Below are 235,858 nucleotides of genomic sequence, written 5' to 3' on the forward strand. Positions count from 1 at the left end.
GTTTTCCCGATTTTGGCCTGAACCCCTGTTCCAAATGGAGGCGGCATCTTGAAGCGGCCCAGGAGGGGGCACCTGAGCTCCCTGCCGCTGACCTGCCTGTGCCCGACCTGTGCCCCACCTGTGCTGGGCCATCCTGCTGCTGATGTGGCAGGCTAGCAGTACTTTGTGGGTGACTGGCCAGGAAGCCTCATGCAGATGCTCGCGGCACATGGCCCCGCACACCCTCTCTCCACACTGTGGCCGCAGACGGGGACGTGCAGACCTCCTTCTCTTACCTGGTCCAACAAGGTGGAGTAGATTGCACGTCCTGCCAGAAACCTCAGCAGCACAGCTTCTCCTCACACACACGACGTCAGGGTGTGTGACACCAGGAGATGGGAGTCACTCCCAACGGCAAAATGCAGATACACAAGGACACCCCAATGAAATAGGAAAACCTTTACCAAAAATAGTTTATTGCACAAAATTTAAGGAATCCCCAAGCACGCTTATATTATAAAAAATCAACATGCTTTTTAAAGTTACAATCTGTTACACACAGTGACACCTTTTGCGCAAACAGCCCCAACCTAATGACTCCTTTTGTGAGCATTTTTTTATAGAAATGAGAAACTCTAAATAAGAAATGAGTGAACAATAGGAGTGAGTAAACAACCAAATTTCCTAAACCCTCTGCAACACTGACCCTCAGGAATCCAGTCAGAACCTGAGACCTGGAACATGAAGTCAGTAAGCTTGTTACACGGGGCTCCGCGATCTCACACCACAGGTATCTGCGTGGCTGGGGTCCTCGGGAGGAAGCCTCCAGGACATTTCCCTTTCAGATATGCTGGTCCCTTACACTCCCAGAACCTTTACACGTGACAATTTTTGTTTAAAAAAAAAAAAAAAAAGTAAATAGGGGTCTGTGCCCTGGTAGTCAGTAGGCCGTGGCTTTTGCAGTGCCCCGTACCAAGAAAACAAGCCTTCCCCTAGGGCGAGCCAGGAGCTGATCAGCCAGGCCTGATCCCAACACCAGGGCTGCCCCACAGGCTGCACTCTCCCTGACCCAGGCCCAAGTAGTCGGCTGCACGTTCTATCAAAACATCTTCCAAAGCGTAGAACAAGCCACGTCAATCTGTAAGATGTGTGGGGCATCAGTCTGATGGGTACCACAGGGAAAATCAGTGGAAACCCCTGTATACAGGCAATGGCGTGGTGAACTACCCAGCTGCATACAGCTCCCTGCAACGGCAGGACCCTAGGTGAACACTGCACACAGAGCCACCCGGCAGAACCCTGCTCAGGCCTGGATCCCATCACTCGCACTTCACCCAGAGAAACAGTCGTTCCAACTCTGTCCACTCAAGAACTTGGTTCCGGGAGGGGGAGGTGCGGTGGGTCCCCAGGAGACAGAAAAGCGTCCTTGACCTTCAAAAGCAGCAGCAGCAGCAGCAGCAGCAACAGCAACAGCAGCAGCAGCGTGAGACCTTGAGGAGCCTAAAGGCAGTGCAGCTCCAGCAGCACCTCAGGCCCAGAGCTGCACTGGCCACTAAGGACAAGGCTGAGCCAAGACAGGCCAGGTTCTTGGCCGGCCAGGGCCCTGCAGGGGGCAGCGAGGGCCAAGGGGAGGTGAGGCCCAGGACTGCCAAGCAAGGAGGAACGGGAGAAGGACAGACACGGTGCCCAGCATGGCACATGAGCGCACCCTCTCCTAGAAGACTCCGCTGAGATGGAGGCAGAAGACGGCTCCGCCACAGAGCAAGTCCAGGGACATGTCCTGTCTCAGACCAGACAAAAGGTAACCGCCAAAATAAATAAGAACATAAATTTTCATTTTTCTTTTCTAATGGTGCAAGAACAATTTAGTCAGAAACAATTTCCAACTTAAAATAAAAAATAGGACATACTTAAAATGAAATTTTCAAGTATTTCAAGATCAACCCTGTACAGACGATATACACACTTTACAAGTTCCAATACTTGCTAGGGAATATTTTTTAAACACCACACATATCCGTAGTGATGCTACTCTAGCTATATCAATTAACCTCTAACAACATGCCATGGGAGAACACACACTCCTTGAAAACTCTGTGCTGTTCTCTCCACGAGACGCCAGGACCTGCTGACACAGCCAATCCGGGCCGGTCCGTGTGCAGAACTTCATGTGTAGACCGGCAGATCTGAACAAGGGCCACCTGGACTTCCCCTCTTTCTCCTTCACACCTTGTAACAATAAATACTATTTTAGATTTTCCTAGCAACCTAGGGAGAATCAAAGACCTGGACCTCCCAGGCAGTCAGCGTAGGCAGCGTTGCCTCCTAGGTGGAACACGTGCCCCAGCAAAGGAGGCAGCTGTGGTCTTTGAACCTCCTGTTCCTCAGGAGACCACATCTCCCTTCCCCTGGCACCACATCTCTTCCAGACGTGGTCTCTGACCAGGTGACACTGGCAAGGCCAGTGAGCATGATGAGCATGGCATGGGGAGAGGGCACAGCGAGGGGCCTGTGACCCACACTCCAGTTAGGCCCTCTTCCCCTGGGGACTGTGGGGACCACTGGGCCTGATTGAGGGTCCCACCTGAGGGTCCCACCTGCTCCTGCCTGGTGGTCAGCCAAAGTGGGTGGGCCCACACAGGGCCAGTACCTGACAGGCCTGTGTCACAAACCTAGGAAGACACTGGACAGGAAGCAAAGACTCTCAGAAAAAAGTAAAATTAAAACAAGGAGACTCATCTGGGCAAGAATGTTTGGTTTAGAAGGTCGAGTAAATAAAAAAACTATACTTCTTAAAATATAATTTTCTGATATCCCTAAATCCTAAGTGTACATTATTTTCCAAAAGCAATTTTTCCAAAAGGCAATCAACAAAAAGACAATTAGGTTCTTCTTAAATAACATAGGCATATGCTTTTAAAAGATTAGCATTTTCAATATTTCTATGTACATCCTATTATGGGATGGCTATTGAAAAAAATGAAATAAAAATCCAAAGGTGCAAATAAAAAATTCACTCTGCAAGAAAGGAGAGCTCTTACTGAGTGGACAGGACAGTGAGAACCTGCACTTGGCCTGCCCCGGTGTGCTGCCTGAGGACCCCACTGAGCAGTCTCTGCAGGAGCTGGCCACTGGCATGGCCCTCCACAAGCAGCGTCCCTGTCCCTCAAAGATGCCTCCTTCTGCAAATAACCCATCGGACTCACACTCACGGTTCCTCACTGGGCCCAAAGCTAGGCTTGAGGTTTGCTTATTTTGTGGGGAAAGCCAGTTGTGATTTTAAAGGACTATTTCTCTAATCCTTGACTCATTCTGTTGTTTCAGTCCTCATCAAAGGCAAAAGCAAAACTTAAATTTCACTCTCAGAAAATACAGAGCACATGATCAAACAAGAGCGTCCCCTGGAACAGCCGCGTCCACACTGTGTGCAGGCTGCGTGGTCACTGGTTCAGCCCTCCTGGGGGAGCCCGGCCTCCACCTGGTTGCCGCGTGTCTGCCTTGGGGTTCACCTGCTCCCCTGGGGGACCTTCCACCTGTGTCCAGGAGGACAGAGACTCGTGCACAGTGAAGGTGTGCTCCTCCATCTGGCGCTGCAGACTGTCCATCTCCTGCCTGGGGTGATGGGAAGAAGCATGAGAAACCAGTCACAGGAGAGCCAAGCAGGAGCCAACACCACAGCCCCTACCAAGGCAGCAGGCTCCCTTGTGTCTGTGTGACAGTGGATCTCTACCACGGTCCCACAAAGCCAGCCATGGTCACAGGTCGAGACTCAGCCCAGTTCTCCATTCTGTAAGGAAGCCAGCGCACTGTCTGGCTTAGAGTCTGCTCCAGGGAGGAGCCTACCTCCACCAGGACTTTGAAAAACACTGACCTAAGGGTCCAAGGTCAGCCAAGCCGCTGTGTGGAAGCTGTCACCAGGACCAGTGCTGCTTGACTTGCACACCCAGTATCACTTACGGGTTCCCACCCAGCTGCACTCTTTGACACTGGCCTCTGCTGTCCTGAGCCAGGAGGTTCAACCCACATCAAACAGGCACAACACGGCTGGCCTCCCACTTCTGAAGGCACATTAGGGCAGTCTGCTCTGAGCAGCGTTTGCTGGCCTGGGCTCGAGGTCCTGACTGTGGGAAAGCCCACCCCGCGGTGGCATGCCACACAGCAGGAGGGGCTCCTCCAGACACACAAGTCGTTTGTTTTAAAAGCTCAGCAAACGGCACAGAATATGAAGCATACTTGAGCTGCTGCAGACAGCTGTTGAGGTTCTTGAGGGGCTCCTTGCTCACAGCGGGTGGAGGTCTCAGCAGCTCCTCCAGCAGCGAGGCTGGGACGGGGCAGTCAGGGATCCTGATGGGTGTTGCAGGGCCCGGGGAGCTGGCCTCACCTTTTGGCTCCTTTCTCTGTTAACAAAAATATGTCATTAGCTTCCCCATGTCCCTCCGTCAATCAGCGTATTGCAACAGGAGTCAGAAGGCCCCCATGTGACAGGGACTCCAGAAAGGAGACTGTCCTAGCCTTTTGTCAGCACAGCCTATCCCAGGAGTTAAAAAAGGTTGGCTGATAAACAGCTTCGCTCCTAATGCACACGCTACACACAGGCAACCTGAGCCGAGACCCTCAGGAGGACCCAGCCAGGCCCTAGTGCCGCACTTGGGAGCTTCCCCAAACCCACAGCCTCCACACTGAGCTTCCCCAGAAAATCAAGTATGTTTCCCAGCTGCTCAGGTTCTCGAGGACACGGAACTTCCAAGACAGCACATGATGCCTGAGTCTCTGCAACTGCCCCACGACAACAGCAAGTTTCCCAAAAGGCCATCGACAAAACAGGCAGCTCTGCCAGCGGTGCCGACATCGGAGCCCGGCAGGAGAGCACAGGGCTCAGACCCGGGCGTCCACAGCCCCTGGGCACAGCCTGCGCGTCCGACTGACGGAGCATGCGACTGCACGGTGGAATTTGGATCTGTGAAGAAGCAGGCGTTCTCCTGGAAAGGGCACCACCCTGGAATGATGTGGCCTGCTGTCCAGGCAGGACCCTCCACCTTGCTGACCACCTCAGCAGATGCCCTGTACGCCCCAATGCATCTGCTACGTGTGTGTGGCTAGAAAGTCCGCTGACCTCTTGCCTAAGCAAATCTAGGGCATGCGTCAGTCAACCTGAAGGACAGCGGGCCTGAACAGCACCTTGGCCATACGGTGGCGGAGGTCCAACTGCAGCTGCTGGTTTTGCTGAAGCAGAGTCTTCATATTGCTCTTCAGTTCCGACACTTTGGCTTGAAGCATAAATTTATCCTTCTGGGTCATGGACAAGTCTTCCTGCACCATCTCCAACTCAGACTTGATATTCTAGAAAAGTAAATTCAGACTCAGAAAAGCTAATGATTATAAACACTGCAAAGATCTCAGTTTCTACATTGGTTCTGAAAGACTCGTTCTCTTTTTGTTTGGTTTTGTTTTCTGGTAATATGGATGTAACCCAGGGGTGCACTACCACTGAGTCACACCCCCAGACCTTGTTTTATTTTGAGACGGGGCCTTGCTAAACTTGTAATCCTTCTGCCTCAGCCTCCCAAGTTGCTGGGATTATAAGCGTGCACCAATGGGTCTGGCGAGGGCCTAATTGATATGGAGTGAATTATAGGATGTTTCATCTCGGCAGTCTCCTCTCCACTGTCCAGGCTGTGAAGGATCTGGTGATGATCACACCCTGCACACTCTCACCCAAACTCCAGAGCCTGCAGTCCACCTGCACAATAGCCACCTGTAGCAACTGTCCCCTGGAGTCCAGGGATGGCCACCTGTAATGACTGCTGTGTCCCTTCCAGCTCCTTCCTGCCCTGCTGCTCTGTCAAGTCCAGCTGCTGCTTCAAGGACTGGATTTCTCGCTCTTTCTGATCCAACTCCCATTTGAGATTTTCCATCTAAAGGGGAGAAAAGTCACATGATCAAGAGAAGTTAGAGTGGAAGTGGCATTCTTCTGTTTGTGGTGGTGCTGAGGACTGAACCCAAGGGCACTTCTACCACTGAGTTACATTCCCAGCCCTTTTTATTTTATTTTGAAACAGGGTCTCACTAAGTTGCCTAGGTTGGCCTTGAACTTGTGATTCTCCTGCCTCAGCCTCCCAAGTCACTGGAATTACAGGTGTGCATCACTGTGTCCAGCACTGTGTCTGCACATCTTTTTATTTAGAAAAAAATAAAAACTCTTCTCCAAGTAGATGGGGCCCAACTGTCACCTCTTGACTCTCTGTGGGCTGCTGGCTCAGCTGCATGTCCAGCTGCTTCTGCAGGAGCTGAAGCTGAGTCCGGGTCTCTGCCAGCTCTGCCTGGAACTGCGCTATTTCCTGGGACTGTTTCCCCTCCCGAATCCTGGCATAAAAAAAGGTAAGAATGAAATGACAGCGTCTTCCCAATTTGCCACCCCACTCTGAAATGAAGCCTGCGGATCATGGCTATCCTGGAGAGACACAGAGTGTTCCTCAAAGGCTATGGACTGCTGGGTACTTGTCCAACCCTGCAAAGTCCTTCAAGAGACATGTTTTATCCACATAATCCAGATTATGGTGCTGAGTGACTGCTCCCTCTAGAGCTGCCAGTGTGTATGTGTGCAGCCCTGGGCACGGCACAGCAAGCCTCTCCACGTCTGACCACACTGCACTAGTGAGGAGCTCAGTGATCTTCCCAGTGTCCAGGGCACAGTCCCAGGGGTGTGTCCTGACCCTGAACAGCTTCTGTCTTGGGAAGGTCAAGCAAGGTAGTAAGGATCTAGGCAGCCAGAGTCAAGTTTGGGCTTCCTCAGACAGGGGTCGGGTCACTGGGATTGGCCCCTCAATACTTAGGAGTTTGGTAAAAGACAAGTGTCCATCTCCATATGAGTGTGAAGTAGAGACTTGGGTGGGGCCCCACAGCTCTGCCTGCACAGGATGCACTGCAGGCCAGGGTCACCCAGGCCCCCAAGGCCAGTGGAGCTGGCCCTGCACAGGCCCGGCACTCACTGAAGCTCGTCAGCCTCAGCCTGCAGTGTCTGCACCAGGTGCTCCTTGGCCTGCAGTTCCTTCTTCACTTCACTCAGCTCCAGGGCAGCCGCCCTGAAGTGGCGGCGGTTGTGTCCAGCTTCAGCCCTGGCAGCAGCCACCTGGAAGAAGACAGGAAGTTGATGTCACCCACGAGGTACACCACAGGACAAGCAGAGCTCAGCGGTGCCCCACCAATCCCACACCTGTCCCACACCTGTCGAAAGGCTCAGCACCTGGCGAGTGGATCAGAAGAGGTTACTAGTGTCTGTCGAGTTTACAAATCTATTCACAGTTCCCTTGGTAAAACGATTTGCATATTCTTCCAGCATATCCGCATGTTTTTAGTTAAGTTTATCCAAGGCTAATGCATTCTGAGATCAATCTACTTTTGCATTATACCACCTAACAATAATGCAGCTATGAATTCTATTTATGAGGTAACTAGTCTCCTTTCTGAAATCTCTCTGCTTTTAGAATAGAGTCTCTCAATGTTTCCAAAAAGACGAGCAAATTCTCAAGTATCACAAAAATTCACATTTTCTTTTCCAATATTTTAATTTTCTTGTCGAAATGCACTACCAAGTACTTTATTTTAAAATAAAGTTTAATAAAAGCAATTATAATAGTTGGGCATGGTGGCAAACACCTCTAATTCCAGTGACTTGGGAAGCTGAGACAGAAGGATCCTAAGTTCAAGGACAGCCTCAGCAATTTAGCAAGACCCTGTCTGAAAATAAAAAATAAAAAGGGCTGGGGATGTGGTAAAGTGCCCCTGGGGTCAATCCCTGGTACCAAAGAAAGAACAAATCAAAGCCAGGCATACATCATCTCCCCCAGCATATTTAGCTATGCATTTCTTATTTACTTATGGATTGATTGATTGATTGTGGTACTGGGATTGTTCAAACCCAAGAGCTGGGCGAAAGCCCCAGTCCTTCTCACTTTTTATTTTGAAACAGGGTCTAAGTTGCCCAGGCTGGCCTGGAACTTGAGATTCTCCTGCCTCAGCCTCCTGAACAGCTGGGATGACAGACACCTGCCACCACACACGGCTACAATTCAAAGTTCAAAGGAAAAGTGATGTGTCCCTTCCCACACATTTCTCCAGAGATTATCACAGTTCTTCCCAAGAACTTCCTCTTTATGTAAACACTGAGATGTACTCATGCAGGGCTGGGGGTGTAGCTCAGTGGTACAGTGCTTGCCTAGCATATGCCAGACCCTGGGTTCTATCCTCAGAACCTCAGGGGGGAAAAAAAAGAGAGAGAAGAGCAGATACGAACATACATGGCCAGAGGTCCTGACACACGGGGGCATTGTCAGGAAGCGCGTGTTCTAACAGCAGAGGAAGGTGTGTGACCACAGGCCTGTAGTGGAGCAAGCAGTGGTCAGCACACACCGCTGCTGAGATGTGATTTACCTGACGCAACAGCAAACATACAGAGCAGGAAAAGGAAACAGCCACAAGAAGCTGGCTCCCTACAGAAAAAAGGTCATATACAACCATGTTTCCATCTGTTCCTTTTTTTTGGTACCACGATTGAACTCAGGGGTGCTTAACCACTGAACCACATCTCCAGCCCTTTTTTGAATCTGATTTAGAGAAAGGGTCTCACTGAGTTGCTTAGGGTTTGAACTCGACCTTCTCCTGCCTCAGCCTCCTGAGCTGCTGGGATTACAGGCGTGCGCTACTGTGCCCAGCTCCGTATGCTCCTTAACACCCACAGGAAGTGTGCTTTTGAGACTCATCATTCTATAAGAAAAACTCTTTCTACAAAGATCAACACACATATCTACACATGGCGCAGGGCTGCATGGCTGCATGGCCATTCAACCTGACACACCTCCTACTGAGCAATGCCAGGTCCTCTGCAGTCTGCCACAACACTGTGACGACAGTGCCTCTCCCTATAGCAAAGTCCTGGAAGAGAAGCTCAGATCTGAAGAGCACCCAGGTGACTGGCATGGGAAGACCTGAGGGCCATACAAGTCTGAAAGTAGTTGGGCATGGCCACATACCTGCTGCCTGAGGCTGTTCACCTCTACCTTCTCTTTCTCTAGTGAGATCTGTAAAGCCTGGACGAGCTGCTTCATCTGGCGATCCTCCTCTTCTTTGCGCTGCAGAACTGCCTGCACCTAGGTTGCATTGCACATGGACAAACAGTGAGAGACACTCAGGAATCCCACCACCTACAGAACCTGTGATGAAATGCAGGGCCCTTATGCCAGCACACACACTGTGGCCACAGTGCCTGGCCAGAGGGGGCAGTAGTGTGAGGAAGAGAGAGAAGTCCGCCTCTGGAGAACACTGCTACAAAAGCAGGAATCTGAAATCACAGAGTACGGTCACCTGGACACATTCAAGACCGGTGGGTACCACAAAGGCCACAGAAATCAGGCTATAAACACAAATGCAAGAAAGCACAGTAAGACTGGAGGGGTGAGGCCACGGCAGAAGGTTCGTCACCAAACTCCCAAAACACTACATGCTCGACGGCTGGGCACAGTGGCTCTCCGCAGTCATTGTGAAAACTTCCCTGAGACATTCAGACACCACTCCAATCCAAAGCAAGTATGCAACGGGAGCCAAGAACAGGGTCTGTCGCAAGATGTAGGCAGGGCTCCAGGTATCCAGCTCTGAATCACACGAAGACTCTGGGTGGTGTCCACTACACGTTACTATTCATGACTGGGAAACAATCCGGCCTGCCCACAGGAGCGCCTCACAGGACTGCTGAAGCTGCACACCCACCAGGTGCCCAGTGGAGGGTCCAGCTTCACAGCCCAGTGTGCCCGCAGGCCATGCAATGACCACTCTGTGAGTGCCATGCCTCTCCTGGAGGTGCTGCAATGCTTGGATGCAGCAAGACCCTGGGTGTGCACAGCCACAGCAGCCCTCGGCATCCTGGCAGAAAAGTGTGCATACCTGGAGATTCAGCTGGACCAGGTCGGCCTCTCTCTTGGCCAGCGCTGTCTCTAAGATGCTGTTGTGCTCCCGCAGAGCAGCACTGGACTGTCCAAGGCCTGTGAGCTTCCCTCTTTCGTGCTCTAACTCAAGAGCCAGTTTCTTATTTGATTCTTCAAGGCGCTTTATCTTCCGTCTGAAACCTCTGGACTCTTGAAGCTGAAACACATCAGTCACTGTGAAATGACAAGCTTGGCTGGATGGAACCACTGCACATACCACACACAGGAAAGTACTTTTAACAAGAAAGGGCCAATAAGGAAACAGGATGGCCTTCCCTCGACTTGTGACCCACAAGGCTCAGGGGCCAGGAGAGCTGCTCTCCTGGGACCACAGGCTTCAAGAAGTTGGTTTGGCTACTGCCTCAGCCCAGGCCAAGCCACTTAGCATGGCACAGAATCAAGCGAGCTGTAGCCACACCCATTTCAGGATGGGACAGGACGCCTGAACGAAGTGCCCAACCCCAGAAGCTGACAGCCCCCTTGGACCCTGACAGAGGGGCCAGGGAGGCAGCTGTGATAGTGCCAGGGGCAGCCAGGACTGTCTCTCAGTTCTGAGTTATCTGAGAGGTTAGGCGGGGTTGCCAATGTGCAAACAATGCATTCTCGTCAGGAGTTGTGGCCATACTTAAAATCCCAGTGACTCAGGACGAGGCAGGAGGAACGCAAGTTCAAGGTAAGCCTGAGCAACTTAGTCAGACCCCGTCTCAAAATAAAAAATAAAAAGGGTTGGGGGTGTGGCTCAGTGGTGGAGCATCCCTGGGTTCAGTCCCCGGTACCAGCATTCTAACTGGGAGGGGATTATCCCAGGGACCACTCTATTGGCACATGAGTGGCCGTGACTGTCATCACCGTCGCCAGAGTGCTGGAACAGTCTGCTCCACCCATGATCGGAAAGCAACCAAGCGCCAACCAGGCCTTGGCACCCGGATGTGCAGCAGTTACCTCATCCTCCAGCTCCAGCACCTTCTCCCGGGACTCCTCTAGCTCCTGGCTAGTTGTGGCAATCACCTCCTGCAGCTCCTTCTCCAGCAGCATCTTGCTGTGACCAACGCTCTGCAGCTCCACCTCCAGGGCCTGGATCCTCTCCTAACAGCCAGATGGGAAAGCGCATTGGTCCCTGGCCCAGGGCAGGCCTGCACCCTCTCTCTTGCTGCAGCGTCTCCAGGCATGAAGCTGTGTGGCCACAGGCCCAATCACATCCCCACAATACTTCCCTCTCAGAAGGTGTGAGACCGTTATCCACAGCACATGTATTAATGACCCCCAGGGTGCCGCTAGGATAAAGGAAAAAACCTTCTTGAGTTAAATGTTTTGAAAACAAGAAACACCGACCTGCAGTAGGGGCTGTAAATTATCCCATATAGCAGTAAGTAGCACTTGGCACAGCAGGATAAACAATGCACACAGGCTTGCTCCTGCACACACCTCTGCGGACACTGCTCACACATATGCATGCACAGCGCCACAGCCACCACAGTGACGGACTGTTTCAAGCACTTTCCAGGTGTCACTTGGTCACCTCAGGAGGAGACTCTACTCTTGACTTTTTTTTTTTTTGCTGCTGTGCTGGACTGAACTCAGGGCTTTAGGCATGCTGGGCAAGCACTCCACCACTGAGGTTCACCTCAGTCCCTTTTATGTTTTGAGACAACGTCTCACTAAGTTGCCCAGGTGCCTTGAACTCGAGTCCTCCTGCCTCAGTCTCTTGAGTGGCTGGGACTGCAGGTGTGGCTGCTGTGCCAGTTCTGGCTTCATTATACTGAGAATCAGAAGGCACACAACCTGCCCCAGGCAGCACCTCAAGGGTGGTGGAACCACAGACTGAAGCAGATCCTGAGCTGCGAGCTGTGCCTGCCCTCAGCCACAGGCTCCAGAGACCCCGAGCCCTGCTGCCCTCACCAGGTGACCCCACGGGCAGAAGAGGCAGACACATTTTACAGAAGAAAGGAGCATACGATTGAACAGACGCCCCTTGATATTTTATAGAATAACTAGGAGGAGTGTTTACTTCATTCAACTGGATAAGCACCAGGTTACGTGAAGTCACTTCCGACTCATCAACCCCCAGGTGGACAGAAGAATGGGAGATGGGGAAAAACTGCAGGAGGAAGAGACATCAAGATGAAGACAAGACACCAAATGTAATGCAAGTAGGGATTCACTCAGCCAGAACAGAAGACCTGCCAGAAAAAGCGAAAGACAGTAAGAGTCAGTGTCCAGGAGGAGAGGAACTCAGGAGCAGGTCTGGCCCAATGGCTCCCCCTGCCAAGCCCAAGTGCAGCCCTGGCACGAGTGAGAAGGAACAGAACTGAGGACGGTGATGGAGTCAGGGCTCTGTCCTATGGAGACAGCACCAGAGCCTCACACCAGAACTTCCCCTGCCCTGAGGCTGAAATGAAGACGCAGGGGTGAGCAAGGCAGGCTCACCCAGAGGAGGGGACTGAGTGGCAGCTGGACCACGGCCACAGCCGAGACGAAGGTCAGAACACGGGAGGCAGGCTGGGCTCCACCACCTGAGCCTTCTCTTCCCCAGCTACTGGTCTCCTCTGCCAGTAGGAAAGCACTAAGCAAGGAGGTCTGCAGGACCACTCTGGGTGGACGGAGGGCAGATGATGCAGAGACCCAGGTCTAGCCCACCAAGCCATTTGCAGCAACATGCACAGGCAAACACAACACTGAGGGGGCTGAGCGACAGGTGGGAGATGGTCACCTTCTTTAAAACCTGAGTACAGAGCTGGGCATTGTAGCACCCACCTATAATCCCAGGAACTCTGAAGGCTGAGGAAGGAGGATCACAAGATGAAGGCAACTAGCAAGACCCTGCCTCAAAATAAAAAGCGCAAGCAGGTGTGGTGGTGCATGCCTGTGATCTCAGACTTAGGAGGCTGAGGCAGGAGGGTCACCAGCTCAAGCCAGGCTCAGTTACTTACTGAGATCCTCCCCAACTTAGCTACACCTTATCTCAACATAGAAAATAAAAAGAACTGGGGATGTAGCTCTGTGGTGACACACCCCTGGGTTCAATCCCAGGTACCAAGAAAAAAGAAGGAAAATGGGCTGGGAGTACGTGCAGAGGAGGAGCACCCCTAGAGTGGGTTTCAGAGGAGGAAGATGTTTACGGAATGTCCTTTCCCTATACTTGGTCTTCAGCACTCTGAACAACAGGGAGGGATATGCTGTTTACCTACATGTAGCGCAGGGTCACTGCCACCACCACTGCTCTGGGCTCTGAGCTGGCTCAGCTCTGCATCTGCGGACTCCTTGGCAGCCAGGGCCTCCTGCAGGCGGCGGCTAAGGATGCTCACGGCGTTCTCGTAGGCCTTATGCTTGGTCTTCATCTCCTTCTGGGCACTGGTCAGGTCCAAGCCCAGCCTTTTCATCTTCTGCTTCTGCTCTGTGATGGCTCTGGACATCACCAAAGAGAGGCAGAGAAGGAAACTGCATTAACCTCTGCCAACTTCCTGGCTCAGCAGGTGTGAGCAAAGTGCATTCCCGTCAACCCTCACATGCGGGCAAGGAAGCAGACCTGGGGACTTGGAGAGGCTACCTCAGCTCAACCCACCACTTGGCTCCTGTGGGAAGGCGCAGGCAAGCATGTGCCTGTCCTGGTGCAGCTACAGTGAGGGAAGGGATGCCTGCACCAGGAAGGCCCTACGGAGCCAGAGAGGTAGCAAGAGCCCCCTGGGTGGGATCCACACCCACCACTGTCAGACCTGCCCCCACCTGAGTAGTTTTAAAATGATCTTGTGAGGGCAAAGAAACAGCCCACTCCTACCAAACAGAAATGTGCCCAAAGTCCTTCCCAAAGATCACGAAGAAACTCAAGGTTTCATGAGGACACTACCAGCCGATAAGACACATGGCATAGGACATGCACGGAGCAGGAGGCCGCACAGGCTGCCTGGAGGTCTGAGTGCTTAGGTGACATGAGCACCAAGGTGCAAGGGACGACCATCCCCGGGGAGGGCACAGGATGGAAGATGCTGTCACAGGAGCGCACACAAGAAAGTGGAACACAAACAAAAGCAAAAGGAGAAACTTTGGGCTGGGTGTGGCTCAGTGGTAGTGTGAGGGCCGGATGGGCATGAACAAGGCGTGGGGCACCATCCCAGCAGCACAGAAATGCTCATGAATTACAAAGGGGAGCTTTTGTTATAGATGCTTGAGCAAATCAACATTCACGTTCTGGGACTGCTCTGCAGAAAAGGCAAGTGCCAGATCACAGCAGAACTTCAGATTTGGAACTGAACAGTCCAGGCAGCCTTTACGGGACCCAGGTGACTTCTGGGCCAGGGCGTGGGGGCACCCAGCCACACGTGGACTGCCTGTGCTCACGTGCGCTGCTGCCACTCGCAGACTTACTTCTTGGCCTCTTGCTGGAGCTCTTCTACTTGTTTCTTCAGCTCCTCATTGGCCTCTGACAGAGCAGCCATCTGCTCTTTGTCGAACTGCAAGGACTTCAAGAACAGAAAGCACGTGAGGAGGGCACAGTAGCTCTGCAGGTCTGCCTTTGATAAGTGAGGCTCAACAGGTCCAAGGTGCCTGGCTGCCAAGTCCAGTGCACCAGGGCAGGATGGGGAAGGCCCCAGGAACCATCCCCAGGCCCAACCAGGAACTGCTCTTTGTATGGCCTCCTAGCCTCTCCTTGGTTGGCCCTTTTAGTCTGTTCTGCAAGGGCGCGTCTTCCAGGACTGGCTCAGCCACGGCAACACAGGGAACAAGCTCTACCCAGACCTGGGTTTGATCCTGACCTCGACCCACCTCGCCCTCCACCAGACCCTAGCTGGCCGAAGCTGCTGCTGTGCCCTGGGTCAGACCCCACTCCACCTGTGCTTCCCGATGCACAAGGCATGACTGACTCAACAGTACTCCTTGCAGGGACACATCAGGCACCTGGTCTCAGGCCTTTAACATCCCGCCTGCCACGCCCCCAAACTGACTTCTCATCTCAGGAAGCATCGTCCAGTTCACACCTGGACATTGTGCAGTGAGGTCCTCAGCCCACGCCCTGCTGACCCCTGCCTCCAGGCTCGCCTGTCCCACCACCCAGTCACCCTCTCTCACCAACACCCATCGCTCAGGAGACAGCCATGAAGAAGGGGCCACTCCAGGACACCTTCAATCCTTGCCCTGCCAGAACTCAGGATCTCCGCAAGGGCTCCCTCCCATCTTTCCACCCAGCCCTGACTTTGTGCAGCTCTTGGCTCAGACAATGGCAACCCACATCCTGTCTGTCACCTCATCCTGCACCTAAGGGACTCATGCAGTGTACCTTGCCTGTCCCCTTGATGTGACAGCACAGCTTGGCCTTACCTGGACTCACCTGTCTGCCCTGCCAGGATGATGGCAAGAACTCTAGGAGGTGGAACTTGCTCCAGACTATTTATCTAAAAGACCCTCTGGGCCAGCACCCCAACCCCCATGCACACGCACATTCAGCTGCACCTCCACCACTCAACAGAAGCCACCTGGCCAATTCTGCACACCTGCAAGTGCATCTCCATCTCGTCGCGCTCCTTCTGCACTGCCTGGAGGTGCTCCTGGAGACCTGCCATCTGCTGGTGGGCCTGGGCGGCCTCCTTCTGCAAACGGGAGTGCTCCACCTCCACAGCCTTCTTCTCCCCGTGCACCCTGATGAGTTCCTGCCTCAGTTCCTTCATCTCTGCATCCAGCCGCTTCCTTGTGGCCTTTAGTTCACTGATGAGCTGGTCTTTGGAGGTGGCGTCCCGCCGGTAAGCCTCCACCATTACCTGCCAGATGAGACTCAAGCTGTACGCCAGCGATCAGGTGGGGTCTTCTCCAGGGGTCAAACTGGCTTCAATAAAAACGCTTGCCATTTACGTAGGGAATAACTCCTCTGAGCTGCAGACAATGCTGTGCCCAGGGAGACACTGCTAACTGAGGCGCGCCACTGCTTTAAGCACCAGGCGATGCCCAAGCCCTGACAAACGTGGACAATGTGAGGCGTCCTGTGGGCTTCCTGGGCAGCTCGTGTATCTCCGGGACACTGGGAAGTTCTTCTCCCTTTGATTGTGTGCCTGGCTTCTGACAGGCATCTCTTGTGACACCGCTTACAACACTGCTCTGAGGGGTCTTCCCTCCTCAGACCCCTTGGGGTGTCTGGTGCTCCACAGGGAAGCATGGAGTCAGAGCCGCCCCTCCAGCAGGGGTGCGGGCTCTGACAGAGTTTGTGTCCCGTGCCTTTCGGGTACACTTGACTTGTTTTTTTTTTGGGTGCTGGGGATCGAACTTGGGGCCGTGTGCTTGCAAGGCAAGCACTCTACCGGCTGAGCTATCTCCCCAGCCCCTCGACTTGTTTTAATGCTGGACATGGTGTGAATTTTTCAGAGCTATCCAAGACAGCAAATGCAACCTAGTGGTATCGCAGAGCACACACCATTCTCTGAATGGCGTAACAGGGCACCCTGGCCGCACGGCGATGACAGGCACCACAGATGACCTGCGGGGATCAGACCCACCTCACCACAGAAGGCCAGGCTGACTCATAAGGGACTCTAGTAGTGGAGAGAAGTGCACTCAGAAGTAGCCAGGCACTGCAGAAGGGCGAGGGGGACCTGGAGCCTCCCTCCCACCCTGAAGCACACAGGCCTCAAGGACTGTGGGTGATGCTTGTCTCCCCTGAGGAGACCCGAGTCTCACCTTCTGCTGAAGAAACTGCTCCTTCACCTTCTGCATCTGCTTCCTCAGGGAGGCCATCTCCTGCTGCAGGGTCTCTACCTGTGGGACAGGTTTGCAGAGTGGCCTGTGGCTCCAGGACCTGCGTCCAGCTGCATCTCCTAAGAGCCAGCTCCCCGCAGAGAAGGCTTTGCAACCAAGGGCTGATGGCCCAAGGGTCGCTCAGAAGGTTTGGCACCTAAGTAGGAGGTGAGGGAAGGGGCACGAGGGGATGCTCTAGCCCAGGTGTCTGTGGGCCCTTTCTGGAGGGGCCAGAGAGGAAACATCTTCAGCTTTGTGGCCACGAGACTGCCATAGCCTCTCAGCTCTGGTCTGGCAACACAAAAAAAGCCACAGACAGTGCATAAAGGAATGAGCAAGGCTTATTCCAGTGAGCCTCAACTTACAAAATGAGTGGCAGGTGGGTTTCTACGGCGGGTTCTAAGGCCCCCAGGCCCCAGGACTAGCCTACCCTCACCACCGGGGAGCTTCTGAGGACCGCCCTCTCAGATGTGCACATGGAGATCCCCAGGATTCAGAAACCAGCACAGTGCTGGAATGCAGCCCAGGGCCTTGGGAAGGCCAGGTGAGCACGCCACCACCAGGTCACAAACCACCACAACAAATGCTCCTGTGGCTGCCATGTGACAGGAAGGCTCCTGTGGCTGCCCCGTGACTGAGACGGACGTCGGAGGACCAGTGTGGGGTCGCGGGCTCAGGGATGCGCCCCATTCCCTGCCAGCCCAGCGGCCACCAGGGCCACTCTTCCCTGGCATGGGAGGTCGTGAGTTTATCCCCAGGTACCCCCAGCTGCTCAGAAATGTCACTTCTCTACTGTGGTCACATGCCTATGGCCCTGCAGCAGTAAAGGACTGGAAGTAGGCACGGGGAGTCAGAGTCACAAGCCTCAAAGCCCCATGTGGACAAAGTTGTACCAGAGGCCAAAGGGATGGCCAGCTCCTGGGCAGGCAGTCGCTGGGAGGAAGCTCTGTTTCCCAGTTGGGCTGCCTGGGGTCCCCTAAGTCAGAAAGGAGACTTGAGAGCAGCTTCCCACTGTGCCAGCAGCACCAGCCTCTGGGAATTCATCACCAGCCAAGGGCAGCCACGGGCAGCTCTCAGTAGCAATGTAGGTAGAGTCCCAGCATGGGGAAATCTGGCCTCATGCTAGCTCAAGTCACGTTACCAGCTGACAATGAAGAATTCTGTCACCCCTGAGGGAAAGGTACCAGGGATGCCCTCTCATCCACAAACCTTCTGCACTAATCCAAAGAGAGTTATCCCGAGCTGACCTGACCTCCTAGCCATCCCCTCTGTGCCTAGTCCCAGCACTAGATGCCCCAGGTATGTCCTGCCCGCCAGACTGCTCTCACCCAGCAGTACAGCATGGTAAAGACCCAGGCCTAAGTCAGTCATACCACTGCCTGTCCCACCCCACACACTACCTCATGCAAAGAGACCATGTTTCCTGCAGCTTCTCCTTGAGCCCAAGCCCACGACTCAGCAGAAATGGAGGTTCTTGGTGCACTACCTTCATCAGCCCCCAACAAAACTCAGGTGCCCAGATCCAGCTTCTCCATGCTCAGCAGCAAGCCCAAGAGCAGGCAGAGAACAAGCCACTGGCATTCTCTCACATGCCACCCACATTTATGAAAGAACACATCCAAAGAAAGGACCATGATGGCAGTGGACGGGGTTACCTGACTGGACTTCACGGCCAGCTCCTGTCTCAACTGCTCTAGGTGTCCCGAGGTCTCTTCAGTACCTTCCTCTAAGCGTCTTGCTTCCTGGTCCAGACCCTCCTTGCCACTCCTGGCCGCCTGCAGAGCCACCTCCAAGACAATCTTCTCTTTCTGCAGGAAGTGGATCTCGTCCTCCCTGGAGGCAGCCTCCCCCTGCAGCTCCTCCAGTCGCACCTGCAGCTCGTCATAGCGCGTGTGCAGGTCATCAAGGGACTGCCCCCGGGCCTGCAGAGCCTCCTGTGTGGAGGTGAGCTGCCCCATCAGTTCCAAGTGCTCTTGCTGCAGGGCTGCCAGCTGCTGGTCCCGCTGGTGCAGAGTCAATTTCACCTGCAAAACAGGAGGCAGATGTGATTGCTCTCTTCGCCCTGCTCCAAGAACTTACACTTCTTCCCTGACAGGACTTAATAATTCTGGTGGTCTCCTTGAAGGGTGCTTTTTATGGAAAACTCTGGTGAAAACATGAGCAGAAGCAGACCCACGGCCACGCAGGCAGCAGCAATGGTCTGGTGATGGCCCTTCCCACACACTCAACAGACAACTCAAACCTGTTGCCAGTGCCACCCCACAGCCACTGTGTGCAGCCTTGGACATGCACACGAGGTCTCTCTAGGCCTGGGGCCCAGGGTGGCGGCCACTACTTGCCTGCTCCAGCTGCTGCTCCAGAGATGCTGCTGCATCTGCCACCTTCTGCAGCTGCTCCCGCTCTCCTTCAAACTCCTCAAGTCTCCTCTGCAGGTCTTCCTCCACCATCGTCTTTGCCTCCTGAATTTGCACAAAGGCTGCTTCTTGATCCAACATGTCGGCCTGGACCCAGGAAACAGTTGCATTTTAGAGAGCAGGAAAACCTGATCATCAGCAGCAGATCAGAAGCCCCACACTTTACAGGAAAACCCACTGCCCCATGAAAGGCCTCTCATTTACATCTCTGTCCTGTCTACACGCTACAAACTGAGAGGTTAACGCACTGGCCCTCCCCATGAGGCAGAAGGCTCCTATCCCAGCTGGCCCAGACTGACTTGAGAGAAACAGGCAAACAACCCAGTTTTAAGAACTGGGATCAGAGCTGGGTGTGGTGGCACATGCCTATAATTCCAGTGACTCAGGAGGCTGAGGCAGGACACAAGTTCAAAGCCAGCCTTAGCAGCTTAGTGAGGCCCTAAGCAACTTGGCGAGACTCTGTCTCAAAATAAAATATGAAAAAAAGGGCTGGGAATGCAGCTCAGTGGTTACGTGCCCCTGGGTTCAATCCCTGGTACCAAAAAAGAAAAAAAAAAAGACATGGGATCAGCTGGTTGTGGTGGCAGCACATAAGTCCCAGATACTCAGGAGACTAAGGTAGGAGGATAGCTTAAGCCTAGGAATTCAAGATCAGCCTGAGCAAAACAGCAAGACCACTCCCCTCACCATCTCAAAAAAAGAAAAAGAACTGGGATCAAGTACTGGGTGAGCCTCCCAGTTGCTTCTCTCAGGGGGACAGGTGGGTGGCACACCCCTCCTCTGGAGTGCCTTGCAGGATGTTCTCTTTGGCAAGACGGCTGCTTGACACAACTCAGCAACAGAGGGAGAGAGCAGGAACCATGCCCCAAGCATGACATTCACCCTGGACTGACAAGACCTGATATCCTAGCACAATTTTTAGGTAAAAAAAAAAAAAAAAAGACATCAATTCATGACTCAAAAATGCTTTTGGTTCTTTTACCTAAGTCCTTAAATATTATGGCTAACTTGATAGGGTTCTCCTCCATCATCCAAGGTGAATGGCCATGTGGTCTACAGGGAAAAGGGTGGATGCAGAGTAAGGAGAAGAGGAGAAGCTGGATGAGCCACAGCAGCTGCTTCCAGCATGACCACAAAGGGTCAGAACCGAGGCAACCTGGTGATATTTTCGGCACAAAATGACCAGATGGCACACGCTGTTCTCCTGCTTTAGGTTTTCTAATAAGGAACTCGAGCAGGTGTTACTACCTGTTTTATACAAAGGAAACTAGGCTCACAGAAGTCAGAACACACCCCAGATTCTCGCAAGTAAGGAATCTGGTCAAGGCCACAGCCAGTGCATTTCCCACGCCTAGGGAGGCACGGCCATGGGGGTGCAGCAGGTGGGAATGCCTATCATCATCCTGCTTTGAAACATTCTCCACACAGTGACACTTTGTGCCCAGCTCTGTTCCCAAGTGACAAGGACCCATGGCTAGGGACTGGAGCAAAAGGGCTCCAAGGTACCGCTGACCTGTAGGCCAGGAGGGATGGGATCACCAAACATGCACAGCTGCCACTGCAGGCTGCTCAAAACAATGTTTCAAAACATTCTTAAATACTATCCACATCCAAGTGCTGCAAGTGTCTCCACACACATGCACCCTCTCAAGCCCATACCACGGGTATAAACACATGCGAGTTGCTTCTGACGCTTCCAAACGTGACCTAAAGCCAGAGGAAAACTGGCAACCAGGGACGCCCTCACCTCGATGCTCTGCAGCTGGACAGCTATGCGCTCCTTCTCCTTGATGGACCTGTGCTGTGTTTCTGTCAGCTGGTGGGACAGGGACACATTCTCCAGCTTCAGGTGTTCCAGCAGACCAGCCTGGGTCATCTGCCCAACCTGCAGAGAGAGGCCCAAGGTAGCAGGTGTTCATTTTCAGGCCACAAGTGCAGATTAGACCATCCCAAGCCACCAGTGGCCCCTGGCTGCCCCTCTCAACATGCCCAGCAGCAAAGATAGCTCCTGCGTGCCTTTCTTCTGCCCTGGGACTCACCTACACAGCTCCCAATGTCCACCACAGGTCATCCCACCTCAAACTTTGTGCCAAACTATGGATCCTGTGTGCCTATGTGGGGAAGCAGGACACCCAGAAGGCAGGTCATCAAACTGAGACTATAGTGTGGGGGACCTACACAGGCATTCCCATCAAATGGCACCTGAGTCCCAGTGAGCAGCTCATCTGAACTGACCAAGCCCAGCCAGACGCATACAGGCTTCATGGATAGTCATGGCCTACCTCAGCTGACCATCTACTTGACAGGAGCCTGGTGCCAGGACCCCCAGGGGAGAGGAGCAAAGGGAAGCAAGAGCTGAAGACAGGTAAGGGCAGAGCCTGCAGCTGGACCTCCCCACCTCACAGTTAGCCCTGGTGGGCCTTCCTGGACTGACGAGATGTAAGGTGTGACAGTGGTGGGCTGCAGGGTCAAGAGGAGCTGTGCATCAAGGGAGGGCAGTGTCTCACGACAGCGGAAGCAGACAGCCTGCCCTGCATCCTCCACCAGAACCCAGGGGAGCTGGTGACAGGAGCAGCATGGAAACCTAACTCAGAGCCTGGGCTGCACCAGAGGCGCCAGGGAAGCAGGAGGACTGCCACTCACTTTCACTCCTCTGCTTTCACCTTCCAAAATGCATCTTGTTTATTTATACCTTAACATGTTAAATAGTTAAGGCCTCATACATGCACAGTAGCCTGGAGAGTGCATTAAATTTTATAACTAGTCAGACTCAGGAGGCTGAGGATCATAAGTTCAAGTCCAGCCTCAGCATCTTAGTAAGGCCCTGTGTCAAAATAAAAAATAAAAGGGCTGAGGAAGTGGCTCAGAGGTAGAGCTCCTTTGGGTTCAATCCACAGCACCAAAACCAAACACAAAGAAAGGCTGCCATGGGCCAAGAGCCAGGCCTCATGCTGAAGCTCTGCACCAGTGCTGCCTGCACCCCACAAACACACTGACCAACGCACACACCCACATACACAGCATCAACAGCTGACAATCTACAACCACTAACAAAGTGGACAGGAAAGAGAGAGTGTCCCCTATAGGACATGGAGAGCAGTGTCCACACGGGAAAGGTCTGGTGACTGCATATCCCTGAGTTCAAGCAGCCAGAGAAAGGTGAGGCTCCAGCAGGGAAGGAGCACATGTCACATTCAGTGCCTGACAGAGAATGTGAGGGGAGGGGATTCAGAGCCAGGGAGGGACAGCCTAAGACCCAGCAGACATGAACATGAGGACCAAGGAGGCGGGAAGAGGCTGGCTAGACCAGGAGTGTTGGACGTCCCAGAGCAGGCTCTTTAGAATGAAAATCCAAAGGGGCAGCTGGAATGTGCCTGCACAGGAGAGAGTGTGGGCTAGACTAGTGGTTAGCAGACTTTAAGTGCATCCATGGAATCTTTCTAATTCAGTGCAAGCATTCTTCCTCAGGAGGTGGGAAGTGTGTCTGCAGGTCACATGCCTTCTCTCTGAAGGGAGCCCCAGGGCCATACCTGAATGTGGGCCACCTCACCCTGCAGCCTGACCCGGGCCTCCTGAGCCAGGGCAAGCTGCTGCTGGTACCACTGCCGGGCATGCTGCAGAGATGCAATTTCCGCCTGGGAGGCCTGCAGCTTGCTGGTCAGTGTCGTGCGCTCCAGTTGCACCTGCTGTAGCTGGCTCTGCAGGGCCACCATCTGCTGTCGAAGGTCGTGCACTGAAAGTGAATAAGCACAGTCGGTTGGGCCACCTAGTAGCCCAGGAGCCCTGGCCCTGCATGGACACTTGACACAGAGCCGAGCTCTGCAGATGAAGTTGCCACCCTCAGCGGTTGCATTCTGTGAAGTCCCACGAACACCGCACTGGCCCTGTTCCTGGGCACAGGGCTACATTCTGAGACTCAATCACATTTGCATCACCCACCAACATAAAGACTCATTTACGTGTGATTCTATTTAAAGACACTTCTTTGTTTTTTGGGTTTTTTTTTTTTTTTTTTTTTGGCAGTGCTGGGGATTGAACCCAGGGCCTTGTGCTTGCAAGGCAAGCACTCTACCAACTGAGCTATCTCCCCAGCCCTAAAGACACTTCTGTAATATCTGTTTACTCATGAACACAGTTCAAAGTCAGCTTGCTCTATCTACCAGCCAGCAGGCTTCAGAAAATATCTGTAGCCAATGTGTCTCCACGAAGCAGTTCAGCCTCCTCGCATTTGGCCCCTGTGGGGCCATTTTAAACAGCAAAACCACCCTGCAAAAAGCACAAAATGCACAGGGGACACTACACAGACCACAGAATGAATACTTGTTCATGGTCTGAGCTGAGGGCAAGACTCAGGGCAAGCAAGAGGATGCGAGTTGCTCCTAATGTCTCGGTTGGGAGTATATGCATTTTGAACCTCAAATGTCCTGCCACTCTGAGGAGGCAGGAGGGTTGCAAGTTCAAAGCCAGTCTCAGCAACTTAGCAAGACCCTATCTCAAGATAAAAAATAAAAGCACTCCTGGGTTCAATTTCTAGTACCAAAAAAATTTCTTTTTCACTCTCATATTTAGAGTGATAACCACAGAAGTGCCCTGAACCCTGATTTGGGGATTACAAATGAATTTCAGCAAGTATGCAAGTTGAGTGCTGCTGAGAATCAACTGTGTTCATGAAACTGGTGTGGACACCATGCCTGTCATCTCTGAACCACCTGGAGTCCATCAGCCATATACACTGGGCAAGGGCAACACGTGGCTGGTTCCACACCAGCACCTGCTGGTTTGCGCATATAGCCAACTCAACACTAGCCAGGGAGGGTGGCAGAAGGGCAAGGAGGGGCGATGAAGCCACATCAACCAAAATCCCAGTACAAATACAATAAGTCAGGCCGCCCACAGTAGTGCGTGCCTGTGATCCCAATGACTCAGAGGCTGAGGCAGGAGGACTGTAAGTTCAAGGCAAGTCTCAGCAACTTAGTGAGGTCCTGTCTCGAAATAAAAAATAAAAAATGGTTAAGTGTCCCTGGGTTCAATCCCCAGTATTAAAAAAAATAAAAAAGCCTCACATTTTAAAATTAAATTACACTCCAAATTTAAGAAAGCATTAGTTTTTAATGAAGATATTTTCCAAAACTTTTGAAGAAAGATGAACAGGATTATTCAGGAGGGCCCATGACCCCATGTGCAGTGTTTCAGAGTTCTAAGTGGAGACACCTTAGAAAGGCCACAGAAGTACCTGCCTCACTCTACCCACCACACACACAGCAGGGAGGCCTGCAGCTCAGGCAGGACCTTCTGCTGGGCTGCTGACCACGACTGAGTCACTGGCCCCAGGAGCACTGTCCAGTGAGGCCTTGCAACCCCAAGAGGTACAAAACTAGCTTGGTGTTCAGGAATTTTTGGATTTTACTTTTCTCAAGGGGCTGAGTATCAAAAATGCTCAAGAGCTGAAAAATTAACAGCAATCAAGAGCACTTTGTGGCTCCACAGGCCCCGACTGTCTCTGGTGGCTCTTCTCAGGATCAGGAGATGGCAGCCAGGCTCACAGCCCACACTGAAACCCTCACAACTCTGGCCAAGGGCTGCAGAGGAGCAGCCTGCATCCTTCTGTGTCCCTCAGGCTCTGCCTGCAGGCTCCCACTCCACCTCACTCTCCTGCCCATCCCGTTCACACCATGCGCTGCGATCACAGACCAGTCTTCTCAGCGCCCACAGGAACATGGATTGAGGGCAGAGGCTTTCCATGTGACCCGCAAACCAAAACACTGAACTTAACACTGGAAGGAGGGTCACTAACCACCAGTCTAGGTCTGAAATACGAGGACTAAGCATGAGATACGCAGGCAGCCCTCCTCCCCCAGTGACACTGGCTTAGGAGGCTCAAGAGGCAATGAGTGCAATGATAACTTCTGACCATCAAGTGACCAAACTCGATTTCTGAGACCTAACCCACCCTCCTGGATGCTCACACAAAAATGCAGAGAATCCTGAATTCATCCACAAATTGACACCCCAGATGTCAACTCTAAGATAACCTGTCCCATGGCCACAGCCATGCCACAGTGGCCAGGACACGGGAGCAGGGTGCCGTGTGGCTCACCCGTGTTGTCCTTGCTAAGCATGTTCCTCTGCATGTCCTCCACCTTGGCCATCAGCCTCTGGTATTGCTCCTCTGCCACCTGCAGGTCATTGTTTGAGGATGCCAGGCTGGCATTTTTGGCTTCCAACATGTTCTGTAGGTCAGTCATGGCTCGTTCCAAGTCCCAGCAAGACTGCTTCAAAGTGTCCACTTCAGAGCTAAGGGAGTCCTGCTTCTGCTGGCTGCTGTGGGTCTGCTCCACCTGTGCTTGCAGTCTTGTGCTCAGGGCAGCCAGCTGGGCCTGCAGCTCAGCCTTCTCCTGAAGTGCCTGAAAATACCCGCAACCACAACAGCTTCAGAAAAATGACTGGCTTCCACCCAGAGTATTAACAAGACTGCTAGAACAAGCTGAGGCAGAGAAAGGTGAGCTTCACAGGGACTCCTAGATCCCCAGGCTACCCAGTCACTCCACCATGACCATTATCCCAAAAGAAGACAATTCTCCAAAGAGGCCCAGAAAGCAGGAGGCAGGTGAGCAGTCTACTCCAACTTGGGAGCAGCCACACCTAAGAGGGCAGCACTCAGGTGGAGCTGTGGGAGCCCACTCCCCATCGAGGATGCTGGAAAGCACACTTGTTCCCACACTATACACACCCTGACACAGTGAGGACACCACACACAGGGACCCCCGAGGCAAAGGCACTCTGGGGCTCAGATCCAGGGCGAATGGCACACACATCTGCAGGAAAAGGCTGCTGCTGGTGCTGTGAGGGAGGCCCCCAGGGCTCTAGCCTGGACAAAGGAGCAGTCAGTTGAAGCTGGACAGAGGAGGGAGAGAGGACTGGCCCCAGCAGCTGCTGAGAATAGCCCCAAGGAGAAGACAAGTGGGCTGAGGGTGGCGCCTAGGACGTGGAGGGCCATGGATCCTAACACCAGCACACTCTTCCCCACGAGAACGAGAGAGTGAGGGACACATGCCCCACCCACCCACCAGCACATCCTGCTCGTCCCCAGATCTATCTAAAGGTATCTGTGGGAATTCAAAACTCACACGAGGGAAAACTACACTGCCAAGACAACAGTCAACAAACACCCAAAGAAATCAAGCTGAGTGAACTCAATGGTCTTCAGAACAAGTACACCTGGTATCTGCAGAGATGCCAGAGTGTCACCACACACAACTGACACAATCTGGCTTTGACATACCAAAGCACACATGCGCCATCCCAGGAGGTAAGAAAGCATGATATAGTTCCTAGATTGTGCAGGGATCACACACACAGAAGAAGTGGACATGCACTGGGCTAGATGGCTGCATTCTGAAGCAGTACATGAAGCGAGACCACCTCTCCAGTGGACAGCGCACGTGCTGCCATGAGGCTGCTCTGTTGTATCATGAAGCCCTCATCGGCTTGACACCCGTGGCCAGCTAGGCAAGCTGACCTCTCCACGTGCACCTAGCATGGCACTGTGTGGCTTCACCCCACAGCACAGACCCACTGGAAACAGGGGCTCTTGACCCCAAGGTGTTTCCCCTTTCTGATGCTGAAAGCACCACAGAGGAAAGCTACAAGTCAAGGAATGGAGAAGCGTCTTCAGGCAAACCCTAATCAGACACAGCAGAATCAACATCAGACAAAATAGCCCACTGCAAAAAGAACGAAGGGGCAAAGATAAAACCCCACCATTCCAGAAAAAGGCACGACCACCACAAGAAGCCAACCGTTAAGGACTGTGAGGGATCCAACACCTGGGAGATACTCTGGGCAGATCCTGAAGGAGATGCAGGGAGGCAGAGGGAGGGAACTCACACAAGTAGCAAGAGGGCTGACAAACCAAGCGGACAAATGCTGGGAACGCAGCCTACTCTTGAAGACACACCAGTCAGACAGTGCCTACCTGAGTTGCCTCTAGTGATAAAGCCTCCAGCTGTCCTTCAAGTCTCATTTTCTCTTTCAGAACCTGCAACATTTCATCCTGTGTCTCTGCAAGAGAGCTGTCCATGGATACACTGGAGAACAAAGGCAGAGGGTCAACTAGAGAACAGGTCAATGGTTATTTCTCCTTCATGCTTCCCCACATTCTCCACACCCCCTGCTCCTTTCCCCTGTATTTCTTGAAACCTGTAAGTCATGAGCAATGCTCAGACTGTGTGGCCTCCCCTACAGACCTCAGCCGTCAGCTGCTACAGAGCCCCATGGAACACCTGTGCAGTCTTGGCCACAGGTCTTCCCAGCCAGAGGGTCACTGGTTAGACCCGATTCTACTGCTCACCAGCAACACACTGTGTGTGAGTGCAATGCCAGGCGAAGACTGGAGGGGGCACAGGAGGAAACACCAAGGGGCCTGCCCAGAGCACAGTGCCCAGGGCTGAGCTGCTGCCCACCTGCTGCAGACGCTGTCTCTGCGGCTCCGCACGTCCCCACTGACTTCCTGCCCCTGGTCTTGGCGCTCAGCTGCCGCGGCCTGGAGCACATCCTTGATGGAGGGGAACTGGCCCAGGGCCTCCACAGCAATCTCCTGGCCACCAACCACATAGGCAGCTCCCGGGGTGCCCGCCACATTCCCCAGAACACCACCAGTCCCACGGGCGGAGAGGCTGCTGTGTGAGGAGCTGTCGCTGTCATTTCCGTCAGCCTCTGACACACTGTCCCCAGTCAGGGAGGCATTCTCTAGGTGGCCATCAGCCTCAGGAGACAGACTGACCTCAGACACAATGGAGGTACTACTTCTGCTCTGCTTTAGGGAGCTCCTGCTAGAGTCAGCAGTGGGACCCAGGCCACCAGCATCACCTGAACCTTCAGTCCTATAATCAGCCAGAGACCGGATTTTGCTTAATTTGGAACTTTTTTTCTCCTTTGGATGTGCCAGCATACCTAAGCTGCCCACCTTGGGTCCCCGAGGGACACTAGTGCGCAGGAAGGAGTACTCTGTTGTCAGAGCCACAGGACTGGCCCTTGGCAAGTGTTCTGGGTTTAACATGAGCTCAGGATCCAGTGTGCTAAAAGGTCTCATTTTTGTTGCAGGTTGACTAGACTGAAAGGAAACAAAAGTACACAAATGTTTAAAATCAGCAAGTAACATTCTAGAACATCACCATGTAGCTGCACTCACTGGTGTCCCCTTGACTGATGACCAGGGCCTGCCAGGCACCTGTTGTGCAGGTGTGGCCAGCCTGCTAGTCCTCAGGTGTGCACTGCTTCAGGGTGGGGCTCCGTGACCAATCTGAGCAGTCTGAGGCCAAAGGTACAGGCTTTACTGGAATGTTAGAGTACTTTAAACAGGCATGAGAGTAGGTCCCTCCTCATCATGCCTCCTTTATAAAACTTTTCTGTTGATTCTGTGTTTAATTTTTCCTAATACATGTAACATTTTTAAGGTTAAAAAAAAATTTAGTCCTCTGGGTGCGGTGGCACACAGTTGTAATCCAGCAACTCTGGAGGCTGAGGCAGGAGGATTACAGCCTGGGCAATTTAGAAATGCCTACGTATGTGGCCAAGTGACAGAGCGCCCTGGGTTCAACCCCCAATACCCGCCCCACACACACACCAAGAGTCCTGTTGAATTAGAGCTGACCCCTGGATTCATATCTGCTGGCATATCCCTCAACAAAGAGGTGATGTGGGATTCTCATCTAGATACTAAACCCTCTGATTCTTGTTCAACGTTTGTGTTATAAATGGTGTTTTTCTTTAACTCTCATTTATCATTTGTTGTTATTTTTCTTTAATTCTTTTTTATTTCTGCTATAAATGTTATTTTTCCTACTGCTATAACTGATTGTGGCAAAGTAACTGCTGATTTTTTATATCTGTATTAACACAATTTCCTAACCCACATTAGATCAAACTGTTTCTGGTTGACTCTCAAGTTTTCTAAGGAGTTATCACAGTCGCTGACACCTGCATACACCAGCAGTACTTCTCTTGGGTCACTGTTTCCTTCACTTCTTTTTCTTGTAATTATTGTGTGGCCAGAACTTTCACATTGGCCCCGAGTGAGACGAGGGTGAAAGAAAAGCCCTTCCTTCCACATTGACCTGACTTCCTCTTACAGAGACACGTCTGATCCTGTTACTCTGCAGATAAGAACCCTGGGGCAGGGGCATGGGGGAGGACGAGAAACATCAAGGGGCACTGGCATGCAGCTGGACAAGAACAAGAAGGGCAGGGGTGGGCCACGGAGGGCCTGAACCCTACAGATGTGGACCAGGGCCACCGGGCCACAAACTCGAACAGCGGCAGACAGGCAATGATGAGATGGTGAGGGACCAACACCAGCCTGACAGGTACGATGTGTGCAGCGCAGTGGTGGGATCCTGTGACCCAGGAAGATGGACAGGAGTGACCAGGCTGGCAACTGACCAGCTATGCCCAAGGATCCCCATTCCCTCCTCTTTCCCTGTGCCAGAACATCCCAGAAGGGTTAGATTTAAACACTGTGAAACATAATCTGGGCTGAGGTGTACCTCAGTGACAGAGGTGCCTAGTGTGTGTGCAGCCCTGGGTTTGACCCCACTACAGTAAGAAATAAAATTTTAGAAGTATAAGAAGAAAATATTGGAATATAAAATTTATTTATAGTCTCCCAACAAGGAGAGCTTCTTGAAATATGATACAGACCCCAAAAGAAGTAAGAGCAGAAGATTTTGATAATGAATACTTAAAACTGCTTTTCAGTCAGATAAAAAAAATTGCCAGAAGTCAAATGACATGGAAGGCTGGGAAAAAACACTTTCAACCATCACTATGAAGAAATCATTTCCTGGCATATACAGCAGGTACACAGCAGAGACAATCTTGAAAGAGAGGACAGACCTGAAAGCCCACATGGAAAGTCAGCGTTAGGAACCATCAGAAGGGCAGAACTCAACTTTTGTTTCCAAAGTTGACAAGGGTAAGAAAACTGACAGTCTTACACACTAACCAGAGTGTAAACTAGTTTAGCCTACATGAAGGGCAATAAATATCAAAATAACACATACACACAACCTCTTACCCTGATTTTATAATCAAAGATTTACCAACCAAGATACAACAAGATACAAAACACTCACTGCAGTCCTGTTTCTAAGTCCAAAAATTAGAAACCAACCGAAGTGTCACTGTGCGCTGGCTAATTAAATGCTGGCAGACAGAGTTTATGAGGAAGGGTAGATGTCAGCTGCCTGCACAGTGGAGAGCCTGCAGGACAGGGTCCTGGCAGACCTGGCAGACCGGCAGTGTGCCCTGGCCACCCCACACCTGGGTAGGGCTCCTGCGGCACAGCTCAGGCTGCAGTCCTCTCTCCTGTCGAGGTCTTTTCTGCTCACTCATGCTGTGCTCTCAACTCCACCTGACATGACTGTAGGACTCTTCGTGGGGACCCATTATGTGACTTCCCACACTGAACTAACCTCAGTCTCAAAGGGAACCTCCTGTGAACTCTGTTTGCTCTCTGAACCAGCAGGAAGCACAGCACCGCGCTCACATGGCCTCCATCCTGTGGGGACAGGGGCACTGCTGACCCAGAGCACTACTTCACCCTGAGCTCTGGCTCCCACACCAGATTGCGGGGAGGTAAATGAGAGGGAATGATCTTTGAGGCAGGAAGGATGGTCTCTTCCAGTCCTTCCCGAGCTCTGGGGTGGCCGAGAGTGAACTGAGCTATCAGTCAGACCTGACATGGTGAGCCAGTCACAGACACTGTCCAGGATTAAGGAAGTGCCTCTCTTTTACACTGTTAGGTGCAATTTTTTTTAGTTGTTATTGTAAGAGATCTATTTTTTTAAGATGAGGAACAGTCCTAAATTTTCACATTTGGAGTGTTATACTACTACTAACACATTCATCAACTAATGCCAGAAGATTTGGGCAGATCTAGAACTTCCGAACAGGCTCTGGGAGGCCATGTGGGCACACCTCACAGGAAGTTCCTGCATCACGGCTGAGTGACCTCCAGCAAGTTCCCTAACAGTCTGCTTTTCCTCCTGAGTTTCACCTCTTTCACCGGTCCATGGGAAGTCCACAGGGAACTAACACAACGTCAGCATCCTGCACTGTAACTGCTGCTGGCAGGGCAGCTTTTAGAGGGGCCTGGCTATGCAGAGCCCCATCCCCTACAGAGCAGAAGCACCCTGAAAACAGCACTCCCGGTAGAGACTGTCTCTATTAATCTCTCACTGAACACATTTTTAAGTGAGTTTACTTTAAACTTTAAATAACTTCATTGGAAAATTTTTTGACCCCACAGAAAAGTTGGAAGAGGAACTGGGGTTGTCACTCAGTGGCAGAGCGCTTACCTAGAGCATGTGAGGCACTGGGTTCGAGTGTCAGCACCACATATAAATAAAATAAAAGTCCATCAACAACTAAAAAAATATTAAAAAAAAAAAAAAAAGTTGGAAGAACTAAGAAAGAAGCACTCATGTATCCTTGCCTAGAGCCAGGCAATGGACTTCAAGAGACCACCCTAAGTGATCCTAGCAGAAGCTCCAGGCCTGGCCCGCAGAGGGGGAAACCGCATACAGCAGTGAGGTTCACTGTGACTGTCACTCGTGAAGCAATGGGAACCTAAGCCTGGTGGCTCAGGTCAGAGAGCAAAGGGACATACAAGTTCAACTGTTTTTCAGATGCAAGATAAAATGCACTCCTTCCAAAGGACCAGACCTCAATGACCCTGATGGAGTCTCCCAAGGGGATGTGTGCACAGTGGCAGCTATGAGGGCCAGAGACAGCACTTACTGCTCATCTTGCATAGCACAGGGCAGCTTGCTCTCCTTTTTTTTTTTTTTTGGTACTGGGGACTGAACCCAGGAGTGCTGTACCACTGAGCCACATCCCAAGATCTTTTTAGTTGTTTGAGATAGTCTCACCAAGTTGCCTAGGCTGGCCTGGAACTTGCGATCCTCCTGCCTCATTTCCTGAGTTGCTGGGATTGTAGGCATGCACCACCACACTGGGCACATACAGAGCTTTTTTTTTGGGTGGGGGGGTATCAGGGATTTAACCCAGGGGCACTTAGCCACTGAGCCACATCCCCAACTCCTTTTTTGAGACAGGGTCTGGCTAAGTTGCTTATAGTCTTGCTAAATTGCTGAGGCTGGCCTCAAAATTATGATTCTCCTGCCTCGGCCTCCCAAGTTGCTGGGATTACAGGTATGAACTACCACACCCAGTTATATGCACAGAGCTTTTCTGAGCTAGCTCAGGAGACTCACCCTCTCTTGCTGGCGCTTCACTCGGTATTGTCTGAGTTGCTCTTCCAGCTGCTTCTGGGCCTGAAGTCGAACCTGCTCCTCTTCCTCCAGTGGCAATGAAGATGTCGAGGAGCCTTTAGGGGGAAATGTTCATTGAGAGGCTCATAAGGGAACAGGGTACAGGAAACAAATTGGTAACCACAGCCTGATTGTTTTGTGTTTAGTTACCAATGTTTTAGTTCCTAAACAATGTACAACCATCTAGTTTCAGGACAATTTTTAGATTGAGAGAAAACTGTAAGCCTTGGTCCACTGACCACAGACAGAGTCCATCCTACAGGAGACACACCACCAAGAGTTGGTCATTCCTTGCTGCTTAAGACAGGTGACTGGCTAGCAAAATAGGAGACAGGAGACAAGTGCCTTCTAGTACCACAAAGAGGTGAATTTAAAGCCAGTTCCAGAGCCGGGTGCTCACAGGTACAAGACCCTCCACTGGTATGGGCCATGACTGCTCTGGCACTACTGAAGGCACTCACCACCTTGGGGGTGTTGTGGATGGAGCACACGACCCAAATGCAGTCACAATGGAGTCACGCTCAATGACAGCCAACACACGGAGTCACCACGGGGTCAGTGACGACATGAGACACATTCCCCCCACGCAGTCACACCTGGGGATATGACTGGTCCACAGCTTGTTTCATTTCTTGCAGTAACAAGCCACCTTATAAGGCTTTGCAAAATCACAACAGTACTTAAACAAGCCAGAGTGCTCGTGCACTACTCCAAGGACAGGAATGACTGATGCCTGGCTCCGGGGCACTGCCAATGAAGGCCCGAGAATGTCTACCAGCAGAGGTGGGCTGGCCAACTCACTTCCTAACAGACTCCGATCCAGAGGCTGTGCTCAGGAACAGAATGGGATATAACTTTGTAGCCAAAAACAAAATTCAAAATATTAAAAACCAAACTTCCTACTTTGGGGACTTAAAAGGTTGAATGTAAAGTGCAAAGGTATCACAGCTTCACACCTGGGGGCTGCTCTCCCCAGTACTGGGTCTGAGCTTCATTCTTCTTTAGTATCAGCAGCCCTGCAGGTGGATTTCCACCAGATGGCCCAGCTATTGACCAAAGTAGATCAATGCAGTATTTTAACAACTTTTTATGCCCTTTTCAGACACGATTGGATTCTAAGAGAACAACATTGTTTTAAAAAATCCCTAGAACTGAGGCAGTGCCCACTGCACCAGAACTGACTGCTGTCGTTAGTGATCTATGTACTTTATCACTGAGCAGACCTCTAGTAACTTTCACAAGGCTGTGTGGCCCAGATGACCAGTTCATCTGAGTGGCACACTTAAGGCTCCCGGTCACCAGGAAGATGCTATCAATCAGTAAAACGGGACAGCTGTAAATTAAACAAAACCAGAGCTCAATGACAAGCTATCCCAGATAGAGCTTTAGGTCAGGGTGATGGCGGGAGGGAAGGTGTGTACTCCCCGCAACAGGGCAGCACAGATGGGCAGGTGCTGCCATGTGGGCACCTGAGGCCAGAGCGCAAATCTGTAGGATGAAGAACCCAGGCTTTCTGTGACATTGCTTGACTTAAGTGTTGGCAACCTGTTTTCAAAAATCTTAATAAACAGGCCGCCTGTGAGAAGAAAGGCCAAAGGTGAGAAGAGAGGATTTGCACACAAGAGTGCCCCAGGGCAACCCTCAGAGCAAGGAGCCCAGACCTCTGGCAAGTAAAGCACATTACTCACCACAGCACCCCTGCACATTAAGAGGAAAGAGGCCCCGGCTTGGTGGACAGAGCAAACCTGCAGTCCCAGGTACCTGGAAGACTGACATGGAGGGATGACTTGAGTCCAGGACTTTGAGGCCTGACTGGGCACTGTAGAGACTTTGTCTCAAAAACAAACAAAACCCAGAGAGACAGTGTCCACCTGCTGAAGGCATGTGGGAGCAGTTGTCCACATAAGTCCCTGAAGGCCTGGCATCTGACCATGCGGAACAGCACCCAACACAGGCATGGCCCACAGAGAGGGAGTCAAAGGCCCAAGGACACTGGTGCCAGGAGGCTGACGACAGCAAGGTCAACCACAGCCACGGAGAGGAACACAGCAGGCAGCAGAGGCCAGGGCTGACCCGGCTGTGCTGGGACCAACAGATTCCTGGTGGTAGGGGCCAGGCCATGTGACAGAGCCTGGTGGGAACAACTGCAACACATGAGCAGCACTCACTCTCAGCATCAACACAACAGCCAAGCCCTCAGCAAAGAACCTTGTGAAAATACGGCTTGCCTGGGGTGCAAGAAGATGATGAGGGAGCCGAGGGACACAATCTCATTGTGTAAAATTTTATGTATGTGCACATACGAAAAGCAAGGCTCAGGAAAAGGTCTTGAGGTTTCCAGGGCTCTAAGGTTGCCAGTGTGGAACTTGTTCCACTTTGAACCCCCGCAGACCAGCAGAAAGTAAACACTGATGGAAATAATGCAAAAAAGTTAGGTGCAGTGGCCATAACCATGTTCCAAGCTGCTCAGGGGGCTGAGGCAGGAGGATGGCAAGTTCCATCCTTGCTACTGTGGCAACTTAGCAAGACCCAGTCTCAAAATAAAAAATAAAAAGGGCTGGGCCTGTAGCTCAGTGGTACAGCGCTTGCTTAGCATGCACAAGACCCTGCATTCCATACCCAGTGGCCCCGCCAAAAAAGATATAAAAGAACACCTTCGTTTGAGTGTAACTAGGACCATCTCAAGACTCATCCCTGTCTGCTTTTTGGACACATGGGTGATAAAGGACATTAGAGTGGGCCTGATTGACAGGGACTCTAGAACCATCACCAATACCAGATGGCAGAGAAGTTCCCATACCCACTGGTATTTTCACTCTTTAAAATGAAGCTATTCAGGGTTGAGATTGTGGCTCAGTGGTGGAGTGCTTGCCTAGCATGCAAGAGACACTGGATTCCATCCTCAGCACAACATACAAAACTAAATGAAATAAAGTTATTTAAAAAAATGAAGCTATTTATGAGACAACCCCCCAACCCCAGTAACAAGATGGCACAGGGCAAGGCGCACTGCCCACAAGGGAGAGTCAGGCACCTGCTCTAGAGGGTGGGGAAGGGCCCGGTGGGAGCGGATGCTTACACAGTTGCGTTTCTTGCATGGGAAGACTGAGTCTGAGAGACTGCAAAGCTTCTTTTCTAACACTGCCCTCAGCACTAGCTCCCTGAGACTTCCTTAGGTTGTCATGGAAACCAGCCACACCTGGAGAGGCATCAGGACCCACTGATGAGGTGGTGGGGGCGAGAGGCAGCAGAGGGTCTGGGAACTGTGGTACAGGCCCATTCTGACAGAGGGTCCCCTGGCCGGGCCCATCAAGGCTTCTTCCTTCCTCAGAAGCTTTGCCAGCCTTGATGCTGGTACCTGAAAAGAGAGAACATGTTGGACCACCATGGTTTTCGCAAGATCACCTCATTTCAGATAGGGAGCTGCGTAGGAGCCAGAGATCTCCACATGCTACAACTGAGACAGCCCATAACTCCTTCCTGGGGCAAGCCACACACTGGGCCTCCATGGCCTCCCCTGTAAGTTACCTCACCTTTCATACCATAGCTACAGAATTTAAGGCACTTTCTTTCCATTTAAACAAGAAGAATGAGAATTTCATAAGAATCTGTTTTTTTAAAAACAGGAAAAGGAAACAAAAGCTTGAAATAAAGCTGAGAATTATTCTAACTGGCAGTGTCCCTGCTCACTTTTGCAAGGGCTGGTTCCAAAGTCAATTCAAAGCACGTTATCCTAAAAAATGAGAAACATGCCAGGAGCAGGGGCGCATGCCAGTAAACCCAGTAGCTTGAGAGACTGAGGCAGGAGGATCTTGAGTTCAAAGTCAGCCTCAGCAATGGAAGGGCTAAGCAACTCAGTGAGACCCTGTATCTAAATAAAAAAAAAAAAGGGGGGGGGTGCTGGAGATGTGGCTCAGTGGTTGAGTGTCCCTGAGTTCAAACCCCGTACCATCGCCCCCTACGGTAAAGAGGTAGATAAGCTGAACGAATAATTCTGCAAAGAACTGCTCTGTGCTTGATGACCACCTGTTTGCTGAAAGTCCAACTGCAAACAGGTTAGAAGAGAGGAGGAGGAAGGAGGCCCAGAGACCCCAACCTCTCCCTGGAATCCTTACTGGGCCCTATGAGCTGCCCAGGATGCACCCAGGAAACGTCTTGCCCAAGTCAACCAGTCGTGAGCTTATCACTTGCAGATGTGAGTCTCTGCTAACACAGTACTCACAGCTATACCTCCCTGGAAGAAAAGTCAGAGAACACACAGGGATGCCAGAACAGGAGCAGAGCAGTGTCCTGCCAACACCCACAAAACTGTCTGTTGTTATACACCCCACACCAGCTCCACTGGGGTCTGCATTTCATACTCACATTACTTGGGTTAACACCACTTTCCGATGAGTTTCTAAACTTTCTGTTTATATAACAAAGTAAGTTTTAAGCATCACATAGTACTTGTTAAAAAGTCTAAAAGTAAAAGGTCCAAGAAATACTAAGACTTTATTAAAGGTCTATTAAACACTAAGATTTTATTAAAAAAGAAAAAATATTGACTTAATTGTTTCCTAACATAAGACCATTTATGGATAAACATTAAGGATGAAGACTAGATGACAAAAATAACCACAGCCACTTACTGGTTGCTCGCCAAGTATGGGGATGGATCCCAGAGCCTCCCACAGGCTACACAAGTGCCCGACTGCTGAGCCACACCCTAGCCCCACCTTGGCAGGTTGTGCATCCTTTAATGCTCACAATCCTCTATGTAATAGGTTCCATGAATCTGCAAGAGCAGCAGACCTAAGAAGTGATTCTACATCTGTCCAACTCAGAAGCCACTGTCTCAGTATGAATGCAATTATCTGCCTCACCTGGCATTTAGGTAACAATAACCAACTAAACCATATTAGAAGGAAATGTTTGCTAGTAAGTTACATATACGTACATAGTAAGTATGTATATAATCTATAATTAAAGGTTGTGCATTAAAGGATGCACAACCTGCCAAGGTGGGGCTAGGGTGTGGCTCAGCAGTCGGGCACTTGTGTAGCCTGTGGGAGGCTCTGGGATCCATCCCCATACTTGGCGAGCAACCAGTAAGTGGCTGTGGTTATTTTTGTCATCTAGTCTTCATCCTTAATGTTTATCCATAAATGGTCTTATGTTAGGAAACAATTAAGTCAATATTTTTTCTTTTTTAATAAAATCTTAGTGTTTAATAGACCTTTAATAAAGTCTTAGTACAAACTGCATCAACAGTCTCTGACCAAAGGGGCATGGGAACAAAGTACATAATTCACCTTTCCTTTCTGATGCAGCAGCTAACTAAAAATGTGATGCAACAATCCTGAGATCTCTGCTCAACCACTTGTGGATTCCGGCTCCTAAAATTTTACCAACTGGTCATGCATAATGGTGCACACCTACAATCCCAGCAGCTCAAGACACTGGCAGGAGGATTGCAAGTTCAAGGCCAGCCTCAGCAACTGAGCAAGGCCCTAAGAAACTCAGCAATACCCTGACTCAAAATAAAAAGTAAAAAGGGCTGGAGATGTGGCTCAGAAGTAGAGGGCCCCTGGGTCCAATCCTGAGGGACAGAAAGAGAGAGAGGGAGGAAGGGGAAAGAAAAAGAGAAAGAGAGGCCTTCAGCGACCAATCAACCAAAATGGCAGAATTCCAGGCGTGGAACACAAACACATCAGTGAAGACCCACAGAAGCTACCAGGGACTAAAGGTGCAAAACCAGGTGGTTGACTACAGATGGTGTTTCATTTAAAGTTAGCACCAACTGAAAACAACACTTGTTGGATTACTTATACACACTCTGAATGAATAAATGTCTGTATCCTTCTCCAAACACAAGCTGACCACACTCTGCTCAGAGGCACAGCACTAGGCACGGGGGTAAGCCGCTGACTTACATTGAGTTCTGTCCCGCTGGTCAGGTGGCTCTAGCAAGCCCAGGGGCTGCAGGAGGGCCTTGGGGCAAGCTGAGGTGCCACTGTTGGCATTGTCCTCCAGAAGCCTGTCTTGCTTGGCCGACGCACTGTCCATGGTCAGGACAGGCCAAGCTGAGCTGACACCGAGGGCTACAAGTGACCCTGCGGTGCATTCGGTTTCTGCCATCAGCAACAGTCCAGAGTTCTTGGGAAGGACCTCACTCTGTTTACCATTTTGGGGTGATTTAAAGTCTTATAAATGGCTTGAAGGCAAACCAAACAGTATCATGATACCTGATAGGGAGAGAAAACAAAATGTATTATGAAAACTCATTTGATAGATTTCAAGTAAAAATTACAAAATTAGCATTTGGTTCCCACTTTGCCTTTGTATTGCCAACAAGTACAGATTTACTCATTCAACAAGTAATTTCTTGAGCACCTACAACCTCCTGGGTATCAACAAGCAATGCATGAGCCCTGACAACATTCTGGGTATCGAGGACAAAATGCTAAACCAGCCACACATGGACTCTTTCCTGAAGGCACCTCATGTCTCTGCAGTGCTACCTGAAGAGAGTTCTGTTTGAGCAACTTCCATAATCACAAGCTTAGGATTCTGACCCATCCTCCTAAGCTAAATTTAAGTGCAAAACCTCACCCTATGCTTGTTTATCAACTCTGAAGTGTACTGATAAAATGATTAATTCTTTCCTTATCAACACATAAGGTACACATATGAGCTAACAGGTATTTTGCAGAAATTCTGGCATTTATTTCCTTTAAAGTAAGTTTCCTGCTAGGTGTGGTGGTACATGCCAATGATCCCAGCTACCTGGAAAGTTGAGGCAGGAGGATGGCAAGTTCCAAGTCAGCCTCAGCAACTCAGCAAGATCCTGTCTCGAAATAAAAAATAAAAAAGGCTGGGGGCATACCTCAGTGGTAGAGTGTCCTTGGGTTCAATCCCCAGTATCACCAAGGGAAAAAAAAAAAAAAAATCACATTATTCTACATTTTGTTCTGTGTTTAATGTGTTTCTGTATAAATAGGTTACATAACCTTCATTCCTACCTTATAAATCCCATACAGAAACCACAAGTAAGGAGCCCAAGTAGGTGGTTCTCAAAAAAAGAGCTGACATACAGTAAGCCTATACTGCAGGCGCACCTGACTCCACCGGACCTCCATCACTATTCACCTGTGAAAGAAGGCACCCCTGGTGGTGGGCAGAACCCACCTACTCACAAAATCCACAGCTAGTACTGAGGTGCCACCTGTGCAGACCTATTGCTCATAACTAATGACAATTATTCCTCTCTGCACCTATGGGCCACAGACAATGAGTTAATAACAGTGCTGTTCAGAACATGAAAAGGGGACTGGGGCTGCAGCTCAGTGGTAGAGCACTTGCCTAGTATGTGTGAGGCACTGGGTTCGATTCTCAGCACCACATATGAATAAATAAAATAAAGGTCCATTACCAATTAAAAAAAAAAGAAAACCTTTAAAAAAAATAAAGGTCCATTGACAACTTAAAAAAAGCAAACATGCGCTGGGGACATAGCTCAGTTGGTAGAGTGCCTGCCTTGCATGCACAAGGCCCTGGGTTCAATCCCAGCACACACACACACACACAAAGCAAACATGAAAAGACCTCTTAAGTGAAACCAGCTTACGAGCTTGTGTCTAGAAGGACTGCTGATAAGACTGAGTGAAAGCAACAGGAACTAGAAAGCCAGGGCAGCTAATCAAGAGTACGTAAACAACATCTCCGGGGAGTTTGCCTCACTCGCGGTGCCTAGCTCGTCACATCTACACGTCAACTAAAAGCATGTCTGAGTCACAGAAATGAAGGCAGTCACTGAGGTCCCATGTGCAGAGTTCTCACCTCCCTCTGGTCTCTGTCATCAGTGACACCGATCACCACTGGAGACTTCTGAGCTGGGTCGGGGGTGAACAGGTCCTTGAAGCCTGGTCAGGATCTGAGCTACACACCTGTCCACCTCCATCCCACAGATCTCTCTGAACATTGCCAATTCACAGGTTCCCATCCATGGAAAACGACTGAGCACCCACTAAGCCTGCACCACAGCTATAATCCCAGATGCAGGTCGTGTGAGTTGGCTTAGCCAGGACACCACACAGTGAAGATACCCCAAAGCAAGTAAGGCACATCACGAAAATGATGCCCCAGGTGACCCCCTCATCACAGCTTGCCATTTAAAGGACAGATGAATGACACACAGACATATAAGAAAAAATACTGTGGACTGCAGAATCCACTGTATCACTGAATACAAGTACAATGCAGGTATGGTCATTTTGCAAAATTTCTTAGCAAAAGAAAACTTTTGCATTTATATTTGAAATGTCTTTATCTCTGCCCTGAGTGGGGGGTGATGATGTCCAAATCACCCCATGTTCCCACAATGCCCACGTGCACCGCATCTGTTAGATGGAAAGTATGGCTGCAGAAGCCAGCCCCTCTACTGTGAACACAGACAAAATGCCACATCCACTCTTCCTGCTATCACATCCCTCCCCCAGGCCCCCACTACAGCACTCACACTGCAACACATTCCAACTGCTTCTCTCCACACTGAGGTCCCTGGGAGCAGATGCCAACGCTCCAAGTCAGCCTCCCCACTACCGCATACACTCCCCACTCAGAGAAGTGCTCAACACACCTCTCTGACCTAACCTGTGGCTGTCAAGTTCCACCTTGCAGCTATGCTAATGGTTCCAAATCAAAGTGACAAAGCATCTGAATGCTTGAGTAACAACACTGTCTTTTCAGTACAAAAAAAACTCTTACCTATCCAAACTGAAAATACCTGGGAACTCCAATTCCAAAGAGGGCCAGAGAAAGGCTACTAAGTTAGAAACTGAAGAGCAGCACACAAGGGGGACAGTCCAGAGAAGCCCTGTACCTTAGTGAGGAGCAGGACTCCAGGGGACCACACTTCTCTACAAAGATGAGTATGTAAAAGAGGGCAGCCAGGAGACCCAGAAAGAATGTGCTTCAGAGCAAGTAATCACAGTGCCCACATCTAACACTGTTCAGGAAGAACACCAGCCAAGGATGCTCACGTTCCATCAGTGATGACAAACATGGTGACAACTGTGCGGGCCCACAGCCATCACAAACTCCACCTGCAACTCCCCTTCTTTGATTTCTTACTGAGAAAGACACCTTTATATTCCTAAGCCAGGATGCTACGGACCTCCAGAACACAGAACCCAAGACCGAGAGAGACTCTGGAAACTTGTGAAACAGCCCCTGCTCACACTCAGCTCGTTCAGCAATCAGAGACAGAATTCCCTGACTGTGCCCAGTACAGAATCTGGGGCAGTGTCCTTCTCCCTGAAGGGCAATAAACTGCATTCTTTGTCCAGCCTTGGTCTTCCTTGAATTTTAGTTAGCTTGACTCAGTCAGTCAGGGTCCCAGTACCTCAGATTGCTGACGAAGGCAAATCTCTGGGCAACACAGAGGATCAGACAGTCAGGGGTGTGTCACATGGAAGCTGTAATTAGTAATGTGCACTCCATTTCGTTTGTGTGTGTCTGTGTTTGTTTGTTTTAAATTAAAATGAGGCCAGACTCACCGTATTCTCATTTGACCACTTCCTGTGTTTCCTAGATAGTAGACTGGGCGAAGCTGCACCAAGAACTCTAGAAGGTACACAGAGCTCCAGGTTCACTCCCACCTGACGGCAAAGGACTTCATACTGGGAAACAATCATCTCAGGTACCTAGAGAACTTCCAGTTCCCCTGTTCAGCAGAATCCATGAACTCAGTATACACTCAACAACAGCTCCAACCTCCATACTGAGATTGTTCCTATCAGGATTTAGAAACAGAATATTGCCAAAGACAAAACGTGGCTGATGCCACACTAGTAGCCAAATATAAACAGGATATATGCAAATAAAAACCAAAGACCAGCCTCAAATCACTCTACATGGGGGATATAAGGACAGGCTTACAAACTGGACAAATCTGCTCAACTCCCAACTCTTCCAACACAGCTGTGAGATCATGGATGGATTTCTGAACCACTCTTGGTCTGTTTCCTCATCAATAAAAGAGAAAATGAATATAAAACTTTGCCAAATAAAATCAAGTACTGTCTCATGCCCTCAATAAATTGGTGCAATGATTAGTATTATTCTCCCTTCAACTACTGCTTGTCAAAATTGATAGTAAAGGCCAACTAAAGATATTCTCACTTGACAAAATACACAACTTCTTAAAGCAACTGCAAAAAAAATAGTCATTTTTGGTTGTCTGTTTTTCTGTGGTCCTGGGGATCAACCTCAAGGCCTTGACCATGCTAGGCAAGTGCTCTACCACTGAGTTACTTTAGAATCTGAATAACGTAAGATGATTTTCATTTCATTTTCTGTTCTTGCCAGTCAAGGTTTCCTGTAACTGAAAGCTAAAGGATCATAAAGGTAAAGGCCATGAGGAACCTGTAAATGGTTTACAATGTCCTACCGACAATAAAATATGAACCTCTCACCATGAACTGTAAAGACACATTCCATGTGGCTCCTGCCTACATCCACACCCTTACTGCTACTGCTTTCCTCCTTTTTCATTACACTTCAGTCACTTTCCATACCCAGACACACCGAACTTGCTTTCCAGAGGGTCTCCACATTTCCTATTCATTCTGCCTGAAACATTTCTCTGACATTTTTGCACAGTAGTTTCTTGACATGGAGGCCTGGACTTGATCATCTCTCCCACAGGCTTACGCCACCCAACCACCATCCAATCCTCTTGGTAATGGCCCTATTAGACAACCCCGTCCCTCCACTAGAAGGTGAGCAGGGTGAGGGTAGAGACCTCACTACTATATCCCAGCATCTGCAATGAAGGTTCGTCACTCCACTGGCACTTAGTAAGCACTTGGGCAAAGAGGTGAGCTGTTGGCTTGGCTAAAGCTGGGGACAGTGACTTGTCCGGACCGTAGCACTAAATGGTGCAGCACACCTAAGCATCAGAATTAAGACAGTAAGTCCGCCAAGGACTGACGCAAACGAGGAAGTACCCGCTACCATGTCACGTTTGTCATCAGCTGTAAAAGGACCAGACTTCGAATACGCTGGCCCAGTGGCAGTGGCAACGGCAGCGGCGGCGGCGGCGGCGGCGGCAGCAGCAGCAGCAGCAGCAGCAGCAGACGTCTTCTGGGCAAATCGAGGCATCCACGAGGTGGAGAAGGAGCCTCCATTTTTATAGTGCCGAGACCACTGGAGGTGTCCAGGCCGGGACGCAGAGGAGGGTTGACTGAAGCGGACCACCGATGACCAGCGCCTCCCCCGCCCCTCCCCTCGGCCACCCCGGCCCTGGCCCCCAAGCGCCCGGACGCAGCCCCAAGCTTCCCCGACGCGGCCCCGGACCCTCATCCCTAGGCTTCCGCGACGTGGAACCAGACACTCGACCCCCATGCTGCCCGGACACGGCCCGCGACCCTCACCCTAGTGCTCCCGCGACGCGGCCCCAGACCCTCACCCCCGTGCGCCCTACGCGGCCCGGGACATTCGCCCCTCACGCTCCCGGGCCCCTGCCGCGAACCTCACCCGGCACAGCCGACCCTGCGGCTTTGGCTAGACGTGGCCGCGCGAGGGGCGGGGCGGGGCGCGGCGGTGCGACGCCTCGAGCCCCCGGAAACAGCCTGCGCGCGCGGCCTCCGTTCCGGAATAAAGAATGTCTTTCTCTGTTCGCCTACAGCCGCCGTAGGACCGAGGCGGTGTTGGACTGACCCGCACAGGGCCGAGACAGACTTCAGAAAGGAACTTCGAGGTTCTGTGGCTCTTTTCCTCGCAGAAAAAACTTCCAGACTAGCAGGAGTAACTCTGACAGCAAGCCGGACAACTGCGCTTCCGGCGGAAGTGGCGTGGCCAGGGCTTCCCCGAGTTCCCGCCCCTCCCCAGGGGCGGCTGACGGGCGTGGCCTGCACCGAGCCCACCTCTGGTGGGTGTGGCACTCCCGCGTCACCGCCTGCCAGACCCGAGGCCCGCTGGGCACCTGGGCCACGCCCGAAGGCGGAAAATAGGAGGCAGGGTCGTTTCCAGCACGCTGACGTCTAGCTGGCGGGAAGCATAGGTCGCGCCGCCGCTCTGGAATATGATTCGGCGATTTCTTAAAAAAATTAAACACACGACTGGGCGCTGTGGCACACGGCTATGACCCCAGGGACTCGAGAGGCTGAGGCAGGAGGATGGCAAATTCGAGGTCAGCCTGGGCACCCTGGAGAGATCCTGTATCAAAATAAAAAATGAAGGGCTCGGGGCGGGTAGAGTAGTCCGAGGTTCCGAGCTCAATACCCCGCCTCCCAATTGCACTTGATCGTATGGCCCAGCATCCACGTTCCTGGACACGTATCTCAAAGAAGCTGGTTCCCGCGCAGAAACCTGCCCATAACCGCTCCTGGCAGCATCGCTGGTGACAGCCCCGAGTCCGTGCGTGGGCGGCGACCCGCCCGCCGGTCCGCGGTGAGAAGCGCCGACCACCGGGAATCGCAAGGGCGTTCGGGGGAGCGCCACGCACACGCTTCCCGTGGGCGTGACGAGTTGGATGGAAAACAAATCACTGGGTGCCAGGAGTTAGTAAGGATGGGGCCGGGAAAGCAGCAGCAAGAGGGAGGTCTTCAGATGGAAATGTGTCTCCTGTGATGGTGTCACTGGATCTGCATGTGACAGAAGGACACGGAACTATACACTCGTTTAAGGCCAGCGTCAGCTTCCTGCTTGGTGCGATGTACCTCGAGAAGTAAGATGTGTGGGGAACTGGGGCAATTGGGGGGGAGTAACGGGGATTGAACTCAGGGGCACGCGACCACTGAGTCACACCCCCAGCCCTATTTTGTTTTATTTAGAGACAGGGTCTCGCTGAGTTGCTTAGCCCTCACTTGCTGAGGCTGGCTTTGAACTTGACATCCTCCTGCCTTAGCCTTGGGGCAATTCTTAATCAGCAAATGAAATGTGACAGTCACTAAATTTAAATGCAAACGAATGAACCGAATCATGCTAAATTGCGTGTCCACATGGAAAAAAAAATAACTTTTTGTGCCTGCATATAGTCCATGATCCATCCCATCAGGAAGATCCCAGAGCTGTGCACCTCTTCATGTAACCCCTTTGTTCACATGCAGTCATTCCAGCCCAACTAGGAAGTGGTGGGGCCAAGTTCTTAGGACCCTTTTTTTCTTTTTTAGTCATAGATGTACACAATACCTTTTTTATTTTTATGTGATGCTGAGGATTGAACCCAGTGCCTCACATGTACTAGGTGAGCACTCTACCACTGAGCCACAACCCCAGCCCCAAGACCTTTCTTTAATACAGCTGATTTAATTCTAAGTTCATATGATTTCTGAAATACTGTGTTCAACAGCACTGGTTCCTGGGAGGTGGTTCTGCCAGATCACCTGGATTCACCTATGCTGCTACCCACAGGACTGGGCCTTGCCCTCCATGTGGGACTCTGTTCTCAGAGAAGCAAGACTAGCTTCTCTCTGCAGCCAGGACAGCCTCTGAGAGAGAAAAAAACAATTATTGTTCAGGACAAAATCAGAGCCAAAGTAGAGAGGGCAGAGGGAGAATGAACAGGGACATGTTCAGGTTCCTCCATCAAGCCACACTTGAGGTCAGATCTACCCTGGGCACTCTGAATTCAGCAAAATTTTCCTTTTGCTTTCTTTCTCCTGAGTCTAGTTTCCTACTGCCAAGCTTCTGGTGACCCAGTTTCTGGGTCTCTTTGAGCCCAGCTACAGGCTGTATCTACCCTTTCCTGGGTTGCCAGACCAAAACAAGAGGTAGACTGTCATCAGAGTCCCCCCAGATGGCAGAAACCCATTTCAGGCCCACAGCTGACTCTATGGTGTGGCCACAATCTTGAGTCAAAAACTAGCTCAAGGCTGGGAGCACCCTGCTGGACTACCATCACTCAGACCAACCTGCCAATCTCTGGTAATCAAGATTAAAAACTTTTATCAACTAGTCATTTTAGTTGACCTTGGTAGAGGGTTGGCCCAATTCCCTAGTCTTTTATGCTGATTTTCTTCTTCCTTATTTTTTTCTTTTTTGCAGTACTGGGTATTGAAACCAGGGACCCTTTACCACTGAGCCGCATTCCCAGGCCTTTTCAAATTTTTTTGAGAATCTTGCTGAGCTACCCACACTGGCCTGGAACTTTTGACGTTTCTGTTTCAGCTTTCTGTGTTGCTGGGATTACAGTAACACAGTAGAACTGGCTAAGCCATTTTTCTCGTTACCATCTGGAGCCCTGACAAGCTGGCTCAATGAGGCCTCACTGGGGTGTGCCTGGCCTCCCAGAGCCCCTGAGGCCCTCTTCCCCTGACTTGGAGCTCAGACCCTTCAGGCCAGAGGGCTCTTGAGGTAGCATACTGGAGGGTGTATATCTGGCTAGGCGGTGCCCACCTAGTATAGGTGGGGTCACTGAGAGTATTAGGGCACCCAGGAGCATAGGAGTATAGCAGGCAGCTGAAGCCTAGCTCTGCGTCTGCTCCAAGACTGGGTGCAAGAGCCATATAGAAGTACTGGGCATCACAGCTGCTGTATGGCCACCCCCTGCAAGGCAAGCCTGTGTGGAAAGCTGCACATCCACCCATGGATCAGCAAGGATCCATGACAACTGAAGACTGCACAGCTCTTGGTGTGGTGGATAGACCTTTAAAGAGAAGTACAGAAAAACAAAAACACTGCATGAGTACTGCCCACCTGCCTCTGTCAACAGATCAGGTCATGTCCCAGAAATGACCGTGCTGACCTGGGGCCCCTCAAGTTAGAACAGGATGCAAGCTTGTTCTGACTGTCACATGCTCACCACAAGTCTACTGGAGTCCCCTCAGCGTGAGGTGTCCAGTTCTTTGAAGGACTGAGTAAGCTTAGTGCTCCCAATGCTCTGGGGCCACCCCTCCCTCCTAGGTCTACTGAGACCACAGCAAAGGCACTGGTCCTACCTAACCCTGGGCATGAAGAGCTGCTGTCGGGTTGGGAGGCAACTTGGTGGTAGAGCACATGACCTCTGTACAACAGCCCTGGGTCTGAGTCACAGCAGCACTAAAAAAACAAAAAACGAAAACTGTTTTGTATCCTCTATAAGGTCAGCATTTCCATTTTAATCCTTGGGAGTAGGGGAGGGAGAGAAGTGAAAGCTCTGTCCATCTCTCTATAGCACAGACCATGGCAACACTCTCTGCCCAGCTGAAGAGAAAGCACCTACCCTGGACAGAAGGCAGCTCCTGGTGCTGGAGAGGTGAAGAGACCCCGCACTGCTTCCCCATGCTTAGCCCTCAGGCCAACCCCAGGTCCTGTGTGACTCCAGATGAGCCACTCCCTTTACGCCATCTGCAATTCCCCTCAGTGCTTGACAAGGATTCCACTGAGTAATAAAGGTGTTTGCAAAGTCTCATCGTGTTGGGAATTGGGTGGCAGACTTTCCTTCCTTGCTTGCTTAATATGTGTAGGTTTACTATTAATATTTTATGTGTTTTCCCTGAAAACAGGGGTCTTAACAGAACCAGGGTTAAAACATAAAAAACAGACTTCTAACGGAACAGTGATTTCAGATTTAGTCATTTGCTATGAAACTTTGAGTAACCAAGAATGTTATGCGAAAATACAAAAATAGATTCTAGCTGCCGATCCCCTGTTGACTACTCTCAGATGACCTGAAGTATGTAGGCAAATAACTCCAACCCCATCAGGAATGACTGACAGGAACAGAATAAATAAAGAAAATAGAGTTCCTACAGTTAAAACACCTTATGACAATGCATATTTAATTAGTGGAAAGCCATGACATCCTTACAGAGGGATGCCTCTTAAGCCCCTGGATTTAGACCCTCCTTTATCTCCCACGGGATATTTAGATGTAAAATCAGGACGTTATAATCTGGTTTGAAAGTATACGTACAAGAGTGCAAGATATTCCATTTCTTAAAGATTAGGATTTACTAAATGCTGTAAATATTATTGGCCACCTATCCCCCAGAGAAAGAGTTCCTCAATGTTAAGTTCACACAGTATAAGATGGTATCATATTATTGTTAGCTTAAACTGTCTAGCACTTATTAACCACAGCAGTAGCCACACAACTGACATTTACTCAACCCTGCTGAACTTGCTTTAACCTTTATGATTAGTTAAGCAATATTAATATGTCATATTGTTTAGTTATAGGTTATCACGAGTAAGCAATTACTAAAAATAATTAGAATACTTCATTGCCTGGTCTAGTAATGATTATACAAGATATTTTTGTTATTTTTCCTTGTGATCTTTTTCTGACAAACATGTGTAACTGTCAACCTTTTAATGTATAAAAAGCTGGCTGGGAAAAATAAAATTTAGAACTTAGCATCCATTCCTTGAGTTTGTGTTGCTTAGTTCTCCACCTTGCCGACGCCTACTCCATCACCTGTGACCACTACAACCCCTGCTAGGGCTGGACCCCGGCACACACCAAGTGGTTCATCAGTATGCTGGTGGAGACACCAGATGACCAGAGGACAAGTAGTGAAGAACTAGTAAACCTGCATGAAGCCTATCTCCATGAAGATGGGGAGCATGTGGCAGCCCCACACAGAACCCCACACAGAGAGGAGAAACAAACACAGCTTGTTTATTAGAATCAAAAAAGAGAACTTTCTCCCACAAATACAGAGTGCTGCCTCTCAATTTGTTTCAAGAGCAAGACAACAGTTGAAAATTGTATTCCTGAGAAGAAGCAAAAAGTTACCAGTTTGCGAACAAACTTAACAGGTGATTTCGACAAAAGATAAAAAACTTTTTCCTTTTTTAAACAAAAACCAAAATTTCAAGTATTATTCCAGATGACATGGCAAACCTAACAGAGGAGTAAAGAGATTAGGAAGCAGTGGCCCCACGCCCCACCCAGCTGCAGAGGGAACGCAGTAGGGCTGGCGACCTTACCCTCACTCCACAAAAGGACCTGCCAGCCCTGCTCTGGGGACAACGGCTGCAACTCACACACTTTAGTAAGGAGCTGCTAACCTGACATTTTGTCCAGGGTTAGCTGTTGTGGACATCTGATGATTGTTTCAACAAACAGAAACATATGCTCATTCTTTGAGATATCATACTACCCCCGATTTTAGTAAATTTGCAAATTATATTATTTGTGCTACAGTTTGTGATATTTTAATCTTATTAGAAGATAAGCACCAAACCCATTAAAAATATATAAAAGGTGTGGTTTTCTCAACAGTGTCATATTCTGTACATCCTGTAGGCTGTAAATTTACTCTCCCTTTCCTTAAACAGAATGCTTCTGATTAAACTTCTCTTTTTCCCATGAAACTTTTCCTGAAAAGAGATTTCCATTTAACTGCAGTTGTGGAAAAGGTACAAAAGAGCAAAACTGGACTACTCCACCTCTAGGGAGGGGCCGCTGTGCTCTGGCAGGAGGCCTCAGCCAGCTGCTCCCACCACTCACCAGGAGGACGGCGGTGGCCAGAGGCTGCTTGGGGGTAAAATTCCATAAAAGAAAAAGCCACACAACAGAATCTGACCAGACCCAGCACTGCTTAGGGGAAACTGTAAAAATGCCCTTAAAATGTTGGGTATTCAGAATTCTTAACCGCAGTGTCCCTGCCTCCAGTACTCCAAACTGCCCGTGTGTCCCCTTGATGTTCAGTTCTTGAACCTTGTCTGTTCACAGATGTGATTGAATTTCCTGCAGAGAGAAAATGGTCACATCACACAAGATAACATCAGAGAAGTGTTCAAATAAACAGATTCTGAAACCACAAACTGGAGGAACTACATGAGGATTGTGTGTGCATGTGTTTGTGGACGCACAGCAGTATATTTTTAATAACATCAAAGAAATGAAACCCTTGGGCTGGGGAGATAGCTCAGCTGGTAGAGTGCTTGCCTTGCAAGCACTAGGTCCTGAGTTCCATCCCCAGTACCGCAAAAAAAAAAAAAAAAAAAAAAAAAAGAAATGAAACCCCAAAGTAGCCTGCTTTTTCCTTTTTCAAACTTAAAAATAGAGGTGAAAACTTCTTGGGGTAATTTTCTTAGAGAAAAGCATAAGAGCTGTGCCTCTTCAGAGAGAGCCTGCAGCCCTGCATATCACCTGACAGGATGGAGACAGGGGCCCAGGCAGGTGACAGTGGCACCCCACCTCTCCACAAACCATGGGCAAGAGCAGAGACATCCATGGAGGAAGAGAGGATGTGCATGTGACACCGAATCCCTACTTTCAGGAAAGGCTGGTTACTAGGGAAATCTCCTTTCTTATGAAAAAATGGTCTCTTCCATATGCTGTTTAAGTTCAAATAAAACACAAGGATTTTATCCCACAAAATTCCTCCTTTATGGAAGATGTCTTTGAGTCCACATCTCTCATACAGAGAACACTGGCTCAATTACTTCAATTTGAAAAACAAATGCCTGTTTGGGGATTACATACTGGCCAATGGGTTGACTGAGAGTGATCATCTCACTCCATTGTTTAAGGGGGTGGCAGAGAGATTAGTCCTAAATTCTGAGCATGACCTTTAAAGACCACACTGAAGACATCACGGGAGGCGGGGGGGGGGGAGGGGTGACCAAGTGATAGTGATCACAAACACCCATGTACAGTATGGAAGACACCCAAGTGTCACAGCATTATGCAAGTGGGCCTGTGGCTTCCGACAGATGGTCTCCATGACCACAGCCCCTGACTCAGACAGTGCTAAACCTCCCATGTCTGCTGTGCTCTGGAAGCTGTCAGAGGTGACTCCAGCCAAGAAGACAGAGGAAATGAACATCTGCATAGAGAAATTTCAAGATATGAGGGCTGGGGATATACTCAGTGGTGCGTCACAGGCACAAGGTCCTAGGTTCAATCCCCAGCACCACCTCCCATCAGAAAAAAATCAGGAAATTAGGTATCAAAATAGAGGTAGAATCTCTCCATAAAGATGCTATTTTACAAGGCTGTGTGACTTTATGGAAGCATGACGACTCTTATTACACACATATGTACACACACATTTTTTTGGTGGTGATGAGGATGGAACCCATAGCCTTACACATATTAAGCATGCACTCTGGGGATTTTTTCAAGGTCACACAGGCAATAATAGAATCTTTATTTATATCCCTGAAGGTCACTGAGCTACAATCCAGCCCCATAAATTAGTGTGTATGTGTATGCATATTTACATATGTACACATCCACACACCCACAACTGTTGTTTATATAAGGAGATCAAATCCAGGGGTGCCTTATTACTAAAAAACACAAACAACACTTTCTATTTTTCATTTTGAGATGGTCTCACTAAGCTGCTCAGGCTAGACTTGAACTTGCCATCCCCCTGCCTCAGTCTCCCACTTAGATGGGATTACAGAAAGTTGACACTGTACCCCACCAAAATTCGTATATTTTTTAGCAGACAGGGAACAACTGCAGCCCACCTCCCCAAGCCTGGTACCACCATCTCACTCACATCGCATGGTGGGCTTTCACCTGAGTGCGGCAGTTACGGCCCCAGTAACAATCAGGACGGGATGCTACAGCCACTAGAAAAGAAGACAGTGCACAACCATTAAGGCAACATCCCCACTCAGCTGCTGCATGTAAGTCGGGACCCAAGGAAGCCACCACTGAGCACAAAGGGCCCTGTCGCTCTTCATCATCAGTATATGGCTGTGCCAGGATTTCAGGAAAGGAAAACAAACTTGGAAGGAAAGACACATCTTTCTAACAGTCTACCCAGGTCTTCACATACCTGTCCTTCAGGAAAGACACATCAGGAAATGAAGTCCTCTAACAGTCTACCCAGGTCTTCACACACCTGTCCTTCAGCAACACACACTGCCTAGACTGGGGAGGTAAACGGCCTCCCACAACCTGGGTGACTCTCTTCCCCCTGGCTGCTGTGGACTTCTGACAAGAACACAGCACTGAGGCCCAAACCAAGCATCTGTCAAGAAGGACAGAGAAGCCAATCCTGAATTGGATTGGACAGAATTGGAGTTTGTGGAGTTCTTTACCTGGCAACTCAGAAGCAGGAATGTTCTGCCGATACTGATAGGTCAGCTCCCGGAAGCTGCGCAGGCCACAGCAGTAACATAGTACAGTGTTCCCAGTGATTCTGTAATCTGCAGAGGACAGTCGGTTATCAGGCAAAGGCATTTTCCAGACAACAGAACAGATGCAGCACTTCAAACTACTGGGAGGCTAACAACATCAATTCAAACAATGAGACAGAGAAACTGAAAAGGAACATCAGAACTAATCTAGCTTACAATTTAGTTTTCTCTCTCTTTTTTTCAAAGTTGGGGATCAAACCTAGAGTCTCATGCATGCTAGGCAAGTGCTCTACCACTGAGCTTCCTCTCCAGCCCCCAATTTATTTTTTTCTAGAAAAATAATCCCACATATATTAAAATATCCAGCCTGGTTTGGTGCACACCTGTAATCCCAGCTGCTTGGGAGGCTGAAGCAAGAAGATCCCAAGTTGAAGGCCAACCTGGGCAACTTAGAGAGATCCTGTCTCAAAATTAAAATTCAAAAATGGCTGGGGGTGTAGTTTAGTGATAGAGTGTTTGCCTAGCACGCAAGAATCTCTGGGTTCAAGTACCATGCAATAAAAAAATCCAGAAAAGTACTAAGAAGAAAACTGGAATTTTTTTTTTTTTTTTGAGCTGTTCTTTTTTCTTTTCTTTTTTGTAATACTGGGAATTGAACCTAGGGGTGCTCAACCTGTATGTTATAAAAACCAACAGGTATATAAGAAGAGAATTTGTAAATCTACATCAAAACTGAAACATATATGACAAATGTGAAATACTAATAATATAGTGGCAACATATTTAAAACACAAATGGCAATGTTATGTACTTACTTAGCAAAGATATCATACAAATCCATATCAAAACAAACCCCTAAATAACCTGGTATAAATATAGACCAAGATCACAGACAAGTAAATGCCATATATATGCAAAAAGATTGGTAGTTATTGTCGATAATAACCAAATATGGGCAAATAAAACAACACCATGTTGCTGTGACCTCACTGGTGTTCATGAGACTTACAGATGCGTGCAGAGTCCACAGGCAGGGAGACCCTCCCTTCATGCTCTGAGGCACTGGTGGGGACCTATGCAGCCTTGGGAAGGACAGTGTACTTATGTGACAGAGTCTCAACCCTGTGCATCACTGCCCTGAGAGTCCTGCTTATTTACTCTAAGGTGACAACTTCCCAGATCTACAATGCGTGCTCAACAAACGTAGAGTTGTTTAAAGTAATGAAAAACTGGAAATAATTTGAATATCCTTTACTAATGAATCAACTAAACAGACTATGGTGTTAAGAGTACTACATGATAATAAAACTCAAGGTAGGGATGGGCCTTCAGCTCAGCAGTGGAGCGCCTGCTTGGCAGGCACGAGGCCCAGGCTAGACCCTCAGTACCACACGCACACAAGCAAACCAGGGTACAGACCTTGCTTGGCAGAAAGCAGTGCCTGACACATTGCTAAGAGAAACTAGACACAAACAGCACGCACGGGAGGTGTCATCTGGAGTGCTATCCACAAACAGGTATTTAGAAGGGCCTAGGAAAGTGGTCACACAAATACCATCTCTGCGTATTTTTATTTATTTTTTTTGGTGCTGGGGATCAAAGCCAGGGCCTGGTGCATGCAAGGCAAGTGCTCTACCACTGAGCCACATCCCCAGCCCTTCGATGGGATTTTAAGCAAACTTCACAAGTCTTTCTCTCATAATAATTTGTCTCAGGAAAAAAAAACTGCTTGTTATATATTTCTGCAGCCTCCCTGGGTGACAAAAGTCATACCCTACAAGGCACATGTGCTCCCCTAGGAGGGGGACTAGCCCCCACTGAGGGACCCACACACCAAGGGACAGACAAACAAGGGTCTGGGAACAAACATCCTAGAACTTGGTGTCAGTGAGTGGTAGTCTCCCAAGCTATGCTCCTCTCCTCCCATACAGGGAGAGATGGTTCTGGAATATGCCCTGCAGGTGTAAGCACAGTGTTTATCAAATCCAGAAGTATCAAGACCTTTCGCTCTCTCTGTGCTAGGGTGGTGGGGGTCAAAGTCACACATGTAGGAAAGCAGACAAGTAGTACTACCCAGGGTGACCTGCCAGATGCTCTCTGTTGTGCAGGAGGCTGAGGCAACCTAGAAATCATCTCCATTGTACAGAGGGCAACGTGGAACAAGGCAAGTGACACAAAACTCACCAGACAGTAAAAACACTCCTCGCTGGAGAGCCACAAGACTCTCTGTCAACATGTTTTTCCATGTCAGACCCCTGGTTGCCAGATAATTCTGCAATGGGAAAAAAAGGCAATAAGAAGAAATACTAACCTAGAGGCAGAAATACTAAATGACAAGAAAGGAAACACTTCCTGAAGAGCCCCTGAGGTGGCTGAACCCATGACACAGTCCTGGGCCATGGCTGCTCCCACTCCCACAGGGCTCACAGGCTGCTGGTGAGAGCCTCTCTGGGCTTCAAAGAAGGCTAGCCTTTGAACCCCAGGTGGGAGAGGCACCAGAGTCTCTCAAAACCCTGCAAAGGCATTCATAGCACAGGTATAGCTGAAAAACACTGTCATCGTCCTGTGACAAGAGAATCTGAGGACCTGGCATCTGCTCTCTGCCAACATGCAGCTGCAGGCCCTGTACATGGAAGCCTACAGAAAAGCACCCTCGTAGACCCAAATCAGGTGCAGCTGAGAGGGGCAGGCCTGTCAGTATCCATGGCAAACAAGGAGCCCTGCTCTGGTTGTGCTGTCCACAGTGCTGGACACAGCAGGAGGGAGGCCAGGTCCCAGCAGGAGGGCACAGGTGCATATTAAGCATGTGAAATGGAAGGAACACATTCAGATAGGAGAGCCAGCACTTCCCAGAAATCCTCTCTGAACTGCAGGAACCGATTCCTATGGATTCGTGACAGGATGGAATAAAGGAAACGCCTATGTTTAAAATACGCAGAGAAACGTATATACCAAAGGGATACAGAGAGCTAAGCAGATCACTAGTCATAACATTTATAAGAATTCCTGAAAGCAACTACAAAAGCACAGGGGAGTCCTCTGGCTAGCCCTGAACCAGGCAGGCATGACGGCACCTTCAGGATGTCCGACTCGTAGATGTTGCTGTTCAGCACTCCATCCAGACACTTGTCCCCCAGGTTGAGCTCTGCCAGGGGAAGGGAAGCAGAGTTATCTGTTTTATAAAGACAACATTGCATCAAAGAATCGTTTACCTGACAGAATAACCAAATTTCTTTTCATTATAGATTATGGAAAGACTAAAAATCCCATAATAAAATGCAATTTTAAATAAAGAACAAGAAAAATGATTTCGATTGCCCTCCCTCCTTAAAATGATAAGATCTGAATCTGTGAACACCTGGCCTGGCATCATAAAATCTGGACCACTGAGGAAGACTCTCAGGAGAGGTGATTCTATGTGCATACACACACCCTCCTGCATTGGAAATTGTATCTCCCTAACTGTCCGCATGGCTTGACTGTGAGTCAACATGAATTCCACACTTCCCACATGGCCAACCTCTGCAGTTCAGCAGGAGAAGGCAGGTGAGTACTTGGAAAGTGACAGGGCCTACCCCTGCCCCTGCACACAGCAGACCACAAACAACACCATCACCTGCTCTAAGGTCACCAAGCAAACACACACAGGGCTGAAGAGGCCATCCTACCACAGAAAGGGGCAAGGCAGCCAAAGCAACCGGTGCGGGTACAGCCCCAGTACAGGTGGCAGAAGGGCTGCAGGCAGACTGAACCTGTGGACAGAGGACAGTCAGTCAGTCAGGCTCCAAATGCTGCAACCGGTCTCAGGCACAAGAACACTTAGCACCAAACTCAGGGGCTCAATGCTTTGAAAACCACATAGAAAGGGTTTCCAAGGAAGTGGGCACAGGGGTGACATTCTAGTCAAAGTCCAGCATCAAAGCTGACTAAATTGCAATGACTAAGCCCTGAGAAAAAAGCCAGACCCATGACCACATGGCCCCACCAACCAAAGAGCCTGCAGGTACTCCCTCCCCAAGCTCTGAGCATGCTCTGTCCTTGTGAAAACAGCACTAACATCTGATAGACAGCCCTCTTCTACCTGACAGGAGTATCGTGTCTCTGTGGCCTTTGTCAACATTTTTTTAATGTTTAATATTCTATAGAACAATTCTCTAGCCAGACATTGTGGCCACACCTGTAATCCCAGTGACTCAGGAGGCTGAGGTAAGAAGATCACAAACCCAAGGGCAGCCTCAATAATGTAGCCAGACCTTGTTTCAAACTTTAAGGAACCCATCAGTTTAATTCTCAATGCCCAAAACAAACAAACAAAAAAAAAAATCACAATTCCCTGGAATGTGGTATTAGGTTAACCCTACCTAAAATTACCATAGGGTTGAATACTGACATCTTTTTAAGTTTGTAATCAGTTCATAAATGTCTCTATGAATAAAGGCATTATATATGAAATAAGAGAAAAAGTAAAGATTACTGTGGAAAAGCTGGTTTTTTTTTTTTTTTGGGGGGGGGGGGTTACTGGGAATTGAATCCAGGGGCACTTAACCACTGAGCCACATCCCCAGCATTTTTTTGTTTTTTATTTAGAGACAGGTCTCACTGAGTTGCTTAGGGCCTTACCAAGTTGCTGAGGCTAGCTTTCAACTCTCAATCCTCTTGCCTCAGCCTCCCAAGTCACTGGGATCGCAGGCGTGGTCATGCCTGGCAGAGCTGGCATTTTGATAGTTTATAGAGCTGTTCCCTGGGCTGCAGCTTGCTGGCCACCTTGTGTGTCTCAGGCACAAAGTGAGCATTCTCCATGGCTTCTCACACACCATGCAGTGGGCAGTGACTGTTCAGAGGATACCCTGGTGCCCTGCTGTCGTACCTGGAACCCACAGCCCACCGCCCTGCCAGGCGCCTCCAGCCTGACAAACTCAGTGGCAAGAGCAGCACCTTTCAAGGGCCACTTCGGATGCCATCCTGGCACTGGGCCCATGGCATCCAGGATAGTGGCTTGCACCCAGCAGGGACTCACTGATGCTCACTTGGGTCCATGCTTCTCTTCATTCAACAGCAACAGCTTAACACATGCAGAGCTTGCATGACTGGGAAGTATTTTAAAAGAAGGCTATACACATGGACAGACATTTCAATCAGGAGTACATTCAAATGACCATCAAATAAAAGACATGCTTTGATTTAATGGCAAGAACTGTAAACTAAAAACATCCTATTTCATCTGTTAGATCTGTAAGTGACACCTCAAACGGTGACTGGTGCTGATGGGGGATGGCTGCAGATCTAGAACCCAAGAGGATGATCCTCATGTGGAAACCTGGTCTCCACAGGGCAGCGTTAGAACAGTTCAACACGGTCACATGGGGTCAGCTGAACATGATGAGCATGTGATCCCAGCAGCTTGAGAGGCTGTGACAGGAGGGTCCCAAGCTTAAGGTCAGCCTCAGCAGTTTAGTGAGACTGTGCCTTCAAATAAAACATAAAAGGGGCTGGGGATGCAGCTCAGTGGTAGACCGTTTGCCTAGCATGATCAAGCTCCTGGGTTCAATCTCCAGTATTAGAAAAAATAAAAAAAGATCCCAGCAGTTCCAGAGGCTGAGGCAGGAGGATCACAATTCAAAGTCAGCCTAAGCATAAGCAAGGCACTAAGTAACTCAGTGAGACTCTATCTCTAAATAAAATACAAAATAGGACTAGGGATGTGGCTTAGTGATCAAGTGTCTGAGTTCAATTCCTAATACCCACTCTCCAAAAAAAGGGGAGGACATTACATCTTGCTTCACATCCACACAAGGTCAGCACATTTGAAACATGAGCTCGGGGCACCTCAGGCAGCCTGGCCTACTCACACTGCTGAGGGGCCACTCTTGGGTCCTGCTCCCGCTCTGCTCTCCGGTCAGGCATGGGCTGGAAGCAGCAGGTGCAGATGGCGTGGCTTCCTTGTAGAGGGCACACATAATCCTGGGTTGCTGAAGCACAAGCATGTTGGGTGTTGGGACACAGGCATAAAGACAGCAGATTAGAGGTTTGCATCTGGAAAGGCAGCTAGCACACAGGAGAGACACAGGCTTGAGAGAGGACACAGAGAATGCAGATTGGTCCCTCAGGAGTCAGATGATATCCGGTCTCGTAAACTAAGGGATTTTAAGTAGATTGAAAAATAACCAAAAATGGGGTCTGGCTTAGTGGTAGAGCACCTGCCTAGCATGCATGAGGTCCTGCTTCTAACCCTAGCACCAAAAGAAAAAAGAAAAATAAATAAATAAATAAATATAAATTAAAAAAACCCAAAAACTGTCTTTTGGTTCAGGGGTTGAAGCAGGATTTCAAAGATTAGTCAGAGATTTTCTACTATTTCCTACAAAGGAAGAGCAGGCATATTATAAAACAACAAAACAGGCTACATATTTAATTTCTGCTGAGGCAAGAGAACAGCTATATACTTCTAATAACAAAAGGCAGGCATGGTGGGCAAGACCAACTGATCTGGCATTAGGAGCTCTATGGCCATATGGTATGTTCCCTGGACACTTACCACCCACGTGGGGGAGAACATGGGGAGGTCACCATGCCAACCATCACGACTCAATTCATTCTAAGGGTCACTGGGCACCTACAGCACTCAGGCTCTCTCCATGCATGACACATATTCTACTTGTGTGATCCTAATTAGTAATTTGACAGCCCAAGGGTAGATGCTGGTGGGTCCTGTTATGAAAGAAGGAATGTGCAGAGTGGGAAAGTTACTGGGTGCTGAGTAACCTTGCCAATGGCAGAGAACAGTCTTACATGTCCCGTCCACGGGTCCTAGAAGTCACCTGGAGAAGTGTGGCCATGTTGCAGGAGGGTGGTCAATGACATGACTCTGAGGCACCAGTTGGGGCTGGTGGCCTCATGACATGTTCAAGCTGAGCCCTGGCTGAGAGGGTAGGGCCTTCAGGCCATCTTTACATCAGACAGGGACCATGGAATGGGTGGAGGCAAGAGTGCTCCCTTTTTTTTTTCTTTTTTTTCTCGTGCTGGGATTTGATCCCAGGGCCTTACACAAGCTAAGTATGTGCTCTATGACTGAGCTAGACCCCCAGCCCCTCCCTTGCTTTTTTGGATAGCATCTGGGGACCCACCTATTGGAAATGGGCAACTGATAGAAGAGAGCTTGAGGTGGCTCTGGAGATGTGTGCCTGTTTCTGAGGATTCAGCACCCACTGCTAGGGAGAAGTCTCTCATTCGAGGGACAGATGTGGGATCTCCTTTTGGTTTTTGAAAACCCACTGAAACACCTGCCCTGAAGCAGAGGGCTGGGGACAGATTAAGTGTTAACATCAGGATTGGTACTTCCCAGGCAAGTCCTGGAGGGAAGACCCACACGTGAACAGTTATTTATATGATTCTCATTGAGATAGATTATGAAAACTAAGAGGATCTGAGAGGCAGTGGCCATGGAGGCCAAGGATTGGAGGACAGAAGCCCCCCCAAGAGGAAACAGTGTAGGAGGCCAGAACAACAGGGGTCACAAGAAGACACGAGGCTAGATGCCGCTGTCTCACCTGCTGTGAAGCTGGCGGATGCTGTTGGTGCATCCCCACTAAGGGCCTGCCGGGCCCCCGGCTCACTGTCGGGTGCTGGGCAGGGAAGGGGCTGCACCGCTTGCCTTCTGTACTCGGGGCACTGTCTGCACACGATGTATGGCTGACTGCAGGAAGAGCACGTGGCAGAGCTGGAGCCACAGAGGAGCAGGCCCCCAGGCACTGGGGCAGCTCTGCATCTGAGACAAGGACAGACCTCGGGGCAGCACCTTACCATGCTGATCGGCAGCTGGCTCCCTTTGCGGGCCTCGGTCCTTCACACCTCAGCTCCCGCCCTGCTCAGCTTCAACCCCACCTCAGTGTGAAGGACAGGCTTGGCCCCTCTTTCCTGCCCAACCCCAGGTGCTGCAGAGGGCACTGTCTAAAACCACCCCAACAGGATTTGGGGGTGAACACCCACCCACCACCTGCGCCACTCCTCACCCCCAGGCTGCAGCACACCAGCCCCTGGGGCCGTTCTCAGCTGAGGTGGGCCCTGGGCTCAGGAACCGCTGCCTTGCCCAGAGCCCTCAGGTCTCCCACGTTAAAGCCAGACTCGGTGCCACATGGAAAGACACCCTCCTCCAGTGGTTTTCCAACTGGACAATGGGGGCCCCACGCCACTCATCACAGCCTGTGCTGCCGTGCATGCTTGTCTTTACGACACCTCAGAAACTACTAGTCAAAAACGTAGACTGTAAAAAGAATTCACAGAAAAAGTATGAGACTCATCTCAGAGAATGCCTTTCTGAGCCTGAAACCAGGGACAGGAACCAACAAGGGTGAGGAATGGATAAGATAAACAGATAAAAATACCACAGTGAAAAGATGCTCATTCATAAGGAAAATGCAAATGAAAAGCATATTACCATTTTCTCATACTAGGCTGGTAAAGAATATCCTTCATGTGTACCTCACAGAGTGGCATTAAAGTGACCTTTCTGATGGGCACATACATATCAAAAGTCCAGAAAGGTAAAATTCCTGGCCATATGCATCTCAGGTCATCTTAGTGAAGCTGCTGGCCCTGCAGCACTGCTTCCCAAGGCAGACTGTCTGGAAATTTCAGAATCCTGAGTGCAATTCGATCCCATCTTCACAAAATACTTATTAGTATGCTGTGTTCTATTTTGTAGAGATGTACATGTGTGAATACACAAATATCACATGGATATAATAAAAGCTGACACTCAGACTGAGGTGTAGGTTGGTGGTGGTCAGCTTGCCTAGCATGTACAAGGTCCTGGGCTCAATACCCAGTATCACAGGAAGAAAAAAAGAAAGAAAGGGAAATAAAATGTTAACACTAAAGTGATTCTTGGTTTTCTTCCTTTTGTGTAATCATCACCACTAAATTTTGCAAAAAGAAATAAAGATAATAAAAGTTCTGGGTTTTGTTTATTGTCTTTTTAAATATCATGGCCTTGGCCCAAAATGAAGACTCTGGACTTCAGAGTTGGCAAGGCCTCCTAGGGCTATGTCCTCTTAGCAGGGGACAGTACCTTTTCTGTGACACTACCTGATGATCAATACTACCATTTATGGTGGAAGACAACACAGTCACTAGATAAAACTGCTTACATGGAGAAAAAGTAACAATCACAACACTGTTACGACCAGTGAGTCAAGACCCATGTGAGGCATCTGGGGAGTGACTAGTTCCACTGGAAGAGAATACAGAGCTGTCTCTACTACCTGAGGTACACACCTATTCTCTGCCAGTTCCCCCAGTCCTGGCCACATTCCAGTGTCAGACCACAAGGCACCCGACTGCCCACCCCACTGCAAACTCTTTACTGGAGAACTGACTGCACCTCTGGCTCCAAGACCCTGATCCCAGGTGGAAACAGGGCTTACCTGACGTCTGAGGACTCGCTGTCAACATCTGACAGCTCCAACAGGTCCTCTGAACTTCCTTCTTCATCAGAAAAAGACCTCTTGACTTTGGGCTGCAGCATGTCCTGGGTGATTTTGTTCCTGGCGTCCATACTTCGCACGTCTTCTTCACTGCGACTCTTGTCTAGATTCAAATAACACAGCAGCGCTCGCTGGCAGCGAGCCAGGCCCAGGGAGACAGAGACTGCTCTCCTCAGAGCTGAACTCCCACCTGAGGAAAGGAGAGCCTGGGTGGTGGCCCACTTGCCTGGGTGCTGGATGAGGTACGCTTCCACAAGGTTGTTGAGGATGTGGTTCTTACAGATCCGCTCCACTGGACAGCGGCAGGTAGGGCACAGGGAAGAACGCTCCATCCAGCCGGAGTAGCAAGCTGCGCAGAACGTGTGCATGCAGGGCTGCAAGCTGGAAGAACAGGAGGAAGGAACCCCTCTCCAGACAGACCTCCAAAGACCGGTCACTGGGACCCCTGGAGCAAGATCTGCAGTCGGCCTTCCCAGGCAGAAGAGCAAGCTGATCAGAGCCACAGGCCGACTGTGGGGCCCAGCCATCTCCCAGGCGGAGAACACTTTAATCAGTCTTGGTTGATAAAAAGAAACTAGAGGTCACACGGCTTCTGTGTCATCAAAAGGGACAGAGGAGAGCAGATTACGACTGCAGAAACGACCAACAGGAACTCAGTGTTTCAGGACTGGAAGTTCATTAGGCTATACCTCCTAAGTTCTGACACTATGGTAAGGAGAAGGCTTGTCTGGGGCTGCTCCTGGGACATTTATTCTATGACAATGTTACATTTCTTTAACCAGGAAACATTTAAGACTTGGTATAGTGATCTGTCTGCAAGCTAGAAATTGGGTTCACTGGGTTACCCATGACGCACGTCAGTCAAAACCAATGCTACCAAAACCTTGTGGATTCTACAGCCCCAGTCTCCTGGGTGGCTCTTCAAGTGCAATGAGAATGGCACTTCAGCAGACTCCACAACAAGGAGGACCAAAGAGCTTGTTCCCCTGGCAGCCTCTCCTCCCAGGGCCAAGGGTCCACCCGTGAGCCAGCGAGGGTATCAGGCAGCATACCTCACACAGTCATGCAACAGCTCCTGGCAGATGATGCACGTGAGCGTCTCCTCCATCTTGTCTGGCTTCACAGCAGCAACTCTGACATCCTCACGGGAGGTTTGGGTGTTTCTACCCTGGTCTGCAACCAAATGCTGCAGGTTCAGGTCAAGCACCTCACCTGGGAGAGAAAGGGACATGTTCTGACGGGCACACCAGGGTGGAACTTGGTGCCCAGTCTGGTGTTACAGAGCCCAGCTTGGAGACAAGGGACCCTCAGGCTGCTGCAGTTGGCCAGAAGCAGAAGATGTAGTGCTGGCCTTATATTTGTTATCTACAAAGACCATTTGAAGGTGGTTCCAGATAAGGTCCATGTTCCAGTATGTTTACATTCTGTTGTAGAATAGTTCCTGTCACAAAATGACACACAGGATGTATAGCTAAGAGAAAAAGGATAAGCTGGGTGCCAAGGTGCATGCCTGTATTCCTGGCTCCTTGGGAGGCTGAATCAGGAAGATCACGTGAACTCAGGAAATTGAAGCCAGCCAGGGCAGCACAGTAAGATCCTCCCCTCAAAAAGAGAGAGAGAGAGAGAGAGAGAGAGAGAGAGAGAGAGAGAGAGAGAGAGAGAGAAAGAGAGAAAGAGAGGGAGAGAGAGACACACTAAGAGGCTGGGGGCAGGGGCACACACCTGTAATTCCAGCAACTTGGGGGGCAGAAGGATTGCAAATTCAAAGTCAGCCTCAACAACTTAGCGAGGCTCTAAGCAGTTTATCGAGACCCTGTCTCAAAATAAAAATAAAAAAGACTGGGGATGTGGTTCAGTGGTTAAGTGCCCCAGATTCAATTTCCAGTACCAAAAAGAGAGGAAGACAGAGAGAGATGGGCCAGTTGTTAAATAGTATTTGTGTAAATGTAATTTTTTTAAACAAATGAGAAAGTATGACCCCTCGAGTACCCAGGAACATGCTAGAAAGCAGAGACTAAGATGGCACCATGAGCTTTCCTGGTATGTTTCTATTGCTCAGTGTAAACTCAGGTGTTCATCATCACAGATCAGTATATTTATTTTGGTACTGAGGTTTAACCCCAGGGGTCGTCTACCACTGAGCTACACTCCCAGACCTTTTTAAATTTTAATTTTGCAACAGGGTCTCACTAAATTGCCCAGGTTGGCCTTGAACTTGTGACCCTCCTGCCTCAATCTCCAGAGTTGCTGGGATTATAGGGTCTGTGTGCCACCATGCCTGGTAATATTTATTTTTAAAGAAATATTAAACAAGCAATTTAAGTCATATAGAAGAAAACAAATACAGGCACCTCTGCCCAGTGTGCCTTCACTCCAATTTTACTCCTGTGAGGAAGCCACTTCCATGTCATTTTGCTGTTCCTTTTGGTATTTATTTCCATGTATTTGAATTATAATACTACATTTTATTTATTAGTTTTATTTTATTTAGTGCTAGGAATTAAACTCTGAGCTGCACACATCAGGCAAATGCTCTACCACTGAGCTAAATTCCCAGTGTTGATTTACCAATTTTACAAACCATCACCTGACGTCTACCAACACAGAAAAGTATTTTGGCCCCTGAAACTTCCTTCCCAATATTATCTAACACAACTGTGGGTTAATTACAGCAAATGGTTTTCACTGTGTTTACGTAAGCATTCTCTGCTGAGCCAAGTAATATACCAAAATTACCTTTTGTGATTTACACATTTTTTCATCTTTTCTGGAATTAAAATTGCCTCGTTCTTATATGTGTGTATCTTTGCTATGTAACTGCTGCTGATGCTTCCTGTGCCCTCCTCAAGTCCGTTAACCAAGTCCCCCAATATTCAGAGAGCCCTGTTTCTCCCAAGGACCAGCTTCTTGGGTCCCGCACTGCCCTGGGCCTGTTGCACACCAGCCAGCATTACCCACCACATCTCCACATGTTTTAAACATAATCTCTTGAACTTTGGCTTTTGAAGTACAGACATTTTTTCTCTAAACCATCTTCAATGTGAAGGCTCACTATCACTTAAGACAACATCTAAGCAGGGCACTGTGGTGCACACCTATGATCCATGGGAGGCTGAGGCAGGAGGACTGCAAGTTCAAGGCCAGTCTGGGCAATTTAGTGAGACTCTGTCTCAAAATAAAAATAAAAAGAGTTGCGGCTGTAGCTCAGTGGCAGAGCACTGCCCAGCATGCACGAGGCCCTGGTTCTATCCCAGTTCCGGGCACCCCCCAAAAAAATCAAGACAGAGGACTCTGGCATGGAAGATCCAATCAGGAATGTGCTATCTCTAGACCAAGATGTTAGCCCATCCGGATCACACAAATGGGAAAGAAAAGAACTCAATTTCATTCAGAAAATGTGAGGTGCTCCAAGTATAAGCTGAGGGGGATCCCCATGGGTCAGCACAAAGGAGGTCCCATGCAAGGCCATGGCCACCACGCACACAGTATCCCCAGCAGCTCCTGAGAGGGCAGAGGATACCTGTAGCTATAAGACCAACCTGCTTTTATTTTCTTTTTCACGGGTTCCAAATTCTCCTGGTTCTGGGGTTCCAGCAAAGAAAACTGTGCTCCCTCTCTGTCTGGGGGAGCTGAAGCAGGGCTGCAGAGTTCACCATTTCCCACAGATGGACCATATCCTTTTACGGAGAAGCCTGTACCCCCGGCCCCTGTGAGAGGAGACAAACAAGACAGGTTCTGATTTCTCGACTTCAGGAGAGAACATGCTGACCAAGTATCACTGTTTAAACCAAGGGCAATCTGCAGTCCAAGATGTCATAGCTTGAGGACACACCACTTACAGTAAGCTACTACCATGCAAATCCCACGTCCTACATGCACTTGGGCCTGTTGCTGCAGGAGTGAGGCTGGGGGCAAAAGTACATTCTCAAGGGAAGAAATGCAGATATGCCTGTAATGGGATCAGCCCGAGCACTGGTTGACCAGGTATGAACCCACATGCCAACCATTGCACAGTGCACACGATGGTGAAGGTTCCAAACAGCCCCACCTGAGGCAGAGACCTTCAGTAGGAATGGAGCAGGGTGTGGCCTCAGGAAGGGCAGGGGTGACATTGGCAGGCCGAGTTCTGCTTGACATGAGCAAAACGAGAAGGAGCCTGCCAGTTCACTACACCCTGTCTTAACCCAGTTCTAGTCTGGCAGTTCACTACACCCTGTCTTCATCCAGATCTACTCTGGCAGTTAACTACACCCTGTCTTCACCCAGATCTACTCTGGCAGTTCACTACACCCTGTCTTCATCCAGATCTACTCTGGCAGTTAACTACACCCTGTCTTCACCCAGATCTACTCTGGCAGTTAACTACACCCTGTCTTCACCCAGATCTAGCCTGGCAGTTCACTACACCCTGTCTTCTTCCAGATCTACTCTGGCAGTTCACTACACCCTGTCTTCACCCAGATCTACTCTGGCAGTTCACTACACCCTGTCTTCACCCAGATCTAGCCTGGCAGTTCACTACACCCTGTCTTCTTCCAGATCTACTCTGGCAGTTCACTACACCCTGTCTTCACCCAGATCTACTCTGGCAGTTCACTACACCCTGTCTTCACCCAGATCTAGCCTGGCAGTTCACTACACCCTGTCTTCACCCAGATCTACTCTGGCAGTTCACTACACCCTGTCTTCACCCAGATCTACTCTGGCAGTTAACTACACCCTGTCTTCATCCAGATCTAGTCTGCAACGTTACAGCACAATACGTATGTTGTTTCTAATATTCAAACCATGTCATCACATGATAAAAGGAACTAGCCTGGAGTAGCTGAGGAGAAAAAGAATGACTGTGGGAACAAATTAGCTCCCACACTGAGGGAAGAAAAGGGTAGCAGCTCCCAGGGCTGGCTCCTGCCCACACCACTCACTCACCTACAACTGAGAGAGGCTTCTGTGCTCAGCTGTGTGTCTTATCTCCTGCAGGAAGGTAATGGTAACAGCACCTCCCTGACTGGCCCCAACAAAGAGAACTTAACCAAAACAGAGCACTTATTACACTACCTCAGTCTAGCAGGTGCTCAACAGGTATTCACCATGATTATCTTGTTAGTTTAAGTGTTGTGCTGGGGTTAATGTTTGTAAGTATAACTGTTTTGTTAGTGTTTAGTGTTAGTGTTTGTAAGCATATTAATGCTTACGCATATGACAGAAAAATTTTATTATTTAAAATTCCCAAATATATGAATGCATTACTTGTTTAAAGAAATCAGAACATTAATCACAGCTTAGCAGACAACACACAATGCACACAGATGGATGGAATAGAAGATTATCTAACTTAAGATTCTCTTTCAACTGTCCCGTGCCACAGTTCTGAGGAAGTTGTTATAATATCCATAAAATGCACAGCTTGAGATGATAGACATGGCATGCCTGACCTCAGCACATGGCTAGAGATCTGCACTCAACTTAGTGCCTGCCCTTGGGTGTGCTGAGCAATGCCCAATGGACCGAGTATCCCTCAGTGCCTCCCCTTGGGTGTGCTGAGCCATGCCGAATGGACCACATATCACTTTCTATTTCTTTGGGGCTGTCATCACATGGGATCAGTCACCAGGTGTTGGAACCAGCTGTGGACAGCCAGCAGTACACAACCCATCTGTGCCTGTCTGTGCTTGAGGAACCCTTGGAAGGGTGCACAGGCCTAGAGAGTTTTAAGACTTTGACCACATAGTTACTCAGGTCTGGCATGTTTGCATCTTGAAGCGTGATTGCAATTTCTTTCATTCATAAATTTGAGGTAATGATGTTAAAATGGAGGTAAATCAAGAGACTTTTGAGAAGCTGGGGCTTTAGTTTAGAAGTTTACATGGGCTGGGCATGTTGGCAATGCCTGTGATCCCAACCACTCAGGTGGCTGAGCAGGAGCACCACAAGTTCAAGGCCAGGCTGGCCAACCCTGTCTCAGAACAAAACTTTTCAAAAAGCTGGAAATGTAGCTCAATGGTACAGTGCCCCTGGCTGGATTCAACCCTAGTATTAGGGGGGAAAAAACCCACTTCACTGAAAAATCAAACAGCATCAGGCGCCATGGCACTCACGTATAATCCCAGAAGCCTGGGAGGCTGAGATAGGAGGATCAAAAGTTCAAAATCAGCCTCAGCAACTCAGCAAGGTCCTAAGCAACTTGACAAGACCCCAAAATAAAAAATAAAAAGGGCTGGGGAGGTGGCTCAGTGGTTAAGTGCCCCTGGGTTCAATCCTCAGTACCAAAATAAATAAATAAATAAAAATCAAAGACTTTAATAACCAATGAGAAATACCATTTTCCTGGGTATTGTAAAAATATCAATTCTCCCCAAATCAATATCTCAAAAAGATTTCTTTTAACTTGAAAAGCTAATTCTAAAGCTAATCTAGATGAAAAACACAGGGGAATAACTGAAAAAGTAAACTAAAAAAGTAGAAACACAGAATATGGTCTAATTAGGGAACACATGTGTATACCACCTGCAAGGAGATGTTCATATCACACTGCAGCTGGATGTTCTGATTTTATCCCAATGACTATAGGAAAAGCCAGAAAGAACTAAGCAATCAGGAACAGGGATGGAAAATTGGTTTTAAACTATACACTTCTTTGCTGAGCTTAGTGGTGCATGCCTGTAATCCCAGTGACTCAGGAGGCTAAGGCAAGAGGATTGCAAACTTGAAGAGAGCCTCAGCAACTTAATGAAACCCTGTCTCAAAATAAAATAAAAAGGAGGGGTGCAGTTCAGTGGTAGAGCACTTGTATAGCATGCACAATGCCCTGGGTTCCATCCCCAGTACCACAATTTTTTTTTTTTTTTTTAACATATACTACCCCGGGTAAACCCTGAAATAATACACTAAGTGAAAGATGCTGATCACAAAAGACCACATATCGTATGATTCCATAGACATGAAATGTCAAAAAAGGCAAATCTGTAGCAATGTAAGTACTTCCTTTCAGGTGATGCAATGTTCCAGCATCAGTGGTGACAGGCACAAATTTTGTGAATACACTAAAACCAACTGATGTGTACACTAACTGGGTGACACTTACGTTATATGAAGCATACTTCAATGAGACATGAGAGAATATAGAAATACCATGGCACCATATTCCTTGACCTTCAGCATTTCCTTGGGGACAGGATAGGCCAATACTTTCCACTACAGAACTCCTGCTAATGAGAGCCTGTCAGGGCTCTTCTGTCTGACAACGTGGGTGAAGATTAGGGAGCAAAGCACGGGACTGCCACCGAGACCTCCCGCTCACCAGAGCTGAAGGCATGCTCTCGCCCTGCAGCAGCCGTCTCTGTGGAAGAGGTGGAGGCCCTGGGGAAGAGGTCTGACGTCGATGTGGATGGCTGTGGTTCCTCCAAGCATGCCTGAGTGGTGGGCGACGCTGGTGGGACCTGGGGGTCGTCACCCCGCCCTGGACCTGAGGAATCTTTGGTCACATGGAACACATTTTCTTTATTGGCTTCTGCAAGCACAAAAGGAGCATGAGGAACACACACTAAGAGCCCAGGAAGACACTGCAGGGGTGAAGCAAAAGGACACTGTCCTAGAATTAACAGCCCTCCACGCATACATGTCTTCACCACAAGATCACTCACCCAAGGATTCTTGTGTCATGCCTTGATTTTCACGTAGAGATTCGTAGAGGTACGCCACATCTAAGAGGAAAGTAATCCTATCAGAGCAGTGGCCATGTAGGAAGGGAGACCTCATCTCTCTCCTCTTCCCTCTAGCCCATCTACCTGTTGATTGTCTTCGCTAACCAGCCAGTAACCACGTTAACCGTGGAAGAGATTCTAACACAATTAGCCTACAACATCTGTGCCAACTGTAGAATAAGCAAGCCTCAGGGAGTGACCTCAGGAGGCAGACTAAGGTGAATAATACACATTGCACATAAGCAAAGGCAAGAAAGGAATGAACTCAAGATTCTTCCATGTGGCAAGGAAGCCCACCATGCCCTGAGGAACCTCTGCCCCCCACTTCCTCTTCCTTACCAAGGAAGATCTTCCTGTCTGCGAGTCTCTAGAATGCCTCTGAGTCACAGAGCTCCCCGAGCACTCCTGATCCAACATGGTTCTCGCACAGTCCTGGAGCTAACCTTCACGCCCCTTGTGAACTCTCCAGGAGCAGAGTCAACAATGGCTCCAGGTCTCTTCCTAGGTTCTGCTCCCACAGCCCAAGTTCCTCTTCTGCACAGCCTAACCCAGCCCCACTCGCTCCTCCACAGCTGCTGTGTTGAGGCTCTGCTCACAACCACAGAGGTGTTCTTGAAGAAAGGCTCTGACTGCGGTCGACACTACCCTTCTCCAACTGTTCACACCAGGAGTTCACACACACAGCAAGGGAATGTGGCCAACTGGAACATTCTCCAGGAGACACGTGTGCCACAGACTTTCTAAAGAGGAGCTCCAGCCTCAGCTGGTCATTCCCTTAGCACAGCGCTGGGCTTGAGTATAGCCCCAGTAAGTTTTCCTCTTACTGTGTTCAGGCTCATTCTTCCTGTACACCAAGTAAATGACATCCCCAGTCTGTAGAGGACAAGTCTGCTTCTTAACAACCTTCAGCTTATTGATCACTGTTCCATTGGTGCTGTAAAGAAAACAAAAGTGCAATTTATCTTTCTCAAAGTAACTTGGGTTTAAATTATTTTTCTAGGAAACTAGTTCAATATTATCATTTTTGAGAAAATACTCATAATAACTATTTTACAAGGCACGTATGCAAGTACCATCCTAAAATTCTCTTGAGAAAAGTTTGCCTGTTACTCCCTTACTGACAACCTACCTAGCAACCTAACCATCTCATCAAGCGTTTTAATGATTCTGCTTCTCCAATGCCAGACTCCCTTCATGTGCCTTCGTGGGTCCCAAGGTCCCTCAGCAGCACTGTGCTTCCATTTCCAGCCTCTCCTGAGCCGTGGGCAACATTGTCCACAGGCCCGCCCCAGCAGTGCATCCCCCAGATAAGCACTGCTCCCTTCTTAGAGATGGGTGCTGGCTCTCGGAAAGTGACTTGGCCACTGTACTCAGAACACACACTTGGAACAGCAGTGGTCACACTGCTGGATGGGAGAGAGCAAGGCCCAGGGTGTAAGGGGAAGACCAGATCAGATGGAACAGGAAGAGCTCCCCAGGGAGAGACTGCTGGGTGAAGATCTAATGGAGCATCAGGAGTCACACAACGAGAATAGCACACAGAACACGCAATTCAGCACCTGAACCACCACATGCCTTAGCTTTGCAGGCTCACTAGGAGGAGGGGTTTACGTCTGAGCAGTTCACTGAGGTCAGGGAGCAGGAACCATTTCTATACAGGGCTAGACAATAAGAGTTCAAGTTCTGTTGTCACAAAGTCTCTGTCCAACTACTCAGGTCTGCCACTATGGTGTGAAAGCAGCCGAGGAGACACACCCAGTAAAACACACAATAAAAACCGGATGTGAGCTGGCACAGGGGCACACGCCTGTAATCCCAGAGGCTCAGGAGGCTGAGGCAGGAGGATCACCAGTTCAAAGTCAATCTCAACAACATAGCGAGGTCCCACACAACTTAGTGAAACCTTGTCTCAAAATAAAAAATAAAATGGGTTAGGGATGTGACTCAGTGGTTAAGTACCTCTGGATTCAATTCCTGGTACCGGAAAAAAAAAAAAAAAAGCTGGATGTGGTGGTGCACACTTGTAATCCCACCTACTCTGGAGGCCAAGGCAGGAGGGTCAAAAGTTGAAGTCCAGCCTCAGCAACTTGGCAAGACCCGAACTCAAAAGAAAATTTGTAGATGTAACTCACTGGTAAAGCACTCTTTGGTTCAATCACCAGTACTGGGGAGAAAAGAAGAAAGAAAAAAAAATCCCTACAAGACAGGCAGTGTACCAGTATGCTGACCTCAACCATGCAGTGCGGCAGGCCCTCAGCTTCCAGGTCCCTCTCATAGCTCATCTCCATGCTCTCCTGCACAAAAGTCTGATATTCCTCCTCTCCAACCCCTGCAACGACTTCCCACTGCGATTAGGCTGGAGCCCACACTCCCTGGAGTGGCTGTCCATGCACCACTTGCTCTGACCACATGTTCCTGTACCTCTGGGCCTTGGCCATGCAGTGCCTCCTGTCTGGGCTGCCCCTTCCTCTGCAGCCTGCCTCTGCCCAGGCACATGGCAACTCTGTACACTAGAAAAAGGAGGTAGTGGATTCTCCCTGCAGCCTCCAGAAGGAACCACTGGCTCAGACCTTGATTTTATTTTATTTTTTTCTTGCACTTTATTGGTGCATTATAATACACATAATGGTGGGATTCGTTGTTATGTATTCCATGTACGTGTACATGGTATAACATGATATAATTATAATTTGGTCAATATTGTTCCAGATCTCGAAGTTAGCCTAATTAGACTCATGTTGGACTTCAGAACTACAAAACTATGAGATCCACCAGGCGTGATTGGGCACCCCTGTATTCGAACCAAAAATGCATCCATTGCTTTTAAGTTTTATTTCTGAGCCATATTTGACTTAATATGAATGCCAGGGCCACAGACACCATGCATCACCCAGGATTCCATGATGGAAGCCTGAGAATACATCTGCTACACTGAGCTAGGGGAAGGGAGCCACGGGGTGCCCTGAAACAATGCCCTCAGCCTCCTGAGACGCAGAAGCAGACAGGAGAGCGCGCGGGATTGCTTACCTGGTATCTTCCAGTGTTGCCTGGCCAGACTTCTCATCCACAAGTATTTTACAGTGATCTCCAGAGACCAGTTTATTGCTGGGGAATGAGAGGTCACAACCTAAAACACAGAGGGTATCAGAACATTGAACAAGACTCTTGGGTTCAGCAAACACTACTGCCTTTGCTTCACCAAAGCATGTGCCAACAGCACACACTCATGGAATCAGCACTCATGCTTAAGTGTGAACCCAAAGGGATAGATTCTGGTCCCCCACCCCCATCACCACCTCAACAGCTTCTTCCAGACAATTTTACAGTATGCCCACATGCACATCTAGTCCAATAAAAATTGTCAGAAGTTTTAAAAAACTTAATTTTCTCTTCAGTATCTTTATCTACTCCTTGACTTCTTCTCTATGTAATCTTAGGTTTTATAAATCATCATAAAACTGAAGCAATGACAGTTACAGAATATATGAAACCAAATTATCACAGACATGTGTACAAGAAAATATAAAACAGAAGGGGAGTGTGTCCATAGCTGAATATAGTTATGTCTTCAATAAATACAAGAGGGTACATCTTCAACTACTTAATCGCTCTCACTTTAAATCAAAAGAATCATTTCAGAAACTTTGAAATGTCTAATCACTAACTACCAGTGCTTGTAAGAGTAGTCTATGATGATACATAATGATACTAAAGAATTAAGGGCAATTAAAAATGAACTGATATCAGGCATGGTGGCACACACCTGTAATTCCTATGATTCGGGAGGCTCAAGCAGGAGGATTACAAGTTTAAGGTCAGCCTCAGCAACTTAGTGAGACCCTGCTGCTGGGTTCACACCTTGCCCAGGTAGGAGACCAAACAGTCTTTGAGATTCTGCATGGTGAATTTCACTACCCACCAGGAGCCCAGTACACCCAGACAAGGGTCCACATAGCCCTCACCACCACAGCCCCAGACAAAGCAGGGGAAGACACAAACATGCCACAGCCCATCTAAGACCCCATGAATGCTGGTTTGAGGAAGGTGCCCCCAAGCCCAAAGCACTCTGAGCCACCACACAGGCCTCCGAGGATGAAGTGGCCAAGAACAGAGATAGCTTTAAGAGGTCATGGCAAGGTAGAGGATGTGGGCAACACTGGCCTGAGGAGATATGGAGGACAGGAGTCTGAAGTTCTCTCCTGGATTATTTCATATATTTGAGGCAATTCCAACCAAGATCCCATAAGGTTTGTAGAAACTTCAAGTTGATTTTAAAGTTCATAGGAAACAATTTAGAATATCCAAAGAAATTTTAAAAAAGAACAAAGTGGGAAGATTCAGATATCTTAACTGACTTAGCATGAAAGACAGTGTTATAATGGTGTAAGGATGGCCAGTCATAGAGAAATGCAAAACTTGAAACTATTAAGTTTGTGGTGGAAAATACAGAGAAAAAATTTTATTGATGCTGGCTCTGATGAGAATTGCTTAGGACACATGAAGTACAAACCAGAAAGAAAAACACTGATAAAATGAAGTTTATAGAAAGTATGTATCTAGCTAGACGTGGTGGTGGTACCTGTCTATAGGAGGTTAGGACAGGAGGATCACAAGTAAGACCCTGTCTCAAAAAAGGGGTCGGGGGAGGCACTACTGGGGTTGTAGCTCAATGATGGAGCACTTGTGTATCATCTGCAAAGCCCCAGGTTTGATCCCCTGCACCATAAAAAACAAACAAAATTAAACATCTGTTCTTCAAAAGACACTGCCTATGAAGATGAACAAGTCACAGACTAGTGAAAATATTTGTAGGATATTCATCTGATAAGGCCTTGTATCCAGAATTTACAGCAGACACTGGCAACTCAATAACAAGAAAGTCAATAATGCAATTTAAAAAAATTCAAATACTTTATCAAAGAGATGTGGATGGCAAATAAGCACAAGAAAAATGTCCAACACCATTAGTCAGAGAAATAGAAGTGAAAGCCTTCTAATACCACCACACCAAATGAGAACTGGCTCAAATTAAGACTGACCACATCCAGTGCTAACAAGGAGCAAGTAGAAAAACTGGACCACTCGTGCACTGCTAATGGGAATGCAAAACAGCAAACCATTCTGGAAAAAGTTTAGGAGCTTCTGATAAAGGTAAGCATACACTTAATAAATGACAAAATAATCCCACTCCTAAGTATTTAGCTAAGAGAAATAAACAAACGGTATGTCCAAAAAAGACCAGCAAACTAATGTGTACAATAGCTTTACTTCTGATAAAACAAGAAAACAAACTAATGTCCACCCACTGGTGGTTAACAAACAAAATTCAGCACATCCAAACAGAATACTATCCAGCACAAAAGGAACAATCATGGATATAAGGAAGAAGAAGAACCACTACCAGAGCACCCCTCCAAGGAGAGAGGCAAAATGAGCACAGGTCTGTGGGGGTGCTGTGGCTCCACCTGGATGGCACCCCAGAACGCCAGAGCCACAGGGATAGAAAGCAGACACATGGGTGGTTCCGGGAGCCAGACCGAGGGAAGGGGGTGTGCTATTCATGGTCCCCGGGGGACTTTCTGAGTGCTGGAAATATTCTGCCTCTTGATTAGAACCAAACTCATGGAACTGAATACCAAAAGAAATGAATTTTACCATACATAAATATCTCTATAAAAGTGGATCCGAAAATATTATTTTTGGGGGCACAGTGGTACATACCTGTGATCCCAGTAAATGGTGGCTGAGGCAGGAGAGTTGCAAATTTGAGGCCAGCCTCAACAACTTAGTAAGACTCTGTCTCAAAATAAAAAATAAAAAGGGCTGGGGATATAGCTCAGTGGTAAAGCACTACTTACTGGGTTCAATTTCCAGTACCAAAAAAAAAAAAATCTTACTTGCATGAACTTCATATATTTTTGGAAGTACTTTGTTACATTTATCCAAGGTGAATATCACCTGTGGTCAAGATACTCCCATTCCACCAAGCATAACCATCAGGACAATCCTCTCACAGCCAAACTGCAGGCACCAACTGCATCACCAGTATGGGTTTCAAGAGAGGATTCCCCATGCCAGCACTTGCACATTCTAGCTTGGAACCACGATGATCTGCCCTGCTTGCCACTGTGGGTGAGGTTCTTGCACTCCTTCCTAGATGCAACTCAGTGATCCTCCCCAGTGCCTTACCTGCAGCAGTCAAGCATTCTTCTTAGGCAAATATCCAGTCACACAACTCTCAGGACCCACAGCTGTGTCCTCTACCACTCAAACACAGAGGCCCCAAAGTGGCTATCTGGAGGTGGGGCCTGTGAGGAGGCAGCAAAGCCCAAGTGGATTATAAGGCATGGCTCTGATCTAATACAGGTGGTGCTCTCTTTTTCTTTTCTTTTCTTTTTTTTTTTTTGGTGGGAGGTACCAGGAATTGAATTCAGGGGTGCTTAACCACTGAGCAACATCCTCAGCCCTTTTTATTTGAGACACTGTCTTGCCAAGTTGCTTTGAGTCTCCTTAAGCTAAGCTGGCTTTGAACTTGCCATTCTCCTGTCTCAGCCTCCTGAGTTGCTGGGATCACAGGCATGTGATTAGTGCTCTTTTTTTAGTTGTAGGTGGACACAATACCCTTATTTTATTTTTATGTGGTGCTGAGGATCCAACCCAGTGCTTCATACATGCTAGGCATGTGTTCTACCACTGAGCCACAATCCCAGCCCTGGTTAGTGCTCTTTTAAGAAGAGAGAAAGAGACCAGCGTGTCTTCTCTCAACCATATGAGGACACAGCTAGAAGGGAGCCCCCACAGGCCAGGAATACCATCCTCACCAGGAACTAAAGTGGCCAGCATGGACATGATGTGGACTTTCCAGAAGTTTCTGAGAAATAGCTTTCTGTTGCTTAAGCCACTCAGACTGTAGTATTTCATTATGGCAGTATGAACAGACTAATACAGCACCTTTATGTTTTTGGTAGCACCATTATTAATGCAGTCACTGAGTACTTCTCTTGAGCGGATTTTTCCTCCCTGTTTCAACATGAAATTTAATGTTTTGACATGTAATAGTACTCATAATGTGCTATAACAGTAATTGATGTAAGTGCTTACTATAAGCCAGGGTCGTTCCAGTAGTTCACAGATGATTTCATTTAATACTCACAGCAACTCTACGAAGGAGACACAAAGACTTGGAAAGGTGGGTTGTTAGCCCAAAACAAGTTATATGGTAGTGACAAGTTGGACATCGCAAAGCCTGTCTCCAAGGCCTCTACTCTTCACCAAACCTTAGTATATCAGTTAATGACAACACATTTTTCAAGTGCCTAATGATGTATACTTTCAAAATCGTAAACAAAACAAAACTTAACGATATTGGTATTCAACAATACTAAAACCACAATAAAACGAAACAAAACAAAAAAGATAGGTGCAGGCACATTGTAAGAGGTGAAACTAACCAAAAACATTTGCTTCTGAATAGCAATCTTTCTCATTCTCTTTCTCTCTATTTTTTTTTTTTCTTACAGTATTGGGTGTTGAACTCAGGTACTCTGCCACTGAACTGAGCTACATCTCCAGTCCTTTCTATTTTAAGACAGTGTTTCACTAAATTTCCCAGGCTGGCCTTGAACTTGTAATCCTCCTGCTTTAGACTTTCAATTAGCTGGAATTATAGGCATGTTCCAAGGCACCAGGCTCATTCTTCCTTTTTAAAGCATGAAGTCAGCTGGGCATGGGGCACATGCCTGTGATCCCAGTGACAGGAGGCTAAGGCTGGAGGGCCTCGGCAACTTAGTGAGGCCCTAAGCAACTTAATAAGAACTTGTCTGAAAATTTAAAAATTTTTATAAAGGGCTGGGGATGTGGCTCAGTGGATAAGTGCTCCTGGGTTCAAGCCCCAGTACCAACCAACCAACAACAACAAAAAACCAAACATAAGCTATGAACTCAGAGTGCTGATTTATTTATTTTTGTACAAACTAAATGTGTTGTGGACCTAACTAGCACACTTCCCTCCACGTAGGAAAGCTACAAGGGTGGTCAAATCACCAGATGATTACTTAGGAGACTAAAGGAAAGAAGTGTAGAAGGTGGAGGTACTTTCTCTCCCTCGTTGTGCGACTTTGTTCAAGTCCTTAGCTTCCTATGTTCAGTAAACCAATACTTATTCTAGGGGCTGGGACCTAGATCTTGTTAAATGTAGGCACTCCAATATAAACTGCCCTCCAGCAATGCTTTACCTGCATTACATAAATATCAGTATATTTTTTGTTTTCCTTTGTTTCAAGGTATCTTTTAATGTCCCCTGTGGCTTCTTCTTTGACCCCCCATCATTTAAGAGTTGTGTTTAATTCCCATATAACTGTGAATTTGCCAATTTCATTCCATCATGATCAGAGAAAAAAGTTTGCATGGTAACGAGCCTGAGAAATTGTATTCTGGAGGATATATTAGTGGAACTACTCTATAAAGTCATAACGAGGAATAACTGAACTCCATGAAGCATTCAAAATTGCAACTGGGCAAACAGATGGGTAAACGGCAGGTCTTACACCAGCGCATTTCCTGGAAGTGGAAGCACCCTGCACCCCCGCCGCCAGCGGCCGGCCGGGCTCGGTACGCCCAGCCCGGTCCCGTCTCCCGTCCCTGCTCCCCGCCCACCCCAGTCCCAGTCCTCGTCCTTCCGGGTCCCCGCCTCCGGTCCCGTCGCTCGCCACCGTCCTCCCCTGGGTCCCAATCCCGGGTCGATCCCCGATCCCCAGGCTCCGCTCCGCGCCCCGGGTCGCGCACCTCTCCTCCGCCCGATGGTCCACTCGCGCTTCCACAGGAGGACGTGCGGCTCGCTCTCCTCGGCGCCCAGGCGGAGAAGCCTCCCCCAGGGCTGCTGCGGCGGCTGCTCGCCTCCCCCGGGCGGCTCCATCGGACTCACGCCTACCGAGACCCGGAAACGCCAGCTGAAGGAGGCCGCGCCCGCCCGCGGGCGCGCGAGGCTCGGGCCCCGCCACCGCCCGCCGCCCGCCGGCCCCGGCCCGCAGCCGCCATCGCCACTCACCCCGCGCCGCGCGCCGGCCCCGGAACCGGCCGCGCCGCCGCTGTCAACAGACATCGCGGCCCTCAGCTGATCCGCGGGCGGGGCAGGCCGGCGCGCCCTGCGATTGGTCGGCAGCGACACACATCGAGAGCGGCGGCTAGAGCGGCCTGTGGAGCGGCCGCCGAAAGCCGGCGTGCGGGGCCAGCGGGGCGTGCGCAGACGCGAGGCTGCGGCCCAGACCGCCATCTTTGATGCTGGCGGGACGATTTCATCGTCTGAGTTCCACGGAAGTAGCTGCGGTGGGCGCCATGTTATGTTGGGGCAAAGAGCACGAAGTGACTTCTGGATTGGACGTCAGACGGTTCTTAAAGCCTTACTAGAAATGGGCACGCCCTTCGGCGATGGAAGCGGCGGTGCGCTTAACCTGTAGTGAGATGAACGGAAATGGAAACGACTTTCGTACGCGTCGTCACACATGGGTTACCGGGCTGGGGAGCTTGGCGGCCCGGGCTAGCTCTCGCCCGTGAGGGGCGGGTCGGCGGGAGCCACGGCTGGGAGCCCAGCTCCGAGGCGGGTTTGCGGTGTCCTTCCACGCGAAGCGCCTTTGCCTCGACGCGGCACTCCCGTGCGTGGTCCAGAGAACCACGTGCACTGCCCTGGTCGAAGCGAAAGAGTGGGAGGACCCTCCGTCCAGGACCCAGACCCGAATAGACGGTGAGGCACGTCCGTGCAGATGCCTGCTGGGCAGCTCAGGAGCCAAGCAGCTGTCTGCACTGATAAAGACCTCCCAATTTAGTGTTAAAAGTGTGAGGTAGGCATCAATTTTTGTAAAAAAAAAAAAAAAAATTACATATACATATATAAAATTTGTAAATATAGGTGGGCAAATGCATCTCTACCTATATTTGCAAATAGAAGAACATCTGAATCACAGTGCTAAGGCCAGGGACTCGGAAGGCTGAGGCAGGAGGATGACAAGTTGAAGGCCAGCCTGGCAACTTAGCAGAGACCCTGTCTCAAAACAAAAGGGTCTGGGATGCAACTAAGTAGTAGAGCTGTTGCATAGTATGTGCAAGGGCCCGGGATAGATTCCAAATGTACCCTTCTCCCCTGCACAACACCCTCCCTTTCCCTAAAGTTCCCCAAAAGGATGCACAAGGGAAGAGCAGTCACTGTCTCTGGGACATGGACTTGTGGAGAGAGTAATGAAACATCTGTCACCACGTACAGCCCTGCCTCTCTTCAAGATGGGGATGTGGTCTGAGAAAGGCCTCACTAGCCAGTGTTGTACACCTGTCAGGGTACACCTGCAAAGCCTGGGTGTGGAGCATGATGGGCATGGGGTGTACACTGTTAGACCATTGCTCTTAGGCCACAAACCTTTGGAGCATGTTACTATATTGAATACTGTGGGCGACTGTGACAGTGGTAGCCCTTGCTCTCATTCCCACATCTATTAGGCCTCAAAGCCACTGCCAGCCCCTGGAAGACAGGGCTGATGACAGAGGTTCTAGCTTCCCAGGATAGTGTCACTGATCACTGCTTATCACGATTACTTTTTCCATCTACTATTCAGGGCTAGTAGCCAGACCTGATTTTTTAGAGCCCCCAGAGTCAGATCTTTGGCTAGGATTCTGGTAACATTTTGTCCCTGTGACGGTTAACTTTGGGTATCAACCTGACTAGATAGAAGGATGCTTAGCGAGAACTGGATCATTACTTCTGAACGTGTCTGTGAGGATGTTTCCAAAGACAATGGGCATGTCAGTGAACAAACAGTGTAGCAGACCCCTCTTCAATGTAGGCAGCCACCATCCAGCCCACACGGGGCTCAGATAGAACAGGAAAACAAAACAAGACTGTTTCTTCCTCCCTGAAGGGCACATTTCCTCTTGCTGCTCCCTTGGCTACATGGAGTCCAGGACTCTAGGACTTGTACCAGCAGGCCTCCAGTGGATCATAGGCCTTTTGGCTTTAGACTGGGGCTGCACCATTGGCCTTCCTGTTTTGGAGGCTTCTCTCCTCTCCAGCTTGCAGGCAGCCGTAGGGTAACTTTTTCGAACGGGGAGCCAATTGTACACACACACATGGATATGCATACACATATCTTCTATTGGTTCTGTATCTTTGGAAAACCCCAACTTAAACTAAAACAGCCCTTAATAGGCCCCAGGAGCAAGCCGAAAGCTGGTTCTCAAAAGGAAACGACTTACCTGCATAAAACACAGGCCTTGCTCTGAAGTCCTACGGGCCTGCATTGTGGTTCACCTATGGGGCCTGTTTGAGGGTCCAGCAGCCCCCTGTGCACCAACACCTTGAGCATCACTTAATCTGCTGGGCTGTGTGCTCGAGTGGCAGCGCAGCTGTGCATCCCTGTACCTTGACAGCCTGCTAGTGCAGTCAGTCAGTGGGCTCGACTGCACTGCAGCTCAGAGGCAGAGTGCACTTGGCATATGTTGGGGGCTGGTCTCCATCCACAGCTCCACAGTGAACAAATCGAAAACAGGCTGAAGCAGCACACCAAATAAGGAACATCACCTCCAGAGTGTTTACTTGTCTGGGAAGTGTCAAAGGCAAACAACAAATCATCACATTCAAGTTCTGGCTCTTTAGTCTATTAATGTGATTTACATTGATTAAAAAAATTTTTTTGAAGCAGAGGCTGTGCATGGTGGCACACACCTGAATTCCAACTACTCTGGAGGCAGAGGCAGAAGGATTGTCAGTTCAAGGCCAGCCTCAGTAACATTTGAGTCAGTGAGATAAAATAAAAAGGGCTGGGATGTAGCCTAGTGATAGAGCACCCTAGGCTCAATCCTCAGTGCTAAAAACAAAAACAACCAGGCATGGTGGTGTACACCTGTAATCCCAGTGACTCAGGAGGCTGAGGCAGGAGGACTGCAAGTTGGAGGTCAGCCTTGGCAACTTAGTGAGACAGTCTCAAAATAAAAAATAAAAAGGGCCGGGGATCTGGATCAGTGGTTAAGTGCCCCTGGGTTCAACAACAACAACAACAAAATTAGTAATAATAAATGCTGGAGAGGATGTGGAGCAAAGGGAACACTTTTACACTGTTAATGGGTCTGTAAATTAGTACAACCACCGTGGAAATCAGTATGGAGCTTCCTCAGAAGACTAGGCATGGAACCACCACATGACCCAGCCATGCCACCCCTCAGTATTTATCCTAAAGGATTAAAGTCATCTTACTACAGAGATACATGCATACTCATATTTATAGCAGCAGAATTCACAATAGCCAAACTATGGAACCATCCTGGTGTCCCTCAATGGATGAATAAATAAAGAAAACATGGTATATATACACAAAGGAGTTTTATTCAGTCATAAAGAAGAATGAAGTTATGTCATTTGCAGGAAAGTAGATGGAACTAGAGACTATTATGTTAAGCAAAATAAGCCAAGTTCAGAAGCATGTTTTCTCTCCCACGTGGCAGCTAGGGAGGAAAGGGGAAAGAAAGGCCTCATGGGAATCGAGGGGGGTCAAGCAGGGGCGGAGCAGGGATGGTGCACGTCATGCTGCACGTCATGCTGCGCCTCATGCACAGGTGCCAGCTGTGACAGCATCAGTAAATGTGGGGAGAGAAAAAGCATCGGCGAGCCACCTTGACCTGGAGTCTCCTTCTGGGAGATGACTGTGGATTCCATTTCTTCAGTGAACACAGGGGCTATTTTAGTGGCCACTATTGTCTTTCTCTTTACTAGAATTCGTGATACTGACTATTCTGCCACACCAGTAATGCTGTCTTCTTTACCCTGTCCATTCTGTCAGGCATTGATCCTTTTATGAACCTTTCATCTCTGATTTTCTCTATTTTTTCTTTCAGTATTGGGGATTGAACCCAGAGACACTCTTAACTGAGTTACACTCCCAGCCCTTTCTATTTTGAGAGGGTCTTGCTGGCCTTGAACCTGCAACACCCCTGTCTCAGCCTCCTAAGTCCTTGGGATTACAGGCATCTGCCACTCTGCCTGTCCTGATTTTCAATCTTTAATTAATTACTACTTTATTATTTACTATCTTTATCTTGCTTTGGGTTTAATTTTTAAAAAAAATTTTTTAAAAGGAGAACTTGGCTGGGTTTTGTTTTATTTTGGTACTATGTATTATACCCAGGGGTGTTTTTACCACTGAGATGCATCCCCAGCCCTTTTAATTTTTTATTTTGAGACAGGGTCTTACTGAATTGCTGAGACTGGCCTCAAACTTGGGATCCTCGTGCCTCAGCCTCCCCAGTAGCTGGGATTTCAGGCATGCGCCACTATGCCTGGCTACCTTCATTATTTTATTTACTTTTTTTGAGGTTGTAGGTGGACAGCATGCCTTTATTTTATTTATTTTTATGTGGTGCTGAGGATCAAACTCAGTGCCTCAAATATGCTAGGCAAGCTCTCTGCTCTGCTCCTGAGCTACAGCCCCAGCCCTCTTCCTTTATTTTAATGTAACTACTGAACGCTGTGGGATTCCCTAAGTACTGCTTCAGGTATATTCCATACATTTTAATATGTAGTTTGGTTTTGATCTGCTGTGCTGGGCAAGCTCTCTACCCCGCAGCTTCACCCCTAACCCTGAGACTGCTTGTCTGTTCAACATTTTAAAAATTGAGCAAAGGGGAAAACTGGAGTATTTCTCTCAATTTCCAATAGAAATTGAATTTTAGAATTACCAAATAATACCAACTGAGGGAAAACTCTTCTTCATAGAAGAATGTCAACTACTAAATGTAGAAGAAATTTTAAAATTAGAAAAAGAACAATTTTTCTGCTCCTTATGAGACTATTGATTTATACACATACACAAATGTATGCTAAAATCGTTTTTAAAAAAAGATCATGAGGACCTGGATATTAAGTGAGTGCTAAATCACTGCTCCACAGATTACTTGCTGTAATAAAGATAAAAACCAACTTTATATTGGGGGAGATCAGTATTCTATAATCTGACCACTCTGATCAGTTCTAACCCACCCAGAATCTGCTCAAATGGAAATTAAATAATGCGATCTGATGTGCAGCCCACTGCTTCCTGTAGGGAGTATTCCACAAAGAAAGGGTCTACGTGCCCTGCAAACCCACAGGCAACATCAGACACCCCGAAGGAGGGACACCCTGCCCAAAGGCAGGACGCTCAGAGTTGGTGTCTTCTCTCCAGTACTGAGGTTTGTCTTTGGCTACATGTTCTAAAATACAACCCTTTGCAAACATTTTGGAAATATGTGAAAATAAAATGCTAGTATTAACTATGAATGAGGACATGAATGAGATACCTAACTTGGAGAAAATGGAAGTAGATGCCACCTTCAGTTAATAACTGGCTGAGATTTGACGACCATGTTCCCTAGAAGAACCTGGAACAGGGTCAATGCTGTTTAATGGCAAAGCTTCTGCCTTAGAAGCTGAGATCCAGGAAGAGACAACAGAAACATATACTCTTAAGTTCAGTATCTCCACACTGAAAGAAAGCCCTGTGTGTGGCACCTAGGAGCCATTCCGAATCTCAGCTTCCACCTAGGAGTGCCATTCCAAGTCTTGGCTCCCACCCAACCCATGACACCATGTTGCCTTGAAGAAGACGTGGCCAGACAGGATGGTGTACGCCCATGATCCCAGCGACTTGAGGCTGAGGCAGGAAGATGGCAAGTTCAAGGCCAGCTTCAGCAACCTAGTGAGGCCCTAAGCAACTTAGAGAGCCCTGTTTCAAAATAAAAAGGTGTAGCTCAGGTAGAGAATCCCTGGGTTCAGCCCCCAGTACCAAAATAATAAAAAATAAATGTATCAAATCTGTTGTTTGATAATCCCTATTAATGTTTGCTTTTCTATAATATTATTTATCCTCTGTTCTTTCCACTTAGCTAATGCATGTCCTGTTCTGAAATATTTCAAATCACTGTGGGCAGAAATTTTCAGGGTCATTGCTGGCAGCTCCCTCCTCCTATGCCACCAACCTCCATCACTCCTTTCTCAGGAGCAGAGTCCACACCCACTACACCTGATGCTGCAACCTTGAGACTCCCAGCTCAGTTCAACTCACTCTCTGTCCCATCTGCTCCTCTTGGAGTACATTTGTTAAAGAACAGGAAAATGCAGCCCCAAAGCTTGAGAGACTTCCAAAAACCTGCGCGTTAGTAAAGTGTCTAACAATGCAAAAGAGTATGCTATTTGTCTTCAGATCTTTGCATGCCCTCAATCTTTCTGGCCTCAGTCTATGGAAAATGTAAGGATGAAAGCTACCTGTGAACATTAGCTGCTTTACACAGGAGCTTCATTCCTAGAGAGATGGCCTTGGGCTCAAACCCAATCGCTGCCACCTGGTGGCTGTAACCTAGGTGTGGAAGTAGCTCTGGCTAAGTGCTGAGCTAAGCGTGTGAAGAGTAAAACATGTAGTGTCAAGTACAGAGCTTTCCTGCCATAACCCCCACGCCTGCCAAAAAGGTGCTGCTGCCTTGCCAGAGATGCAGCTCATCTACACCACACCTAAACCTCTCACAAAGCACCAGCAGCAGCTTCGCACGGAACTCCAGCACTGATCAAGGCGGAGACCTGACTGCAGGTGGTGTGTGGGAAGGAGTGACAGGCAGGAAGCCAGGCACAGCACCAGGCGGAGACCTGGAGCCGGCTCTGGCATCACCCAGGCTTGGTGTGGTCTTTGCTACACTCAGTCCATCTGTTTAATGGGGTTTGGGTCAGGTGATCTTGGATGAAGTTTCCAACTTCATGTCTCTAATCCTTTGTGGATCCTCCTCCGCAGAAGGCACAGGGTAGAGGTAGATGCTCCTTCTAATGTTCTATGCCTCCTGCCTTTCTATGCCTCATTCTATGCCTGAGGCACGAGTGCTTTTCTCTTTTTATCTTAGGTGTGCCTGGATCATAACATGCTGGAAACAGGTGAGAATTCAGATTTAGTTTGGGATAATAGTTGAAATGAAAGCCAGTGTATCTGCAAATTGTTTCCAGTGATCACACTCACACATTAATTCATTATCTGGTTCTCAGGAAACACAAGGGTACCGAGGCCTTCTTTTCAAATATGGCCCTGAAGGAGGGTGTGCAGTAGGTTTGCCCTAGCACAGTGGAAAGGAGGGCTCACAGTTAACTGCCACACTTGCATGAGAAGCACAGTCAGTCCCAGATCTCAGACATCGTCTGTGGGCACATCCTGCTTCCTACAACACGCTGTACGCTAGAAGACACAATGCCATCACTTGCTCATGCCCCAGAGAGCTGTCTCATGTCGCATATCGTAGCGTGGGGATGGACCCACGCTACCATATGGATGGCTGAAGTGGCAACAGTCCATTGTTTGTTTAATTTTTAATTTTTGCAATGCTGGAGTTGGATCTCCATCCCAAGGCCTCATGCATGCAAGGCAAGTGCTCTACCACTAAGCCACATCCCCACCCTGTTTATTTTAGATATGATCTCAACGTGGTACCTAGGCGGGTCACTAATTCTGGGCTCCAGTGGTCTTCTTGCCTCAGACTCATCAGTGTTGGGACTACAGGTGCTACACCACTGCTCCCAGGTACTGCAGTGATTAAATGCTCCTGCACTGGATGACCCTCCAATGGACACTGAAAAGTTAATTCAGTCCCACTGCACCTTATCCTGAGTCTGATCTTGATTTTTTTATCTTAATTTTTTTTTTATTTCTTATTTTTGCCATACTGGGGATTGAACTAGATCCTTGTGCTCTACCACTCAGTTACATCCCCAGTCCTTGATCTGGGTTTGTGAATATGTTTATTTTACTATTTACTTATTTTCGGTGCTGGGGACTGAATCCAGAGTCTCACACACGCTAAGTGTACACACTAACGCTGAGCTCCACTCCTGGCCCTTGGAGTATTTTTTCAAAATAGGACTGCTTTAAATGAGAACCTCAAATTACTAATGTCACTTCCTTGTATTTCTCTTTTCCTTTCCTCTTTCCTGTGAATGCTTCTATAATTACATTCTCTAATAACTTAGCATCTCTAATAACTGGACATCTCTAATAACTTAGGTGTTGTTTAAATGCATTTGGTGTTCTAGTTTACTCTTTGCCTTCTGAAAGTAACATTCTTGATGACAAAATGTTAAGACACCTGGATGCAGTAAAGTAAAACTGTGTGCAAAGAGCTCATAAGGAAAAGAAAGAGTTTTAAGTAGCATCACCAAATGCCTAGACCTGGTCTCAAAACAAGCCCAATACTTCCTACAGCACACAAGTTGACCTGGCAGTGGGTGTGTGATGTTGGGTGGGAATTTGCAGAGGAAAGCAGACTTCAGGTGTAATTTGGTTGAATTTTATCTTTTGAGATATCCATGAGAGGTTATATTGACTACTGGGTGTGATGGTACATGCCTGTAATCTTAGTGACTTGGGAGGCTGAGGCAGGAAGTTTGTAAGTTCAAGGCCATCCTCAGAAAATCAGTGAGACTCTATCTCAGAATAAAAAATAAAATGAGCTGTGGATGTAGCTCAGTGGCACAGTGCTCCTGGGTTCAATTCCCAGTACCAAAAAAAAAAAAAAAAAAAAAAAAAAAAAGAAAGAAAGAAAAAAGAAAAAAATTATACTGCCTACTTGAAGTCTTGACACACTTCAAGAGATAGAACTGGTTAAGATAATGGGAGGGGGACTCCACTTCGCTGTAAAGGAAGGCAGCCATGGGAGAATCCTGATAAAAACCACCCTACACAGATTGTAACATGGACTACAAAGCTCAATTACAGATAACTCAATGCTGTGTCCTACACATGCCCAAAACTCAAAAAACGTTTATTTAATCCCTCAGAAACAGAGTGACACACAAGTTCATGAACATAGACTGCCTGCACTTCCTGGTGCTGTCCAACAAGAGGCCTATGTCAGTCTGCTTCAGAAGCACAGACGTGGGAGTCCAGGGGGTAGGGACCTCAGGTGCCTCAGAGGGCTGGAGAGGACATGGAGTCGAGGGAAGGGATGCCACGCAGGGAGGTACTCACTGGCAGTCTACGTTAGCCCAGCAGTAAGCTCCAGGGACCGTGAGTGAAGCAACCCCGGTTCACTCTCAAAGAAGATGAGATTCTTTCTGGCAGCATGTGAGAGGGGAAGATGGTAACTGAGGACTGGCAGAGACCACATGAGCTGCACATAAGGAACAGCAGAAAGCAGACAGGACCTTCTAGCCATACTGGGTGACTTCCAGAACCTGGGTGACAGCGGATCTTGGTCCTAGTCCAGGCTCATGCAGCCAAGTAGCAGGACTTCCTGTAGGTGTGGCTAGCCCAGAGGTAGTGTAAGACTTTATAAATGTTTTGTTTTCTGTTACCAAAGAGGGGTTCAGTAATAACTGCAAGCCTGTTTATATTGGTAACAGATGGTAACAGTCTCCAGAGCCATAAACGTACGCAAAAAAATTTTTTTTTTCATATTTGTTATAATTTCTACTGCACTGTTAAAATACAAATAGAAAATACTGATAATCTGGAGTATGAAATCTTGACAGATGTCAGTCTGTGTCCTTGAGGCACAGGTAGCAGAGCTAATGCTCTCACAATCTTAGTGCTCATTATTTAACACAATGCAGAAAAACCAACTCAAGGCTGGGCATAGTGGCACAGGCCTGTCATCCTGCTACCTTAGAGGCTGAGGCAGGAGGATCACAAGGCCAGCCAAAAAGTACTGGTGATGTAGGTCAGTGGTAGAGCTCCCTAGGTAGAGTGCCCCAGTACCACACACACACGCTCAATACCAACCCGAGGATGTCTGATAAAGGGACGATCCACAGACGTGTCCAAACTCAAACCGAACCAGTCATGGGCACCCAGGGCAGTATTCACCCTAAGTCTGAGGGCAAGGAGGAGAGGTGGGGAAATCTTCAGCCGAAGAGGGACCACAGCCACAAAGGCCATGAACCACGAAGCCAAGCAGGGAGCAGGAGGGGCACCTGTGGCCTCAGCCCTCCACCCTGACCGGCTGCCAGGACCTCACATTGTTCAAACCTGAGAAGAAAAACCAGCAGAGTCATCCCTAGAAGACAAACTCTGGGGTGCAAATGAGAGGGGAAAATGGACCTGGAGAGGCAGAAAGCAATCAGCGCATGAACGATGTACAATACCTAGGACTCCTGAGTGTGGCTGCTGAACAGGACCCACCAGAGCCCAGGAGCAGCTCCCGGCTCGGCTGATGTGGGCCACTCAGCTACTCTTCCCAGCAGCAATGGGGACTGAGCCCTTTCTCTTCTTTGAGTTTCTGCTCCCCTGCCTCAGCCTCCCGCATAGCCAGGAGCACAGGTGTAGCTGCTGTGCCCAGCTGTGTTCAACTGTCCTTAAGGGTCACCCAAGTGCTATGTCACAAAACACGTCACTTCTCACCATCTCACACGCTGAGTCGCTGTCACTATGCAGGCTGTCAACTCTCCTCTCCGAGTATTCTGAAGTGCTTCATCTGCCCACTCTTCACCATTCCCAGGAATCATGATCCCTGCACAGATCCACATTTCCACTCTGTACCGTTCCCTGCTGCCCAGAGCTTCCCTCAGTGTCTCCTATGGATGGTCAACCTGTGGTACAGTCTTCTGACTGAGGCGGCTTCGTGTTGTCTCCATATTTCATAGATGTTTTTGATAGAACCAGAATTCTAGGTTGCAGAGTTTGCTGCTGGGTTCCCTTTCAGTAATTTAAATTTCTGTTTCCTTGTTTTCCAGCTTGTACAGCCCTGACCACACACCCTGCTCTGCTTTGTTCCTGTGAATGATTTCCCTTTGAAATTGTTGTCTTTTTGCAGTGCTAGGGAGGGAATCCAGGGCCTCACACATTAGGCAAACTCTCTACCACTGAGATACAACCCAGCCCTTCACTAAATTTACTATCAGAAAGTGTCATTCTAGGTTGCTAGGATGTCTCAGATTTGCTGTCCTCCTGTCTCAGTCTCCCAAACAGCTGGAACTACAGGTGTGCTCGACCACACCCAGGTGTGTTTTATATATAACTATGATAGGTAATTATGTTTCATTTGTAACTATTTTAAGTATCCTTGTCCAATGATTCCATCACCTTTATCTTTTCTGGGCATGTTTCTATTGAGGTTTCTTTTGGTTATGAGTCACATTTTCTTGTTTCCTTGTGTGGCAGATTTTATGGGTCCAGGGTAGCTTGTAAGATAGGGCTAGTCAGTCCTCTACTAAACAAGGTTCTTCTGTGAGCCCCCCTGCTGCCCGAGTGTCACCAGCCATTTCTCTCTAGCCACTGGAATCCTGAACTGCCCCTGCCTTGCACGGCTCCAGCTGTTCCCAGATTTCCCACAGATGTGCAAATCCTGAGTAAGCCACAGGAGTCAGGGATCCCTTCAGATATTAAGAGCCCCTCTCTGCAAAGCACCCCTCCCACTATTCACCTGCAAACTCTAGCTACTGTGCCCCCGTGGGAATCCTTCCCTTCATGTCAGCAAGGCTGTACTTGGCCCCTTCCCTGTGCAGCAACCTGGAAATGGCCATTGGCAGCAGGTTGGGCAATCACAGGCTGCTCTCCATCTGTCTAGTTATGCCAGAGACCACAGGCGCACTTGTCACATGTCCAAAATCATCACTGGCTAAGATGTGGAATCAATGTAGGTGTCCGTCACTGAAAGAAAATGTGGTATGTGTGCACAACAGGATATTATTCAGGCATAAGAGAATGAAAGCACTGCTGTTGTTTGCAGCAACAGGATTAGAACTGCAGATCATTATGTTAAGTGAAAAAGTCAGGCGCTGAGAGACAACACCACACGCAGAAGCCAAGTTTAATGTCAAGGGAGCAGAGACCAGAATAGGTTACCAGAGCCCGAAAGAGTGGAGGTGGGGAAGCAGAGAGAGGGTGGCTAATGGGCCCAGGTGTGTAACTGGACAGGAGGACTAACTGCTGATGTTCTGGAGCACAGGAGGTTGACTATGGTGACGATGATTAGCCATCTCTGCAGAATTGTGGATGGAAACCAGGGGCACTCTACCACTGAGCCACACCCTCCCTTTTCCATTTTTAATTGTGAGATCCAAGCTGGCCTCAAGCTTGTGATCATCTTGCCTCGGCCTTCTGTGTTTATGGGTAACAGGTGTGCACCATTGCACCTGGCAACAATTAGCAATTTGAATATTTCAAAATAATAAATAGGATACTGAATGTTCCCAGCACAAGAAATATAAAGTCTGAGGTAACAGATGCTAATTACAGATATGCCCGATCAGATCATTACACATTGTATTCATGTATTGTAAAGCCATACTGTAACCCACAAATACATACGATTACTATGTATCAATTAAAAACATAAATTAAAAAAAGAAAAGGCTTCTGTACAAATAGCTGTTTAAGTCAGGAGCATTAATCTGATACTAGTTACTGAACCACACACTGAAAAGAAAGCAGAAGTCTTCACACTTCAGCAGACACACCTGTTTAAAACTGATAGCTTTTTGTGATAATTCCTAGACAATGAACACAGCTTCCTGGCAGAATTACTTCAGTAGGGTTGTGCCTCTCAGACACCAGAATTCCTCATGTGGGATCTCCAAGACGCAACCTCCAGCACCTCCTTCCTGTGAGTGTCCTTTCTGATGACACCTCTGCCTCCTGTGGGTTTGCTTCCATAGTTTTCCCTGTTGAAGTCTCTAAATGTGAATCCTCAATACCTCCGACAGAGGCTGCTGCCAACCCACTTCCAGCTTGGCTCATCCTTGCAGTGTGCCCCACAGGGTCCTCTGGGAGAAGGTTTTTCCACACCATCAGTTTTTCAAACACTCTTCTAGAAAGCTCTCATGACTCAACTCCCTGCCAGTGTGTTTTCAGCAGCTGCTATCTCAAAAGGGGTCTCTTCTATGTGTCCTCAGTGGGGACATCTGATGGCAGGCAGGGGCCGGCCCTCGAAGCACTCATGCGGTGTCGGGGCTGTGTGGTCTCTCTGGTGGGTCGTGAGTTGCAACCTGCTGCTGAAGATGCCTCCACACTCACTGCGTGCATAGCCTTTGCCTGCTGTGTGGTTCCTCTGGTGCCTCATGAGATGGGACTTTCTGGTGAACGATTTCCCACATTCGCCACACTCATAGGGCCTCTCTCCTGTATGAATTCTCTGATGGATGATAAGCTGTGCTTTCTCGAAGAAAGCTTTTGCACAATCACTGCACCCGTGGGTTTTCTCTCCCGTGTGGTTTCTCTGATGCTTAATGAGCTGCACTTTCTGAACAAAGGCTTTCCCACATTCACTGCATTCATAGGGCTTTTCCCCTGTGTGGATTCTCTGGTGCCTGAGCAGCTGTGGCTTCCAGGCAAATGCTTTCCTGCACTCACTGCATTCAAATGGTTTTTCTCCAGTATGGGTTCTCTGATGATGAATGAGACTGGACTTCTCACTGAAGGTTTTCCCGCACTCATTGCACTTGTAGGGCTTCTCGCCGGTGTGTGTTCTCTGATGAGATATCAGGCTTGACTTCTGGGTGAAGGCCTTCCCACACTCTCTGCAGCTGTATGGTTTCTCCCCAGTGTGTGTTCTCTGGTGGGTTAGGAGCTGTGACTTTCCAAAGAAGGTCTTCCCACATTCCACACATCTGTAGGGCTTCTCTCCAGAGTGGACTTTCTGATGCCGAACCAGCTCTGACTTCTTGAAGAAGGCCTCTCCACAATTGTGGCACTGATGGCTCTTCTCTCCAGTGTGGGTTATCTGGTGCTTAATCAGCTGTGGCTTTCTGATGAAGGCTTCACCACATTCCCTGCATGCGTAGGGCTTCTCTCCTGTGTGAATTCTCTGATGCCGAATGAGGAGTGAGTTCCTGCTGAAGGCTCTCTTACACTCACTACACACGTAAGGCTTCTTACCAGTATGAGCCCTCTGATGAGTAAGGAGCTGTGACCTCCAACAGAAGGCTCTCCCACAGTCGTTGCATTCGTGGGGCTTTTCTCCTGTGTGCATCCTCTGGTGTGTGATGAGTTTCACTTTCTGGGAAAAAGCCTTCCCACAGTCACTGCAACCATAGGGCTTTTCGACCGCATGAACCATCTGATGCCTTTTGAGCTGGGACTTCCTGCTGAAGGCCTTTGTACACTCGCTGCACCCGTAGGGCTTCTCTCCAGTGTGAGTTCTCTGATGCAGCACAAGCAGGGACTTCCTGCTGAAAGCCTTCTGACACTCGCCACACCCGTATGGCCTTTCCCCTGAGTGTGTCCGCTGGTGCACAGTGAGCAGGGACTTCTGTGAGAAGGCCTTCCCACACTCACTGCACAGATAGGGCTTCTCTCCTGTGTGAGTTCTCTGGTGAACGGTCAGCTGTGACTTCCTGTTGAAAATTCTGCCACATTCAAAGCACAAACAGACCCCCATTTGTGTCCTACAAGCCGTAAGGAGCCTTGCCTCCTTGCTGCTAGTTCTTCTGTGTTTACTGTAATCACAGTATTTTACCTCTCCAAAGGCTCTGTCAGGTTTTACACAGAACAGTAATTCCTCGCTGAGTTCATCAAATTTATTTCTGCCATAGTTAGTTTTTGGAATAAGAAAGTCAAAAGGATGTTTCAAACTTTTTTCACCTCTGCCACTGTTATGGAGTCTCATTCCTAAGTGAACAAAGTTCATGCCTGAATTAAATACTTTCCCCAAAACATCATATCCATGGTCTTTCTCCATACTTTCAAGCTTGTCTTGATTATCTTGATGCCATATTTTAGAATCACTGTCTAGCCAGACTTCTAAAAAGGGGGAAAAAGAGTCACACTGTGTCACTTCCTCAGTGACCATCCTCATGAACACAGTGAGACCCATAATTACTGTCTATGCACTGGGCACTGAGATCTTTAATGGAAATGGAAACAGGTGTTTCCATTATAATTAGAATTACGAATTCTAATTAGCTAGAATTACAAATGTCAAAATTGTGCAATAATCTGTGATTTTCTACTTTACATCTGGAACTTTGTCAGCTGCAGGTTATGGAAAATGACAAGAACACCACCATCAGAGAGCCTCAGAATGTGCTGGAAATGGGAACAGCAATAGAAAGGACGAGTTGGTGGCACTGCTGAACATACGAGAGACGGACTCAGCCAGCGCCGAGCACAGGTGGGAGGTCCTTCACTCTGGAAAGCACCGACACCTGTGTCACTGCTGCACTGGAAACCTCTGCATGCAAGACAGCCACTCGGCCATCGCCTCCTGGCCCCTCCACCACTGGCACCACTTTCTGGAATTATCTGCGAGTTCTCCAGAGCCTACATGAACGTTTCTTGACGTTCAGCCCTTTTACGTTGGATCTATAACTGAATCATAATCTACACATGGAATCTATATAACGTTATAAATGGAAATTATTCCCAAATCACAAGAACTGTCTTGCATACCATTAGTACAACCTTTTATCACCCTACAGGTACACGTACTTGTGAATTCCATCACAGGGCTGCTTACTGAATATTTAAAGTGATCTTTTAAAGGTCTGCTTACTGATGACCTTTATAGCAACTGGGAGGTAGTATTCCCAGGAGGTATTCGGCAAGATGAAAGATTTGGTGAGGTTCTAAATATAAAGAGAGTACTCTTTTTTCTTAAGAATTTTTTTTTGTGGGGCATCTCATCTAATTCTCAGACATCAGAATTTCAGAGGAAGAGTCAATTAGAGCTGCTGATGTGGAGGAGAATAAGAGGAACACTTGATGTTTTGTGCATTAGTGATATTCACACAGTACAATGAGATGAGAGACAACAGAAAGAACTCTGGAGATCAGAAGAGTCAGGTGCAGACACATGAAGGGAGAGATCCACTTGAACAGTTTAAAACAAGTTGTTTTGTGAAATGTAAGAAGAAAAATAATAATTTCAAATTAAAATCAAAAGCAATATTAAGAAATATATTTATTAAAATTAATGAGCTACCTGATATCAAGCAATATTAAATAGTTCAATCCTTTCAAAAATTCTTAAGATAAATAAAAACATGTCATTTGGGAAAACAGGTGGACTGCTGCTAGTGTTATTCAGCAGTATACATGGATCTCTCCCTCTGTTTCTGTCACACACTGCCCCACATAAAGCTCATTATATCCTGGTTCCAAAATGACCTACTTCCTAAATGGGAGTCCAGCTTCTGATTCTCGCCTCTACTCAGCATCCAGTCACCTTTACAAAAATTTAATTGGGTCTTTTCATCTCTACTTGAAACCTTTGATGCATGTCCTGTACAACTTGTTTGCTTCAACCTCTTCGATTCTATCTCACAATAGTCTCACTTTTTTGATCGCAAAGACATTTTCTGTCTGCAGGTCCTTTGCATGTTCCATTCCTTATATTTGTCAGGCTCTTCCCAGTTTTCCAGCAGGCCTGGCTCATTCAGATGTAAACATCACTTTGATAGTACACTAACAAATATCCTGTTTATTTCATGCATGGTACTTATCAAATTGGTGATCCTCTACTTCTGTTTCTCCCTGTAGAACGTCAACTCCACACAGGTTGGGGTAGGTGGTTGTTCTCACTGGTATTTCCCTAGTGCGCCGCTGCACAGCACATAACAAGCCTCAGTGTGTGTGGATAAACAGTCCACTCACTGAGCTTCTAAAGCAGCTCCTTCTTGTAGTACTGATTCTGATCATGAACTCTGTACTCAATTATGAATACCATATAGTTTTGTATTTTCTTTTATGCTAAATTCTATGCTCCTGGATGGTTGTTTTATGACTCTTATATTCTTCCAAGTCCTGTCATTCCATATAACAGTGGTGGTTCTAAATTAATGGGGGAACATAAAATCTACCACTGCAGCTTTCCCAGACTATACATACCCAGACCTGCTAGACCCCACAGGAGTGGGCCTAGACCTAGACATTTGTGATTTGAAGTTCTTCCCAGGGTAGGTTAATACAAGGTTAATCCTTGTATTGAACAGATATTTGATCAATAAGAAAGATCCCATTGGGCACAGTGGCACACATCTGTAACCCCAGGGAGGCTAAGTTTGGAAGATTCCAAGTTCAAAGTCAGACTCAGCAACTTGGTGAGGCCCTAAGCAACTTAGCAAGACCCTGTCTCAAAATAAAAACAATAAAAAAAGGCTGTGGATATGGCTCAGTGGTAAAGCACCCTTGGGTTGAATCCCCATAACAGAAAAAAGAAAAAAAGAGAAAAAGAAAGATCCTCACTGGGCATGATGGCACACCCTGTGATCTCAGTGCCTGGGGAGGCTAAGGTAGGAAGATCACCAGTGTGAGGCAGGAAGATCACCAATGTGAGGGCAACTTAGCAAAATCCTATCTCAAAAAAATAAGTAAAAGGAGCCTGGTGCAGCGGTGCACATCTGTAATCCTAGCGACTTGGGAGGCTGAGGCAGGAAGATCGTGGGTTTCAAGATAGCCTTAGCAACTCAGCAAGGCCCTAAGCAACTCAGTGAGACCCTGTCTCTAATAAAATATAAAAAAGGGCCAGGGATGTGGTTCAGTGGTAGAGAATCCCTAGGTTCAATCCCCAGTACTAAAAAAAAAGAAAAGAAAAAAAAAGATCCTGCCTTACCTGCCTCCATAATATTTAACAACTGTATCACAAATTTTACATAGGACAGAGATTAGTAAGTTCCTGGCCATCTCCCTAACCTTAGGACCTAACAGTTTCAGGAATTCCCAATCAAGTCTGAACAGGCCTGAGTTCCTATAACATGGGTGCTCAGCAGGCCAAGGTTTCAGATAAGGCTAGGAGTCAAGGAGCATCCACTGCGGGGAGAAAGAAGAGCTCAACCAGCAACCAGAGGGAGCAGTGTCCACCTGGGGAGAGCACACCCCCACCAAAGGCCCACAGGCAGGAGAAACGTGTGGGTGGCACTGAGGAAGAGATGCGTCCAAATGCTCCCGGCACAGCAGAGGGGCTCCAGGAGGCACTGTTGTGTGCTGCTGCTCTCCAGTGCCCATGGAGCTTAACCTCACACAGGAGAGCAGGGCCGATCCTGCCGGCCTGCCAGGGGACAAGCGAGGCATGTGAGAGGCCAGCCTCGAAGGCAGGGCTGCCAAAGAAAGAGGAGGCGGTCTTCTCACGTGTCAGTGTTCAGTTCTGTTCTACACCCACTCTCACAGCCTTCCACTCTCTGGTTTAAAAACACAATAGAACCTTACCCAGGTCTGAGCATATTGAGCCTGATCGGCTCTGTATATGATGCTTGGCCCACTTTAAGTTAGTTTCTCTGAAACCCCTGTGGATCTTATTTTCCTGTTTTCAATTGTGCTGCGTCTGTATGGGCATGTTTTTACTGAATTAAAAGCTGAGGCAGTGTGCATGCTTTGAGCAGGACTCAGAAAGGTGGGAGACTCTTGGTTGGACGATCACCTAGGCAATGGTGTCTGGCATCTGGGAGAGCAGTAATGTCATTCGTTAGTTCAAGTTTTCCTCATACTGGTAAATTAAATGAGAAATCTTGTAAAAAGTCAATAATGACATACCAATTGAATTTCCAAAGGGAAAAAAGCCCAAATCTGTCAAATTAGAGGAAGGAAAGTAATAACTCAAAGGAGTTCTAGATTAAAATGGACTTGAAAGTGTCCATGCTATTTAAAATGAAAAAATGTTATGAATCTTTTTTTTTTTTTTTTTCTTTTTTTTCTCTCTTTTTTTTTTGGTACTGAGGATTGAACTCAGGGGTACTTAACCACTTTGGCACATCCCCAGTCCTTTTCTTTTAGAGACAGGTTCTTAATGGGTTTCTTAGAGACTCACTACATGGCTGAGGCTGGCTTTGAATTTGTGATTCTCCTGCCTCAGTCTCCTGAGCTGCTGGGATTACAGGCATGCACCACCACACCTGGCTAAAAGTCACGAATTCGTAAGGAGGAGGATCAAAGCCCACTGCTGTAGGATGGCCCGAAGGTGGGAAGAAGGCAAAGGAGAAAAAGGAAGGTGGGAAGAACTCTTCACCCAAGGAAGCAGGTCCTCAACGCGTGGCCACAAGTACGTGTCACTGTACGGGAGGCGTGTTCCATCTAAACTGCACACAGCAGGCCAGGGTGCAGAACATGAGAAGTAAAAATTGTGAGGAACTCACGTCACTAGTCTTGAGTCAACTCCAAAGATTCAGGAACTTCGAACAGTTTACAAGCAACATTTCAAAAGTACGTACCTATTGCCAAAACCCTGAGATTTAATTTTTACTGTTTCCAATATACCTCATGATTTCTTACCTGAAAAGTTTGGGTATAAGATTTCTTCATATACTGTCCAGGGCTCCTCTTGGTTCAGCTTGAAAATGGCATCAGGTTTAATGACTTGGTAACCTGGAGATTGGAAACAAAGGACTTGGACCCAGATGCTTGAGTTGAGGGTACCTTGAAGAATGTCTTATTACAAATGCTCTGAAATAAAGCAGGGACTAAACACCTTTCAATCTGGTATTGGAATCAAGGAGTCTTTGGCATCTGAAATGCATATCAAATCAGCAAATACCCAGAGGCCCAGCTAGACATGGTTAATTCCAGAAGAGACTCTCACCCAGGAAGACCAGGCTGCTGTAGTTCTCCAGCATCACATCTCTGTACAGGCTCCTCTGAGTTGGGGTAAGCAGCTGCCACTCCTCCAACGTGAAGTCCACAGTCACGTCCTCAAATGATATCTGAAAAGCACAATCCCTGCAAGTCTGCAGTGGTCCCATGAGGCTGTGCAGAACACAGGCCCTCTTCTATGTGACAGCAGCCATGGAGTGGCCCAGTGACACCAGGCATAGTGCTTTGTGCATCTTCCCCTCCTGACTCACTTCCACCAAACAGAAGGCACAGAGGTGGATGCCACTTCCAGATTAGGTGATTCCTTGGGGGTGTCTAGCAGCCAGGCTGTGAGGCAGTCATGTGGCAAGATCAACGTGGTGTGCCTGGAAGGGATCATCTCTCCCAGCACCTCCAGAGCCCTGGCAGATCCACAAGCCACAGCACTACCAGGTGAATGCTTGACAGTTTCAGTCACTGAGCTTTGGGGTGATTTGTTATCAGCAATGGATAACTAATAGGATATTAGAAAGAAAAATGTTATTCAACTATTCATCATGGTGAATTCATTCATCCATCTACCTATCAAGGAATCAGAAATTGGAATGGGTTGTCTCTAAACAAGTACAGTGGTTCTCAAAGAAGTGCCATGGGTATTGGAGAAGACTGTCAACTGAACAGGAATGTCCCAGGGCTGTCAGACCTGGTGCCTGGCCTCCCTGCTGAGTGATAGTCACACTTAAGCCTCTGTGAAGACCAAACCAGTCCTCCTTCTAGAGGCAGTTCTGCTCCCAAGTAAGAACAACCAGTCAGCTCTTATAGGTATCTTGTAAACATAAACGTTGAGCAGCTAGGAACTGTAGCAGGCACTAAAATATGAAGGCAAGTGGGGAAAAGTCCTGTTTCCAACCCTTTTAGACTCTCGGCAGAGGCAGCGAGGTGCACAGGGCTATGAAACAAGCATGTGCAGGGGAGGGGACACAACAGGGCACAAGCACGGCGTGAGGACACTGGCAGGTGAGGCTCCCCACGGACCACAGGTCTCAGAAAGGTCGAGCAGGTGATTGAAGGGGACATCCCAGGGGCAGCGGCAGGAGTGAGGTCATGAAAACAAGAGTGTTTCATGGGCTGCCAGGAGTGTGCAGGAACACAGGGAGGGTCCTGGAGGATGGTGGGCCAGAGCAGGCAGAGGCCACCTGGGTCTGACTGAGGGGAATGGGAATGGGAATGCAGCTACCAAGGTAAAGAAGAAAGGAGAAAAGCTGAGAGCAAGCCCCAAGAACAGACCTGAGAGCATGCCTTCCCTGGTGAGGCGGAGCAAGAAAAGGGTCACTTAGCTTTGGACTGAAGAAATTAACATCAAAGAAAATTGATTTCTTGCCTCAAATCTTGGTGCTACAGGGAAGAGTGAAAAACTGTTTCCTGAGAACGTCCAGCAACGAGCTAGACCTACGTGGGAGTGTAGACTAAGTGCACAGAACAGATGTACTTTGCAAAAACCTCAACAGAGAAAGTGGCTTTAGGCAGTACATCAGGCATCTGCAGAGCCAAAGGCACATTCTATTTAGGTTTGTTTGGGACAATTTCTTCCCTTGTTATTTCATGTTGCTTGTGTATCTTCCCCTCTAGCAGTGCGAATCTTGTTGGGGGCTGTGCCATGTGGGCTGTGCTGGGATGGCGCCTGGCGGCCAGCCGGAGGTTCTTTTGATCACATCGGCAGTGAGGAGGTTGATTAATATAAGCACACCCAGGTGATTTATCATTGGCCATATTCAATTAAGTCCATGCACACAACGCGTGCACAGGTGTTCCCGAGTGCTCCTGCTCGGGCCTGCTCGTTTTAACCTTTGCCGTGATAGGGCAGCTGGCTCCTCGCCTGATCTCAACTGGCGTGGCCCCGCCCTCCGTCTCCTGGAGGGAATATAAGCGGGCAGTAGGTAGAAAGAAAGAAGAAGCAGCTAGCAGAGAGAAAAAGCAGCTAGCAGAGAGAAGCAGCAGCAAGCAGTAAGCAGCAGGCAGCGGCAGAAGGCAGATCGTAGAGCGGAGAACTGAGAACACATCTCTAGGTCGTAGATCACAGGTCGCAGTACGCGGGATGCATCATAAGAAGCACCTCAGAGAGTATGCACCTTTAGTTCACAGGATGCGGGACCTACCTCTAAGAAGAAGCAGCAGAACTCTAAGAAGAAATAGATCTCTGATAAGCGTAGCAAGCCTCTCTTTCTCTAAAACTTCCTCTATAAGCAAAGTCTATCTTTCAAAGTTTCTCTTCCTCTAAAATCAAGCAAGCCTCTTTTTCCTCAATAAGCTAGGGAATAAGCAAGCAAGCAAAGAAGCAGCACAGAAATAGAAGTAGTTTATTTCCAGTCCACCTCCGATAAATACCCGCACAATTGTTGCTGCAGGCGGTAACAAATATCCACGGGATTGTTGCCGTGGGCGGCGACAAATCTGAGGTATTGCAGTTCCCCTCTTTAGACTTATAGTGACCCTGCAGGTTTCCAACACCTCACCTCAAAGTGGGAGATGAATATTAGCAACACACGATACAAACAATATGCATCCTTAACCCATATAGTCCCTATTAAGATATTAACAGTACGTCTTAATAAACAAAGATGAGTTCGATTATTAGCTATAGCAAAAACAATAGGTGTGCAATAATGACCACAATTTCTAATGGTGGACAAAGAGGATGGGGAGGGGTGTAGGATGTAATGTTAATGCGATAAAAAGTGAGTCCATAGAGGTACTATGTCATAGGAATAGTGAAAGCGGAATTAAAAGAAATTGGTTGTTAGCATGAGAAAAGGGTGAAAGAGTCTCCAAGGAATGCACATTCTATCTAGAGAAAGGTATCCAGGCGCTTCTTGAAACAAAGCATCAGAAAAATGAGTGCAGAGTAAAGCAGGAACCAGAATGCACAGAGAAACAAAGTATCATGACTGAGACCCATCTTAAAAACAAGAGTTGAAACCCATGAGGATATGAGTGTTTGAAATATCAGAAAAGAACATGAAATATATTTCCATAGTATATTCAGAGAAATAAAAGAGGTCAATGAAAATGTGAAACAGGACCAAAACGGTTGACACACACCGGTGATCCCAGCAACCCAGGAGGCTGAGAGGCAGGAGGATCACAAGTTTGAGATCCTGTCTCAAAACAAAAAATAAAACATACTGTGGATGAAGCTTGGTGGTAGAGTACCCTTGGGTTCAATCCCCAGAACCAAAAGGAAAAAAAGAAAGAAAGAAAAAGAAAAGAGTATACAATTGAGTAAGCATATTTGATGAAGAACCAAACAGAACTCCAAAAAATAAAATATGGATGTGAAATGGACATGAAATGAAGAATCAACTTAGAGTACACCAGATGCAAAGATGCATGGGGAAAGAGGGAGCTGGAAAATATATTAGAAGAAATGCATAGTGAAACAAAGTCACAGAAAATGAATATATAAAGCACTCCAACTATATGCTGTCTAAAAGTGATACCCATTAATGACAAAACCAGTTTGAATATAAAAGATATAAAAAGGTCATAACATATAAAAAATAAGCAGCTGGCATGTTTTTAAACATTAGGCAGTAGACCTCAAGAAAAACATTATTAAATGCCAAAGAAAAAGTAGGATTATCAGGGATAAAGAACACTTCAAATGATAAAAGGGTTGATTCTCAAAGAACACACATTGACTCTGACTGTGTATACACCTAACAACAGAACCTCAAAACACACAAGGCAAGAACAGTCACAACAACAGAAGTCAGCTCTCCTTTCTCAGGAATGGAAAAAACATGCAGTCAGAAAATCAAAAAGGATGCAGATGGCCTGCAGTTGGGCTGACTTGACCTAACTGACTTGTACAGAACACTCAGTCCACAAGAGCTAAGCAAGCACCCCCCAGTGTATATGTTGCCATAAGACAACCCATAACTATCTTAAAAGAAATCAAACAAAGTGCATTCTTGGACTATGATAAAATTAACTGAAAATCAATAACGTATATTTGGAACGTCTCCAAAGCCACATAAATGTGAGTAAGCCACAGGTAAAATGGGAAATCATAGGAATATTACAAAATCACTCTAAACTGAATGAAAAGATAACATGTCAAATATTGTGTGACATAGTTAAAACAATGCTTAAAGAAAATTAGGTAAGAAAAATACTCATATATTTGAAAAGAAAAAGACCTAAAATCAATATCCCCAAAATTTACCTTAAAAAATTAGCAGTGTTGGGCATAGTAGTGCCTGCCTGTAACCCTAGCAACTCAGAAGAAGGAGCAGGCAGCAGGATCACAAGTTTGAAGCCAGCTTCAGTAATTCAGCATGGCCCTGAGCAACTTAAGACTGTCTCAAAATAAAAAGTGCAAAGGGCTAGGGGTACAGCTTAGTGGTAGAGCACTCTTAAATTCAATCCCCAATAACAAAACAAAACAAAACAAAAACTAGAAATGCTGGGTATGGTGGTGTACACCTGTAACTCCAGCTACTGGACAGATTGAGGCAGGAGGATCACAAGTTCTAGGCCATCCTCAGCAACTCAGCAAGACCCTGTAAACCTAATGTGACCAAACCAAACCAAAATATTAAAAAGGATGGGGATGTACCTTAATGTCTGTAGAGCACAGAACAACAAGAAATCAATCAATCAGGGACTGGGGGTATAGACTAGTGGTAAAGGGTATGCTTAGCATACATGAAGGCCAGGGTTTGATTTCCCCACACCACACACCCATACACATGTACACACGTACACAAATCAACAACCAAGGACTGTAAAGGAAATTCCATAACCAAATAAATGATATATGGAAAACATACAGCTAATAACATATCTGATGGTGAGACTGAATGCTCAGGAGACAGCAGGAAAGGTGTCTTGCATGGTTCCTATTCAACACTGTACTGAGCCCTAGATAGTCTAGTATAGAAAAAGAAACAAAAAGTAAAAAAACAAACAAACAAACAAACAACAAAACCCCTATTCATAGATGACATGTTCGTCCATGTATAAAACACCAAAAAAATCTGTCATGCCTGTCTGTATACGTACCACCTCCTGGAACAGACTAGTGAACTCATTGATGCTAGAAAATAAGAGGGTATTTCACCTAAGCCAGTGGCTCCCTGCACACCATCAGTGAACAAAGGGAATAGAGCAGGTCTTAAAGGGCCATTTACAACAGCACCCAGAACAGTCAGGTACCAAACTACGGACATGGCAACACAGGAGCAGGATCTGTGTGTTACCAAGTGGAGATGAGAGAAATCAAAGAGCATGACGTAATGGAAAGACACGTGTTCCATGCATGGAGACCACTTCTCCCTGAACATATTACAGATTTCATGTAGGCCCAGTCATGAAAAGATATTTGATGCCATTTGTCAAGAAAAAATGCAAATTAAAATCATAGCAAGAGACTAGTATGCACAAAAGGCAACATGTTAAAAAAATGATGAATGCTGGTGAGGATGTGAGCAACAGGAATTCCACTTGCCATGGTCGGAATGTAAAATGCATGGCAACCCTGGAAACATGTTGGAGACTTTGGCAGCAGCTCATAGAGATGAACACATTTGTCACAGAACCCCAAAGTCACACTCCTTGGTGTTTGCCCAGGTGAACAGAACACTCACATTCAAACCTACATGCAAAAGAATGCATTATTCCTAACTGTTAACAGGCGTCAGCAACCACAATGCCCTTCCAAAAGCAGGTGCTATGATTGAAGAGGCAGTGTGGAATGGCTATGTGCTGTTTCTGTTTTGTTTCTTTTGAGAGAGTTCTTGCTATGCTGCCCAGGCTGGTCTTGAACTCATGGGCAGAAGTGATCCTCCCACCTCAACCTCCCAAGCCACCAGGACTACAGGCATGCTCCCCAATCCCCGGCTCAGTTACATACTTTCAATACCACTTACATAGGGGCTGGGGATATAGCTCAGTTGGTAAAGTGCTTGCCTTGCATGCACAAGACCCTGGGTTCAATCCCAGCACCACCAAAAAAAAAAAAAAAATTAAAAAAAAAAAATATATATATACACACACACACACACACACACACACATGCAACACACACACACACACACATGCATATCACTTACATGACATTCTGGAAAAGGTAAAATTACGCGATGCATCAGACCGTATACAACAGATGGACCAACCGATCCAGGACTGAGGAATACACAAGAAAAGGGGTGCCTTTTGGCAAAGGAACAGCATAGGGAGCCTTCTGTTCAGGGCTCCCTCAGCAGTGGCTTAAGAAGACCCCACATCTGTGTGCACAAACCTGACCTGACTTGCATGCCACCTCAGGGGAAGGGCACTTGCTTGGGCTCCTGCCTTCCACCTCAGAGGTGAGGGATGGCGCTGCTCTTACTCTCTGTGAAGCCTGTGGCTTTCTCTGATGACTCCGACGCCCAGCAGCTCAGCTAGGGCAGCTTAGCTGAGCTTCCAGCACACAAATGAACTTCAAAAGTAAGAAAACGTGAACCTTCTTGCACTTTTATTTGAATGATGAAATTTTTAAGAAAAATAAAGAAAAGAAGGAAGGGAAAGAATGAAAGTGAAAGGAAGGCGAGGTGGCCGAGAACTAGAAATGGCTGGCCTACACCTCTGCCAACAGTAGCACAAACGTTACAACTGCGAAAGTACTTACAGTGACCCAGTGAAAGTCTGTGAGTCAACTCTGCCAAGTGACTCAGCATCCTTCCCGAAACCAGCATCTAGCTAGGACATGTCCCTGCTTCAGTCTCTGAGCAATGGTGTCCTGCATTCCTTAGGTTCATGCCCTTAGCTTATACCAAGGAACTTGTAAGGAACCATCCTGGAAAATATGCTATTACAGGGTGCTCTCCACCAAGCCACTTATTTAAAGAGTTATCAGAGTGCTTGCTCATTGTAGTCATTAGGAAGTGTGTGCTTCTCAAGAACTTGGTCTGCCTATTCCTTCCCATGGAGAGCACTGTCACTACTCCTGGTTCCCTTTCTGCTGTAGCTTTTGGGAATATGAGAAAAGCCTGCTGCTTACCTCTATGTCAACTGAGGAACCTGTGTCTTATTTACCTATCTTCCAACTTTAGACTTCTGTATGACTCTATAATCGACATTGTGCTGCCTTTTGACATCATCTTTCCCAAGTTTGTAATTTATCTTTAATTATGATTTAAATGTATTTAGTTCTTTTCTGTTTGTTGTAAAGATTCCTGTAAGCCTCATCACATCCACAGAAAAAAAACTGCTAAAGATAAACAATAACTCACCTGTGACTCAATCATTTTCTGCTGCTCTCAGGAAACCTGCTGTTTTTGACTTCTCTCTATTCTGACTCTGGAGAGAGGCCTTTGGTCAAAGGTCTGGAAACTAAGAATGTATTCTCATTCTTGAAGTCTCTGTCAGCTTATCTCACATGAATAGTCTTGTTTCTAAGAGGAATGGCCTGTGGATGCAGCAGAAATGTTATTTTAGATGAGGTCATCAGTCTGGGCACCTAAATCTTAGTTTTCTCTTTCTGGGAACTCAGATCTTATAAAATCTCAGACTAGGTATTTGGAAGACACTATCAGGGTTGTGGGCTAAGAAACAGGAGGGAGTCTGGGCTTCTGGCATGTCTTCTAAGCGTGGCCTGCATCTGGGCCACATCTCTACCACACTGCATGTAACAGCCCTGGTGCTCACCTGTAAGTGCGAGAATGAAGCTGCTTACCTCCTTTGTCCAAGCAAACACCCCCAGCAGGAGCAGTCCTACAGGAAACTGGTCAGCAAGACATGAAGGGATTCTGGAAATCCAAAGAGGAAGACTCACTCTTTCTGCAGCAGTGTTTCCTAGGGGTAGGAAATAATTCATTAATTCAAATGAAATTATTTGCCCTAGATGCTATAAGGTAAAGTGCAACTCATTTACAGACAGGCAGGATGGTACTCAGAAAGTGGCTATTAGTTCAAGATGAGCTAGGGATGTAGCTCAGTGGTAAAGTGCTTCTCCAACATGCATGAGGCCTTGGGTTCAATCCCCATTATTGCAAAACAAATACAAAAAACAACAAAACCAAAAACCACTTTATAAAAGATCACAAGTTACACATTTCATATCAGTTTAGGCAGAACTACTGGAAAAGAGAGAACAAGACTTAAAATAAGCACAATAAACTAAACAAATTAACCAAAAATCCCCCACATCCTGATGCAGACAAACGGAGTTTAAGTTTCTTCACTACTGTGGACCAAGTCACTTATGTTCAACCAGATGTGGCATCAGAATCAAAGACTTCAAGGGCTCAGGGCTGTGCAGGGAAGTCACTTTCTTCAGAAGAATAAACCTGAAAGAAAATGTTGAAAAAAGCCCTACCCCATAAGCTTGGGGACAAGAGGGACGGAACTTTACCTCACATAACAAACCTGCCACCAAAACTGTCCAGCACTTGCAGTCGACACCTGCTGTGTGCTCTGGTGGTCCAGGCATGATGGTGACCATACCCAAAGTTCCTGTGCAGAAGCAGTCCACAGCAAGCCCACAGCTCAGTCTCCACAAGCAAGAAGAGTGCAGTCTAGCAGGGATGACCACACACCAAGGGGTCAGCAGGCACCTTTCCATAAAACAGGTTAAACTAAGCAAGAAGACTTACAGCATGGGCTCTCTGTCCTGTTTGTGCCTCAAATAACACAGAGAAGGCTGTGGCTGAGGTCCCCACATATCTCTTCCAGAGAGGCAGCTATGGAATGTTGTGGGAAGACCACACCAACCAAGGTCCTCAATGAAGAGGGCTGGAGTTGGAAGTGGCCATGGATAGAACAGACAATGGGGTATAACTAGCAAGGTGCAAGTCACAGAAGGCAAGACCCTGAAGCCAGTGGAGTCACTGTAACTATTAACAAGGAAACAGTCAAGTCAAAGCAGTTCCTGGTCAACAGTCACAAGCTGCAACGAGGGGCCAGAGTACAAAAAAAAAGTATGGTTATTTAACAGAAGTTACCTGTGAGAGGCTTGCCTGGGCCCACACATGACCAATGCCCACATGGTCCTGCCTCCAAACCACAAACATGGGATCCCACGCATCCCTCCTAGTGACCACCTGAGAATCCTCCAGTTCTACATCCCAAGAGCTCTGCAAATCACTCAACCCAACAGGCCCCTCTGTAAACCTCTAGATCATAATAAATTTCACTATCACTTGCCCCAGTGTCCCCTCAACCTCCACAGACCAACAATTATTAATTGCATAGTCCCATATTCTCTCACCCTTCCAGGGCCTTCAATGACACGTATTATAAGCTCTTCAATGACTCTCAGTGGCCTTATAATAGCCAGTATCTAAAACACTCAACCGCTGAACTGCGACTGGCACAGGAGTGGCATCATGTATCACATGACCAGAGATCACTACTTCCAATTCTGCAATGGCTCACTCCAATGACAAACAAGCTAGGAGGTTCCCCAACCTTCCCTCTCACCGACTTCTCACTCCACCCAGCCCACACCTATCACAGGCACCTACAGGCACATTAGTCATACACTCCCACAGGCCACCCAAATACAAAACCCCACAAACTTTCCTCGTTTCTCCTTACAGACCCTCATTACTCACCTGTCAGGTACCAATCACCTCTTGAGTCAATGGGACTCAAAACTTCCCTGCCCTCCCCTCAGTGAGACATGCACAGGACAAGCTTCATTCCTGATCCTCCAGCACATGCTCAAGCAGAGCACCCATGCCCCTACTCACTCGCCCCTGGTTTTGGCCATTCCCTTATTTTTAATTTTTATTTTTTGTGGACCTGGGAACTGAACCCAGGGGTGCTCTGTCACTGAGCTATATCCTTAGCCCCCCCACCATTTCTTTTGAGACAGGGGTTTGCTAAGTTGCTCAGGCTGGCACTGAACTTGTGATCCTCCTGCCTCAGCCTCCCGAGCTGCTGGGATTACAGCAGGTATGTACCACCACACCTGGCTGGTGTGTCAGTCATTTTTAAGTCACACTGGGCTCTCAATCACTTGGTTCCATGGCAGCCCCAGAGTCATCCCTACAGCACTGAGGCTCCAATTATAGGGTTACCCAGGATTCATTTGATAATCTCTGCCAACTTTGTCCATTCACTGACTAGAACCAAGTTAGTCAAATCCCTGTCTCGGTAAGTCTCAAGGGGCTCCAAGAACTCCAACCACTCTCCTCCAGGACCCATTCACCTGCCCTGACAGTTGCCTTAGTGTGGTTCTCACAGAGCTCCTCATCACTGACATCCTCAGCCTTGCTAGCTTTTATTGCCACCAGTCTCCAGTCATTGAACCCCCAAGGGACACCCAACCCCTTATCCTACAGGGTCCACAAGCACTCTCCTGCACATTCTAATTCATTCCATGTTCACTCACCATTCACTGGCAGCTTCACAGGCTCTTCTGATGGCCACCTTGCACACAACTGACACTAAGATGCTCCAACCCCCACTGTCCACTTACAACCCCCACCAAACCAACACTGACTTATATCCACACATTGTCTAGATTCCTGATGCCTCCATCAAAGAATCCTCAAACACAGCCTAGAGAAGAAACCCAGTCACTCACCTCCCCTAAAACAGCAATCAATGGAAGATAAACAAATCCAGAGTAAGGATACTTAACTCCAAGGGTATTATTGCGGGATAGGAAGAGGAAATGGGGACCACAATAGAGAGGATACTGAGGTCCTCAGATCTAGAAGCATCTTTACAAAGCAGTTTCTTTAGAGCAAGGAGTAAAGGAATTTAGAAAGAACCAGGTGAGGCAAAGTAGGATGAAAGGATTAGGTGAACAGGATGCAAATCAGAGACTCTGCCTGCTGTCAGGAGTGGCTGGATGAGGGCCAAAGTTCATGGAATGGGAGGAAAGAACAATCCATGTTTGCTAACCAGCTTTTAGTGTTCCCTGATCCATGGGGAAATCACTAATCACTGCTGAGGCAAAGAATGAAAATGCAGAGGATCCGTGTTTGGTCTATCACAGGTAAACAAAGGCACCCTCAAGACTTACCTAGGTAGGACGTGTGCGAAAGGAGCTTCTTTGCAGTGAGCCTTTTCCTGGAGATTTCTTAACCTCTGCTGTTTTTCAGGAGCATAGAGCTCAAGTAAAACCCAATGTCTTCACAACCAACAGGACTTTCACTTAATGAAACATCCAAAAGAGATCCATCAGAAAAGCCGTAGAATGCATCCCATCCGGCCTGCAAACAAGCACCCAGAGGCATGCAAATCATTGACCACCAGAGTCTTGGTTAACCTACAAAGAAACCTAATGGACACAGTCGCCAGGCCGCAGATGCACTGGACCCCAGCCCCAAGGAGTGACCCCCAACGGCTGTCCAAGGAGTCGCCCACGAGTCTCCCGCGGGGTTCGAACACTCACCCCTCAGTAACAGACTGTGGTTTTCAGATGCACCTGTGTCCAACCCTCAGGTGTCTCCCAGTCATCCATCCACACTCACTCAACAGGCAGCCATGGCAGAGAGCCCAGCCGTCCTCCGCCCCGCCCCGCCCCGCGACGCCCACCTCAGGGCCTCTCCGGAATCCCGGCCCTGGCTGAGCAAGCGCTGGGGGCCTCCCGCGGATTCCGCGCGCCTGAATCAGAACGGTTTCTGTGCGTGGGGTCACGTCGAGAGCAGGTCAGACGCCGAGGCCACCCCACGCTCAGCCTCCTCGCCACCCGCCCCTGCTCCGTTCACCCTGACCTCAGGCCCCCCAGCGCCGAGGTGAACGCGGCCCGACAGCGGAAGTGTCCTCGCAGAACTACATTTCCCAGAGTCCCGCTCGCGCGCTCGGGACTGTGCTTCCCAGGGGGCCTTGCGGCTCCGGAGGCCACGCCCCTCTGGGATCCAACCGCTGGGTGGCGCAGGTCTGCGGGGTGTTGGATGGAGCCTGGAGACCGGCACGGGCGCGGGTTAGTGCAGTTCAGCTGTGCGGAGCAACAGGAGCGGGAATAAGAGGAGAGTTTAGGCGAAGTAAGGTATAGCCATGGAAGAAGAAAATTGCTGAATGTAGAAGCAGGAATTAAGGAATTAAAGTAGAACAATATCAAACTTGATTAGTACACTTTTTTAAAAAAGTATACTAAAATTTTAATCAAAATCGAAGCAACAAGAAATTGCATAATAATGAAATATGAAACTGGCCATAAAACAAATTAAAATTATTTGTGCAATGTCTTGCTCAATTCTATGTTAATAAATTCGAATCAAATGAAGTAGTGATTTGAGGGAACAGTTCGTTAACAGAAGAAAATATTCTTTTAGATCTAAAGTCGTTATTAAATTTAAAGACATTGTCAGCTCCAGGCACACGTTCAAATTGATAAATACTCTACACTTTCAAAAGAATGGAATTCTTTCTCAAAATTGTCTCCATAAATATCTAACCGAAAGAGCCCCTGAGTTGGGAGGTATAACTCCATTGGCAGAGCTCATGCTCAGAGTGCTGCAGTCTTTGGGTTCAGTCCTTGGTGCACCTGTATGCATACACACACACGTACTGTCTTAATACCAACCTAGCAAAATACTTATTCTACATTTAAAGGCAGTATATAAAAAAACAACTATAAAGCAATACCAGTTATGTGAATAACTGAAGATCTTAATGCCTTTTAAAAAAAACTTTATTTGATGACACAACCCATGATTTCTGTGGTATGAAGTCTCCCTCATTGCCATGGGCCAATAACCTGATTTTGTCAGTCTGTAGGTCTGTTTCCAGTGTTTAGACATTGAGTTTAGACATTGCAACTTGCATTAACTCCACGTTTTAATTTGGGGATTTTTATCATTGACTAGTATAGATCTAATTATTCATTTAAACTGCTGTGTAGTGTATTATGAATATATTCATATATAATTTATCAAATCTTTTAATCTTTTTTTTTTATAAATGATGCACGGAGTGTTCTTATGTGTCTTGATTTCATGTGCAAATTTTCTCTAATAGATAGATAGATGAATCAGTAGATCCAAAGGCAGATTGTAAGTTATGAGTGGCTTCAGCTTTACTAGATTTCATCAAATAGGTCAACAGAATGGTTATATCTATTATCACTACCTACAGCAGAGTCCAGGAGTTTCCATTTCTTTACTACATTGTCTACATTATTATAATGTACTTTCAACTGCAGTATCTCTAATTCACTTGTTTGGTAATTGTAATATAAAGCCGATACTCCACCTCCCAACCACTTGTCAATCTGTGCTCTGCCCACCTCTTACGTTACAGGAATTTCTGGCTTACACTGTTGCCATTTTCCTGCTTCCCACGTTTTTGTCCTAACATGCTAAATAGCTATTGGTTCATCAGTCAGCTTGCAAGTATTCTCCTCTGCTATTGTTTCCTTCCAGCCCACAAGATTCCAATATCTGGGAGAAGCCACATGCCATCTTTCTCTTTTTTCCTTTCTTTTTGCCCTGAGCGGACGTGTTAGTCATCTGCATAATAAAGTCTCTTGCGTGAGACCTCATGTCTGCAGTGCATTTTTCTGGGAGCTATTGGCGAGCCGAGTGAGCGGGCAGCAGTTCAGTGGGATCGCGCAGCGGCAGCTATCGCCGCGGGTCCCAAGCTGCCTTACAGTAATTATTTAAGATTATGAAATTACCTGTGGTCACTGTAATATAATATAAAGCTGCTCCCCTGCCCTTTACGCCGCAGTCACTTCCCCACCTCCCAACTTCTTGTTAGTCTGTGAACATCCTACTGTTGAGAACGGGGTGCCATCCGTGCAGCCCTCTTGTATAAACAAGCTATTTTGTGAACTGGGCCCCCAGAAAAGGGCGTGCAAGCACCAAGGATCCAGCAGCCACTGCGGCGCCTTCGAGGGCCAATACAGGTCAAATGGGATGTGCTGGGCCCCAGGTTCATCAAGGCTGCTCAGAGATATCTATCTGAGGAATGTGCAGCTGTCCGGAGACCCCATCTATCAAGGACAGGGGAACCTAGCCCTGACCCCTCTCCCTCATAATTCACTCCTTCCCTCCTCCCTGCTCCCTCCAGGACTGTTCAGTTTTGGTGGGACCCAATAAGATTCAAATAAAGTGGAGGGACCAAACCAAAAGAGGACGAATATTTAGCTATCTGAATTTTAACCAATATTGTACAGGTCCTTGTGTATGAATGCTGAAAAAGCTCTTAAATAGAGTGCTTTCTCGCCACTCGGGGCCGCTTCCTGCCCCCCCCCACCCCCCCCCCGCAGCCATCGTATAGGTCTGAGGGGCTGGTCGCGGTCCAGCTCGAGCTTGCTTTAATAAAACCTCGTTGTGTGATTTGCATTACTGTGTGTTCACTTTGACTCTCCAGGGATTAGTCAGAACGGGACCCTAACACTACCTAGCTATTGGTTCATCAGTCAGCTTGCAAGTGTCCTTCTCCATTATTGATCCCGTTAACCCATGGAATTTGACTTCTTAAGGATAGTTCCCCGCCATTTTCTCTATCTTCTCACCACATTCATGCTTTCTCTCTCCTACTCACTCTCTTTCTCTGTCCTTCTCGCTTTTCACATTCTCTCTTGTGCACACTCTCTTTTCCTCTCATTTTCTCTCTTACCTTGCAGGGAGACACTGTTTGCTTAATAAACCCCCTTATGTGAGTTCCCGTGTCTGAAGTGGTTATTTGAAAAAAGCAGCTTCTAGAAATTCTTAAAAACTTTGTCTACAGTTTTATCTGTATTCCCCTACTTCATTCAATATTTAACAGAACACTTTTAGAAAAGATTTTCAGGCAGAAAAGTCTCTTCAATTATATTTATAGTCTTATTGCATTGTTATTGGACGTATTGTTTCATTTGTTTTGGACTAAGAACTCACATAGCTGCTATTTTTGACGTGCTTCTAGTTATTTCTCTACATCTATGTATTTTCTCCTTTATGAAGTTGGTCACCATATTATTTGGTGCACTGATGGTCAATACTACTATATAACTCTGTGACTCACAGCTCAGCCTTACAAAGCATTATTTTTGTATGCCCATCGTGAACAGTTTATGCCATTAACACAGAACAAGTATGTTTATGTCTTTCCACTATTTCAGAATTTTTTGAATAACAAATTCACAAGCTACACTGCTTTCATTGGTCACAGTTTACAGAATATTAGTGGGTCACTTGGTAGTCATGGCAGTCAATCACAAGTTCTTTTATTTTTTGAAAAATTTTTTATTCCAGTCTTAATTGCTAATATCTATAACACTCAAGTCACACATCATATTTAGTGTGTGTGTGCACACGTGTGCATGCATGCATGTGCCCACATTACAGAAGTACAAGTATTAAGGCAGCCACGGGGCTATGGAATGCTGTGCGGAGGAAAAAGGCAGTGAGCAAAAGCAGTCACTGTAGGTCGTCAAATACCAGTTTTAAAGAATTAGTTCTGTTGAGTTTTTTGTTGTTGTTGTTGGTTTTCTTTCTTTTTGCGGTGCTGGGGATCAAACCCAGGGCCCTGTGCTTGCAAGGCAAGCACTTTACAACCTGAGCTATCTCCCCAGCCCCTCTGTTGAGTTTTGAAAGAGAAAGTTTCAGAGTGTCAGCTTGAGGTATCAAGTTGGAGTGGGTTTTATGTTTTTGTCATTGGCAAGAGAAATTGCACTTTCAATTCACAATAGCTAAACTATGGAAGCAACCTAGATGCCCTTCAACAGATGAATGGATAAAGAAAATGTGGTACATATACACAATGGAATATTACTCAGTCTTAAAGAAGAATTAAATTATGGCATTTGCAGGTAAATGGATGGAACTAGAGAATATCATGCTAAGTGAAATAAGCAAAGGCTGAATGTCTTTTCTGATAAGGTAATGCTGATCCATAGTGGGGGGGTGGGTAGGGAAGAATGAAGGAACTTTGGATTATGCAAAGGGGAGTGAGGGGAGGGGTCAGGGGCTGGGGATGGGAAGGATGGTAGACTGAGACAGACATTATTACCCTATATACCCGTGTGAAAAAAAATTTTTTTAAAGAAACCTTTTGTATCTCAGTGGCCAAGCACGCATGTGGCACTGGGTTCGATCCTCAGCACCACATAAAAATAAAGACAGAAAAAGATTTTACCTTTCTCATTTATTCTATATAAACTTTGGTGATGATAATTGTGAATTTGGACACCTTTGCCCATTTAAATACTGCTACTTTACGAGTATACGATATTAGTTAATAGTATGGTATAAATACATTTTAAAATGTTAAATAAGTTGTTTATATTACTGTTTTCCCAAGGTTTATATCAGGAATGATTTATTAAGTGCCTTTTCAATGCAAATAAATGTCTTCATTTGTAACAACAACAACAAAAACTGCACTAAGCTGAAGATGGGAAACAGGGAATTTGAAATTCATTACTGTGGTGATTTTCCTGGGCAAGGCTGTGACAAATGATCAGGGGATGAGGTCAGGGTGCCCCCAGGCCTACGGCTTCCCAGGGAGCTCCTCCTTTTATGGGTCTTAGGTGAGGGGCTTGCTTCTGGTGAGGTCGATAAGGCCCTGCCCGGTGTCTTTAATATGATGTGGGATGTCCGCATGTTCAGATGGTCCTGGCACGAATGAGTTAGCAGGTGGTAGTTGTGACTTGCACAAACAAGGTGTAGCGTCACTCAGCGTCGCACTTGGAGCCGAACACCACGAGTACTCCCAGCGCCCTTCGCGGAGGATCCTGGGAGCCCACGCTCCGGCCTCCCTTCCGCTCTCCGCCCTCGCAGGTCGCGTCGTGACGCACTTCCTCCTGCGCCGCGCTCTGCGGGGAAGCCGGCGGTGGGCGGGGCTGGCGCTGGCAGGGGCGGGGGCGGGGCGCGCCCAAACCGGACTCCGGCCTCCCTTGAGCTCCCCCGCCTCCCTTGAGCCCCCCCGCCCTCGCAGGTCGCGCCGAGACGCACTTCCTCCTGCGCCGCGCTCTGCGGGGAAGCGGGCGGTGGGCGGGGCTGGTGCTGGGCAGGAGCAGGGGCAGGGGCAGGAGCAGAGGCGGGGCGGGAAGCCGCCCGGGCTGTGGTCGCTGGCAACGCCCGGACGCCGCCAGGAGGGTGCGAGCCACCCGCCCCTTCACCCGCTGGAGGCTGCCGCGCCGCCGGGTCACCAGAGGGGAGGCTCCGAGGGGCGCCGGGCCCACCGCAACCGGTGGAGATGACCACCAGGGTCCGGACGGCGCCGTACTGGGTAAGCAGGGCTTTCTCGCGCCTTTGAAAAGTGACCTGGCACTTTCATCCCTGCTGTCACATGCAGGACCTGACGCCCGGCAGCCTCTGGGCTCCAGAAGCGCTCCTTCTGGAATTTTGCGTCCGACTCCGTCTTTGGCAGTCGCCCTTCGTTGCCAGCCGTGGGCCCTGATTGCTAGATTTCTTGTTTAAGGAAATATCATCCGTTTGCCTTTTTATGCACAGCTGTAAGAATTCTTTGGGGAAAATTCCTTTCTTCCTTCGTTTGTGCAAATGCTTATTCATTAAGCGACTTTTGGCGTGCATTCCCCAGGGTTGGTGCTTGCAGTGCGAAGGTAGACTGTTTCGTGTTTCAGAGAATCTGTGGTCTAATGGGAAGGGAAATCATGTGAACAGCGAGGAAGGAGGAAGAGAGGTTGGCTGGAAAGTACAAAGGAGGAAGGAGCAGGAGTTTTGTGTTTGGGGAGACAGGGGATAGTGGATCTTTTGGACTTTGTGTCTGTTGGAGTGAAGAGGAGACATATCAGTGATTTGATTGCTGGACCTGTTGCACTACGAGGATGGTTATGGCATTTCCTGAGACAAGGATCACTGTTAGAAGATGTAACCCCACAAAGATTCTCAAGTATTGAGTATGCAGTGCCTGTGGGCAGAGTATACTGGAAACACACAGATTCAAGACCCATTTATTGGACGAAACTAAGAGTGTGACCGAGTAGAACCCTGAAGAGCACCAAGTTGAGGACTGAGGATAATGACAAGGAAATGGTATGCAATGAAGGGTCAGAGTGCAAGAGAAAGGAAGAGTGGGTTTCCCCCTAAGCCATGATGTGAAGTGCCACAGAAAAGTAATAATTCATGAGTCAAAGGGTTTTTAATCAGTTGGATTTCATAATGTGTAGGTCTCAGGAAATTTTCCAGAGTAGAGCATTTTGGGGTGGTGAAAGGTGAAGGAGGGCTGCTGGTAAGTGAGCAGGAAGAAGGAACTGATCAGGAGTAGTGCAGCAGTCAGAGGGGTCAAGTGGAAAGGGGAATTGGGCCAGGGAGAAGGGCCATCAGTGGGGTGCTGTGAGCACTTCAAGACCAGTGAGGCTTTTGTCTTAAACAACTATGTAGAAATAGAAAGTACAATGAGATAAAATAGTCCTATTTACCATGGCAATTGAAAAAAACAAATGAATTTATATCTAATAAAACCAATACTTTAAAACTATTGAATAATATTAATAACTAACACTGTTGACTGTGTCTCTTTTAAGCTCTTTTTGTATGAAGTCATTCAACCCTCATGGCTCTATTTGACATTTGAGGAACCTGGGAACCTGACATGGTCCCAAAATACTAAGGAGCACCAGGAGAGTGGGATTGCAGACAAACTGCTGAGGAGCCCCAGGGAAGTGGGATGGGAAACACACTACTGAGGAGCACCAGGGAGGTGGATGGGAAACATGCTGCTGAGGAGCACCAGGGAGGTGGATGGGAAACACGCTGCTGAGGAGCACCAGGGAAATGGGATGGGAAACACGCTGCTGAGGTGCACCAGGGAAGTGGATGGGAAACACGCTGCTGAGGAGCACCAGGGAGGTAGATGGGAAACACGCTGCTGAGGAGCACCAGGGAAGTGGGATGGGAAACACACTGCTGAGGTGCACCAGGGAAGTGGATGGGAAACACACTACTGAGGAGCACCAGGGAGGTGGATGGGAAACACGCTGCTGAGGAGCACCAGGGAGGTGGATGGGAAACACGCTGCTGAGGAGCACCAGGGAGGTGGGATGGCAAAGCCAAGCTTCACACCAGATGGTTCCTCTGCAGTACGTGCTCTCCCAGCTTCTCAGCACCCAGAGGTTTGTTTTTTATTGTTCTGTGCTCCTTTTTTATTCTTTTTTATTACATGAAAACATAAACATTGTACATATTAAGCAGTACCATGTAATATTAATGCAAGTTTATATCATGACTATATTTTAACTTTTTTCACGTGTGCATACAGGGTAATAATGTCTATCTCATTCTACTGTCCTCCTATCCCCAGCACCCCTCTGCATAATCCCCTCACTCCCTCTGCATAATCTAAAGTTCCTTCATTTTTCCTTACCCACCCCACACTATGAATCAGCATCACCTTATCAGAAAAGACACTTGGCCTTTGGTGTTTTGCGATTGACTTATTTCACTTAGCATGATATTTACCTGCAAATGCCATAATTTCATTCTTTAAGGCTGAGTAATATTCTATTGTGTATATGTACCACATTTTCTTTATCTGTTCATCTGTCGAAGGGCATCTAGCTTCATTCCATAGTTTAGCTATTGTGAATCGAGCTGCTATAAACATTGATGTAGCTGCGTCACTGTAGTATTTTAAGTCCTTTGGGTATAAACTCAGGAGTGGGGTAGCTGGGTCAAATGGTGGTTCCATTCCAAGTTGTTTGAGGATTCTCCATACTGCTTTCCAAAGTGGTTGCACCAATCTGCAGTTCCACCAACAATGTACGAGTGTACCTTTTTCCTTACCACCTCGCCAACACTTATTATTGCTTGTATTCTTGATAATTGCCATTCTGATTGGAGTGAGATGAAATCTTAGAGTAGTTTTGATTTGCATTTCTCTAATTACAAGAGATGAACATTTTTTCATGTTCGTTGATTGATTGTTATTTCTTCTTCTGTGAAGTGTCTGTTCGGTTACTTAGCCCATTTATTGATTGTGTTATTGGTTTTTTGGTGTTAAGTTTTTTGAGTTCTTTATATATCCTGGAGATTAGTACTCTATATGAGGTGTGTGTGGTAAAGATTTTTTTCCCATTCTGTAGGCTCTCTCTTCATGTTATTGATTGTTTCCTTTGCTGAGAAGAAGCTTTTTAGTTTGAATCCATCCCATTTATTGATTCTTAATTTTACCTCTTGTGCTTTAGGAGTCTTATTGAGGAAGTCAGGTTCTAAGCCAACATGATGAAGATTTGGGCCTACTTTTTCTTGTATTAGGCACAGGGTCTCTTTTCTTGTGCCTGAGTCTTTGATTCACTTTGAGTTGATTTTTGTGTAAGGTGAGAGATAGAGGTTTAATTTCATTTTGTTACATATGAATTTCCAGTTTTCCTAGTACCATTTGTTGAAGAGGCTATCTTTTCTCCAATGTATATTTTTGGCACCTTTGTCTATTATGAGATAACTGTACTTATGTGGGTATGTCTCTGTGTCTTCTATTCTGTACCATTGGTCTACATGTCTATTTTGGTCCCAGTATCATGCTGTTCTTGTTACTATTGCTCTGTAGTATAGTTTAAGGTCTGGTATTGTGATGCCTCCTGCTTTACTCTTCTTACTAAGGATTGCTTTGGCTATTCTGGGTCTCTTAGTTTTCCAAATGAATTTTGTGATTGATTTTTCTGTTTCTATGAAGAATGCCATTGGGATTTTAATTGCATTAAATCTGTATAACACTTTTGGTAGTATAGCCATTTGTGTGTGGTACTGGGGGTTGAACCCAGGGCCTTGTGCTTACGAGGCAACCACTCTACCAACTGAGCTATAATCCCAGTCCTAGTATGACCATTTTGACAATATCAATTCTGCCTGTCCAGGAGCATGGGAGATCTTTCTGTCTTCCAAGGTCTTCTTCGATTTCTTTCTTTAGTATTCTCTAGTTTTCATTGTAGAGGTCTTTCACCTCTTTTGTTAGATTGATTCCCAAGTATTTTATTTATTTATTTATTTTTTATTTTTTTGTGGTGCTGGGGACTGAACCCAGGGTCTTGTGCGTGCAACGCACACACTCTATCAAGTGAGCTATATCCCCCAGCCCCCGAGTATTTTTTTTTTGAGGCTGTTGTGAGTGGGGCAGTTTCCCTAATATTTCTCTTGTGGTGGATTCATTTTCTACTTTAAAAGTTAATTGTCTTAGTTATTTGATACATTAATGGGAACGTTACTAATGTGACTGTTTGCCAGGCACTTTTCCAGAGCATGCGGAAGTGAGGAAGTCGAGTCCGTGACCAGGAGGGAAATGTTCTATGCTTAGAGGAACATCACTTTTAAAGCTGTGAATGTCGTGTGTACAAGAGGGCTGGGCAGCTACTTCAGAGAGCTCCTGAGGTAGCGGTTCAGCAGTCTGAATAACATGATCATCATGGGAAGATGTGGGTGGGCAGAAGAAGCATTTCAGCCTTGGAGGAAGAAGCCAAGGCCAAGAGAACCAGTGTGGTTCCTTTCTCAGGTGGAAAACAAGCCTGTGGCCCAAGTGATGAGATGTGGGTGTGTGGAGTATACAAAGTGAAGACCAGGTTATCAGGCCTTTAAAGCGAAGAATCATGTTGGAGAACCTTGGAGTTGTTTTGCTTTGAAGTAATTTTAAAACTACAGAGAAATTGAAAGAGTAGTATTTTAAAAATTCCTGTGTTGTTGGGACTGGAGTTGTGGCTCAGTGGTAGAGCACTTGCCTAGAACATGTGAGGCACTGGATTTGATCTTTAGCACCACATAAAAATACATAAATAAAATAAAGGTATTGTGTCCATCTACAAAAAAAAAAATTCAATTTCTGTGTTGTATAATAAAAACAACTTTCCAAGCTGGGTATGGTGATGCACACCTGTAATCTCAGTGAGTTGGGAGGCTAAGGCAGGAGGATCACAAGTTCAAGGCCAGCCTCAGCAACAAGTGAGACCCCTTCTCAAATTAAAAAATAAAAAAGGACTGGGGGTGTAACTCAGTGGTTAATTACTGGATTCAGTCTGTGGTACCACATACATAAAAAAACTTTCTGTGCACCTTCATCTAGATTCCTCAGTTGTTGCAATTTTGTAACTGTTAGCTTTATCATTCTCTATTTATGTATCCCTGTATGTATCTTTATATGTATGTATGTACATGTGCACACACATTGTCCTCTCTGCCTTGAAAAGCCCTCTTGCTTTCCCACTTCATCTTTTTTCCCTACAGACTCTTTTTTTAACTTGTAGATGGACATATCTTTATTTATTTATCTTTATGTGGTGCTAAGGATCAAACCCAGTGCCTCACACATACTAGGCAAGCGCTCTACCACTGAGCCACAACCCAGCCCTCCTTATAAACTTTTTCTCTTTCTCTCCCTCTTTCTCCCTCCCCCTCCTCTTTCCCTCTCATTTTTATGGACGCAAATGCTGTATAAAAGAATACTTCTTTCCTCCTATTCTACTTCACAGAAAAAAATTGCCACATGCTTTTTTTTTTAACCTTTATTTTATTTATTTATATTATGTGGTGCTGAGGATGAACCCAGGGCCTCACATGTGCTAGGCAGGCGTTCTGCCACTGAGCCACAGCCCTGTCCTGCCACATCCTTTTTATTGTGCAACCTTCTTTGTATGTTTTTGTCTGCTTTGCCTGTGGGATCATGTACACAGTTATTTGTTTTGTCTTTGCCTATAGGATCATGTACACAGTTACCTGTTTTGTCTTTGCCTGCAGGATCATGTACACAGTTATATGTTTTGTCTTTGCCTGTAGGATCATGTACACAGGTATCTGTTTTGTCTTTGCCTGTAGGATCATGTACACAGTTATCTGTTTTGTCTTTGCCTGTAGGATCATGTACACAGTTACCTGTTTTGTCTTTGCCTGTAGGATCATGTACACAGTTATATGTTTTGTCTTTGCCTGTAGGATCATGTACACAGGTATCCGTTTTGTCTTTGCCTATAGGATCATGTACACAGTTATCTGTTTTGTCTTTGCCTGTAGGATCATGTACACAGTTACCTGTTTTGTCTTTGCCTGTAGGATCATGTACACAGTTATATGTTTTGTCTTGGCCTGTAGGATCACGTACACAGGTATCTGTTTTGTCTTTGCCTGTAGGATCACGTACACAGGTATCCGTTTTGTCTTTGCCTATGGGATCATGTACACAGGTATCTGTTTTGTCTTGGCCTGTAGGATCACGTACACAGGTATCTGTTTTGTCTTTGCCTGCAGGATCATGTACACGGGTTATCTGTTTTGTCTTTGCCTGTAGAATCATGTACACAAGTATCTGTTTTGTCTTTGCCTGTAGGATCACGTACACAGTTATCTGTACAGTAGGATCCTGTATGTGGGTGTCTGTTTTGTCTTTGCCTGAAGGATCACTTACTTGGTGTCTGTTTTGTCTTTGCCTGTAGGATCATGTACACAGGTATCTGTTTTGTGTTTTACTGTGAAAACAGCTTTATAGATCTTCCTGTTTGGTATCATTCTAATGACATTTTCTCTTTAGGAAGTGTTGTTGTAAATAGCACCTGGAGCTCTGTTGACCATTGCTTCTGTCCTCTTAAGTATTCAGCAACTTTGAGGGTTTCCATCTAGACATTTTCCCCAAGAAACATGAGGTATTAATGTTGCTTTTTCCCTGTAAATTTATTTTGGTGCTACAAAGAGCTCAGGCACATTGTTTTTAATAACTCAGTTTTATATCCTACAATATAAGTGGGCCTCATTTTATTGAGCTGTTTCTTTACTGATAGGGATTTAAGTCTTTATGAACCTGATACCAGAGTTGTAGACCAGAAGCCTTTCTCTGGGTGTCCAACAAATAAGACCTGGCCCCTCACCCAAAATCCAAATGGAAAAAGTAATGGTGAAAAGCAGGAAAGGAACTTTAATCAGCGTGACCATACCAGTAGAAAAGGGGACACTGTTCCCAGCCCTGCCTTTGGGAAGACATGAGTTCCAGATCACATAGACAAAGGAACGGAGGTGTGCACACTTGCACAGCCTGGGTCAGACTGGTCTGATTGATCGTTATTTCAGGATTGGCCTATAGGGCCTTGTTGGTGGAGGTTCCTGGGCATAGTTTCTAACTCACACAAAATGTTCATTGACCAGACCTCTTGTTCTGGAATCCAAGGTCACTGGATGTCCCCACGCAGCAATGTTCAGAGAAAGGGCTCTTGGGAAGTGAGTGGATTGCGAGGGCTCTGACCTCACCTGATCATGGTCCACAGCCAAGTGGGCGCCTGGGAAGGGCACGATGTAGGAAGTGGGACCTAGCTGAAGGCGTGGGTCCTGGGGGCACACTTTGGTAACTGTGTTTTGTCCTGGCCTTTTCTCTCTCTCTGTGGCTTGGTTACTATAAGGTGAGCGACTTTCCTCTGCCATGACCTCCTACTATAATGTTCTTCCTCATCTCGGACCCAAAGCAATGTAGCTGACTGACCATAGACTGAAACCTCTGAAACTGTGAGCCAAAATTAATTTATCCTTCTTTAAGTTTTTTCCCTCAGGTATTTTGTCACAATAACAACTTAAAAATAGCTAAGGCATTGACTGGCTCAGAATAAAGGACATAGATGCAAAATGAAGACAGATGCCTGTTATATGTACAGGCCCATTTAAAGAGTCCCTGTTTTTAGTAAAAATAGTATCTAAGTCATTGTTACAAACCGACTTCTCTGTGTTCTGGCTATGAGAAATCCCCAACTGTTAACCACCAGGGAACTTTACCTGTCTGCTCTTATACAACTCTCAACTTTTGACTTTCTGAAATTTTGAATTCTTTTCATAGATAAACATTTTATATTTTAAAAATAAATATATGTATTTATATTTTTACTACAATTATGAATTTAATTCGTGATGGGCTGGACTTTCAGATTTGCTTAATTCAACATTTAAAAAAGATTTGGGATGCTGGAGTATGGCTCAGTAGTAGAGTGCTTGCCTAGTATGCATGAGGCTCTAGGTTTGATCCTGGCCCCATGGTAATAGATTATTTTGGGCCAGGGCCATTGCCTGTTGTCCCAACTACTTGATTACATGTTCTTGGATTACATGAACTCTGCAGTTCTTGGCCAATCCAGTCAACACAGCAAGACCCTACCTCAAAATAACAACTGCAGCAACAAAAACAATAAATAAAACAAATTTAAATGTTTTGCTTTTAGATAGGAGGCTCACAAGTTTGAGGCCAACTTCAACAACTTAGCAAGACCCTGTCTTAAAATAAAAAAATAAAAGGACTGAGATATAGCTCGGTGGAACGCTGATGGATTCAATCCCCAGAACTACACACACACACACACACACACACACACACAAAGTCATTGTTTACATAAGAGTGCCATCATGCTGTGTATGGTCTTTCTGCAGTTCGCAAAAAATGTCTCCACAGAATGAATGTGCCTTATTTGTATTGACTAGTCTCCTACCAGAAATTTATATTGTTCAGTCTGTCATTGTTACAAACTTTGAAACATTGAACAGCTCTACACATAGATGAATATTTCCTATTTCAGTAATTTTTAAAAGAATTTAGAGATTTTTCAGCTTCACCGGAAAGTTGAGAGAATAGCACAGAGATAGCCCATATTTGCCCCACACATGCAGTAGCCTCCCCGGTGGTCAGCATCTCCCACCAAGGAGTACACTCATTATACGGATGGACCTGCATTGACCTTGGGCTTCACTTTCAGTGCTGTTTGTCCTGTGATTCTAGATTCATGTATGATGACAGGTGTCTACTCTGGTAGTCTCATACAAAATGGTTTCACCAATGAGGAAAACAACTCCATTTGCAATAGCCTCAAAAAAAAATAAAATAAAATACTTGGACATCAATCTAACCAAAGAGGTAAAAGATCTCTACAATGAAAACTACAAAACATTGAAGAAAGAAATTGAGGAAGACCTTAGAAGATGGAAAGATCTCCCATGTTCTTGGATAGGCAGAATTAATATTGTCAAAATGGCCATACTACCAAAAGTGCTATACAGATTCAATGCAATTCCAATTAAAATCCCAATGTTGTACCTTACAGAAATAGAACAAGCAATCATGAAATTCATCTGGAAGAATAAGAAACCCAGAATAGCTAAAGCAATCCTTAGCGGGAAGAATGAAACAGAGGGTATCGCAATACCAGAACTTCAACTATACTACAAAGCAATAGTAACAAAAACGGCATGGTATTGGCACCAAAATAGACAGATCAATGGTACAGAATAGAGGACACGGACACAAACCCAAATAAATACAATTTTCTCATACTAGACAAGGGTGCCAAAAATATGCAATGGAGAAAAGATAGCCCCTTCAACAAATGGTGCTGGGAAAACTGGAAGTCCATATGCAACAGAATGAAACTAAATCCCTATCTCTTACCTTGCACAATGGATCAAGGACCTCGAAATCAGACCAGAGACCCTGCATCTTATAGAAGAAAAAGTAGGCCCAAATCTTCACCTTGTTGGCTTAGGATCAGACTTCCTTAACAGGACTCCCATAGCACAAGAAATAAAAGCAAGAATCAACAACTGGGATAGATTCAAACTAAATGGCTTTCTCTCAGCAAAGGAAACTCAGCAATGCAAAGAGAGAGCCTATAGAGTGGGAGAATATCTTTGCTACTCATACTTCAGATATAACATTAATTTCCAGAATATATAAAGAACTCAAAAAACTCTACATGAAGAATACAAATAACCCAACCAACAAATGGGCTAAGGATATGAACAGACGCTTCACAGAAGAAGATCTACAAGCAATCAACAAACATGAAAAAATGTTCACCATCTTTAGTAATAAGAGAAATGCAAATCAAAACTACACTAAGATTCCATCTCACCCCAATTAGAATGGCGATTATCAAGAATACAAGCAACAATAGGTGTTGGAGAGGATGTGGGGAAAAAGGTACACTCATACATTGCTGGTGGGGCTGCAAATTAGTGTAGCCACTCTGGAAAGCAGTGTGGAGATTCCTTAGAAAACTTGGAATGGACCTACCATTTGACCCAGCTATCCCACTCCTCAGCCTATACCCAAAGGACTTAAAATCAGCATACTACAGAGATACAGCCACATCAATGTTCATAGCTGCTCAATTCACAATAGCCAGACTGTGGAACCAACCTAGATGTCCTTCAATTGATGAATGAATAAAGAAACTGTAGAATATATATACAATGGAATATTACTTAGCTATAAAGAATAATAAAATTACGGCATTTGCAGGCAAATGGATGAAATTGGAGAATATGCTAAGTGAGATAAGCCAATCTCAAAAATCCAAAAGGCGAATGATCTCACTGATAAGCGGATGACGACACATATTGGGGGGTGGGAGGGGGGCAATAATGGAGGAAGGAGGGACTGTATAGAGGGAAAAGAGGGGTGGGAGGGATGGGGGGAAGGAAAATAACAGAATGAATCAAACATCATTACCCTATGTAAATGTATGATGATTACGCAAATGGTATGCTGTTACTCCGTGTACAAAGAGAAACAACATGTATCCCATTTGTTTACAATAAAAATAAATTAAAATTAAAAAAAACTAGTTTCACCACTCTGAAAATTCCCCATTCCCTCCCTTCTTATCCTTCATCCCCGGTAACTACTGATCCTTTTACTCTCTCTGCACTTTTGCCCTTCCCAGAATGTCAGAGTTGGAGTCCTGTTTGTATGTATTCCATTTAGAATGGCTTTTTTCACTTAGTTGCATGCATTTAAGTCTTCTCCACAGAATTTTGTGGCTTGGTTGCACATTTCTTTTCGTGCTGAATACTATTCCTTTGTCTAGATGTACCACAATAAATTCACTCATTCACATTGAATGACACATTGGTTGCTTCCAAGTCTGGGCAATTATAAATAAAGTTGCTACAAACATTCATTTGCAGGTTTTTGTATGTACTTAAGTTTTCTCCTTTGGGTAAATTCGAAGCATCTCTTTTTTTATCCCTTGTAGTACTTGGGGATTGAACCCAGGGGTACTCTACCACTGAGCTACACCCCCAACCCTTTTTTTACTTTTTATTTCAAGACAGGGTCTTGCCAAGTTACCCAGACTGGCCTTGAACTTTCAATTCTCCTGCCTCAGCCTTCTGAGTTGCTGGGTTTATAGGCATAACCACTGCCTGGCATTTGCCAGATCTTACAGTAAGAATATGTTTAGTTTTTATAAAACAACATGCAAAATGTGTTCCAACATGGCTCTAGCATTTTGTATTCTCCTTAGCACTGAGTGAAAATTTATGTTTGCTTTGTCCTTGCCAGTTTTTGGTAGTATCACTGTTCCATATTGTGGCCATTTTTCATTTTAATGAAGTCCAGCTTATTAATTCTTTTTTTTTCCCTCTGTGGTTCTGGCGGGTCACACCCAGGGCTTCATGCATGTTAGGCAAGCTCAGTACCACTGAGCCACGTCCCCAGTTCCAGCTTATTCATCTTTCTTGGATCGTACTTAGAGTGCCATGTCTAAAATGTCACAGCTAAACCCAATGTCATCCTATGTTATTGTTAAGAAGTTTTTGGGTTTGCAGCTCACATTTATGTCTGTGATTGATTTTGAGATACACACACACACACACACACACACATACACACGTGTATTTTTAGTTGTAGATGGACATGTACCTTTATTTTATTTATTTATTTTCATGTGGTGTTGAGGATCAAACCCAGTGCCTCACACGTGCTAGGCAAATGCTCTACCACTGAACCACAACCCCAGCCCTTTGTGATGTCTGTGTCTAGGTGTTTTTTGTTTTGTTTTGAAATCTAGTTCTAACACCTTTTGTTGCAGACTGTTTTAGTCAACTTTTTTGCTGCTCTGACTAGAAGACATGACCAGAACAATTTTAGAGGGGAAAGCATTTATTTGCGGTCTCAAGGTTTCAGAGGTCTTAGTCCATAGACAGCCAGCTCCATTCCTTGAGGCTCCAGGTGAGCAGAACATCATCGTGGAAGTGTGTGGTGGAGGAAAGCCGCTCACATGATGATCAGGAATCAGAGAGTCTCCACTGGCCAGATACAAACTATGTACCCCAAAGGCACTCCCCGCAATGACCCACCTTCTTCAGCCACACCCAACACTGATTGGGTTAATAATCATTTCACTCTAAACTTTCTTGCATTGTCTCACAAGTGAGCTTTTGGGGAATACCTCACATCCAAACCATAACACAGACTCATTTCTCCATTGTACTATTGTATTCATGAGACAGTGATTTGTGACTTCTCTTGTTTTCTTAGCCTGGCTAGAGGCTTACATTTTATCCATCTTTTCATAAAACCAGCCTATGGTTTTTTTTAAAGATTCTTTGCTGATTTATTATTTCTTTTTTTTTTTCCTGCTTACTTTGGAGTTAATTTGGTTTTCTGTTCTTTTTATTTTTTCCTTTTTTCTCATTTTCTTAATTTCTTAAGGTGGTAGTGGGGATGATTGGTTTTTCTAATATATGCATTCAGTGACTTAAATTCCTCACTAAACACTTCTTTCATTGCATTACATACATTTTGGTAAGTTGTACTTTCATTCTGGTTTGGTTTGAAATATTTTAAAGTTTCTCTGGAAACTTTTCATTTTCCCTATTTTGTTATTTAGTAATGTGTTGTTTAATCTCTATGCATTTGGGGGATTTTTCAATTAACTCTTGATATTGATTTCTAGTTACATTGATTTCTTATTCTATTTAATTCTTCTGTGATCTGAGAGCATACATTGTATGGGTTCAGTTCTTTCATATGTGTTAAGATATGTTTTAAGACCTAGAATCTGTCCTGTCTTGGGTGAATATTCCACGTGAGTTTGAGAAAACGTGTACTTTGTTTTTGTATGAAGGTTATAGACAGCAGTTATATTCAGATAGTTGAAGGTACTGTTGAGTTCAACTGTGTCCTTACTGATTTTCTGTCTGCTGGATCTGTGCATTTCTGCTAGACAGGTGTGTAACTGTGATAGTGGATTTATCTGTTTCTCCTTTGGTTCAGAACCAATCAGTTTTGGTTCACCTATGTTGACACTCTGTCATTGTACACGTATATATTAAGAATTGTTATTTTATCCTTATGCAATGCAGTTCTTTGTGCCTGATAATCTCCCTTACTCTGAAGTGGACTCTATCTGAAATTACTGCGTCTAACTGGGCATGGTAGTACACATCTATAATCCCAGTGACTTTGGAAGCAGAAGCAGGAGGATCACAAGTTCAAGGCCAGCCTGGGCAACCTAACAAGACCTTGTCTCAAAATAAAAAAAAAAAATACAGAAAGGGTTGGGGGTGTAGCTCAGTGGTAGAGTGTTCCTGGCTTCTACTAGATATGGAAAATGACAAACCCAAAAATAGTGTGGCCTAAGAAAGGGAGTGAATAAAGAAAGTCCTGCATTGATAGCATGGATCCTTTCACAATGCATTCATTCCCAATGACAAGACAAGCCCTGAGGAGAAAATATCCATACAAACCTAGACCGGCAGTCTCTGGGAAGAAGCCAAAGTATTGACCCTTCCCAAAATAAGTCCTTTCTCAGTGACAGTACAATGAGACCCCAGAGGGAAAGAGATAAATACTGACATGACCTTCTATCTGGCCCATTGACTGGTGACCCCGGTTCCTCCATTAGACACGCTCTGGCAATAATTAGGTTACCTCTCAGTATAACCTATATAAGTGCAAACTTCCTCTCTGGCCAGTGGCCTATTTTCCACCAAGAGAGTGGGTCCATTGGAGGTGTAATCCCATTCCTGAATAAACAGCTGAGATGATTCGTGAAATTTTTATCTGGCTGGATCCTTTTGTTCTTACAGGTTCTATCCTGAGTATTGCAGGAAAAAAGAAAAGAAATACCTGTATTATCTATTCTTGCTTTCTTTTTTAAAAAAATTTTATTATATATATTTTTAGTTATAGATGGACACGATACCTTTATTTTTTTTATTTATGTGGGGCTGAGGATCGAACACCGTGGTTCACACGTGCAAGACAAGCCCTCTAGCACTGAGTCACAACCCCAGCCCCTCTGCTTTCATTTAAGTAGTGCTACCACAAGTTTATCTTTCACCTTTCATTTACCTTTTTTTTTTTTTCTTTGGATTTTCCCATTTATTTAACATCACCCTCTTCCCTCCCCTTCCTGGTGTCCAACCTGACCGACCCAGGCCCTCACAGGGCGCGACAGGGAGCCAGTTCTTAAAAGCAAATTCTAAAATTTATCCTGCAGTGCAGGATAAAGTCCAGGGGCAGTTGTGGTGGAGTCAATTCACCAGCAGCCAATGGACCTCCGAGGCATCCCTTGCACAGCAGCAGAGCAGGCTGCAGGCTGAGCCACTCCCTCAGCGGAACTTGCCAGAGGTGGGGCTGTCCTGGCAGTGTGCGATGTAGACCTGGAGCTCACTCTTTTCTGCACCAGCAACATCTGGTGCTTGATGGTGTCGTAGGCGCCGTGATGAGTGCGTTGAAGAGGCTGATGAAGGAGTAGAGGTAGAGCTAGGAGAAGAGCCACACCACGCTGCTGCGGCCCTGCTGCACCTACATCACCGCAAATGTCACGAACATGTTGTCCCCGTTGATGAGCGAAAACAGGCACTCAGACACCATCGACAGCGAGTGGAACTTCACATGGTAGGGCCCCAACACAATCCAGCCGCAGAAGCAATAGCCCAGGTAGATGACGGCCACACAGCAGCAGAAGCGCATGACGCTGGGCAGAGCCACCCACAATGTGGCAATGAGGATGTTGCACTTGTGGAAGAAGGTCATGTAGCGGATGACGCCGACCCAGACAAGTAGTGTGGAGGTGCCCAGGAGGATGCTGCAGACGTCATAGCTCACCAGGTTCTTCGCCTTGACACCGATCTTCATGATGGTGCCTGAGATGGTGAACACATCGCTGGTGACCAGCAAGATGTACCAGCCATTCACAAATTCTAGCCGCTCCCACAGGCTGATCACCCGTCCGCGTTGCCGCCACATGAACCTGACAAACTCGTTCTGCAGCAGGAAGCCATGGAGCAGTGAGCGAGCACACAGCAAGAAGGACAGAGAGCAAGTGAGGATTACCACCACGTCAAATAGGAGTCAGAAGCTGTTGTCTCCATGTCTGGAGACACTGGGGTGCTTACATTCCTGGATGTGGGCCTGGGTGTCCAGGCGGATGGGAATCCGCCCGTTGTGTGCCTTGTTGTGAAATTGATCAGGACACTGAAGGTGCAGCGGTCAGGGATCTCGTTATTGATGAGGCTCTGGAGGTTGATGGTCTTCAGCTGGAAGTGGATGGTGACGTTGATCAGCTTGTGGAATTTGAGCGTGAGGTTCTTGTAACTGGAGCTGCGTCGGAGAGGGCGAGATCGTCACTGGGGGGCGCAGGGGGTCTCTCAGGGATCTACCTGGATGCAGTCAGTGACAACCATTGGGTCAATGTCAAAGGTGTTGTTGGCTGGGTCCACATGGCCACGGTGGTAGTACCGCCAGCAGAGAGCCAGCACTGAGCCGTTGGCCTAAGGGCCACCCCCACCCTGAACATAGGCGTACCGGCCCAGCGACACCTCAGGCAGCATCAGGTACTAGCCCATGGCTTGGAAGATGGCCTGGTAGAGTGGCTTCCTCGTATAGGCTGCGAAGGCGTCATCCGCTCCGTCCGAGTAGCCCAACAGGAAGAGGTGCGGGAAGGTGATGGTATTCTCCCAGAATGTCACCGCCAGCTGGTTACTGAGCCCCAACAGGATGAGCTGCATAGTGACCACCAGGATCTTGACAACCTGTAGCATCAACTTGCAAGGCTTGCGGCCCTTAGCCTGGAACTTGTCACAGGGACTCATGAAAAAGTACTTGAGCCAGCAGCGGAGGTCTTCCTCCTCTGGGGGGTCGAAGGGGCTGGCAAAGTCCCTGCCTGGGTCCCATACCCAGGGTTGGGGGTCAAGAGTTGCTCGGTCTCTGGGCTGTCCTGCTGACACCTTCACAAGCCACAGGCCTGGGGAAGGGGTGCTCTATAATAACGGTAACAACTCTGGAACACATCTGCAGCCCACTCACTCCATCCTCACCAAGGGTGCTGATCCTGAGCCGTGCTGGCCTGCCGGAGCTGCCATGCCAGGGTGCGGGGCGCGGGGCACGGGCGAGCGGCAGGGCAGCCAGGGTCCGAGCACCCACTACTGTCACTGCGGCCTCGCTCCTTCGCGGCCCCTCATTTACTTTTAATCTATGTTGCAGGTTTTCCTTCAGCGATGGTTTCTATTGATATGTCCTCAGGCTTAGAGACTTTCTCCCTCTGCCTTGTTCAGTTTACTGATAAGCCCACCAAAGGCATTCTTCATTTATCTTTCAGTGCTTTGATCTCTAGCTTTTCTTTCTTTTTCTTGAGATTTTCATCCATCTGCCTATAGTACCCATCTGTTCTAGCATGCTGTGCACTTTACTCTTCAGAGTCCTTAGCATATTAATCCTGGCTTTTTAAAACTCCCTGATAATTCCAACATTATGGGGATTGCAGCCTTGGACAGGCTTTTTCCATGTGCCATCCTGTGATCAGTTCTTTTCCCTCACCCCTCGTAAGTCTGCCCAGAGTTCCCTCAACGTCTCTCCCTCTTGGGTATCCCTCCCTGCAGGTGTGTTGTTCAGGGGTCCTGTAGGCATTCCCTGGAGTCAGGGGACCACCTGCCAAAGTCACCTACCTTGGCAGAGCATTCAGCAGCATCTTCAGAATTTCTCAGAGGAAGGCAGATGTCAAGTTTTGTCTGTCCACATCAGTTCTTCCTGAAAACTGCCCAGACTCAACCCTGGTCCATATCTCCTCTGTAGACACCCGGACTGGGTATGACACTCACCTCTTCCTACAGCCTCCTGTTGATAGCACCCCTCTCCTAAGGTGGAAAAGGTGATGCCCTTTTGTCCCCACAGCTGTTCTGACAAGCACAGTCCTCCCTCAGTGACCCCCTGGGGAACTCTTCTCTAGTGGGATCTCCACTATCTCCAGCCCCGGCCACACTCTCTGGTCATCTACTCTGTGGTTCCCGCTGTTTCTCGTCCCTGAGGCTTCCCCTGGACACAGGGCAGCTTCTTGAATTCACATGGCCAGACCCTCAGTGTCTTTTTGGACCCTTTCTCTCCACACCACCTTTGCCATCAGGAGGTGCCCTGGCTGTATCCTCAGGCCACAGCCAGGTGCAGCCTCTGCTCTCCACCATGATCCTGCCAGCCCAGGCTGAGGCTGAAGCAGTTGCTCCCTGGCCTCCCTGGTGCCGCCTCCTACATGATCCTCTGCCTTCTCCACAGCAGTGAGAATATCTCTTCAGAATATGAGTTAGAGGGCTGGGGAGATAGCTCAGTTGGTAGAGTGCTTGCCTTGCAAACACAAGGCCCTGGGTTCGATCCCCAGCACCCAAAAAAAAAAAAAAAAAAAAAGAATATGAGTTAGAGCCTGTCCCTCCTCTTCAAAGCCTCTGGTGGCTTCGCATTGACTTGGAATGACCTTACAGTGTCCTTCGGGCCCTGTAGACCAACGGTGCTTCCACATTCTCAGCAGAGGGCTGCCTGCGTCCTGTCTCTGTTGCAGCACCTCTGCCTGACCTCCTGGCTCTGCTCCCTGCCTGTGTGGTTGGCAACAGCACGTTGTGTGGCTTCGCACTCCCTGAATGACAGCCGCAGCCAAGACCCCGGGTGGGTGGATGTGGGAGCCTTTCCTTGCTTCCAGCTCACATTCATTTCTGGTGTTCTGATTTTGGTCCCAGGGGTTTTGGGGTTTCTGCGGGCAGATGGTTTACTCTTCAACAGCAGCCCCTCTGCTTGTCTCTGGACTAGCTTCTCTCCTGGAGTCACTTATTTTGGGCTTTGTGTTTTCTAAAAATCTGCTAAAATATCTTAATACCTTCCCTTTACTTTTATTTTCCTTTTTCTTGTGGATGTTTGTCTGTATGTTCTTAGGGTGATTTCAGTGATTCTCAGATAAGTTATTAATAGTCTCAAATCACTTTTATCTCCATATCTCTCTTAACCTTATTTTCTTTCTTTCTTTTTTTTTTTTTTTTTTTTTTTTTTTGTACCTGAGATTGAGCCCAGGGGCACTTAATCACAGACCCACATCCCCAGCCCATTTTTTATTTTTTATTTTGAGGCAGGGTCTTGCTAAGTTGCTGAGGCTGGCTTTGAACTTGCGATCTTCCTGCCTCAGTCTCCTGAGCTGCTGGAACTGCAAACGTGCACATTGTGTCAGGCTGATGATTGATTTTTACTTCTACAAAGTTAGTGCTAAACTCAGCTCAGGATTCCATACTTTGAGGAGTATGTCTACTTTGTCTACTTTTCTAGTTGCTCTGTGGCTTTCCCATGTTGCCTACTGCAATCGCATCTGATGGAATGGGTATGTATTATTACAGGGCCTATTGTCCTTCAAGGATGTGTCCATGGAGTTCTCATGGGAAGAATGGCAGCTGCTGGATTCTACACAGAGGTACCTGTACAGAGAGGTGATCCTGGAAAACTACAGCAACCTATTGTCAGTGGGTGAGTATAGCAACCCTGTTCAGCTCAGACCATGAGTCATCAATCACCATTCCTGTCTCTCATTGACCTACCCCAGGACCTCTGAAGTACTTAATGACTATGAACTTGAACTTTAGAAGTACAATGTTCCTGGTCCCTCTTTGGCCCTCACCTCCCAGTTGCAGTGTTTCCCAAAATACAGATGAGCAGTTATGTTTTGTAGCTTCTGAGCCATTAATTTCATCTCCATCAGTTTGGCCTACATCATTTGTGATTTTCCATTAACAGGATATCATGGTGCCAAACCTGATTTAGTCTTCAAATTGGAGCAAGGAGAAGAGCCGTGGATACTAAATGCCAAAATGTCCACTCAGAACTTTCCAGGTGGGTGAGAACTAGAAAGGTGGGAGGTGTGGAGGTGAACTGGCTGTGCTTGAGGGCTTGGCCCTGCTGGGTGTTGTCCACAGAAGTCCTGGGCGTCCTTGAGTCCTTGCAGCAGACTCATGAGACAGGAGCGCCTCAGGCCAGCAGTCACCGACACACTGGGCCTTCTTCCTCCACTGGCTTTGAGGGGCATGTCCTCTTCTGATCTGTCTCACAGTGTGCCTCCTGGGTTAGTTCCCTTCCTTCCTGCAGTTGATGAGACCTGCTTCCTCTTGCTTGATGTGACCCATGTCCCTCTTCTTCCTGTGGGTAGATGGCTTAGACTCCACCCAGAGCTCCACGCCTGCTCTCACATGTATCACTGAGTGGTTTCACACACCTTCCCAAGGGGCTTTCTCCCCAGTTCAGCTTCCTTCCATTCTGAAGGGCTAGGCTTTTCTCCCCACTGTCGTAACACCAGCATTGCCACCCTCCCACTCCTCTCCTGCACGTGGTGCTGGGGCGTATGTTTCTGCAGGAGAGGTCCCTGTGCTCTTTTCCAAGCTTCATTTTGGGGTCAGAAATGGGAAGGAACTTCCTTCCAAAAATCAGCATTCTTCCCGTTTCCCCCTCTGTTGTTGTGACAAAATGCCTGACAGAAACAGATGAAAGAAGGAGAGGGTTGTTTTGGTTCATGGTTGCAGAGGTTTCAGTCTGTGGCTGCTTGACCCCCTTGTGATGGGCCAGTTTGAGGCAGAGCATTGTGGCAGAGAGGGTTGAGTGGAGCAGAGCTGTTCACCTCATGGCAGTCGAGAACCAGGGAGAGAGAGGGTGATCTTGGACAAAGGTAAGCCCTTCTGGGTGTACCCCCATGGCCCGCCTTCTCCACTGGGCCCACCTCCTCTAGTGTCCACCACCTCCTAGGAATGCCATTGCACTGTGAGTCCCTCAGAGGTCTAGCCAGTGATGAGCTCAGAGCCCTTGGGATCCAGGTGCTTCCCTAGAGCCCAGCTCTTAACATGCTGCAGTGGGGACCAAGCCTTCCACACAGGAGCCTCCGGGGACACCCCGGCTCCCAGCCCTTGCACTGTCCAGTGCTGAGGTTACTTCCCAGCCACCGTTGCACCCTGGACTTAGCTCACTTGGGAATTCCGTTTCCTTCCTCCTTGACAGTATTTCAGCTGCTTCTGTGTCTGTTACTGTCTCATTCTTTGAAAAACTACCTTGTTAACCCTTGTCTCCCCAGTTGTCACCCACCTTGATCATCTTGTCGTGTGCCGGAAGCTCAGTTCATAGCCATATTCAGGAGCTTTCATCGTCTTAGCTGGTATTGCTGGTTTGTTTTCATAAGCATCCTGTCATTAGTCTGTGAAATAAACATCCATCTCCAATCCCTGATTTAACCAGAATAAAACAATAAGGAGTCTGCAGCCTCCAATGGCAAGCCGTCTTCCGTAGAGCAACTCCACTCAGAAGCCTGGTGACATAGTTCTTGGGCGTCCACCTGTCTCCCTTGTCATCCTGGGGTGAACTCTCCAGCGTCATCAAGTAGCTCCTCTGTGCCAGATGTCACCAGGAACTGCTGGACCAAGTCCTGTCTCCTGTAGCAGGATCCCTTCATAGGTGCCCAGAGTCTTCAGAAACCAGACAATTTCCAGTACATTGTTTTAAATTCCCATGCCAGGCCAGCACAGGCCATGCCTGTGATCCCACCTACTCAGGAAGCAGGAGGACACAAGTTCAAGGCCGGCCTGGGCAACTTAGCAAAATCCTATCTCAAAAGTTGCAGAAAGGACTGGGGATGTGGCTTAGCAGTGGCACGCTTGCCTAGCATGTGCAAGGCCCAGAGTTCAGTCCCCAGCACCACCAGAAAAAGGTCACGTGGCAGTGCCTGAACTGGTCACGGTGGGTAGCACGGGCTCTAGGAGCAGAGTCCTGCCCCTATGATCAGCCCTAGCAGACAGAAGAAGGGCAGTGTCCTCATGCAGAACTGCTACATGGAGGAAGGGACCTGCCTTGGATGTCAGAGGAGTTGTGTGGCCATCCCACCTGTGGCATGCAGCACAGCGTGCCCTTTTCTCCACTCCTCTTCAGACCTGCTCCTGTTGATGTGATGCATAGTCACCCCTTCCCAAAGGGAGGCAGTGCCTAGACCTGAGCCTAGATAGTGGTCCAGGACACCGTAGGGTGTGTGCAGGGCTGTTGCATAAATATGCGTGTCCCTCGTGATCTTATCAATGAGTTAGAAGACATTGTCTGCTCCAGGCAGGCCTAGTCATGGGGAAGGAATTAGGAAATTCCTCTAGAAGGGCAGACAGCAGCCTTTGTTGACCACTGCACATTCACCTTCAGAGAAAGGTCAGGGAAGGCTCTGTGCCCTGGCACTTCCATTGAGGCATCTTTCCGTCAGGCTCTGTGACCTTAGCTCAGATGAACTTTTGAGAGAATGCCCATTCTAGGGGCTGTTTCAGTAGTTTGGTCAGTGCCCACCCCTGTTGCAGTGAGTCTTGGAGTATTAAAGATTAAAGAATCAGGCTGTTAACAGACCAACTTGGGGTTCCTTTCCAGACCTTTCAGGCTTCCAGTCTGTTATTTTGGGGGGGTTCTGTTGTTGTTTTCTGACTAATTCTGTTAAGTAGTAATCCAACAACAGTGGATTACTGTGCAGAGGTAGTCTGCAAACCTAGGCTTTCCTTTCTTCTGGCCACTTCATTGTTTCCCTTGTGGTGGGTCCACTGCCTCACTTCCTGAAACAAACCCTAACTTGGGCTTTCCACTACCCTTGGAGTGCGACTGTGTAGGTAGAGCTCTGGAGTATAAAGAGTGCCAAGGCCCACGCAGTGTCTTGCCTGTGCTGGTCAGCCTGGTCCTGAGTGGTGCCCCAGGCTTCCACCTGCGCCTGGTCTGGTCATTACCAGCAGCAACAAATAGTGTTTTCAGCCTGTAGCTGGGCTGTCACCTGCAGCCCAGGTTCCCTGGTGATCTCTGCCTTGTGTTACTTGGACATGTTGTGAACTTTTCCTGAGTACAGAACTCAGGTCCGACCACTGACTCATGTGGTTGCATGTGCACTGATCTCAGATGCAGCTGGGCCCAGGGCGGGCCCCGCCCCGCACCACGCTCTGCCATCTCCGAGGAGCACCAGCACCTTGTTGCCTCCGTCACCCGCTCCCCTTCCCTCAGTTCCTGCAGCAGTCCCTCAGCGGATGCTCTGGTTCTCCCTCCAGCACGTCCCTCAGTGTGGTCCGAGCCCCTGTCATCCATCCTGGACCACTTGCGAATGTGCTTCTCTGTCCTTTTCTTTCTCATTTTTTACATCACAACCAGACACACCTTTTTAAGGAGGAATACTAATGACAGTCTCCACTGACAAACACCTTTGGTTGAAAGCAAACCGCTTCTTGCTCTCTGCTCTGTTTCCTGGTGTCTTGCTACATGTCCTGTGTGGATGAGGGAAAAGGTTCCTGTAGGAGGGATGGGCTGGCTGTGAAATAAAAGCTATGAAATTTATTTATCAGAAATAAAGACAAAAGATAGAATTATCTTAAAGGCAGGGGCATGACCAGTTGACCTCCATAAGGGTCTGGCTCTAACAAAGGAAGGAGCTCTTGCTTGGTTTATTTATAGCGGTACAGATCAAAAGGAGACTGGTAGGCGCTTCCTCAGGGAAAAACAGGATGGGGGTGGAGTTAGGCAAGCCATTTGGCTCTAGTGGGTCACTCCCACACCCAGGGCTTGCATTTGAATTTCAGTGGTGAACCAACACAAGATAACCACATTGCCCAGGCAGTTCCTGAGGCCAGATCCTCCTGTCTAATAGCTCAACCAAGCTTGGTTCACAAACAAGCCATGGGTGGCTCCCTGCACCAGTAGGTCTTGGCTGTGCTAGTCCTTTCCTGTTTCCATGCCAAGCAGTTCTCCTCCTCAGGAATTTTGTACTTGGCATTTCTTCTGTTTGGAGTGTTAGACTTTGTGACTCATTCATCCTCCTTTTAAAATTAATAATTGTATTTTTATATCTTTATTTTATGTATTTACGTTATGTGGTGCTGAGGATCAAACCCAGTGCATGTGTGAGGCAGGCACTCCACTACTCAGCCCCGGCCCCAGCCCCAACCCCGCCCCAGCCCCTCATCCTCCCTTTTGGGTTGTATTTTTTGCAGTACTGGGGATGGAACCCTAGCCTTCACACATGCCGGGCAAGCTCTACCACTGGGCCACAGCCCACATCTTTTATTTCATTCTGAGACAGGGCCTCCTGAGTGGCTGAGGCTGGCCTGGGGCTTGCAGCCTCCTCCTTGGCCTCCTGTGTCCTGGGATGGCAGGCATGCCATTCCTCCTGACTGCGTCCTCCTTCCTGAGGCCTCATTGTCACCAGACCTGAGCGTCCTGCCCCAGGAACCTTGTGTCCTCTGAATTCACTTTTTAATCAAGTAAAATATCACAGTAATAAAATTCAGATATAAAATAAGTGGGAATTGGGCCCTAAGTGCAGGGTAAGTTTTTAAGCCCTTTTAGAAAACTTTTTTTCAATCACTGCTAATTCACTACCAGTTTCATGAGGGTTTGGCTTGGCTTGGCTTGATTCCAGTTCCCCCTTACCCACTTCCCCCCCATGCTTGGCCAGTATTTCTTTTGAACTAGTGTCACAGGCCTAGTAACACAAGAAAAAGACTCTTTGGGGGCTGGGGTTTTGACCAAGTGGCACAGCACTTGCGTAGCACATGCAAGGCACTGGGTTCGATTCTCAGCACCACATATAAATAAATAAAATAAAGGTCCATTGCCAACTAAAAAATATTAAAAAAAAAAAAAAGAGAAAGAAAGAAAAGAAATAGACTCTGGGTTTTTTTGTTGTTGTTGTTGTTTGTTTGTTTTTTGTTTTTTGGTTTTTTTGTGGTTGTCCTGGGACTGAGACCAGGGCTTCATGCATGTGAAGCAAGTGCCACTCTCCCAGGTACTACAAGCATTTTTTAAAGCTCTTTAATTAATTCCATATTAGAATTTAAGAACTGCATTTTGTTCTGTTTTATTTTTTCTTAGAAGTCTTGGAAGAATGGTACCAGAAAAATCAAGATGAGCTTAAACGTGTTGAGAGAAGTTATGCTTGTAATATGTTCAGAAAACTTCATGTAAGCAAAATGCACGTTTCTTCAAGACAGAGATTTCATAAGTATAACACACTTGGGGAAAGCTGGACACAAAATTTGAGTTCAAGCAGAAGTTATATAAGAAAGATTCCTGATGGTTTTTATGGTTGTGAGGAATCATATTTTCTTGAGCATCAAAGAATTCATAGCATAGGAAAAAACTGTGTGTGTAACGAATGTGGGAAAGCCTTCCGTTGTAGGTCACAGCTCATCGTGCACCTCAGGATCCACACGGGCGAGAGGCCTTATGAGTGCACCAAATGTGAAAGAGCCTTCAGTGCCAAGTCCAACCTGAACGCCCACCAAAGAGTCCACACTGGAGAGAAGCCCTACTCGTGTGCCGAGTGCGGGAAGGTCTTCTCTTTCAGGTCGCAGCTCATCGTCCACCAGGAGGTCCACACAGGAGGGAAGCCCTATGGTTGCAGTGAATGCGGGAAGGCCTACAGTTGGAAGTCTCAGCTCATTTTGCACCAGAGAAGCCACACGGGCGTGAAACCCTATGAATGTAATGAGTGTGGGAAGGCCTTCAGTTTGAAGTCCCCATTCGTTGTACACCAGAGAACTCACACAGGAGTGAAGCCTCACAAGTGCAGTGAGTGTGGGAAAGCCTTTAGGAGTAAGTCCTACCTCCTGGTTCACACCAGAATGCACACAGGAGAGAAGCCCTATCGGTGCAGCGACTGTGGGAAGGCCTTCAGCATGAAGACACAGCTCGCAGTGCACCAGGGTGCTCACACAGGGAGCAGCCCTCACCAGTGCAGCCAGTGCGGGAAGGCCTTTGGCAGGAAGGAGCAGCTCACCGCTCACCTTCGTGCCCACGCCGGGGAGAAGCCCTACGGGTGCAGCGAGTGCGGAAAGGCCTTCAGCAGCAAGTCGTACCTGGTCGTCCACAGGAGGACGCACACAGGAGAGAGGCCCTACGAGTGCAGCCTGTGTGAGAGGGCGTTCTGTGGGAAGTCACAGCTCATCATCCACCAGAGGACTCACTCCTCAGAGAAGCCCTACGAGTGCAGCGAGTGTGAGAAAGCCTACCCCAGGAAGGCATCCCTTCAGGTCCACCAGAAGACCCACTCAGGAGAGAGACCTTTCAAGTGCAGCGAGTGTGGGAAAGGCTTCACTCAGAAGTCCTCCCTCAGTGAGCACCAGAGAGTCCACACGGGAGAGAAGCCATGGAAGTGCTCCGAGTGTGGGAAAGCCTTCTGTTGGAATTCAGGGCTCCGCATACATAGGAAAACGCACAGGGGGGACATCCGAGTGATGAAGTGAACGTGAGAGGCTTTCTCGCGGGTGCAGATGCTCTGCAGACCTCAGAGGGCCAGAGTGATGACCAGAGGTCCTGAAAATGCACTTGCATCAACAAGTCGTGGGAGAGACCAGTGCAGCTGGAAAGAGCATGAGAAGCCCTCAGGAGTCAGTCTCAGAAGGACTGAAGGGATGGGAGGCAGGCAGCGCACCAAGTAAGATGAGGGGTATTCGCACTGAGAACACCTTTCAAGTTTACTCAGTCACAGAATCATTTTCCATAGGAACTGTGTTGCATGGAAAGCCACATTCCAAATTTGAAGATATGTTTTTGTAAAATAAAAAAATCTTATTATAAACAATGGACTTTTTCATGGGGAAGTATAAAGTCTTTCATTTCTTTTTAATATGTAGATAAAGTAAAATCACAAGGTACTTGTTCTGAAAGTTAAGGAATATTTTGTGTGACTTTCCTTAATGAACACTGAATGGCATTTTTCAAGACTTTGATATTTTATTTTTTAATGTAACTTGTTATATATATTTGATAGTTTGTGACATAACACCCCCAGTATTCTCCATATTAAATGCTAAGTACCAGCATTGTCTCTATTTCTTAGCACTAGAACTGAGAACTTGTTGGCTTATGATTGGAAGCGTAGAGTCCTGCCCACACCTGTGTCGCTTCCTGAGTAGTCATGTCCAGGAGCAGGTCAGAACAGGCCGCAGGGCTGCTCCTTGAGAGAACACATTATGCCAGGCTGGTGGCCACGCCTATAATTCCAGTGACTTGGGAGCTGAGGCAGGAGGATGGCAGGTTCAAGGCCAGCCTCAGTAACTTAGCAAGGCCCTCAGCAACTTAGTGAGACATATCTCTAAATAACAAATAAAAAGGGCTAGAATGTAGCTCAGTAGTAACAGCACCCTGGTTCAATCCATAGTACCTCCCCCACCAAAAGAAACAAAAAGCACATGGTGACACATACCGTGCCTGTGAGCAGGTCTGTCTGTTCACTGACGGGTAGGAGCGGGCCTGTTTTCTCTGGAGGAACACCTCCTCTGTCCTGTGCTGTCAGGTTGTCCTTCCCACTGGCCAGCAGGAGAGCATTATGCCCCCTTGCTGGACAAGGATGACCTCTTTCTCAGGATTCTAAAATTCACTCTCACATGAACAGGAATGAGTGTGGGAACTCATTCATTATCTCAGGATTCTGTTGAGGTCATTAGTTCTGCTAAATTGGTTCCCCGAGTAAGTTTGCATGTTCTTCTGCTTGGGCCTTTTGTGTGCTTACATACAACAGTATATGTGTGTGTGGTGCAGGAGTCTTGCTTAAGATAATGAATTTCTCTTTCTTACAATGTAAGGGCTTTAATGGAAAGCTGTTGCCCTGGGGTGCTGTATGGTGACACATTTTTAGAGAAAAGTGGGTTATATGGTGTTTTCCTGACATGAGAAGAAAATTAGATTCCTGTTTATATCCTAAGATAAGAACTTTTTGACCCTTCATGTTAAATAGTATTATTGCCTGTGTACACCTAGAATCTGTGACTTCTGCCAGTGAGATGTTGGGACATTGAGAAACTGTTGCCATGGAAAAATCTTAAATGATAAGGAAGTTGTGACCAGAGATGGTTTGGTAGCTTGGATCAACAGAACCATGTCAAAGGTTGGAGTGGTAGGAAATAGATGTGGCATTCCTGGAGAACTTAAGTTGTGGTAGAAGAAGAAATGCAACATGGGCACAGTGGCACATGCCTGTAATCCCAGCTACTTGGGTGGCTACAGCAAAAGCATGGCAAGTTGAAGACCAACTTCAGCAACTTAGCACGGCCCTAAACAACTCAGCAAGACCCTGTCACAATATAAAGAATAAAAAGGGCTGGGGATCTAGGGTTGTATGTCGCTCAGTGGTAGAGCTCTTACCTGGCACGTGAGAAGCACTGGGTTTGATCCTCAGCACCACATAAAAATAAAAGTATTGTGCCATCTGCAACTAAAAAAATATTTTTTTAAGGAAAGGGCTAAGGATGTGGCTCAGTGGTTAAGTACCCCTGGGTTCAATCTCCAGTACCAAAAAATAATTTTAAAAATCAAAAGAAGAAATATACAGTATCATGTAACTGCACATATCTGGGTGAATAAACTAGAAACAGATTGATTACCTATAGGTTGTGAGACTAGAGTAAGGGGGTGGGACAATTACCTGAGTTGTCTTTTTGTATATTTTTCATTATTAGTACATATTAATTGTACAAAAGAATGGGTTTCTTTGCATATAATATGCATACATGCATATAATGTACTGAGGTAGTATCTGCCCTCCCTATGTGTATTTCCTAAATACAGAACTTCAACTAGTGTCCTCATCCTTAAGAACTATGAGGAATTAGTGGATTCTGGTTAGGAGCTTCTCATAGAGTTATGGATAGGCAGTTCTGACCGAGCAAGTAACTATGGTATGGAAAATGAGAACCAGGTCTTTCACCATTGGTAAAGGAAGTCAGAAATTTTGAAGAGGAGCTCCTCTGGTGTTGGGCTGGGGTGGGAAGTATGAGTGTGAACTCACAGCTGTGTAGAGACATAGGCATAGATGTGCATACTTCTTGCTTTATACCCTAACAGATCAGAGAAGCACTTACATCCAATAAAAATAAGCACACGGGCTCTTCCTAACTTGCTCAGATAAGTGTGGGGCAAAATCAAGCATACCCACATAGGCATAATGGAAGTACTGCAGGAAGGGAGAGAGAAAAAGAAGCAAAGAAGGCAGTCAGACATAATAGCTAAAAACTTCCCAACTTTGATGAAAAGTTCTCATTTAGATATTCAAAAAGCTCAGTGAACTCCACACTGAATACATGCAAAGAAAGAATATTATCTAATACCTATACTAAAAATACTGAAATCTGAAAAGAAGAAAATGTTGAGAGCAGAAAAGAGAAATGGGTCACAAGGGAAATCCATTACGATCAGTGGCTAACATCTTTTCAGAAACAGTGGAGGGTAGCAGGAAATGGAATCGAGTATTCAAGGGGAACTAGTGCCAACCAAGAATCTGAGGCCTGGTAAAGCTCCGCTGCCCGCCTCCCCACCCCACACGTAGAAGTGGAACCTGTCAACACCACAGGAAGGAAGGTGGGAGCACACTACCAAGCCAGGGAAAGGGCTCCAGATGGCGACTTAAGGCCAGCAGAGCAAATGAAGGGAACAGAGAACCAGAAAGAGAAAACATGGCAAAAATGACAAAAACTGTACATATATGCTTCTGTTCTTCCCTCAGCTTCTTTGAAAGATATAAAATTAGCTGGGCATGGAGGTACACACCTGTAATCCCAGCAGTTTGGGAGGCTGAGGCAGGAGGATTGCAAGTTCAATGCCAGCCTGGGCAACTCAGCAAGACTCTGACTCAAAATAAATTTAAAAGAGCTGGGGCTGGGCTGGGGTTGTAGCTTAGTGGCACAGTGCTTGCCTAGTATGTTTGAGGTACTGGGTTTGATCCTCAGCACCACATATAAAATATATAAAGGTATGGTGTCCATCTGCAACAAAAATAGGGCTGGGGCTGGTCTCAATCTCCAGTACCCTCCCCAATAATAATAACAATAAATAATAGGTTTTTAACGTGGTTGGAATCAAGATAGTATAAATTAGTAGTAACTATTCCTGGAGGAAATAACTCAAAAAATATGGTGAAAAAAATCTCTTTAAGAAAAAAAACATGACAAGTTTTAAGCGTGGTGACACATACCTACAGTCCCGAGGATGGCAATTTCAAGGCCAGCCTGGGCACCTTAGCTGTTGCAGGGTTCTTGCATAGAGAGACAGGACACTGGGTCTTCAGAAGGAGGCATGTTTACTAGAGCTAATCAGATTCTTATTCAAGGCAGAGCATTCAACGCAAGAGTCATAGTCTTATGTACCTCTTGTGAGTTCCTCTGTTCATGCCAGCTCCCATGTAAGGTAATATGCATTCTGATTGGGAATTGCATTTCTGTACTATAGAGTTGTCACAGTGTTACAACAGACTTGTGGAATGTGCACACTGATACTGATGGTGCCTTATTATCTTTCCTTTGTTGTGAGAAAGTCCCTACCATATAGCAAGAACCTGTCTTAAAATAAAATGATAAAAATGGGCTCTTGTGTTGAGGGCCGTCTTGGACAAGATGGCACCTGGCAGTGAGTCAAAGGGCATTGCCTACCAAAATAAGGAAGTACTCAAAAAGGCTGCTTGCTTACTAGTTCCTTGGAGACTTATGACCTGTTAACGCCAGGCTCAAGGATTGGCTATCTAATATCTTGCCGCGCATGGACAGCTCATGATTCATATAGTGTTATGCTGGCATTCCTCTGCATGCTCTCCTGCGTGAGAGAAAGCTTTGCTATAACTGGCTGATAAGCTAGGAGCCTGGGGGAGGAGAGAGGAAGAGGGAGGTAGAAGGAAGATAGAGAACAAAGGAGACAGAGAAACAGGGAGGACACAATAAACCTTGTCAACTAAAGATTGGTGGTGTCTCCTTTCTCTGCGCCGGTTCCGCTGGACGGAACACTCTTGAGGTGTAACTCAGTGGTGGAACATTGCCTAGCAAGTGCAAGACTCCGGGATCAATTCCCAGTACAGCAAAAAATAAAACACAAACATTGCAGCCATGTGCAGTGGTGCATGCCTATCATCCCACCTACTTGGGAGGCTAAGGCAGGAGGATCACAAGTTTGGGGCCAGCCTAATTTACCTTAGAAAATATTCATTTAGTGCAAAAGAAAGTAATGAAGGAATAATAGAGACAAAAACATGAGACATTGTGGGAAGTCATTTATGAGCCATGTGTGAGAGACGTTCAAGATTTAGATAGGGAGGCCCTAGTTTGGGAACTCCCAGGCAGAACCCCCTGGTGCGAGAACACCCAACTCATGTTCTCACCTTGTTCTAGCTCACAGCTGAAGTTCACACAGCCCCAGAGATGGAAGTAACCCCCAGAACCAAATGCCAAATAACCTGTTTACTGCAAAACCCTTGCCACACCAAGAAGCAAGCCCCTCAACAAGACTCCTCCCACACTGAGACCTCCTATCTGCAGATCCCATTGGGTCTGTGCAGTGGGCTGCTTCTGTGTTAGAGCCAGACCCTTCTTGTTGGCGCAACTGGTCACACCCCTGTTAAAAAGCATTCTTGCCTTTTGCCTTTATTTTCTCGCTTTTTTTCTTTTTTTTCCAGGGCCAAAGACCGAACTCAGGGCTTTGGGCATGCTGGGAAGTGCTCTATCCCTAAGCTAAATCCCCAGCCCCTGCCTTTATTTTCTGATACATTACTTTCATTGCTTTTATTTCACAGCCAGACCATCCCCCCCATGGGTACCCATGCCTTTGCCCACATGGGACATGAGCAACATAAGACAAAATAAATGAAAGGGAAAATAGCAACAATAATCCAATTATACCAATAACAAATGGAAATTAGCTAAATCAAAACGTTTGGATTGTCAAACAAGATAATAAGGTAAGATCTAACTATGAGCTCTCTACAGGAGACCTGTTTTAGATTCAATATATAAATAGACTAGAAGTAAAAGAATGGAAAAACATCCATCATACAAACAGTAGCCATAATAAAACTTAAGCAATTATCCTAATGTCAGACCAAATAAACTATAATTCTATTATATTACTGTACTGGAAATTGAACTCAGAGACTCATGCATGCTGTACAAGCTAAGCCACACTCCCATCCCCCAAAATAGCCTTTAAAACAAAATTTTCACTTGAGATAGAGCCACATTTTATAAAGATAAGAGTGAATACATCAAGATGCTATAGCAATTAATAATTTACACGTACCTAAAAAGAGAACCAAATTATATGAGGCAAACTCTCACAGAACTAAGGAAACAGATGACAGTCATAGCTGGAGACTCACCGTGGCACCTCCAGGAACGCCCAGAGTGACCAGGCAGCAGGTCAGTGCCTCAATTTCCTAGGGTTTCCATAAGAAGGCCACCAGCTAGGCAGTTCTGGAGGCTGTCTGACCTCCTTCTAAGGCCATGAGGGATGGATCTGTTCTAGGCCTCTCCCTTGTTTGCTGATGGGGGTCTTCTTATGTCTACCTCCTCTTCTATGTGTCTGTGTCTAGACATCCCTATTTATAAGGACACTAGTCATACTGGCTTATGGTGCAACGCTAATGACCTCATTTTAGCAAGATTAGCTTTGTAAAGATCCTATCTCCAAATAAGACCATACTCTGAGGAATGGGAGTTAAGATTCCAACAGTCATTTTTTATGAAAGGAGATACCATTTAACCTATAACTATCAACAAGTAAAGAGATAATTCAAATTAACAGTATAAACCTACTAGATCATATAGCCTTATAGGGAGAATGCCACTAGAACATAATTCTCCTGTACCTCATGAATCCATGTTTAATAGCATCAAGGACAAAATATATAAAAATAGATTTGCTTGTGGTGTTGGAACTCAAATATCTTGACTCTGGTTTTTGATACATGAATTTACCCAAGTAATAAAGTTAAATAGAACTTAATACACACCCATGAATTTGTGAATCTCGGCAATTTTTAAGCATTGCATATTTTACTAAAGGCTGTGATACTGTAATAATTTTGTTAAAATGTTAACAGTGGGGGGGCTGGATTTGTGGCTTAGTGTCAGAGAGCTTGCCTACCATATGTGAGGCACTGGGTTCAATTCTCAGTACCATATAAATAAATAAAATAAAGGTCCATTGACAACTAAAAATTATATTTAAAAATTAAAAAAAATTTTTAACAGTGGGAAATTTTGGCCAAGTGTAGAAAGGATTTCCCTATTAATTTTTTGCACTACAGTTATATATATATATATATATATATATACTTTACAGATATAATTTAAGATGGGAACTCTCTATGTTGTTCAGGCTGGTCTTGAACTCCCAGGCTCAAGGGATCTCCTGCTTCAGTCACCATGAATACCTGGGACTACTGGCATGTGCCACTATATCCAGCAACTGTAGGTAAATTAATAATTATCTCAAAAAACTTTCAGTGAAGTTGAAAAATCTAATAAAGATATAGAACGAAAATGAATAAACTATTCAGTCAACGAATGTGGGAAGCCATCCTTATTTGGCAGAATCAGACTAGGTTGAGCCATGGGACTCAGAGGCCTGGCTTCTAGGAACTGCCAGGAAGCATGGGAGTGGTTCCCTGTCTCCATCTGGAATTTTCCCCCTAAGAGAATGACTTCCCTAACTCCACCCTATCCTGTCCATCACAGAAGAAGCTCCTCCTGGTCCTGGCCCCCTTTACTGTATGTTATAAATAAAAGAGAGTTGGGCGAATTGTTGTGAGAGACCAGAGCTGGTATGGCCAGACCCATCATGCCCCCTTTCCTATAATTGGCTCTTGTGTGTTTATTGAGTAGATAACTTTTTGTGTAATAGATAGAAAAACCACCAACATCCTCCTCTGGCAGTTAACCCTTTTCTCCTCCACGTGGGATGTGGCAGAGAGGACTCCCACAAATGAATATATACATATGTATACTACAAAATAAATTGCAATAGAATAAACAACATGTTCAAGTTCTAGACTTATAACACTGGATGATGAGGGTAACTCCCCAAAGGCTACAGGTAGTGAAATACCAGGGTTAAAAACCAAAATAAAGTGAAATGGAATTATGTGTTGTTTAGACACATATGCTGATGTGATCAAACAATGAAATTAAAATCTAGGAGCTGGGTGTGGTGCACATGCCTGTAATCCCAGAGGCTCAGGAGACTGAGGCAGGAGGATCAAGAGTTCAAAGCCAGTCTCAGCAACTTATGGAGGCCCTAAGCAACTCAGTGAGACACTATCTCTAAATAAAATATAAAAAAGGTCTGGGGATGTGGCTCAGTGGTTAAGTGCTCCCAGGTTCAATTCCTGGTACACCCCCACACCCAGAAAAAAAGCTATGAAATGATAACCAAAAAGATAGCTTCTATCTCTGTGGAGGAAGCAGTGAGCGAGGAAGAGGGAGAAGTAAACTGAAGTTGCAAATTATTTATTTCCTATTTCTTGGACTGGGGGATAGATTCATGGGCATTCATGATAAAGTACCTGTAAATAAGGATATATAGATAGATAGATAGTTTAGATTTTTGAAAACTAAGAGAATACAAAGAATAAACCTCAGATCTCTAAATTTGTTATCTTAGATAATCTTTCAATATTAGATAACATGTTAAAATTTTCTAGGAAATTATACATTGCCAAAATTGACCAAGCATAAGAAGCAATACTGAAAAAATCAATAATCAAATTTAAGTGAACAATAAGAAGACTAGATGATTGTCCAGGTAAGTTTACCAAACATTGAGGACTTTATCATTATGTGAGTTAGGAAGTATTAGAAAAAATGTAAAGGATAAACTATTTCTAAATTCACTTTACAATTGTAGTAAAACCTTTACACCAAATCAGTATAGAGACAGCAGAAGAAAATGTCATAGGGTAGTCTATTAGATGAAATTTTCAGAATCAATGGAATTCAGGTCTCTTTTTTACACATTTGTAAATGCCTGTATTAGAATGACCATATGAAATTTTGGTAATTGACCATATTTTACATAGGTGACATATTTTCTTTTCCAATGATGGTGCTAACAGTATCTGTCATTTCATATCTTTTATAATGTGGTCTACCTGTTCCTCCCATTGAAAGTCTCGTCTTCTTTGAGTTTTGTAACTTACTTTAAGCCAAAAGAATGTGGTGGAGCTGTGAGAAATCTGCTCACCTGCTCAAACCCAAAGAACGAACTAAGAAATACAAGGTATAACAAAAACAGTGGCCTTACTTTAATGATGGTCTTGCAAGACCCAGTGTGTGGTAGTCAGAGATGTGCAGATTGTGTACAACCAGCATTTCATCCCCTAGAGGGCAAGGCCCTTCCCCTGGTTCCTCGCTGGCTGAGTCCTAAGGGGTGCACAGTCTTTCTGAAGTTGCCTAGGCTTTAATGTCTCCTATGGGGTTAAAGTTGTCCCCACCTCCCTTTGTTCTCTTGTGGGGAAAGCTTTCTTGGGGTGAATGCATTCTGACACACACGCAACTTGCTGTTCCCTCTCCTCTGGTCAGGCCGACCCCTTCCCTGCCCTCTTGTTTGTCCAGAACAAGAACTCACAGAACTGTGGTGCAACACTTTTCAGGAAATAAAAAGCAACGTGCTTCTTCCTTGCTTCCTGGAATACTTGTTCTTGAAGACCATCTGTCATGTAAGAAGTTCCTTCCCTTCTCCACACTCCCTAAAATTGAACCCTGGGCACTCTACCACTGAGTTACATCCCCAGCCTTTTTATTAGTTTTTGAGGAACAGTTCTGCTAAGTTGCCCAGGCTGGTTTTGAACTTTCAGTCCTCCTGCTTCAGTCTCCCAAGTCACTGGGATTACAGGCTTATGTCACTAAAGCAGTTCTTGAGAGTCTGCAATGTTAAGAAACTTCAAGTAGTTCAACCGTGAAAAATAATATCTTCATAGTCATGTGTGTTACAAAGTTTTGGGTGATATTTTAAAAAGCAGAAGTGATGGGAATAAAAATTTGGTACCAGGGGTGGGATGCTACTGCAATAAATACTTAAAACATGGCACTGGGTGTTACCACCCAGAATCTGCCAGGACCTCAAGGAAAATATTAATAAAGCCGGAAGGGCGTTGGAGAGGGTCTTGGCAGAATCTTCATGAAGGAGCTTGCTGGTGAGGGCTTTGAAGGAACATGAGTGAAGTGCTATACAACATGGAGAAAATGGGACTTTGTTCTGTAGATGTAAAATGGAAAACTTACTTACCGAACTCTAATAATGTAGATTCTACCTAGCTTCTCAATGCATATAACAAAATAAGAGCAATGAAGAACTACAAATGAGCCGTTCCATGGAGGAAATGGCTTTCTAATAACATTCTCAGCATAAGCAAGGTCCTTGAAGAGAAGATGAAATGCAGGACAGGCTATAATATCATTAGGTGCGATATCAGAAAGATCTAGAGTTGCATAATGAATCCCTTCAAACAAACAGGACTTCTGAGGGCATGCTTCTGTGGAACCTCTTGCAAACGACAGCGCCAACAGGAATTTAAAAGAAAATTTTTTCTTGGTGCAGGGCATGGCAACCTAGGGCCTTCTGCATGCTAGGCAAGTGCTCTACCGCTGAGCTACATCCTTAGTGAGAGCTGCTGCCTGTTTTACCTCTACTAAAAGTTCACTGAGCCCAATGCACAGAAACATTAATCAGGAGGTAATTTTTGCTAAAGGAGCCTCCCACCGCCTCCCCACCTACCCACAGGCTCCACCCATGGGCGGCTCCCACGGCCCCTCCTTCCCAGGTCTCCTCCCACGGCTCCGTCCACAGGCGACTCCTATGGCCCCTCCCCCAAGGGCTCCTCCCACAGCTCCACCCACGGGCGGTTCCCACGGCCCCTCCTCCCCAGGGCTCCTCCCACGGCTCCACCCACGGGCGGCTCCCACGGCCCCTCCTCCCCAGGGCTCTTCCCACGGCTCCGCCCACAGGTGGCTCCCACGGCCCCTCCTCCCGAGGGCTCCTCCCACGGCTCCACCTACGGGCGGATCCACGGCCCCCCTCCTCCCGGTTTCTCCTACGGGCTGCCCCCGCGCGCGCTCCTGTCGGGCGTCAGCGTTTCGGGCGTGGCGCGCGTCCCGCGGGGCACGCTGGGAGCAGTAGTTCTGCGATCCACTCCGTCGCGCACGCGCTCTCGGCCCGCCCCGCCCCGCTCTTTGTCCTTCGCTGCCCGGAGGCTAGCGGGCAGGCCGCTGTCTCCGCGGGGCCGCGGCCGCCGGCGCGGGGCGGCGTTTTCCCGCGTCTGGTTGGGTTGCGCGACGATGCTCGGGGATCCGGGCGACGAGCTGGCTGAGGGGAGGTGGTGTCTACGACCCGCGTCCGCGGCAGGGCGGGGCGGTAGCGCGGGCGAGAGTTCGGGGGCGCGCGGCGGGGCGGGGCGAGAGCGCGGACGGGCGCGGGGGCGCGCGGCGGGCGGGCGCGGGGCCCGGGCTCGATCCCCGGCGGCCCTCTGCTCCGCGGCATGCCGGTCGCTGCGCTCTGTCGGTGAGCTGGACAGAGCCTGACCCTGGCGGGCCCTTGCTGGCCTGAAGTCGTCTCTGGTTCAAAAGCGGCTTCCTCGAAGAGGAGGAGGCCTTTCCGGCCTTAAAACATGCTGTGTTCCTTTCTTTGTTCCTGCCGGTGGTGCCGGTCCGAGACCGCTCTGCTGGCGGGGGGTTTCTGTGGGTCGAGCACGTGAATGAGGATGTGTACTTCTGTCTTATAAATGTGAAATGTGTGATGAGTTTCCAGCATTTTAATAAGCAGATTAAAATGAGCATTATTCATGATGCATGACAGGACAGGATAGTCTCATTTGGTGCCTTTTAGTCAGCAAATGTATGGACGCTTTTTAATGCATCTTTTTCATATTACTTTTAAAAAATTGAGAAATGTTGCTGTAAGGCGTTACAGTATATCAGTACTGTCTTTCCTTAAAATATTTTGTTCCAAGTGAAGAATTTAAACTTACCCGGAGAGTTTTCTCATCTGGCTCCTGATAACTTGTCTTTCTCTTGCTTTTATTCCTAGTGTGTCCTGGAGATAACAGTTCTGTATAGAGGACTGTCTTTCACCTGTACCCTGAATGTAAACAGAACAGTGGACGCCTTTGCTGACTTGCAGAGGTTGTGGTCACAGGCTCTGAGGCCAACTGCATAGGTCCAGGCCCCAGCTCTGACCCTTCCTGGCATTGTGGTACATGTTGGGCAAGAGGCGAACCTCCTTTCTCTCTCTCTCTCTCTCTCTCTCTCCCTCTCTCTCTCCCTCTCTCTCTCCCTCTCCCTCTCCCTCTCCCTCTCCCTCTCCCTCTCCCTCTTTTTTTTTTTTTTTTTTTTTGTGCCAGTCCTTTTTTGTTTTGATATAGGGTCTCACCAGGTTGATGAAACTGGTGTCAAACTTGTAATCAATCCTCCTGCCTCCGTCTTCTGAGTCCCAGATCCTTGGCATTAAAAGTGCCTGTCTACTTGCTGTTTTTCTGGACTGGGTTTTGTGGGGAATAAACATCTGGTACATAGCAAATAGATTATTTTTTTTCTTTGCTGTTCTTTGATATTCTTTTAGAGTTTGAGGAAGCGTGGAACTGTAGGATGAAAATGCAAGTTGTCCCTTCCACAGATACATTGAGAGCTGCTGTGGCAGAGAGAGGTGCAGTGTTGCACAGGAAATTGCCTCGGTGAAGCCGGTGAAGTTAAAGGAGTCAAATTCTACAGTGAGGGGCTTAAACTTCTTTTGCTGAGGGGTTAAGTGAGGGCTGTCTGTCATAGAATTAGTTCAGGGGTACCCTTCCTCAAGGTCCAACATAGTAAGTGTTTGCTCCGATGAGTAAAGGCAGGTTTGGAGTCTGCAGAATGACGAATATCAGATCCCCCGTCCCCCCGTCCCCCGTCCCCCGTACCAGGGGACTTGAGCCCAGCGCCTCATGCACTGAGCTACATCCCTGCCCTTTTTCGTTGTTATTTTGAGACAGCATATTGCTGAGTTGTCCAGCTGCCTCAAACTTGTGATCATCTTGCCTCAGCCTCCTGAGAAGCTGGGAGTACAGGTGTGTAACCACACCTAGCTTTAGAAATATTTTAAAACTACACAGATTACTTATCACATCCCTTTCACCTGAAATTCTCAACCTTTGATATTCTTTGCAATAAATCTAACTCATGTTCACATATCTCTCCTTTTGACAAGTTCTCAGTGGAACCTGGCTAACCCTTACCAAGTAGTCTTTTACAAGATTATGAAGGAAACTGAAGCTACACTGTGAATTCAGCTATCTGCTGAAGGAAATGATTTGAATGATAAAGAGCTTTATTGTTTACAGTGTAATAATTTTTATTCTGTAAAATGAAGTGAAAACATAATGCAAAGAAAATTATATGTTTGTTGTGTGTTTTCTTGGATTGTGTTAGATCTGTATGTGTGTGCACATGTGACGCAGACTATAATTTTCTAATTGCACAGATGTTTTACCAGTTTTTGTGCTCGGGATTGAATCTGGGACCACGTGCATTAGCACTCTACTACTGATGTACATACCCTACACTTTTTATTCTATTTGAGACAGGGTCTTACTAAGTTGCCCAGGCTGGTTTTGAATTTATGATCTTCCTTTCTTAGCTTCCCAAATAGCTGGGATTACAGGTGTTTTCTTCTTCTTCCTCTTCTCTTCCTTTTCTTCCCCTCTTCCTCCTTCCCCTACCCCTCCTCCATCCTTTCCCCGCCCCTTGTGATATGGAGATTGAGCCCAAGGCTACTCACATGCTAGGCAAGCCCTCTACCACCAAGCTATATCCCCAGCTTCCTGAGTCTCTTAAGAATATTTTCTGTGTGGGGTATGGTGGCACATGACTGTAATCTTAGCAACTCCAGAGGCTGAGACAGGAGGATTGCAAGTTAAAAGCCAGCCTTAGCCATTTAGCAAGACCATTAGCAATTTAGTGAGATCTTGTCTCAAAAAATAATGAGTCATGTGGTGCATACCTGTAATCCCAACAGCTCAGGAGTCTGAGGCAGGAGGATCACAAGTTCAAAGCCAGCCTCAGCAACTTAGTGAGACCCTAAGTAACTTAGTGAGACCTTGTCTCAAAATAAAATATAAAAAGGTCTAGGTATGTGGCTCAGTGGTTGAGTGCCCCTGGGTTCAATTCCTGGCACCAAAAAAAAATAGGAATGGGGATGTAGCTCAGTGGTAAAGGGTCCCTGGGTTAGATCCCCAGTACCAAAAAAAAAAAGAATGTTAATCAGTAGCCACTGTGGTGGCAAATGTCTGTAATTCCAGCTTTTGGGTTGGGGGTGGGGCAGCTGAGGCAGGAAGATTCTAAGTTTGAAGTTAGCCTCAGCAACTTAGACACAGTCTCAAAATTAGTTCAGAGGTGGAACATACCTGGGTTCAGTCTCCAGTACCACCAGGGGGGAAAAAATTAAACCGTGGATTAGCAATAAGAGTTCCTTGTAATGTTTTTCTTATATACATTTGAAAATGTCCTCATTTTACTTTTGCAACAAGAGTTTCTTCTAGTATTTGTGTAATGGTAACTACCAGCCACTGTTCTCAAATGCATGTATTATCACAGTTTAGGGTATGAAGAAGTAACTTGTATAACAGACAAACCTGTCTTTCTGAGGTGGCACTTAGTGAGAATATTATCTGTGTGGGGTGTGGTGTCACAAAAAGATGTGTAAAGAAAGAGCTTTTTGTTGTTTGGGATTGAACCCAGGGGCGCTTAACCACTGACCCCCATCCCCAGCTTGCTTTTATTTGTTTTTTATTTTACAGTTTTTTGAGACAGGGTCTCACTAAGTTGTTCAGGGTCTTGCTAAATTGTTGAGGTTGGCTTTGAACTTGTGATCCTCCTTCATGAGCCTCCCAAGCCTGTGGGATTCCAGACAAAAGCTTGGTTTTTTGGGGGGTCCTGGAGATTGAACTCAGGGGCACTTAACCACTGAGCCACAGCTTCAGCCCTATTTCATATTTTTTATTTAAAGACAGGGTCTAACTGAGTTGCTTAGCATTGCTTAGGCTGGCTTTGAACTCTCGATCTTCCTGCGTCAGCCTCCTGAGCCACTGGGATTATAGATGTGCTTCACTGTGCCCACCAAGTTTTTAAAGTGTTTTTTTTTAAGCGCTGCTTTTTAAGATGATTTAGGGATGATGCAAGCTATTTCTCATTTGTTTTTTTGTAGAAATAAGTGACAACGTATGCTTGGAAATAAGAGCTAATTCCAGAATTTATGGTGTGTGTGTGTGTGTGTGTGTGTGTGTGTGTGTGTACATAAAATATACAAGTGACAAATGATGTGATGATCTTTCTTGGTGGTACATGCCTTGAACACAACAGGAAGGAGAGAAGACATTCTGATTCTGCTTTTTTTAAACTTTGGTACTGGGGATTGAACCCAGGGATGCTTTACCACTGAGCCACATCCACAGCCCATTTTGGCTTTTACTTTGAGACAGGGTCCTGCTAAGTTACTGAGGGCCTTGCTAAGTTGTTGAAGCTGACCCTGAACTTGAAATCCTCCTTTCTCTACCTCCTGAGCCACTGAGATTACAGGTGTGGCCATTGTACCTGGTCTAATTTTGCTCCCTTTTTGAAAAAAAATTTTTTGTAGTGGTAGATGGACACAATGCCTTTATTTATTTATATATGGTGCTAAGGATTAAACCCAGTGCCTCTGAACTACAGCCCTAGCCCCTGATTTTGCTTCCTGATAGCTCTGTAATCATGGGCATGCTCTAAATCACTAAGTCTCAACTTTGTATAAAATGGGGACTGTGTTAAACTCCCTACGGGGCGGGGCGTCTGTGAGAGCTGAAAACTGCCCTGTGTGTTGTCTCATGCGTAGGAGGCAACAGTGTATTAGCTGTTACGGGCACACCAGCCCTTGTCTTCATTTTACTATCTCCTTTGTCCACATCTGCTCTGTCCTCACCAGTCAGGCTCAGAAGAAAAAACGAAGGAATAGGAAGTATAACCATGATAAATATGTGTCGAATTTATCAGGAAGAAAGATTATTTGTTTGGATCAAATAACAAATTTGAGCTCTGCGCTGCTGGAACAGATGGTGCTGAGATCTTACATGTAGTTGCATGAAGGGTGATATAAACTCACCAAAAGAATGCTGATGTTGCCAGTGACGTAAATGACCAGGCAGAGCGCATCTGGGACATGGAGTGTCATGACAGGGGTAGAAGTAGTGTCTCCCAGAAGCACGTGCAGACATCAGCAGAATCACTAGGAGAAGCTGGCCAGTTACCATATTTGGAGATTGTAACACATTTCTTTCAGACATTGATAACCAGTTACAGACAAAACATAGGAGTGCAGGAAGAATATAGAGGATTTTCAGGGGAACCAAGGCTCAGGTGAAGTTTTCTTTTGTAAAACTCTCATAGCCAGTAAAGGGAAAGAGTTGATTAAGAGTCAGATCTGTTTTAATTCAAATCACATAAGCTTTGAAAATTTTTATCTGCCTAAAACAGAGTTGTCCTTTTTTTTTTTTGGTTGCTGGGGATCAAACTCAGGGCCTTGTGCTTACAAGGCAAGCTCTCTACCGACTGAGCTATCTCCCCAGCCCCGTCCTTTTTTTTTTTTTTTTAAATAGAATCTTTGAATGTGATTTGCACTTTGGTGTCCAAGTGAATTTTGAATGAATCTCAGAATTATTTTATTTATGATATTTCTTGTCTGTTTGCAGAGACACAGACTTCTGATATATTTTACTGTGTGCTGCTTATGTTCCTGAGAGACCAGTTTAAACTGTATAGCAAACATACCTGGCCTTACATGGTCATCTATTCCTAGTTCCTAACAGAGGAAGAACATATTTGCATAAAGTATGACGTAGACTAACTAAAAGAATGCATTTGGTGAACATTCCAGTTGAAGCGCATTTGTCTTTGCATCCACAGATCCTGGGTCCCCACCATTAAGCCTGCTCATGTGAGCTAAGAGAGGAGTTCCTGGAGCCAGAAATCACTCACAGTGTAGAAGTCCTAGCCAAGAACTCACCCCAGAGTTTTGGGGCAGAGGCAGAAGAGACCAGAATAGAACAGATCTCACACTTGTGAATCCTCTTCCACAGGCAACAGAAAATGACCACAGTACAGGTGGGTTGTTTATTCATTCCTCATTGTTTTTCCAGGGGATTAGAAGAGATGTACAAGTCTTCCAGTAAAAAGAGAAGTATGAATTGTTAAGAAATCAGGGGGGAAGTAGTCTTAGGATAGAAGATTAGGATGGGGTAAAATTGGAGCAGTGCTATAGTAACTGTAGGGCCTTCAGAAGATCTTAAAGTTTTAATATTTATACACTATAGTGCCCTATATGATTATTGCATTTGAACTGCAAAATTGGCTCTCAAATTTTTGACAGTTGTAAAGATTTATGAATGTTTATATAAGTTGCACAATTCAAAGGAAAAAGCAGATCCTACATAGAAAGTATTTCTCAATCATTAGGTTTCTGTTTTTTTGTTTGTTTTTCCTTGATGAAGTGCTTAAATAAATAATATCCTAGGTAGTGTTCCCAGTAGAAACAGTGTAATAAATGCATGGGGGTGTTTTGTTTTGTTCTGAGGATTGGGAATTAAGCCCAGGGCCTTGCACATATTAGGCATGTACTATATTGCAGAGCTACAGCCCCCACCCAGCATTCACTGACCAGGGGTAATTTCCACAGTATTGCTCAGAGTATGATCTGAGGGAAGAGTGCCAAAGCAGGACTAGTGATTGCTAAGGTCCAGCCCTGGCTGTGCCTGCTAGGCAAGTACTGTACTTGTAGCTACATTCCCTGCCAACTGTGGTTTTTTTGTTCATTTGCCTTTTTAAATTGTGAAGCCCAATTCATATGAAAAAAATATAAATATAAAACTGTTTAATGAATTACTTTATTTTGTTTTATTTTTATGAGGTACTGAGGATGGAACTCAGTGCCTCACATGTGCTAGGCAAGCACTCCCCAGCCCCTATTTACTTAATTTTGTTAGTGTCTTATGGATGAACATGATGGTGAGATTCACGGTGGTATATTCATGTATGTACACAGGAAAATTAGATCAGATTCATTCCAAGGTTTTTCCCTATTCCGTCCCTCCTCCCTCCTTTTGTTTTGCTTTGTCTACTCCTATGATTTTTCTTTATAAGCACCCCCCTCCTGCTTATTCTGGATTAGCTTCTGCATATGAGAGAAAACATTCAACCTTTCTGTGCTGGCTTATTTCACTTAGCATGATAGTCTTCAGTTCTATCCATTTACTTGCAAATGCCACAAAGTCATTCTTCTATATGTCTGAGTAAAACTCCACATTGTATAGATATACCACATTTTCTTTATCTATTCATCTGTTGAAGGGCATCTATTCTAACTTCATAGCTTAGCTATTGTGAATTGTGCTGATTTAAAATCCTTTGGATATATACTGAGGAGTGGGATAACTGGGTCATATGGTGGTTCCATTCTTAGTTTTTTGAGGAATTTCCATACTGCTTTCCAGAGTGGTTGCACCAATCTGCAGTCCCACCAACAATGTACCCTTTTCTCCACATCCTTACCAACATTTATGGTTACTTATATTCTTGATAATTGCCATTCTGATTGGAGTGAGGTGAAATCTCAGTGTAGTTTTAATTTGGATTTCTCTAATTGCTAGAGATGTTGAACATTTTTTCATATAGTTTAGGACCATTTGTATTTTTTCTTTTGAGAAATGTCTGTTTAGTTCCTTTGCCCATTTATTGATTATTTTGGGGGCTTTTTTGGTGTTAAGTTTTTTGAGCTCTTTATATACCCTGGTTATTAATGCTCTCCTTGAGGAACTGGTGGTAAAAACTGTCTCACATTCTGTAGGTTCTCTCTTTGCAATCTTGTTTGTTTCCGTTGCAGTGAGGAAGCTTTTTGATTTGTCATCCCATTTATTGATTTTTTATTTTACTTCTTACACTTTAGGAGTCTTGTAAGGAAGACAGTTCCTGAGCTGACATGTTAGAGTGTTCGGCCTACATTTTCTTCTAGCAGGCATGGGGCTTCTGTTCTAATTCCTAGGTCTTTGATACTTTTTGGGTTGAGTTTTATGGTAAAAGGCTATCTTTTCCAAGGTATGTTTTTGGCACCTTTGTGTAGAATGTGATCACTCTATGTGGGTTTGTCTGTGTGTCTTCATGCCTGTTTTGGTGCTGTTTTTGTTACTGTAACTCTGTAGTATAATTTGAGGTCTGGTATTATGATGCTTCCTGCTTTGCTTTTCTTGCCAAGGAATGCTGTGATTAGTCTGGGCCTCTTGTTTTTTCAAGTGAATTTCATGACTGCTTTTTTCTGTTTCTGTAAAGAACGTCACTGGAATTTTGATGAAAATTGCATTGAATCTGTATAGCAATTGTGGTAGTATGGCCATTTTGACTATATTAATTCTGCCTATCCAAGAACATGGGAGGTCTTTCCATCTTCTAAGGTCTTTTTCAATTTCTTTTTTTAGTGTTCTATAATTTTCATTGTAGAGATCTTTTGCCTCTTTTGTTAGATTGATTCCCAAATATTGTATTTATCTTTTGAGGCTATTGTGAATGGGATAGATTTTTAAATCTTTTTCAGCAGATTTATGATTGGAGTATAGGAACATGTTTGATTTACTGGGTGTGAATTTTATATCCTGCTACTTTGCTAAATTCATTTGTGAACTCTAGAAGTCTTTTGGTGGCATTTTTTGTTTCTTCTAAATATAGAATAATGTCATTTGCAAACACATAATTTGAGGTCTTCCTTTCCTATTCATATCCGTTTAATTTCTTTCTCTTGCCTGATTGACTTGGCTAGAGGTTCCAGAATTGTGTTGAACAGGAGTGGTGACAATGAATATCCTTGTCTTGTTCCTGTTTTTAGAGGGGGCGCTTTCAGTTTTTCTCCATTCAGAGTGATGTTGGCCTTGGATTTGTTGTATATAGTCTTTACGGTGTTGAGGTAAGTCCTTCTATCCCGGGTTTTTCTAGGGTTTTAAACATGAATGGGTGCTGTACTTTGTCAAATGCTTTTTTCTGCATCTATCAAGATAATCATGTCTTTCAGTCTGTTTATGTGGTGATTATATTTATTGATTTCTGTATGTTGAACCAACTTTGCATCTCTGGGATGAACCCCACTTGATCATGGTCCACTATCTTTTTGATGTGTTTTTGTGTGCAGTTTGCCAGTATTTTGTTAAGAATTTTTGCATCTGGGGCTGAGGCTGTAGCTCAGTGGAATTTTCAAGAGGACTTGCCTAGCATGTGTGAGGCACTGGGCTCCAACCTCAGCAACACATAAAAATAAATAAAATAAAAGTATGCTGTCCATCCATAACCACAAAAAAATTAAAAAAAAAGAATTTCTGCATTTGTATTCATCAGGCTTTCTGTCTGATTCTTTTTCAGAATCACTATCCCTTTATTGAGGCGATCTTTTGCTTCCTGTATTTTCCTCTCTGATTTCACTCCTTAGATCATCTTTTAGCTCATAGAACAGTTTAACTATGAATTTTCTAATTCCTTCTCTGACATTTCCTGCACTGTGGTGTCAGTGAAGCCTGTTGTTGAAGCGTTGTGGAGTGTTTGGGATAGTCTGTTCCCTGCTTTTTCACATTTTTGTGTGTTTGCCCATCTGTCAGTGTAGTTGGGACTTCTTTTAAATGAAGGATTACTATGTGAACTTCTTTGGGTTAAGAGCCCTGGGTTGGGTGGCTCTCTGGATAATGATATTTTAATTCAGTGTGTGACCTTGGCTGATCCCAATATCGGCTCCACTTGAAGAGATACCACTGAGCCCTATTTACTGTACCCACTTCTGATCAAGCCTCGCACTTAAACTTTGTAAAAACAAAAACCTGCCGCATTGTTCTCTGGGGTTCCTTGAATCCAGAACATAATAATATTCTGGAACAGGTCAAAAAATTAATAGTTAAATTTAGTAAACTTACTGTCCTTGAGTGAGTGCTAAAAGAGAGAAGGAAGAGAGCTTGGGCATGTGGGGGAATGGGGAAGAAGACTGGGAGAGGGGAGGGGCAGGTAGGCAGTGAGGGCCGTTCCCTGCGGTGGGAGCAGGGAGTAGCTGGCGTTGCGGGAGGTGAGCAGGGCCAGAGAAGCAAGTGCCGCAGAGCCAGGAGAGCAGTGAGGGGCCTCAGGTGCGTTGGGGGACAGTGTGGGCTTCGGGGTTGACAGTCACCCTTCTGTTCAAGAGTTGTTTATATGATCCAAGTTGACTTCAGAGTTGTCCAGGTCTCTGAGGGTGCAGTGTTGTGGGCTGGCTGATTCCAACATCGCAGAAGTTCAGAATGAGGCTCTGGAATGCCTGTGTTTGTTATGGGTCATCAGTGTACCCGCCCCTCTGCCAGGTCCTGGTGGCTGTGTGGGAGCAGGGACTCTGGTGTACCCACCCCTCTGCCGGGTCCTGGTGGTATGTCTGTGGGAGCAGGGACTCTGGTGTACTCACCCCTCTGCCGGGTCCTGGTGGCTTTTCTGTGGGAGCAGGGACTCTGGTGTACCCACCCCTCTGCCGGGTCCTGGTGGCTTTTCTGTGGGAGCAGGGACTCTGGTGTACCCACCCCTCTGCCGGGTCCTGGTGGCTTTTCTGTGGGAGCAGGGACTCTGGTGTACCCACCCCTCTGCCGGGTCCTGGTGGCTTTTCTGTGGGAGCAGGGACTCTGGTGTACCCACCCCTCTGCCGGGTCCTGGTGGCATGTCTGTGGGAGCAGGGACTCTTGTGTGCCCACCCCTCTGCTGGGTCCTGGTGGCTGTCTGGTTAGACCACATTGTGCTTTTTGAACACAGTTTTTGTATATGTTGTTGTTGCTGTCCATTGTCTGTGAGGCGATCTTGTGCTGTTGCACAGACTGGTCTTAAATTCCTGGGCTCAAAGGATCCTCCCATTTCAGCCTTGTGCACCTCTGTGCTCTGTAGTGCCTGTTCTGTTAGGAATTTTTATTCTTTTACTAACCTGTAATGCTGCTCTTTTGTGTCTTCATCAGGTTTGGGAGCCAGGGTCTGCTGACCTTGTGAAATGGTTGAGAAGTTTGTACTTTCTATGTTCTCTGAAAAAAATAAGATCAATATATCCTTTAAATGTTTTGAAAGAATTTGCCATGGGAGCCATCTAGATCTTCAGTTTCCTTTGAAGGAAGGTTCTAAATTGTGTGGTCATTTTCTTTAACAATTAAAGGATTAACTCAGATTTTGTTTCTTTATGTGTCATTTTGGGTGCATTGTTTCTTGGGAAGTATAGCTATATTCATAATATCTTCTTAACAACTTTGCTGATCTATGATCTCAGTAGCATCTAGTCACTTTAGTGTGCAGTTGAGTGATTTTTAAGTAAATTTGTGTTGTATAACCGTTACCACACTTCAGTTCTAGAAGTTTTCCATTACCCCAAAGACTCTGAGTACATTTGTGGCAGTTTCCATTCCTCTCCACAACCTTAGGCAGCTACTAATTTGCTTACTCTCTATATAGATTTGCCTTTTTAGGACAGCTCATGTAAATGGATTTACATAATATGTAGTCTTTGTGTCTGGTGTCTTAGCTTAATGCTTTTGTGGCTTACCCATGTTTTAGCATTTTAGAAATTCATCTATTAATTGACGGGTGGTAGCGTCTTACATAGTTTTATCCATTCACCATTTGGTGGGTATTTGTGTTGCTTTCAGCCCTTGTTGTGAGTGTGCTGCCATGAGCAGCATGTGTAGGTGTCTGTCGACGTATGTCCTCATTCTCCTGTGTGCAGGCCCGAGAGTAGCACTGAGTCCTGCAGCAGACTCCCCGTACCTCGTGGGAAGCAGCCAGGCTCCTGGTGTCCTGGCATCTTCCGTTCCGCCAGCCCACGGTGGGTGGTGTTTCTCCACATCCTGTCCCTGACTTGGTGTCTGATTACCGCCATTCTAGGGAATGTGAGGGTGTCTTATTAGGGCTTTTTACTTTGTATTTCCCTTATGACTGCTTTGTGTGTTTAGTGGCCATTCCCGCATATTTCTGATGAATTGTATTTGGACATTCTGCCTCTCTCTTAATGGGATTGTCTTTTTATTATTGAGTTATAAGACTTGCTTGGGTCAGGTTCTTTGTTAGAAATCTGTGCGCCAACTCCCCTGGAGACTGTGTCTTGTCATTTCTGTTTTCTCTTCTCTCTTTTTGGGGAAAGAGGGTTCTGGCAGTTGAACTTGGGCACTTTACCATTGACCTTTACCATTTACCCAAGCCCTTTAAAAATAAATTTTTTGTTTTTTGAGAAGTGTCTCACTAAATCGCTTGAACTTGTGTCTTCTGACGTGTAAATGTTGTACGTCTTATTTCACTGCCGTTGTGGGAAGTTAGGGCCTTGCCATGGTTTAGTCCCTTTGCTTTCCCTCTTACACAAGGCGCTCCACACGTCGCGTCTGTGTGTGAGCAGCTCTGTCAGAATGTCGAAGTCTCCCCTCCAGTCATCTGTGAATGCTAAGGAACTTGAAAGAACAGTGGATTGTATTTGCCCAGATCTCTGCCAGGTGTGGTTTTTCCAAGTCACACTGGTACCCTTTCCTTTCTATCTGAGCATCTCTCACTGCTAATTCTTGCAGAACAGGCTTGTTGGGTTTGAATTCTTTTACTTTCTTTCATAAAAGTTGTTTCATCCTCATTCCTGATGAGTATTTAAGCTAGGGACAGAATTCTGTGCTTATAGATCTCTCCTTTTTGTATTTAGAAACATTCCACTTCCTGCCGGGTGTGGTGGGGCTCACGCCTGTAATCCCAGCAGCTCAGGAGGGTGGCAGGAGGATTGCAAGTTCAAGGCCAGCCTCAGCAACTTAGCAAGACCTTGTCTCAAAATAAAAGATTAAAAGGGTTGGGGATATGGTTAAGTGCCCCTGGGCTCAAGCCCCAGTGCTCCCACCCCACCCCCACTCCTCAAAAGAAAGAAATATTCCACTTCTTTCTGGCCTCAGCTTTCTAAGACAAACTTGCAGCTACTGGAATTGCTGTTACCTATGAATGGTTCCACATTTTTCTTTCATGAAATTGTTTGTGTTTACCTGTTTTGGAGTCCACTGAGCTGCTTCAGTCTAGGCGTACACCTTTGGCTGGTTTTAGGGAGCATGTGGCTGTCGTCTCTGGAAATTCTCATCTGTGGTACTCTTTTCTGTTTCTGGGACTCCGGTGGCACTCATACTGCTTCCCAGGCTCTGCCAGTGTAGCGGGCAGAGTGGCGCCGGGCCTGAACCCAGGAGTCCTCTACCCTGAGAGGCATCCCCAGTCCCTTTTTTTTTTTGGAAAGGGTCTAGCTGAGTTGTCTAGGCTGGCCTTGAATTTTTGATCCTCCTGTCTCAGCCTCCTGGGTAGCTGGGATCACGGCATGCTCCACTGCACCTGGGAAGCTCTGTCAATTTTTAAGTCCTTTTCCATCTGTTGTTTAGAATGATTGCTTCTTGTTGATTTGTCTTCAGATTCACTGATACTCTCAAGGTGAACAGTGTGCATTTGGCGATACTCTTCTCAGGTTTAAAACGTTTTTTTCTGATGCGACTCTTTATTTTTTAAATTTGTGTTTTCTTTTGCTCTCAGGAGACTGGGACAAATTCATCTTGGTACAGTATCGTCACCTTTTGAAAGCCTGCCTTTGACAGTGTCACCTCCCTTCCTGTAAAGTCTTCCATGGCTAACTGTCAGTGGCAAGACCACACATTCCTGTTGACCCTGGTGCCCCTTCCACTGCGGCCTGCAGTCACTGTCCCGTGCCCGCCTCCCCACTCTGCTGAAGTGTCTGCTCCTCAGCTCCAGTGGTTGGTTTGATTTTTGTTTTTTGGCTGTGCTGAGCATCGACCCCAGGGCCTCACAGTCAAAGCAGGTGCTTTACCTGAGCTGACCCCACAGCTGGGCCCAGGCAGTGCTTTCTCCTGTGTGGGGGCTGCTGCCTCCAAAGATGCCTCTGTACCCTCTCTTTTGTGGACACTTACTAGTTTCCTGAAATGGGTGTGAAGCTTCACCTGCTCCAGGGAGCCAGGTTTGCAGTCAGTAGAGGCACCTCCTGCTCTACTTGGCATGAAGCCTTCCCTCTCTGCTTCGCTACGAGGACAGCTTGTTCCATCGCAGGTGAAGGTGCTGCAGCCCTCTGTACAGTGAGGTAGGTTTTGAGGGTGCTGTTGTCGCTTGCTGCCGCCTCATCCAGTGCCACATTTGAGGTTCACATAAGATGTGTCGTTGGTTCTGGTAATTTAAAGTCGCCTGTTCCATGCCTAGCATGTGGGAGGCCTTGGGTTTGATTCCCAGCAACACAAAAAATAAATAAATAACGGTCACCTCTCTAGTTTGCCTGTGCCGTGTAGATGAAAGGGTGCGTGTTCATTGATGACGTTGATCGCAGAAGATACGAGGCAGAGGGAACAGTTTTTGTGGTGGCACAGGCCTGTGATCCCAGCAACTCAGGAGGCTGAGGGAGGAGGACTGTAAGTTCAAGGCCAGCCTCAGCAACTTAGCGAGACCCTGTCTCAAAGTAAAATAATGATGAGCGGGGATGCAGCTCAGTGGTGGAGCAGTTGCCTAGAATGCACGGATCTGACTGCAGCCTTAGGTATTGTTGCGCCCAAAGGCTCGAGACCCCACAAGGACCACCAGAGACCACGATCAATGCAAGCAGCAAAGAGTCATTTATTAGCAAGTTCGAACCTGGTCCTCTGCATCCTTAACCAGTGACGCCAAGAGAGGCCCCGAGCCCTCGTTAGCAGGGTTTTTATAATGAAAGGCAAGCAGTTTTACAGTGTTCTTTTAATTGGTTAACATTTGAACAGCTAAACATTAGTCCTCCTCTGGTTGGGTCTGGCCAATCTATTTGATTCTCATTGGGTCCTGCCAGAACTGAACGGTCCTAGTGGAAGAAGGGAGGAGGGAAGGGGTGAACTATGCAGGAGATGAGTCGGGGCTAAGCCCCACTCCCGTCCTTGATGGATAAGGTCTCCAGGCAACCGCACATTCCTCGGACAAATATCTCTTAACAACCTTGGTAAGCACAGGGGCCCAGCAGTCCTGTTTGTCCTTGAGACAGTTAGCAGCACAGATACTACCCTGCTCTCCACAGTATCATTCCTGTCCACCTGCCACCTCCAAAAGAAAAAAAAAAACATTGTTGTCTGTATGGCACACAGCCGTGAGAGCAGCGTGCAGGGCCTCGGCACATCCTTCCTGTATCAGGTGATGACCGCTCTGGCTTACTGGGATCGTGCTCTTTCAGGAATCGTTCTCCTTTGAAGATTTGTCTGTGGCCTTCACCCAAAAGGAATGGCTATTGCTGGGTCCCCATCAGAAGGACTTGTACAAGGACGTCATGCTGGAGAACTACAGCATCCTAGTGTCACTGGGTAAGAAGCTTCCTCAGGGGCCTCAGAGTATGTCCAAGCCTTTTCTTTTCTTTTTTCTTTTTTTATAAAGTTGCTTAATGGTATAAGCTTCTGAAATTTTTAATGATTTTGGACCAGAATTTGAGAAATTAAAATTCTGGAGCTATGACAGCAAGAAAGTGTCTGGATCCCACTAATGAAATCTTGAGTTCATTACCAGCCTCCGAACCTAAGTGATGATATCGTTGGGTGGGCTATAGTGCACACCACACAGGCCCTGTGTGCCTTGCAGGGAGCCCATCCATTTTGTCATTAGAGCAGTCCTGTGTGGCAGGTACCATGATGATCCTTTTTTCCTGATAAGAAAATTGAGGCAGCCGGGTGAGGTGGTTCACGCCTGTTATCCCAGCAGCTTGGGAGGCTGAGGCAGGAGTATTGCAAGTTCAAGGCCAGCCTCAGCAAAAGAGAGGCACTAAGCAACTCAGTGAGACCCTGCCTCTAAATAAAATACAAAATAGGGCTAAGGACGTGGCTCAGTGTTTGAGTGCCCCTAAGTTTAATCCCTACTTACCCCCCCACCAAAAACAAAGAAGAAGAAGAAGAAAGAAAAAGAAAATTGAGGCAAAGGGAAGTTGAGAAGTTAACTAACTGTCCCAGGGACTGAGAGCTAGTAGTCAAAAGAGGCTGGAGTTGAACCCTGCATTGTGGCTCCCAAGACTGTTGAATGGTTTGAACTTGGATCATAGAAATCAAAGATCCTTAGACCTGTTAGCTGTGCAGGGCTGCCATTGCCTTTGAGAATTGCCTGCTCTGAGATGCAGACTCTCTGTTAAGTCCTGCTGCTTCTCCAGAGGCTCTAAAACCCAGGAACCAGACCCATGGCCTTCATGATTTCCCCCAACAGGCTATGAAGTTGTGAAACCAGATGTCATCTTCAAGTTGGAGCAGGGCGAAGAGCCGTGGGTGGTAGATGGAGACACTGCACATCCAGACTCTCCAGGTGAGCGTGAGAGAGCCAGGAGGACAGGTAGAAGTAGAAGTCCAGCCTCAGCTGAGCAGTGCTGGCTTGGGCATCTTCGAAACCTGCTCTTTTCAAAATCACTACACTGGCATGGTGCTTGGGAGCAGTTGACATCAGCTGCTCAGGTGAATGGCAGTCAGAGGTGGCTTCTTGGTTTGCAGCTTAGGATCAAACCTGTCTTCCTCCTCAGAGCCCTGGGGTTATGCCCTGCCTTTGAACGCAGGTCTTTACTCGTTTGATCTGCTCTCCCCTGGTGCGTGGGATCTTTTCTTCCTTCCCCTGTGGTCAAAGACACCTGCTTGTGCATTGCAGCGCCTTAATTTTTCCTTCAACATGGGAGCACCCTGTGAAGCGCAAGTTCAGAATCACTGTACTAAACAATGGAGCCATCACCCTGCAGGTGTTTCTGAACCTGGCGGAGGAGCGTGGGTGAGGCAGTAGTAGCATTTCCCGCAGACTTCTTCTGAGGGCCTCCCCAGTAGGACAGCATGTTGTCATTGGTCTGTTTTCTCCCCTTCCTGCAAATTTATGGCAGCCCATTGAAACACTCCTTAGCGTTTGCAGACTTGTAACGTCTGTTCTCTGTATCTGAACTCTGGATTGTGCTGTGCTAGCTGTCTTTGTCCTCTGCAGGAACAGTGTGTACTCTCCTCATGGGAAATGTTCCTGGACTCCAGCCTACATTGTTCTCACCCTTTTCTGAAGTCCCATCCCAGACCTGGTCCCAGTATTGCAATATTTTTTATTTGGTTGGTTCCTGAGGTTTTTTTGTACATGTATATGCAAAGACCTGTAATTTTGTTTCTCTGCTTTACTATGGAATGCACAGTATCCATTCATTTTCTCCCACAAGCATTATTTTAATGCAGAGGAAAGACTGGCACATTATCTGGGTATTTTTTCCAGCTGTTGGTATCATGAATCTACATCAAAAGCATTCAGTAGAGTGTTTAAATCTGGTGTGGTAGGATCATATTTGTGAGTTGAGAGATGTCTTGCAGTTTTTATTGCCACGTCTAGTTGAGACCCACTACTTTAATGATCACTGGAAACAATTCCAGAACGTGGAGCTTAGTGTGTTGGTCAGCTTGGCACTGCTGTGACAAATGCTCGAGAAAAATAAGAGGAGGAAAGGTTTATTTTATTTATTTATTTTTATGCTTTAAATCTTAGATGGACACAGTACCTTTATTTTTTTTATTTTTATGTGGTGCTGAGGCTGGAACCCAGTGCCAGGCAAGCGCTCCACCGCTGAGCTACAAGCCAACCCCAGATTGATTAATTTGGCTCAGGGTTTCAGAATGAGTCCACGGTGGGCTGGCTCCATTGCTCTGAACTGAGGTGAGGGAGAATGTCATGGTGCCAGGCGTGCAGAGGACAGCTCTGCCCGTGGCAGCTGGGAGCAGAGAAGGGGATGGGGCTGGGGAGAAGGTGAGCTCAGGGCACCCGAGACCTCCTTTCTCAGCCAGGGCCACCGCCCAGCGGGTTACTCCACTGATGACGTCAGAGTCACTCCACAAAGCCCCACCTCTGAACCCTGCTACACTGGGGACCATGCTTCCATCACAAGACTGGGGGGCATTCCAGATCCAAGCCATACACTTTGTTAAGAAGATGAGACATTTGCAGTTGGCTTTTGTTTTCTTAATTTTTTGTTCAGCATTTAAACATTGAATGTTCACGTTTTGTTGCAAGGCAGTGCAGTGCAAAGTTAATTGTCAAAATTAATTATGCAAACAGTGATTGGTTATAGGTGTCCACAGACCACCCCCATGTTCAGAGTCATAAGAAGGGCTCCAGGAACCCAGCTTGTAGTTGTCCTTATGGTTGGGGTTTATTTCTCTACCTTACTGAGACTGGATCATAGAAAGAGGCCCAGGCAGTCTGAAGGGACCAGTGTACTAGCTTCCGTGACCCCCATGGTGATCACACATTGCACTCTCCTGCAGCAATATGTAGTAGTAACAGCTGTCCAGTTTGTCCGCCCAGGGCAGCCCCTGAGGGCCTCACTGTTTGTGGTCTCCTGTGAGCTGGCAGGTACTGCTCTGACGCCCTCCGCCAACAGACCCAGAAGTCTTAACTCCAGGTGTGTGTCCAGGCCCGGGAGCCTCTTGCCAGTTACAGATGGTGGGAACACTCTTCAAGCCCCGTCACAGTCAGTAGCCGAGGGCCAACTGTGTAGGCAGGCTTTCTCTGGAGAGCACTCGCTTTTCTGCGCTAAATACCTGCTGGTCTCTGCTGCTTTTTAAGCACTGAGCCAGATGCCCTGGGCATAGTAGGGGCAGTAGGGATGCGTTTCCTCCTTGCATAATGCTCACTTTGTAGTGGAAAGGTGAAAGAACAGGAGAGCAAATAACCCAGGTCAAGTTCAGACCCTGGCATGGCTGCTGTGGAAGTCACATTTCACAACAGAGAATGTATTAGTCTCCTCAGGCTGCCACACGAAATACCACAGAAGGAACGACTTAAACAATGGAAGTTTATTTCTTAGGCTAGGTGTGATGGTGCATGCATGCCTGTAATCCTACCAACTTTGGGAGCTGAGGTAGGAGGACTGTAAGTTCAAGGCCAGCTTCAGCAACTTAGAGAGACCCTGTCTCAAAATAAAAAATAAATGAAGAGCTGAGGATGTCACTTAGTGGTTAAGCACCCCTGGGTTCAATCCCTAATACCGAAAAAAAAAAAAAAAAAAAAAAGAAGTTCATTTCTCAGTTTGGAGGGTGGGGAATCCAAGATCCTGGTGCCAGCTCTCCGGCAAGGGCTGTCTTTCTGGCTTGCAGACACCTGCCGTCTGCTGTGTATGACCTTTCTTCAGTGCATGCTGGTGGGGAGACAGTGCTCTCTGCTCTCTTTTTTAAAAATTATTGTTTTAGTTGTAGATGGACACAACACTTTTATTTATTTATCTTTATGTGGTGCTGAGGGTCCAACCCAGTGCCTCACGTGTGCTCGGTAAGCGCTCTGCCACTGAGCCCCAGCCCCAGCTCTCTGGTGTCTCTTATGGAGACACCGATCCTGTCAGTTCAGGGTTCCATTCTCTTGGCCCTTTTGACCTTCATCTTTTCCAAATGCAGACACAGTGGGGGCTTCACATATGATTTTTGAGGGAATAACTTGTAGTCCATGGCAGAATAATGAATGTGGAGAAGCTGGGTCTAGACAAGAGCACTGTGAAATGAGCAAGCTGTGTGAAGACTGGGAAACTGTCCCCAAAAGGAATGACAGATAAGAATGTCAGAGGTCAGGAAGAGGCGTAATGACTTTAAGGAACAGCATGGAAGCCTGTGTGGCTGGAGGCCAGTGTTCTGGGAGCCCTAGAGTGACCGGGAGGGGCAGAGACCAGGGCCTGTGTCTACGTAGAGGCAGTGATCGTGAAAGAGTTTTTTCTCCAGTGATTCTTTGTCTTTCTCTTTACAATCCTGGGTGGGATCAAGGATCAAGTGTGCCAGGCGGGGCTCTGCCACTGAGTTGCAGCCAGCCCACTCAGGCACGATAAAGGAGCTGGGAGGGCTGGCATGTGACCTAGAGGTGGGGTGCTCGCCTGCTCTGTGGTGGGCTCTGGGTTAGCTCCCAGGACCACACACACTCAAGAGGAGTTAGGATTGATTCATAATTTTAAATGAAAATAAAATTACCTCATTACGCTTTTGAAAGTTTAATCTGTGCACAGATTGGAAGATGTAACTAGACGAAGATGTGTTTAGAAGATGGTAAAACCTGCTGGTGGTGCATGCCTGTAATCCCACAGGAGGATCAGAGTGTTGAGGCCAGCCTCAGCAATTTAGCAAGGCCCTCTCTCAAAGTAAAAAAAATAAAAAGGGCTGGGAATGTGACTCTGGTAAAGTGCCTCTGGGTTCAGTTACCAGTACCAAAACAAACAAACAAACAAAAAAACCCAAAGTTTTCACATTACTGATTGTGTTTCATGACTCAATTGACTTCACAAAAATTCTGAGTTTTTATTGAAATACAGGCCTTTTGAAGAGCACTTACAGCAATGAGTGTTACGTTACGTGGTTGTATTGTGAGGATAATGGAAATAGAGCGACATAAAAAGTTATCGTCCAACTCAGAACATTCTAAAAAATGGGAACTCAGGTCTTGGGGCAATGTCAGCGAACTGTTGTGTGGATTTCAAAGCTCTGTGCCTGAGAGTTTGCGTGAAAGTGAGCGTGTTTTGAAATGTGGTGCATGGAACAAGCGTCTGTTGGTAGTAATGTGAGAGATGTGTGTGGCAAATTTAAATCAAACTTCCAGAGCACCTGCAGAGGGGGAAAATACACGCAGTATTTCCCATTCTTAAAGCCTGAAGTGGCTGTAGGCAGTCACTCCAGTTCATTCATCATTGGTTGTGTTTTGTATCATCTGTTCCCTGTCTCTCCTGCTATTGGTTCTCCTGGGTCGCAGTCCCATGGTATGCAATGAGTGAGCACTGAGTGAGGTGCTTCTTCCAGCCTCCTGTCTTTACTTCTGATTGCTCTTCCTGCATGTTTTTTTGGTGCTGGTGGGGTACTAGAGTTTGAACCCAGGGGTGCTTGACCACTGAGCCACACCTCTTCTGTTTTTTATTTTGAATTGGAGTCCCATTAAGCTGTTTAGGCCTTGCTGAATTGCTGAGGCTGGCCCCACACTCGTGATCCTCCTGCCTCCCAGGTTGCTGGGATCACAGGTGTGCGCGACTACGCCTGGGTCTTCCTGCACTTTTCACATTTTTCTTTGATAAACTTACGCCTGGCAAGAGCCAAAGGTAAGTGTAGGTCTGTTCTGTTTTCACTGCTTCCTGTATTTTTCAGTACCTGGAGGGTAAGCATTCCATTTGGGGAGTCATTTCATACTCAGAAGCTAAGCCTTAAAAAGCAGTCAGCATAGCATTTTTGGTGTTTTATTTGGTCAAGCACAACCAAACAGGTGTTTTGTTTCCTTTATAGAAGTCTGGCAAGTAGGTGGTCACATGATGTGGCACCAGGATGACCAAGACAAGCTTAAAAATGTGAAAAGAGGTCATGAATGGGATGCATTTGGAAAACATTTCAATCCAAGCATGAACTTTGTTCCTTTAAGTAAATCAAACAATGGAAGTGACTTAGATGGATTGATTTTAAGACATCATTTAGATTTGCTTATTCCAAAAGCAGATTATGGAAGAATGGAATCAGATGACTTTCACGTATTTGATAAATTGTTTCTCAACACTGAACCTGAGGAAGCTGATTCTTGGTTGAAATACTATGAATGTGATAAATGTGGTAATGATAGCTTTAAAAAGTCGCAGATTGTCATTTTCCATAGAACTCGTTTAGGGGAGAAACTCTATGAATGCAGTGAATGTAGGAGACGCTTCAGTAAAAAATCCAGCCTCATTAAACATCAGAGCAGACACGTAAGAGAGACTGCCTACGGCTGTGCTGACTGCGGCAAGACCTCTCCCCAGAAGGCACAGTTTGCCACACATCACAGAACCAGTACAGGAGAAAAACCTTACGGCTGCGGCCAGTGTGGGAAAGCCTTCTCCCAGAAGTCTCAGCTCACGTCCCACCAGAGGACACACACAGGAGAGAAGCCCTACGAGTGTGGCAAGTGCGGGAAAGCGTTCTCCCGGAAGTCGCACCTCATCTCTCACTGGAGGACACACACGGGAGAGAAGCCCTATGGGTGCAGTGAGTGTGGGCGGGCCTTCAGCGAAAAGTCGAACCTCATCAACCACCAGAGGATCCATACGGGAGAGAAGCCCTTCGGATGCAGGGAATGTGGGAGAGCCTTCAGCAGGAAGTCGCAGCTGGTCACCCATCACAGGACTCACACGGGAACCAAGCCCTACGGGTGTGCTGATTGCAGGAAGGCGTTCTTTGAGAAATCAGAACTCATCAGACATCAGACTGTGCACACTGGAGAGAAACCCTATGAATGCAGTGAATGTAGGAAAGCCTTTCGAGAGAGGTCAAGCCTCATTAACCATCAGAGAACCCATACTGGAGAGAAGCCACATGGATGCATCCAGTGTGGGAAAGCCTTCTCCCAGAAGTCACACCTCATGTCACACCAGATGACACACACAGGGGAGAAACCTTTTGCATGCAGTAAATGTGGGAAAGCCTTCAGCAGGAAATCCCAGCTCGTTAGGCACCAGAGGACTCATACTGGAGAAAAGCCCTATGAGTGCAGTGAATGTGGGAAAGCCTTCAGTGAAAAGTTAAGTCTCACCAATCATCAGAGAATTCATACTGGAGAAAAGCCGTACGTGTGCAGCGACTGTGGGAAAGCCTTTTGTCAGAAGTCCCATCTCATTTCACATCAGAGGACACACACAGGAGAGAAGCCCTACGAGTGCACAGAATGTGGGAAAGCCTTCGGTGAGAAGTCCAGTCTTGCAACTCACCAGAGAACTCACACGGGAGAGAAGCCCTACGAGTGCAGAGACTGCGAAAAGGCCTTCTCCCAGAAGTCCCAGCTGAACACGCACCAGCGAACTCACACAGGAGAGAAGCCCTATGCGTGCAGTCTCTGTACAAGAGCGTTCTTTGAGAAATCCGAGCTAATCAGACATCAGAGAACTCACACAGGAGAGAAGCCTTACGAATGCAGCGACTGTGGAAAAGCCTTCAGGGAGAAGTCCAGTCTCATTAACCACCAGAGAATACACACAGGAGAGAAGCCCTTCGAGTGCAGGGAATGTGGCAAAGCCTTCTCTCGGAAGTCACACCTCGTCCCACATCAGAGGACACACACGGGTGAGAAGCCCTACGGATGCACTGAATGTAGGAAAGCCTTCTCTCAGAAGTCACAGCTTGTTAATCATCAGCGAATCCACACGGGAGAGAAGCCTTACCAGTGCAGTCAGTGTGGGAAGGCCTTCCCACAGAAGTCCCAGCTCATTAATCATCAGAGAACTCACACAGTGAGGATGACCTAGGTGTGCCCCTGCCCCACTGTGACTTTTTTACAGATCTCACCTCATTGCACTTCAGAAAATGCAGTTATGGTGATTTTTCAGATGACAGGCACATCACATTATGCATCAGAGTGTTCCTTCAGATCAGAACTCTGTAAACGAAGCCACGTAGGGAAAGGCCTCAGCAGGAGGCAGGCGAGCGTGCTTGCACACCAGCCTTCATGGAGCAGAATGCACCTACGAATGCAGTGAGTCCCGAACAGTGGTCAAGCCTTGTGCAGTGGAAAATCCCAGCCAGGGAAATCCCATGATATCAGAAAGCCTTCCAGAGGTCAGATCTCATCAGCTGTTGAACAGTCCACTGGGGATGAGTGATGACTCCCAGAGTACAGCAAGCGAGGCGGCACTTTTATGGAGGAACAAGAGCTTGTTGTGCATGAGAATATGCCCCCAGGAGTGGATTTCTGTGACATCACTGTCTATGGGACACGCACCCACACAGTGTGTACTTTAGAGAGTCCGTGTTGTAGATAAGCCCAAGAATGACCTTGGAAACGTGCGCCCTTGGAGTAATGCTGTTATGAAACCTCACACTTAACGACATGGGAATGAACAGTCCCAGTTCTAAGTGGATGACAGGTGTTTCCTCTGAAGTAGGAAGTTTTAAAAATATGTGAATAAATTGAATCATTGAAACATCTGAACAGTAGGTTTCTTAGTGGTGTTTATGACTCATTGTCCTCTGTCATGTGACACTTTGTAGTTGGGCATTGCAGGTAGTCGTTTTATGTAATTGGAAGCATGAAGCATACATAGCTTATAGTGCCTCTAATGTGTGTCAAGACACTACATATCCCTGGCTTTTTTTTCTGAATACTGTGAAAAGGATAACTGATTTAACATGGCTTTTTGCTAGAATCAATAGATTAGGCAATAATAATACTTTTTTTTTTTTACTGTTTGTTGGCATCTACAGGGATCTGTTGTTAATATTGACCTTCCTCTTCAGTAACAAGTGGATATTTCATTAGTCTCCAGTGCCCTCATTATCATATGAAATCCCGTCAGTGCACATGCAGAGGCAGCAACCAAGAGTAGCAATAGTGATACAAGATACTGAAGAAAGGGTGGTGAGCTGTAGTCCTAGGCACGCAGACTCCTGAAGGAAGGCTGTGCCTCAGGCTCTGCCCGTGCTAGTGGGATGCCACCCTTCTTCCTGCTTAGTGCTGCAAAACCCAGGCTCAGCTTGCCTTCAGCCTGCTGTGAGGAAACATGGCTGCTCTGCCGCGGCTGTGCTTGGTGTTTCACAGGACACCTCGTAAGGTGCTTGGCTGGGGCTGTCCCTCATGGTGGAGCGCTTGCCTACTGGGTTCGACCCTCAGCACCACATACAGTAAATGCATAAAAAATGCCATGTCCATTTACAGCTAAAGAAGTATTTTTAAAAAATTAGTTGGAAAATCAATTATTTAAGTCAGAGTTGAGAAGATGTAAAATACAAAGAATTTTGTGGTGAAATATTCTGTAACGTTCAGGGAAGCCGCCTTTGCCTTCCTGCATGTTTCTGTGACTACTGGAAAAGTATCAGGAAACAGGATTTCTGTGGCTTCTGCATCTGCCATACTTGTGTTTCTCCTTCTTTCACCAGCGCTGATATTTCTGTGGGAACTTCCTGTGGGAATTTGGCATCCCTTAGCTAAATTGGAATTTGTAGTGCATTCTCTTTGTAATGTTCAAAAAAGTCTGAACATGGAGCTTGATTCCAAACTTGGGAAATTCAAGACTTCTCTTACACAGAAATTGTTTTATCAGTATAGTTTATGTGCTTTCAATTCTAATCATATTTTTTTTTAATTACCAATTTTGCAATGTGGTTGGGAAGTTAAGACATTAGATAAATGAGAGTAAATTTCTAAACCAACATAACAGAATTTCAACATCCAAATAGTCCCCACTCTTTTCTCATAGTAATTTTTTGTTTGTTTGTTTTTTGGTGATGCTGGGGATTGAAACACAAGGCCTTTGGCATGCGAGGCAGATGTTCTTTCATTCAGCTATACTGACCTCAGTCCCTCTCATATATGTGTGTGTGTGTATATATATATATATATATATTTTTTTTTTTTTTTTTTTTTTTTTTTTTTTGGCCAGGGATTGAATCTAGGGGCGCTTAACCACTGAGCCATGTCTCCAGCCCTTGTTATTCTTTATTTAGAGACGTGATCTTGCTGAGTTGCGAGGGCACTAAGTTGCTGAGGCTGGCCTTGAACTTGCAATCCTCCTGCCTCAGCCTCCTGAGCCACTGGGATTACAGGCAGGTACCACTATTCCTGGTCCATAGTAATTTTTAAAGTATCTAATTTCCTGATTTATTATTCTTCCTCTAGTTTATGTCACTCTTACTTTTCTCTTTAATGCCTGAAAGTTATTTTGCCAGAGGAGAGAGACAAACCTTTGTAAATAGACAAATAATAACAGAATGATGTTCTGCTTTGTGATTTTTCCCTCTTTTCCCTTACATCCCTCTTGGTCTCTCCTACTCATAGAAATTGGCTCATTAGGTCTTGAACTGAGTCAGCAGTCTGTCCTAAGTTTGTTTATTTTACTTCTAGATCATTCCATTAACTATTCAGTAGTTAACCATAATAGTTATTAAACTATTATGCAGTTAACCCTTCACTAGGTAGTGGAACTTCAGCACTAGCCAGTTGATTGACTGTCCAAGACCAGAACAACCCCGCAGCTTTTTAAGAGTCAGGTTGCAGTCATCGGGAGGGCTGATGCTGACCTAAGCCTGCAGGACACCAGTGTGTGCCCAGTTACTTTGTGAGGCCTCTTTGGGGCACTTCACATTCTCTGTGTCCCTGTGGAGCTCCAGTTCTGGAATTAGAGATTTTAGTGTATGTTTCCAATGCCTTAACTACAAAAACATCACTCTACATTTCCCTCATTGACTCCTACTGTAGATCCCACATCAGGAAGGAAATCTGGGAGCCTAGCATGTGTGAGCACTGGGTTCGATCCTCAGCACTACATAAAAAAATAAATAAATAAAACAGAGGTATTAAAAAAAGGAAATTTTGGGGCTGGGGATATAGCTCAGTTGGTAAAGTGTTTGCCTTACAAGCACAGGGCCCTGGGTTCGATCCCCAGCACCAAAAAAAAAAAAAAAAAAAAAAAGGAAATTTTGCTGGGCATGGTTGCACAGGCCGGTATTTCAGCTACTTGTGAGATTGCAATAGGAGAATTGAAAATTTGAGGCCAGCCTCAGAACCTTAGCTAGGACTAGTTATGTAGCATAGTGATAAAGCACCCCTGGGTTCTATCCCCAGCTCAAAACAGTAATAATAATAAGTAATAATAATGTTAAACTGATTATACTTGTGATTTCATGGAACACAATAAGCAATACTGATGGAGAATACTAAATATAGGAAAGCATCACTTGTTCTTTTTTTTACATGTTGACAGACCTTTACTTACTTTTATTCATTTATATACGGTTCTGAGAATTGAACCCAGTGCCTCACACGTGCTAGGCAAGTGCTTTACTACTGAGCCACAACCCCAGTCCTGCATTGCCTGTTCTTATCCTCTTTGGTCACCAGCTTCTTCCTCAGACCTGGAATTGTATGCAGTTCTACAAAAATGATTTATACTGTACTCTTTTTGCTAAGGAATGGGGCTCTTTGGAGGGCCAGTCTGCATTTTGAGACCTATCCTGGGTGTGCATTTTTTTGGTGGGCTTTGCCACAGTTATCTGTGGAACCATAAGTTCTTGATGCTGATTGGAAGATCATTGCCTGTAGAACCCTGAGATGAAATACTACATGTATTTATCTAGCAATGCCTTTATCGTGAATAGCAGAGTACAGAACACTGGGCATTTGGCATCCACCCTCAAGACTTCTTCAGTCATTTGGTTGTTTATTACAGCAGTATGTGTCCAGGTTGTCAATCTCAGTGGGCTTGCTAGTCTACACGTATGGTACCAGCAGGCTTTCAGGTGCATAGCTCCTGAAAATACTGTTCTAAGTGCTCGTTAATTTATCCAGAGCCCTTGCAGTTGCATGCGTATTTTCTGCACCTTGCTTTCATTCTTTTTAGTTCATTTTCACACTTACATGTAGTGATTATTTTAATGCAAATTTGGTTACATATTCCCGTGTTGAAATAGTGTGTGTCTTATTGTGGGCTCGTGGTGTCATAAAAGCATGCCAGGACTTTTATACAAACCCATGCCTATTAAAGCATGCCAGGACTTTTATACAAACCCATGCCTATCTTTTTTACCCTTTCTGAGCATCTGTTTTCCTACTATGCAATCTTTTCTGGTCTTGTTGAACCACTTGCAGTTCCTTGAGGTTTCTGTACTCTGTTATCTTTTTTGTTTTTGCAAATATATTGCAAACAAAATGCTGTTGTTCCTTGTTAATGCATATTCAGTATCCCATGCATATACTTATGAACCTGTTCAGGTGTTTCTTAGTGTGACAATGTAATCATTGTATGTTTTATCTTTTCCATTAGAAGGCTTCTGGAAAGCTATGACTCTTGTCTATACACATTTAGCTGCTGGAGCTATAATATTTAACAGTGGCTGTTTTCTGTTCCATGGAGAAATGTGCTCTGCAGTAGAGAAGAATGAAGCTGTCCTGGAAGCATGGCCCAGAAAGGGTCCTGATTGTGTCTGGTACCTGCTTCTCCTTGCCTTGATGTCCAGATGCATTCTGCCCTGTCCATGCTTTGAGTGTTGAGATAATCCAGATATTCTAATAAATCCTCATTTTGCTTTAGCTGGTTCATGTTGTGTTTTTCCTTACATCCAAATATTCCCACTAACAGGAAGTCAGGCTGTCATAAGGTGGGTTCTCTGGAGGCAGGCACTGAGTTTGGGGTACAAGGTATTCACTGAGATTAACAGCTGCAAAATTATAGAGTAAGAAAGGATTAAATAGAGGAAAAAGTCAAACTGCACTTTAGGTTGTCCCAAGCCCATGGAACCTAGAGTAAATGTCCAGCAGAATGTCCTCATGGGCCAAGGTGGGCAGGTCTAGCTCAGTGCCCTCACGAAGGGCAGGCTGCCCTAGTGCCCTCAGGTGACCTGGACAAGGTGGTAGAATGTCGGCTGACAGCACCCTCTGCCACTCGACAGCACATTCTTCCTTGAGGGTTCCAGGGACTGCAGTCTGTCCTTCCTCTGCTTAGACGCCCTATCTTAAGTCAGCTCTGGAAGCAAGTGCTCTAGGGTTCCAGTGGGGCCCTGACCCCAGACTGAGGAGGATGAGTAGGCAAGCCACAGTTCCTCCTGCTGTGGTTGCTGTCTCTGTTACCCGCTCCATGATGGCCTCTGGCATGACCTAACCCCTGCAGGGTCTAAGCCATGCCCTTCTCTGACCCAAGCTGCTGTCTCTGGCCATTTACCATTTTAGTTTAGCTAGGAAGCCCCAAGAGGTTTCTGGGGGTCCTGATCCAGTCTTGTTGCTCCTGCTATGTTGTGTGACAGCTGCTGAACCTCCTGATGATCAGTGTCAAGCAGCCCTGCAAGACCAGCCTCTCCTGGCCTGCCTGTCCTGGTCACAAGGAGCACAGACTTCCCACTGTATCTGTAGTTCATGGTTTCGATGAACTTGCTCTGATCTGTGGTGCAAGGGAGTCAGGAACTTGAGCCCCACAGAGCCCAGAGTTGTCACTGAAGCACAACATTCCCCAGAGGGTCTGTGGTCACAGAGGCAGGTGTCCTGCTCTCTGCCAAGTGTGTGGGGACCTGTGCATTCTTTCTGAGAGGGCAGTACCACGCTGTCCTTGGCCTGCCCTGTTTTTGTGGGCACACCTCCACAGACCACTCCAGAACACTGGCAGCTGCCATGAGAGTGTGCTGTGTCCAGTGGACCCTAGGTCTTGAGCATAGTCTTGCATTTCCTTTGCTCAACATGGATCCCCTTGTCTGATGCACTGTTATTTGGGTCCCCAAAATGGTGATGGAGCACTCTGTAAGGCTTTGTAATTGGCCCAGTGTTCAGGGAAGAAAACCTTTCCCTGGAATCTGACCTGTAAGAACAAACTACTGGTTTTTCTCAACCAAAACAGCCAACCTGAGGCTGCTGTCCTCTGGTATCCTTGAGGATTGGTGCCTCAGAGGGCACAGCCATGGTCTCTGGTGGATGTTCATTGCTGACAGTGGCTAAAACAGCCCTGGAAAGCAGGACTCGGCTGGTGCACCAGCACAAAGCCCTGTCTTTGCCCCATAGCTGCCTCTTTGTGAGCCAGCTGGGCCAGTGCTATGGTGGCAGGCCCCTGACCAGATCTTGTTCTCACGGCTCTCTGGTGCCTCTTCCATGATGTGCTCTCTGATCAGCATGTGTGTGTGACATGAAGACCTCCATGCATGTCCACCTATGTGGTCTGTTGACTGCAGCCCCAGTTGGCCCTTTCCCTTCCAGGCCCTGTGCCAGCCAGCTAGACTGTATACCCAAGTCCATGTGTGTTCACACCTTGGGCCGCTTCTCCTTCCACAGGTGGAGAGCTACGTGCATCTCCAGGAGTGCTGTCCCGTCAGGTTGTCAAGGCACCCTTAAGTGAGCTGCCTCACTTCTATGCACAACTGAGGCTCTCCTGTCTGACTAGTTGCACAGGGCAACAGACAGACGACCATCAGTGACACAAGAGTGCAGCTGTGGACGTTGTGGGCTCAGTGTAGCTCAGCCTGGCTCAGTCCCTCATGGGCAGTCGTAGCCAAGTCACTTGGTGTATTGTGGTGAGGCATTTCATGTCTGTCAGGCCCTGAGGACACCCCAGGAGAATTTGGTCACTCCCCGGGGGCTGTCCTCTCTCCTACCCCGTCTTCCACAAAGATTCTAGCACTTCAACTTTTCCCACTCTGTCACCTTTTTCTTTTCTCCAGGAGCATCTGAGTATTGAGCTCGTAATTTTTAGTTGGCAATGGACATCTATTTATTTATTTAACTCTATGTGGTGTTGAGAATCGAACCCAGTGCCTTGCATGTGCTAGGCCAGTGCTCTGCCACTGAGCCACAGCCCAGCCCTCAAATCACTAAACTTCTCTCTATGCAATTTTCTGTTTCAGTCCTCTTGTCTGACCCTGAGTACAGAGCCACAAGCACTCCTCCAGGTTTTTTTTTTTTTTTTTTTTTTTTTTTTCCTGAGTAAAACACTTTCATTCCACTATCCTGTCACTTAAAATTACAAGAATACAGGGGCTGGAGTTATATCTCAGTGGTAAAGCGCTTGCCTAGCATGTGATGAGGCACTGGGTTTGAGCCTCAGTCTCACATATAAATAAATAAATAAAATAAAGGTGTCCATCTACAACTAAAAAATATTACAAGAATACAAGCAAACACCACTGAACGTCAGAAGAGATTAAGTGTGACCATCTGTACTTAGTGATAGATTGATGGTGCGTTGGAAATTTTCGATTCATTTTCAAATAGTCACGTTTCACTTGATACTTTGGTTTTCTCTCTGTATAATTAAACTTGTCTGGCGGATACAGTTCCATTTTCCCTAGCTGTGCAGGGTCAAGTCCTGCTTTCCTCACTGACGCACAAACATCAAAAATGTCGTAGCATTCACACAGCCCAGCTGTCCCGTGTTTCTCTCCCAACACTTAGGTCGTGGCACCGAGCGGTCCTGCGCGAGCTGGGTCTTCCTTCACCGCCTGAGCCATTTGTGCTTCGAGGTCTTTTTCTTTGTGCGTGTTCTCAACGAGGTGCATGTCCTTCCTTTTATACCTCCTGTGTGTAATTTAAAACTCCCTCCTGGAAGGAGGAGGTGGCCGGGAGGCAGCTCTGGAGGCGGACGCCTGCTCCGCGGCGTAAGCGTCCAGGAAGAGAAGAGCGCGGGCCGCCGCTAGCTTCCTCGATGCCGACTCATCCTGCTGCTCACGTCGCACGCAACCTGTCTTCTGCCTGAGTCTGCCGCCTCTGCACTCCCGAGGGCGAAGCAGATTTCACTGCCGCGCCTCCTGTCGGCCCCGGGCAGGCGGCGGCTGTGGCAGGGCCTCAGCGGGTGCTCCTCTGGGCTCTGGTTTCCGGTCCCCGGGGCAGGAGGGGGCCTCAGAGAGGATACTTCTTTGGTCTCGATTCTTGTCAGGGTCCGGAGCAGGCTGGGAGTTGTAGTAGGGCGTATGGGAGGCGGGGCCTCTGGGCTCCTGTTTCCTGGTAGGGCCCGGAGCAGGCTGGGAGTTGTAGTAGGGCGTATGGGAGGCGGGGCCTCTGGGCTCCTGTTTCCTGGTAGGGCCCGGGGCAGGCTGGGAGTTGTAGTAGAGCGTATGGGAGGCGGGGCCTCTGGGCTCCTGTTTCCTGGTAGGGCCCGGGGCAGGCTGGGAGTCGTAGTAGAGCTTCTAAGAGGTGGGCTCTAAGCCGAGATTTGATTGTGGTTGTGCTGGTGCTGGAAAGGCCGATGCTTGGTTGTTGCAAGGCTGTCCTGCTGGAGACCTGTCCCCTTGGCCTTGTTTCCAGGCGGAAGACTGCGCTGCGCCGCAGCGGAGGGAGCAGTGTCCTGGCTAGGCTGCTGCGCAGAAGGAGCACCCGCCGATCTCAGGCCCGCGGCCAGCGACCGGATCCGCTCCGCGCTCTACCGCTCTTCCCGGCCCCTCTTGAACCATGTCTGTGGTAAGATGACGCCCATTTCCTTCGGGTGCGCAACGGGCTCACGCTCGGGTCGCCGGCATGCGGAGAGTCCGAGAAGCACCGGCAGCTGTGCCCTGGCGGGCTCCTGCACTGCAGGCGGGGCGGCGGGAAGAGGCAGGTCCGCACCCTGCGGCTGTTCCTGGAGCTGGCGGAGGAGCGCGTGCCTTTGGGCAGCCCTGCAGCGGCTGCTCGTCAGTGGCTCCGGTGGGACCCGGTACTTGCTGGAGGGACGTTCAGGAGGCCCCCTCCCTTCGGCATCAGGAACCTGGGTCTGCGATTCTAACGCACGACCCCTCCTGCCTTGAGGATGGAGCAGTGAGCAAAATTCCTGAAGCCACGGAACTCATTTTTCAGATTTGACACTAAGTGTCTTTGTCAAAAAACACTGATTACTTTGATTTCATTTGGGCCAAACGTTTGTCTGGTTATTGCGTTTCACAGGGGTGGGCACAACAGGGTCAGCCATTCCAAATGAGTGCACCAGGTTTCGCTCCCACGTGTCTGTCCTACTTTTCGTTATATTTGCCTCCAAATCCAGAGGCTATCTGGCAGATCTTCCTGTTTCCTTTATGAGTTAACCTTTTATCACTCTTTAAAACTTTGAAACTAAAAAATAACTGCCATAAATCTGGTGCTGCCAGTAGTTCTCGAATCTATTTATTTATTTATGGCTATGTTAGAGATTCAACCTAGGGCCCTGCCGCATATTGGGGCCCTGCTCTACCACTGACCTCCATTTCAAGCCCTTAGTTTGGGATGTTTTAAATTCTCATTCATACCTTGTAGTTATGTGGATCACTTAAGTGGTGTGAAACCAGCCTCTAAAGAGAGGCTTGTAAACCCCGAGGGACGGAATTTAGGCTCCTTCCTGGAACTCTTTTGTACATTGCTTATCTTGCTTGTTCTGTGATGTTGTTAAGACTGCTGTTATGCTTCACAACTTGTGAGTGCACATGTCCCATATCAAAAGTGTTGCTGCTGTGTGCTACAGCCAGTTATTACCATGAAGCTGACCACAACATCTTAAAATACAGGCTGTTATTAAGGAAGGCATACATTGTTTATTTGATACTCTGCATGAAATGTAATGCCTTTTTTTTGCGGGGGGGGGGGGGGGAGGCAGAAATTTTACCCAGGGATACTTAACCACTTCCCTACATCTCTAGTCCCCTTTAAAAAAAAAATTTTTTTTTTTTTTGACAGGGTCTTGCTAGTTGCATAGGGACTCACTAGTTGCTGAGACTGGTTTTGAACTTGTGATACTTCTGCTGCAGCCTCCTGAGTCACTGGGATTACAGGTGTGTTCTACTGTGCCCAGCATAAAATGTAATATCTTAAGAATTTTTTTCAACTAGAGTGAGAGAATCTCATTGTTCACATGTGTAGCCCTAAATCTTGAACAAAATTAAATCATCTTAGGACAAATCACTTACGGTTTTTCTTCTTTTGAACAAAACAATACATAAGCTAGGCACAGTCAGACATTATGGTGTTACCCGTAATCCCAGCTACTCAGGAAGCTGAACCCAAGGATCCTAAGTTTGATGTCAGCGTGGGCAGCTTAGCAACACCCTTTCTCAAAGTAACAAGGTCTGAGAGACATAGCTCAATGGTGCAGCTTGTGCCTGGCATGCTCAAGCCTGGGTTGAATCCCTCGCGTGGGGTGGGGGGCCAGATTGTTCGTTGTGTAGTACTTGCTTAGAATTGGAATCTCTTCTTGTCACTACTTGTGCACATTGCTCATTCTCCACGCCGAGGCTCATTTCACTCTGTGATCAGGGACTTCAGAGGCATAGGTCCTGGTAGTGCAGATATCTGTATGTCATTTCAGGGATCGGTGACATTCAGAGACGTAGCCATAGACTTCTCCCAGGAGGAGTGGAGCTGGCTTCAGCCTACTCAGAGAGATCTGTATAGATGTGTCATGCTGGAGAATTACCGCCATCTGTCTTCCCTGGGTGAGTGTTCTTCGGGTCGCCATCAAGTTGTGATTTTATCTTTAGGATGGATGTTGGAAATGGGTTTTAAAAATTAGTTGTTTTTTTTTTTTTTGCAGTACTGGGGATCGAACTCAGGGCCTTGTGCTTGCGAGGCAAGCACTCTACCAGCTGAGCTATCTCCCCAGCCCTAAAAATTAGTTCTTAAGATGGGGAGTGAACATAGTTGAATCTTCAGAAATTTTTCATACTGCAATCTAATATTTACTTATTTTAATTTTAAATTTTTTTAGTTGTAGACAGACACAGTACCTTTATTTTATTTATTTATTTTTATGTGCTGCTGAGAATCAAACTCAGTGCCTCACACATGGTAGGCAGACACTCTACCAACTGAGCCACGAGTCCAACCCTGATATTTATTTTAGTGGCCCCTTTTTTCTTAGTGTTAAGGACTGATTTTGCATTTATTTTGTTTTCTGTAAGCAGGTCTTTCCATTTCTAAGCCAGATGTGGTTTCCTTATTGGAACAAGGGAAAGAGCCCTGGCTGGGAGAAGGAGACGTGAGCAGAGATCTCCCTTCAGGTGAGCGAGGTAGAGATGGATAGGGAGAGTTCCTCAAAGGGCATTGGCGAGCCAGTGAGAAGGAGATACTTCCACGTGCTCATGGGAACCTGCACAAACATACAATGAGGCCACAATGAGGTCTTGCTCACAACGCCACAGGGACCCATTCTTCTATGTATATACATATTTTTTTAAATTTTTAAATTTTTATTTTTTGGTACCAGGGGTGGAACCCAAGGGCACTTAACCACTGAACCACATCTTCAGCCCTTTTTTTTTGGTTAAAATTTTATTTAGAGACAGGGTCTTGGTAAGTTGCTGAGGCTGGCTTCCAACTCACCCTCCTCTGCCTCTGCCTACTGGGCCGCTAGGGTCATGGGCCTGCCCGCAGGCCCAGCCCCAGTTCTCCCGTGCCCTCTCCCACCTCCTCACAGATCCACATGCCCTTTCCCACATGGTTAGCTCAGTGGTTCCATGTCGGTTTCTCTTCTCTTCAAATTAGCAAATGTTTCTGTTGCCTAAATGTCACGTATAGTTTTTAGTGCTACTTTTTTTGATCATCTTAGAAAGATTAATTCATTATTCTTTGGCTAGTTGATGATCTATTCATTTATTTATGATTTATCTTAATGTTTACTGAAATCATGTCAAGACTTTCTCTTAGGCAATACAGAGACTAAAGGACATACAAAATTGTAGTAACTACCATAGAATTTATGGCCTTTGTGTATTTTTAAAGAATTTTAGTTACAGATTAGCAATTCCACAATGAGGGATAAAGAATTTCAGTTGGTGTTTTAGGCCTGAATAATTTGGGTAGGGATAGAAATAAAAACAAAAGACAGGAAAATGGCTGGTTGTAGGAAAAAGATGACAAATAAATTTAAATACACTTGATGTTATTAGAGGGTGTGTTTTCAAATGAAGGTGTCTAGCAACAGGATGTTGGAATGTATCTTAGAAAAAAGTTCAGGTTAGAGATGTAGATGTAGGCATCTTACATTAAGAAGCAAAAATCGAAGCCATAAAATCAACTGAGAATTGATCTAAAGGCCTTCTTCACCTTTGGTTGACAGTGCAATTGCTATTAAACTCTTCTTTATTTTTTGTTTTTTTTAGTACCAGGGATTGGACCCAGAGGTGCACACCCACAGAGTCAAATTTCCCAGCCCTTTTTATTTTTTGAGATAGGATCTCACTGAGTTGCTTAGGGCCTCACTAGTTGCTGAGGCTGGCTTTGAACTTGTGATTCTTCTGCTTCAGCCTCCCGAGCTACTGGGATTGTAGACATGTGCTACCATACCTGACTGATGAACTCTTTAAAAATAACTATGGCCATGCCCCACTCTGAAAATTTATTGTGGAAAAAAAAATTATGAATCTATATTTGTATATGTTTAGAAAAAGTTCTGTAACCTCTGTAGCTGGTGCTGAATCAGGTCTACTAGAGGTAGAGTGACCTTTAGAGAATGGTCCTGTTGAGGAAAAAGGAAGAACGTCTGTGTTTAGGAAGCAGTAGTATACTAGACCTGAGGGGGGACAGGAGACGTGCTGTGAAACAGCTCCGGCTGTGAGGAGGGTGGTGTCAGTGTCTGAGGCACAGAGAAGGCCTTAGGAGGAGGGACCGGTGTGTGAAGCCAAGAGGTGACACAGGCAGAGGGAGACTATTCAAGTTCAAGTTGAACTATAAAGGTGTCCTTTTCTAAAATTTTATTCTTTTAGTTATTTGTTAACATAGGGTCTTGCTGTTACCCAGGTTTATCTGGAAATTTTGGGCAGTCCTCCTGCCTCAGCCTCCTGCGGCTGGGATGACAGGCATGTGCCATCTGTCTTCTTTTCTGCAATAAAAACAAACAGAAAAGCCAAAACCAATAAGATCACGTATTAGGGAAGTAAGAAAAAGGGAAAGCATGGGGGAATTGCTCCAATTTCACTACTGAAGTACAGCTCCTGGGAACTTTGTCTTTTTTTCCAGTACTGGAGATTGAACCCAGCATCCTGAGACACTGGGATTACAGACAAGCATCACCACAGCTGGCTAAAGTAAACACTTTACATTTAGAAGTTTTTGCCATAACCTAGTCTAGCTTTAATAAGATGATAACAGAGATGTCTAGGTAGTAGAGGGAGGCAGACAGATTGGTCACAAATTAAGGACGTAGAACCCAGAGGACATAGTAACTGACTAGATGAATGTGACTGGACATGAAGAAGGTTGATATCACTCATTTGCTTGGTATTACTATCTCCTAAGAAGGAATGATGAGCAAGTTTGTGAAGGGGGTTAAAGGGTATATCGGTTTGTGTTTTAGTTTTCTGTGGGATAGTGAGTGTATAAATCCACTGGTCAACTGAGTATCACTTCTGGAGCTGGAGAAAGGTATTATAGTGCTTCTCAAGGTTTAGTCTGCACAAAAGCCATCTGCAGAGGTATCAAACCCATTTTCCTGGGCATCACTCACGAATTCTGTTACTAGGTTTGTGGTAGAGTGCCAGATTTCACTTTTAACAAATTACCAGGTGATGCTGATGTTGAGCTAAACTGGATACTTAGGAGTTACCTGGAGAGCTTTTTAAAGTTTTGAATTTTCTTTGTAAAATCCCTGTGTGCTTTTTTTTTTTTTTTTTTTTTTGTGGTGCTGGGGATTGAACCCAGGGCCTTGTGCATGGGAGGCAAACACTCTACCAACTGAGCTATATCCCCAGCCTTCCCTGTGTGCTTATTACTGAGTTTTTTTCCTTAACCAGTTTTCCTGTTTCTTTTCTACCAAGTTATATTGCTTTAGTGAGTTTGTGCATTTATATCACTTAAACTTGGTTGTAGAAATAAAAACACCCCAAACCTTTCTAGACTGATTTTTTTTCTTGTAAATACTGAAAGGATTTTTTGAAAATAATAAGCTGTATTTTAGGATGGTTTTAGGTTCACAAAATCGAGTGGAACATGGAACATAGAGATGGTCCCATCCCCCTGTCCCCTCACACACAGCTTCCCCTGGGGTGGCATCCCTTGCTCCACTGGTACATTGTATGTGAAGGCACTTGAGCCGCTGTGGATCTTATTGTCCAGAGCGTGTCCTGGAGCCAGTGCCCTGTGGACACTGGTGACTGCTCTCTGTTTTTTTCTTATTGTCTTGGCTAGGACGTCCAGTGTCCTGTTGGATAGTGGTGGTGTGGAGGTACACCCTTGCTTCTCCTGGTCTTACCAGGAAGCTCCAGACTCTGATCACCATTATGTGTGATGTCAGCGATAGGGTTTTGTGGATTGTTTATAATCAAGCTGAGGAAGTTCCCCTTTATTCCTGTTTTGCCAAGAGTTTTTATCCTGAATGAGTCTTGGATTCTGCAGATGCTTTTTAGTATGTATTGATGTGTGATGTCTGCTTCATGTGTTAGGTTAAAGTAATTGATTTTCAAATGCTGAACCCACCCTGCATGTCTGCAGTTGATCCCACTTGGTGCTGGGGTGCGGTTCTTTTTTATACATTGTTGGATTTGATTTGCTGATACAGTTATCCCTTCAGACTCATGGAGGGTTGGTTCCAGGAACTGCCTGCAGATGGCTTTTAGGGCTGCTACGATAAAATGGCATCATGTTTGAACTGTGCACATCCTCCTGTATATTTTAAATCATCTCTAAGTTATTTATAATACCTAATACAATATGAATTCTATGTGAATCTTTGTTGTACTGTTTTTAGGCAATAATGACAAGTCTGTATGTGTTCAGTAATTTTTTCCTGAATATTTTGATGTGTGGGTGAATCTATTGATGTGGAACTAATGGACTCAGAGGGCCAACTACTTTGGAAGATTTTTACATTATGTTCACTGGCTTATGGTTTTCTTTTCTTCTAACATCTTTGGTTTTAGGGTAATGTTGACTTTCCTGAATAAGTTAGGAAACATTTCCTTTGCTTCTGTCTTCTGAAAGAGACTATAGAATTTGGCAAAAATTCGTCGGTGAGCCCATTTGAATGTGGTACTTTCTGTTTGGGAAGGTTATTATTAATGTAGTTCTTTAACTGATAAAGACCTATTCAAGTTGTCTGAGTTTTGACAGTTTGTGTCTTTTAAGCAATTGGGACATCTCATGTGGGTTGATCAAATCCATAGACACAGAGACACATAGTCTTCACTGTTCTTGTGATGTTCAGGGACCTGAAGTGGCCCTCTCACCACTGGAATTAGTCATTTGTATCATCTCTCTTTTTCTTGGTTAGCATGGCTAGAATCTTTCTATTTATCTTTTTTATTTTCCATATCTACTATCCTATTTTCGATTTCATTGATTTCTGCTCCAATTTTTATTTCTCTTGCTTACTTTGGTTTATATTGTTCTTTTTCTAGCTTCTTAAGGTGAATTGATTTTAGATCTTTCTTTTTAAATACATGTTTGCATCCATTACTGTGTATTTCCCTCCAACCACTGCTTTCACAGTATTCCACTGATTTTGGTAAGTTCTACTTTTACTTTCATTTGTTCCAAAATATTTTGAAGTTTTTTTGAGATTTTTTTTCTTTAACCCCTGTGTTTTTATAGAAGTTTATTTTTTAGTCTCCATGTATTTGGGAATTTTCCATTTAACCCTTGTTATTTATTTCTTGTTCCACTGATTTTTGTTCCGTTTAATTCTGCTGTGGTCTTGGGAGGATACGTTTTGTGGTTTCCATCCTTTCAAATGCACTGTGTGTTTTATGATCCAGATTGTGATCTGCCTTGGTGAATGTTCCACATAAGCTTGAGAAAATGGTACTCTGTTTTTGCATGAACGGTATAGCAGTTATATTTAGTATGTTAAAGGTATGGTTGAGTGTGTGTCATTGAGTGTGTGTGCTTATTTAGTTTCTGCCTGTGGATCTGTACATTTCTGATAGGGAGGCGTTGATGTCTCCAACTGTGATAGTGGATTCATCTGTTTCTATTTCTCCTTTTGGTTCTAAAACTCCTCACCTATTTTGATTTTCTGTTGTAATGTGACTACACAGTGAGAATTGTTATGTTTTCTAGGAGCATTCTTTTTTTGTTGTTTAATAATTTTTTAAGGTCCCAGGGCTGGAACCCAGGGCCTTATCATTCTAGATAAGTGCTCTGCCTACACCCCAGCCTCGAGGACTGTTCATCCTTATGCACTGTCCTTCTTTAGATGTCTGCTTTATCTGAAATTATTGTACCTTCTCTTGCTTTAATTTGATTAGTGTTAGCGTGGTTTTTCTTTCTGCGTTCTTTTTTTTTCTTTTCTTTGACACTTCCCCTTCCCCTGGTACTAGGGATTGCACCCAGGGGCTCTTCACCACTGAGCTACATTCACAGCCCTTTCTGTTTCTTGAAGCAGGGTCTTGCTTAGTTGCCCAGGCTGACCTGGAATTTGAGGTGCTCCTGCCACAGCCTCCTGAGTAGTGGGATTACCCTGCCTCAGTAATATTGTTAATATCTTGAACCTGGTGTTCTTGGTTGTGTTTTTTTTACTCAATGTTCTGGGGAATCATAAGGCAAAAATTATCCTAGATCTATGCAATTAACACCCACAGCTTTTTCCAGTGTTGTTAAATGTGCAGATTTATTCTGGGATTTCGGCTCCAACTAGTCTTCTTCATGAAGGCTTCCTTTTCTGTGGCAGTGGTCTTATATCATTAGCTAATGTTTTTTTCTGTGTTCTCTTTACTGATATTCTCGGCTCCTGAAGAGAATTTGTTGATAATCCCAGGGCTTTTACTCAGATACTCAGAAGACATGAAATTGGCTTATGAGAGAGGCAGGCAAGGAATTTAGTTTCTCTTTATTGAGGTCATTATTCTAGCAGCTGTATCACTGTCACCCTGTTCTAATCATCCTGTATCTCTGTGGGCTTACCATATAGGTACAGATCTTGATTCATTACTAACGTAGGCATTAAAGACATATGTCTGTTTACTTTTCCCTAAAAGTTTAGAGTGATAGTATGGAATAGCATTCCTTCCCAAACAAAATGTATCAAACTGTGTTCAAAAGAAAAATGAATTGGTTTTGTTTTTTGTGGTGCTGGGATAGAGCCTAGGACCTCATGCTTGATGGTAGGCATGTGGTCTACCTCTGAGCTATAGCCTCAGCCCTGGAGAATGATGCATTTTTAATTGTATTATTGAGAAGTAATGTTAAAATTACAGAAAAGTTGTAAGAATAATACCAAGAATGCCCGCATGCCCTTGGCCTACACTGCTCACATGGGACCACACTTGCCTTGGTTTACGATTTTTCCTGAAACATTTGAGAATAAATTGTACATATCACAGTCTTACATAATTGTGTATTTCCTAAGAATGAGAATTTGAATGTATAGGTATGTATATGTATATGCGCATGCACACACACATATTTATTTGGGTGTCAGGGATTGAACTTAGGGGTGCTTAACTACTTAACCATGTCCTCAGTCTTCTTTGTTTTTTATTTTGAGACAGGGTCTCACTAGTTGCTGAGGCGGTCTTGAACTTGTGATCCTCCTGCTTCAGAGACACTGGGATTATAGGCATGTACCACCATGCCCAGTGAAGATTTGAATGTACTGTTTAAAAACCCCTTCAGCTGAACCTGTTAGTGCATATCTGTAATCCCAGAAGCCTGGGAGTCTGAGGCAGGATGATTGTGAGTTCAAGGCCAGTGTGGGCAACATAATGAGTCTCAAACAATAAAAAGGACTGGGGTTGCAGCTCAGTGGTAAAGCATCCCTTGGTTCAATCCCTAGAACTGCAAAGAACATAACAAACACAATTTTATGTTATAAAATTTTGTTCCAAATGCAAACTGAAGTCACTTGCTAAAATTCAGCCTTGAGGAAATCAAAGCCTGTGCTAGTCTGTGAAAGGTATGGATGGAAAGACTATTGTGCCCAAATTGAGCCTCCCATTGGTTCAGAAGGCAGAGTCAGAGTGAGGATCAGAGACAGCAGTTCTCAGAGAAACCTCTTCTTTCCTTCCACTTAGCATAACTATTGTGTGATGTTCCAAAAGGCATTAGGCTAACAGTTGGGCGTCTGGTGGGACCTGAAGAGCACTTGAAGTGTTTATTAGCAGCATTATGAACTTGCCACTTTTCAGACAATTCTGGCAGCAAATGCAGTCTGAATAGAGAAGAGGAGCCGAACCCTGTCCTTCGTGATCACCTGTCCCCTTGACAGTCGTGTCTGTGTCCCCCTCTCCTTTGTTACTTACATGCAGTCTTTCCCCATGTGCAACTACATCTCTCTTTTTATGCTTCTTCTGAATTTCTGGGCATACCGCTCAGACTTCACAGTTAAGTGTGACCTCTATGAAAACCATGGACTTGCTGAGTTTGTTTTTACTCACCCCCCACCCTTCGATTCTCTCATCAAAAGGGAGGAATGGCAGATTTGGGTGTGGTGGCACGAATGTGATCCAGCTATTGGAAGGCTGAGGCAGGATTGCAGGTTTGAGGCCCGCCTTGTCAACTTAGTGAGATCCTGCCTCAAAATAAGAAATAGAAAGGGCTGGGGCTGTAGCTCAGTGGTCGTGTGCCCTTGGGTTCAGTCCCCAGTACAAAAACAGGTGGGGGCAGTGGTGGTGAGAACCAGCCAAGTGTGGTCTGCAATCCCAGCTACTTGGGAGGCTGAGGCAGGATCATGAGTTCAAGCCCAGCTTGGGCAACCTAGTAAGACCCTGTCTCACAATAAATAAGTAAATAAATAAAGGAATGGCTTTTAAATTTACTCAAAACAGAAAAAAAGTGCTTTATTTGCTTTGTTTTTATGTCTTTCAGAGTCAGAGTCAAGTGGTGAGGTTCAAGAGGTTTCTCCAAAAGTCACTCATGACGACTCCTCTCAGTGCTGGGTGGTGGGAGGAATGCTCAGCCAGGGCCCCAGGTGTCCCAGCGTCACGGGAAGCTGGGGGTGCGCGGGTGGTGCTGGCATGCTGCAGGGACATCAGGGACGGGCCAGGAAAGTGGCGGGCCCTCACCAGGAAGCCCTGCCTCGACACCTGCGCATCAGTGTGGTAGAAAGGCCCTACGGATGCCACGAGTGCGGGAAAGCCTTCAGCCGGCGCTTTTCCCTTGTGTTACATCAGAGGACGCACACGGGAGAGAAGCCCTATGTGTGTAAGGACTGTGGCAAGACCTTCAGCCAGATTTCAAACCTGGTGAAGCATCAGATGATCCACACTGGAAAGAAACCCCACGAGTGTAAGGACTGCAGCAAGACCTTCAGCTACCTTTCCTTCCTGGTTGAACACCAGAGGACACACACTGGGGAGAAGCCTTACGGATGTGCCGAGTGCGGAAAGGCCTTTAGCCGTGCCTCAAACCTCACCCGACATCAGCGAATCCACGTAGGAAAGAAACAGTATGTTTGTAGGAAATGTGGGAAAGCCTTTAGCAGTGGTTCTGAGCTCGTTCGCCATCAGATCACACACACTGCTGAGAAACCTTACGAGTGCACCGAATGTGGGAAGGCATTTCGGCGTTCCTCACACCTCACTCGACATCACAGCGTCCATACCACCAAAACCCCCTATGAGTGTCCCGAGTGTAGGAAGGCGTTCCGCTGCCACTCCTTCCTCATGAAACACCAGAGAGTCCACGCTGGAGACAAGCTGTACGAGTGTGACGAATGTGGTAAAGTCTTCACTTGGCATGCGTCCCTCATGCAGCATGTGAAAACCCACACTGGAGAGAAGCCCTATGCCTGCGCCGAGTGTGACAAAGCCTTCAGCAGGAGCTTCTCCCTCATCCTGCATCAGGTGACTCACACCGGAGAGAAGCCGTATGTCTGCAAAGTGTGCAGCAAGCCCTTCAGCTGGAGCTCAAACCTTGCTAAGCATCAGAGAACACACCCACTAGACAGCCCCAATGATTATGAGAATTCATGTGATTACCACTCTTTTCTTTCTGAACACCAGTGAATGACACTGTAAAGAAAACCTGAGAACATATGTATTCGTAAACAGCAAAAAGTAATGCCTCACTCTCACTTCCGACACCTCTTGGAAAGAAACCTTACATGAATGTGAAGAGGTGGTCCACACTTTATTCACCATCCTGAAGAAAAGTCCCAGGAATATGTGGGAAAGCCATTCTAGCTGCTTATTCTCTTTCTAACATCAGAAGACTAAATCACTATTGAGGAGATAGTTTTGATTACACTGAGAAAACTCTTCATTCGGTAGGAGTCTCTTACTCTACATTTATAAGTTCCTTCCTATTAAGATATGAGGAAGCTTTTATTTGAGATATCAGTCCTCATTCTTCATCTTAGTTCAGCCAGGACAGATGTATGGTAGGAAAGAGCTTTAGAAAAGGGCACTTTGGACATCAGAAAATACATAAAATGAAGTGATGCATAGAAACACAGTGATTGGCAATTCCTGTATTTTCTATGCAATATTTATTTATTGAAATTTTAAATACTCTTGAAGGAGAGAAAGCAACTCTGCAGTGAATGTGGGGTGACTTGATGCAATATCTGAAACTCAGATGAGGGACTTATGCTGAAAAACTACCATTACAGTGAGCAGAGTCATCTTGGATAGAATCAGTGTGGGAAAGGGTCTCATTTTGCGGGGAGATGGGATTTTTAAAAAAAGTGAACTCAAGAGAGTGAATAAACCTTTTGTCTTATACTGACTCATCTTGTACCTGCTCATCTTCCACGGTGTGTGTGAATCTGAAAGTATAACTGCTGCAGTATTGACATTCGCAAGGAAGAGTGCTGTGCTCTCGCCCGAGGCGTCTTCTGGTGGTAACTCTGAGATAAGAGAGAGAGTGGGTTTAAAGTCATGCGGACTCATGTTTATCCTCTAATCTGATGAAGACAGTCTGACGTGGAGGGTGCACCCAGCAGATTGCCCAGGCAGTTTCCTTTCTGGTTCCTCTTCAGAGAGCACAGTTCTCTTGTAGGTGTGTGTGAGACCCTTTTGGCGTTATCAGCTGCCCAGTCGGCACAGCTCACACTTCAGGGTAAGTCTGCTTCGATCAGCAAGGTAAGTGGGTTTCTAGAAGGAGTTAGTGAGCAGGAGTGACCTCCTCGAGCACTGATGCTGCAGTAGCTGCAGCGAGCACACGTCTTTAGAAGGTACTGTCAGATACACATTTCAATATCTCAGTTCAGAGTCATTTTTTAGGAGGTGAAACCTGGAATAATTCTGGTCCTGAAGAGCCTTAAATAAGGCTCTTATTATAAATAAGTATTTATTTATTTATACATGCCACTACACTTTAGTGTGCATTTTCAGAAGGGCTGCATTTTCTGGAAGGCTTTGTCAGGTGTGCCATTTTTGTGTACACATTTCAAAGTTTCCCAAAGCTTTGCATAAGATTCGTTTAGGAGAGGCTGATACTGATCTTAAAACTGTAGTGTGGTTCAAACACTGAGAGAAGCATGCCTGGACAGAAATGGGCACCCAGCACTGGACTTGGTTTTCTAAGGTAGTTGGTATTCTGAAATAGGGTGAAAATCAGGTTACCCGAGTTGTCAGTATTACAGAGAACGTGAAAACACATTATTTAAGTTGATGTTTTATTTATTTAAGGGTATAGTAAATATATACCATTGTCTGATCCAGATCCAGGATCCACCCTGCTCTCTCTGCTTAGTGGGATCTGACTTGTACGAAATATAGTCAAATGCTGGGAACTGTGGCCTATGGCCTGATCAGGGCCTGTGAACTAAGAATGGTTTTCACACTTTTAAATGTCTGATTATTATTATTATTATTATTATTATTATTATTTTTTTTTTTTGCGGTACCGGGAATCGAACTCAGGGCCTTGTGCTTGCAAGGCAAGCACTCTACCAGCTGAGCTATCTCCCCAGCCCTGATTATTATTTTTTTGTTTTTAAAAGGATAAAGAATATGCAATAGAGACTATATATGGCCTGTAAAGTTTAAAATATTTAGTATCTGAACCTTCATAAAAAACTTGTCAATTCTGATATAAATGATACTAATAATTATATTTGGTTCTCAATAAATTATAACCTTTGGAGTTTAGAATGTAAGTGAAACAAAAGAAGCATGGCGCAGCACAAGGAGGAGGGTGCTAAATAAAGAGTGTGGGATCCCTGCTGTGCCAGGGAAGTGGAGCACGTGTTGATTGGGTTCTCTGCTCATCTGATGGGGGCAGTTTGAGTAGGTGTGTCCTATTGGAGAAAATTCACAGACACTACACTTTTCCCTGTGTTACTGTGTTTTAGTTAAGTTTTTACAAGTCTTCCAAAAGAAGATTAAACTAAGCTTCAGCACTGAAACAGGAAGTTACTCTGAGAGCAACAATGTATCCAGTGAGTGCAGTAAATGCTGGTGGTGTGGTAATGACCCAGTTTCTATGTTTTCTTGGAAAGCAGCAACCAAATGTTTTAGGGGACCTGAGAAACCCACACACATGAAAGTGGGATAAATTTTGTTGCTTAGGTATGCCTAAAAGAGCTTTCATCAGTCAAATGTGCAGCTAAGGACAGGAAAACCGTTAAATCCCTCTGAAGAGATGGAAGAAGTATCAGAGCAAAGAGGCACTTAACCACTGAGCCACCTCCCTGGCCCTTTTTATTCTTTATTTTGTGACAGTCTTGCTGAGTCGCTTAAGGCTGAGCTAAGTTGCTGAGGCTGGCCTAGAACTTGCCATGCTTCTGCCTTAGCCTCCCAAGTAGCTGGGATTGCAGGCCAGACTTGGCTTATTCTCACTACCACTGCCCCCACCCGTTTTTGTAGTGGAGGTTGAAGCCAGGGGCACACAACCACTGAGCTAAGCCATAATAAAATCGCCAGCATTATGGCTCTTGTGTTTGCGTACCGTTTACTGAGGAAAATGCGGGTTTCTTGAATATTACCATGACAGTTCACCTGATAACCAAGAGGGCTAAAGCAGCTAAGGGGTGGGCGCACACAGCATGGACATGCTGGATGAGGAGCGATTCGTGTCCCAGGCTGGATGCTGCACAACACTGCGATTCAAAACCTATGAACAAGGATCAGGGTGTGGATCAGTGGTAGTGCCCTAGGTTCCACCCCCAGCATGCAAACTATAACCAAAAAAACCCCACAGAACAGAACCTATGAATTGCTTATTTCCATAGTTTTCCACATGACATTTTCAGACCATGGATGAATGCAGGTAACCAAAGCTGCAAGTAAAGGAGGAGTATTGTATTAATTTATGCTTCCGTTGATACCCTAAAGGAGGACACTGTGCTCGCCAGTGCTGGTCAGCTCATTCCTTCTAATATCATAATACATAACACAGCAACACGTGACCAATGAAAAATAAACTGCAGAACCCAGTGTAGGGGTGAGTGGGGTGGTCGAAGAGAAGAGGAGCTAGGAAAGGGGGAAAACAGCACTGAACTTTTCTGACCGTCTTGGTTTCCGTTTGCCTGTCATGGTGGGACATCTTGCTGTGTGGAGTGTGACTAGTGCTTAGAAAGCGATAATGATTCCATCGATTTTACCTCAGACATTCACTTAAAAATCAGGTGAAGCTAGACTGCTGCGTACTAAGTAAAACAAAACCCTAAATGTTTCATTGAACACTTACTTTGGTCAACATGTAAGAGTTAAGCAGTGGACAAGTTGCACAAAGTTCCTGTCTTACCATGACTTACAGAATAGAGGGCAAGATAACTGAGCAGGCAATGGCGAGCTGTTGGAGAGACATCTAGAGGACCTGGGGCCAGGGTTGGGGAAGGGTGAGAGTGCAGAGAGGAGGAGGGTGAAAACAGGCTGAAAAGATAGGTGGGCCTCTGGGCCAGGTCTTGCCCGAGGAGTTTATCTGAGAAGTCAGTGGAGGATTTAAAAGGGAAATGGGATATTGATCAGATTAGCACCTCAGACGGATCGCCTGGGAGCAGTGCAACAAACCAGCGAAGGAAGAAGATGCACACTGTGTTTGCTGCAGTGCGGCATGCTGTAGGATGACCTAGAACCACGTTTTAAAAACATGGAATAATAGATGCTCAGTTTGTATCAAGAGAACGTCATGTACATACAGTAAGGTCTGATAGTACACGCCTACAGTATTTGGTTTTCAGGGCATTAAAATCTGAGGAAGAGGGGCTGGGGCCATAGCTCAGAGTGCTTGCCTGGCCTGTGTGAGGCACCACATAGAGATAAACAAAGGCATACTGTCCATCTATAACTACAAATTTTTTTTTTTTTTTTTAAATCTGAGGAAGAAAAGCTTTCATTTCTCTGGTAGAGGTTTACATTTTTGTCTTATGCATGTATTACTTTTATAATTAAAAACCACCGGAGAAGTTTTATTTTCTTAAAAATATTTTGATATTTATTTTTTAGTTGTAGACAGGCACAATGCCTTTATTTTATTTATTTATTTTTATGTGGTGCTGAGGATCGAACCCAGGGTCTCACATGTGCTAGATAAGTGCTCTGCCACTGAGCCACAACCCCAGGCCAGTTTTATTTATTTTAACAATAGAAGTATACTATGGCAGCTGTGTAGAAAATAGTGGGACAAAGTAGGACTGTAGCCAGGGAACCTAGTTACGAGGCTGTAATGAAATTCAGGTGAGCCGTGCTGGGTGCGTCTAGCTGCAGCTGCACCGAGGTCACTGGGTCAGAATTGGTGTACAAACTCCCAACCAAGCAGAGCACAGCCCTTGCTGAGAACTAGAGACAGCTGTACCCACGGACCACATGCATTTGGGTCATTTGCTAAATACCAACAGCTGCTGCTGCACCCACCAGGCTGCTAACCCTCATGAACAAAGGAAAGCGTGATCTCACAAGATGCTTGCAGGCTCTCCTTGCAAGCTGTGTATGAGTCCTGTTAGACCCAAGTGTCCACGACCTCACGGGCTGCCGGGACCCTATGTCTCCTCCCTCTAAACCCTGTTTTCACTGGCACACTCCCCTCGGGCCCCATCAGCCTTCAGCCCTTCTGGAGGCTGGCCACGGTGCTTTGACATTCCCTATAACGTCAACTGCTTTCCTGTCATTTCCTCATCGGCTGTCTTCCGTGAGAAAGATGACGCTACCTGGTGACCACCACACCCAAGGGCCGTCCACATTCCCATGTTTCGTGTGTCTGTAGCTTCACCAGAAAGGGTAGGTGTCCTTCTTCCTCCGGAACCTTGTTTCTAAGCACTGCAGCTTTACAGAATCCACTTTGGAGTGCATGCCTCTGGCGATACCACTTTCTCCTCTTCCTGGCTGCTCTCTTGTATTTCATTCCTTGCTTTTGGCAGATAATTGTTCCAGGAAACCTACTACCCCATGCTCATGTTCTTCAGCCAGGAAGAGGGGACAAGGCCTCTCCTGGCCACAAGGAAGCTTGGATAGAGAGTTTTGGGACTGCACACAATGCTACTGTAAACAAAACTGTGTTCCACCACTAAAGGAGGAGTAGAAAGTATATTTTCAGTTAGCAACTAGTAGTTTCTGACATAGGGGCTAGAAAGTACTCATATGATGAATGAGCTGGGAGGGATGGCTCACATCTGTAAACCTAGAGACTCAGGAGGCTGAGACAGGAGGATTGCAAGTTTGAGGCCAACCTCAGCAATTTTGCAAGGCCCTAAGCAACTCAGACCTGTTTCAAACAAGGGGGTAGGTGAGTGGGGATGTAATTAAGTGGTAAAGCATCCCCCAAAATGAAACAAACAAAAAAATGAACAACAAAACCCACAAGACCAGCATTATATATATATTTAAATACTCTGAATATAGAGCATTTAACTTAGATATGAGTAAACAGGTAGTTGAACCCAGGCACCACATGCCTCCTTTCCCCTTGAGAGAAGTATGGAAGTGGCCTTTCTGGTAGCAAACACCAATTCTCTATTTGTGCTCAAAATACCTCCATTCCCTTCTTAGGAACAAATGCTATGGCTGTAAGAGCTACATCCCCCAGCCCTTTTATTTATTTTTTATTTTGAGACTTATTTGTCAAGCTGGCTTCCAATTTGTGACGCTTCTGCCTCTGCCTCCTGAGTCAGGTGTGTGCCACCACAACCGGCTCTGCTCCACCTTCATGTGTGCAGAACAGACCCCTGGACGGCAGTGACTGGTGTGGGCAGGGTGTCAGAGTGGGAGGCTGCCCAGCTCAACTGTCCTTCTTTTCTTTGTATCTGATCTCTCCATCCAGCATCCACTACACTTAGATGGATGTAATGCTCAGACTTTAAAAGTGATTTCCCCTGGACACCAAATCTCTCCCCAGCTACTACCCTTCCTATTATGTTCAGATATATTCAGGCACTTCTCACCTCTTAGATGATCTTCATGTGGCCATAAATACTCACTTTTAAAGACCCCACCTAATTTGATCCCTAACTAACACTGGCAGTGACTCACTTCATATTGTTTTCAACCAGTAGTTTGTCTTGGTTTGGTGAAATGTCACTCTTCCTGGCTTCCCTGTTACCCACTGTGCTTCCTTGCTTGATACTATTTCAAACTCTCTCTTCCCCTCATTTCCTTCTGCAATCACGGTCACCTTCACAAACCTTATTTCGATCCATCCACTGATGTTGCTACAATTTTTGTCTTCTATTCCAGACACCTCAGGTCTAGAACTGCACATGGACCTGTTTTCCTATAAAGCTGACATGACTAAAACTGCAGCTACTACCTCTTTCTTCCATCATATGTCCCTCCTCCTATATTGTTTTCTAATAAATTAGGAAACAATTTGTATCTGTGAGACCAAGAAGTAATATCTTGAGCTTCACTTTGCATTTAACACTGGTAATTTGCCATATCCGAAAATTTTCTGGATTTCTGGTGTTGAAATCTTGGAATTCCCTTGCTTTTCTCATGTCTTGTTTCCAAGTGACTTCAGCTCTGTCTTCATCTCCTGCCCAAGCACAAAAATCAAAGTAACTTCAGCTCTGTCTTCACCTCCTGCCCATGCACAAAAATCAAAGTGACTTCAGCTCTGTCTTCACCTCCTGCCCAAGCACAAAAATCAAAGTGACTTCAGCTCTGTCTTCACCTCCTGCCCATGCACAAAAATCAAAGTGACTTCAGCTCTGTCTTCACCTCCTGCCCATGCACAAAAATCAAAGTGACTTCAGCTCTGACTTCACCTCCTGCCCAAGCACAAAAATCAAAGTGACTTCAGCTCTGTCTTCACCTCCTGCCCAAGCACAGAAATCCTGCCCTGCCTATACCCCTCTTCCATCTTCCTTTTTCAGGTTTCTTTGCAGATACATACACTTAACATTAAACTCCAACAACTGTTTAAAAAAACTAAGTCATTGTTTTGGCTACTCACATACTGCTTTTAAAAAAAGCTATATCTTATTTTAAAAAAAAATTTTAGTCGTAGATGGACACAGTACCTTTATTTGGTTTATTTAGTTTTATGTGGTGCTGGGGATTGAACCCAAGTGCTCCATGCTCCACACATGCTAGGCAAATGCTGTACCACTGAGCCACAAACCCAGCTCCAATATGATTACTTTTCTCACATAAAAAGATGTCCTGGTTTGTGGATGTAGTTCAGTGCCTAGGCCCTGGGTTTGATTCCAAGCACTGCAAAAAAAAAAAAAAAAAAAAAAAAATCCTGATAATAAATAGTGGAGGAGGACTAGCACAGCTATTCATTTATTTTGGGGATGCAGGATCTCCTTTCTTTTACATTATCTTTAGGCAACAGTTGTCAATCTCCTGGGTACAAGATAGATGTCTCCATTCAACTCCAAGAATGATAACTTTGAAGGGAGAAGAAAGAAGGCAGAAAGGCAGAGTTCTGCAAAAAAAAACCAAAACAATTGGCTCCCAGTGATGCCAGTCTATTTCTGATTGGACAGGAAGGATGTTGTCACCCTTGGCTACAAGGAGGCTATTAAGAGTTCTGTAACTAGATCCATTGGTATGCTTACTTAAAACAGCATTCATTAGTTAGGAAGGATGAGCAGTGTTAGGTCAGAAGCAATATTTGCCTTTTTGGGCCAGATGGCAACTCTCAAGAAAACACCAACAAAGTAGCATCATGTGTTCCCAATACTGTGAACCAGTGCAGCAACTCAGAACTCAAAAAGGCACACTTCATATGTGCCTCATATTAAAAATATGGAATCGTAAACAGCCAAGGATTAAAAAAAGTCATAGCAAATAGACAACATGGGACAAATGTGTTATAAAGCCAAAGGAGTGTTTTCAGGGCCATTTTAAACCTTAAATGCTAATTTTAGAGGAGAAAGACTGAATAATGAATTCGCAGTCCACCACAAGACAATGAAAACGATGAGGACACACTCCACACTCACAGCGTTTCTCTCTCAGCATGAGTTCTCCGGTGTATAATAAGAGCTCTGACTGAAAGCTTTTCCACACTGAAGACAGTGGTAGGGTTTCTCCCCAGTGTAGATTCACACTATCTCATCAGGGAAGAGGACACGGTGAAGGCCTTCCCACACTCCTTACATTTGCAGGACTCCTCCGCAGTGTGAGTTCTGGCTACATTCTGAGGGACAGGAGACCACTGAACGCTTTCCCACAGTCACCACATCCAAAAAGCTTCTCTCCAGTGGGTCTTCTTGAGACCTTGAGGTGAGGCTGGTGTTGAAGGCTTCCCCATAGTTCCTGCACCCATAGAGCTTCCCCCCAGTGTGTATTCTCCTGTGCACCATGATGTAAGAGCTTGTGCCACCAGATTTTCCACACAGATTACACTCATAGGGTTTCTCTCCAGTGTGAGTTCTCTCATGAGCCTTAAGAGATGTTTTTTTGACTGAAAGCTTTTCCACACTGACTGCACTCATACGGTCTCTCTCCAGTGTGAGTTCTTCTGTCTCAAGGTGGAGGAATCATTGAATACTTTCCCACATTCTCCACATTCATATTGTCTCTCACCCACGTGACTTTTCTCGTGCAAAATATAATTGAATTTCCTTTCAAAGGCTTTTCCACATTGATTACATTCATATTGTTTCTTTCCAGTATGAATCTGTTCTTGTTGCTTAAGGGACGAATGATGATCAAATGTTTTCTTCTTCCTGATGTGTTCACAGGAGTTTCCTGTCATATGAAAACTGGTATGTGTAGGAAGCAGATTATTCTGTTTATGAGGCGGATACCATATTTGGAGCATGCATATTTTTTTCTTAGTGTTTCTGTTTTTTCACAATACCCTGGAGCTTGATCAGATTCATGACTTTCACAGTGCTTCTCACTTAGTCTTTCTCATAATTGTTTGGAATTTAATTGTGTCTAATTCACTATCTGAGTAATATTTATGGTAAGGTTTACTCGTGAAAACTCTGTAAAAAAAATAAGTTCTGATCTAAGTTTAGAGTTTTCTTTTAATTATGATAGTCAGATAATCTCTTCTGAGACATAGTTTTCTTTTGGGTATATGTCACTTACCTCAAACATCCCTCTGGGATTGTGTGCTGCGTTCTGGTCTTAACACATTCCCAGTCTTCTAATGTGGAACACCAATCATTCATTGTGAATCGTTTGCCCTCCATTAGATGGTTTCTCTTCCAAAATATTCTGTATAGGAGTTGTCTCTCTGGTTTTAAGTTGAATCTTCCAGTGTGGACAGATGGCTTGGAGAGTTCTCCTTTTCATACTTCTTATGTCTTCTTGATCCAACAAGGAGCTCACAGAAGGTCTGCATAATTGATATTCTACTGTGGTGAGATTTTTATAGTTTTCCAATATTACCTCTCTTTTTTTTTTTTTTTTCTTCCTTCCCCAATATTACCTCTCTGTACAGACTTTTCTGAGAAGAGTCCACCATTATCCACTCCTCCTGAGTGAATTCCATCACCACATCCTTGAAGGTCACTGGTTCCTATAACTAGGTTGTCAGAAATCCAGCCACTATTCTTTCCTCCTCAGTATTTCTCACACAGATACAGGTGAAGTCCTGTGTAGGGAGAGCCCATGTGGAGGACAGGTCAATGACTGCATCCTGTGAGTCCAAAAGTGACAAACTTGCATAATAGGGCAGCAAGATCAGGATGGTTCTCGTTTCTCTGATCCACTAAGGGGTAGGCTGCATTTCATCAGTGTCCTCCCTGTAGCCAAAGAGCAGACTCAGGTACAAGAAGAGAGGTAGAAATGACCCCATGGGAACAAGGTGAAAATATTTTATAGACCCTCCCCATTACCTCTCAGCAAGGTCTAGCTAGCTTGAAATCATCCCTTGGATTGTATTGACATGTAACATGACATCTTTGACCTACTTCTAGAACTACCATCCTGATTATTTGTACTAGATTCTCAGACTACTTTGCCCTGGGTAAAAGAAGCATGCATTATTTTTTCTTTTAAATTAAAATTGGGGCTGGAGTTGTGGCTCAGTGGTAGAGCACTCGCCTAGCATGTGTGAGACTCTGGGTTGATCCTCAGCACCACATTAAATAAATAAAATAAAGGTATATTGACAACTAAAAAATATTTTTAAAAAGTTAAAGCTGAAGAATCAATAATGCAAGGTTGTATAATTAAATGTCATGTACAGTTTGCTATTTTGTTAATTTTTTGGAATGGAAAAGTAATTTTCCTGCTAAACATCAGTCTTACCTTAAGAGAAAGGGAAATAACCTTAAAGTTATTTGTTCTAAACACAACTTTGTTGTATAACTTGTATTCCTGAGTAACTTTCCATATGCTGAGCAGAACTGATGACTTAGCTGCTACTCTACTACATATGTGTTGACATTGAAAAAAATATTCGTAATATTTACCTCCCATCTTTTCTTATGATAATTTATATTATCTAAAACCTGCTTTGGGAATAAGGCCCTAACAATGTTAACAACATTGGATATTGTAATTTTTTGAATAACTTTTATAATGGCCTTAATACAAGCAACAAACATGGAGCGTGAATACAAAAGATGCCATGCTTGGGTATTTTAAGAACCACACATAACCGGGCATGGAGGTGTATGCCTCTAATCCCAGTGGGTAGGAGGCTGAAGCAGGAGCATAGCAAGTGGTGCTCACAGGTAGCTAATCAGTAAGATGCTGGCTGCTGCATGCCTACAGGGGAGCTATCAGTCCTGGGAGGCTGGACAGGAAAAAGAGGAAATCAGATAAAATGCAGACAGATTAAAACTTGAGGGAAGTAGAACTGAAAGGCACCTTACATGGATTTAAAGCTATTCAGCTGTAATACCAGTGACTCTGGAGGCTGAGCAAGTTTGAAGCCAGCCACAGCAATTTAGCCAGGCCTTGTCTCAAAAAGGGCGGTAGATGTAGCTCAGTGGTTAGGTGTCCCTGGGTTCAATCCCAGAGCCAAACAAAAAATCCAACAACAACGGAAAGCAATTCCTGAAAAAAAAAATCGTATTGTCTGTGGTTCTGCAGGAAAGACTGTCATCACAGTGAAAACACTGAATGTATCTGGCCAAAATTTGTGAGAACTACATTACATATTTATAATTATATTGTGAGTTAAGGATATGGTAAAAGAAAGGCGGCCAAAATTCTCAATAAGCATAGGAAAAAAATGTTAAAAATAGTGTCTCAGATTGATGAATGAAAGAATACTCAGGGGCTGTGGTTGTAGCTCCGCGCTAGAGTGCTTGCCTAAAATGTGTGAGGCACTGGATTCGATCCACAGCACCACATATAAATCAATAAATAAAATAAAGGTATTGTGTCCATCTAAAAAAAAAAAAAATAGAGGACAGTCCAAAGTCAGAGTTGCTTAAATATTTGAAAGTGGATGGAGAAAAGGGACTTCCTATTTTTATTTGACTTTTAAAAATGTATGAATATTTATTGGAAAACAATAGAAAATAAATTACATAATCAAACCAAGGTGTAGATAAACTGCAAAATAAAAGATTAAACTTAAGAGAAAAAGAACTGCAATAAAGGCCAGACTACAAGGACTTAAGAGAAAACCCAAACACGTACCACGAAAACCACCAAAGTCGGCATCGTAAAATGCGATCATCTTAAAAATCGTCATAAAAGTCACAGGGCGATAAGACAGTATGGCCAGCTGTTTCCGGTAGGTGACAAAAAACATTATTTTTCTCTTTAGAAAACGAGGCGTTGTATCAGCCACAGCTGTCGGAGGCTAAGCATGTGCCAAGGACCCTGAGCCTGCAGGTCCTGCCTGCTCACTGCGCAAGGTGCTTCACAGCGGAGAGAAGAGCGAAGCCCCCCGGTTCCCAGGCGAACAGCGCCTGCCAAGGCGCCAGGGCACGCCGGCCCGCGGGACGGGTGGGGAGTGCTCGGTGGAGCGCCCGGGCCAGTCCCCGGGGCTGAAACGCACACTTCGGACCCGGGGTTTTATTAGCGAACGGCAGCCGCGGCGCGAGGAGAGAGGCGCAGCGGCACTGCATCTCCCAGCGTGCAGCGCGGGGGAGCGTACCGGAAGGGGCGGAGTGCAGCGTGCGTGTCGGCACGTGAGGACATGCGTGCGTACGTCAGCGTAGGCAGCGCATGCGTGCCGGCAGGGGCGGGGCGCGCTGACGACACGCCGAGGAGCCGGGAAAAGGCCCCGTGGGGCGCGCTGGCGCCGCGGTCCACGCCGCCCCCGCGGCCGCAGACGGCCGGCGTGGCCCTGGGCCAGCTGCCCGCGCCCGCTTGCCGGGCCTGGCCGTCGCCGCCGCCTCCGGGCGGACCTCGCTCCCCGCCCACGAGGCGCCCTGGCGGAGGGCCGGGGCGGGGCGGGGCGCGGAGGCGCCCGCGGACGAGCACGGCGCCGGGACGAGCACGGTGAGCCGACGCGGGCCGAGCGCGGCGGCCTACCGGGCGCCCCCGCGGGTGTCCCCGGTCCGCGGGCGGGCCGCGTTCCGGGACCCGGCAGGGAGCAGAGGACGGGTCGCTCTTTTGTGGTCGGATGTAAGGACGGGTTAGAACCTCGCTCCTCGTGCAGGTTATCTAAGCAGTGCTTGCGTCGAAACTGCGCAGGAGGGCATCGGTATTTTCAGTTAGGATCGAGCGGTTTGTGTGACCTTAGAAGAAAATAGTGTCTCTCGCTTGGGGTTTCTTTTTTTTTTTTTTTTTAATCAAATAAATTAGCTGGAACGTGTGTGTATTTAGCCTACTTTTTTGAGGGACGGCTCACAAACTTGGTTTCACATTTTCATTTTTCTCTTGACGCTAGGTTCGCTAAATTAGCTACGCGTCGGTGTGTCGTCCAGCGTCTGATGTGTGAAGAAGTTAGGTCAGTGTCAAGATTGCGCAAGATCCTCCCCGAAGTGTGCGGAGGTTTCCCTCCTGCACGTTAATAGCAGGAAAGATCTGTTAATCTAAACTTAAAAAGAAAAGGGAAAGGGAAGACAAGGTGTCACCCCGAATGCCAGCGCCCACGTGCTGGGGGAGCGGTAGTGTCCGCAGTTACCCGAGGACCACGTGGCCCAACTTCCTACGCCCCCAGACCACCTCAGCTCCTCTTCTGTTTCATAATTGTCCTCCATCTTGCAAAGCCTCAGGAACAGGGAGTTGCACATCCTCCTGCCTGTTTTTAAGAAACCTTGTGTTCTTTAATTCCTTCTCTCGGCACTTCTTGAGGTCTTCGAGTGGGCCGATCGCAGGTGCAGGGATTTAAGGCACCGATCTTGCGTTCAGCGAGGCAGGCTGGCTGACTGTGGGTGTGTGCAGCATTGTCTTGAGATTCTGCTTAGGGCAATATTTAAACAGATTTGAGACCTGTGTTCTGGCAAACAAACTATGAAACTATCATTATTAATTAGCTAAGTCTCCAGCACGCAGGAGATTTTGTTATTATCAGTAAGTTTTTAATGAAGTGACTCAAATAACACATTGTTTTACTGTCCTCCATAACAAGTTCACACATACTTTTGCAAAAAACAAAGGTCTATTCACAATAGGAAGAAAATACTCGGAATTAATTTTAAATAGAAGTAATGTGTTAACTATATGGAAAAAATTTCAAAATAATAGAAGTTGTGAATTAAGAATAAAGGATCAATAAGAATGAAAATAGTTCTGTTTTTAGTTTAAATTTGTTTCTCAACAAAATCTACCTGGAGGGGCTGGGGAGATAGCTCAGATGGTAGAGTGCTTGCCTTGTAAGCACAAGGCCCTGGGTTTGATCCCCAGCACCCCCCCCAAAAAAAAAAAAAAAAACAAAAACAAAATGTACCTGGAAACTTTTGTAAGAACTTCTATGCTCATTTTTCTTCCTTAATATCTTAATGCCTCATAAAGTGGTCATGGAAGTGGTCCATTCCCTTTCTTTACAGTTGGACTAGAAAAGCATTCTGTTAAAGGAGATCTAGGCCTAGAAATGTGGTTTTCCTTGGTTTTCATCAAATAATTCAAGCACCAAAGCCTCCTAGTAACATATAGTTGAAGTACCCTTTTGGGTTTTAAGAACTTTAAGGGAAACGAAATATCACATCGTTCCTATTTCTGTTTTGTGGATAGTGCCCTTACTGTAGTGCTCTTTCTAGCATGTTTCCTGTTAGCCAGGGCTCTGGTTTTTCTACCAAGGATGTGATATAGGCTGCCATTGTCTGTATGCTGTACAACCTCTTGGACTTGGAACAAACATTCAAGACATCATTTTTGTTCCTTCTACACAATCCCTCTTAGCTGCTGCATCCTAAGCTTTCCTGTCCACAAGTCTGGGGAAGGTTGAAAATTGTCAGCATCCAGGATGTAGACTCTGGTGAAGCTGTATGCTAAGTAATTTGGTTGGAGCTAAGTTGTGTAACTGCTCATACCTCAGATTGTGACTTGCAGAACCTTTCACTGGTATTAGAACCTTTGAGTCCATCTCTGTCTCTGTGGTATGCAAAGTGATGACTCCCCAAAGATGTCTCTCCAGAATCTGTATCTTGTCTGGTGAAAAAGAATTTGCAGATGGCTCTATCTTTTGACTTTGATTCAGAAGAAAAACAGAGTAATTATAAATTAAATACTTTCTGTGTGGCGGCAGTACTAGGGAGCCTTGCACATCCTAGGCAGGTGCTCTACCAATTAGCACATTCATAGTCCTTTTTAAAAAATTTTATTTTTCAGATAGGTTCTCACTAAGTTGCCCAGGTTGGCCTTGAACTTTTGATCCTCCTGCCCCAGTCTCCTGAATCTCTGAGATCACAGGTGTATGCCACTGTGCCTGGCTTAAATACTTTGTTTGGTGGCTACTTCTGGTAGAATATGTAGGCTTGTAATATTTACATCCAGATGTTGAAGATTTATCATGTTTGTCTCCTAGTAGATTTTACCATTTGGAGGTGGTGGGAATAAAAATATCTCTGCAAATTTATAGGTGCTAGTGTAGAATGGCATTTACTGTGCTAACTCAGCATGAGATCTTTCCTTGGGTCATTTGTGGTCCCACCTAAAAGGAGCTCACTGATTAGGAAGCCCTCAGGCACCTGTGAGCTTCTTGAATGCCTTTGATCTTTGCCTCATAGACTGGTTCTTTGCCTTTCATGGGTGTGTCTTGTCTTACTGGGAAGATTTTTGGATTCCAGAGCACCAGGACTACCTCTCATCTTTGTTTTATTTCCTACACCAGTGACCAAATAAGAAGATGGGCTCAAACTCTCTGTGGTGACCCAGGAAAGGGGGACTGCTCCCTGCAGGCCAAGATTCATTATGCTACTGCAGCCAAAACAGAAGAGAAGTATTGCTGGACATCGGCAGGTAGAAGGTTTGGAACAGTTTTCTTCTGTGGGGTTGTTTTCCTGGGACTTTGTTACATGAGCCGAGCCTTCCTTACCTGTGACATTCTTGCCCTTGGGGGCTCTGCACATCCCCCTGGTTATGCCTCCACCTCTATGCCTCAGACTTCCTCTCGTCACCCCAGCAGCATAATCTATGAAACCTCCAACTCTAAGGTCCTTCTTCCTGCCTGTTGCCTCTTGTCTTCCTGGTCTTTTTTATATCTGAGTCTCATAACATTTGTTCTTAGAGTTTCATCTCAAGTCTGTCAACTCCTTTCTAGATTTTCATGTTTGTGCCCAAAGAAGGTTTTGTTGTGGATCAGACACATCTCATGCTGGGCATCCTCACTTCCTGGCTGTGCAAAGCCTGCATGGTTCATTCCACCATGTGCCTTTTCCTTCACCTGGCAGCGAGCCCACCAGAGATCACAGCCAGGTAGACAGGTGTGACCAGCACACTCTCCACAGCCTCAGCCTACTTTTCTTCAGCTGTTGCTGCTCTACCACAGAATGGCCCCACCATTACGCTCCTCAGAGCTCATGGCCAGTGCCATCCCTCTCATTGACGGCACCCAGCTTCTGGTTCTGCTGTCAAGAGCTGCCCATCCTGACTTCCTGGAGTACACGGTGACGCACCCTCCTCTGCAGGCCTACTTTCTCCTCAGACTTGGTGTCCCCTCACCCTCCCCTCTGTGCCAGTTCCTGCCTGTACATGCTATCCACTTGACTCCATTACCCTTTCTCTTATTATACCATTTCTAAACTTCTTATTCCTATCATGGGTTCAATGTATTGAAACTGCTTTCCCAAGATCTTTAGTGAACCCGTATCCAGCTGATCTAATGCATTTCCACCCTTAATTTATCTAGCTCTATTTTATCCTACCTCCTTGAAGTTCCCCCTTCTGTGTCTTCTCACTGAGAATTCCTTCTCCATGGGCTTCTTTCTCCTTTGCTCCCTACTTGTTGATTTCCCTACAGTCTAATCAGTGTATTTTTGAGGTTGTCTCTTGTTTGCCGTTTTTTTCGTCCTGTAGTGCGTTGGCTACCTTTTTTGAATGTGATAGTCCCATAGCAGGTGTCATGGGGGGAGGCTTACCCTAGGGCTGTTGATGGAAATCTGTGACCTCCCTTAGGAGGTCTTCTTCACATGTGTCTTAAAGCAAAAGCCCACAGTTACTTTTGAATCCATGACAAAAGACCGCAGAGGTGGGGTCTGTTGCCAGGCAGCTTGAGTACACACAGATAGAAGGAAACATGCAGTCAGATGCCACATGGGTTAAATCACATTCAGGCGACCCTCCTAGATCTGCCTTCTCCGTGCCCACCCCCTGTGTGGCACATCAGTCCCTCCATCCCTGTAGCACATCTTCCTTCTGGTGTGCTGTTCTCTATTGGGTCCTGCAGCAACCACCAGCACGAGCTGTTCCTCACACCACAGCTGCCACTGTCCAGGATGTGCTTTCTGCTCCCCACGTCCCTGTCACGGCCCTCCCATATTTTTCCATCTTCTGGGTAACAGCCTTCTGCCTGACTTCTTTGCTGCCTTTGTGACTTCCTCTGGTCCTTCATTTAACTGCCCCTACTACAGCATTTTTGAGACACAGATCTGATAGTCCACGCTTCTGAGAATGGTCTCAGGCACCAGGCCTGGCTGCGTGCACTGGATGTACCAGCACATCACACACCATCTTGTAGCTCAGCCTTTCTTCATGCAGTTTTCCAACCTTTACCTGCGATCCCAGCTACTCAGGAGGCTCAGGCAGGAGAACCACAAGTTCGAGGCCACCCTTAGCAACTTAGGAAGACCCCGTCTCAAGGGCTGAGAACATTAACTCAGTGGTAAAAGATTCCTGGTTTCAGTTTCCCATATCAGTAACTTTGTTACTGGTTTATGTATTTACTATTGTTTGTGTTATTTTGGATAGTACACTTTCATATTAAAAAAATCCCCAAAACAAACAAATCAAAACCCCCGCCTAAAGTAGGGAAATAGAATGTATAAAAGAAGAATTAAATTGGGATTCTAAAGAGAAAAATGTATATTATCTAAAAGGAAAATACAATGGATTAACAATACATCAGACTTACAGAAGAAAAAAATAGAAGAATTTAAAGACAAGCAATATAGCTGTCCAAAATGAAATACAGGAAGAAAAAGAAGTGGGGGAAAAAAAAGGAAAGTGCTTTATTGAGCTGTGGACTGTGTCCAGTTGCCCATTGCATGAGCAGTCTTGTGCTCCACAACCATGTTTTGGTCAGCAACAGGCCAAATATAGGACAGTGGTACTGTGATGTAATAGGGTTGAAAAATCGCTGTTGCTAGTGAAAGAACAGCCTCATGGCCATCAAAATGTGGTGGCAGCACAGTGCCTTGTGGGACACAGCAGGTGGGCTGGGTTGATTCAGGGTGTGGTGCTCGCCTGCTTTCTGCGAGGCCATGCACTGTGTTTGATACCAGCACCCCCACACAGTGTGGTATGTCCTGGGTATACAGTATGTAAGACTGGCTGTTAAATATGGGTTTGCTGTTCTTTTTTAACTGTTGTTTTAGAGAGTACACCTTTGCATAAAAGAGAACAGCATGCCAGGCTAAGCTGGCAGCAGCTTTACACATAGGTTTGCATAGATGCTCTCCATGATGTTCACACCGTAACAAGATCACCTAGCATGCAGTTCTCAGAACAGACCCCCAGTGATAAGTGGGCTATGGTCTACTATTATTATACCCAAGGGTAGGAGAGTAAGGAAGAAAAACATGAACAACTCCTCAGGAGGCTGAGGCAGGATCACAAGTTTGAGGCCAGCCTGGGTAACTTAGCAACACCCCATCTCAAAATAAAAAAAAAAATAAAGTTTGACTGTGAGAGGCTGAGGCAGGAGGACTGCACGTGGGAGGCCAGTCTCAGCAACTTAACAAGGCCCTAAGCAATTTAGTGAGACCCTGTCTCAAAATAAAAACAGGCTGGAGACATGGCTCAGTGGTTAAGCATACCAGATTCAATTCTAGAGCTGTAGCTTTGTGGTGGAGTTCTTGTCTTGGCCCTGAATTCTATTTCTAGTACTGCAAAAAAGGAAAAGGAAAAAAAGGGCTAAACACCACCAGATGACCCTGGGTGTACTCCCAAAGAAATTGAAAAGGGGGACTAATACTTGTCTGCCAGTGTCCATTGAAGCATTATTCACAGTAACTGAAAGTCATAAACAGCCAAGTGTCTAACAACAGACAAGTGGACAATAAAATGTGAAATATGCAACAGAGTAGTACTCGGTCAATAAAAAGGAGTGAGGTTCTTCTTTTTTATAAATATTTCTGGGGATTGACCAGGGGTGCTGTACCACTGAGTTACATGCCCAGCCCTTTTTATTTTTTACTGTGAGACAGGATCTCACTAAGTTGCCCAGGCTGATCCTGAACTTGGAATCCTCCTGCCTTAGCCTCCTGAGTTGTTGGGATCACAGGCATGGCCTCTGTGCCCAGCAGGAATAGAGTTGTATTACATGACAACATGGGCGAGCTTTGAAAACCTCATACTAAGTGAAATAAATTAGACAAAATGACAAATATTGTCGGATTCCACTTACATGAATATCTAGAATGGCAAATTTGTAGATAAAGGTTGTTAGGGACTATGAAGAGGGAGGATGGGGAACTATTAACTGACAGATACGAAGTTTGTTTTGAGCAGTGAAAAGCTGTGGAGTTAGTGGTGATGGCTGCACAACATTGTGGTTGTAATGCCCCTGAATTGTATGCTGGAATGCAGCTGCAGTGGCAGATTGTCACTTATATTTCACTGCGATTTTAAAAATCATGTAATGTACCAAAAGCCATTGAATTGTGTACTTTAAATGAGCGAATTATATGGTATAGGAGTTGCATCTCAATAAAGCTCTTTAAAAAACCCAAAGATATAGTAAAGACGTCACAACAAGTGCTGCGAGAATTTACAGCTGTAGGACCCCATTACCACCAACGTTGAAGAACATCTTCAGGGAGAACGGAGGTGAGATCAAATGGAGATCTGGACCTGTACCAAGGAGTGCAGACCCTGCAGTGGTAAATAGGTAAGTGCAAGATGTTCTACTTAATATGTAAGTTATCTCTAGGAGGAAATTGACCACGTGAGTTTCCTGTCACTGTGTAACAAGTACCAGGTGCCTGGCGTCTTCAGACAGTACTTGGCTCACAGTTCTGCAGCCCCACGTGGTAGGGCTGTGTCCTCTACTGCAGGTGTCTGGAGGCCAAGGCTGGGGACACACAGGCCTGAGTGCTCACCTCAAGGCTGTGGCAGGTTTCAGTTTCTTGTCTGTCCCCCATGGAGACTGTGGGCCAGATGCTGCTCTCAGCTCCCGGGAGCTGCACTTCCCTCCTCGAGCCACTGGCTCCTCACGTCCCTGTGCATTAGTCCACTGCCTTCTGTGACCAGTTGGAGGGACTTGTTTCTTATTTCTAAAGTGCAAATGTCAGGTCAGGTTTTATTTTTTGCTTTTTACATCAAAAGAGTATTTGCAGGGCTGGGGAGATAGCTCAGCTGGTAGAGTGCTTGCCTTGCAAGCACAAGGCCCTGAGTTCGATCCCCAGCACCGCAAAAAAAAAAAAAAAAAAGGATTTGTAGTGGTAGGTAGAACTATTCAGTTCCAAATAAGCTTTAGTATGGCACCCCAGAGATTAAGGGGTCCCTTTTATGTAACCCTGTGTCCCTAATCTTGGGAAGTTTCAGGCCCCGTGTGTTACTTTTCTGGATCGTAGGTCTTTGACACTTTTGCACAGACAGTTGGAGAGTCGGCACCCTTGTCTCATGTTTCTCTTTTCCCCAACTTGATTTTTCAGGACTCCCCTGTTGCTCAGAAAAGTGTTGCTAAGAACAAGGAGGGCATGGAGGCTGCGTTGCTGCCTGCCTGGTCCCAGGTATGTTGTGCTGCTTTCTTTGTTGCCCAGTTGGGAACCTCTCTGCCAAGGTTCTGACGCCCTGTGCCCTGGTCTGGAGGAGGTTGCATCTTAGACTGTTCTTCAGGAGACCAGGAGTGTTCGTCTGCTTTCTTTGTAGACGTAGTTTTGTTTCCTTTAATACAAAACGAACACAAGTGGAACACCTGGGCTGGAGTCTGGTGGAATGCTCTTTCATCCACAGTAGTCGTTGAACCCGCAGAGGTCTCCTTCCAGAGGTTATGAAGAGGTAGCGTGTTGGTGCCTCACACAGGCTTCCCTGGTCCTGGCTGTCCAGGTGTGCTGCTGTCTGTATGAATTCCTCAGTGGGGAACTCCTGTTTGAAACATCTCAGGACAGCACAGGTCATGATCAAAGGGAGAAAACTCCACTAAGGCACAGCCCAGAGACTTGGGGACGCACCCTCTGGGAGCATGCTTTATGTAGGTGTGGACAGGTGATCCAGGGGAGCAGACCAAGAGCAGAACGGATGTTCCTTGACCTCTCTGGAGGGCTCAGCCCTGTACTAGAATGCTTTGGGCAGGTGTTTGGTGTGTACATTTAACACAAGGAGCTTTGAATAATTTTAAAATTCTGGAAAAAACTTGAAGTGACATTTATACCAAGACATTAAGAATGATTTATGAACCAGATGCAGTGGTGCATGCTTGTAACCCCAGTGGCTTGGGAGACTGAGGCAGGAGGATTGAGAGTTCAAAGCCAGCCTCATCAAAAGTGAGGTGCTAAGCAGCTCAGTGAGACCCTGTCCCTAAATAGAATACAAAATAGGACTGGGAATGTGGCTCAGTGGTGAGTGCCCCTGAATTCAATCCCTACCCACCCCCCCACACCAAAAAAAAAAAAAAAAAAAAAAAAGAATGATTTTGATTATCCACATAAGCATGAAGGAAGTGGTTTTGTGAATACCCAGAGTTTTGAGAAAGCAGGGCCTGTTTGAAGAACTGAAAGCAGCTCTGAGGGGAGAGTGGGCAGTGTGGGCCTATGCCTGACTCTGCCATCCCCTAGGAAAGGCCTAGCAGCAGAATTGGCACAGGTCAGTAATTGGCAAGTTGGTAGAGCTGAGGGGCTTCAGAGCAGGTGAGACGTCAGTGGTGCTGCTGAGAAACTAGGCTGCATTCTGAAAAACAAGTTAATGAGAAATCACAGTGGCTTTGGTCTTAACCTCTAATGGAAATTTTCAGTGGTAGAAAAAGTAGTTTGATAGTTGGAGTAGAAGTGCATAAAAACTGTTTTTGCATTGTCTGTTGAAGGACATTTGGGTTAATTCCAGTTTGGGGCAGCTATCAGTAAAGCCCTTTATTGTTTCTTACACATTTGCATGTAGGTTTTTGTGTGAGCCTGTTTCCATTCTCCTAGTATTTAACCAAGAGAAGGACAGGTCAAATGTTCCCCGGAGGCCCTGTGTTGTTCTTGAGCTTGGTGTGTTGCGGGCAGTGGGACCTTTAAGAGGAAGGGCCGTTAGAGCTGGAGGTCCCTGTGCACTGGGGTGGGCCCTCGCAGGGGATTGTGGGGCCCTGGTCTCTGGTTCTCTCTTCTTGCACCCACCTCGCCATGGGTCTCCAGGTCTCCACTGCCACACATCCCGCCATGAAACACTGTGCCTCCGCAGGGCCAACCGGCATGGGCCTCCAGAAGGGAGAGCCAAAATGAGCCTGTCCTGTTTTTAACTTGATTACTCGTGTATTCTGTTAGAGTGAGAGCCAGCTGACACAGGCTATGTGGTATTCTGTTAGAGTGAGAGCCAGCTGACACAGGCTATGTGGTATAAGGAAGTCTAACTGAAAATGAGCAACGCTTTCCCACAGTGGAGAGCAGCAGTCGCTCCACAGCCTCACCAGTGTTTGGTTTGAAAATTTACCCTTCCTAAGAGGTGTCCGGTGTCTTGCTGCGGTTTTAATTTCCATTTCCCTGATGAATATAACCTTGGGCATCTTTTCTTGAGTATTTAACACATTCAGTGAAACGCTTTAGTCTTTTGTTCAGTTTTTAAACTGGTCTGTTTACTTACTATTGAGTTTTGAGAGTTCTTTATCTTTTTTTTTTTTTTCTGTACTGGGGGTGGAATGCAGGGCACTCCGCACTGAGCTACACACCAGCCTTTTTCATTTTTTTTTTTATTTTGGGGAAAGGGTTTCACCAGGCTGGCTTCAAACTTGTGATCCTCCTGCCTCAGCTTTTGAGTAGCTGGGATCACTACATCACCTGGCTTGGGCAGTGTCATTTGAAGAAAAAAGCATTTTAATTTTAGTGGTCTACTTTATCAGTCTGTTCTTTTATCAATTATGTTTTGGTGCTACAGCTAAGAACCTTCCAAATAACCCGAAGTATAGAGATTTTCCTCCAGGTTTTATTATAGAAGTGTCAGAGACTTCCGTTTTGTATCTTGGTCTAGTTTTTGTGCCATCAGTACCTGCCCCTCTCTGCCCTGGTAGGTGACTGACCAGAGGTCTGTGTTGCCTGGCACTGAGTCCTCCAGCTTCGCCGTCCTGGCGGCACGCTTCAGGGCGTGTCTCCTCCTGTGCTTTACTCTGCCCTCTCCAGGTCAGCAGATAGTGGAGGCTTCTGGATTTATTTTTTTTTTATTCCAGTTTGACAATTGTATGTGCAGATTCTTTATTAATATTGTTAGTAGTGCAATTAGATTTAAACGTGTCACTGTGTTTTTTATGTTTTCCCCATCCCAACCCCCATTCTGCCTTTTTTCGGGTGTTTTTTAGTATTTCATTTTAATTTATATTTGACTCTTTAGCAATGCATTTTTGTATTTTTAAAGAGTTGTTGTAGGGGTTAGAGTATACATATGTAATCTTTTATCACCTAGACTTAATTTTTATCACGACAGCTAAAATCTGGAAGCCTTTTGCAACACATGCATCCCTTGACTTTCATCCTGTGTGTGTGTGTGTGTTCTTACATATGTCAAAAAACCCCACTGGAAAATGTTGCAGTTTTACTTTCAACTACCACATATATGTTTTATAGTCATAAGTTTAATATTTTAAAAGTTTTTAAAAATTTAGAAATTTTAAATTTTAAAATTTAAAAGTATTTTAGTACATAAAAATATAAAAATTGTATTAATCGGTATCATGTAATGTTCAATTCTGTTATGTTTGAATGAACTTAAACATATTCATCTCAAACATTTATCATTTCTTTTTTTTTAATATTTTTAACTGTAGATGAACACAATATCTTTATTTTATTCATTTTTTATGTGGTGCTGAGAATCAAATCCAGTGCTAGGTGAGTGCTCTACCACTGAACCACAACCCTAGCCCCATTTATCATTTCTTTATGGTGAAAACTTTGAAAATCCTTTCTTCTAACTTTTTAAAAAAAATATTTATTTACTTAAGTACATAAATCCTATATGGCATTTTTTGTTGTTGCTCTTTATTTTGTTTTATGTGGTGCTGGGAATTGAACCAGTGCCTCACACGTGCTAGGCAAGCACTCTACCACTAAGCCACAACCCCAGCCCCTCTTCTAGCTTTTTGAAATGTACATTGTTGTTGTCTATGTTTCTTTATCCTATATCCCATATATTTTTGACATTAAGGGAAGAAAATCATTGCACTTACCCAGATAGCTACTGTTTTTGTGGTTCATCCTTCATTTCTAAGATTTTAGGTTTCTTCTGGCATTATTCACCTTTTGCCTGAAGAACAACCTTTAGCATGTCTTTCAGAGCAGATCTTCTGAGGACAAACTGTGCTAGTTTTACTTCATTTGAAAATGTATATTTTGTGGCATTTTTGAAAGATTTCCACAGTGGCACGTTCCTGTGATCCCAGCTACTCAGGAGGCTGAGGTTGGAGGATCACAAGTTCAATGCCAGCCTGAGGAACTCAGCAAGACACTGTCTCAAAAGAAAAATTTACCAAAAGAACTGGGAGTATAGCTTAGTGCCTATCGTGTGAAATTCTGGGTTCCATCTCCAGTACCACCAAAAGGAAAAAAAAGAAATCTTGTCTTGACATTTCTTTTGTTTCAGCATTTAAAAAGGAGCATATATTTTCCCACTGTCTTGTAATCTTCATGCTCTGATGAGAAATCCTTAATCACTTAAATAGGTTTTTTTTGGTACCAGGGATTGAACCCAGGGGTACTTAACCACTAACCACATCTCCCAACCTTTTATTTTTATTTTGAGACAGGGTCTCACTAAGTTGCTTAGGGCCTCACTAAATGGCTGAGGCTGGCTTTGAACTTGAGAGCCTCTTGCTTCAGCTTCCTGAGCTGCTGGTATTGTAGGTGTGTGCCACTGTGCCAAACTCCAGATAGATAGTTTTTCTATATATAATCAACACTTTTTTTTTTTTTTTGTGGTACTGGGGATCGAACTCAGGGTCTTGTACTTGCGAGGCAAGCACTCTACCAGCTGAGCTATCTCCCCACCTCCCCAACTCTTCTTTTTGATGAGGCTAGTAAAGTCCATTTTTGTATCTCTTGTTCCTTCATTAAATTGTTTTGCTGCTATTGAAATATAACCACCATCTTCTCTCTCTCTCTCTCTGTCTTTTTTTTTTTTTTTTTTTTGTGGTGCTGGAGATTGAACCCAGGGCCTTGTGCTTGCAAAGCAAGCACTCTACCAACTGAGCTATATCCCCAGCCCCACCGTCTCCTTTTTTATGCCTGTCAGCATTGAGGGAAAGTGTTCTGGGTGATCATTTGGTATCTTGAGATGTGGCTGAGTGGAGCCTCCTGAGCTGTATGGCGTGCTCGCCCTCTACTTTCCCCTGTTTCCTGCCTTGAAATAAGGTCCTAATTTCACATGCTATAAACAGTTTAACTTCTGATATCTGATTCTCCCTTCCATACTTGTTTTAAATAAGCTTGGTTTAAGTAAAAATATTTGTTCCTAACCTAAAGCACTATGCAGACATTGCTTTTGGATAGTAACTACCTAAGGGCCATTCTTTGTGAGCCTTGACTCGGATCCCTCAAAATAAACACTGCTCACTCCTAGAGTGAGTTGGTCCATCCTCTCCCACCCCGTGCTGTCAGCCTCTCCAAGGGAGGACAGATGTATTCATCTGGCTCAGTGCATATCTGTTTGATTCATAGACACTGGTGACCTTCAAGGACGTGCTTGTGGACTTCACGAGGGAGGAGTGGCAGCTGCTAGACGCAGCTCAGCAGGTCATGTACAAAGACGTGACACTGGAGAACTACAGGAACCTGGCGTCCCTGGGTAAAACTGACCTCTGCGCGTGATAAACTACGCACTGTGGTGATTTTGGCTCTTTATTGCTAAGTGGCTACGGACCCTGAAGCATTCTTCAGGTGTGGGGTGTGGGCTTGGGTTCAGTTACCCACTTCCTTTAGGGCATAGAGCAGGTTTTTTGTACCCCTACTTTTGTGGGGGAAAAAATGGTTAAGTTTTTTAAAATGCATATTTCTTTTGCTAATTCTGCATCTTCACATTGTCAGTTTTCAGAGTAGCACCAGTGCTGTGGGAGTGTTGTGGGTTGAACCAGATTCTCTGTCGCCCTGAGCTCGCCCGCGCTTACCCAGGCCTCGGTCTTTCCCTGAACAGGGCACCACCTTCCTAAACCAGAGGTGATTCTGCAGTTGGAGAAAGGGGAAGAGCCCTGGCTGGTGGAGAGGGCAGCTCACCAAGAGGCGCACCCAGGTGAGCACCAGGCAGAGTTGCCACGATGACGTCCTCGTGACCCGAGGGTGACAGGCTCGGAGATGAGCTCGGGCACTCCACAGGTCCTCGCTTCTGAGAGAGGGCTCCTGCTTCCAGTTGTTCTGCATTCCTGGCATGCTTGTGTTTTCATGCAGAGACCGAGGCGCCGCAGTCTGCTGACACTGTCTTCCTGTTGGCATCTTGATGAGCTCCCCCCGCCTCTTTTCTTTCTCCTGTGGCACCTCCACATAACTCAGCTCTTCCCTGTGTGCTGGCCAGTGGAACTGTCCCCTGCCAGTGTTCTGAGCGTTTGTAAACTGCTCCAGAGGCACTCAGGCTCCTGCTGGCTCGACTCCCTCCATTCCAGAAGTGCTGCTCTGGGACCTCTTCCCACTGTGATAACTCCGTACTTAATGTTTTTCAGCGCACTCATGTATTTTAATGTCAGTATCCCTAAAGTACAAATTGTTGTGCAGCTTACAAAGATGATTTCTTTTCCCAATTCCCTGTGTATATCTGTGTACAGGGAAATCGGCCTCTGAGTTAGAAATAGGAAGTTGGGGCTGGGGAGATAGCTCAGCTGGTAGAGTGCTTGCCTCACAAGCACAAGGCCCTGAGTTCGATCCCCAGTACCACAAAAAAAAAAAAAAAAAAAAAAAAAATAGGAAGTTGTCTGCTCCCCCCGTCTGCCCCTGTGTCCTTTGTAAAACGTCTTTTCTGTCCTCTGAGCTCATGCTCTGGTGTTCTTCCCCTCACCATCCCATGTGTTGCTGTCAGTCATACTACAGATGAAGTGCTCCTCGCCAGGCAGAGGGCCAGTGCACATGTCGGGGGCTCCATGTAGGCTCTCATAGGACATCAGCTTCCCAAACCCATTGGATTCCCATCATGTTGGAAAGACCTGTTTCTCCATCTCTTCTCCAGTACCTGATAGGCCCACATGGCAGGCATCTCCTCTATCCTGGAGATTAGTGCTCTATCTGAAGTGCAGGTGGCAAGATGTCTCTCATTCTGGAGGCTCTCTCTTCATGTTTCCTTTGCTGTGAAGAACATTTTTACCATTTGATTTTTACTGTTTGATACCATTCCATTTATTGATTCCTGATTTTACTTTTGCACTTTAGGAGTCTCATTGAGGAATTCAGTTTGTAACCCAACATGATGGAAATTTGGGCCTGCTTTTTCTTCTAGTAGGCACAGTTTCTCTGGTCTAATGCCTAGGTCCGTGATCCACTTAGAGTTGAGTTTTGTGTGGGGTGAGAGAGGTCTAATTTCATTTTGCTACATATGGATTTCCAGTTTTCCCAGCACATTTGTTGAAGGGGTTGTCTTTTCTCCAATGTATGTTTATGGCATCTTGTCTAGTATGAGATAACTGTATATATGTGAGTTTGTCTCTGTGTTTTCTTTTCTATTCCATTGGTTTCCATGTCTGTTTTGGTGCCAATACCATGCTGTTTTGTTACTGTAGCTTTGTAGTATAATTTAAGGTATGGTATTGTGATGTCTCCTGCTTCACTTTCTCACTGAGGATTGCTTTGACTCACTTGTGAGAACTTGATCAGTCAACTGCTTTGGGCCCTGGGAAGAAAGCTTTTTTTGTTTTCTTTTCTTTCTTGCTTTCTTATATTTCTTTTATTTCATGTTCCTTCACTCAGCAAGTTTTCCTAGATGTTAACTGACAAGTTTCTAAAAATAGCAGTCATTAACTAGATTCAACAGTTTAGATGTTTATTGGTAAAACAGTTTAGGTGTTTATTGATAATTTGTTATAAAATGAAATACTAAAACTCCATGTTCTCAGACACATGAAATTTTAAAAAATCTACAAGTCTCGGTGAACTTCATTATCAAAATGAGCAGTGTAATGAGTGATGCTTTAACAGAGGGACAAGAAGTGGACTGACAGGTGCTGCAGTTGACAGTGACGTGTTTACATTGCTGTCTGGATTTCCGGGTTCTGGTGAGGAGCGCACCCCGCTTATCTCCCACGTCACTCACAGAGCCCTTCTTCCCCAGTGTGTAACCCCTTCATGTCACAGTGTCCATTTTAGAATCTTGAGTTGCCATTTGTAGTTTGAAAAGCTGCTCTCTGAGATTCTCTGATGCCTTGGGTGACGGAAAGGGGACAAAGAATCATCAGGGCAATATAGAAAATGGGATCTAATTGTCATGAAAATTAGGATGTTGGGGGTGGGATTTACAAAGAAGTCAGCCAGGGATCTGGCTGGGCACAGAGATCATGTTCCTGGCATGTGTCTCCTAACGCTGTCATGACAAGGTACAGGCTGAGCCTCTAATCCAGAAAGCTGAATCCAGACCTCTCTAAAACCCGGAACTCTTTTTCTCCCCCCAGTACTGGGAATTAAGCCCAAGGGTGCTGCTCTATCACCTCACTACACCTCGGCCCTTTTTATTTCTTGTTTTGAGACGGTCTCGTTAAGTTGTCCAGGCTAGCCTCCAACTTTCAATCCTCCTGCCTCAGCCTCCCAAGTAGTTAGGATTACAGGTGTGTACATTGCCCCCACGTGACAAAACTGAAACTTTCTGAGCACTGACACAATGCCTTACTCTGTGACTATGTGTTGGTGTCAACATATAGGAATGTGACACAGTTTATTCAGTCCCCAAGGGAAGCAGGAACTCCCAGTCCCCTCAGCTGTGGTGTATCTTTTCTAGCTATGCCTGTGTTCCTTGCACAAGCACGTCCATGGAGTGCAACAAAATGTGCATCATCAGGATCATGAGGACAGGTTCCCAGTTCCCCACGAGGCCAAGATCTGTGCCTGTTGTTCACTGTATTTCTTCTTTACTCCCTACACTGTGGTGTAAAGGGTTTAAAATGTCAAAAAGGCCTGCAGATGCCCTTGATAATGGTGATAAGAAAAAGTGCAAGCATTTGGGTCTTTCTGTAGCTTAGAAGGTGCTGCTTGAGAAACTGGACAGCAGTTTAAGTGTGAAACGTCTGAAGGAACAGAAAGATGAACTGGTGAATTCCATGCTAAAGTAGCGAACAGAAGGAAAAAAGCTTGAAAAATAGGGAGAAAATTTAAAATGCATGAAGCCAAAAATGAAGATGTCTGCAGTGTATCAGAAGAATCAAAAAGATGATCCATCTCAGTGAGCACATGCCACATAATGGTGTGCTCATCTCAGTAAACCGGAAATTCAGGGGAACCGTGGATATTCAACTGGTTGGTTACAGAAATTAAGGAAAGACAGGGACACATTTTTAGAGATTGGCAGTGATAAAGCGTCTACTGATGCCCAGGCAGGGGGAAGTTCCCAGAAGAGCTGGCCAAGGTTGGCACTGTTGGAAGCTGTCACTGTCCTGGTGTCAGAACCAAGTCTGTCATGCTGACTGCACCAGGAAGAAGCCCCTGCAGGACCCGGGCCCCAACAGAACCAGGGCTGGGATGTGCTGATGAGCAACTTGCTCAGCACTCTGAGCACAGACCTGTGTGAGGGACAGAAGCTCCAGCACTCCCTGTTTTAAAGGAGCTGGTTTCTTGCTGGGCCATTGTTATGCTAACAGAAAGGCTGGGATTGCCAGGAATGATTTTCTGATGGGTTTCATAAGCTTTTTGTGCCAGTGGCTCAGGATCACTTGGGGAAGCTGCACGGGTTTCACTGCAGGACGTTATTCTTCCTTGGTAAGCATGCTGCTCATTCTGTGGAGACTTGTTAGAAACAGTGTTTATGCCAAGCCCTTTTCCCTAAATGTGACTGCATTGATCCAGCCTGGGGGCCGCAGTGCCCTTAGATCACTGAAGAGTGAGTGTAAGCGCACCCTCCTGAGCATATGCTGATGGCCATGAACAGAGAGGCGTGGCGTGTCTTCCAGGGAGTTGAGCAGGAGACTGCCATGCGCATTGTGTATTTTTTTACTCTTACTGGCATGCGGTATTTTTTATTCTTAGTCATGTGTGAAGAAGTGTAAGAAATTGATTGTGGCAGTACAGATTCAGTCAGGACAGTGGCAGTGCCACGCGACCACAGGTGTCCCCAGGGTGCGGAGACAGTCACGCCTATGTCGCTTGCCTGCTTGCTCTCTTCCTTCTCTTCCCTTCTCCACCACAGTGCTATGTTCCCACCCCTTCTTATATTTTATTTCAATATATGGTCTTGCTAGTTGCCCAGGCTGGCCTTGAACTTGGCGATACTCCTGCTTCAGCCTCCTGGACACCTTTGTTTTCTGATGGTTCAGTGTATACAAACTTTGTTTCATGCACAACATTATTAAAAATATTGTATGCTAAGCATGGTGGTGCATGCCTGTAATTTAGTGGCTTGGGAGGCTGAGGCAGGAGGATTGCAAGTTCAAGTTCAACCTTAGCAACTTAGTGAGACCCTGTCCCAAAAAATAGGGCTAGGAATGTGGTTCCGTTGTAAAACACTCCTGGGTTCAATTCCCAGTCCCTCCTCTTCAAAAAACTCAAATAAGAAAATTAACTTATAAAGAGTAGAGGTTCATCTTGGCTCATAGTTGTGAAGGTTTCAGTTAGAGCCAGCCAGGCCTGTGATGTGTGGTCGCTGGGGGTAGTATGCTTTGTCAGGAGCACATGGTAGAGCAGAACCACCACTTCAGCAGCCAGGAAGCAAAGCAGAAGAGACTGGAGTCCCCCTGTCCCCTCTAGGGCACACCATGACCTCAGGACCTCTCATGAGGCCCCCCCTTTCCCAGGCTCTGCCACCCCAGGACCTGTGTATGCACAGGATTCATGTCCTGTAATGGGGAAGCCTAGCAGCATGTGGACAGGTCAGGTCTTGTTCCTGCTGGGGTCAGGAAATGGGTGGCACCCTGTCTTTGGCATTTCCCTCTTCCTGCCATTGCATTTTTTATTTTTTTTTTCCTTTTGTATCAGGGATTGAACTCAGGGGCACTGGACCACTGAGCCACATCCCCAGCCCTATTTTGAATTTATTTAGAGACAGGGTCTCATTGAGTTGCTTAGCGCCTCACCATTGCCGAGGCTGGCTTTGAACTCACCATCCTCCTGTCTCAGCCTCCCAGCTGCTGTGCACCCCTGTGCCCAGCTGCCAGTGCATCTCGATCCCAGTAGTTGTGCACAGACCGCATCTCCCCCTCATTGTGGTGTTTCTTGTGTCTGTAGCGTGGTGTTTTGTGGCTTACTGCACTTTCCCCTCTCTTGCCCCCACGTTGAAGCCAGCTCTGTGCACCTCTTCCATGTTCTGAGTCCACGTACAACCATTCCTAACCTGATACTTTAATTGAAGAAAACTTTTTAATTTCTTTCAGATTTGGAGACTACAGTTGAAATTAAGTCGCCAGTTTCCAGTAAGAGTATTTCTAAAGATAAAAAATCCTTTGGCATTAAAGTGGAAGGAATGGCAAGGAATGATCTCTGGTATCTGTCACTAGAAGATGTGTGGAAACGTGAAGACCAATTGGGCAAATATCAGGAGAACCAAGAGAGACATTTGAGGCAAGTGGCCTTCACCCCAAAGAAAGCCTTTTCTCCAGGCAGGGTCTGTGAGAGTGGTAAGTACGAGGGCAGCTGCCTCCTTCCTGCTCAGCTGGTGCTGAGAGAGTATTTCCACAAACGGGGCTCAGATGCCAGAAGCGCGAAACATGACTTGGCATTTAGGGGGCATCAGGAGCACTGCACAGGTGGCAGTGGCCAGTGTGGCCAGGCTTTCTGCAAAAACATCCATCTGATTGAGTTTGCGAGAACTCACCCGGGGGGCGAACCCTGCAAGTGTCCTGCTGGCAGCAATCCTCTGGCTCCTGGGGCGTCCCTCCGCATGTCTCCAGGCTCACGCAGGGAGAAGCCCTATGAGTGTAAGGAGTGTGGGAAATTCTTCAGCTGGCGCTCCAACCTGACCAGGCACCAGCTCATTCACACTGGAGAGAAGCCCTTTGAATGTAAGGAGTGTGGAAAGTCCTTCAGTCGGAGTTCCCACCTTATTGGGCATCAGAAGACTCACACTGGGGAGGAGCCCTATGAGTGTAAAGAGTGTGGTAAGTCCTTCAGCTGGTTCTCCCACCTGGTCACCCACCAGAGGACACACACTGGGGACAAACTGTACACATGTGGTCAGTGTGGGAAGTCCTTTGTCCACAGCTCCAGGCTCATTCGACACCAGAGGACGCACACAGGAGAGAAGCCCTATGAGTGCCCTGAATGTGGGAAGGCCTTCCGACAGAGCACGCACCTCATCCTGCACCAGAGGACTCATGTCCGAGTGCGGCCCTACGAGTGCAGTGAGTGCGGCAAGTCCTACAGCCAGAGGTCCCACCTGGTGGTGCACCACCGGATCCACACTGGACTCAAGCCTTTCGAGTGCAAGGACTGTGGGAAGTGTTTTGGTCGCAGCTCACACCTCTTCTCACATCAGAGGACACACACTGGAGAGAAGCCTTATGAGTGTCACGACTGTGGAAAGTCCTTCAGCCAGAGCTCTGCCCTCATTGTGCACCAGAGGATCCACACTGGGGAGAAGCCCTACGAGTGCCGGTGTGGGAAGGCCTTCATCCGCAAGAACGACCTCATGAAGCACCAGAAGACCCATGCTGGAGAGGGGGCCTACAGGTGTCAGCGGTGCGGCCTCACTCTCGGCCAGCACTCTCCGTTTGTCGTCCATCAGATAGCACATACCGGGGAGCAGTTCTTCACCTGCCGTCGCTGTGGGACTGCGCTCGCGGGCAGCTCTACCCTTACTCGCATTCCAGACAAGGCATACTAGAGGAGCATGTGCTGACGTGATGACGGTAGGCATCCTTCTCCAAGAGCAGGGACGGCATTTTGCTTTGGAGAACACCTGGAGAGAAGCTGTACAAATGAATATGTGCAGAGCGGGTACAGTGGCCAGGCCCGTGATCCTGGCTACTCTGGATGCTGAGGCAAAAGGATTGCAAGTTCAAGACCAGCCTCAGCAACAGCATGACCCTTTCTCAAAATAAAAAATAACTAAAAAGGGATGGGGTTGCAGCTCAGTGGTAGAGCACCTTTAGGTTCAATACCTGGTACCACCAAAAAAAAAAAAATTGGTCCTGGAGTAGGAAAACGTCCACCAATTTCATTTCAGTACACAAGTCGACTTTTCTGGAGCATTGTCGACCAAACCCTAAGTGCTGGCCTAGGAGGAGCTGTGAGGGGAGTTGTTGGGGATGATCCAGCTTCATCACTGTCTTCAGAAAGAGAAGAGATGAGCGGGGCTGTGTAGGGAGGGTCTTTCTAGAAGGAGAGCCGCCATGCTGCTGCACTGAGCTGGAAGGATGCACTCCTGTGCGCCAGGGTGCTGCTCACCACGTGCTGTCTCTGGACCCTCAGTGGTGCTCCCTAAGGTTGGTGTCTTGGCTGGGCCACATTTTGGTTAGCAGCCAGGAAAATGCCTCTCATGTCAAACAATAAAGAACACATTTACACTACCAGTGATACTACCCATTTTTAAATGTATTTGCACGTGGACAAAAATTGAATGGAAAGACAAGAAAAATGTAAGTGAATGGGCAAAACTGATTTCTTAGCTATGGGGATTGTGAGCTTTGTAGTCTATTCAGTGTTGCTGAAATAATTGTTAAGACATCTTAAAGTGTTGAGAAAGGACATCTAGTTTCTCCTATATCCAGGAAGCTTGAGAAGGTTCCTATTAATTCTAACTTGTTTGGGGCCATAGAGTTCCACTTTTTGCAAAATGGTGCTGAAGGTTTCTAAGCATTTTAAAGTGCAGCAGTTCTCTGGATGTGGAGACTTAGAGGAACATTGGCATTTGGATACACAAGGGAGGGTTGCCACTGGATCAGGATCAGGAACCTGGGCAATGTGCAGAGCACATGTGCGCACCAGACAAACCCAGCACTGCCTGAGTCTTTTCCCTTTGTAGAGTAGAATTCATGCCTGAGGGCATAGACTTGAGCTGGACTGCCCAGGGTAAAATCCCACCTCTGTCCCTAACCAGCTGGTGCTCTTGGGCATCTGCTTGGCTTCTCTGTGCCTAATATGCACACAGCCTCCCAGCAAGCTGGAGATGAGGGTAGCACGCACCTTGGGTCATTGAGGTGAGTGAGAGTGTGTGTGGCAGCTTCAAAGAGTGCCTCACATGTGCCAAGCTCTTTGTGACCATTACTGTGATTGTTAATATCATTGCCCCACCAAATGTCACTTGTCACTTAGTTTACATGTGCTTGTTGCTTCCTCAGTTCTCACTTGCCTTCCGCTCATGCATGCTTTTCCCTTTTGCCTACGTCAGAACTTACCTGTGAAAATCACTGACAATTAGTGGGATTATGGTTTGATTCCTGAGGCTTAGTAAACAGCTTTTAATATTGTATGCAAAATTGTTTTGCTGGTACAGAGGACTTCTAGGGAGAAGACCCCAACCTTCAGATGCTCTGGTAAGTCCATGACCCAAAATAGATTCAGGAAGAGGATCTGTTTTAATTTTCTGTTTCATTGTATAAATGAATCTTGTGTGTGTAGTGTGAAAACTGTCGAAATCAAAGTGAAGTAGTTGTGTCAACCCTAACAAAAAAATAAAGCCACGAGGTTGTGAAGGAAGAGCTGTTATGCACTATTGCCTGGTAGCAGCTTTGATAAGACAACCAGAGAGCCTCATGTGCACTCAAAGGCCACAAGGATTCGCACAGTGACCCTTCACAGGGACCCCTGCCCAGCAGCTGTGCTCAGCCTCGGAGTGACATCACCTTGCTTATTCGTACCTGATGTCCTTGTTTTTGCCTTTAAAACCTTCCCCTTGCTGCCACCTGTGAGGGCACCCACAGTTCACTGTGATACACGTTTTTCCTATTGCAGTGCTGTTCCCAAGCAAAATTTGATTTTGCGTCACTTGTCACTGTGCTCTCAGTTAACAGTGGGGGCTGACCATGGTTTGCCATTGTATAGCATAGATGAAGTTCAGTGGTTGACTGCTGAATACTAGTATTGCAGAGACAAGCAGACTGTGATCTCCTGGGAAGAACTAGGATGATGGCTGGAATCAGTCTTGTAAAGGAGCATGGCACCTCCTAACCTGTGCTCCTCACGATACAGTGGGGAGAACACAGTGGTGGCAGAGCCAGTGAGATCCAGGCTGATCGTTTCTCCATGCTGTTCACACACAGTGTGCTCCTGTCAGCAGTTTTCATTACGACCGGGCTCTTCATGGGAGTATGAGTAGCCCCACATATTCTGATACGTGTGGCTGGTATTCCTCAGCTATTGAAGGAGGACACTACTAATAGCTACAACAGAGGGCTGCTGTGTGGACTGAGGTGAAATGCTAGCAGCACTTGGTGCCTGCACATAGTAGGTGCCGTTTGTGAGAGCTGTGCATAATTCTGTCAACCCCCCAAGGACCTCGCCTGACAAGCATCTGGCTGAAGTGTTGCTTTCAGCAGTGCATCATATGCAAAATAAAGAATGTACCCTAGCAGAGCAGTCATGTGGCATAACCGTGGCACGGGATAGTACGTACCCAGAGGTCTGACAGCTTAGGAAAGTGCTGGTCCTGCCAGCACAGTGAAGAGAGCTGGAGCAGCGTCGGTGTGAGCAAGCGCAGGTGCCGAGGGAACGCCTGGTTAGACAGCAGGTGGTGCTGCCCAGATGAGGGGCATGTGGGAAGGCTGATGGCAGGTAGCCTACCTCTGGGAGAACTCAAGTTGCTCCTTTCATTCTTTTAATTTTTCTATTCTTGCCAAAGTGTTCTTGAGGAACATAAGCTATTTTTAGAATCAGGAAAACAGACCCTTCAGTGATGGAATTTTTTTTTTTCTCTTCAGAAACTCATATTTAAGTAATCTTGATGAGGAACTTGAGCAAGGCCACAGGATACAGGGTCACTTTCCTGTCCTGGCAGTGAAAGGTAGGAAGGAAGTCGGCTCCTGAAGCCGCTTGTGCCACAGCAGAGGCATGCACTGTTCAGGTGTCCAGGGGAGCAGGCGCCTTCTGTAGTCAGTGAGGGATGCTGCTGGAAGAAGGTGCGCAGACAGCATGGCAGGTGTGGGGGGTAGGAGCCGGTTGTGCTCCTGTGGAGCGCCTTCCTAGCTGTGAGGGGCTGGGCTCAGTTCCAGCACCACATTAAAAAAAAAAGGGTGTCCCTGCCATGCCAAGGTTGGGAAGCTCTGTTGTGCTTCAGAGTAATCTTTAGATTTAGAGGCATTTGTGTGGAAATTGACAAACTAGTCAAACATTTATATGGCAATGAAAAACCAAAGAAAATTTCTGAAAAAGAACAAAGTTGATTCAAGACCAGCTCGAGCAGCTTGGTGAAAATAAAGAGAGGCTGCAGACATTGCCCAGTGGTGAAGTGCTGCCTAGCCATGTGCAAAGACCTGGTTCAAGACACAGTTGTACCAAAACGAACAAAACAACAAAAAACAAGTGTAAGGGCTGCACTACCTAATTTCAAATCTTTACTATAGAACTATCTTAATAAGCACTATTTATTATTTGTATCAACATAGGTGTAGATCCATAAGATATAGGACATGAAGTCTAGAAGTCAGTCTACACATTATTCAAGTTTTGAATAATGTTCAATAATTTGATGTAGGGAAGAGTGTTTTCAATGAATGCTGCTAAATAACTGGATACTTGTATGGGGGCAGAGAAAGACTCCCCTTACTTATAGGTACACAGAAGAATTAACATGGAATTCATTCCAGACCTGAATATGAAAGCTGACATTGAAGGTGTCGAGGAAAAATATATATGATAATAGTGTAGGCAAAGATTTCTTAGCACTGAAAGCACAAATTTTACATAAAACTAAAAAAATGGAACAACCAGGCACAGTGGCACACCCTGTAATCCCAGCAACTCAGGAGCCTGGGGCAGGAGGATCACAAGGCCAGCCTGAGCAATTTAGCAAGACCCTATCTTAACATTTTAAAAAGGGCTGAGGATGTAGTTCAGGTGGAGCTGGGTTCCATTTCTAGCATGGATGTAGCCCTGGGTTTCTTCCCAGAATGAAAATGACTTTAGCTCTTGGGTATCGTGGCACATGCCTGTGATCCCAGAGAATCTGGAGACTGAGGCAGGAAGATTGCACACTTGAGGCCAGCCTCAGCATCTTAGGGAGACCTTGTCTCAAAAAGGGCTGGGTGTAGCTCAGTGGTAGAGCACCCTTCGATTCAATCCCCAGAACTACAAAACTAACAGCCAAGACCCCAGCTGTTGGGGAAGCAGGGTGAAGGTGGGAATGCTCAGCAGGGGCCAGTGGATGGGAATCGTCACCAGCATCCCTCTGGTGACCTTCATCCTCAGGGTTTTGTGTCTGCAAGCCCAGTGGTGTTGGTGGCAGCCAGGCAAGTTAGTTCTGCCACCAGTGTTTGGGAACAGACCAAGTTGTGTTGCACACAGGCCAGTGGAGAAGCTGGAGTCAGAACGCTTCTACTTGGAAAATGACTGCTCTGAACAGTTACTAAATGCTAAAAGATTCAGGAAAAAAAGATCTGAATTTTTTCTAACATAATGCAAATAACTGGCTGCTGAATAAAAATAATATACAAAAGTGAGCCATAAGCTAGGAGTATATGTCACAAGGCATACATCTGATAAAGACTCCTAGCCAACATATAAAGAACCCTATAACTTAAGAATACAGCCCAACTGACTGTCTCCTGAAAGTGAGTTCCCCAAGCCCTGGGCTGTTTCTCCACCTGCCAGCCATGTCCCATCAACCAGCAGTGTCCTGCAGGGGGGTTGAGAAGGACCCCTGAATACAGACAGTGTTTGCCTGTTGCAGTTAATTCTAGGAAATAGTGTGTCAGAATTGGTAAGACCATGGCAGAAAAACAGTGGTGGCTGCATTTGGTGTAACCTTGTGTGCAGTTCCTGTTGCTCAGAAATTGGAGCCTCATTCTCTTAGTAACAGCATTAATGAAGAGGCTGTGTCTTTGGTGACAGCACCTCCATCTTTCTCTCTCAAACCACATATGAATTGATGGAAGCAATCACTGAATATACCATAATTTCTTTGTGCTGACAATATACAAATGATTTTAGGAAAAGGAGTTCACAGGAAGATGAAGTGTGGCAGGTGATCATAGGAGCCAGAGTTGAGATGATATTAAAACAAGAAGAAAAATAAAAAAATAAAACAAGAAGACTTGAAGCTGGAAACCACTTGGATGACCTCAGTTGGCTTTTCAGAGATGGCAGCAGGAGATGTGTGCCAATCGAGCAGATCAGGCCTCCAGAACTGCCAGGAATCCCATTCCGTTGGTGCACTCGTGGATGCAGGAGGTGTGCCAGCTCTCCCAGAAAGCAAAAACCAGGCTGGCAGAAGCACAAACAGGAGGGAAGGGACGAGAGGGCTGGCCAGGAACAGGAGGCCTCCTCCGTGGAGACTGAGGGCCTGAGCTGGCTGCCCTTTCTACCCACTCAGTGGGAAAGCAGAAGCGGATGCCCTCCACCCAGCACAGCACAACTGCACAGGGAAGAGGTGGCAGCCCCTACCCTGACCAGGCAGGCCAAAAGCCTTTGTGGGCTCTGAATGCCTGGCCCTTTCCCCTGTGGTCTCAACTTCTCCTGGACCTGCTGTCAGGCCTTGGGGTCTGTAAGTACCCTGTCTAATGCACCCCCACAGCATACCTGCTGTCTCATTTTTACCTTATGCCCAAAGCATTTCACCAGCCTGGGCCAGAGAGGAATCTTTTAGTCACTTCCTAAAGTTCAACAGCTATTTAGCCCCATATTCAATCTTACTCAGATTTTCAAATATGATTTAGTATTTTGATCCCTTCATAGGAATTTGAGTTTGTTAGGGAAGGGGAACCTGTCGGTTTTAGGATTTCTTTTTAAGCATACATTATACCTTCTCTGAAATGGCCTTACTACCAGCTTCGTGGATGGCTGAGGCCAGGGTCAAGAATGTGACTGTTAAGGGAGTGAATGCAGAGTGTTCAAATGGTACTCTCAACAGGACTTACTCTCAACATAGGCCTCCTGTCTTGTTTCTTGCCTTTGAATTTCTCTGTTGTACCTAAAGGAGAAGAATAATGTAACAATCCAAGTAGAAACTGCAAAATATTTTCTCATGCTTCATAAATGAATACATATGAGTGGTCAGTAAACACATGACAAGATTCTCAACATGAAGTGAAAATCCAAATCAGGAGGAGCTAGCACTTCACATCCAGGAGCATGACTAAGGAGAACCAGGTAGTGTTGGGAGTGGCAAGATGAGAACTGACATTGCTGGTGGAGCTATAAAATGGTTCACCCACTTTGGAAACCAGTTTGGCAGGTTCTCAAAATGTTACTACATGGCCCACCAAGTCCATTGAATTTCCCCAAGGGAATTGAAAAAAATGTCCCCTCAGGAACATGTAGATGAATGTTGAGCTCTGTTCACAGTAGCCTAAAACAGGAAGAAACACAAAAATAAGCAATGTGTGAATGAATAAGCAAATGCTGTTAAATATAATGGAATTCTAATCTGCCATAGCACCTAGCTAATGACACAGCCAACGGGACGGGTAGATCTAGTAAAGGAAGCAAGAGCAGCACAGACCATGGGACTGCCTTGTAATGGTCCACAAGATGGAGCCCAAGCCTCCAAAAGCAGATCCATACACGTCAGGCGTGGTCTGGGCTGGTGAGAAGGGACTAGTCAGGCTGCCCCAAGGAATTACTGGAGCTGTTCTCTTTTGGCCCTGTTGGTTCCTACTGGAACAGCACCCTTTAAATGGGTCCAATCTGTTGTATGTAAGTTTCACCTCAATAAAATTGATTTTTGAAATGTGTAGAAAACCAGGGTTTCAGGGCAAGGAGGACATCTGCAGCTGCAACTGAAGGCTCAGTCATGACAGGTGCTGGTGTTGGGAACCGAGGGACAACTTGACAGGAGGCAGCAGCGTGCTAGGCCCTTTCCACGGTTAGATGACTGCATTATTTGTATCAATCCTGTGAAGAATTAATATCATCCTCCCCATTCTATTGGGTTTGGAAATTTTAAGTAATTTGGCGAAATTCACAAAACTTGGAAATGGGAAAAGCTTCATTTGAAAACTAGCAAGCCAGGCAGAGTGGTACACACCTATAATCCCAACAGCTTGGTAGGCTGAAGTGGAAGGATTGCAAGTTCAAGGACAGCTTCAACAACTTATCAAGGCCCTGTCTCAAAATGAAAATGGTTAGGGATTTGTCTCACTGGTTGAGTGTCCCTGGGTTTAATCCCTGGTACCACCAAGAAATAAAAGTTTTAAAAAACTAGCAAGCTTGTGGCAGAGATCTGAAAAGATAGTGCCTGGTCCATAGTCGGGTGGTGGTATAAAACTACCTGTTTGGAGACCTGCTTATTGCTCTCCCCAGAGGCACATTCACCCAGACTAAGACTGTCCTATCCCCTGTTGTCATTTGGGACCAATGTGTCTTTAGAACGACAGCGCCAAGTGGAGAGTAAGGTGAAGAAAGCACCCTACACGGCTTGTGTGTGGCTTGTCACCTGCTGCCTCATTTAGATCCACAACAGCTCTGCTTCATGAGTTCAACCGTTGCAACCGTTAAGTGGAGGAGCTGGGTTCCACACCGCATCTCCTGGGCTGGTCTCTGAGTCTTTTCTGCTACTCCTTGCCTGGCCATCATGCTGGCCAGAGGGAAGTATGGAGGAGTCTGGTTTTTGTGGTGCTGGGGACAGAACCTGGGGCCTCCTGCATGCTGGGCAGGCCTTCATCACTGAGCCACATGAGGCACTGACATCCTGTCATCAATATTACAGGCATAGAGGAGTCCATGTATTTCTAACACCCTTGCACTGTGTACTGTGCAACCTAGTCTCAGAATGATGCAGACATGGCGCCTGTGTCTTCTGAAAACTCTGGCAGGTTCATTACCAGAGCCCTGGGATCCTCTCCCAAGCCTGATCTCAGACTGTAGCAGTGATTCTGACGAAGAGCATAGTAGATTGTTTTGAGTGCTGAGCAACAGCTTCTCCCTCCCTCAACATCTGTCTCCATTCCCAAGGCAGCCATGAGGGCAGAACCATTTTCTGTGTCCAGATTTTAAAGGTTTTTGTATCTGTGTGTATTCTCAGTGTTTCCCTGCTTGTTTCCTGAATTTGTTGTTATAGAATCAGGGAAACACACACACAAACCACGAAGAGAAAAATTGGACCATGTAGGCAAGACTAAAGGCAGAAATTTTGGACTCTTGGGTCAGATCATTTAATACCACTATTTGTACATTAAAAATCATTAAGATGGTAAATATTTTGTTGTGAATGTTTTGCTACAATTTAGGTGGTAGGGAGAAGTTTGTAGTGCTCAGTGAGGACAGGCTTGGGGTGTGTGGCACTGTGCACGGCCTGCTTGCTGAAGGAGCACAGTGGAGACAAATTTAATGCTCTTGACTGATCACGTTTGGAACTTTTGGATTCTCTACTTTTGGATGACTCCAGGCAGAGACCACCTATGAAGCTTCCTTCTGTGTGCTGTGACACTGGATGCCCTGTTCAGGATTTCAGAACCTTATAAGGCTCAGCTTGACATTAAAGTTGACATCCAAGGGCTGTTTGCACCATAACCACCTGTTG

General features: G+C 46.4%; 7 protein-coding genes, 2 long non-coding RNA genes, 1 other non-coding gene and 2 pseudogenes across 24 annotated transcripts; 6 read left to right on the top strand and 6 right to left on the bottom strand.

The window, feature by feature from the left end:
* Positions 1-434: 434 nt before the first annotated feature.
* Golga3 (golgin A3) lies at positions 435-44,193 on the bottom strand. Of its 4 annotated transcripts, none has more exons than XM_047560158.1 (25): positions 43,939-44,193; positions 38,334-38,645; positions 35,498-35,776; positions 32,362-32,474; positions 27,550-28,199; positions 27,063-27,174; positions 25,185-25,491; positions 22,618-22,820; positions 20,835-20,972; positions 19,013-19,174; positions 18,329-18,697; positions 16,617-16,694; positions 15,443-15,706; positions 14,319-14,413; positions 13,145-13,361; positions 10,899-11,042; positions 9,916-10,113; positions 9,009-9,125; positions 6,969-7,108; positions 6,210-6,342; positions 5,772-5,894; positions 5,158-5,319; positions 4,213-4,376; positions 3,513-3,591; positions 435-2,208 (listed from the first exon to the last, which is right to left on the bottom strand). In XM_047560158.1, the coding sequence occupies exons 2-25, from the start codon at positions 38,536-38,538 to the stop codon at positions 2,203-2,205; spliced, it is 4,458 nt and encodes a 1,485-aa protein (XP_047416114.1). In that variant the 5' UTR covers positions 38,539-38,645; positions 43,939-44,193; the 3' UTR covers positions 435-2,202. The 4 variants fall into 4 exon arrangements, with proteins under 4 accessions (XP_047416114.1, XP_047416113.1, XP_047416112.1 ...); XM_047560157.1 differs by adding an exon at positions 39,187-39,247 and having other exon boundaries at positions 435-3,591; positions 43,836-43,981; XM_047560156.1 differs by having other exon boundaries at positions 435-3,591; positions 43,939-44,192.
* A 4,792-nt stretch (positions 44,194-48,985) lies between these two features.
* On the bottom strand, positions 48,986-78,811 carry Chfr (checkpoint with forkhead and ring finger domains). Of its 4 annotated transcripts, none has more exons than XM_047561983.1 (18): positions 78,666-78,811; positions 78,404-78,544; positions 72,647-72,746; positions 70,444-70,553; positions 69,560-69,619; positions 69,217-69,390; positions 65,456-65,623; positions 62,969-63,128; positions 62,143-62,297; positions 61,857-62,019; positions 59,982-60,127; positions 58,284-58,403; positions 56,103-56,186; positions 55,509-55,579; positions 54,619-54,706; positions 52,396-52,503; positions 51,849-51,921; positions 48,986-50,080 (listed from the first exon to the last, which is right to left on the bottom strand). In XM_047561983.1, exons 2-18 carry the CDS (start codon positions 78,531-78,533, stop codon positions 50,038-50,040), a joined length of 1,953 nt encoding a protein of 650 aa, XP_047417939.1. In that variant the 5' UTR covers positions 78,534-78,544; positions 78,666-78,811; the 3' UTR covers positions 48,986-50,037. The 4 variants fall into 4 exon arrangements, with proteins under 4 accessions (XP_047417939.1, XP_047417937.1, XP_047417938.1 ...); XM_047561981.1 differs by having other exon boundaries at positions 59,982-60,199; XM_047561982.1 differs by having other exon boundaries at positions 69,217-69,426.
* Positions 78,812-87,229: 8,418 nt separating this feature from the next.
* On the bottom strand, positions 87,230-109,851 carry Znf605 (zinc finger protein 605). Of its 3 annotated transcripts, none has more exons than XM_047561979.1 (8): positions 109,630-109,851; positions 109,115-109,304; positions 105,815-105,933; positions 105,372-105,547; positions 104,211-104,283; positions 98,108-98,228; positions 97,801-97,893; positions 87,230-93,207 (listed from the first exon to the last, which is right to left on the bottom strand). In XM_047561979.1, the coding sequence occupies exons 5-8, from the start codon at positions 104,244-104,246 to the stop codon at positions 91,490-91,492; spliced, it is 1,968 nt and encodes a 655-aa protein (XP_047417935.1). In that variant the 5' UTR covers positions 104,247-104,283; positions 105,372-105,547; positions 105,815-105,933; positions 109,115-109,304; positions 109,630-109,851; the 3' UTR covers positions 87,230-91,489. The 3 variants fall into 3 exon arrangements, with proteins under 3 accessions (XP_047417935.1, XP_047417932.1, XP_047417933.1); XM_047561976.1 differs by having other exon boundaries at positions 87,230-93,339; XM_047561977.1 differs by lacking the exon at positions 104,211-104,283 and having other exon boundaries at positions 87,230-93,339.
* A 5,162-nt stretch (positions 109,852-115,013) lies between these two features.
* Znf26 (zinc finger protein 26) lies at positions 115,014-141,963 on the top strand. Its single transcript, XM_047561985.1, has 4 exons — positions 115,014-115,254; positions 133,368-133,494; positions 133,762-133,857; positions 138,880-141,963. Exons 1-4 carry the CDS (start codon positions 115,222-115,224, stop codon positions 140,250-140,252), a joined length of 1,629 nt encoding a protein of 542 aa, XP_047417941.1. The 5' UTR covers positions 115,014-115,221; the 3' UTR covers positions 140,253-141,963.
* LOC124990529 (mucolipin-1-like) lies at positions 129,252-131,689 on the bottom strand (annotated as a pseudogene).
* A 9,034-nt stretch (positions 141,964-150,997) lies between the features above and the next one.
* Positions 150,998-176,139, top strand: Znf84 (zinc finger protein 84). Of its 7 annotated transcripts, XM_047561971.1 has the most exons (8): positions 150,998-151,138; positions 151,849-152,013; positions 152,183-152,325; positions 152,434-152,527; positions 156,726-156,923; positions 166,036-166,162; positions 167,046-167,141; positions 172,091-176,139. In XM_047561971.1, the coding sequence occupies exons 5-8, from the start codon at positions 156,909-156,911 to the stop codon at positions 174,070-174,072; spliced, it is 2,220 nt and encodes a 739-aa protein (XP_047417927.1). In that variant the 5' UTR covers positions 150,998-151,138; positions 151,849-152,013; positions 152,183-152,325; positions 152,434-152,527; positions 156,726-156,908; the 3' UTR covers positions 174,073-176,139. The 7 variants fall into 7 exon arrangements, with proteins under 7 accessions (XP_047417927.1, XP_047417925.1, XP_047417928.1 ...); XM_047561969.1 differs by lacking the exon at positions 152,183-152,325 and having other exon boundaries at positions 152,380-152,527; XM_047561972.1 differs by lacking the exon at positions 152,183-152,325.
* Positions 176,140-176,313: 174 nt separating this feature from the next.
* On the top strand, positions 176,314-178,847 carry LOC124991172 (uncharacterized). Its single transcript, XR_007109886.1, has 2 exons — positions 176,314-176,369; positions 178,672-178,847. It is a non-coding gene; the product is annotated as an uncharacterized LOC124991172 (long non-coding RNA).
* A 5,167-nt stretch (positions 178,848-184,014) lies between these two features.
* Znf140 (zinc finger protein 140) lies at positions 184,015-194,104 on the top strand. The gene is made up of 3 exons (XM_047561986.1): positions 184,015-184,663; positions 185,132-185,227; positions 192,966-194,104. Exons 1-3 carry the CDS (start codon positions 184,525-184,527, stop codon positions 194,102-194,104), a joined length of 1,374 nt encoding a protein of 457 aa, XP_047417942.1. The 5' UTR covers positions 184,015-184,524.
* Positions 187,841-187,914, bottom strand: Trnag-ccc (transfer RNA glycine (anticodon CCC)). Its single transcript has one exon. It is a non-coding gene; the product is annotated as a tRNA-Gly (tRNA).
* Positions 194,105-201,727: 7,623 nt separating the features above from the next.
* LOC124991171 (uncharacterized) lies at positions 201,728-206,447 on the bottom strand. Its single transcript, XR_007109885.1, has 3 exons — positions 206,039-206,447; positions 203,871-204,186; positions 201,728-203,830 (listed from the first exon to the last, which is right to left on the bottom strand). It is a non-coding gene; the product is annotated as an uncharacterized LOC124991171 (long non-coding RNA).
* A 7,252-nt stretch (positions 206,448-213,699) lies between these two features.
* Znf10 (zinc finger protein 10) lies at positions 213,700-227,753 on the top strand. Its single transcript, XM_047561984.1, has 5 exons — positions 213,700-213,839; positions 214,606-214,683; positions 219,793-219,919; positions 220,265-220,360; positions 225,621-227,753. The coding sequence occupies exons 2-5, from the start codon at positions 214,651-214,653 to the stop codon at positions 227,066-227,068; spliced, it is 1,704 nt and encodes a 567-aa protein (XP_047417940.1). The 5' UTR covers positions 213,700-213,839; positions 214,606-214,650; the 3' UTR covers positions 227,069-227,753.
* Positions 227,088-233,159, top strand: LOC124991535 (diablo IAP-binding mitochondrial protein-like; annotated as a pseudogene).
* Positions 233,160-235,858: the final 2,699 nt, after the last annotated feature.

This window comes from Sciurus carolinensis, chromosome 8 (assembly GCF_902686445.1).
Source record: "Sciurus carolinensis chromosome 8, mSciCar1.2, whole genome shotgun sequence".
Classification (NCBI taxonomy): Eukaryota; Metazoa; Chordata; class Mammalia; order Rodentia; family Sciuridae; genus Sciurus; species Sciurus carolinensis.

Coding starts and splice junctions, on each gene's coding strand:
- Golga3 (XM_047560156.1), bottom strand. CDS start 38,538: ATGGCAGAAACCGAATGCACCGCAGGGTCACTTGTAGCCCTCGGTGTC. Junction 6,343..6,968: donor GCTGAGGCTGACGAGCTTCA/GTGAGTGCCGGG, acceptor TTTTTATGCCAG/GATTCGGGAGGGGAAACAGT. Junction 5,320..5,771: donor GGACACAGCAGTCATTACAG/GTGGCCATCCCT, acceptor TTACTTTTCTAG/AATATCAAGTCTGAGTTGGA.
- Chfr (XM_047561980.1), bottom strand. CDS start 78,533: ATGGAGCCGCCCGGGGGAGGCGAGCAGCCGCCGCAGCAGCCCTGGGGG. Junction 72,747..78,403: donor GACCATCGGGCGGAGGAGAG/GTGCGCGACCCG, acceptor TCTGTGTTTTAG/GTTGTGACCTCTCATTCCCC. Junction 63,129..65,455: donor GAAAAAGAAAATAAAAGCAG/GTTGGTCTTATA, acceptor TTTCTCTCCCAG/GTGAGGTGCTTGACCTGAAC.
- Znf605 (XM_047561976.1), bottom strand. CDS start 104,246: ATGCATCGCGTAATTTTACCTTTTCCAGAATGTCAT. Junction 98,229..104,210: donor TACCTTTTCCAGAATGTCAT/GTAAGTGATATG, acceptor TGTGCTTTTCAG/ATATCATTTGAGGACGTGAC. Junction 97,894..98,107: donor CAGCAGCCTGGTCTTCCTGG/GTGAGAGTCTCT, acceptor TCCAATCTCCAG/GTTACCAAGTCATTAAACCT.
- Znf26 (XM_047561985.1), top strand. CDS start 115,222: ATGACCACCAGGGTCCGGACGGCGCCGTACTGG. Junction 133,495..133,761: donor CAGCAACCTATTGTCAGTGG/GTGAGTATAGCA, acceptor TTCCATTAACAG/GATATCATGGTGCCAAACCT. Junction 133,858..138,879: donor GTCCACTCAGAACTTTCCAG/GTGGGTGAGAAC, acceptor ATTTTTTCTTAG/AAGTCTTGGAAGAATGGTAC.
- Znf84 (XM_047561971.1), top strand. Junction 166,163..167,045: donor CAGCATCCTAGTGTCACTGG/GTAAGAAGCTTC, acceptor TTCCCCCAACAG/GCTATGAAGTTGTGAAACCA. Junction 167,142..172,090: donor TGCACATCCAGACTCTCCAG/GTGAGCGTGAGA, acceptor TTTCCTTTATAG/AAGTCTGGCAAGTAGGTGGT.
- Znf140 (XM_047561986.1), top strand. CDS start 184,525: ATGTCATTTCAGGGATCGGTGACATTCAGAGACGTAGCCATAGACTTC. Junction 184,664..185,131: donor CCGCCATCTGTCTTCCCTGG/GTGAGTGTTCTT, acceptor TTCTGTAAGCAG/GTCTTTCCATTTCTAAGCCA. Junction 185,228..192,965: donor GAGCAGAGATCTCCCTTCAG/GTGAGCGAGGTA, acceptor TATGTCTTTCAG/AGTCAGAGTCAAGTGGTGAG.
- Znf10 (XM_047561984.1), top strand. CDS start 214,651: ATGGAGGCTGCGTTGCTGCCTGCCTGGTCCCAG. Junction 214,684..219,792: donor TGCTGCCTGCCTGGTCCCAG/GTATGTTGTGCT, acceptor TTTGATTCATAG/ACACTGGTGACCTTCAAGGA. Junction 219,920..220,264: donor CAGGAACCTGGCGTCCCTGG/GTAAAACTGACC, acceptor TTCCCTGAACAG/GGCACCACCTTCCTAAACCA.